The 288,358-nt window shown below is 41.9% G+C and overlaps 2 protein-coding genes and 1 long non-coding RNA gene across 4 annotated transcripts; 2 read left to right on the forward strand and 1 right to left on the reverse strand.

The window, feature by feature from the left end:
- The first annotated feature begins 77,542 nt into the window (after positions 1–77,542).
- Positions 77,543–97,303, forward strand: BNIP3 (BCL2 interacting protein 3). The gene is made up of 6 exons (XM_077822732.1): positions 77,543–77,812; positions 86,383–86,560; positions 87,752–87,836; positions 92,457–92,563; positions 92,667–92,816; positions 94,871–97,303. The coding sequence occupies exons 1-6, from the start codon at positions 77,767–77,769 to the stop codon at positions 94,920–94,922; spliced, it is 618 nt and encodes a 205-aa protein (XP_077678858.1). The 5' UTR covers positions 77,543–77,766; the 3' UTR covers positions 94,923–97,303.
- Positions 97,304–110,007: 12,704 nt separating this feature from the next.
- On the reverse strand, positions 110,008–152,131 carry PPP2R2D (protein phosphatase 2 regulatory subunit Bdelta). 2 transcript variants are annotated; one of them, XM_077822736.1, is made up of 10 exons: positions 151,965–152,131; positions 151,460–151,552; positions 136,134–136,231; positions 125,898–126,063; positions 120,987–121,099; positions 117,557–117,734; positions 116,491–116,655; positions 114,721–114,890; positions 114,542–114,633; positions 110,008–112,167 (listed from the first exon to the last, which is right to left on the reverse strand). In XM_077822736.1, exons 1-10 carry the CDS (start codon positions 151,969–151,971, stop codon positions 111,888–111,890), a joined length of 1,362 nt encoding a protein of 453 aa, XP_077678862.1. In that variant the 5' UTR covers positions 151,972–152,131; the 3' UTR covers positions 110,008–111,887. The 2 variants fall into 2 exon arrangements, with proteins under 2 accessions (XP_077678862.1, XP_077678863.1); XM_077822737.1 differs by lacking the exons at positions 120,987–121,099; positions 136,134–136,231; positions 151,460–151,552; positions 151,965–152,131 and having other exon boundaries at positions 125,898–126,054.
- On the forward strand, positions 151,257–238,865 carry LOC144268124 (uncharacterized). The gene is made up of 4 exons (XR_013346709.1): positions 151,257–151,570; positions 153,379–153,462; positions 220,033–220,168; positions 237,914–238,865. It is a non-coding gene; the product is annotated as an uncharacterized LOC144268124 (long non-coding RNA).
- The last annotated feature ends 49,493 nt before the right edge of the window (positions 238,866–288,358 follow it).

Below are 288,358 nucleotides of genomic sequence, written 5' to 3' on the forward strand. Positions count from 1 at the left end.
GTGGCACTCACACTGCCCAGGTCTTGGCCACTGGTCCCAGCTCAGGGTACCGGCTCTGCTGCCAGCTCAGGGTACCGGCTGCCAGCCCCAGGTCCCGGCCACCGGTCCGGGGGCTCTGCTACTGGCCTGGGGTCCCGGCCACTGGCCCAGGGCTCTGCAGCCACCCGCAGCTGTGGTCCACTGGCCCCAGCCTGGGGCAGTGAGGGGTGCAGACAGGGGCAAGAGGGGGGCGCAGCTCAGAACCCTCACCTTAAAAATTGTTCCAGCGCCACTGTACTGGGATATTTTAAAGTCCTGCTTACATCACTCTCACGCCACGTGGAACAGCGCACGGCATTTGATGTTGAGATTAGAATGTACGTGCAAGAACTGGAATCAGAATTTTCTGACAGATTTCAAGATTTCCAGCGATTTGGCCCAATGCTTTCTTTTCTAATTAAACCTGAAAAATTCAACGAAAGGGCCTTGGATTTGTCTGTATTTCAGTGGATGGGTGCTGAAGATTTCGAAATGCAGCTCATTCAGTTACAAAAGCTCAGAATTGTGGGCATCAAAGTTTGGAGATCTGCAGAGTGCACTTGAAGCTACTGAGAGAGATCATGGGGCCTCTGTTCTGACCTGCTGGACATCCCTGCCAGTGAAATGTAACTGTTTGAAGAAAATTGTGTTTGCAATGCTTTCAGCATTTGAATCCACATACCTGTGTGAACAGATATTTTCACACATGAAATCTGTCCTCTGTCCCTCTCGGAGCCAGTTAACAACTGATCACTCAGAAGCCTGTGTGCAGCTTAAACTATCCAAATACGTGCCAGACATTGGAAAACTCAGCAAGGAAAAGCAAGGGCAAGGATCACACTAAACTGATAAGATCTGCATTTTAATTTAATTTTAAATGAAGCTTCTTAAACATTTAAAAACCTTATTTACTTTACATAGAACAATAGTTTAGTTATATATTATAGACTTACAGAAAGAGACCTTATTAAAACATTAAAATGTATTACTGGCACGCAAAACCTTAAATTAGAGTGAATAAATGAAGACTCGGCACACCACTTCTGAAAGGTTGCTGACCCCTGCACTAGACAGATACCTTATTATTGCTTTTAGGTAAAGCTATCCGTGCTGTTATAGTCTTCCATTTTAAAATGCTCTGAAATTTCTCAAAAATTCTCCCTTTTGGCTGAAGCTTTCCATATTTGAGGAAAATCCCTTGACCCTCTCTGAGTTATGAAAGAGTAAAAACAAAAAAGGCTTTATTTTATAGCTCAAATGATGTCTAACTTCTTCTCTCTTCACCAATTACTCAAAGCGTTGCTGAACAAAAGTATTCAGGACTTGTCACACCAATATTCCTCCAGGAGGCAAGATGTGTGGAAATCCATTTGAGTGTCTATAGTTTATAGTTGTTTTCTTTAATAAGTACCTTCTGTTCACGAAGAAATGTAATTTTGTATGTCATGACAACCCCCTGTGCCTTAAAAAAATGCCTGGACCATGGAGAGATGGGCACAGTGGAGTTGTATTAGGGAAATGATATTAGCTCTAGGTTTTTTTCAGTGATAGGTGCCTTGGAAATACTTAAGATATATTAGTAGATGAAGATCAAATGGAAATGGCCTAATCAGGGCAACATTAAGTATGTAAAAAACCCCTGAAAATTCTGATTGTGGAAGGAAGAGAAAGGAAATAAATTTGCCATGCCCATTGCCTAGGTAGATCTGCATAAGTATTGTTAACATAATGATACATGGTAATCATTTTCCTCTGATGAAAGTCTAGCCAAAGTTTCTGTGTAGGATTAGTACAATTTCAGCAACAGCTTGAACAGACATGCTCAATCCTGGATGACCTGGATTTTACTCAAAAGATTAATTCCCCAGATATAGTTCAGATTAACCATTCCTGGTCAGACTGTTCATGAAAACGTGTGCATAATTTTAATTCTTATAAAAATATTTATATATTTTTATATATTTATATATATTTATATATTTATTCCAACAAAGAACAAATGTTGACTTTTTATGTAACTCAAATGGATGTATAGCCTACATAGTTACTCGTTCTAATCAACACAGAATCAAGGAAATGGAAAATATCAATAGAATTTTGCATATACTATTCAAATAATTTAAATGCAAGTGGAAGATCTGGTTAGATGTGGGAAGATGTGGTTGTTATTGCCACATTTGAATAATGTACAGAAAACTTGAGATTCTGAGACTGAAAATATAACATTACTTAAACTTTTCAGCAGTTTCAATATGCCCCTCCCTTGGAACAGTAAAAAGGGAGGAAATGCAATTGATTCTTTCATTTACATTAGATTAATTCAGAGCAGACTGTGTCTCCGACTCTAATTCCATCTGTTTAACTTTATGTCAGCCTGTTATCTTGAACACAAACAAACTGTTCTAGCAACGACATCCATTTTACTGTGGAATTCATGCCTGTATAATTAACTATAATCAACTTTAACACAGATGGCATTAGATGATCCAAAAGCTCTTTATGAAATTGTTCTTAAGCATGTTATTAACAGGCCTAAATAACTATTTAAATTTACCTCCCCAATCCCTTTCAGCATGAACACACAACACAGCTGGATTTCAGAACACTGAAGACAGGATTTAGCCAAACGTTGTCTATAGAATTTCAGTACTTTTGTATTTATTCAATTTATGAAAGAGCTTATAAATAATGATCTCCTTAGTGTAGCTAAAAAAGCATTTGCTTTTAGATCTATTAAACAATAATAATACTTTCCCAAATGACTGACCCTGAAAACCAGACACTGAAGAACTGGATGACTCACGGGAGTGTTACTGCCAGTACATTTTTTGCTGAAGTTGGGAAGGAGTGAAAGCCACTGCTGTTTGACAGATTTTTGGGTATGCTCAGTCCACTTCTTAGTAGACAAATACCCACATTTATAAACTAGCATCATAGTTTTCACACTTGAAAGTCTCAGAAGAAAGGCCAAGAATCTGAATGAAAATAGAGAGTGAACTAACCTCCCAACCCCCAAAGTAGATATAAACTGCTAAAGTCTTCACCCACCTGTGAATGAAAAGCTACACACACAGGGAAAAACTCTTCCCTTTGGGGCTTGGTTTATTAATGAAAATCTTATTCCGAAGTAACAGGCCATGCATCTAAATAGTCCCCTACCTAAATCATCTCTGTATGATTGTCTACGGCCTTCTTCTCTCTAGCTCCGACTATCCAAAACCCTAGCTTTTTTCTCTACATGGCTATTCTCATGCCCAACATATCAGTGTGGAGTCTAATGAACCACATCTGTCCCAGTCAGACAGCAGTAATCTTCCTGCTGCTCCCAGCAGGGTTCCAGCAGCTGCTAAAAGGCTGGGAAAACAAGAGAACCCTGCTCCTCTGTTCCAGGGACCTTTCCAATTCAGGAATGAAGCACATTGATGGGACAATATGAGGAAGCCTACATTGCTCCTGCCTGTGCAACAAAATACACCTCCTTTGGCTTTAAAGGATTACAAACTCCAGAGCTAAAGTTTGTTAAATACCATCTTACATCTTTTTCAAGCCTTGTGTTATTGCCTAATGCAGAGGTGGGCAAACTACGGCCCGTGGGCCACATCCGGCCTATGGGACCATCCTGCCCGGCCCCCGAGTTCCCCGGCTTCTCCCCTGCTGTCCCCCATCCCCTGCGGCCACGCCTCCGCGCGGGCAGTACTCTGGGCTACGGGGCTGCGCTCTCATCAGGGCAGCGAGGCAGCGTGTCTGACTCCGGCCAGGTGGCACGGCTGCAGACATGCTGCTCTGAGTGGCATGGTAAGGGGGCCAGAGCTGGGGGGGTGGGGGGGTTTGCATATGGGGCAGGGAATCCCGGGGGGCAGTCAGGAGACAGGGAGCAGGGGGCAGTTGGATGGGGCAGTGGTTCAGGGTAGGGCAGTCAGGGGACTGGGAACAGGGGGTGGCTGGATAGGGCAGAAGTTCAGGGTGGGACAGGGAACAGAGGGGGTTGAATAGGGGATGGTGTCCCAGGGGGCGGTTAGGGGCTGGGGTCCAGGGAGGGGGCGGTCAGGGGACAAGGAGCGCGGAGGGGGTGTTGGATGGGAGGAGTTCTGAGGGGGGCAGTCAGGGGCTGGGAAGTGGGAGGGGTCAGATAGTGCTCGGGGGCCAGGCTGTTTGGGGAGGCACAGCCTTCCCTACCCAGCCCTCCATACAGTTTTGCACCCCAATGTGGCCCTTGGGCCAAAAAGTTTGCCCACCCCTGCCTAATGTACAAAATCAACTTTACATCCCTCCTCAATACCAACACCAGGTTCTTTTCTATCTTCCGTGCTTAGGTCAGAGTCAAGACTCCTACTGTAGTTGTTCATTTTCCAAGCTCATGGTTTCTTTCCATGGTCAGTTAGAACATTCAAACTTCTGCAATTTCTCATAAACATGTAAATGGAAGCGTTATGAAAATATTAGCACCCTTGTTAAGAGTTTGTAATTGCTTTGTTTTTTTATTTTAATATGAGAGGCTGAAACAAAACCATCAGTAGAACTATACTGTATTTCCCTGTAAGAAATAATTTAATGGTCTTCAATTATTCCAGCATACTTGTGCTTGACGTCACCCTTCCAACCAAACACACTTTATAAGCACTGCAATTCTACCTTGAGCCCCATTTATAATAATCAGAAAATATATAGCCATCAGGGGATGGCATCAGCTCACACTAAATAGCAACTGGAAGCTCATTAATCAAGATTAGATATCTGCATTTAACTGTACTCCAGCAAAGCACTTTGTTGATGCGTATCCGTTGTGCACATAATTCCACTTTATAACGTGATAAAACTGTGGGAGTAGAGTTTGGGGTGGATTTTAAACGGACTGGATGAGAAAAAAATTGGTGAGGCAGATGGACATATCAAGACCCATACTAACTTCAGATGATTTCATCTGCCCTCTAATCAACTCTACCTCATAAATAATATGTGCTCAGAGCCAGTATATCAATAGTTGACCTACAGTTAACAAAATACAACTGATTTTTGGTACAGGAAGTGAATAATGAGCCCAGTCCATCATCAGTGAGGTTGATGAACATGGGAAATGAAGCAGGAATCACTAGGTGAAATTCTGTGGCCTGTGCTATGCAGGAGGTCAGACTAGATGATCCTAACGGTCCCATCTGGCCTTAAAAATCTATGAATCTTTCCTCTGTCATTCAAAGAACCATATAATGACTTGAAAAAGCCATGGAAAATAGATCGTAAACCAACAGAATCTGGAACATTTGACAGAAAACTAGATGTTAGATAGCAGATGCACAATAGACTATATCAAGAGGATCATTTTTATGAAGAATTAAGACGCTTTTCGAGTGGATAGAGTGATCAGGAGCAAAGCCATATGAGAAGCAACTAAACAAACTGGTATAAATCCCATAGGTTTTGCAGAGATACTGAAAGAGCTCTACATTATAGGTTCAGGTATGCAGAGATTTGAAAAAATGAAAGCATGGTCCTGCAAACCAAGGGACTGATCCAAAGCCCAATGTAGCCAGCAGAAAAACTCTTATTGATTCCAATCGGATTTTGAGCCCATCCTTCCTATACTCCAGTATTTAATAAATTGAATAATTAATGGCCCACATTTACAGCTCTCTCATTTCACAAAAATCTCAAGATTTGCATAAAATATGAATGCCCTCCCCCTTTCATTTGGTTAGGTTTCTTAATGTGTGTTTTTACCCATAAAGAAAAGATTTTTAAAGATAAACGTCCTCCAAGAGACAAAGCAGAGAGACTGATGTCTCTTGCAGTGATGGAGCTGATATTGCCAGGAGTGGAAAGCCTCAACAAAAATGAGAAAAATGCTCAAAGCAAGTAAAAAGAACAAGAAATGCTCAGTGAGGTATGAAACAGAGCCTTTCTATGTCTGAAGCACATTACTGAAGTTATTGTTAGGCTGAGGATATGCAGCTGCATTGTTTTGTCATGCTGACCTTGTCAGGGTAATTTTTATTCTGTGTAGGTGGCTGTGCAATTTCCAGACCTAGATAGCTGAACATTTTAAAGATATAATCTGATTTTTTTAAAAGCTGATCTGATTTTGGATGCTGCTTCATCCTTTCTAGTCAATTTGCTGATATTCAGATACCAACTTCTGTGCAATTTCATGCAGCAGAGCAAAAAGCAGGTTTAACACTTCCTGTCCATAACACAGAAACCAGTCTAAAAACCTAGGGTTAAACATTCTAGGTTTTCATAAGGAACAAAGAGTCTATGTCTCAGGGCAATTTTAACTCAACTTTACATTGTGGTCTCACAAATTTCCAAATGCAATGATCTCTTTTTTGAGGTATGAGCTCTGTTTAATGCTTTCATTAAGCCAAGGACTAGCAAGAGACAGGGTTGGGGGTTGAAGGCTGAGTTTCCAAATTAAAACATGCTCACCACTCCCCAAGCTCAACAGCGCTAACCCCCTGGGAAGTGGAGCAAGCAAATCAAACCTAAAGTTGCTAGATTTCCACCTTAAACAATAAAATATGAGTCAAGGGCAAGAACAAATTAAAAAACAGAACAAAACTAGACCACTACAGATTGCTGTCCAGAACTATCACACAGCAGATTAACCAGGAAGAAAAGGTGGATGAGGTTTTTTTTAAACAACTAATAAAATCACCCAGAGCACAGGGACTTGGTGGTGATGGGGAACTTCAACTGCCCAGACATCTTTTGGGAAAATAATACAGCAGGGCACAGATTACCCAACAAGTCTTGGAATGTATTGGAGGCAATTTTTTAGTTCAGAAGGTGGAGAAAGCTACTTGGGGGGAGGTTGTTCTAGATTTGATTTTGACAAATAGGGAGGAATTGGTTGAGAATTTGAGAGTAGAAGACCACAGATGTGAAAGTGATCATGAAATGGTAAAGTTTAGGACTCTAAGGAATGATAAGAGGGACTACAACACAATAAAGGTAATGGATTAAGAAGGCAGACTTTAGTAAACTCAGGGAGTTGGTAGGTAAGATCCCATGGGAAGCAAGTCTAAGGGGGAAAAACAGTTCAAGAGAGTTGGCAGTTTTTCAAAGAGACATTATTAAAGGCACAAGAGCAAACCTATCTCACAACATAGGAAAGACAGTAAGTATGGAAAGAGACCATACTGGCTTACCCAGGAGATCTTCAATGATCTGAAAATCAGAAAAGAGTCCTACAAAAACTAGGAAACTAGGTCAAATTACAAAGGATGAATATAAACAAATAACACAAGTATGTAGGGACAAAATTAAAAAGGCTAAGACACAACACAAGATTAAACTAGCTAGAGACATAAAGGGTAACAAGAAATCATTGATGAAGATATTAATCAAGAATATCAGAAGCAAGAGAAAGACCAAGGACAGGGTAAGCTCATTAGTCAATGAGGGGGCAAAAACAATAACAAAAATGTGGAAATGGCAGAAGTGTTAAATGATTTTTTTGTTTCAGTTTTCACCAAAAAGTCTTTTGATATTGTCTGCATGATCTTCTCATAATCAAACTAGGGAAATACAACCTAGATGGAGCTATTATGAGGTAGGTGCATAACTGGTTGGAAAACCATTCACAGAGAGTAGTTATCAGTGGGTCACAGTCAAATTGGAAGGACATATCAAGTGGGGTCCCACAGGGATCAATTCTGAGTCCAGTTCTGTTCAATATCTTCATCAATGATTTAGATAATGGCATAGAGAATACACTTATGAAGCTTGTGGATGATACCAAGCTGGGAGGGGTTGCAAGTGCTTTGGAGGATAGGATTAAAATTCAAAATGATCTGAACAAACTGGAGAAATGGTTTGAAGAAAATAGATGAAATTCAACAGGGACAAATGCAAAGTATTCCACTTTGGAAGGAACAATCAGTTGCACACATACAAATGGGAAATGACTGCCCGGGAAGGAGTGCTGCAGAAAGGGATCTGGGGGTCATAGTATATCACAAACTAAATATGAGTCAACAGTGTAACACTGTTGTAAAAAAAGCAAACAACATTCTGGGACGTATTAGCAGCAGTGTTGTAAGCAAGACACGAAAAGTAATTCTTCCACTCTACTCCATGCTGATTAGGCTTCAACTGGAGTATTGTGACCAGTTCTGGGTGCCACATTTCAGAAAAGATGAGGACAAATTGGAGAAAGTCCAGAGAACAGCAACAAAAATGAATAAAGGTCTAGAAAACATGATCTGTGAGGGAAGATTGAAAAAACTGGGTTTGTTGAGTCTGGCAAAGCGAAGACTGAGAGGGGATATGATAACAGTTTTAAAGTATATAAAAGGTTGTTACAAGGAAGGAGAAAAATTGTTTGTTCGCCTTAACGTGTGAGGATAGGACAAGAAGCAATGGGCTTAAATTGCAGTGAGGTAGTTTAGTTGGACATTAGGAAAAACTTCCTAATTGTCAGGGTAGTTAAGCACTGGAATAAATTGACCAGGGAGGTTGTGGAATCTCCATCATTAGAGATTTTTAACAGCAGATAAGACAAACACCTGTCAGGGATGGCCTAGATAATACTTATGAGTGAACTGGACTGGACTAGATGACCTCTCGAGGTCCCTTCCAGTTCTACAATTCTATTATTCTATGTTTATTATTTATACTTTTATTTGAAAATCTATACAAGCATTGCCTATGCTCTGGCTGTATTTACATCAATAAAACACAGATTAAACAAAATTTAGCTTCATGCTCTGACAGCAACAAGAATTCTCCTTGAATTTACAACTACACCCTGCCACCATAATAATAGACCCAAGGGCTATGTCTCCTACCCACTCCCTGAGTCATCCTAACACAAAACACATCCTAACAAAAGCATAAATGAACCTATACCCTGAAAATGTAACTGTTTTCTTTATTGAATCAACAGGGATCTACCAAGAATGCTCTGTCAGAGGCTCTAAAAATGTTAAAATTTGGGGACCCTGAGAATGCTTCAGCTGATCTTAACTGCTGCAGTGGTGCACATGGGGTGACACAATGTCTTAGGTTAGGACCTAAATCATGCACAACTTTAAAGATCCAAATCAACATCCTGAATTACACCGAGGAGTGAAGAAGAATCCAAAGCAGTCTTCACAGCACAGGATTAATGTGCTCCCTGTGGTCATTCCACTAAATAAGCAGGCCATCACATCTGCCTCTATTCTATATTAGAGTGCTCTAATCTAGATGTCACAAAAGCATGGACTGTTATAACAATGTCCATATCAATGTGAAATGGGTGCAAATGTTACACTAAGTGCAGATGAAGAAAGTTATTTCTAGCCCTTGAAGTTTCCCGGGTCTCTGGAACCAAACAAGGGGCCAGAAGAACGCCCCCAATGAAAGCCTAATTTCTGAAGGACAGGCACAACACCTGAATGGGGGCAGACACCATTTCAGTTAAACTTTCCAGTATCCTTCCAATCTTATCCATTATTAAGCATCTTCAGCTCATTTTTACCTAAGTTCCTATCTCAGTTAGGCACCACAAAAGCAAGGATAACACATACTCCAGGTCCACTGAAAACTAGATGTAGTTCTGTATGTCAACAACTGATGGCAACACAGGCCAAATTATCTCATTATCTTCCTCAGCACCCTCACATTCATGTTGAGCAGGAAAGGAGACAGACTAGAACCTTCTGTATCCTTCACAGAAGTGCCTTCTGGGTAGATGAGCAATTAGCCAACACTACAGCTATCTCTCTGACAGGAATGAATTTAACTACTCAAGAGTGATCCCATCAACTCCTTCTAAAGGTCCCATCAATTCCAGTCAAAGGCAACAAAATCACAATTAAATTAACCAGTAGTGACAGATCAAAAAGAATACGCATGGCCATCTGGCCTTTTTCCATTGGAAGGAGATGGTTAGCTAACACAACAGAGCAGTCACAGGCAGGCCAGAAAACAGATTGTCAGGGACCAGGCAAATCTGAGGGCATGTGCATGTACGCACGCACACACACACTCTCTAACCTAAAAATATTCTTTAACATTAGTTACAATAATCTTCGCTATTCATACATGGAAGATAAAACACCACTGCATTTAGTTTGACTGTACCTGTATTTTTTGGGTTACTCGGAAAAAAAATAAGAGAATTTTTTGAAATCCTGCAATCAACTGCAAAGTTTCTCTCTGTCAGGGTCTTTAGAGAGCAAAGGTCAGAAGACAATTTATTTTCTCTAAATTTCAGTTTAATTTTGTTGTTATTGGAAAGTTCATACTATGCTTTATAATGTTTAGTATAAGCCAAAGTACTAGTTTATTCCACATACAATTAATATTTAAATAAAGATATCAATTGAAAATAAAGAACTATATAATTATAATATGTTGGCTTATTACAGAAAACCATCTTCACCTACACCTCAGAGAAGGAAGAAGCGTATCAGCAAAGCTGTCTCATGGAAATGAAAGAAAAACTGCACTACTTGACAGATCTCAGTGAATGAAAAACTATGGTTTCAAAGAAGTGCTTTTCATCTGAGTAAGGTCTAAGTGACTGCAATAAACTCGACTTCCTGCTTTCTGCATAATTTAATTGAAGATACTCACCGACTGCTAACAATTTCAATGTCCTAATCAGGCTTGCCCTGATTGTTACATTTTCCCACTTCCTTTTTTATTTTCTGCAAATGTTGGTGCATCCTGGTACAAACAACTTGCAAAGTCTGCCTCAACGTCTTCAACAGTTACTTACGTTGCTTATTCTTAAAATTGTTCCTATGCATGACTTTCTCAATTAACAGTATTATGCACTTAGAGAGAGATGACACGTGGCTACGTATAGCTGTGCTGTCACAAGAATGGCCCAGGGAAGAAAGTGGTAATAGAGTTGGCAGTAATCTGTAAAGGCCATTTACAGGATGCTGTTTATTCCTCCCTCGGTCCCCCCGTCCCCATTCCCACATTCCCACCTCCCGCTTCCATTGGCTTAGATCATTAACCAACTCTCTCCACTCTCCTATGCTGGAATAAGTCAAGGCCACATGCAGCCTGCTCTCTCCTCAAAGCACAGAATGAGGATCCGGGAAATCTGTGTAATGGCAGCTATATGGCACTTACCCCACTGCACAGGGTTGTAAAGGTAAAGGGCCCTAAATAAAAAGAAAGCCATTTGCAGCGCGCAACATGTTTTATTTGTCCTACAAAACCCGAGATCTATGCTACATATTCTTGAGGGACATCTACCAGCACCTTATCTATAACTATTTTCACATATTCAGGCATCATATCTATAAATCACTCTTGTAACAGTAGATCCCCTTTATACAGCATGTTGCACCTTGCAAACCACTGTACAAACATTAACTAATTCTCATAAGCATCTGTCAAGATTCCTTCCCCACTGTGAACTCTGGGGTACAGATGTGGGGACCTGCATGAAAGACCCCTTAAGCTTATTCTTACCAGCTTAGGTTAAAAACTTCCCCAACGTACAAACTTTGCCTTGGCCTTGAACCCTATGCTGCCACCACCCAGCGTGTTAAACAAAGAACAGGGAAAGAGCCCACTTGGAGACGTCTTCCCCTAAAATATCCCCCCAAGCCCTACACACCCCCTTTCCTGGGGAAGGCTTGATAATAATCCTCATCAATTGGTACTAGGTGAACACAGACCCAACCCTTGGATCTTAAGAACGATGAAAAATCTATCAGGTTCTTAAAAGAAGAATTTTAATTAAAGAAAAGGTAAAAGAATCATCTCTATAAAATCAGGATGGTAAACACCTTAAAGGGTAATAAGATTCAAAACATAGAGAATCCCACTAGGCAAAACCTTAAGTTACAAAAAGACACAAAAAACAGGAATATACATTCCCTCCAGCACAGCTTATTTTACAAGCCATTAAACAAAAGAAAATCTAACACATTTTCTAGCTAGTTTACTTACTAACTTTACAGGAGTTGTAAGGCTTGAATTCCTGATCTGTTCCCAGCAAAAGCATCACACAGACAGACCAAACCCTTTGTCTCCCCGCCCCAGATTTGAAAGAATCTTGTCCCCTCATTGGCCATTTTGGGTCAGGTGCCAGCGGGGTTACCTTACCTTCTTAACCCTTTACAGGTGAAAGGATTTTGCCTCTGGCCAGGAGGGATTTTATAGCACTGTATATAGAAAGGTGGTTACCCTTCCCTTTATATTTATGACAGTATCTGTGAGCCAGGTAAGTATTATCTCTATTTTCCAGACAGGAAAGTCACAGAGGAGCTGTTCCTTGCCCAAAGTCCTACAACAAGTAATTGGCAGGTTTAGGATTAGAACTTTTATTTCCTGATCCCTAGTCTGATACCAATTCCTCTAGACTACCCTGTCTTTCATGTGCATCATTGTGTGCCAGTCTTCTCTTTAACTGAGAGCACATATCAGATTGGCTAATTATTTTCATGTGCAATGATTCATTTGTTCCTCAGAACAGCAGGCAGTAGTTCATCTTGAAGTAGTGGACACTAAATTCTGCTTGTGAAAGCAATGTCTGGCTTGGTTTCTGTGCACAAAAGAATTACTGCGTATCCAGAAGAATTTGCTTAAGTTGTTAGTGTTCTAATCGATTCTTGGAGTGAATATGTGAACCAAAATCTGCCCCCATGTTAGGAGCTGCAACTCCATTAGCTTCAGAAGAGCTTCACCCACTTACACATGTGTTGTATTTGACCCATTATCTCCTCTGAATAAGATAACCAACTGAAAAGTTTCCAACCTCTGTGTCAGTCTTGCTAATGTACCAACACATTTAGGGCCCCCTACTATCCTAGAACTATGCATGGAATTTGCAGTTACATTAATAACAGGTTCATGTGTAGATCAATAATAGTATATTAGCCTTAAGCACAGGGCATACTCCACCCTTAAAAGGCCACAGACATAAATGCAGTAAGACCCATCCCTAGATTTATTACTACTTAAGTGAAAAAGGGATGTGTAACTGTGTCATTAAAAATGCCTGGCCAAAAATTCCAAGAAGTCTTGGCTGCCTAATTGTAGGTTTCTATAGAATAGTTACAATAGAAAGTCTTTTCAATGTGTAATTGCAAATTAGTTGCATTCATTCCAAATTGGAGAAGTGATCTGTCTATTGTATGGCTCATAAGGAAATCTCCATCCCATCTTCTTATTTCCTTGACTGATTACTCTATCAATAAACATTAAATACCCATTAATATCTTGCATTTACATATTGCTTTTCTGGTTGCTTTGTACTGGAATGGCTCCAATCTGCGAAGGCCAATTTTAAAGCTGCTTTGCCAGTTAATATTTAAGCACCTGAACAAATATGTTTTTAATAATGAAAACCAGCATCTGTAGTGGAGAATAATGAATGCTGTGTCTACCTTTTAAATGGTTTTCACAATGATACCACTGCTACACCTCTTTTTTTATTTTTAACCAGTAAAAGGAGCAATAGTTCAGAAAACAATTCACAATACGTTTCTAAAACAGGGAAAGTACTGTGAATCTCTTCTCCCACTGGCGAGCATCTACATGCATAAGTAAATCCAGTGATGTCACTGGGACTAGCTTATACGAATAGCTGCTCACTAATGTGTGTAAGGAGGTCACATTCTGGTCCGTGGGTGGAGTTCATCACTAACAGAGATAAACTTAAACCAGCTCCCAGCCCCAAATAATCCTAAACTACAATGTTGTGAAATTCCCATTCAGGTCTGAATTTCACAGGTTGGGTGCATATGTACTTAATTGGTAATTAAGGAAAGAGTAACATGATGTGAAATTATCCTGGGGTAGGAAGCAAGCAGTAGGAATAAATGGCCAATTTGTGTGCAAATAGATTAATAATAGAGAACGTCAAGGCTCAGCAGTAAGAGTGGTGATGTTTGAACTATTTATTGGTGACCTGGAAGAGAGAATGAATAGTAAGGTGTCAAAAGTTGCTGGGAACACAAAATTATGTAGGCCAGTCAGGACTCGGTCCAAATGTAAAACAAAGACTACCAAAAGAAAGTAATTAGGCAATATGTAATTCAGTATTGACTAGTACAAGAGAATATGCATTAGAAAAAAGAAAAGGAGTACTTGTGGCACCTTAGAGACTAACCAGTTTATTTGAGCATAAGCTTTCGTGAGCTACAGCTCACTTCATCGGATGCATTCAGTGGAAAATACAGTGAGGAGATTTATATACACACAGAACATGAAAAAATGGGTGTTATCATACACACTGTAAGGAGAGTGATCACTTAAGGTGAGCTAATACCAGCAGGAGAGCGGGGCGGGGGGTGGCGAGGGAGAAAACCTTTTGTAGTGATAATCAAGTAATCAAATGCTGGGCCATTTCCAGCAGTTAACAAGAACGTCTGAGGAACGAGGGGGTGGGGTGGGGTGGGAGAAATAAACATGGGGAAATAGTTTTACTTTGTGTAATGACCCATCCACTCCCAGTCTCTATTCAAGCCTAAGTTAATTGCATCCAGTTTGCAAATTAATTCCAATTCAGCAGTCTCTCATTGGAGTCTGTTTTTGAAGTCTTTTTGTTGTAATATTGCGACTTTTAGGTCTGTAATTGAGACGACAGCACCTCCTCAGCCGTGCAGAACACAATGCCATCCACAGCCTCAGAAACAACTTGGACTTCATAATCAAAAAGGCTGACAAAGGAAGTACTGTCGTCACCATGAATAGGTCGGAATATGAACAAGAGGCTGCTAGGAAGCTCTCCAATAATACTTTCTACAAGCCATTACCCTCTGATCCCACTGAGGGTTACCAAAAGAAACTACAGCATTTGCTCAAGAAACTCCCTGAAAAATAAACAAGAACAAATCCGCACAGACACACCCCTGGAACCCCGACCTGGGATATTCTATCTGCTACCCAAGATCCATAAACCTGGAAATCCTGGGCGCCCCATCGTCTCAGGCATTGGCATCCTGACAGCAGGATTGTCTGGCTATGTAGACTACCTCCTCAGGCCCTACGCTACCAGCAGTCCCAGCTATCTTCGAGACACCACTGACTTCCTGAGGAAACTACAATCCATCGGTGATCTTCCTGATAACACCATCCTGGCCACTATGGATGTAGAAGCCCTCTACACCAACATTCCACACAAAGATGGACTACAAGCCGTCAGGAACAGTATCCCCGATAATGTCATGGAAACCTGGTGGCTGAACTTTGTGACTTTGTCCTCACCCATAACTATTTCACATTTGGGGACAATGTATACCTTCAAATCAGCGGCACTGCTATGGTACCCGCATAGCCCCACAGTATGCCAAAATTTTTATGGCTGACTTAGAACAACGCTTCCTTAGCTCTCGTCCCCTAACGCCCCTACTCTACTTGCACTATATTGATGACATCTTCATCATCTGGACCCATGGAAAAGAAGCCCTTGAGCAATTCCACCATCAACCTCAGTCTGGTCCAGTCCACACAAGAGATCCACTTCCTGGACACCACAGTGCTAATTAACGATGGTCACATAAACACCACCCTATACCAGAAACCTACTGACCGCTATTCCTACCTACATGCCTCCAGCTTTCACCCAGACCACACCACACGATCCATTGTCTACAGCCAAGCTCTACGATACAACCGCATTTGCTCCAACCCCTCAGACAGAGACAAACACCTACAAGATCTCTATCAAGCATTCTTACAACTACAATACCCACCTGCTGAAGTGAAGAAACAAATTGACAGAGCCAGAAGAGTACCCAGAAGTCAGCTACAGGACAGGCCCAACAAACAAAATAACAGAACGCCACTAGCCATCACCTTCAGCCCCCAACTAAAACCTCTCCACCGCATCATCAAGGATCTACAACCTATCCTGAAGGATGACCCATCACTCTCACAAATCTTGGGAGACAGGCCAGTCCTTGCCTACAGACAACCCCCCAACCTGAACCAAATACTCACCAGTAACCACACACCACACAACAGAACCACCTACCCAGGAACCTATCCTTGCAAGAAAGCCCGTTGCCAACTGTGTCCACATACCTATTCAGGGAACACCATCATAGGGCCTAATCACATCAGCCACACTATCAGAGGCTCGTGCACCTGCACATCTACCAATGTGATATATGCCATCATGTGCCAGCAATGCCCCTCTGCCATGTACATTGGTGAAACTGGACAGTCTCTATATAAAAGAATAAAATGGACACGAATCAGACGTCAAGAATTATAACATTCAAAAACCAGTTGGAGAACACTTCAATCTCTCTGGTCACTCGATTACAGACCTAAAAGTCGCAATATTACAACAAAGAGACTTCAAAAACAGACTCCAATGAGAGACTGCTAAATTGGAATTAATTTGCAAACTGGATACAATTAACTTAGGCTTGAGTAGAGACTGGGAGTGGATGGGTCATTACACAAAGTAAAACTATTTCCCCATGTTTATTTCTCCCCCCCCCAACCCCACTGTTCCTCGGACGTTCTTGTTAACTGCTGGAAATGGCCCACCTTGATTACCACTACAAAAGGTTTTCTCCCCCGCCCCACTCCCCGCTCTCCTGCTAGTATTAGCTCATCTTAAGTGATCACTCTCCTTACAGTGTGTATGATAATACCCATTTTTTCATGTTCTGTGTGTATATAAATCTCCTCACTGTACCTTCCACTGAATGCATCTGATGAAGTGAGCTGTAGCTCACGAAAGCTTATGCTCAAATAAATTGGTTAGTCTCTAGGGTGCCACAAGTACTCCTTTTCTTTTTGCGAATACAGACTAACACGGCTGCTACTCTGAAACCTATGCATTAGAAGGCACAATTTGACTAGTCCAAAACCTTTGTGTGAAGGGTATCTGTAAACTTGTGGGAAAGAGCAAGTCATCGTTGTGAACATCTGTTGGATATGCAGCCAAACAGGTGCATAAGATGTTAAGCTGTATTGAGCAGGAGAGAGAGGAAACGAGAAGAAAAACATTATAATACCACAGTAAAATAAATGGTATACACTCAATATGAATATTGCATGCTTCTGAAAGAATTATAGTATAAATAGAACAATGGGATGGTGATAGAGAGATGAAAAAAGATGGATGACACAGGTATATAAATTAATAATTGATGTACAGAAGGTCAACAGAATGTTCCCATTTACAAGACCAAGGAGCAATCTAATGACGCTAAAAGACTACACATTTTAAAAAGAGAAAAGAAAATTTAAAATGAAATGCATAATTAGCCTAGAGATATCAATCCTTGTGCTTTAGGGTATAAACTAATCACTAACAGCAGGCTAGAATTAAATCCCTTCTTTACCCATTCCCACTCTCCCTCTGTCCCCAAAATAAATAATCTGGGAAAGTACTTCACAACAAGATGTATTACTGAAGTTTTACTCCTCCTTATGCAGCATTTGCTGCCTTAAGAGAATATGTGCTAGATTAATTAGACCATTGCAGATGGTCTGATTTGGTATGGCAGTTTATGCAGCATGTCATATTCTTTTTGATGATAAAATATATGCCACTTCCAATCAACCAAGATGGAAGTGGACAGAAAAAGAGAGAAAGAAGGATCATGTGCATGTGATTTTGCCTTTCCATATCTATTTCCTCTTCCAATACATATAATTGTTGCTCATTTCCCCCTTTGCTGATGTTTATTTCCTCTTCACCCATCCACGTCACGCTTTATAGTTTTTCCTATCATCCTCCTCCTGCTGCTATGACATGGGGGAAGAATTTGGCTCAACATATTCACTCCAAGAATAGATTAGAACCCTCACAATTCCAGCAAAACCCTTCCTTATATGCAGTTATTTTGTGCACTGAAATCACAGCTATGAAACTCTAGAGATCAATACCATGAGTCTGAATCACCTGCTTAATGTTCCTAATTTTGATTTAACAAAACACTAAAACTGACAAGCCAACTGGCTACACCAGGCTGTGGGAGAAATATTCTGCAAATCTGTGGCCACGTTTTGACTTCTGGTTTGTTTAACTTCTAAATCAGCTTTTTCAAAATATATTTCCTACAACCTAACAGTCTTCGTTCAGCGTTTTAAGCAACCGTTAGAGTCTTCACATTTCACTTTGTTCCCTTCAATAGCTGCCTTTGTTATGACACCTACCCATGTAGCCTCTCCTGTTTACAGACTCTATGCCATTTCTACTATGAAAGAGGAAGTATTTCCTCTTTGACAAAGATCTAGGGTTGCCAGATGTCCAATTTTCGACAGGAACGTTAAAAGTTCGGTTGGCAGCACAGTGAGGCTAAGGCAGACTCTCTGCCTGCCATGGTTCTGCGTGACTCCTGGAAGTAGAAGCATGTCCCTCCTCTGACTCCTACACATAAGGGCAGCCAGGGGGCTCCACATGCTGCCCCCACCCCAAGCACCTCTGCAGCCTCCATTGGCCAAGAATCACGGGCAATGGGAGCTGCGGGGGAGGTGCCTGCGGACGGGGCAGCACGCAGAGGCACCTGACCATGCCTCTGCGTAGGATCCAGAGGGGGGACATGCCGCTGCTTCTGGGAGCTGCTCAAGGTAAGGGCCACCCGGAGCCTGCAACCCTGACCCCCTCCTGCCCTCTGAACCCCTTGGTTCCAGCCCAGAACACCCTTCTGCACCCCAAAACCCTCAACCCTAGCCCCACCCCAGAGCCCGCATTCCCAGCCAGAGCCCTCACCCCCCCCCCGCACCCCAACCCCCTACCCCAGCCCTGATCCCCCTCCCACCCTCTGAACCCCTCAGTCCCAGCCTGGAGCACCCTCATACACCCCAAATCCCTCATCCCCAGATGCACTCCAGAGTCTGCACCCCCAGTCAGAGCGCTCACACACACACCTGCACTCCAACCCCCTGCCCCAGCCTGGAGCCCCCTACTATACTCTGAACCCCTCAGCCCCAGCCCAGAGCCCCCTCCTGCACCCCAAATCCCTCATCCCTGCCCCCACACCAGAGGCCGCACCCCCATCCAGAGCCCTCACCCCCTCCTGCATCCCAACCCACTGCCTCAGCCCGCAGCCCCCTCCCGCACCCTGAACTCCTCATTTCTGGCCCCACCCTGGACCCTGCACCCCCATCCAGAGCCCTCACCCCCTCCCACACCCCAAACCCTTGCCCCAGTCCAGTGAGAATGAGTGAGTGAGGCTGGGGAGAGTGAGCGACAGAGGGAGCGGGGATGGAGTGAGCGGTGGTGGGGCCTTGGAAAAGGGGCAGGGCAAGGGCAGGGTCTCAGAGGAGGGGCAGGGCAAGGGTGTTCTGTTTTGTGCAATTAGAAAGTTGGCAACCCTACAAAGATCTCAAATTGGTATGGCTATTGATCATTCCACTGTGCTTTGCTCTCCTGTTCCGTAACAAGGAACTGAAATATTACATTCTGCTCTACTTCTTTAAAGATACCGGACCTGATTCTCCACTGCCCTGCTCCTTATGCAGTCACTTACAGCACTGCAAATGGAGTGCAAAGTGGGAGTAAAGTGCTACCATTCTGATTGGTAAACCCACTTTGCACTGGTGTAAATTAGTTCACAAGGTGCAGGACATCAGATAAGCAGGCCCACTGCTCCCATCAGTGACAGGAATAGTCAGCACACAGCCTGAGGCAGCATTATGTCTAGATGCTATCCTAACACTATACCGTTTCTGTGGGTCCGATTTCAATCACAACAAGCAGCAAAGCTGAAAGCACCTATTTTAGTTGTTGCTGTAGCTGGCTCCCAAGTGTTGTCAAGTGCAAACCAATAGTAAATAATTGATCAGAAAGAAAGCCTTGCTTTGAATGTACATTACATATATCCTTTGCATGTCAGGAACACTATATTCTAGGGATCAATGTGCTGTTGGCAACAGAATTTTCACAATCATTTTGGCCTTTTCCATTTTATGCTGAAGATAAGACATTTCAAAATCTAAACTCTAAAGATGGCAAGAGGCCCTGCTGCTGTGAACTGAAGTAACAGCATTGAAGCAAGGCAAATATCTGAATTTTCAAATATAGCTCAGGCACCTCCTTTAAAATACCTGAGCTTTCCTTCCCCTCTCATCCCCATTAGTGTAGGCTTTGACTACTGACCAAAGGAAAGTTCTAAAAAGTTTGTTGTTTGTGGTTTCTGTCATGAGCGATGAGCGTACCCCAGGTTTGGGGAGGCTAGCCTCCCAGCCCCTCCCCTTCCGCCCTAGGACTCCCCCTTCCATGCCCACCGGAGCCCAGCCCCCACTGTGACCACTGGCCCCTGCCCCAGACAGCCAGGCAAGCACCCTCCACCCCCAGAGAGCGCAGCCCAAGCCCCCTCCCTGCCCCTGGCCCTAGAGTACTGGAAAGCTGGGCAGCATGGCCCCAGCCTCCCTGGGCCACACCGCATGGCCCGCCCCCCCATCCACCTCGCCCCTAAAGGCGCCCCCCAGCCAGAGTGACCCCAGCCCCAGCCTTGGGCAGGCGGCGCAGCCGGAGCGGCCCCAGTGCCAGGAGGACAGGCAGCATGGTGTGGCCCTGGGGGTGCACTGAGGCCCACAGTCTGCCTGCCCCAGCCTCTGGCACAAAGGAAACAGCGGGCAGGATGGGGCCTAGGGGTGGAGCATGGGTGGGGAGACGTCAGACTGTTTGAGAAGGCAAACAAAGCCTTCCTGTGCCTACGATACCTGCTGGCCATGGTTTCAGAATGTCACCGAATCTCTGTCTTTGTAGTTCATAATTTCCTCTTTAACTCAATGATGTTTACCAAGAAAATAACTGTGGAGGTTGCAAGGCGATTTTCTTGCATAATAGTAATTTGTAAGGCCCAGTCTCAATTGTCATGTTGAACCCTGATTTCTCCACTATCATTGGTCACAGATTTTTCTTTTAAAAACATAGCACTCTCCTATAAGGAAATAAGTCAGAGTGTTAGGTTCACCTTGGCGACATAGCTGGGTATTCACTTTCCTTTTCTATCAGGACTATCATTGTTTGCTTTTTTTTTTTTTTTTTAAACTCCTACTTCCCCTCTTCACTGAACATTCATCACGGACTTCCCAGCATGGATGGGTACAGATAATTGGCCCCTTCCATCTCAAGTTAATATTAGCCTGTGGGCCTGCTTCTAGGTAATATTCAACTACGATATGTTCTATAATAGTATTCTGGATTCCCCCCCACTAAAATGAAAAGACATTTCTGTGACGGTCCTTACCTCTACTGATGTCTCACATCAATCCCAGATTTGCATCATTTAAAGAGTAGGGTCTAGAGATAACAATCCACTATTTTAGATTATCCAATAGCAAAATCATATATTTTTAAGATTCATTAGAGTGTCTTCATACATATTATTATTAATCTGTATCACAACAGCCCCTTAAGTCCCTGCTGAGATTGAGGCCTCATTGTGCTACACACTTTTCAAATACATAGTAAGAACAATCTCTACACTGAAGAGTTTACAATCTAAGGCCCAAATTCAGGTCAGAATCCCTATTCAGGACAGCATTTAAGCATGTGCTTAACTTTAAAAGGCTTAAGTTCCCTTGAAATAATCAAGTTCTTAAGTGTTGTGCTGAAAAGGGATGATCTTAAGTGGGCCTGATTCTCATTTACATGATAGGTGCTTTCCACCACTTTGGCAGTGCAAAGTGGTATTAATATGTGTAACCCTTCTGCCCGGTGAAGCCAGCAGCAACTAGAGCTGGGTTCAATATTTAGGGGTTCCTTTCCATCGATACAACACAAAACTGGCTCGAGCCCCTACCCAGCAACCTGGGAAAATGATACATCACCCCCTGGGTGCCTCTGAGAGACAATACTTGCCTACTCACAAGCACAAAGTCCAAGTGTAGGAAAGAAACTTTTAATAAAAGGAGGGAAGCAACTGGGCGTTAATTTGGTAAAACACCACAAACAGGGTTCACAAACATAAACCATGAGCAAAAGACCCACCCCCAAGTAGGCTTGGCAGTGTCCTTTTTCCCTGAGGTTCTTAAGTCCAGCAACACAAAAGTCCCTTTCACGTGCCCGACCCTTATCTGCACCCCACTTGCAGTTGCTGTCTTTGGTCAGAGCAGACCTGGAGTTCAGAGGTGCATCTGCAAAGTTCACTTCCCAACCTGGGTGGAGGGGGCGGTAAAGAGGCACCTTACTTGTTCCGCTGCTCAAGCACTCGCTCATCGCTCCCCTCTGCGAGGCTCTGCTCTGGCCCTCTCCGCCAGCTGCCCTGCTGGCTGCATGGTGCGCATCTCCGCCTCACCAGCCACTCATTCGCCAGCCAACTGTTAGTCACCTTCTGCTGCCACCTGCCTCTCTGCCATGACCTCTGCACATCAGTCTCTTGGTAATTTTCAGCTCTTTGCAGGCTGGGCAGAAACACAGCCCCATCTCAAGTAATTTCTAGGTCTTAGCAGGCAGGGCAGAAACACAGTCCTACCACAACATGGTTTCTGCTCTGATTGAGCATTTAAAAATAACAAAGAGGCTCCTAATGAAGCTTATTTAGCTCTTTGAACACTGGGGAGGAACGGGTTTAACCAGTCCAGGGAGGACCCTTGGGGAGGGATCGCAGTCTGGCATTCGAGCTCCAGCTTAACGAGGTTCTTTCAACTGAAAGTCCTGCTTTCCTGTATTCCTACAATAATTACAAGATTGGTAACCGCATTTCACTACCCTTTCATCAGTACTTAAGTGATTTGTAACCCAACACCAGCCAAAGTTGATTACTTTGACACCGCTTTATCTGCTGAATATCTAAGCAGGGCAGGAGCAAACTGTATTTACATAAAAAGAAAAGGAGCACTTGTGGCACCTTAGAGACTAACCAATTTATTTGAGCATAAGCTTTCGTGAGCTACAGCTCACTTCATCGGATGCATACTGTGAAAAATGTAGAAGATCTTTTTATATACACACAAAGCATGAAAAAATACCTCCTCCCACACCACTCTCCTGCTGGTAATAGCTTATCTAAAGTGATCACTCTCCTTACAATGTGTATGATAATCAAGTTGGGCCATTTCCAGCACAAATCCAGGTTTTCTCACCCCCCCTCCCCCGTCCACACACACAAACCCATTCTCCTGCTAGTAATAGCTTATCTAAAGTGACCACTCTCCTTACAATGTGTATGATAATCAGGGTGGGCCATTTCCAGCACAAATCCAGGGTTTAACAAAAACGTCTGAAGGGGGGGGGGGGTAGGAAAAAACAAGGGGAAATAGGTTACCTTGCATAATGACTTAGCCACTCCCAGTCTATATTCAAGCCTAAGTTAATTGTATCCAATTTGCAAATGAATTCCAATTCAACAGTTTCTCACTGGAGTCTGGATTTGAAGTTTTTTTGTTGTAATATAGCAACTTTCATGTCTGTAATCGTGTGACCAGAGAGATTGAAGTGTTCTCCGACTGGTTTATGAACGTTATAATTCTTGACATCTGATTTGTGTCCATTTATTCTTTTACGTATAGACTGTCCAGTTTGACCAATGTACATGGCAGAGGGGCGTTGCTGGCACATGATGGCATATATCACATTGGTGGATGTGCAGGTGAACGAGCCTCTGATAGTGTGGCTGATGTTATTAGGCCCTGTGATTGTGTCCCCTGAATAGATATGTGGGCACAGTTGGCAACGGGCTTTCTTGCAAGGATAGGTTCCTGGGTTAGTGGTTCTGTTGTGTGGTATGTGGTTGCTGGTGAGTATTTGCTTCAGGTTGGGGGGCTGTCTGTAGGCAATGACTGGCCTGTCTCCCAAGATTTGTGAGAGTGTTGGGTCATCCTTCAGGATAGGTTGTAGACCCTTAATAACGCGTTGGAGGGGTTTTAGTTGGGGGCTGAAGGTGACGGCTAGTGGCGTTCTGTTATTTTCTTTGTTAGGCCTGTCCTGTAGTAGGTGACTTCTGGGAACTCTTCTGGCTCTATCAATCTGTTTCTTCACTTCTGCAGGTGGGTATTGTAGTTGTAAGAATGCTTGATAGAGATCTTGTAGGTGTTTGTCTCTGTCTGAGGGGTTGGAGCAAATGCGGTTGTATCGTAGAGTTTGGCTGTAGACGATGGATCGTGTGGTGTGGTCTGGGTGAAAGCTGGAGGCATATAGGTAGGAATAGCGGTCAGTAGGTTTCCGGTATAAGGTGGTGTTTATGTGACCATCGTTAATTAGCACTGTGGTGTCCAGGAAGTGGATCTCTTGTGTGGACTGGACCAGGCTGAAGTTGATGGTGCGATGGAAATTGTTGAAATCATGGTGGAATTGCTCAAGGGCTTCTTTTCCATGGGTCCAGATGATGAAGATGTCATCAATATAGTGCAAGTAGAGTAGGGGCGTTAGGGGACGAGAGCTGAGGAAGCGTTGTTCTAAGTCAGCCATAAAAATGTTGGCATACTGTGGGGCCATGCGGGTACCCATAGCAGTGCCGCTGATCTGAAGGTATACATTGTCCCCAAATGTAAAATAGTTATGGGTAAGGACAAAGTCACAAAGTTCAGCCACCAGGTTAGCCGTGACGTTATCGGGGATAGTGTTCTTGACGGCTTGTAGTCCATCTTTGTGTGGAATGTTGGTGTAGAGGGCTTCTACATCCATAGTGGCCAGGATGGTGTTATCAGGAAGATCACCGATGGATTGTAGTTTCCTCAGGAAGTCAGTGGTGTCTCGAAGGTAGCTGGGAGTGCTGGTAGCGTAGGGTCTGAGGAGGGAGTCTACATAGCCAGACAATCCTGCTGTCAGGATGCCAATGCCTGAGATGATGGGGCGCCCAGGATTTCCAGGTTTATGGATCTTGGGTAGTAGACAGAATATCCCAGGTCGGGGTTCCAGGGGTGTGTCTGTGCGGATTTGATCTTGTGCTTTTTCAGGGAGTTTCTTGAGCAAATGCTGTAGTTTCATGCTTTGTGTGTATATAAAAAGATCTTCTACACTTTCCACAGTATGCATCCGATGAAGTGAGCTGTAGTTCACAAAAGCTTATGCTCAAATAAATTGGTTAGTCTCTAAAGTGCCACAAGTACTCCTTTTCTTTTTGCAAATACAGACTAACACGGCTGTTACTCTGAAACCTGTATTTACATAAACGCACCCCAAGTCTCTTCCCCTCCCAGCTCGCTGTCAGGGAAGCATTCGTTCAGATCGTGCTTACTCATGAATTCAAATGTAATGTATACCAACATTAAAGGCCTTTTACACTGACAGACTGACGTAAAACACCTGTAGTGGCCCAAGCACGTACTTAAGTGTTTTCCTGAATCAGAGCCCAGGGTGAAAGAAAGGAAATATTATCCCCATTTGTAAAATGGGGCTTTGAAGCACAGAGTGACAGAGAAATTCTGTGGCAGAGCCAGGAATTGAACTAGATATTTTGGGTCCAAGTCCAGTCCCTTCCTCTCTTTGGCATTACAGACCGTATGACTTGTTTTTTCATGGCATCACTAGTTAATGAAATCACCGTGTTTAGAGCAAAGTTAGTGCAGTTTTACCTCCCTCCCCCTTTTATTTTAAATGGTTATTTCTCTGTTCTGTTCTTCGTGGCTTCTCCTTTTTATTCTCTAAATATCTAGGAAATTAAATGTAAAAAATCCCTGTGTTCATGCAACATTAATATTATACAGTGAACTAAATCACAAAAGCCAGGACATGCAAAAGGTTTGAAAAGCAATGTTAACTTAGCCTCTTCGCAGGTATGCAGTATTTCCTATTCCCGTTTTTTTAGTAACTGAAAGTTCACATATTACTGTGGTTTTCATTAAGGGCTTAATTCTGCTTCTATTTGAGTCAATGACAAAACTCCTACTGATTTAAGTGCATATCATAAAACGCATAGAATGTGCAATACATATTGAATAAACTACATAGGGATTACCATTGCAACCTTAAGGACCTTCTGAGTTCATCTTACCCGCCTAACACTTAATTACTGCACATCCAACACAGTGTAGGCAGGGCTGGCAGTGCTGACTCTTCTTAAGGTTGCCCAATATGTCCCATTATAAGATCTATTTTCAATTGCTTATAACTTTGCCAAATTTTAACAGTTTGGGCTGAATTCCTTCCACCTTGGCAGTCTGCCGCAAGTTGAATCTTTTTAAAAATTCCAGTCTAAACAGTTCAGCCATTTCTAAGAACAAGGGTAGAGAAAAATATGTTGCTTTGCCCATGTTAAAAATTCTGACAACCTTTTATTTGAACAATTCTAGCAACCCCCTTCACTTGGAGTAGAGACTTCAAATTTGGCAGAGTTAGCCTTTGTTTCAGGAATGCACGTTTTGTCATTCCTGTGAAAATCCACCCAGATTTGGCCAATTTGAAAACAATTACAGTTCACATATGCTCAGTAGAGACTTGTTTGATTTTAGCAGCTAAAATCTCGGAAGATTCAATCCTTACTGAGCATGCTCCATCCCCTCACAGCTTTCAAGCTGACTGGACTGTGCATACATGTTTTCCACAGGGTAACTGACTATGCTCCAGCCCCAGCCTATAGGGGCCAAGCCAGACCTTCACTGTAATGGCTGCTCCAGGCCAGGATGGGGCCAAGCACTAGAACTGAGAGCAGGGATCCTGTCTCTCTTGTGGTCTCAATGACACCCCCCACCCTTTGCTGGCAGCAAGGAGGAGAAAGCCATCTGATTTGAATGAAGAGGAGACAAAAGACAGACCAAAGGAGAGGGAAAACAGTAAATTGGGACAAGAAGTCCAATGGTACTAGAACTGGAGGGTGAGAGAGAAACTGGGACTGGCTGGGCAAGGAAATCAGAACAGGCACCCAGGGTTGGGGGGGAAGGAAAGGGAAGCTGGCACTGGGCAGAAGGGGATCAGGGACCCTGTGGATGGAGGAGGGGAAGGATCCAGCTGGCCAGAGATGAGATCACACAAAGGAGGAGACTGGGATTAGGAACAATATGGAGGAAGCAGGGACAAGGAGGAGGGAGAGAGGTTTGACAAGGAGTTTTGTATGGAGGGAAAACTGGGGCTACCTGGGCAAAGATACTGGGATAAAGAGCTTTGGAGAGGTGTGTGGGAGACTGATACTGGAGAGAGAGTGTAAAACAGGGAGGGAACAAAGACAGGTCACATGAGGAGCTGAGAGGAGGGAACTGGGAGAGCTGGCAAGGAGACTAGGACTGGGTGTGGGGAGAAGAAAGACTGGCAGTGGGAAGGGGAAGATTGGGACTAGACAGTGAGCCAGATGGGTAGACTAGGACTAGCTGGGCAAGAATATTGGGACTGGGATGAGAGCCTCAGAAATGGAGACCAGGACCGAGTAGACAAGGAGAAGGGAACTGGGATAAGGAGCTAGGAGAGGGAAAGAGACATGCTATGGAGACCGGTTGGAGAGGCCAGGGCAGAATGGCTCAAGCTTGGGGGAAATGGTCAGAAGAGTCTATGTCCACTACAGCACATTCCCTTCCAGAGCCTGGAAAGGAACCCAAGATTCCTGAGACATACTCCTCTGCTGTCAGCAAATATCTATGAAACCCAATCTCAAAATATGCCCCCCCTTCCTCTCTAGTGCAGGTCCACACTGAGGATGACAACCTATTACTATCAAAGTGATTCTGTTATCTCAAGTCGCAGCTCTATGCAGAGGATCTAGAGGTTCCAACCCTGCTGATGACCTGTGTGATGTCAGCATGACAACACCTGAGGGGATTGTCTGTTAATTCAGTTTGCTTTTTTAAAACTTAAAGAAATTACACACCAAAAACCTCCCAGAGAAACCTACTGTGCAAACTTAATTCTGGCATTTCCTAACTTTCTTTTAACAAAGTTTGAACATTATTAAGGTTGCAAAAGACACGTCATCACCATTTAAAAGGTTGGCATTTATCTTTTAAAAGTATTCACCATGACAAATATTTCTTCTCTATATATAACATAGAGTAGAGCTGCAGATCGACAAATGCTAGTTAATTTCAAATGGTAACGGTGACATTTTAATTGTGATCAATAGGTGCTTGTACATTCTGGATATGTTTAGACGGGAATAAAAAATCCGCGGCTGGCTCTGGTCAGCTGACTTGGGCTGAAGGAGCTCGGGCTCTGAGGCTGAAAAATCTGATGTCTGAGCTTAGGCTGGAGTCTGCACTCTGGGACCCTGCAAGGCTACACCCATGCTCAGATGTCTACACAGAGATTTTTAGCTTCACAGCCCAAGCCTCACAAGCCCAAGTCAGCTGACCTGGCCAACTATGGCTGTGCCACAAGGCTTTTATCCCTGTGTAGACATACTCTGAATGTGTACAATTTCCTTACAGTAAGTAACTTAAACATGCCCTCTACCGAGTAATTTAACTCCCTCCTCCCATCTTTATACTCTGCTGGTTGAATGTTTGGTTCCTGAATTTATTACTCAAATGGATCCAAAAATACTGTTAACAAGCCTGTTCTTTGGATTTCAAACCCCGTTCTGCAGGCTTAAGGAGATGGACAAGCTTCAGATAAGACGGGTCGAATGCTTGTCTGAACTGTTACAGCATAACTTCAAGCACAAATATAGCTACTGCACCTGCAGATCCTGAAAAGCAAACAAAACCTGCTCCAAAGGCTGGAGAAACCCCTAGGACAACTAGATTTAAACAGACATTTGTAGAGTTAAGGAAAGCATGGAGAGATCACAGAACACTGAGGAAGTCAATTGTAAACCAAGAGCAAAACACAGGCATAGATTAGACAGTTCCTGTGGTACTAGCAAATTCCACCACTGGGGAAGCTATCCACCTGACCCTTCAGTCTGGTTACTAGATCTGGTAAGAAAAACATGTTTCCATTAACTATGTCTTCTGTGAACATTTTTGTTTTGAAGGAAATTTTCTGATCAGTTCCTCTAATTACCCAGTCTGCCCAGCTGGCAAAGTACCCATTTTCAATCTGCAGCTGCCTCTTTGGCAGGTTTTCCATCTTTAGAGAACCATATTATTTTGTACCAAGTCTCTAACTTATATATCAATCAATGGCTAGAATGGTACAGTATAAAATGAGCACAAATAAAACAGTGTTCAATGTACCCAGGATCAGGTTTAGTAGCAATTTAATTTTTGATATTTCTGGTGGTAGCACTATATTCTGCCTTAGCAGAGGCATGAAGTCCATAGGTATGTTTATACTCCATTTAGACACCACGGCTGGCCCATGCCAGCTGACTGGAAGGGTTACCTAGGGAGGTGGTGGAATCTCCATCCTTAAAGGTTTTTAAGGCCCGGCTTGACAAAGCCCTGGCTGGGATGATTTAGTTGGGGTTGGTCCTGCTTTGAGCATGGGGTTGGACTAGATGACGTCTTGAGGTCTCTTCCAACCCTAATCTTCTATTATTCTATGACGGGCTCGTGGGGCTCAGGCTGCGGGGCTGTTTGTGGTGTAGACGTTCCAGCAGCTGCAGCCCAAGCTCTGGGACCCTGTCACCTTGCGAGGCTTACAGCCCAGTCTCCAGCCTGAGCCCGGTCATCTCCACTGCCATTAAATAGCCCCATAGCCTGAGCCCCGCAAGCCAGCTGGCACAGGCTAGCAACAGGTTTTTAATGGCAGTGTAGACATACCCTAGGAGCCAGCTACCGTGATTCAAATATTCCCCCCTACATTTGCCTTAGAAGGGCTGTGCATTCCAAAGCTCTGTAATACATGAAAATCAATGTGAAGTTATACAGACTGAATTAACCTTATAATATTATTTGACAACCAGTTTGACAATAAGGTTTTAAAGAAAATCTTATTAAGACAAAAGTAAGCTAATCCATCAAAAAATTGCAGAATAAAGCTTTCCTCACCTTTGCTTTAATTTCAGAACATAAGTATTTCCTTTCTTGTCTAAACTCCAGCTATTGCACTTCAGCTCCGAAGGGTCTATGACTCAGCAAAGAGATCAGCTTTTATTTTTCAGATGGAACTTACCAAACTGTCACTACATCAAGGGGAGGATCTCTTTCCATGATCCATTTCTCTGCTGTCCTCTGAGACATCTTCACTAAACCCTCCCAGTCCAGTTACATTATGACAACTGAGAAGAGTTTCTTTCAGAAAAATAAAATATAAGCCTGTTTGGAAAGAATATTGGCTAAGAAATAATATTTTTCTAACATGTATCTGCACTGTATCTAAAGAAAAGGTAGAGTCTTATAACTCCAAGGGAAAACTATAGTCGAAGGAGTTATGCTGCAAATTCAGACAGCTCTGGATTTGTGTTTGTGATACAGTTAAAGCCAAATAAAAATACTGGCCTAAATTCTCTCTTGCACCAAGATACCCTCAAAGCGTGGGGAAGAGGCATGATGTAGTTAGAGAACCAGTTAGCTGACTATGCTCCTGACAGGTTTCAGAGTAACAGCCGTGTTAGTCTGTATTCGCAAAAAGAAAAGGAGTACTTGTGGCACCTTAGAGACTAACCAGTTTATTTGAGCATGAGCTTTCTGGCTCATGCTGAAAACTTTCCCTAAGGGGATCTATGCGAGCTGGTGACTGCCAGATCCACACCACACTCCGACCACGCCCTCCCCACCCCATCCCACCAAGGCTGGATGTAGAGTGGCATAGGAGCTGGGTACTCCAGCTGAGAACTTCCCCATGCCAAGGGGATTCTTAGCAGACCAGATCTAGCTGCTTCCCAGCCCCTTTGTGCTGCTAGGGCAATGCAAAGAGGAAAATCAGAGAAAAGAATCTGGCCCTGGAACTTTTAATTATTTTGTAAAATCTTAACTCCTCCTCCTCATTCCACCTTCATGGAGTGTTATAAACATGTCCGTATTTTACATAATTTTATCATCAGCAAAATTAGCTTGTTTCAGCTAAACAAATGTCAGATCGATATTTCCAAGGAGGATCCTTTTGATGGCACCAAACATTTTTATTTAAGGAGGAAAAATACTATGGAAGTTAATGAGGGGAGGAAAACTTTAAGCACATTCTTTTGTTTGCTGTTTCTTGTATTAAACTGCTGTACACCTTGATGTCACATTATTATTTTTATTTTCATCGGAATCCACGTGAAGAAAAACACTTGAAATTTATTATGAGTCTTGTGGTATTTGGTGTTTTTCTTAATGTCCCAGCTTCTGGAATTGCATAAGAATCTCAGCTTTCACTTCAAACAAATAAGTTTCTAGCCCTTGTGTTTGTGGAGAAGTGTTTGAAAATGTGACCTGAGTGCACCCTAAAGGCTCAGAAACCTGAAGGTAAAGAAAGAGAACCTAAAACATATTATTGTTTTTTTTTAAATCTCTTAATATTTAAGGCATGATATTTTGGATACTGAATCACGAACACCTGGGGATGGCAATACTGTATTTGATACTATAGGCCTGATTTTCAGCGGTGTCAAGACTCCACATCTTCAAGTCAGTGGGAACAACTGGTACTCAGGAGCTCTAAAAATCCAACCCTACTATTTTGAGTCCTATTGCTCTTTTTACTCTGCCAATAGTTTACTCAGACATTTCAGAATATAGAGCCAGATCCTCAGCTGGTTAAATTGGAGCTGTGTCAATTTCCACCAACTGAGGATATGCCCCTTAGTATTTTAAAAACATGAAAGAGGCTTAATTATTAATCAAACTTGGTATTTTCCTAGTTGCAGTTGCTTTCAGTTTAAATTAGGATAATTTGCAAGTTTGTATCTGTGTTGTCAACCAACTGAATAGTAAAGCAAAAGTCTGAGCTCCAGTAACCACAGACAAACTACATGGGCTTGATGACCCATGAAATTTCATCTTTCATTTCTTTGTTTATTTTCCTAGTAAAGTGAGAACTTGATTTGAAGAAAGCGTTATGCTGAAATTCACAGTACCATAAAATACAAAGAGCTACATAAAGAACACTCTTCCCTGTTGCCAGAAGAGCAGTCTCTAATCTAGCTTTCCCGTGCCACTCCCCCAACCTCCTTACTACTTCGCAGCACTTTGCTCGCTGTTGTTTTTTAGCTTATTAATAAAGTGAGATTAAATATCAAACTTACACTTGACTCTGAAATGAAGCAGTTTTGTCCCCTTTAACTTTTGATACCATGTAGGTGCTTTGAAGGACAGGAGGAAGTCTAGGCTAATATTTGACTAGCTTATTAAAACCAACAAAAAATCAAGACAGAAATGTAAATCTGTGTCTCAAAATAAATAAATAAATCAAACATTTGAAATCAGGATTCAGACCCTCATCTACAATGAATGATTAAAAATGAAGAAATCTTAGCTTTCCAAAAGCAACCCTGAAATAAACGATGTTCACTCTTTTATGCTGTTTAATATTACAGTCATCACTAACATGATTTTGCAAAGGTCCCAATCCTGCAGGAAGCGGAAGTCAATGAAAGCCTATGGAGGTCTGCACTTAGGAGTTGCCCTGAACCTTGCAAGATCAATTGTAGATTTCCAGTTCACTTGTAAACCAGTGAATGAGGAAACATGCCATCATAAAGACTGATCAAAATGTAACAAATCACTATTACTATCTCTAGTGGGGCGGCTGCCCCACTCCTGGAGAACAGGGGGTTAAAAGCAGCCAAGCTAGGCTGATTGGGGAAGAAACCACAGCCATGGCCAGCTCAATTAGGGCCCAGCTGGCCCCAGTAAGAGGGCTAGGGGCCAGGAGCTGGTGAGAGGAGTCTGACTCTAGCCCTGGAGTGGAAAGGACTGGCTGCCTGGGAGCTCAGGGTACCAGAGTAGAGCAATGCTTGGGAAAGGCAAGAGGAGCTCGGGAGCCCCAGCCTGGCAAATCTCCAGGCTGTGGGCTTTGTTAAAGGCCAAAACAGGCACTGGGATTGCAGAGGTGCAGCCCGGGCTTAGGCAGAGGCAGCTGGTCTGACCCTCTTGCCAATGATGAGTGGCCTTTACAGTCTGCAGTTTGCCCCAGCAAGAGAGGGCAAGATGACGACTGGAAGTAGCCACTGAGGCAAGGTGGGGATAGAGGAGTGGGGACTCAGAGAGTGGGGGTACTGCTGGGGCAGAACCCCAAGGTAAAGGGGCACCAGGGTCCAGGAAGGAGACACTGGCCTGCAGAAGGCGCTCCGTACGCTGGAAAAGAGATAATTCCCACATGACCAGCAGGAGGTGCCATGCCTGTGAGTCTTCGCCTCGCTACACTGTCCATAAACTCAGACTATGGAGAAGGTGGCTGAAAGGCCCAGATCCAGAATGTGCCAGAGCTCTACTAGTGACACACAGGCCCTCTCAGAAGTCCAGAGAGGCCCGGGCCACTTCCAGCTTTTGAGGCCCCTAGCCATAAAAAAAATAAAAAATGATGACACATGAAAACAAAACAAGGCACCAAAAAAAAAAAAAGTGTGAGACAATTTGAAAAAAAAATTAACAAATGCTGAAAAGACTTAAAACTAAGGAATACTAATTAAGAACACAAAATGAAACAGTCAGACAGGTTATTATCCCTATCACTGAATCAAAACTCAAGCATGCAAGGTATAATATAACAGGCTGAGCTGAAGACAAAGGGATGACATATATATAGTAAATACAGATACAGACAGAGGGATAATGTCCAAAAATTTCAAACATGTGTCCTCACAAAACTCACTGTACAAGATTGTACTCACAAATGTTCACCTTGAATCTGGGCCTATAGACTACGAAAGCCTATGATGATGACCAAGCTACCAAGCTAGGGCTCAACCAACCAACCAGTCACCTCTTTTAACTACCATATGAAGATAATAATGATGAATTCTCACACATACATAATTCCGTAGTCAACTAGACATAAAACTATAAAGACACTAAAATGTAACAATTCTCTACCTTTCAACATGCACTTGATCCAGCACCAGCCACTAACAAGTGGTTTGTTTATATAATCAGCTGATCTGAGAGGACATGTTCATCATGGTCTAATCTTGTGCCATCAGAACCGATGTATTTTTATTAATATTTATGAACATTTTAAACTCTTTAATATGACAAAATCTGTATCAGTTAACAAAAAAATTATGTCCTTTACCAAATCACATCTCTTATTTAAATTTGAAGCTCTAAGCTGAGTGTGTGTATCACATTTTCTTCCGATAGGGATGTGCATAAAAACAAGCTGCGAAACTTATCAAATGCCAAAAAATTAATAAGTGTCTACATTTGAGGCCCCCTTTGAGCTTGAGGCCCAAATGGTCCTCCTGCCCCCCACTCCCTTTGATTGGCCCTGGTGGCATGACAGCAAACATGCTGGCCATGTTGGGGAATTATATATCCTTTTAAATAATTTCCCTCCACAGCTTTAGGATTAACTTTAAAAATACTGTCCCTATGATATACTGTAAGGACCTTGTTGTGCCTGTTCTCCTGGCTAGTTGCATCAATACATGTTCCCTCTCTAACTTTTGCTGAGGTGCATCATTGTTATAACTTCCTTACTTGTTGTACATTGGAAGCCATGGCGGTTTTAATATAGTCCCACAGGTTACAAGTCTAGTCTTGTCTTATCTATTTATTTTTATTGTTAAAGCTAAAGCCTGCATGTTTCAAAATGCAAGGAAACCAAGGATGCCTGAATCCTACAGATGCAATGATGAGTCATTATCACACCAGGATGGGACAGTACACCCAAACTTCAGCCATCAGAAGTGCGTAATAGATGCCTATATGACTCCTATAACCACACATTACATATTTTAAAAATCATTACAATATTTAAGATCATCAACAGTGACCTGGCAAGAAGATGTCTGCCAGTGTGAGCTTCAAGAAAGGTTCTAAGAAAGGACCTTGTCCCCTGAATGCACAGTAGAAAGCACATAGCGGAGAGCGGAAACAATCCCACAGAACTCCATGGATTTCAAAAGCTGCCTCCTGCTGCCCATCTCCCACTACAGAGACTTAGCATTTTCAAAGTCAGCTCTTCCTCTCAATCATCCACATCAGCTATTACTTGTGGAGATGACAACTCAATGCCACCAGGCATTGCAGACAGACCAGGGCAATGACAGGAGGCCTTTGAAAAGAACAGATTAAGTGTAATGCCACAAGGTGGCCAGAGGTCTATCAAACAAAGGCCATTTAACCCTCCCTTTGGGAAGAGACATCAAAAAGGTTTGATCTGGTCAGCTAAACTGAACAGGAGGAAAAAGGATCAGGAGAGAGAAAACTGGATGCTTTTCATAGCACCTGACAAAGACTCTCACTGTCACATCGGAGGAGCTTGTCAGCCAGTAGATTAACATTGCAACAGAGTAATGGAGCACTCCTTTTGCATTGCCAGAAGCAGACATATTCAAATTCTAGGTTAACTGACACACACTACACACCGCCAAGGTCAAATATTTATTAGTCTAGTGCAGAGGTCTTCATTCTGTGAGGCGTGCCCCCCCTCAGGGGGCATGGAGTAACATTTGTGGGGGCGAAGCTGAGGCCCAGACCAGCCACTACAAGGGGTGGGGAGGAAGCACTGCCCAACTCTGCTCCTGGCCCCAGCCCCGGCTGCCCGCCCCATCCTGGGGCTCTGCACCCAGCTGTGGCTATAGGTCTTAACCTGCAGCTGACGGTCCATTCCCACCCCCAGCGTGGCCCCAGCCCCCTTATCTCTGTCTGCGTCCCCCACTCTCAGAGCTGTGGTCCAACTCCCGGCTCCATTGCGGGGGGGGGGGGAGGTGATGGGGTAAGGGGAGACACAAGATAAAAATCTTGGGGACCACTGGTTTCATGGTCAACTGAGAGTAAGGAAAACAGAAGTGCCCATAATAGCCTTATTGCATCTACTAATGTCTATCTGTTAGACGTAACATAACATTGCATCTCACTGTGGCCCAGTGTATACATGTGTAGGCCAGGTTTGGACAGGAAGAGAGAACACCTGCTGACAGCTGGTGTCCAGAGTGTTCCAACACCTGCCTATTTTCAAATGTAAATCACTGATTCTACTGCAGAATTTTACAATTACATACAGTTTGGGGGTTTTATGCAAATCCCTGATTTCCTTCTCCCTTACATTGGTAAATCAGAGATACATCTGTTGAAATTAATGGAGTAATTGGTGCTAACGAAAGAAAAACCAGGACCAGTAAGTATGGTTTAAGAACAATTTGAACATGAATGACTTTATAAGAAAACACTGCAGTAGAATATCAGACTATTTCATGCCTTATGAAATGCATTTAGAAACCTTTAATCAAGAAATACAACAATAGAGTGAAACACTGAAATATCACTACTGTCCGTAGCAGCACTTTGGACCACTACTGCAGAATACTAAAGTACTTACATTTATATAGGGAATACCTATGCTACATAGGACAGGATGCTTCCTTTATACTTCATATCAGCGATTGTGCCTGTTTTTAAAATTATACCCAGTTGTTCTCTGCTTAGTCAACTATATACATATTGGGGGGAGGAGGGATTTAAAAATATTTGAAGTGGTATGAATCAAGCACTCAGATTGTCCCAATAACTGACTTAATCACAGGCTTCTGAAAACACCAATGTTTGTAGATTATCCTCAGTTTAGAATGCCCATTCCATCCCTCTCCACTTCACACTCCAGAGCTAAGAATGTCAACAGTCCCACATTCTTCTCAACTACAATAAAACAAAGCAGTATTATGTTCTTTGCTAATTCATTTATTTAAAGACAAAACCCAGACAATACTATTTGCAAGGGATGAATTAGCTGTATTCAGACTGTTTGGACTGACCTGGTACTTGTTACTGCCTGGATTTAAAGATGACAACACATTCTTCAGTATGACTAGAGTATTTGCAAGCTATTTACTTTTAAAATAGAAGTTCATCCAAAAGGGCTTGGAACCAAAAATTTTTAAACAAATCTACAGAGAACTTGCAGTGGCTTAAAAAATAAAATTGCTGAATATTTAAAGCTTTCTTCACCTAAATGGCTGCAGTTGCTAGGCAACATGGACCACATATACGGAAGTGTCCTTTGCTGTGATGTGTTGTGCTTTATTCTAGAAAATCCTGGTATATGTTTTATAGCAAGCCATGACTGTATATTAGCCTGATTTTTACTACTGTATTGTTAAAGATTTATTTTTTGTTGCATTAATAAGTAATTTTTTTGTTAGAAGAATAAGTTCCACATACACTAGAACCTCAGAGGACTGTGGGGAGAATTAGAGGAAGGCATCCAAAACGCACAAACATTGCTTTATAGTTCACTGAGTAAGCATGAATGGGGAATCCTTCCATGGTGGCAAGCAGTTCAAAAACTCAGTGTGTCATGGTATAGGCTTGGTATAGGCCTGTGTGAAAAAATGATCCCTAGGGGCTGTAGGCAACTATGTAACATGATTCCATGAGGTGCTGAGGGCTCTCAGTTCTCACTAGATGCAACAGGAATTGAGGAAGATCAGTATCTGAAGGCTGGTCTACACTGGGAACTTACATTGGCATAGCTACATCTCTCAGGTGTGTGAAAAATCCACACCCCTGAGAGATGCAGCTGTGCTGACCTAAACCCTGGCGTAGGCAGCACTAGGCTAACAGAAAAATTCTTCTGTTGACCTAGCTACCACCTCTAGGGGAGGTGGAATAACTGTAGTGATGGGAAAACCCCTCTCACTGCTGTAGTGAATGATTATACTGAAGTGCTCCAGTTGTGCCGCTGTAACATTTTAAGTGTAGACATACACAGAACTGATGCCTTAGAGAGTATCAGAGACAGGGAGAGAACGCTAAGTAAAAATCATTAACAACCACACTTTGCATTTAGATAGTAACTTTCATCTGATGATTACAAATCAGTTTACAAGCAATTAATGAAACCACAACAACCCCTTCAAGTATCTACAGTAGTAGTTACTTCTGTTATACACTTTAATAACCCAAAGTATAACGAGTTAAGTAACTGGCCTAAGGCACATGGGAAGTTAGTGGCATGTCCAGGAGTAACCACCAATCACATGTTCTAACTCAGAGATATGGTACATTGAAACAGGAGTGACAGCTCTCTCAGTGCCAGTCAAGCAAGAGGATGAGAGCTGCTTTTATGTTTATGGAGAGGAGTGGGAGGTCTTCCTATGCCATTAGCAGCAGAAGGAAAGCTGTTGTTTCCTCTACTGCCTTTATTTTAACCCTTCTTCTAAACACTAAGCAAGTTGGGCTGAATGAAATTTTTCCACTAAAACTTTTTGCCACTGAAAAATACAGATTTAGGTCAACTGAAACATTTCTGAATTTGTGTTAATTTTAGTGAAATTTTCCAGTTAAAACAAAACAAAAACAACTGGAAATACTGAAACAAACCATGTCCACATTAACAAATGTCTCATCCTCATTTTACACGTTGGAGGACAAGGTGGAGCTTTTAGCCCAGTGGTTAGGGAATCCTCCGCTTTGGAGCAGAGACTGGAACCCAGGTCTCCCCCCTTCCCATGAGCATACCTCACTTCCAACTATAGGCTATTCTGGGGCAGAGGCGGTCATCTCTCCCAGTCTTCCCTGTTGAAGCTGATCTACTTTGTATAACTAATTAGACAGTTATTGGAGCAGAGACAGGAATGCAGGTCCCTGAGTGCCCAAACCCTTAGGCTATAGAGTCATTCTCAATCTCTGTCTCTAGCCCAATGATTAGTTAATTATTCACACAGATTGGAACAGCTTCAATAGGAGAGACTGAGAGAGACCCACCCCATAGCCCAGTGATTAGAGCACTCTCGTGAGAGGGGAGAGACCTGAGTTCCAATCCGCTAATCATTGGGCTATGGGGTGGGAGGAGGTATTGTTTCATGGTCTCTGTGTATATAATGTCTTCTGCAGTTTCCACAGTATGCATCTGATGAAGTGAGCTGTAGCTCACGAAAGCTCATGCTCAAATAAATTGGTTAGTCTCTAAGGTGCCACAAGTACTCCTTTTCTTTTTGCGAATACAGACTAACACGGCTGTTACTCTGAAACCTGCTCCAGGACAGGGATTCAAACCTGTATCTCTTGTATGCCAAGGACAGCTATCAAAAGGAGTGCTGTTAAAGAACACCTATATGGCCTCAAGGACTGCCATGTCCATTGATTATAATGAGACATGTCAGTCAATTGATCATAGTCAATTTGTCCATACTAAAAGGCATAGACCTAGGTGGACCTGAAGTGGTGACACTCAAAGGGAGGATTAAATGACTACAAACTAAATTGGAGAGAACTGAAGACATCCTTAAATGCTGACAAATCACAGGCTACACTTGTGGGTCACATTCCCAGAGACAGTGATAAAACAACAACAACAAACACTAAAATACAATGAAAAGATGAGGCTTTATGCCAGTGGGTTTGGCTGTGGGCAATAGCGGTACATTTCAGAATTTCCAGGCCAGTTTCCATTAGCGGTTGGGCGATTGGATTTCTGTATAGTGCTCGTACGTGTTAATGCATTAACGTCAAGAGATTTTCCTCTGAATTCTGTTTTAAAGATGCCGCTGTTTTAGCAAATCATTTTGTTTGTTACTTCCATCTTTCAGTCATGATTTGGAAAGAAAGAAGCACATTTCTGACATTCTTGTCTCAAAAGGACAAATGCAGCCTTTTAGTGGCCTGTTTTTAAGGGATAACAGTGTTGGTCTAGTTTGTTTACTAGTTTCAGAGTAACAGCCGTGTTAGTCTGTATTTGCAAAAAGAAAAGGAGACTAACCAATTTATTTGAGCATAAGCTTTCATGAGCTACAGCTCACTTCATCGGATGCATATTGTGGAAAGTGTAGAAGATCTTTTTATACACACAAAGCATGAAAAAATACCTCCCCTCACCCCACTCTCCTGCTGGTAATAGCTTATCTAAAGTGATCACTCTCCTTACAATGTGTATGATAATGAAGTTGGGACATTTCCAGCACAAATCCAGGTTTTCTCCCCCCCCCCCTTGTGCTTTGTGTGTATAAAAAGATCTTCTACACTTTCCACAGTATGCATCCAATGAAGTGAGCTGTAGCTCACGAAAGCTTATGCTCAAATAAATTGGTTAGTCTCTAAGGTGCCACAAGTATTCCTTTTCTTTTTGTTTACTAGTGAACTTAATTTTCTTTTGTGGCATGTTTTCAATGTCACTAAGTTAGTGGGCATCTTTTCCCTCTCGTTAGGGAGGGTTTTCAAAAATGCTCATCTTTGGTCTAAATCTGCTCCTGTTGTAGTCTGCTGAGCAATTTTGAAAATCCCACATTTAATGGCAAATGGGAGAAATTATTATTGGAACTGTAGTAAATGAGATGTAATAATCTCTCTCTTCTTTCAAGTGAGTTTAGCGCATCTGAAAAATACCCAGTTGGCATCACTGCTTATCTACAAAAGAGATTATAGTGTGGACTGACGTAGGGGGCCCCCATTTATGAAAAAAGATTATAATTTGCTCTCAATATCCATTGACCATGATGAGAGGCTGCCAGTTGATGTCTACTGCTGTGGTTGGTTTTCTGAAATAGGAACTGAAATATCACCAGCTCATGCTAGTTAGTCTTCAAGACTCAACTTGGAAAAGCCTCCAGCTCTGGAGATCTGAATCAGATCTATGTAGATTTTTTAATAGACGCACATGCACACAAAAATACATATATATTCTTGTGCCCTACATTTATTACAGAGCAAAAGTCCAGTTTCAAGCCAACATTCTCTAAAATAAGATATTTTACCATTTTTCTGCTATATCTTGATTTTTTACGGTATGTTATTTTGATATTTTTCATAGAAAGGAGGGAAAAATAATCTGATACAAGTACTCTGCCACCGAAGAGTTGTAAATCTTTCATTCAAATGTTTCGATGTAAAGCAAGAGAAATCAAGTCAACATAGATATGTATATATTTTGAAGATTTTAGGGTCTGAAAAATACTCTCTTTTTTTATATACTCTCTCTGTCCCAATCCCAAATTCCATCTCACCCTTCTGACATGATTTTACTGATTGTAAGACAGCTCTGAAGAAAGTAGTTTCACACACACCAGCAAAGTTTCTTTTCTGTTTAGATATTTTCTCCTTTTCACAAAGTCTCAAAAATAGAGGAGGAGAGAGGAGCACATGTATTCATCTGGGTTCCAGCTCCTTGCCCTCTTGATGATTATAATAAAATAATGATAATGATAATACCTATACAGCACTTGTCATCAGTAGATCTCAAAGACCTTCACAAGCTTTAATGTATTTATCCTTATAACTATGTATTTTGCCTAATAAAGAGGGCAAGCAGCCTGAATCTGAATATATAATAATCTTGCCCACACCTACATCCTCACTCTCATTTGGCCCCTGCTCCTTTCTGCTCTACTTCTCTCCCTTTACTCTCAGCTTCAAACACCTTTTCCCTGCCATCCTTCTGCTGAGAAAAACCTACTGTGTGTTCAAGCACTCTCCTCCTTTTAATTCCTCTTTAAAATCTACTTATTTCATGAAGACTTCCAATGATGATTTCATTTGCCATTTTTCTGGATTGCTTTCCCATCTGCTGTGTTTTCGTCTCTCAATCAGGATTGAGAACATCCTCGGGCTAAAACCATTGGCCAGATCTTAAGCACACTCAGATCTTTTTGTGAAAAATCTACAAGACAGACCAAGCAACCCATTTTTGGAAGAATCCTTTCTGCAGGTTCTCTGGTGTGATTATGTCAGACCCCTGCCTAAGAAGAGGTCAGCAGGTTTCAGCCTGTTGGGTTAATTGACAGCATAATGAGGAACACCTGGCAGCAAACCCAACTATCCCCTGCTGAACTTGAATGTATCACAGGTTTGGTTAACGATAATGAGACTGCCATTCAATGACATTTTGAGGCAGCTAGGGTCTCCCCCAATCCCTGATGGGCTGGCGGATACCCTGTCAAACAGACTTTTGGGGATACGTCTTCAGCAGGCCTCTGTCTTGTGAACACATAAACACACTGCTTGTATTCATTTACACATACAAATGGGCATCTGCATGCATAGTTCGTGTAATCAGATAACTAATTGCTCTGTATGCATGTGCAAATGTAGGTTCCACACATGCACATTTAGTACACTTGCAAAATACAGAGCTAAGCAGAGCTATTTCAGAATCTTCTGTAGAATTGGAACTACGCAGCTTAGAATCTTCAACTGTGCAATCTCACAAGTGGCAATGAGAAAGTTCCATACTGATTTTCTGGAACTTTTAAGTCAGCTCATCTTTCTTTATATTCAGCATACACTTATTTGAGCTGGCAACCAATATCAAGGAACAAAAGCACTTAAAGTACACTTGATGGTAGGAAAAAAAAGCAAATAAATAAAAAGGAGAGAGGTGGACTAACCCACTGAACAAAGTACCAAACCCCCAAAATATGTGCTTCCTGTATGTAGATGAGCAGGATAATGCCAGAGGAGAGAAAAGAGTGGAACAATATTTCTATCTTCTAGGGCCTCATGTAAAATACTGAGGACACAAAAGACAATAATAATGAAACCCTACTGTAATTAATCTGTCTTCAAACAACATAAATAATAAATCACCTCCACCACTGTAGAGCCAAGGATAGAACCCTGGTTCTTCAAATCCAGAAAGCTCAGGCCTCTACGCCTTGAGCTAAAGGACATTTTCTACAGTGCCTAGTAATAGCTTCCCTTGTCCTAGTATTAGATCACTTATTCTCAGGTTGGCCCTTCTTACTTGTTGGTGGCAAGAGTGAATTTAGGACCAAATTCATATCTGGAGTCAGTATAATCAAGTTGTTGTCAATCAATCATCCCAATTCTTCACACAGTTGTCAGAGGTTACTAGTTGGCAAAAAAAATGACTCTGTTGAAGCACGCAGTATGTGGATATCAACTGCTGATGAGGGATGATTTAAACTGAAAAACAAACAAACAAGCTCATTTCAAACTCAAGTGACACTTGAGACCTAGCTTCTAAGATAGGGCTTAATTTGTGCCAGGATTTGCCAGGGCTGAGCCCCCGCACCTCTAGGCTGGGAGGTTCATAGCCCTGGCACCTCTGGGCTTGCCACGTCAGTTATGAAAGTAAAAAAATTGCTTGAGCCTCAGTACCTCTTTCATTACAAATTAAGCACTGCTCTAAGATAAGAGAGTAGTGCTTTGCCCAGTGAGATTAGACCCCTTAAATATGCTTTCAAATTTCTCGTAAATGTTCTTTGCTAAATTAGAAAATGTAAGAAAACATCCAAATATCCTATTTAATTTGAGCAACTTTGTCTAGTTCTATGAAAGAGAAGACATTTAATAATCAATGAAAAAACAAACAAATGGACTAGTAAAATGCTCAGCTTTAAGAGAACCAACTTATGTGGGTTTCTATATAAAAATATTTCGGCTTTTCATTCAATTATAGAGTTTAAGGCAAAAAGGAACCACCAGATCATCTAGTTTGAGACTTGTGTATATCATAGGCCACCAACACCAGCCAGCACCACACACTGAACAGAACTGAAATTAGCTTTTAATATTGATATTTTATTTTTATGGCAGTATTTGACAAGAGGATTGCTTTAATTTATTGCTGTGACATACTGGAAAATGTCATTTAAAAATATCTTTACTCCTGTTAATATTGCATAGAAAATAATATCCCATGCTGACCAGTAATTTATGAGTTCATTATTTAGAATGTGATCTATCCAGAGTGACAAGTTACAACCTTTAAGCCACAGTCCCCTTGCCTTAAGTATGGTTATATTGTTCATCCCTATATCGTTTTCTCCCTTTCAAATCTCACATCCATTTGTTGTTTTGTTCTTTAAGGAATGTGTGTCCCGTTACTAGAGAAGAATACAGCCTCAAGATATTTTTGAATGGTTCCGCAGATATACAACTAAATAGCTTTTAAAAATGGAGGGGCAGCATGGTCTGGGGATGGAGTGTGGACAGGGAGCCAGGAGAGCTAGATCCTATTCTCAGTTGGGCAAGTCACTTCTTCTCTCCGTGCATCTGCTTTCCCTTCCACCCTAGCTGTTACCTATTTAGATGGCAGATCTTCAGGGCAGGGACTCTCTCTCACTGTTTGTGCAGTGCCTTGCACAATGAGGGTCCTAAACACAGTTAGGGCCTTTAAATGCTATAGTAGTCATAAAAAGAAAAAAGAGGGATTTTCATCCTGATGCAAAGCATAAGTACACCCATTGCGTGAGCAGATAATGTTTCCTCTAATCTGGGCTGAAGGGAAGGCTCTATCTCCCCTTGGGATTCACATCCAGACTCCTCTCCTGACATCAGGTGCCTAAGCCATTTCTTGCAAGAAAGGCAGCAGAGCACACCTAACTCCCCACAAAACAGCAGACTCCCGTAATCTTTACCCAGTGGTTAAGATACTCTATACCTAACCACCGGACTATAGAGTCATTTTCATTCTCTCTGGCCCAACACATATTTAATTATTTATACACAGTGAAACAGCTTAAACAGCAGAGACTGAGAAAGACTCACACCAGGATATCCATAGCCCAGTGGTCAGGGCACTCATCTGCAGGATCAGGTGGCAGCGGGGGGAACCTCAGGTCAAGTCCCTTCTCCATGTCAGGCAGAAGGGTGGGGGGGATTGAACCTGAGTTTCCCACATACCTGGTGGGTGCTATAAACACCTGGCTAAAGATTATAAGGGTGGATGCCTCCGGCTCCCATTTTGTGAGGACTTCAGTGTGCGGTGAGTAAACCTAGTGTGAGAATTCTGCTGGGGTTTCAGCATGAGACTAGTGAGAGAGTCGGGACTGAAGTGGTCTGATCTACTTACCATGGTGTCTTTACTGCAGAAAGTTGACAGCTGACGCTCTCCCGTTGACTCCACTTGCGCCTCTTGTTCTGGTGGAGTACCAGAGTTGACGTGAGAGTGCTCAGCGGTCCATTTATCGCATCTATAGTAGACGCGATAAATCGACCCCGGCAGGATTGATTGCTGCCCATTGATCTAGTGGGTAGTGTAGTCAAGAACTCAGTGGCCCCTAAATGTTTGACTTCGGTGCCTGAAGGCTTGTCTACACTACCCAGTGGATTGGCCGGCAGTGATCGATCCAGCGGGGGGGTCAATTTATCAGACATGATAAATTGACCGCTGAGCACTCTCCCGTCGACTCTCGTACTCCACCAGAATGAGAAGCGCAAGCGGAGTCAACGGGAGAGCGTCAGCTGTCGACTTACCGCAGCGAAGACACAGTGATAAGTAGATCTAAGTACCTCGACTTCAGCTACACTATTGATGTAGCTGAAGTTGCATATCTTAGACCAACCCCATGCGGTAGTGTAGACAAGCCTTAAGTCCTCTTACAGATGTGGGCCTTTGTACAGTTGTAATGCTAGCTACATCTGTAGAGTATGTGATACATACCAAAAAAGGACATTAAAAATATAATTTAGGTTGCAAAATCAAATACTTGAAAGTTGGGAAATACCAGATTTACAGTTCCTCATGCAACCTAGATTCTGCCCCCTTGTGCAATTATCCTGGGGCCCAGGTGAGTGCAGCTGTCCTCCCCCTGCCCTCTTCTACTACAAATGGTCTGGAAGCTCACTGGAGTTCTCAGTACTGTGCCTACTGGTGGTGGTGCTTTGGAAATGGCATAAGCAAAATTTTCCTGAGGGACAGAAGCAAGAGAAAGAAAATAGCAAATTTTAATAGCTTATATCTCAGCAAAAATTAAATGAAATTTCATGGACCTAAGAAAAAACACTTCCCTAGCCCTAACTCTATGTGGATGGAATCAACAGGGCTCTGCATGGGCACAGGGATCTGTCTGTGTTGCACACCTTGCAGAATCAGGGCTTGGATTGTACAAGCTTTGGGAGAGGGAATATCTTTATCTTTGCATCTTTTACCATCTTGATTATGCCTTCCAAACACTAAGATTACAAACACTAATATAGGTAATAATAATAAATATGAAACATTATTTTCCTAAATGTAAAAGTTTCTTTTTAAGGCACTATCCAAGTGAAAGGAAAAAAGTAATATATTTTCAGACTCTTTAGTATTATTCATCAGGAACTAATAAGACCATGGGGATAAAATAAGTTTAATGTTAAATTAGAGGGAGATTTCTAAAAGTGACAGAGGGATTTAGGAATACAAGTCCCATTTAAAGTCAGTGAGTCTTGTGCTCATAAATGCCTTAGGCATTTTCTGGAAAAAAAAATCTCACCTTTAGGGTTCAATCGTGCTCCCTTTGAAGTTAATAGAAGTTTTGCCTTTGGCTCAAATGGGAGTAGGTAGGATTAGGCCATTCAAGCTTAATTATTAAAAGAAAATTAAGCACCATTAATGTGGAATCTCATTCAGATTTACATCCTACTAATGTATAGTAATACCATTTTGAGTTCATTAGTGCTGCTCTTTATTTCTGGCATGTGCCAAGGGACACATCCATTATGCAACCAAGGGACAGGCAAGGCAAAAGAGAGCAGCGTCAGCAAAAACAAGAGAAGTTTTTGTGCATCCAAAGTACCGGTTCCATCAGCTAATTACATTTATCCAGATTTGCACAAAGGGTTGAAATAGAAGTCAGGGCTACCATGGACAGATGACAGGTCTAAATATCACTGAATAGTATATCAGGTTTGCATAGCTAATAGTCTTCTGTTCAATTAATATTAGATTACAGTAATTCCACAGCAACCTTAGCAATACATGAAACACATTCAAGCCATGGCTTATGATAAAATAATTCTCATGAAACAACAGATGTAACTTGGTTACTAGCTTTATGCGGATGACCCAGATTTGAATTAAATCTCAGGACACTCGCATCTTAGCCTGGGAAAGTCCAGGAGAATCACAGAGGCCACTGTTCTGGAGCACCTCTAAGTAGCCCCAAGTTTACAGGCTGTAAAGTAACCAGCAATCTCATCAGTAAAGCAATTCAGCCTTTATAGTTGGCATTACAATATGAGGATTTGGGGTGGGATCTAGAAAAGGAGAAAATGGGAATCCAGAAAAAAAAAACCAAGTGATAATATCCATACATTTCCCAATTTAAGCTAACCTATTATCTTGAGCCAGTTCCTATGAAAGATAATTCCCCTTTTTTGCATATTCCCTTGGTCAAAGTCCCTTGATTTTGGGGTTGGTTGAACAATGTGGAAATTACAATATAAAAGAACATCCATTTGTGTTGTTTTGAAGTATGCCAACATACCTTCCCAAAAAAACCCATAAGCACTTATTTTAAGAAATATGATTTGCCCCCAAACTATTTTTCTCATGTTTTAATTAACCCTTTCATTTCAGTTATTAATTCTTTTTGTATAGAATACAAAAGTGAGAGTTGCATTTGGAGACTAAAGAGTATTGCTGGAATAATTGAATTGCTGGATAATTGCTGGACTCTACTGAACCTGTTGCCTTTCTTCAGTGTCATCAGTTAATAAGGAACCCTTTATGAAATGGTCCTGGACAAATTAAGAGTGCAAGATAATGTGTCATAGATTTTTGTGACCACCTATAGAACATAATAGAAAATTATGACCCTACTCTAGAATTGGATAGGATGGTTCAAAAGGAAGGATGCCATTCCCTATTAAAGAGTAATTTCTATAGAACCTTATCTAGTTTCTTTTTATGTTTGGTTGGTCTCTATCTACTCCAATAGGACTTTACCATAAGAGACAACACAGGAAAATAAGATCTGCCATTCCAGAATAGACCATTGATTTATCAGGTCCAGTATCCTGCCTCCAGTGATGGCCAATACTTGAAGCTTCAGAAGAAGGTGAACTCCCCTTTCCTTTCAACCCTCACCACATATTATGTTCCTAGCCAGTTCTACAGAGATGGAGATGGGGATCAAAGGCAAGACTGATTCCCTAGCGTCCTTTACAGCGACTAGCTTATATCTGGCTTACTCTTATCACAAGATGCGTGACTACAAATGTTACTATTGGTCATAAAGTTATCCAGTCCTGTTAAAATCCAACCATGTTATGACTATTTGACAGATTGATTTTGGCTACTTTATTGAATCAAGATGTGTTTAGATCCCAGGTTCAAGTCAATTCGCTTACGCAAGATTTTCTGAGCATTTTTTCTTTTCACCTTCCATGAAAGGAAATCTTGAACCAGGGGGGTTAATTACTTATATAGTAAAATAAGATTCACACCTACAAACTTTTGAGATGTTTGTCACCTTCCTTCAAAAGGATAAACACAGATGTTTTGAAGGAAGGTGTTAAAATGAAGGAATCATTATTCAAAAGCATTCTGTTATTGAGACAAGCATTCATCTGTAAGTACTAATTTGTCAATTAGTTTTGAATCTGAACCCACTGCAATACAAGGCAATGTTTAAAAATTATGTTTTGACAAGAGTAAAGCCAAATTATGCTCTTGCTCACATAAATGGATAATACATGTAGAAACTTTTTAGAAAGTTTTACAGTGCAGGGGATGTTAGCAACTATCACTTTCTAAATATTTAATAAGAAACAGAGACAGATCTTGATTTAGGAAACATGTTTAAGTCTGTTTCCTATTCAGAACAGTTAGTGGGACTTAAGCTTGGGCTTAAAATTAGCTCATGCTAAAGAGCTGTTCTGAATAGGGATGCTTTTCTGAATCAGGGTCTTAGTTAGAAATGCAGGTTTCTCCTGTTCCAAGAATGTGCCTGTCCCTATTTTGGTAGAATTGCTAACCTATTTTTTAATTCAAGACCTGTTCAGAATTAATTCTTGTATCATCTTGCAATTGATATTTTACTCCAGAGAACAGTCATCCATTTCCAATTCAGAAGGCTAATAGAGCTAATATGAAATAAGCAGAACTTAAACTTTGAGAATAAAGTACTAAAACGGCTCCCATCTCAAATTCTCCTGTACTGTGTACTCCAAACACCTGTAATACACTCACAGTCCCACTCTGAAAAACAAAGCACAGCATTTATGACAACATATTACCCATTATATGTAAACCAAGAGAACTGAGTCCAAACTGCTGGTAGCAATAAGCAGCTATATCTTTCAAGTGAATGACCGGTGCACAGGAATAATACCATAAATGTAGACTCTGTTGTACAATGCATGGATTCTCTGAAAGTATCCTGATGTGAGAAATAACAGACAAAAAACAATCTGATTCAGATCTAATGTTTTTGCTGTATAGATTCTGTCTGCATTTTAAACAATGTCCAGGCAGAGGTAGACACATTTATTGAAAGGAAAAGAAGCTTAAAGGGAATAAACAACATTTATAGCCAAAAAGGAGGAAACATTTGGATAAAGGCAGCTTCCCTTTAATCTAACAGGTTAAACATCACAGAATAGGAAATGGTTCTCATTACATGCAGTATATGCACCTGTCAGAGTTTAGAAAATAGGAAATGTCAAAATCATTAATTTAGTGAACATAAGAAGTACCCTGAGACAATAATCCATAAGTTGCAAGGCCCTAAAAATAATGCAACATCTACATGCACAAATGCAGAAAGAATCTGTATTTACAAACATAGTTTCTGGCATTTCAGTCCAACCACATTTGATTCAGACTCTATGAAGACTCTATGAATTAATAGCTACAGCAAGAAGGTGAAGCTACTTATCTAATAAAATATAATGGTATTAGGAAGGCCTACATGCTTCCTAAATGAAAGCTGCCCGGAATCGTAGCTGCATTTCTTAATCATTCCAAAGATGTTTGATATTAGAAAAATTATGCCAAAAAGAGCATGCAAAACAGGATGTTTGAAAATGGATTAGACAAAATATATAAATAAATCATTCTTATGTAACTGTACATATGAAGCCGTATATTTATTACGTACATATACATATATATTGACAAACATGTATAGAAACTAACCTTACAGGCACGCTCCATCATGATACACACTGCTTGTCTGCTTTACCTGAGGATAGTACCATTCCTTGTATGCAGTGCACTTCATTCTAAAAACTGTGGGCTGTTCCTAGCAGACAGATTTTAAAGGATTTTTTAACGATTCACATTGCAAAAGACTTTTTTTAAAAAATCCATCCCTGCTGCATGAGATTACATTTTCCATTTCTATCCTCTGAATAGTGGGACCAGATGAGGAATGATTCATCAATAAGTCCATGGAAGCATTTAGAAGAAGGGTGGGGGAAAGGAATCAACCATACAGTAAAATCTGCTCACCATGTTCACACCCCCAAAGTGAAGAATCAGACCAACCTAACTGAGGAGAAGCTAAAGATGAATTTCACAGGAAGGCTGCAGTTGCCGGGTGATACACTGTAAGCCCTGCTCCCTCCTGGGAGAATGAGCTCATTGCGAACATCCAACAGCCGCCCCTCAGCCATTGCAGTCTCACTGCAGCTACCAGCTGAGTGCAGGAACGTCATCACAGGAGATCACTTATAAAACTGAAAACCCTCCTTTTTAGAAATCTAAGTCAAACACACAAATGGGGATGTAATATTAGAGCACCCCACAACTAGCACAACCAAAAGTCCCTAGAAAATAGGAGGCAATCATAAAGGCTCGCCTGTTTTGCTGTTGTTTTTATTAAGCCTACAGTTTGCATTCTCTACAGTGTGAATCTGGATTTAACTCTTCCTCTTGCAAGGGTTATGTTTTTGAACAGGATACATAAGATTTAAAGGATAGTCACATTTAACTAGAACTGGTAGCTTTTGCACTTGATCATAGCAAAGGGGACATTTCAAGTGCATCATGTTAAACAGAAATCCTCACACACTCCAGTGCAGGGCCAGGTATTAGCAACTTATTTTTGATAAGAATGTCATTATTGAGTATTTCTTCATTCTGCAATTATGTGAAAATGGCAAAAAGGCAGCTGCTTTCCTGAGCTTCTGTAATGTATTATTTGAGAATGAAAGCACTGCAGACAGTAAAAGATTGTCATTAACCCCTTATTTACTGCCTCTTGCCATCTGAGCATATTCAGCAATCACACTCACAATACTAGCATTCCCACCATTATTTCTATGGTAACAAACAAAGACAAGTGGGCCAATGAGTGGCATGAATTGTACTTTGGGTGCCTTTTAGGTTTCAGTCTCTCTTAGGAAAGGTGGATTTGGTCACAAGACATTTTGATCCACACCAGAACTTTGCAAGATCTAAGATACACTTTTTCTTTCTGACAATTGTTCAATCCCTGGTCATAAATTGATTTAAAATGTTACAGGGTTTTTTAGATTTAACATTCCAAGTAAAAACCCTTACTTAAGCAAAGATTCCATCTAACATATAGGTGGGGCTTACTGGACTGAATACACGATTGGGAGCCAGGAAATGCCTGATCTGACACTGACAATTTGCAACTTTAGACAAATCACATAACCTCTTGATCTCCATTTCCCTATCTGAAAAAGGTGTATACTATTACATTCTGCAAAGAGACATTGGAGGACTGGTTAGCCTGTAAACTGCTCTGAAGATGAAAAACGCTATAAAACTGCAAAATACTATTAATATAGAGGCCAACTGTTCACCCCTGGTTCTGGCTGATAACCACTATCCATGTGACACAGAGTCATTCTGCCACTGTGCAAACAGGTGGCGATGCAGGTGGCTGGTGCGATCATGGGAATGGAGGCAGAAAATGAGGGCACCATTTCTGCTCCATCACCATCAACGGGATCCCCCTGTAGTCCTGCCACTGTGAGTTCCTCTTTCCCTCTTTCCTCCAGTACTTGGGGGTGCAGCAGAAAACCATGAGAGGAGCCAGTTGAGGAAGACTCTGAATTTAATCCAAAATTTGGGGGAGCCAAGACAACTGAAGCAGATTAAAGGTGGAGTGTACAATTGTATTATTCATTTGATAATGAAGGCAGAAGGTAAGCCGTCCTGGTTCCCACCAGAATCCCATAGTGTCCCTCTGACAATCAGGGCCCAGACGCCCCCGGGGAAGAACAGGAGGCCTAAACCTCAAAAGAATAAACAATTGGATTGACCGATTATATACAATATTACTGTACTATAAAAGTGTATTGAGTGAGGTCTTTTATGAAAGCTGGTGACCCACTGGTGATTAATACCATTGTGAAATGTACACATTAACACTATATGATAAATTATGAATACTCACTGATATTAGACTTTAAAATCTGCGACCAAACAAAGGGAGAAACAAGTTTTCTCTCAGACAGGAGGGAAGGCAGCTATCTGTCTCCAATGTAAATTAAACATTATGGAAACAAAACAATGAAAGCCCTATATACATACAAATCATCAGGGAGATGGGAAGTCAACAAGAAGAGAAGAACAGCAGGAAGCCTTCCTGACTCTTGCAACATGGTCAATGAACTTGAGATATAAGCAGAAACAGAAAGACATTTATTTTGGTCTCCTTCATCCGAGGAGATAAAGAAGCCAAGTGCTTCAGGCTCTGTGATGGATCCTGGCCAAAGACTGTCTAGCCATGCTGGAAAAATGACTATGATGAGAATACTACTCTGAATAAAAGACTGCAGTTTGTTAAGTTAGATTTTAGTCCAAAAAGTGTATTTTTACTTTTGTTTGTAGCCATTTCTACTCCTATTCCTCCCACTTGGTATCACTTAAATATGTGTTCTATTTTTAATAAACTTCTTTTACTCTTACTATAAACCAGCTCAGTGCTGTATATTGAACTAGAGCGTGTTAACCCCAGTTAAGTTAACTAGCTGTGGTGTACTGTCTCTTTAAAAGGAGCAACAAACTTGATAAGGTTTTGTGAGCGTTTTAGTCAAGAAAAACATTCTTGGGGAAAACTTCGGGCTGGAAGAGTTGCTAAAGTCCTGCTGCAAAGAGTAACTGAGCAGCAGAAGCCAAGGTGAAACCTTCTTGCTTTTGTGCTTACTGCTGGTGTCAAGGCTGACAGAACAAGGAGTAATGGTCTGAAGTTGCTGTGGGGGAGGTGTAGGTTGGATATTAGGAAAAAACTTTTCACTAGGAGGGTGGTGAAGCACTGGAATGGATTACCTAGGGAGATTGTGTAATCTCCTTCCTTAGAGGTTTTTAAGGTCAGGCGTGACAATGCCCTGGCTGGGATGATTTAGTTGGAGATTGGTCCTGCTTTGAACAGGGGGTTGGACTAGATGACCTCCTGAGGTTCCTTCCAACCCTGATATTCTATGATTGTAAGGCTGTGAGCCAGAATTGCAAGGCAGATGTTGACTAAACCCTTTAGTGGCCTGATTGAATCCCAAAGCATCACAGCCCCCAAAGCTTTAAAGATTCCTGTTGCCTGCCCAAGAGGAATACTGTAAAACTGCAAGGGTATCAACTCAACTACACCTAAATGGATAAGGCAGCCACACCACAACCAAACTACACATAAAAGCACAGCATACCATACACCAATCTCAGTATAGCCAAACTATATGCAAGTCTAATGACGAACTACCAGCCCATATGGCTTTATGCCCTACCCATTCTCCCTCCACGCCAACAAGTTTTTGTGGGACGCTTGCAGGACTAATGGCCAGATAACCTATCTGTTTCCAGAAGAACGTATTACTTTAATTCTTTTTCTCTCATGACTCTACCTCTTTCTCAGTTTTGTCAAGTCTCTTCTTAGATTGGAAGCAAAAAAGTAGCCAGAATTAAATCCAGTAAGGATTAGATTTATATCACAAACCAAAACAAATTAAAGCCAACTTTAATGAAAAAAAGAGGACAGTCATGACTAAATGAAAGATTAGATGAAAGCCAGCTGAGACCAAATGAAAGACCAAATTAAAGCTATCCAGAAAATATCCAGAAGATAGCTAAGATCTTGAGCCTTGTGTTATGATCAGTGGAACTGGAGTCAGAGGGCCCACATTACCTGGAGGGACTGTTATTAAGGGGACACCAGAGGAACAGGGAATGAGTGGACTTAGGTTGGAAGCAACTCAATCACCTGGACAGAGCAGGCCACAGAGTTTTATAAAGTTCCACTTGTTCAACTTACGCTGCACTCAGGTTTCACTTAATGAAAAAGCCTGACTGAAGCTATGATACCCTTTTTAAGCTAAAACAACAACGAGTCCTTGTGGCACCTTAGAGACTAACAAATTTATTTGGGCATAAGCTTTTGCGGGCTAAAATCCACTTCATCAGATGCACAGAGTGGAAAATACAGTAGAGAGGTATAAATACACAGCATATGAAAAGATAGGAGTTGCCTTACCAAGTTGGGGGTCAGAGCCAATTCAATTAAGGTGGAAGTGGGCTGTTCTTAACAGTTGACAAGAAGGGATGAAAATCACTTTTGTAGTGCTAATGAGTTCAATGTCATCAAGGTGGCCCATTTCAAACAGTTGACAAGAAGATGTGAGTATCAGCAGGGGGAAATTAGTTTTTGTAGTGACCCATCCACTCCCAGTCTTTATTCAGGCCTAATTTGATGGTGTCCAGTTTGCAAATTAATTCCAGTTCTGCGGTTTCTTGTTGGACTCTGTTTTTGAATTTTTGTTGTTGAAGAATTGCCACTTTCAAGTCTGTTATTGAGAGTCCAGGGAGATTGAAGTGTTCTCCTACTGGTTTTGGAATGTTATAAAACTTGAAGTCAGATTTGTGTCAATTTATTGTTTTGCATTGAGACTATTTCCCCCATCCCTTTGTGCACTGCATACAGTAGTTAAATGATGACCATCTAACTAACTGGAGGACCTAACCTCTTGCTCATTCACTGTTCTACCACAAAGAAAGCAGTGTTTTGTCATAAGCCCTGATCCAGCAATGAGTTCTGTGCAAATGGACTCCCTGTTCAGAGTCCCGCCGAAATCAATGGGTCTCATGTGGGATACAACGGCCTGCCCAAAAGAAGCATATTGTAGGAACAGTGCCTTAAACTCACACACTAAAGCTGCTACATATAATATTGAGGGGGGAGGAGGGAAAGTGTTGCAAATTTCAGAAAATTCTACAGTTTCTTAGATTTGGGGGAAAAAAATGTACATACAAAAAACCTAGCTGCTTTGCCCAGCTCTTCCTACACTTCATCATGCAATTATACCTTAATGTGGCTAATCCTTCCTCAACAGTACAGCTCAACTTTTCCCATACTGCCCTGCCCCACACACTCTCCTACACCGGTCTAGACACGGACCCTCCTCCGATCTGTCAGTATGTGAGGGATAGGTTGGTTGTGATTTCTGACATCTGTCATGACTCCCACATTGAGAACTCCTAAACTAGAACCCTTCAGAAGAGATCTGGGGAACACTGGTGTAGCATTATGGTGACCTTTAGCATTGAGGGTGTATTTCCCTAGCACTGAAATCACTTTAAATAAGACCTTAGCTTATATAAATAAATGTTTGAGGACTTTATGAAATTCAGGCTGTAATATCTGATCCATTAGTGCCAATATGATCTGTCATGTAGTTAGTAAAGGCTAAATATTGTGCACGTTAGCGGGATTGACAGCAACCCCTTTGCTCAATTTACAATCCATGGACATTCTGCTATTCTCCAAAGAGTGCAGTTCTTCCTGTTTGCATATTGTCTGAGTCTGTAGTTGCACAAAGGGGGGCTAGTTTCTTAAGAAGATTAGGAGTCATTTTAATGAGCGTAAGAAAGATTGACTTTCGAAGGAACAATATATGCTCAAGCCTCCTCAGAAGCTTGATATTGGTCTCCAGGATGTTAACCATGTTCAGCACAATCCAGCATTCAGGAACATAAGGTAGATTCCTGGAGGGGGTTTGAAGAACCAATTAGTGATTTGATTAGGGTCACCATAAATGCAGGTAGTATTTTTCCACCTCTTACATATGTCTTGATAATACCCTTAACTACCTCAGAACATCACAAGTGAGTGAGCAAAACATAATGGAAATTGCTTATACAGAAATCTGAGATGAGACTGCAGGGTTTGGTGACATGAGACAAGCCCCGCCATGAAGTTAGAGGTATATTGCCAACTTTTCAGATATAATCCAAACAGTTTGACATTTTATCTGTCAGAAGAGGAATATATTGAGACTAACTTCTCACCTGATGACCTGTAGAAAGATCTATAGGAAAAAGTGGGATAAATGCAGACATGTACATGAGGGAAGTTGTTTAAACTGGTGTAAAGCAAGAAGCCATCTTAAGTTTATATCACTCAGAAAGCATTACTCTAGGCTTGTCAGCTGACTAACTGCACTGAAAAACATTATTTGGGCAATTAATGTTACTTAGTGAACTCCAACCATGCTATTCTAGTTGTTGACCAGGCTCACAATCTACCCTTCAGTTCTGTGTCAGCTTTAGCAAGCATACCAGAAATCTTACTATTAGAGCTGAATTTTAAAATTTTCATTCACTGGGGAAAAGGGAAGCTGATCAAACTTCCATAGTATTTTTCCAAGTTTTTGATAAACCCTAGAGCTGGTCAAAATTTTTCAAATATTGGACAAAAAATAGGTTTTTTTTTTAAAGTTATGATCTTTAACCCCTTCTCTCTATACTATTTCACAAGTTACTATATAGCCCTGATGAAGAACAGAAAGCCACACTGGTGACTGTGTGGATAGCATTCTGCTGTCCCTGGGTTTAAACACCTTTCCTGGTCTCTTGTCCAGTAAGGGCTTGGATCCTTATAAAGGAAGCACAACCAACCCATAGGAAGAAGCAACCCATATTACTGTGCCAGAACTACTGTGGCCAAGCCAGGAGCAGCTTTCTCTTTCACCAAGGTGAGTTAAATCTAGACCCCTTGGCCAAGAGAATATTGCTGTGATATGACACTGTGTAGTAGAGGGGTATTAAACTCAACATACTTTTAGGAACAGGGATAAAAATCCTATATTGAGAACAAAAAAAAAAAAAGTGGGAACAGTTAATGTCTATTATTATTATTACAGGTTTCTTCTGCCAGAGACAGACTCTTTTGCACATCCTTCCAGGAACACTATCACAACACTTGGAGGCTAGAACAAGTTAATAGGATGTAGTCCTAAGGGAGTTTTCCTTTATTTGTATTTCAGATATGCTCTCTTCTGCATTTTGAAATATATAGTTTCTTGCCAGTAAGGAAAGGAGTAGAGATTTCTGGCTGTCATTGCTTTGGAGCTCTTAAGGTATTGTATCCTTTAAAATAAATTATCTTATCTTTAAACCAATTTACTCTTAATTAGAGTAGATGTTGCCTTGCTCTTCTGTACAGTGCAATGCACACCTATGGTGTTTTAGGAATAAATGATGATAATCACCAGCTTATCATCACCAGACCTCCAAAAATTGATGCAATCATAAAATAACACTTACACAAAGGCAAACGCCCACACTCAGTGTTGATGTTACAGAACTGATAACCACAAACAATCATGAGACAGAATCTAAAAACTCATGAGATTGGCTTAAATATAATAAACCATACTGTTTTTATCCACCTTTTGATTCTGTTTCACTTTTAGCCAGAAGCCCCCTCCAACTGATATTAGATCATCTCAGAATTCAACCTTAAATACATACACACAAATGCAAGCTTCCCAGTTCACTGATCAAAGGAGATGCTCCTTGATCTCTACTATCCCCTGGGGTGTGGGGAGCTGCCATTCTCGTCTTCTGTATCCTTCTGCCTAATTAGACAGGATAGCTACTCAGTCACATCTCCAATCTACCCCTAAATTTTCATGTCCCCTGTGTTTTCCCTCCCTTTTGCCCCACAGTTGCTGTCAAGGTTCCTTCCTCACCCTGAACTCTAGGGTACAGATGTGGGGACCTGCATGAAAAACCCCCGAAGCTTATTTTTACCAGCTTAGGTTAAAACTTCCCCAAGGTACAAAGTATTTTACCTTTTGTCCCTGGACTTTATTGCTGCCACCACCAAGCGTCTAACAAATATAACAGGGAAAGAGCCCACTTGGAAACGTCTTTCCCTCCAAAATCCCCCCAAGCTCTACACTCCCTTTCCTGGGGAAGGCTTGATAAAAATCCTCACCAATTTGCATAGGTGAACACAGACCCAAACCCTTGGATCTTAAGAACAATGAAAAAGCAATCAGGTTCTTAAAAGAAGAATTTTAATTGAAGAAAAAGTAAAAGAATCCCCTCTGTAAAATCAGGATGGTAAATACCTTACAGGGTAATCAGATTCAAAACATAGAGAATCCCTCCAGGCAAAACCTTAAGTTACAAAAAGACACAAAAACAGGAATGGAATAGAGACTAACATGGCTGCTACTCTAAAAACAGGAATATACATTCCATTCAGCACAACTTATTTTTATCAGCCATTTAAATAAAACAGAATCTAATGCATATCTAGCTAGATTACTTACTGACTTTTTACAGGAGTTCTGAACTGCATTCCTGCTCTGGTCCCGGCAAAAACAACACAGAGACAAAGAGAACCCTTTGTTTCTCCCCCGCTCCAGCTTTGAAAACATCTTGTCTCCTCATTGGTCAGGTGCCATTGAGGTTATCTTTAGCTTCTTAACCCTTTACAGGTCAAAGGGTTTTTCCTCTGGCCAGGAGGGATTTAAAGGTGTTTACCCTTCCCTTTATATTTATGACAGTTGCCTACTCTTCAGTCTGCAGTATTGGCAACCCCAAACATTCAAAGTCAGGCCCCACAAAATCATTTTGGCTTAAAAATCATGAGACTATTTGGGGTTATTTTTATTATTAGCCTTCCAGTTTCTGAGCCCTTAGGGTGAACCTGGACTATATCTCCCATGATACACCATAGCCACATGACTCCCATTTTATACCACAACAGATCTGTAAAAGAGGAGGCCATGATGCATCATGGGATATGTCGTCCAGCCAGGGAGCCCAGACCATAGAGAGAACAGGGGACATGAAGCATCCAAACTATAACTCCCTCGAAGAACAACAGCAGTGTATGCAGGCATCATTTTAATGTCCAAGTGACCCAAAACAAAACATTTCAATGGGGTTTGACAAACCAAAATCATCCAATCCAGGTCAACCAGACACAAAACCAAGTATTTCATTTCAATTTTACTTTTGGAAACTTACAGTTTTCAGCTGAAAGTTTTTGGGATTTAGGTTTCCGGTATTGCCAACCCCAAAAGTTCAAAATCTATGATTCAGACCCTCTTTCCCAAAATAAGATAAAAAACAAAGACTATATATCATGTCTTTTGGTCTGTTTTGACTATTGAACTGCCCTTGCCCACCCTGTTTGTGTTGCTAACTCTACCACATCTATACAGTAAGTTTATTTTGGGCCTTGCTACTGGAGCTCTCACTGGAAAACCTAACTAAAATCAAATGAGACAGCTTTGTAAACAATGTTGTCTGATGGTGCAGAGCTTCCAGCTGCTTTGCAAACCCATTCTATGCCATCTCTTCCCTATAGCTGTCCGACCCCAGCCCAACAATTATTTATGCACCACCCCACTCCCACATCAATTGTGACCCGCCCCATCTGCCCCTTGTCCCACTCCCGATAGTGTACCTCTGCTTCTGCTGCAGGTCTAGGGGTCCTTCATTCCTTTTCCCAGGTGTTGGGGGCAGCTGCAGTGGGGTCCTCTTCTCCTCCTTTCCACGCCTAGGAGGAGGGGCAGCTCAAGTGGTCCTCAACCCCCTCACCATCTTCCCAGACAGAGGGGACAGCTCCAGGGTTCTTCACCACCTTTCTGCCTTTGCAGGTCTGGCATTACAGGGATGGAGAAAAGAGGGTGCAAACATGGTCTCTCTGCTCCCTCCTTCCTTCTTGTGAAAATGATATCCACTGCTCCCTGTCCCCCACTCCTCCCAGGTGCCAGTGGAGTTTTTAGGTAGGGAAAGGAGAAAAGCTCCTACCTGCCTCTTGCAGCAGATCTAATTGACTGCTGTTCCCCAGGAGATGGGGAAGTAGGAAAGGCAGCCAATCAAGGGGGGTTCCCCCAGGCAAGACTGAAACTCTCATGAATGCAAAAGTTTCTTGCCCTGTCACAAAACTGGCTCCAACAGAGGCCAAAATTATATTACTTGTGATTAAATCATGAGAGTTGGCAACACTGGTGTTCTCGAAAAAAAAATTGAAAATTTCAGTGGAAAATTTTCAATAAAAATATTTCTCTATTTTTATCAATATTTTCCATTGGGGTGGGGAGAACGTGGACATATTCTGACCAGTTCTAATAAAGGCAAAGGAGAGAGGGAAAGGTTGTGCTACATTATTGTATGGGGAGTTCCCACAAAAACCCCTACCTCCTCTGTCTATATTAAACACCAAGAGCACAGAGTGCTATGCAAAGAGGAAGAGTCAAGGACTGAGGAATATGTTTGTTTGTTTTTCCTTTTAACTCAAAACACTATCACAGCTAACAATATACTTGGCAAACAAGTATATTCAGGACTGTTCCCTATGGACACACATTGCTCAATTGAGTGTTTGTGGAAACTGCAAGTGGATCTTGGAGGTATCCTCCCCGAGTACATTCCTGGTAAATACATGAGACTTCGTGCATCCAACATGATAGCAAAATTTTAACATGGGGCTTCCAGGAGTACAAGAGACTAAAACAAAATCACCAAAACAGAACTATATGCGAATTGGTTTCCTTGTGTTTGGCACACATCTGGCTGGTGCCAAGATGTGTTATTTATTTATTTATTTAATATGATTTGAATTCTAAGGGTCTGATTGTCATTCACAACGAGACCCTAGTACACTGTTCTGGCAGTGTAATGGGACTTCAAGGGTGTAAATTACGGATATTGACTTAAAGCAGTAGCAAACCAAATTAAGCTAAATCAATATTAACCACTATTAAACCAAGGGGGCTGCACCAATATAACTAAATCAATTTAGAAACCAATTTAGTTTCACAAGTACAATTTTTTTGGATAGACCAGACCCCTTCATTTCCTTATTTCTGCGGAGCAGGTGTAAAGTCAGACCATTAACCCTACTGTGGCAGTGTTGTTTTGGTTTTTAATTTGCAGATATAAAGGAGACAAACAGTAGATTGTGCATGTCTACGACATGTCTTATGAGCAACCCAACTGTCTCGATAAGACGTGTAAGAGTCATGCATGATCTTTTCAGCAATGAATAACTCAAAGGAACGACAATCAATGAACACTTGGACAGTTAATGAGTGAACCCTGTTCTGCGAATTGCACAGCCATGGAAGTAATTATACTGATTTGATTGAGAGAGGCCAGTAAGTGTTTGACAACAACAAAAAGGCTTAATAATGGAGCCAACTTATGTGGTGTACGAAACAGAGGGAGAATGGAGGATTTCAGAAACATTCAGGGACCATCTTTTAAGCAAGTGTGCAGTGTCTGAGCTACACAATTCCAATGGAGACCACTCGAAGTGACCAGGCTTCCCCCCATCCCCGCCATGTTGTGACTCCTAAGACCACTGTGTTGAGTATTTGGTCATGTTTATGCTGTAACTTTGTCCTCCCTCCCTCTCCCCTTGGTTTATTTATTCACCTATTCCTTTGTATCTAAATTTTAGATTATGAACAGTCTTTGTACGGTGCACAGCATGATGGGGCTCTGATCAGAGATCCTTAGGTGCTCCTGTAAGAAAACAAGAATAAAAATGTACTTTAAACTAAACACGAGATAAAGTGAATCTGAAACAAAGATTGTGGCTTTAAAATATTTGAAATTTTGTACCTTTTATCTAGTTGGTCTAACTGGAGGAGGTGGGTCAGTGTCTCAGATTTAAATGGAAATAACCAACAGGTGGTTTTTGTGTTGACATGCAAGTAAAGAAGTTTTAATGGATTACAGCACGGGGCAGGATCACAGGTTAACAGATCAATAGGCTTATAAATGATTTAGTCCAATATAAATGTACAATTGGGAGAGATAACAGCAGGGTGCTTCTGTGTCATTATCTTGTGGGCATTAACCATGAAGATTTACATTAAAATAAATGCAGACTTCTAATTGCTAACAAAAGGCTCCAGAGACAAGCAATCTCTCACATATCAGTTCTGTGACCTTTCCTAGAACACGTGAAAATTAATTTGACATGTTTTTATTTCAATCAGCCTTAAGACCAACTGAGAAAGGCCATTTTATAATCTATTTTCTGAATTAATGTTCAGCCATCAAAAGAACGTCTATTGTGCCCATTTCAAAGACTTCTGCCACTCAGGACTATATCCTGATTTAGATTCTCCTCTCTCCTCCCATGCAACTCTGGAACTCAGTTGTTAGGTCACGTTAAAAAGAAATGTGTAAATTACACCTTCACATCCCAAGTAGGAGATGAACAGGATGTAAAAGGAAAGTGGATTTTACAAATGGAAAAGCAGCAATTTTATGAGTCAGATCCTCAGCTGGTGTAAATCAGCACACTAGGCTGAAGACAATGAAGATATATCTTTTTACACCAACTAAATATCTGGCCCTCTGCCTGGCACAGTGGCACATATCAGTGTGTCTGTGTGGGTGCTACACAGAGCCACTACTTGCCATTGCCTAACTGCAGAGCAATGGCAAACAGCTGTCGGTTGGCAGAGTGGCAAAGTGGACCCATTGCATAGTGAACCCATAGTGACACAGTGGAACCATTGCTGCTTATTTCCTAGGGCAATGGCTCTCAGCCTTTTCAGACCCCTTTCCAGAGTCTGATTTGTCTTGCATACCCCCAAGTTCCACCTCACTTAAAAACTTACAAAATCAGACATAAAAGTACAACAGTGTCACAGCACACTATTACTGAAAAATTCTGTATGTTCTCATTTTTACCGTATAACTATAAAATAAATCAACTGGAATATAAATATTGTACTTACATTTCAGTGTATAGTATACAGAGCAGTATAAACAAGTCATTGTCTGTATGAAATTTTAGTTTGTACTGACTCCACTAGTGCTTTTTATGTAGCCTGTTGTAAATCTGGGCAAATATCTAGATGAGTTGATGCACCCACACATACCCCTGGTTGAGAATCACTGTTCAAGGGATTTTGCAACTTGCCATTTTATCATCTTCCCTTCCTCGGACAGGCTGATGGATTGCATTCACACAGGTTCACCATCCAGTCACTAACTAAGCTTCTTTACCAATACCCACCACCACTGATACCCACCAGTGGTGGTTTCTGAACCCCAGTGCCTGCAGCCCATCACACTCCACTCTAGCCTACTGATGTTGAGCAATCTGAGCTGTGGGGTGTAACAATACTTCTCACAAGTGGAAGGAGAGAGAACTTGGTGGGTGTGAGTTGTCTTGCTGCTGTCAGCTGCTTGCTGGATTTTAGGTCAGTTGTACACCACGTGGAAGATGGGAGAAGGAAGCTGCATCAGTTTACACCCACCTTAGTCACACATGTGATTACTTGCCCTACTGTTGGACACATGTCTGTTTTCACTGCCTGACATGCTTTCTTCCATCCCCATAGCCCAGAAATGGTGACGCTCACTTTGTGCTATCACTGAATATCTCTGCTATATCTCTTGAGTATTCATGCCACGTTTTAGGCATCACTGCATCTGCGAAAGTAATTACACCTGCTGTTACTACAGTAGTGAATTTGCCCCATCAATTTGAAATCAATAAGTAGGGCACAAGTCAGAGCAGAATCTGGCCAATGGGTTGCAAAACAAATTACCTTTCGAAGTGAGGGAAATTTTGACAGCTAAATTACAATAGAACCTTTCCTGAATGTCTTCGCTCACTTTGGCAACTTACACTACTCAGGAAGAGGCATTTAGTTTTAACCTTTCAAAGTTTATTAGACAGAAAATCCCATTTGTGGCAATTTGTGATTTTTTTTCACCATAGGATTGAATTATGTTTGAATTCAAATTAATGATCAAATGGTATTTTCAGTCACAGTATAAGGTTGTAAAATCACTTCCTGTAGGAAGGCATATTAAGCCACTAAACATGTACACATATCCCTGTTGTTCTCTTATGGATCTATGTAGTAACAAGACAGACTATGAGAAATTCTCAAGTATATGTATAAATATTAAACTTTGTTCATACTGCAACTAGAAAGAATGGATAAATTAAAACCCTACATTAGGGGACAGTGGACTATGCAGTCTCATTTCAAAATGTATATAAACCTCTATAAATAAAACCCCTCTGCATCAGAGGTCACAGTCTATAACACAGCCATAGCTGCCAGGTAGTTTGTTCTCAACCGGAATTTATGTAAAATTAGCATAATGGCTACACCAGCAATTCCCTGTTTTCAGCTGAAAGGATTAAATTTCCTTTTTCAGAATTTGATTTTTCAGAGTAATTTCCCTCTGCTTTCCTTGTCTAACATTTTAGTTCTTTATACTGTATTTTAAAGTTAAGCATACCATGTGAGCTACAGGAATTTCAGATCAACATTAAATGTATCGTTTGCACCAATGGACAGAATGATAACAGAATTTAAAAATGGAAAATATCCCCTTCCCCCCCTCTGATACTGCACTTGATCTTATCTAAAAGCGTGGGCAAGTAAAATAAAAACTATGTAGTAAAAAGTTTTGCTGTAGAAAAAAACAGAAGGAAGAGTCTATGTAGAAAAGAGGGAGGGGGCAAGAGGCAGTGTGTGAGAGTGACAGTGGCTGGGCATGTTTGGACAATTCTCTGTAATTGTATTGGCCTGGAGCATCCCACTCAGATTTGCTCACAGGTGAATGGAACAGATATTCAGACATTTCTGTAGCACTGTTCCCCACTCCTCTCCTTTGAAGGGTCTTCTACAGATCTGGGTTAAGGGAGGGGACAGAGTGAGCTCGGGGAAGCACAAGGCAGGACACAGATCATCCTCCTAGCTCCACACAGATTCTCTGGAAAAGATAACAGAGCATAGGTATGTATTATCTTTTGCGCTGAGAAACCTTTCCCCACCCAGCACCCTAGAGCAACAGAAGTGTCCAATGACACCATACTGCCAGGGAGCTGGGGAAGGAGAGCCTCACTGGCACCAGAGCACAAGGCCTCTGCTTAGATCCCTTGAGAGCTGCTGCCAAATTACGAAGCATGCACCATGTCCTATTCTGCCAGGTAAGGGCAACACCCTGCCTCCTTTCCCCTCCATTGGAATAACAAAGGAGTTCCATCAGGAAATCTTTGATAGATTTCCCTCTTCTAACTCTCCTTCCATAGGGGCTTAAACACTGATAACATAAGAAATCAGCTCTAAAACAATGTAATATATGTGCAAGTGAGACAGGAAATACATTCTGACTGCACTGTGTTTTATACAGAATATGCTTGGTGTTTCACTAGCTCTGAAGTGTAAAATATTTATCAGATTTTCTTATTAGAAGACAGATTTTAAAAAGCTTCAGAGCCCATTTCAGTTTGATTTTTCCACATTCATCTACAGCATGAAGTACATTATTGCTTGTTCCCAGAATTAAGACTGCAGGGTGAGCACAGTGCAGGTATTGGCTGTTGATGTGAATAAACAGACGAGAGCTAATGTCTTCTCCCCCATAGATAGGCATGGGGATTGAAAAGGTGAAACAAAGCATTAATTAATTAACCTTCTTTCCCCCCCCAGTCGAATGAACTAGTCAGAGCACATCCTCCGTGCTATCATATTTAGCCTTTGGTTCTTGAAACATTGCACATTCATTCAGAGTCATGTCAATATATAATATGCAGCTAGGCAGGATTAACACGTCTGTTTTTTTGAATGTTTTTAAACATATTTTTCATATCAGTGCTGTGGGTTTTGTCTTAGATTTCCTGAGGATATTTTTCCCATCTAGATGCTAGTATGAGACTAAATGGACAGCAGAGGGCAATGGAGAGCTATAGGCTTAATACAGTAAAGCACAGAGTACATTAACCTTAGAATACTGTCATGTTCAGGGCTATGTGCATATTCAGTTCTTAGGAGGAAAATATCTGAATCACTATTGTGACTAGCACATGGATATATAATAACGATAAGAGTGTTTCTTAAAAAGTTAAATTATAAAAGCTTCCATTTAGTTCTATCTAGGAGTTTTTGCTTCTCTTATCACCACGGTATCTGCAGGGTCCATATCTTTGATTCCATTTTCCCTACTGGAAAACTAACTTAATGCTTTCCCCCTCTATTTTTTTAAATGAATTAGTGCTGGAGTTAGATTAATAAGACCTGGAGACTATCATCTTCTGTTTACCCACTGACATGTCAGCCCCAATACAGGTTTCTCCACATCACTAACCACCTCTGTGCCTCACTTGTGATCTGGAGACAATGAGAGGACAATTTGGTTTCTATGGCAAGCTTTTCAGAGTGTCTCCCAAGATGTGTGATTGACAGAGCCAGAAGAGTACCCAGAAGTCACCTACTACAGGACAGGCCCAACAAAGAAAATAACAGAACGCCACTAGCCGTCACCTTCGCCCCCAACTAAAACCTCTCCAGCGCATCATCAAAGATCTACAACCTATCCTGAAAGACAACCCCTCACTCTCACAGGTCTTGGGAGACAGACCAGTCCTCACTTACAGACAGCCCCCCAACCTGAAGCAAATACTCACCAGAAACCACACACCACACAACAAAAACATTAACCCAGGAACCAATCCTTGCAACAAAGCCCAATGCCAACTCTGTCCACATATCTATTCAAGTGACACCATCATAGGACCTAATCACGTCAGCCACACTATCAGAGGCTCGTGCACCTGCACATCTACCAATGTGATATATGCCATCATGTACCAGCAATGCCCCTCTGCCATGTACATTAGCCAAACCGGACAATCTCTACGCAAAAGAATAAATGGACACAAATCTGACATCAGGAATCATAACATTCAAAAACCAGCAGGAGAACACTTCAACCTCTCTGGCCACTCAGTAACAGACTTAAAGGTGGCAATTTTGCAACAGAAAAGCTTCAAAAACAGACTCCAACGAGAAACTGCTGAACTGGAATTAATTTGCAAACTAGATGCCACTAACTTGGGGTTGAATAGAGACTGGGAATAGCTGGGTCATTACACAAATTGATTCTATTTCCCTATGTTAAGTATCTTCACACCTTCTTGTCAACTGTCTGAAATGGGCCATCTTGATAATAGCTCATCTTAATTAATTAGCCTCTTAGAGTTGGCATGGCAACTTCCACCTTTTCATGTTCTCTGTATGTATATATATCTTCTTACTATATGTTCCATTCTATGCATCTGATGAAGTGGGCTGTAGCCCACGAAAGCTTATGCTCAAATAAATTTGTTAGTCTCTAAGGTGCCACAAGTACTCCTCTTCTTTTTGCGGATACAGACTAACACAACTGCTACTCTGAAACCTGTCATTAAAGTGAATGAGTTTTTCTCACATGAATGCTCATTTAAATTGAATTTTAAGCTTACCTGTTGGGTATTCTCATCAGACGTGATATATTATGGAGGGACAATAGCCTCTTCATAGTTAAAGATGCAACTTTACCTTCCACTATAACACCCCATGTTAGTCCATGCTGCAGGCCCAGGATTGGGGAAGTGAAAAGATGGTTCAGAGGATAAACTTAGCACAACTGAAGATTGACCCTGAATTTATCATTCTGGTTTACTGAGTTCAACAGCCTGTTTCTGGCAATAACCAATATCTGATACTTGAGATAAATACTTGTGCTGTCATCTTTGTGGTGTACTCCGAATACAATATAGCAACTAGTAAGGCCCTAATCTTGTACCTTCCAGGAGCCCCATTCACTGGGGCTCTGCATCAGTGCAGGGCTTTGTCTGGGCAGGATGAGGGCCTAAGGGCTTTAAGCAAAAAGGAAGGCCACAGATTGGTCTTCTACTCCCAGCAGAGCATTTCAGTGAAAATTTGGCTTTGCTGTAGATTAGAAATGAAGATTTTCACCTAGAGTGAATTAGAGTCGGCATCCTCAGATTATTTAAAAGAAGCAAAATGTAGCCCCTCTGTCACAGAAGATACTTCATTTGTTCTTCTTGACTGGATTAATTCACTGCAGAAACCTGTTAGCTGCTGTCAGATGGCAACACTCCTTTTTAATTAGCGATCTATCTTTGGAGACCACTCATTTTCTATACTGATGGCATTAAACCCTCTGTCAATATTTGAAAGAGATTTAAAATTGTCAGACAATGTTAAGACTTTCCATGGCAGTTCATCGCAGGATTGCTGTGGATTAGTCTCAAGGCCAGAGCTTGTGTTTTTGCATTCAGATGTGCAATATCTTTTGAAATTCAAGCACAACCTTCCCACTAGTTGTGCATAATCTTTTTTTTTTAAAGGATTGTTATTGGCTTCCATAAACATTAAGACCTTAACATGAGCAATATGATCAAAAGAGAGTTTGAAGTACAGCGTAGTAAATAATACCAAGCAAACAAATGTGGGCTGTGACATGAATAACAGGAGGTATATTTTGTCGGAAAGCAGGGAATCCCATCCACAAGTGGCTCTCTCCATTCTGCAGAGTTAGAACAAGCTCTCCCTAATTTTGAATTAAGCCAAATCACATGCTGGCCTGCAACTAACCTTACAAGTGGCAGAGATCTGTTGATCCTGTTAGTCCGTTTCACATCTTTAGTGCTGCATGAAACAGTTCTTAGCTGTGATTGAAAAAACAAAACAAGAAACCCCCAAACACCACAACCTGTTGTTATATTTCTTCTATTCAGCTTGAGGGAAACCATTAAGAACACAGACTTGCAGCCATACCTGTCAACCCCTGGACTCTGAAATGAGGGCAGTGACCCTCCAAATGAGGGAAATCAATTTTTTTTACTGAATACATCTGGCAAGGATGCAACACGGGTCCCTGGGACTGGCAGGGATTGTGTGGGGGAGAGTCCCCTGGGAACGGCAGAAGGATCCCTGAAGATGGCAGGAATGGGATGAGGTTCCTCTGAGCGTGCCAGGAATGGGAATGGCAGGTGGGGGAGCCCTCGGGCTGGCAGGAGGGGTACCTTGAGAGGTGCCCACAGGGGGCATCTGGACCAACTTTGGGAGCAGGTTTAGAGGAGCTGGAGTCTGCCCCGCTTCCCATTGCAGCAGCAGCTGCACCTACCATAGGCCTTGATGCTCCTGGCCTTTCTGGCAGGCTTCCTGAGGGCGCAGTGCTGGAACATACTTCAGAACAGGTACTGCTTCATGCGTAGAACCTACCAAATTCAGAGTCCATTTTGGTCAATTTCATGGTCATAGGATTTTAAAAATTGTAGATTTCATGATTTCAGCTATTTAAATCTGAAATTGCAGTGTGTTGCAATTTTAGGGGTCCTGACCCAAAAAGGAGTTGGGGAGGTGCAAGGTTATTTTGGGGGGAGTTGTGGTACTGCTATCCTTATTTCTGCGCTGCTGCCTGCAGAGCTGGGCCCTCAGTCAGCAGCCGCCGCTCTCCGGCCGCCCAGCTCTGAAGGCAGCAGCACAGAAGTAAGGGTGGCCTGGCATGGAATTGCCACCCTTACTTCTGCGCTGCTGCTGGCGGGGCGCCGCCTTCAGAGCTGGGTGCTCAGCCAACAGCTGCTGCTCTCCAGTCACTCGCCACTGCTCTCCAGCCACCCAGCTCTGAAGGCAGCGCAGAAGTAAGGGTGACAATACTGTGGCCCGCCTAAAATAACCTTGCGACCCCCCTGCAACTCCCTTTGGGGTCAGGACCCCTAATTTGAGAAACGCTGGTCTCCCCCATGAAACCTGTATAGTATAGGGTAAAAGCACATAAAAGACCAGATTTCACAGTCCGTGACACATTTTTCATGGCCACGAATTTGGTAGGGCCCTATTCACGCAGGTCAGAGCTCTCTCTGCAGTCATGATGACCTGCACTGGGGCAGCCAAATCAGGACTTTGCAATGTAGAATGGAGGGACAACTTTATAAATTGGAGCCAGATGTAGGATGTCCTGCACAGTGCAGGACACTTGAGAGGTATGCTTGCAGCCGATGAAGATTCTAGATGTCCAAGAATTCTATCATTTCCTCAGTCCAACAATGTCAAATGATATGCCAGATAGCCAACATCTTACACCTATATACATTTGTCATCAATATCACTGATATAATTTATTTTATGCCTCAATGGAGGATTTAGGTATGCTCTGGGACAAATCCTCAAATGAGCAGATTAGTTAAATTTAACAGAATGTAGACACACCAATCTGTGCCAGGAGTTTATAGATTTATTTCTGATCTGATCACACCTAGCACATTTACTAATTAATCATTGGAATATTTAATTCCTATATCTTCTTCTCACTTGGGCTTCCCTAGTGTTCATCTGGCAAAATTGATAAACAACATTTGGAAGGACACACAACCAACAGCTGGTAGTAAATACAGGCCAGATCCTGAGCTGGTGTAAAGTGGCATAGCTCCATTGATGTCAATAGAGCTATTCTGCTTTACATGAATCTGGTCTGGGGTTGGTTAATGCCTTATATAGTGCATAAATTGCAGAATATATCTCTCCAGAGCTGTGATTTAGGGATATGCTAACAACCTGTGGGCTTCTCAGAAAATATATGAGTTTCCCCTTCACAGATACCCAGCAAACTTGCAACACTCAGTACCTTCTATGGAGTTATAGACCAGTGACTGGAAAAAGGCTATGCCCTGCGTTACCTTGCAGAATTTAAAGAACTTGCATCAGATTATAAAAGCTAAGTGAATTGCATCATTAGTAGGGTCTTCCAGTTCAGCTTTAATTATAGTAGATAACACACTTGTGGCTCTTAGACTGTCTATCCGAGCCTTTTTTTCTGAAAGATTTTCCAGTTTTGCTAACACTAGTGTGGCCACTGTTTGATCTAAACCTGTACAATGCAGGTTTACACAGTATGCTAGTAAAAATGCCAGTGGGTCTTGGTGCCTTCTCTACACCAGTGCTCCCGTTATCGCTACCCTCCAGTCAAGGTACAAAATTTTTCAGAAAAAAGAATAGAAATGTTGTGTCCTCTTCAACCCCCTTAGAAAACAAGAAGGTCTCAACCAGCCATCACCAAATTGTATTAATTAGGCTGAAGTTTCACGATATAATGTGGAAATACATTCTCTAAAACTGTTACTAAAACTCATCTGTTTCTGTTTAGGAAGCCCACAGTCAATGTAGCCAAAGATGGTTTCCACTTTAAGTGAGCCCACTATTTATAGGTCACCAACTTCTCAGATTCAAAGACACTGAAGGTGACTTCACTAAGCCTGATTAATCTCTGTATTTTATCCCAAATAAGGGTACTCTTTCCTTTTAGCTAATGGTTTAAAAATTATCTTAAATTTATCATTTAGGAATGATAGTGGTCAATAAAATGAAAACTGTAGTGGATCTTGATTTGGCTTAACCATTGCTGAGATCATAGCCTCATTCATGATGTGTGGTGGTCTGTTCTTAACAAAACATTCCCTGTACATTGCCAACAGCAAAGGGGATCATTTGGTTGCAAATTTTTTTAAATACAAGGGGGAACAATGGGAAATTTATCAGGTCCCAGTGCCTTGTTTCCAAAGCAAACACACCAGTTAGATCACAGATTGCTGCACTGTGAATTACTCTAATTGCTTACTGACCAAACAGTATAGCCCCATAAGCAAGTTTTACTTATGGCTTCCTAATTCTATATTTATTCAAAATGTATGCACCTGAGTAATAGTGACAAATACTTTGTTATTCTTTCAATCTATGAAAAAAGCATTGTTGCTCTGTGTCATGAGCGTGAGGTATTAGGGCCTGATCCAAAGCCTAAAGTTGATGGAAAGATTCCATGGGCTTGGGATCCAGTCTATTAATTTCACGAAGGAGCAGTCTATTGTTATTAATAATAATTTATATTGCACTAATGCTCACAGGTCCAAAATTAGGACTGGTGTCTCATTGTGCTGGGACACATAGAAACCCAAAGAAGGACCTAATCCTTGCATTAGATAGTTTACAGTCTGATGAGGCTTGCTAATATGAGCCAAGCTAATAGGGAGTTTATTTATGATTCATATTAATTGGAATCTTGCTTTGTCCCCATGTCTATTATCCCTTTGAGACATGAACAGTCTGATTTAGCTCTTAACATTAACAAAGTCCGTCCAATTCTCTTGTAGTCATGCAGATTGCTTCTTCTGTTTCCAAGGGATAACAGTGAAACAGTTCAGCCTCTAGATCTCCTAAATCTGTCAAGGGTTTTCCTTCCCCTTCCCCTTTTTTCAGTTGTTTGAGTAACCAGTTAAAAAGCCTCTTATGAAAGCCTTCAAGGCCTCAACACACACCCTGAGTCACATCTCCTGTGCAAATGGCTCATTTGAAAGCATCAATATTGGAGTTGATTGCATCAGTAAACAGCTGTCCCTGTGGGATAGTGGCATGCAGTTTGAGAATATAGGTCAATTGACTAACACAGATTAACAGATAGTGATCAGACAAGAGTTTGGGGTTATTTTTCAGATTATTTTGTTTTATAAAGTTTCCTGTGAGGTACCCATAGTCATTTCTAAATTGAATGGAGATTTATCCACTAGGGAGAAAACAGTGTTTGTTTTGACTGGGGTGTTGTTCTCTGCACATCTACCAGCTCTAATTCAGCTGTAGTAGGTACAGAGATAGTCTTTTTTCTTAGACTATATCACCTGAGAACATTACATCTTTTCCCACTCTAACATCATTACAAAAATTAAAGTCACCAAATTAGTCATTACAATACTTTACTTGGGCTAAATCTAAAAGTGACTTTTTGAGCAATATGTAATTTCAGAATCTAGTGTAATCATTAAAGTATATCTATTTGCTCTTTCATTCTTTCACCATCTTGCAACATTTTAAAATCACAAACAATGTCATTATTATGAGGAAATATTTTCCTCCAACATTTCTTATCTTTGGCTTCTTCTGCTAATTTGTACTTTGCACAGGTGTCTCACAGGTGACACAAGCAAAATATGGTAACTCACCCTCTTTTGTCCAAGCTAGGCTGGATCTTGAGCCCATGTGAGCAGTCATACACAGAGATTTGTTCCTTTTGATAGCCATGGCAACCACACCACACTACAAATCCTGGAGGCAAGTGTGATAGACACTTCTAGTATCAGAGCAATATAGTCACCGTTGTGTGGGTTCCCCCAAGAATGACACATCAGGAGCCACATAAAACGACCTTTACCCCCAGTCTGGCAGAGATAAAAGGCATAGGACAAGAGATAAAAGGCAGAGGTTAGTTAGAATACTGGCTACTTCAGTTGAAAGGGTTACACTAAAGCGCATTAAGAAATATATGAAGAAATAATAATGTGCGTATATAAATACAATTAAGAATTCTAATAGCTGATTGGTCAGTTAACTCTTTCAGTCTACAACTCATCTAATCCCCATAGCCTACATGGTCCTGTAGGTTATGTGAGTCACTGCCCAAATCAGGATCTAAAGTCTATGTATGCTGCAGATGTTTCTCCACTTTGGTTCTGAGTATTCTTATTCTTCCCATTATTTAATCTTTCCCTTGAGGAATGGAAGCCCCATTCCAGTCTGTTCAGTATCAGAAGCTGGGAACACCAGTGAAGACAGAGAAATAGAAGCATTCTTAGAGGGATCAGAAACAACAAAATGAGGCTGAACAGAAAAATGCAAACCATCTGGGGAAAACATAGCTCACAAAAGCTTATGCTCAAATAAATTGGTCAGTCTCTAAGGTGCCACAAGTACTCCTTTTCTTTTTGCGAATACAGACTAACACAGCTGTTACTCTGAAACCGAGCATGAAGTAGTTTTCCTGGCCCATGAAAATTTTCCAAGGTTTCAAACAATTCTCTTTCCACTTAGGGATATTGACAGTTTTGCAAACAAACGAAAAACCACAAAGAGAGAAATCCAGTGGTTAGGGCACTCACCTGGGATGTGGAGGGCCCAGGTTCAAGTCACTCAAGTCCCTGTGTCTCTCACATGCCAGGTGAGTGACTTGAACCTGGGTCACTCACCAGGCAAGTGTTCTAACCACAGGGATAGCCCAGGACACACACCCACGCTTTGACCAGAACTGATATGTTATCACAAAAAGTTTTGGTTTTGACAAATTGGCATTTTCTGATCACACATTTTGTCAAAAAATTCCCAACCAGCACTGTATATGAATTAAATATGTAAAGCTGAAATCCTGGCCCTATTGAAGTCAATGGGTCTTTTGCCATTGACGTCAATGGAGTCGGGATTTCATAGAAATAATTTGTCTATATGCAGGAGAACATAACACACTGCAACATTTGCAAGGAAGGAGAGCATGACACGTGCCAGGGTACCCAGGGTCCTGAGGCATCTCGCTACCACCTGCCCTTAATGTGAGGATGTTTTGTCTGTGCCTGTTGTGGATTAGCTCTCTGACTCCACTGGCCTGTGGCATCACAAGCACTCTCCTCTAGGCCTCCACAGCTCTCATCTTCTCTCTACAGGTAAGCAATAGGCACACACCAACCCCCAAGTCCTCTGAGTTTCTCATCAAAGAATAGAGAGTTTCAAATGATGGTAAGTCAGAATATTGGGAAAATATATTAAAAAAAAATCATAACATGCTTTCTAAAGCCTAAATTTAACTCGTATGAAATTCCCTCATCTCCTATAGCTTACCCAAGTCCTTTTCCTAGGGTTTCAGCCAGGCTGGCTAAAATCCCCCTTTCATAAGATAAAGCCTGCAGGTGGCTTGTCTTCACAAATTGAAGGATGCCCGAGGATTCATTTGCACTCCAGTTAGACCAGACCAGACCTTTGTACATATATACATAACTCCTCACATATTTTCTGTACATAAATCTTGCAATGGTTATAACGACCAGTGTATCACAGGCTTTCATGGCATTCTTTTGGTGAACCCAGGAGTACAAGAATCCCCTATCTACCCCTGTGCCATTTGCCAATTGTCATCAAGAGGTCTTTGGGTGACAGAGAGGATTTACTTGGCATAGTAAATGGGTAAGAATAATGGGTAGAAAGTAAAGTTAAGGTTGAGGGGAAATTTCCTGACAGTGAGATCTATTACCCTGCAGAAAAGCATACGAAGTAAAGTGAGAGAAGCTTCAAATGTTTGACATGTTTAAACTAGATTGAAACTGTAGGGATGATTTAAAAAGGTGGAGTCTAATTACCTGATTCAGAAATTGTATAAAGCCATTATTGTTAATGTCATGCATAGAATAGCAGGGGATGTAATCCCATGATTTACTAATTGAAGTGTTCAAAAAAAATAAGGTGTTGTCTCTTTAAAAAGTGAGCAAGTGAACACCATGAATTGCTCCTTATGTCATTAGGGAATGTATTGTAACCACTCAATTCATATTGCATCAGCACAAAAGGCCCTTTATAAAAGTGATAAAATATGAGTCAAGACAGTTCCTATTTTCTCTGTGAAAGATTATATGGAATTTAAGAGAAAATGATAATCTTTCTATAGGTTTTTGAATAATGAAATATATCCTTGCTATAGAACTTGATAGGATGGTAAGAAAAAAACCTATCACACTTTTTAGGATTTTGGAATAATTTCAGAAGAAAAATATTGGTTTAATCCCTATTAGATTCAATAGAACTTTTGCAAAAGGTTAACCTTTTTTACCAATTTTATAGCTAAAATCTAAGTTAAATTAGAAGAGCTTGTTAAGAGCAGTAGTTTCAGTTCAGACCTTAACTTTAAAATCATTTTTATTTTCAACTGGTCCTGTAGTTTCTGAAAAGAGTTTCAGATGATGGTACCAGGAAAGTGCACGGAGAGGCCTTGAAGTCAGAGGTGTACCTATGTTTCTAATTTTTCAATGCAGCACACCAGTGTTTTCATAGATATGCAGTGGTCTAATTCTTATTACATTGTATTTATTAAATGTGTACTCACAGGGTGCTGTAACTGCATATAATTATGAACCCTTTTTGCCACCAATAAAACAAGAGAGTGTTGAAAGAGAAAGTTTAAAAAAATTAATATAGAATTTTGTTTATTTGCCAAAGATGGCTCAAAAGAAATTTACAATAACAAACTGAGATTTGACTGTGCCCTTCTGATCAGAAATGTCTGTAGCACTGTAGTGTAGATATTTCTTGTAGCAACAGAAGGGTTTTTTTTCCCCATCACTGTAGTAAATCCACCTCCTTGAGAAGAAATAGCTAGGTTGACAGAATAATTTTTCTTTTGGCCTAGCAGTGTGTACACAACGTGGGTTACGTTGATCTATGTCACACAGGGTGTGAAATTTTTCACAACCCTGAGTGAGATAGCTAGGTTGACCCAAGTTTTAGTGTAAACCAGGCCCCACAGTGGCTAAAGGCCACTACAATTAGTAGAGTAGGGAAAGGTAATACTTCTTGGCACACAGGTCAGTAACAAGTTGCATATGCAAGGGGACAGTTGGCCCCTTACTAAAACTCAGTGGGGGTTTTTGATTGGCTAGCTCCCAGTACCAAAAGAAAGGAGAAGAGTTGATGGGAAATCAGGACACTGAAACTGACAGTCCCCAGGAACAACAGGGAGAGGTCAATGCTCCAGGTCAGCCTGATTGACAGGGCAGGCAGGCTAATCAGGGAGGCAGAAGGAGTCCCATTCTCCATGTGAGCTGGAATTGCCTGAGACAGAGTGGGGCTGAGCTAAGGAGAGAGCAGGAGCCCGAACTGAGCTGGGGAGCAAAGTCACAGCAACAAAAGCCAGAGCAGCAGCCCAGGGAGCAGGTCAGTGCTGGGAGGAGAGCGGCAGCAACCAAAGCCAGAGGGGCAAGAAAAGCAGCCCAGGGAGCTGGAGGCAGAGCAGCAGTGCTAAGGCAGAATGGAGCTGGAGCTGAAGCCGTCCGAAGCCAGGTGTGGTGAGCAGCGAGGGAGAGTGAGGGGGACTCTGAGCAGTGGACCCAGCATAGGGAGACGCCCCCAGCCAAGAGGCCTTGCAGGCCAGACTTAGAAGGGAACCGTAACCCGATGGGGCTGGGGCAACGCTGGGAAGAAGAGTCCTGCCACCTAGAGCCTGAAGGCATGTGGTCACTATCAGAGCGAGTGTCCGACCCACAGCATCCCTGCAGCACAGCCAGGGCCTGAAGAGGAGGCCTGGGACTTGTGAGGAACAGACTGAACTTCCCTTACATTCCAGAGACGCTGGTTGTGATATCCCCATGCCACAGAGCGAGGTTATGTGTTTTCCTTTAACTTTTCCCATGTTGTCCTTATCTTTTTTTAATTGAGTGTTAATAAATTGTGTTTGCTTTGAACTGTATGCAATGATCAGTGGGTCAGGGAAGTGTCCAGAACGGAGAGAGCACTCCAGAGTGGGGACACCCTAGCCCCTGCCCTAGGTGACCACAGCAAGGTTGGTGGTCGAGCCCTCAGGAATCCTGGGCCCAGCCTTGTTGGGGTTACGAGGACTCTGCCACACAGGAGAGTGGAATGGGAGCCCTCGAGGTCAGGCAGGCCTCTGGGTAAAGGAAATGGTAGCGAGGACTCAGATCCTTTCGCTAGCCCACTTCACCGGGGTAGCGTATAAGCCAGGAAAGTTCCCCACAATAGCAGGACCATAGCTGACGTATAGCAAGTGAGGAATGAATAAGTGATCCAGATATTAGTGCTAGAACATGAGGTCATGCACGTATGCATATAAATCAATGCACATTTGTGTGCTAGAAATCGAGCATTTTGACCATCGCCATTTCCCATCCAATCTGAAATGAGGCCAGCTACACTTAAGTGTCCAATGCAAAGTCAAACTAGTCGTTTGCCATTTTTTTTAGCCAATCAGGAGTCAAGGCTCGCGGGGGAGAGGGGGAGGCTTTAAACTCTGTAATGTGCAAAAGGATGGTGCTACATAACTGCTTAGTAACAGCGTTCCCCCACATTTCCATGACAGACCGGGCGCCACTAGGACCCAGAGGACAGTAACTGCTCGAATCAATCGATACCTGCAGCTGCTGTTGCTCGCTGGCGGCACCCAGGTTCTGTGCTGCTTTCCAGCAGCTCCCGAGCTCGCCGGGCAGCCAGCGCACCAGCCAGCGTTACAGGGGCAAAAGGGGAGGAAGGTGATGACAACCAATCAGGGTGGCCCGTTCCCTCGAGACGTCATAATCACAAACAAACCCCAGAACCTGCAGCAGCAATAACAATAACAGACTGTGTCAGCTGCTGGTCAGTCGGCGGTGCGTACGTGGCCACAGTCCGCAGCAGCTGCTCCCGCCAGCGGCGTCGGGGGAGAGCAGGCAGCGAGGGCGGGCTGAAAATAGAAACGCTCCTGCCTAGAAGAAACTAGAGGCAATGTCGCAGGGCGAGGGACCCAGCCTACAAGAGGAGAATTTGCACGGTAAGAGCCAGCCCTTCCCCCCCTTTCCCAGCAATGCCTGGGCCCCTTCATTTGCAGGCCTTGCTAGGGAAAGCGCCCCCATCAGCCTGCTCTCGCCTAAGGACTTGCTGTCCGGAACGGGGGCAGTTGGAGACTCGGGTTCCCTTTGTTTGTAGCATGTGACGTCTTCCCAAGTCTAGGTCTGCTGTTACGCTCGTTAATAATCATGCAGTAAACATGAAACTTGACAAGCATGGGGGAAAATGTCAGCACTTGCAAATGGACGGTGATCAGTACTGCATGCGCAGGGGATATACAGGGCTGTCCTTAACTCCACAAATGAGTGTGTGATTGTGTGCGGGCTTATTGTATCTTGCCTAGATACAGGGTTAATGTGAGCCATTTAAAAACCACACAGTCAGTGAGGGATCTCGTTACACCACCCCTCCCCCCACCGTGAGGTTGCCATTAGCAGCAATCCAGTTATGGTAACATGGCAGGTACAGTTATAGCTGCATGGATGGCTGGGTGTTTAAGAAAGAAAAACACCTTCTTACAAGCTCCCTGATATAATTCATGTTCCTTAGACTGAGAATCCATGGGCCAGGTATGGTGGATTTGAGTCTGTTTGGAAAACACGCACAATCAACTGTATAAAAACGGTTTCTACAAAACCAACTTCTATAAATTCGACCTAATTTCGTAGTGTAGCCATACCCTAAGACACTGATTTTCTACTGGCAGTAAATAATGATGATCTGTCATTTAACATCTTTTTAAAGTTCAGATGTATCTATTCTAGTTTGACATCTCCACCCCTTGCAGCAAACTATAATACTTTGACTGAATATACATTTGTTTCAAAATACTTAGGCACCATGGAAATGGAACAAAGTGAGTTAGGATTATAATAGATATGCATGTTTTACTAAGCGTAAAAAAGGAAGTGAAATCAGGGCATGTATTTGCCATACTTAAAAAAATAAATAAATCAGTTTGCAGAAAAGGAGAAATGAATTTCCCTTATTCACCTCAAATTGGAGAAAGTGGGTATTTCCGATAGATAGATAGATAGATAGATAGATAGATATAGGAGTTTTGGAAATAAAGAAAAAAATCTAGTTTACATTCCCACTGTTCTCTAGGATTTCCCTTTGTGCCAATGTGACAGACAGAGCAATTTGGTTTACTTGATTACCCAGTGTATATATACCAGTTTAGGAGTTTCGCACGTAGCAAAACCACAAGAGGGTGTTTCATAACTCTCAGGGCCTTGGAAGATTTAAAAAAAAAAAAAAGACTCAGATGGTCTTATTTCTCTGTCACTGATACAGGGAGATAGGACACACATTGCATAAAGGGACTTTGTCTGGTATGTCTCATATCCTCTGTATGTTTGGAAAAGTTAATGTTGTTAAACACTATATACAAACATTTATATGGGTGCCACATCTGGAATGGGACACTAAGACAAGTTTGCCTGATAAACCCATGCTTACACCTGGGATAGAAATATCAGGTTTTCTTGGGAAATAATGTTCCATTTTATGTATCTTGAGTTGTAATTTTATAGCAGTTCTGGCAGGAGATTCTCAGAGAAGTCAGAGAGAGAGAGAGCTGTTTCTCCACCCGGGAAGTCAAGGCTGGCTCAATGTCTAGGTGACAATAGAGATGAAAGAAATTCTGACTAACATGAAAAATGGAACACGTTAAAAAAGCACTCAAATCTCAATCACACAGCCCCACCGCCACGAATAGATTCTCAAGAAATATGTGCTCCCTGGTAAGGTACAGAGTGTGTTATTTGCAAACCAAAATCAGAGTTAAGAGATTGTGCATTCAAATGTGCTCTAGTGTTATTGTACATCTTCCTTGTATAGGATGATATGTTGGAAATGCAAAGGAGTTTGTTGGGGAGGTGAAGAGGAAGACTGTGGCTGAGCATTAAAGCATGTGAAAGACAGTTGTTTTAAAGGGGGTTTTCACTGATATATTTGTGATATACAGAGAGAGACTTCTACTCTGTACAAATTGAGTTTTTCCTGCTCTCTGAACAGTTTGTCATTTCAGACATCAGAATTTTGTGCAAATGTTCTGTGGCAGTGACTAATTTTGAAAGTACGGTATTGTGGTAGAGATATTCACAAAGCCAATGATATCCCACCAGTTACTCCATCCATGCCTTTTCTCATGCTGGTCCCTATTTTTGCATAATCTTTTCTGGTCCACTGCACAAGTTAACCTTATTTTTTCCTTCAGATCCCTTCCCATGACTCCCCAAGCCTGCCTTCCAGCCTCCGCCCTCTTATCTGTTTATGTTCCTGTTCTTTATGAAAACATGAGCCTTCAGTATCTAATCACTATTGCAACAGCTGATTTATAGTAATCTAGCCATCGCCCCCATCACCAGAATATCCAATATAAAAAAAGAACACAATGTGTATGTAACATGTATTTAGCTCATGATCTTTTAAAGTCATAACTCTTGTCCTCTCCATATTCTATCATATACTGCTGTGTTATGTCTGGATTGTGTGTTAAATCAGGGACTGTCTTTAGTTTGCTGTGTGAAGCAGTTTTGAACGTCTGTGGAACTGTATAAATAGGAAATGATCATTAAAAATGGGTTTGAAGCTGGGATTTTGACAATTTTAACACTATTACCAGCACTAGCAGTTATCAGAGGTTCTTTCTGTACAGCACATACAAATTAGGTCCAGATCTCTTCCATCATATGAGAACATAGTTTGATCTTGTTCAAAGAGTAAAAGATGGAACAGTGATTTAACTCAGTTGCAACTGGGGGCTCCTGACACTTGCGTCTGTATTGTGGATGGGCCCTTAAAGGCTAAAGAAATAAAACAGCTCTTAGGTGTTAGAATAGCAAACAGAGTATTACTTGTGATTTCCATTTGTTTAACATGGCCTAATAAACCATTTATTCTAATCAGATATTATTGTGCATTCTAATTATTGCAGGACTACAGAAATATTTTAAAGTCTAAAATCAGTCGTGAGAGCACTTAATTATCACTGTTTATCTTGTCTTTAATTTGAGTAAGTATTCTGACATTGCTAGAACTTGGAGAATGAGTAGCCATTTGCAATCAGAGATAAAATGCTGAGTATTTACTGTGATTAAAAGAAATAAGGTTACTTGTACAGACATTAACCTAGCATTAGGACAACATTTTTCAAATTCAAAGCACTTAAACGTTATTTAAATAATCAAATATAATTATTCTAAGCAAAGATCCTGTCCAGATTCACAATAGTAAAGCATGTTACATTATTTTGGTACAAAGCTGACAGCATGTAAGGTAGTAATCAGTACACTGCATGTATGTACAAATCCTATCTTTATATTTCTGATGTTGTTTGGATAAGAGTTTTTTGATTCATATGTTTCTGGCATGCTAGCAAAAAATCAAATATTTGGCTTATAATTATTTAAAAGTTGACTTACGGTACTTTCACCAATCGGATTGCAGTATGCAAATATATAGTTTGTACTGTATGACAGTTGGCTGAGTTATGTGATATCACCAGTGCACCATCCAGTGACAAGCTAATTTTTTTCCTGTAAATGTGAGTACAGGCATAGTTTCAATTTAATTTCTTTCATATCCTACACCTAGTAAATGGAAGAGCAAAAGGCGAGCGAGGGCTGGAAAGAGGCATTTGGAGCAAGGCAGGACAGGATGGGAGCCACATGGTAGGCTCAAAACTGCCGAAGGTGCAAAAGCCAGGGCCACAGTCAGGCCACATCTACTTAAACATCCACACTGATGACTCTTCTGAGCCTGTTCAGGATTTCCACCACAACATAACAGAAGGACGAAGAAAGGTTTTTATATAGACAATCAGACAGATGAAAAGGTAGGAAGGCAACAGATGGCAGTTAAGTAAAGTGTTTTCCCCAACTTTGTTATCACCAGATATTTGCATGCAAAGGATTATATGGAGTTCCAAATTTTAGAGGAAGGTTATTAATTTGTCCATTTAGTCAACCACAACACAAAATGACAGGTTTCAGAGTAACAGCCGTGTTAGTCTGTATTCGCAAAAAGAAAAGGAGTACTTGTGGCACCCTAGAGACTAACCAGTTTATTTGAGCATAAGCTTTCGTGAGCTACAGCTCACTTCATCGGATGCATACTGTGGAAAGTGTAGATGATCTTTTTATACACACAAAAGTATGAAAAAATATCTCCTCCCACCCCACTCTCCTGCTGGTAATAGCTTATCTAAAGTGACCACTCTCCTTACAATGTGTATGATAATCAAGGTGGGCCATTTCCAGCACAAATCCAGGGTTTAACAAGAATGTCTGGGGTGGGTGGTGGTAGGAAAAAACAAGGGGAAATAGGTTACCTTGCATAATGACTTAGCCACTCCCAGTCTCTATTCAAGCCTAAGTTAATTGTTTCCAATTTGCAAATGAATTCCAATTCAACAGTCTCTTGCTGGAGTCTGGATTTGAAGTTTTTTTGTTGTAATATCACAACTTTCATGTCTGTAATCGCGTGACCAGAGAGATTGAAGTGTTCTCTGACTGGTTTATGAATGTTATAATTCTTGACATCTGATTTGTGTCCATTTATTCTTTTACGTAGAGACTGTCCAGTTTGACCAATGTACATGGCAGAGGGGCATTGCTGGCACATGATGGCATATATCACATTGGTGGATGTGCAGGTGAACGAGCCTCTGATAGCGTGGCTGATGTTATTAGGCCCTGTGATGGTGTCCCCTGAATAGATATGTGGGCACAGTTGGCAACAGGCTTTGTTGCAAGGATAGGTTCCTGGGTTAGTGGTTCTGTTGTGTGGTATGTGGTTGCTGGTAAGTATTTGCTTCAGGTTGGGGGGGCTGTCTGTAGGCAAGGACTGGCCTGTCTCCCAAGATTTGTGAGTGTGTTGGGTCATCCTTCAGGATAGGTTGTAGATCCTTAATAATGCGTTGGAGGGGTTTCAGTTGGGGGCTGAAGGTGATGGCTAGTGGCACTCTGTTGTTTTCTTTGTTAGGCCTGTCCTGTAGTAGGAGACTTCTGGGAACTCTTCTGGCTCTATCAATCTGTTTCTTCACTTCCGCAGGTGGGTATTGTAGTTGTAAGAATGCTTGACAGAAATCTTGTAAGTGTTTGTCTCTGTCTGAGGGGTTGGAGCAAATGCGGTTGTATCGCAGAGCTTGGCTGTAGACGATGGATCGTGTGGTGTGGTCAGGGTGAAAGCTGGAGGCATGTAGGTAGGAATAGCGGTCAGTAGGTTTCCGGTATAAGGTGGTGTTTATGTGACCATCGTTTATTAGCACTGTAGTGTCCAGGAAGTGGATCTCTTGTGTGGACTGGACCAGGCTGAGGTTGATGGTGGGATGGAAATCGTTGAAATCATGGTGGAATTCCTCAAGGGCTTCTTTTCCATGGGTCCAGATGATGAAGATGTCATCAATATAGCGCAAGTAGAGTAGGGGCATTGGGGATGAGAGCTGAGGAAGCGTTGTTCTAAGTCAGCCATAAAAATGTTGGCATACTGTGGGGCCATGCGGGTACCCATAGCAGTGCCGCTGATCTGAAGGTATACATTGTCCCCAAATGTGAAATAGTTATGGGTAAGGACAAAGTCACAAAGTTCAGCCACCAGGTTAGCCGTGACATTATCGGGGATAGTGTTCTTGACGGCTTGTAGTCCATCTTTGTGTGGAATGTTGGTGTAGAGGGCTTCTACATCCATAGTGGCCAGGATGGTGTTATCAGGAAGATCACCGATGGATTATAGTTTCTCAGGAAGTCAGTGGTGTCTCAAAAGTAGCTGGGAGTGCTGGTAGCGTAGGGCCTGAGGAGAGAGTCTACATAGCCAGACAATCCTGCTGTCAGGGTGGGTGCCAATGCCTGAGATGATAGGGCGCCCAGGATTTCCAGGTTTATGGATCTTGTAGTAGACAGAATATCCCAGATTGCAGTTCCAGGGGTGTGTCTGTGCGGATTTGATCTTGTGCTTTTTCAGGGAGTTTCTTGAGCAAATCACTTTAGATAAGCTATTACCAGCAGGAGAGTGGGTTTGTGTGTGTATGGTGGTGCGGGGCGGGGGGGTGAGAAAACCTGGATTTGTGCTGGAAATGGCCCAACTTGATTATCATACACATTGTAAGGAGAGTGATCACTTTAGATAAGCTATTACCAGCAGGAGAGTGGGGTGGGAGGAGGTATTTTTTCATTCTGTGTGTGTATATAAAAAGATCTTCTACACTTTCCGCAGTATGCATCCGACGAAGTGAGCTGTAGCTCACGAAAGATAATGCTCAAATAAATTGATTAGTCTCCAAGGTGCCACAAGTACTCCTTTTCTTTTCACAACACAAAATGGCTTGATTGGATTCCTGTTATCTCTTGAACATTCTGTCCACTCAGAACACAGCCAGCAAGATCCTCTCTGTCCTGTCGCTCAGATTACATTTCACACTTCACAAATCTCTGTATTGGCTCCATTCCTTCTGCGTTCTATTAAAGCCACTGCTTTATTTATTTTGATTTCATTTCTTTGTGTATGTCATGCTCCCTATGCTCTGCTCAAGCCTCTCACCTAACTGTTCCTTTTCCTGGTCCTGATTTATTGGCTTCTTTTAAATTTCTTGTAAGAATGGTCCCTCCAGTTAATACATGCCAGTACCCTCCCCTTTCCACTTGCTCTCATTAAAAAAGTCCCACCTATTATCTTCACCAAAATGCAAATACTGTCATCTTTTACCTAATTGTACTGTGCCTGGAATGCCTTTAGATCAATGGTTCTCAAGCTTTTTTTTTTTTTTTTTGGTTGCACGGACCACTTGAAAATTGCCAAGGGTCTCAGCGGACCACTTAATGATCTTTCCAAATATTGTTTGTACCGTTAGCTAACTATTGTAAAGCACTTTGGATAAAAGCGCTATATAAAAAAAAACTTAATTAACTTTTTTGTTCTACAAATAAAAGCACACAACTCATATTTTAATATCAGTAGTCTTACCTTTCTAAGGTGATGGAGGTGCCCTCTCTCCCCTGCCACAGCAGCCACAGAGCTGAGGCTGGGAAGGAGGGCCATCTCTCCCCGGCAGCCACAGCCCCGGAACTGGTGAAAGTCGCCTCTTTCTCTGGCAGCGGCACATCCCAAATTTCGCCCGCCCCCTCTTCTCACCCCACTGCCCCCTCCCACCTACCCCCTATTCCCCCGAAGGCCACCACCTCACCTTAAGTGTGTGTCTTCTGCAAGGTTCAGACACCAAATTAGGTGGGTGGCCCTTCATTTTCTCACGTGCAGCTGCCCAGGCGGCGCACCTTAAAGGGAACTATCCACGGACCACCTGAATGGAGCTCACGGACTACAGTTGGAGAACCTCTGCCTTAGATTATAAACTGTTCAGGGTACGGACACTATATTGTGGTATTTACTATTGTAAAGCTTTGTGTACATCAACATTTTATATAAATAAGCTCCATTGATTTGTGTGTATATATGTAATTATTTAAATGTTATCCACTTATTTGATTTTATAAATGAAGAACCAACTCCAGGTCCTTTGAAATATGGGTGGTGCTTTTAACATGGAAGTTAGTTGTTACTGAATACATTTTGATAAGACAAATAAACATGTCACTGTCAACTGATCTTACATTTATTGTAGGTAGCAAATAGCTGATCTAGCAATTGCCAGACATCCTGTATTGCCCAACAGTGATACTTTAAAATGTGCTTAATGAAGAAGGTAAACAACAAGCACTGTTTTTATGGAGCAATGATCCTACTACATTGAATAAATTAACAGTGAAAACATTGGCAGAGGAAGTCAGTCCTTGAGAGCAGAATCCGTATCTGTCAACTGCATTGAGCTGTGAAGATGCATACAGTGGATTATCCCACCAAATTAAAATGAAAGCTTCTGTAACGGAGTATGCATACAGACACTTTGTACTTTCATATTTTTCCTGTGAACCAGAACTGCATGACGTATTAGCTTTCTAAGAAAAGCATCTAAGTATTATGGTAGCCATTCTTCCCCAGTTCATAAGCTGGAATACTATGGCGTTGAGCCAGTATTTTCTGATACATTTTACATCACACTGAAAAGTCCTTGGTGGGAGGTCTGACATTCTAGCTCCTTTTACACAGAGCCACTTGTCCACAAGTGTGCAGTTGCTATAAAACAAACCATATTACACAAATGTCTGAGGGGGGGCCTGATCTAAAGCCCATTAAACTCAATTCAGAGACTTCTGTTGACTTTAATGGGCTTTAGATTGGGTCCTTAACGGACAAGAAAGTGGCATAAAAAGAACAAACAGTATGAACAGTACCAATATATTTACTCTGGGGAACAATGTCTTCAGACAACTATTTTGGAAGTAACTGAAAGGGTTACAACTTTACCTCTTTGAAAGGCATGTTAGAATAGAGTTTTACTGTTAACCAGCAATAACCCATGTGTACCAGGTGTAGTCACATTGTAGAAAGCAGGAGTGAGGTTATCAGACCTAACCTGGGTGTTAGTCTGTTTTGCAACTTTCAATATTTGTCTTTGTGACTTTTTCCTGTTTTGTTTTTAATTATGCCAAGCAGGGTCCTGGGTGGAACTGCACTTCAGCAGTAATGGCAATGGTAACCCCGTCCAGCCAACAAGCCACGAGCAAGTACCAGACTCTATTTCTATTTACAATGGCGACATGGAGAAAATACTCCTAGATGCGCAGCATGAATCCGGAAGAAGCAGTTCAAGAGAAAGCTCCCGCTGCGATAGGTAGCTATAAATACATTATTACAAACACAGAAATGCTCATTATAGTGCAATTTTCCTGGTGTGTGTGCGCGCGAGATGTGTTTATATAAACACATTTATATCTGTATAAAAATTTACAACAAATTTTTTTTTATAGTAAGTAAAAATAGGAACACATTCTGAAGTAGCCCATCCTGAAACCATAAAGAAACTGTAAGGGAAAGAGCCATGGAAAATTTAATCACACAATGTAAAGGGGTCTTCTCAAAGTTTTTGACATGCTGGGACTTTGTAGGGAAAGTGTATCAGCATCAGCTGCACTTTGCACAGATACACTGCTAAATCACTGGCAACATTCCTGCTATAATAAAAGAAAATCTGATGCTTTCACAACCTGGGTTTGCACATGGTGGCTGCCATCCTAAGAGACTGTACGATCAGTCTGTGTGGAAACAATGCCAGTGCCATTCTCAGGGTGTAAGGTGTTACTTTATTAGCTTTATGGAAAAGTAATGGTGGAAAAGTAATGGTAAAAAAGGAATGATAAAAACAATGTGTGCTTGTGACCTTAGGTAATTGCTAAAATGATATTTTAGCTTAAATCTAATTTACGGACCATGGAGCTTTCTAATAGCAGCATTTAAAAGCAAATTTCCATATGGGGCAGCTCTCGTAAATTGACAGATTTCATTGGGGCTGTGACAATTTAAACCAGTGGAGGATCCTCACTATAAAGTTTAATTTGATTCAAGGAACTAGAAGACTTATGGAATGGGCAAGGGGATGTGGGAGCTCCCATTTCTAAGTGGCTGGTCTGAATACAGGCGAAAAGCCATTGTCATCTATCCGCTGTTCTTCAGTGATATTTATGAACTTAAGTTGTGGGGATAAGTCCAGTAACCCTGTAGACAGATGTCCACATCTGCAAAAAGTTATACCATGCATTAAACTGACTTCCTTCTTGGCAGATGTAGTCAAATGAGCATGGAGGATGGGTTATGCTGCAACCCTAGAGGTAATTCCATTAGGTCAGTATTTAAGCACATCAGTGGAGAAGCCTGTGCCCTTGCTGCCCATGCTGTAACTGTCCAGTAGAAGAAACTTCAGCTGTGCCAACAAAGTTTGTTTGCTAACTTTTAGTTCCACATGTAGATAATATCAGCATGAAGAATTTAATGAGACTTTTCCCTCCTTTTGCTTCTGTTTACAAAGCCCTCCTCGTTCCCAGACACCTCAGGACAATAACAGAGCTTCTGAAGTGGAGACTCACAGCAGTGGAGAAAAGAATAGCTCTCAGGTAAAAGCTAAATCACCCCTCCTTTGAGAACCTGTTTGACTATCACAGTTCCAAGACCAGTCTAAGGAAACTTACATAGAAAAGATGAGATTGATCCTACAAAGATTAAACCACTGAGTAACTTTAATTCTGAAAGTAAAAGGGATTTCCCTCTGGAGTCAAGATACTCAGTTGTTTAAGGGTATGCCTACGCATAAAATACCAACAGCTGGCCAGTATCGACTAACTCGGGCTCCTGGGTTCCAGAGCCCGAACTCCAGCCTGAGCCCAACCATCGGTGCTGCAATTTTATAGCTCTGCAACCTGAGCCAGGTGACCCGGGCCAGCTGCAGGTGTTTTATTGCAGTGTAGACACATCCTAAGTCTTTGCAGGCTCAGGCCCCATTGTATGGACAGTTCTAAGCCACTGAGTTGCATAGTCACTCTTTTTGAAAACATATGAGCTGGGACTTTCAAAGGGCCCCAAGGGAGTCAGGTGCTCATTTGTATTTCAATGGCAGTTTAGTGCCTGACTCTCTTAGGGCTCTTTAAAAATCCCATACATATAGGTCAAAATGTTCATAGTCTGAATTTACAGATTAGGAAGGATGGTTCAGTAAATACTCTACAGGATGGGGACTCAGGAGACCTGGGTTTGATTCCCAGCACAGCCACCTGCACCATGTGTGATCTTGCCCAAGGTCATACAATCTACTCATGGTCTCAACTGCCCATCTGTAAAACAGGTAATACTGCCCTATCTCACAGGGGTCTTAGGAGAATAAAACCCATTAAAGATTGTGAGGTACTCAGATATTACAATAATAGGGTCTGTAGATATACAAATATTATTGATATTCACTAATGTCATATAGATCTGCAAGGCCGAAAGTTCCTCCTCCTGACATGACTGTAACCCCTTTGTATTGCTCAGGCTTACACCAGCAGGTGTTTGTTGGGAATCATTAAAAAAGGGATAGATAAGATGACAGAAAATATCATATTGCCTCTATATAAATCCATGGTATGCCTATATCTTGAATACTACGTGTAGATGTGGTTGCCCCATCTCAAAAAAGATATATTGGAATTGGAAAAGGTTCAGAAAAGGGTAACAAAAATGATTAGGGATATGGAACAGCTTCCATATGAGGAGAGAATTATAAGACTGGGACATTTCAGCTTGGAAAAGAGACAACCATGGGGGGATATGATAGAGATCTATAAAATCATGACTGGTGCTGAGAAAGTAAATAAGGAAGTGTTATTTACTCCTTCTCATAATGCAAGAACTAGGGGTCATCAAATGAAAATAAATAGGCAGCAGGTTTAAAACAAGCAAAAGGAAGTATTTCTTCACACAACGCACAGTCACCCTGTGGAACTCCTTCCCAGAAGATGTTGTGAAGGCACAAACTATAACAGGGTTTAAAAAAGCTAGATAAATACATGGAAGATAGGTCCATCAATGGCTATTAGGCAGGATGGGCAGAGGTAGTATCCCTAGCCTCTGTTTTCCAGAAGCTGTGAATGGATGACAGGGATGGATGACTTGATGATTAGCTGTTCTCTTCATTCCCTCTGGGGCACCTGGCATTGGCCACTGTCAGAAGCCAGGATACTGGGCTAGATGGACCTTTTGGTCTGACCCAGTACAGCCATTCTTATGTTATGTTTGTTGGTTTTATTTTTAAATAATAATGTGCTGCAAGAGCACATCATGAATTTAAAAGGAGTAACTTCAGGCATAACAAAACCTTCCTTTTGTCTGTTAGAAATTATAGCCTTATAGGTAAATTTTAAAAAGCAATGAACTGGGATTTAGCCATATGATCCCTATTCACTTTAATAACTGGGATTGAGCAAGTATATTTCAACATGTTACTTTGATAATTTACCCTTAATATTTTGTGTGTTAAATATATTAAAACATTTTTATGCATTACTTTTTAAATACTTGTGAAGACTGCTGGCAACCAATGCAGCTGGTAAATCAGGATTAAAAAAGGATATTTACTGGAAGCAAAGAGTCACATTTTACATACTGTGTATTGTCACATTGCTGAAACAAGGCTAGAATCACAGGTCCACACAATCCCCTTATTAGAAACTTGCTATTAATCTTTAAATTTTTCATCTAAAAACTCTTTTGTAGATAAAGTTTTATAAGTAATTCAGTTAAATGTACAAAAGAACCTCAGAAAAGGATGAGCTGCCTGTCCAGAGCATGCTTTAACCCAAATAATCACGTGTCTGGATGCAGCGAGAGCTTCATCCTGAGTAAGAAAAGGAGGACTTGTGGCACCTTATAGACTAACAAATTTATTTGAGCATAAGCTTTCGTGAGCTAAATACACACACATCACTGAGAAGAAAATATTTTCATTCATTCTCACACTCTTTCTCCCACTCCCTCCCTATATATATATACACACACACACTTTTGCAACTAGAGAGAGAGAATCATGAGTAAACTGTTGATATATATTATACACAAAAGAAAACCTTCATTAAAAAGAAAATTATAAGATCGCAAACTCGAACACTCAAAAGTTATTATATGCCAGAATTAATGTTCTGTATGACCTTAATTTGTTTCCCTGTGTACACACACATTATCATAGTCTTAACTTACATGATCACATACTCTTTTTTCACCACCAGGACCCCTGCCTCATTCAGTGCACACTTAATGAGCAGCCATTCAATATTTTGTTTTCTCCTCATTGTTCAATGTGTAGCCCCAGGCCTTATTTACTGTACATTATTCAAATGCTTCTCTGAAGACAGAATTAATTTCCTCATGGGCTTTTCCATAGTGCTCACCACTGTAGTATCTGAACTCTTCACAAACATTAATGAATTTATTTTCACAACACCCCTTTGAGGTGAGGGTGTGGTATCCCCATTTCACAGATGGGAAATTGAGGCACAAAGAGAGTAAGGTCAAAAGTATCCACAAATTTTGGTGTTCAGTTTGAGATGCCTAGTACCTTATTTTTTCAAGAATTTAGCATGACATAATTCGTTACATGTTCAAAGCACAGCTCCCATTGGACTTCAGTTGCAGCTGTGAACGCTCACAACTTCTGCAAATCAGATGCAAGGGTCTCAAGTCAGGCACTGAGAAAACAAGGAACAGGGATATAGGACTGGCAGGGACCTCCTGGGTCATCAAGTCCAGTCACCCGCTATCACAGTCAACCCTGTATTGTATAATCGTGCTCAGAAACTTAAACTGCATCTTAAAACTATTTCAAACAATTAGTGACTATGTGGGAGAAGTTTGGTTTAAGGTTATTTGCCCAATAACATATAGACATTCTGAAGCAGATGCAGCAATAGAATCCAGTTCCCCAGGACACCATTCAACTACCCTAATCACGAAACCATCCTTTCTTTTTCCTGCAGTCCCCTGCCTCATTTACTACACACCTTCCAACTTCTGCAACATATGAGGCAGGGGCCTACAGACAATAACCACCTTTTCTATTCAACCCTGATTAATCTTCAAAGAAAGTACACCCTATGCACTGAATGAAGTGTGGATCCTATGGAAAAATTAGTATGGGATCATGTAATTAAAAGATTATATATAATATGTATCTCATAATACATGTGCACAAGGGGACGAAATTAAGATTTCAGAGGCAATTTCTAAGTTTAAGTTTCTGAGGAAAGCTTTTCCTAGCTTTTGAGTGCTTGACTTTGTAACCTTAATAATGTGGTGGTGTTTTTTTATATAGTGGTGTGTGTGTGGTTTCTTAGATTTTTAAAAAGTGAACTGAAAACACAAGCCTTTCATTATGTGGCATCATATTGAAACCCACATGGGTCATCAGCAGGCTTGGAACCTTTAGATTCAGCACGCAGACTTCTCCCAATTGAGCTAAGGGAGTAACTGATAGCAGGTTGTCATCCTCTATATGGAGTATCACCAGAGGAGGAGGAGGAGAGATTTTGCCTGGGGTTTCAGTTATTTGCTGACAGCCTTGGAGTGGTGAGACTAAGAATCTTGGGTTCCATTCCAGGCTCTGGAGGGGAGTGTACTCTGGTGCTCATGGACCCTTCTACCACCCAAGTCTGACACCTTCCAAACCATCCCCCTCCAGCCAGTCCCTCTCTGTTGAAGTCCTGTCTCTTCCCCATCTGTGGCTCCCCATCTCAGTCCCAGTCTCTGTTCCTCAGTACCTATTTTCACAGGGATGGCAAAGCCACATCCCTGACACAAAGGCCACCCTTTGCCAAATTTCATATCCTGTGCCAAAGCATGGGGACAGAAGAGCTTTTCACATGGTTTGTCATGGGTTAAACACATTTTTTCCCTAGCCCTGTTGGAAGTGATTGAACCATTTTGGCTGAAATTAAAAAAAAATAAAATAAAAAAATGCATAGAGGGAAGGCATTGAATACTGGGTTGCAGGAACATATGGACGCCGCAAGTGAACTTGAGAATTAGCATGGGGGACAGATGAGAGGGCTGCATTGTAGCAGTACAACCCAAAATGGCCTTACGGTGGGCAAAGCCAGAGAGAGTCCAAGTTCTGTAAGTGAATCCAGCTTCTATAAGGATGGTGGTGGTAGTGATTTGTGTAGTCATAACCATCCAGTGCACTGTTTGATGAAGACTCTTTGTTTTAGTCTGAAGAAGATTTTCTTGAAAGAAGAAAAGAAATAGAAAGGCTCTTGCAGAAAAATTCAGACTGGATATGGGATTGGTCCAGTAGGCCTGAGAACATCCCACCAAAGTGAGTGTCCTCAGCATCCTGCAGTCCTTCTGCTGGGGCTTTTATTTTTATGGGTGGTAAATGTACATTTGCTAACATAATTTGTTTTCCTCTCCTAAACTAGGGAATTTCTCTTTAAACACCCTAAGCGTACTGCCTCTCTCAGCATGAGAAACACAAGCATGATGAAGAAAGGGGGCATATTCTCAGCAGAATTTTTAAAGGTTTTCCTTCCATCTCTGCTTCTCTCTCATTTGCTTGCCATAGGGCTAGGGTAAGTTCTTCTTCTTTTTTTTTTTTTTTAAATAAAATCTTTCTACTGTAGCTTTCTCCTGTCTGTTATCTGAATAGTGTCATTCCAACCTGTAGTTCTTCATATGCCTACAATTTAAATGGTACAACTATTTTGACACACTGACCAGTTATTCACTAACTAGTATCCACTACTTTGAAGCTATTGTATCACAAAAGCAAAGCAAAGCATGGCCAGACCTGACCAGTCATCTTATGTTTTGCAAGTGTCCTACCTGTTGCTTGTGGCATTGCTGTATGGGTCAGTTTTCCTCAATGCTTTTCTCAGTAGTTGAGGATTTACCTAGAGAACTGTCAAAAGCTGAAGTTAGGAATTATACAGACATAGTATTCAGTTCTGTTGTGATGGGTGGATTTGAAAGGGAAAAAAGCCAGTGGGTTTTATTCCGTATGTTTCAGAAACATGCGAGCGTCTATAAAAACAACGAGAGGGGTCTTTTTCAAATTAGCATTGTGCCAGATCATACGGACCTGTAGGAAAGGGACTGGGGGAAGAGATCAATCCCTTAACTCCATCCACTCAGGGCTGGGGTTTCCCTACCTGTAGAGGGTGCTTCAGAGCCTATCCCTAAACCCAGAAGATACCCAGGTATCCTCACAGATGTTAGGGAATCTGTGGGAGGCCAGGCCCATCCACATCAAGGCCCCATGGAGGTTTACTAGGGACTTCCCACAACCCTAGAGGGAGTGAGCTTTGTGGAAAGGACATAGAATTCTCAATTGTCATGTCTTTTCCTAGGAATCTCTCTGAGGTTAAAGGGGAATGATCTGCTTCCCACACCAGCCACAATCTTCCTTCCTCCCTTAGCTGCTCAGTCTCTGCCCTCTCACCTGTGTAGATGCTAGACCCCTGAAGAGGCCTCTAGAAGTTCCGGGGAGCAGGGGAAGGTTTGCCATGTGTTGCAGAGCCACTGTTATAAACAAACAAGGTGAAGCTTGCTCATTCCACAGGGCAGCGTGACTTGTTGTGATCTCATACCAGCATAAATCAGCACTAGATCCAAAGGGTTCGACCATTGTAAAACTGTTGAACATAAAATAAAAATCAGGCTTAATAACTTGCCAGTGCTGTTTACAATTATCGCATTGGCTTGTTTTCAGTATGCCTTCCCTGATGGAGTGTCCCTTATTTCCTCTCTGTTCACACACCCAATCCAATTGGTTAGGGTCAGACTGCAGATAAAGGAGAAATATCTGAAAGGTACACACTTCTAGGTGTGTGAGGGCACAGATTAGCTAACTTAATATACAAATCCTAGACCCCAACCATCTAATAAAATAAGTGGTTTTAAACAATCCAACCTTTACTTTCCCCCAAATCTTAAATATATGTTTAAACTCACTTAAAATAAGTCTACAAAGTTGATTAAATAGAAATAAAAAAAACCTGTATCTGACTGTTCAAAATGTATAGAAACATACTGAAGTTTTCCTTTGAAGTACGAACAAGAATACTATAATATTATATGTATTTCATTAATTGACTCTCCAGAATTTCTCTGACCTTGCAACATTCTAGCTCACTTACGGATATAGTAGCAGAAGATCACAACCTGTAACACCTTCATGAAGTGCTATGTTTAAATGTGGTCACAATGGTTAATTTTCATAGTGGTCATTTCTTTCATTTGAGAAAAGGAAACAAATACAGGAAACAACACAGAATAAGAGTGAAATCATATTGAGGTAAAAAATAATGAACAAACAAATAATAAAAAGTGATTGATGAAAACACTAAGTCAAATAACTGAGTGGGTGTAACAAAGCTCATCTTACACTGAGCACATTATTTTGCCTCTTAATCTGGTGTGAATTATGGGTCAAGAGTACACAGAATCATAAGCAACCAAAAGCTGGTGTTTATAACAAACTCTTTTGCAATCTTAACAATAGCAGGTACTGCGACTGCTTCTATAAATTACATTCTAGTAATCTGATGAGGGAAAAAGCATTCCTTACATGCTGTACATTCTTTTTAAAATGAAATGCGTATTCACATGTATTCTCTTCCCCAAGGATTTATATCGGTAGACGTCTGACAACCACAACTACAACCAGCACCTTTTAAAGGAAGAATAAAATTTGGTCAGGCTCAAAGCAGTGAGAATATCCATCTGGGAACACAAATGGTGAATGGCGGGAACTTCTGAGCTTGTGATAGCTACAGGACCTTGCTGTTTGTTCTGTAAACATGTTCCTAATTTAGTAGTAGATGGGGGACAAGAAATACTGAAGCCAAGCTATCATGTATAATGTTTTAGATCAATTTATAAAGCATGTTTCAGATTAATATCTGCTGTAATGCTTGGTAGTGAAATATCATTGAAAATTTAAAAAACCCTCAGTGTTAATAAACAAACTCTTAGCTTTCTTGTACTGTTGTGATGCAGCTAGGAATTCATCTAAACCATTATTTCTTTATATTTCTGAAAAAGTGAATATTGTCATTATTAAGATGTGGCCTTATATATGCTATTAATCCTGTGACTTGATTTGAGGTGACTCATTTTCTTAAGGTTTTGATTAGCTCTTCTGCATAGGGGAGACACCAAATGTTAAGACACTCTCTAGATGCTCAGCTGGTACATACAGTGTGGCTTCAGTGGAACTATGTTAACTTACAGCAGCTCAGAATTTGGTCTACAAGAGCCTCAATTAAAATTTGGGCCTCAGTGCCGAACAAATTATTTCCTTTTGCAGTGCTCTTTATTGTTTGTCATTTAAAATTCCTCTTGTTCTATATTCTTGCAAAATATGGCTTTAAAACAAAGTATTTTTTGATTTGATGACAGAAAAAGTGCATTTCCATCCTAAATTGGCCTACTTATTTCCCTTATAAATGTTAAGGAACAGCATACTTGCTTATTTAGGTATACTAATGGAACTCATTTTGATTCAGGAATTTAATCTTACTATAATAAGGAAAAAGGAGATTGATTTTTTTGTGTGCCAAATTCATAGGTCTTATGTATTTTTTAATAAAAAACTTGTGGATTCACAGTTGTTTCCCCTTTTTAAAAAATATTTCAAACCAATTTCTGAAAGCTGTTTAAAAGGCAAGTGCTCTCTTTTGGACCATTTCACTGGGTTTATTTTTTTCATACCTAATTCATCTGTGTTATCACAAATAGCAAAGAAAGGTTTACTTAAAATGATTTCATGATTCATCCTTAGATATGAGTAACTCTGAACTACTAACTGATTAAAAGAAATTCCCAAGTGGAAATAATTGAAAGGCATGGTCTTTCATTATACACACACACACAGGATCTGCACATACAGATTTGACTTTGCTTTGTTTGTGATAACATCATTGTTTAAAAATAAATTTACTTTGAGTATTGCCAAATGATAAGGAGAAAATCAAACATAGACTTTTATCTTTTGTTCTTGGAATGGAACTGAAATTAACATAGCTGTTTACAACAGCTCGATGACTGTATACAGTGGGCACCTGTGCTACCTCACTATATTTATGCCCCATCACCAAAAATGTCATCACAGTTACAGGGATAGTTTGCTGCTGCAAAGGCACGAAGTGGCACTCATCACCTAGCCCCTGATCTTGCAGACAGTTACACATGTTTATCTTTACACATGAGTAGTCCTTTGGGGATCAGTGAGACTCTACATGTGTATGAATTTAAGTACATGTAGGATCAAGACCTGTTTTTTGTTTTTGGTTTTTTTACATTTTTCTTAAGGTTTCAACTGTGGATTTCTAGGATTTCTTTATTTTCTGAATAATCTTTCCCATCAAATTGTAAAGCATTTGAAAATAGATTTTGTTTGAAGCCTAAAACTCCTTACACAGTTTCACTCATTATAGCCCCAGATGAGCTTTGTGTGGGCTGATGCCTGCACCCATGCAAAGTTCACTCCATGATTAGGAGCCAAAGTTTACTGACGGTTTTTATTCAACATCTCCTCTCCCCCCCCCCCCCGACAAATATTATAGACCATTATCTAGATGTTTGAGTAGCTGTCAGATCAAGTGTACAAGAAAAATAAATACATTTTAGTGTAAAGACTTAACACCAATTATTTTTTGTAATTTTTACGAACAGAAGTGAGCACCAGTAGGGTTTGTTTTAATTATTAGTCGTAAATATCAAATAAGTTTATATTCTTCAAACCTGCAGGGTTGGCTTTTTTCCCCCTAAAATCAGTGTGTGTGCATGTGTATCACATTTTTATGTAACAAGCTTGTAGAACTGCCCTTTTTCCATTGTGTTAGATTGATATTTCTTGTTGCATTGGAAGTTCCATGTTTTTAAATATATCCTGGTATAATTAGCGATATTTTAAAGAAGTTTAACAGAAGCTGTGAAATGCATTTGAGAGAGACTTCCTGGTATCATTGAAGTAATATTCAGTTAAACATTACCAGAGTAGATTGTGACATGACTTGTAAGAAAAATACTAACCATTAATAAAAGGAAGGAAATATGTTTTGCTTCATTTTCTTATATTAACAGAAGTAAAGAAATCTAACCCAGGGAAACAGAGTTACTAGTGGGGTTCCCTGCTTTTGGGAAGGATGCTGGGGTATGTAGTTCTGTGGACACTGACTTAAGAGTTGATTAAGTGTGGTTTAAAACCTTTATAGCCCAAGTGTGTCACCCTGTTGAGTCCAAGCTGTAAAGCTTTAAGGCTGCATTAGAATCTGTGCCACAATGCTGTTTGCATCCTACAAGACTCTAAAACCTATTCAGCTACATTTACTGCACCACCATTTTCTTTTCTATTGTTCCATTTCCAGTATAAAATTCTCAAAATAATTTGAGTTGCAAAATACCTCTCATTTAGATCATCCCTTATGAAAGGATTAATATCTTTGCTCCTAACTGAGTCCTTATACATAGGTGACAAATAATAAGTTAACAAACAATAGCTTTTTCATCAGTCGAAATAAAAATCACTTTTCAAGCAAATTTCACTTGGTACCTGCAATGTCAATTACATATGTTTTCTTAGTGGTTGTGAAAGGTGTCAGATATATTCATGCGTATCATATATTACTGTTTTGCATTAGCCCCAGTATGCTCCCGATCAGGATCAGGACCCTGTTGAGCTAGGCTCTGTAAAGGCTTACAGTGTTGGGCCCTGATGTAGAGTGGAGCTCCTGCTGGGTGCATCAGAGCTTCACTGATTGCGGTGGGGGCTCCTAGCAGATGCAAGGGTCCGATCTTTACAGAGCTCCTTGCAGGACTGGGGCCTAAACTGAAGCATGATGCTACAAATGTGTGTTGCCAAACACTGCAAGTAAGAGGTAACAGTAAGATCTCCTAATTACATTGGCCAGCTATCTGCAAAACTCGATGGTTCCAAATCAACACTGGGAGCTTTTTGATTTTGTATACCTAATGTCAGCTATTCCCAACATCACTGAACTTAAGCATTTGAGTTCAATAAATGTACAGTGCCATGGCTAACAGACAGTTGCAAGGAAAGCACATTTGTCAAAGGTTCAACACTTCTCTCCTTTCAGTGAAAGGCTGAGCATGCTCTCAATCTAGATCAGTGCCACCATCCTCCGTGAAAAGGTCCAGCAAAACAAGTCTCTCTCTACATGCAAACTGAACTGAAACAACGAAAGGCATGAATTAAAACCAATTGTCATTTTGGTTCTAGCTTGTGTGCAGACAAGCCCTAAGTCAAAAATAAAGCAGAACTTTTTAATTTCAAAAAGAAATACAAAGTATATAAACTCATCTTCTCCCTCTTCAAGTCACCTCGAAAGGTCAGGTTCAATCCCTGAAGAGCAATACAGAATAGTAGTCAGGCAGTCCATTCTGATACTTTCAGAAAGAACAAGTGATTCAAAGGCAGCATGTAGCTTTCCGATTCCATTTCTCAGATAAACTTGATGCATCCCAACAGTGCTGTGCGTGGGTAATACAACTCACTGGGAAAACTCAAACGCCAGCATGGCTCCTGTTCTAGCACTACTGCTTCTGGCATACAAAGAAAGGTGACTGATTCCCATGGGAGTTGCAGGTACTCAACACCTTTCTGCCTCAGCTCAGAGCCCCATTTACCTCAACGTGAGTCCAACCACATGGAGCATTTTGCAGAGTTGGGGCCTAACTTTGGTGAGATCTAGTACAATGTAGAATATTTTTCTCAAAGAAAAGTCATGGAAATGCCATGGCTTGCGGCTTGTCAAACTACATTGAGCAAGGCATGAGAATACACTCTGTGGGAACAATCCTGTGCCAGCAGAAGGGTAGGATATAAATAATTTGCATCCCCAATTAATATTAAAAGAAAGTTGTACTCTCTATGTGCCAAGACTAGTGGGTTCATTAAAATAAAGTTTCACCACAGAGAAGAGGTCCAAATATACCTAACTAATAAGCCAACAGAAAAAAAGGGCCAAACTGCATAATTAAACTTAAATACACTTTTATTTGTAGCTAATCCAGGAGACCAGGCAAGCAATTCAACCATCTTTGGCAAGGAGTAAAAACCGTGATAATGTAGGGGGTGTGTAGGGGCATGCAGGATAGGTGCACAGGAGCGTGTGAGGGCTGGTAGGGGGTGTGTAGGGACGGGCAGGATAGGTGCATAAGGGCGTGTGAGGGCTGGTAGGGGATGTGTAGAGGGTGGGCAGGATAGGTGCATAGGGACTGGTAAGGGGTTTGTAGGGGGCAGGATAGGTCAAAATCATTGGAGATCCTTAAATTACTTATTACTTTAAGTATCAAATGAGAGATGTTACTACTTCAATTTTCCCCCAGTTCCAGGATCCTCACTCAATAAACTTGTGTTCACTGTTCTGACATGCTATACAAATCATGAAAAGTATTCCAAAGAAAAAACATGACTCATTTTACAAAAAGTGACCTTGGAGGTCATTTTAAAAAACATCTTACAGGCAACTTCTATTAGACAAGTGATTGTAGGACCAAGATTTCAGGCTCACTCCAGACTCTAAATTTGTAGTCGAATCAGAGAGTTAAGTTTGCCAGCTGCACAAAGAGCCTTCTGAAATCTGCACTACAGCCACAAAATTTCTGCTAGATAAAATCCTTAGTTGGCAGAAGATCAGAGATTGTAGTGAGGTCATTCATATTGCACCTGATATATGCTGTATTAATGAAAAATGAGGATCAACTTGACCAACTAAAGATTCACTAGACACAGAAAAAAATTATAACCCTCTGACCTTTTCACATGGTTGAAAAAAGGCAAAAAATTGATGGATAAATGTAACCATATTATCACAGCATTATTAATCTAGCACTATTATTACTATATTGAACATTTAACAATATAATATTATATGGTATATATATATATATTACTGTATAAAGTACTAGACTAGCTCTATCTTGTGGTCAAATTATTAATTGCTTTTTGTACATGCAGTTCCTACATGGATTTCCTGCTTCAACTACCAGTTCATTTATACAAGCCTAGAGAGCTCAGAATACACTACAAATACACAAGTATAACTAGTGGACAGCTAGTGTATATATTATGGGTACAGAACTCATTACATCCTGGGACTTAAAAAATAAACAAAAAAAAATGGTTACTTACCTTACAATATAATTTATAGTACACTAAGTTAGGAGCAATAAATCATCACAAGTCATACCCAGGATCTGACCCAAACAGAACCCAGAGATTTCTCATTCCAGGCAAAAATCATAGCTCTAGTTAATAAGCCCACTTGCTTGTCACCTAGCTGGTTTTCCTTATCAAGTACAGGACAAGTTTTTGGTTTGAATGGCTACAGTTGAGTCTCAAAATTTCTGTGTAGTGTATCCTTGATCTATTTTCTATAGGGTCTTTTGGAAAGAAGTCCTCTGCTGAAGTTGTGACTTGTCTCTTTCACTGGTGAGGCAACTGCTTTACCCACATTGGGTTGCTGTTTACAGGCGGGAGATAGCACACTGCTCATCCTGGTCTGGGGACCCACTCAGCCAAGAAGGGGTATGGTACAAATATCTTGACTGTGAGGAATAGCCTGCGTGATGGCCCCAGGAGCCTGGAAGGACGCCTGTCTGCTCCCCCGGATCCTCGCTACTGTAGGGGACACCTCTCTGGGCCTTACCCATTAAAAACAGGATTGATGAAAGGAGAAAGGGATTTTTCACTTACCTCCCTGTAAGTGATGGTGCAGCCGTGAGAGTCTGTGACCGTCTGGTCACAGACTGCATGAAGTGCTACTAATGCTTAAGTGTGGAGCCATCCAGTGAAGAGGGAGAAGGGCAAAGAGAGACTCCCCTTCCTACTGGTCAGACTCAGAGCCCCTTTTCCTGGCAAAGTGATGGGGCCACAGGCTGCAAACCAGACCAACATAAATCTCATTACACTGCAGCCTGTGGCAGAGCTTCACAGAAGTGGCAGGCTTCTCTGCAGGCCCAGACATGCTGATAGCCTCTGTGAAGAGAAATGCCCCAGCAAAGAGTCTCTCAAGGGAGAAGACAAAGAAGGGGTTTAAACCAATTTTTACAGCATGTGCTCATTAACAATATGAGCTATGGCCTTTGGAAGGGGGTTTGTTTGCATTTGCAAGACTTACCCATGAGCCAGCTGTGAAGGATTCCCCTCTCCATGGGAACCCTCTGGTTCTTGGTTAACTCTCCCATGGAAGTCAGCTTCAGGTGGAATTGAGGCCTAAACACCTGTCAAACTCAAAGCCCCATTCCCCAGCAGAGTGAGGGTCAGCAGCTTGTGGCAGCAGGGCATAGCTTGCTGTCTCAAGCCCAGGCCTTGGCAAAGTGAGGGTGGATGGCTTGTGGCAACAGGACACAGCTCGGCTTCTGATGCTCCTGAAAAGCTGTCTATAGCACCTCTTGGACTTAGCTCAATGCTTCTAGAGCTTCCTTTCTGCAGTGGTGGAAGGCAAAGGGAGCCCACTCAATAGGTGCTGTACCAGAGAAGCCAGATAGTTAGAGCATCAATATTCTGGTAATTCCTAACCTCAGGAGAGGGAGAGAAGTTGTCAGATGAGATATTTTTTTATTCATTTTCATGGAATATTAATTTAAGTTATAAAATAAAAACAGTCTGGAAAAACTGAACTGCTTGACACAGAAAATCTGGTGACCTGAACTGAGTCCTGGAGCATCCAGCAATGCTGGACCACATCCAAATTCCACAGGTGGGAGGTATTCCTTGTTAGTGATGGATGGAGAGAGAAGCTAGGCAACAGAAAATTGACATTTTAACTTTTCACTTTTATAGAAAATGCTAAGAGGAAGTCAAGAAATGACACGGTCTAGCAGAAAAAAAGGTAGGCACATCTCATACAGTTTGAATTATGGATATCTTCATGGAGAAGCACAGAAACGCCACATAATTGCATCATGTATAATTTGTATTTAAATATGTTATTTAAATTAATCCATGGAATTAAATATTTGAGAATTCCACAGTCAATACCATGAAATATACTTTTTAGCACGAGCATCTTCATCCTCTGTTCATACTATATGTTATCAATCTAGTTTAAAGGATTCCTAGATGACTTCATCATATTGTAATTTCACACTTTGCAAGTTCTATAAAAATGTGATATTAGTCTCTCTCTCCACTCTGTCTGCCCTAGCAATGGAAAGTACCAGTACTACCAATTAGTCTAAGATATAACTCTTTACTTAAAATCACCTATCTGAAAATGTACCTATTTTTAGAAGTTTAAAATGCACACTGAATGAGCATGATGACCTTTATTTTTCAAAGAATCATACTCTCTGCATCTTCAAACAAGTGAAGCACTCTCTGTTATATGTATTACTTAGATTTACGGGAGAAAGATACAAAAGCAAATACATTGATTTTAATTCTCCAGCTTACTCTGGTGCTCGGCTCCATAGTTTTCCATTGATTTTTTCACCATTAACTTATCTACCAACTCTCCATGTAGTGATTAGAAATGGTTGAGACTAAGCCCAACTCCTCTCTGTTCTTTTTCTACTTCCAACTACACTCAAACTGAACACTATGGCCTATCTTTTTTTAAAGGTTCTAAAGATTTTAGTTGTCTCAATTTTTAGGTGACTGACTTGAGACCCCTTCAAGGGAGCTGCTTTTCATTCAGTGCTGAACAGCAGCCTTCTGAAAATCAGGCCCTCAATTTGAGCCTACAAAATCACTTGAAAATTTAAGCACTGCATACACATTCTTGATCCACACAGTAAATATCAGCTCATAGAGTGCTTTCCGCAGTCCAGCATCTGCCACAATTCTGAATGTCTGGATCTGCTCTCTCCTCTCTAAAAAAAAAAAAAAAAAAAAAAAGAGAGGAGGACTTGTGGCACCTTAGAGACTAACAAATTTATTTGAGCATAAGCTTGTAGTTCACGAAAGCTTATGCTCAAATAAATTGGTTAGTCTCTACGGTGCCACAAGTACTCCTTTTCTTTTTGAGGATACAGACTAACACAGCTGCTACTCTGAAATCTCTCCTCTCCGTAACTCACTGAGTCAGGTCAACATTTCGGCGCTACACAGTCCAGCCACGTCCCCTCTGCTCCTATTTGCTACCTGTTTCTCTAGCACTGCAGCTGCAGACAGTGGCAGTTTTTTGCTGCCACCATTCCTCCTAATTTAACTTTTCCACCTTTTTAGGGCTTTGCAAATGGCAAGTTTTTCCCAGCTCCACCCAAGCCTTCTGTCCCAAACTGAGCTAGATCCTGGGTCTGCGAGTTGGACAGGCAGCCACAACTCCAAGAGTAGAAGAATGGACCAGAAACACCAGTGCAGAGTAGAGAGAAGCTCCAAAAGCAAGGAGAACCCTGACCAACGAACTCAGGGGGCAACTTCCAGGGGACCCCTGAATAACAAAGAGGGGAGGCTTATGGGGACACAAGTCAAAGTAGGTCCACGGCACCCTGGAGAAGCAGGGCTTCAAATCAGCCAACCAGGAGGGCTCTGAAAATGGAGTTCCCCCCCTCCCAGAGGGAATGGGACCCAGTGGGAAGATTCTGAGGCAGTTGTCTTGAGCGGGCTGCAGGCTGTAAGGAAGGCAAGCCACAAAAGAACTCACCAAAATTGCAGCACAATTTCTACATTCCTAAAGCAATAAAAATCTAAAAGGCCAAAAAGGAAAAGAAAAAGCACAAAAAACCAGGAGACAGGAGTCCTCTGACGACTACTCCTTCTGTGAGTAAGGTAAGCTGTCTGGCTCCCAAACCTGAGCAGGCTTCTGTGAGTAAACCTCAGAGTAAATTTCTCCTCTCAAAATCCTCCCGAGGCTGCCATACCCCTTCACTCCTCCTTCGAGGAAGTGATTCGGGATAAATAGAACAAGACTGATAATGGGAAGTATGTTTACAAGAGCAATCTCAGGCTATACAATATCCAAGAACCAAAGACTCTATTGCTGATAACGAAGGAGGAGTTTTCCCCCTAAGAAATCCATGGATAGAAAGATGGAGGCCTGTCAAGGTTCCTTCCCCACTCTGAACTCTAGGGTACAGATGTGGGGACCTGCACGAAAAAACCCCTGAAGCTTATTTTTACCAGCTTAGGTTAAAACTTCCCCAAGGTACAAACTGTTTTACCTTTTGTCCCTGGACCTTATTGCTGCCACCACCAAGCGTCTAACAAATATAACAGGGAAAGAGCCCACTTGGAAACATCTTTCCCCCCAAAATCCCCCCAAGCCCTACACCCGCTTTCCTGGGGAAGGCTTGATAAAAATCCTGACCAATTTGCATAGGTGGACACAGACCCAAACCCTTGAATCTTAAGAACAATGAAAAAGCAATCAGGTTCTTAAAAGAAGAATTTTAATTAAAGTAAAAGAATCACCTCTGTAAAATCAGGATGGTAAATACCTTACAGGGTAATCAGATTCCAAACATAGAGAATCCCTTTAGGCAAAACCTTAAGTTACAAAAAGACACAAAAACAGGAATATACATTCCATTCAGCACAACTTATTTTATCAGCCATTTAAACAAAACAGAATATAACGCATATCTAACTAGATTGCTTATTAGCCCTTTACAGGAGTTCTGACCTGCATTCCTGCTCTGGTCCCGGCAAAAGCAACACACAGACAGAGAGAACCTTTTGTTTCCCCCCGCCTCCAGCTTTGAAAGTATCTTGTCTCCTCATTGGTCATTTTGGTCAGGTGCCAGCGAAGTTATCTTAGCTTCTTAACCCTTTACAGGTGAAAGGGTTTTTCCTCTGGCCAGGAGGGATTTAAAAGGTGTTTACCCTTCCCTTTATATTTATGACACACCACTCTCAAGAAGGGATTTAAAGCCTCTTCCACCACCCTCTCAGCGTCCCTTGCAGCTACCTGCATTGCAGGAGCATCTCCTTCCTGACTGGAAGATCTCAAAGCCCTTAAAGACAGAAATTACCCTCCCTTTGGCTCCACTTTAAGGAAAGTCTCCCTAGGAACAGAGTTTGTAGCTGACACCTCAATGGACACAAGGAGGTCCTCAGCCCAAGACATGGCTTCCAGCTTAGTAGCCAGGCACCACCTATGGCTTCAACCCTGGAAGGTGGATATTCACTCTAAGCAAGTCCTGTGCTTGGCTCCTTTGTTTCCGGAGAAAAGCAGAATAAGGTGGTGGCTAAAAATACAGAAAAATCCAAACAGCCTCTCCCTTCCCCACTAAAGGCCCTCTGGAGAGGATATAGATAGGCCTTCAAAGAGAGGTGCTTCTTTCACTCATCAGCATAGAGGTACCAGAAGATTCCCCAAAGGAAAACAGAAGAATCAAGGTCCAGTGGTGAGGTGAAGTCTCCAGAAGGACCTCATTCCCCTTCCCCCCCAATTCACTTCATGACAAAGACTGCAGAGGCCTCTACCCAGAACTGAATCTAGGAGGCAGGATTTCCCATTTCCTAAAGGAATGGTTTTCATCAGACAAGTGGGTCAGTCAGATAGTGAGCCAGGCATACTCCCTCGAATTGGGGGATCCACCTCACCTGTTCTTCACCCAGTCACTCAGCTCCAATGACCCCATCGAACAACCTGATTCAGAACAAAATATCTCATCTTCTAGATATAGGAGTCAGAGTGTTCCCACAGAAGAAAGGTTCTTCTGGTTCCCTCCCACAGACTTCGGAGGTTCACCCTGGCAGCATAACATCCAGTACCGAACATTCCAATTCAGCCTGTCGTTGGTTCTGGGGGATTTTAGAAAGATGGTGGCGGTGATAACAGCCAGACTCAGGATGCAGGGAACTCATGTGTACACTTTCTGGAATGATATCATGATCAGAGCACCATTGCAGTCAGCAGTGCAAAGGGCCACATCTTCGATATTGAACCTTCTCCAGGAGCACAGCTTCATCATCAATGCCAAGAAAATCTCTCCTGTTCAATACAGAAAGTTTCTTGCTTCAGAGCCACACAAGGCCTGCCATAGCATTATGCCTCCAACTGGCTGGACTCCATGCATCACTCCCTGGGCACAATCAAATATCAGAAGTCTTCAAGCCATTATATGAAAGGTGTGGGATCACTGCACAGAACACATGAAAAATAAGTATAGGTTTGAATACAGGTGTTCAGCTCCTTACAGTGGTGGTCTGCCCATGACAATGACCACACAGGCATGCCCATCTGCCTTCCAGATCCTTTAGTCCCTGCAATCAATACCAGCCTGGAGGGCTGGGGAGCTCACTGGGGGAACCTTAAGAGCCCAAGTTCTATGGAGCCACAGCATAAACCTCTTGGAGCTGGGACTGGTCAAGATAGCACAGCAAAGATTCCCGCCCATCCTAAGGAGAAACTACATCCTGTTTCAATAAGACAATACGACTAAACCACCAAGGGAGAACAAGGAGAACACTACACAGGGGAGCAATAGAAATAATGAGGTGGGCAGAGCAGTTCCTCCTTTCCCTCAGAGCGATCCACATCAAAGAGGACCTGAATCAAAAGGCAGAGTGGCTCAGCAGACGGAAGGGCAACAACTCCAAGTCGAGCTTGAATCAGGAGATTTTTGATCTCATTGTTCAGATGTTTGGCCTCCCTCCCACCTGTTTGCAAATCATAAAAATGCAGAGCCCAAAATGCTTCACAAAAGATGCAGACCCTAGTGTGAGGTTTTGGGGATCACTCAGACCAGTAAGGGGTTGTGTCCCTGTAACTCGGGTGCCTTAATGCTGTACTGCCATGGCTCAGAATCCTGACACCAGTAGCCAGCCCACAAGCAAAGATTTCACCTTGACTTTCACCAGCCTAGTTACTTTGCGAGGTGATCCCAACAGCCCTTTCAGTCACAGGTCTCCCCAACTCTATCTATCCAGAGTTCTTAGCTACCAGCCTCTCAGACTTTTCCCTCTGGTTCATCACCCCTGAACGTGTGAAAACAGCCTCCCCATTATAATTCACTTTGGCGCACACACTCCACAAATGAGAGACCTGTTTTGGGTAAAAATAAAAAGAGCAAACAGAAAAAAAATCACAGGTTCAAAGATGAAATAATAAGGTAAAGTAAACACATACAAGTTACAGAAAATAACAAAGATGCTATTTCAGACTTTACACTTCTATATCTGACATATTAGAAAAGTGAATCTAAGTTACCTATTCCCGCTGAACAGTTTCATAGCAGAGGCTGTCCCTCAGTTTCTGGATGAAGACTTCAATTTTAAGTCTCCTTTAAAAAGGCTTTTTAAAAAAAAAAAAACAAAAAAAACAAAAACAAAAGAACCTTTCCCCCCCTCCTGGCATGGACACTCGTGGTTACATTGGGCAGTAGGGAGTTCTAAGTGTTTTCCCATTAACCGTAAAGGCACCTCATTTGTCTTCTTTTGTGGGTTGTACAACACTAAGTGCTCCCCTTCCTGCCTGACTCCTCCCTCCCTACTTCATTGTTCTGAGGTGATGAAGTTGCACCAGTTTACAATCACAATTTTCTACATATGTATATACACAAGTGTACAGGTTATGATTATGGATGTATCAATGTCAATGAACATCCAGTTCAGAATATTAAAAGCTTCCATGAAAGAACTTTGACATTTTTATGCATAGTAACATTGTATAAAACCAGCAGTTATGCAAGCTTTACAGCTTGGAAATTGCTCCTGCTTGCTGCCAGATGAGTTGAGGTGTAGCCAGACCCTGTGGCACCATATTGATCTGCCTCTGCGAGCTGCAAAGAGAGCAGAGTAACCCCAGATGTCCAGAACTGTAGAAGACACTGCTAGCTGAAAGAAAATTATCAGTAAGAAATTTTCCATTTCATCTATAGCTCTCAAAAGCACTTTATCCCTGTTTTACAGCTGGGGAAACAGGCACAGAAGGTGAAATGATTTGTCAAGGTCACCCAGCAGGCTGAGGCAGGAATAGAACCTAGGTCTCCCGAATCCCAGTCTAGTGCTCTAGCCACTAGACAACATTGCCTTCCCTTATCAAAAGGAGTTTTATACAACTGATTACAGCATACAAATCTTAAAATGTTCTAAAGGGAGGATCTTCTTGGATATGCTTGTTGCATTTAAACATCAATACATTTTATGGGAAAGAAGAGTATCAAAGGATAGATCAAAAAGGGAAATTCTGACAACTGTAAATTCTGATACAAAGATTCAGGACAGTTACACTTTTCATTTCCTCACATAACTGAAAATTACTCGCTCCTACAGATTTATCCTCCCTCTCAGAAATGTTTGCATAAAATAAGGATCCTTATTTCCTAAACTGAACATTTTTACCTGCCAAGATGAGAACTTGGAACTTAATTTCTCTTGCAATATTTGTAGACAACACATATAGGCTTGAAGAATTCAATTTTTAAAAAAACTGACTGATTATATTGATATATTTGTAAGCATTTTTTCAATTTATCCATTTAAATTTTCACAATTGTGGGAAATTTTTTTTGTGGGAGTCCGACCATTTATGACAGTACATATTGAAATTCAAAAAGTTAAAATTGTCAACATCAGATGTCAATACACACTGAGTAAATAGTTTGATTTAAAGCTAATAGTTATCAAGGAGCGTTTTTCTTACTTTACCTATCTGTAAATTTCTATCATCATCAAATTTTTTTTTTAAAATCAGTTTGGGTGTACACAGTGAAATCAACATTTATTAGCTTTTACTGATAAATATGCTAATCCATCCAGTACTACAAATATCTAACGCTAACAATATTTCTCCTGTTTATACCTCCCACTTGAAATCATACTATAATCCTGTCTCCTTAAGTACTTAAGATACCATGGTGTTGGGTGCAGTATAACAATCTACCTAGAAAACAGACAATGGAAATCTCGCTCCCACCACTGCCAATGGAAGTTTTCATCCTGGGTCAGGATCAAGACTAACTTGAAAAGAATAATGTGGTGTTCCAAACTGATTTCAGATACCAAACAATTGATTTTATTAATCTCAATTTTTATTTTTGTGCAAATATTTGAAAACTGGAGTGGAAGAATCCCACCCACCAAAACAAAAAGACAAGAAAAATTGTTTCCAAGTAAGATGCGTTGAAAGCTTTTCATGAACCACCAGCTGTTTAACCAAAGAAATAATTTAAATTCTTTTATATAATCTCTTACAGAATCCTTTAGTTTTCTCCTAATCCTACTCATGGTTTGGGGTTTGCTGGACGCAACCACAATGGCTCTATAATAGGCAGCCCAACTATATTTACAGTCATCTAGTATGGTGATATGTCCTTCTGAATTAAGGATCTGACCTTACGAACACACAGTCCCGATCTATACTAGAAAATGAGTTTGGTTTAACTACATTGGTCAAGGGTGTGAGAAATCCATACCCGAGTCATGTCAAGCTAACATAAGTCCCTGTGTAAACAGCACTAGATCAATGGAAGAATTTTTCCGTCAACCTGGCTACTGTCTCTTGGGGAGGTGGATTGCCTACACTGACAGGCGAACCCCTCATGTCAGCCATACATAATGTCTACACTGAAGCACTACTGTAGCGTTTTAAGTGTAGACAAGCCCTTACACATATTTAAATTTGCTCAGTGGAAAATTAATGGGACTACTCAAGTGAACCAAGTGAAGTGCATAAAAAGGGCTTGCAGGAGATTCTATAGGCTTTTGCTAAATATACTTGGTCATTTCCCTTTCCTAAGAAGCATACCAATTTAACATGGAAGTCTACAATGAATTATGTTGGCAGAACTCAGCTAAAATTTCAGAAGCAAAAATAAGGAAAAAGTTGTCAAAATACAAAGAGCACGTTCAGGTAAACATTTAAAATTTATTAAACTTTTTGGTCAAAATAATTGAACAAGTATATACAATCCCATTGTATTAGCTCTATTATGTATTTTAAGAACAAGGTCAAATCTAATGTTTAAATGACCTAGTTCCACATTTCAAGATTTGCAAATAGTGTCACAACCAATATACAGTATAAGATTTTTATTTAAACTTTATTCATAGAACCCCAAAAAGTTAGCTGTATTTACTAGCTTATTGTGAACAAGAGTGGCACTATGGACATTAATTGAGAGGGAAGGAACAGAGACATTTTTTTCTTGCATATCCATATCTGGTTGAGTAATCATAATACACCTTCATTTTATTAAAAATGGAGTGTAAACCACACTTCTGTATTTCATCACGGAGGCTCAAAGGATCTGATTTTCAGAAGACACCTCTGATTTTGCAGGCACATTTTATAGCCTTTACATATCTAGGTAATTTGATGCTATTAAAATGTGCCTGCAATTATTTCAGGTACAATTTTACACCCACACCTGTTTTGGGTGAAAAACTGAGGGATGAGTTGCAGGCCCTTTTGAAAGGGAGTACCAAGAATTATTCTTTAACCTTCTGTTGTCAACAGGAACAGACATTACCACAAATGCATTTCACATCTGTATGTAGCCTCCATATAACCTTATCTCATGGTCTCAACATGGGTTACAATATGTTAAAATTTGTTATGTTGTGCTGCTGTTTGGCATAATAAGTTAATTTTTTTAACTGCAATGTGAAATTCAATATACATATTATGCCAAATTTTAATATTTAAAATAAAGTATATTTTTTTCCAAAACAAGAGGTACTAACCAGGTTAAAAAAAAATAATGCACATAAGGTATGTGTTTATGTCGAACATTTGAGAGGCATCTGTTCAATCGGATTTTTAATTGTTAAAGCAGCAATTCTGTTGAACGTTTTAAGATATTTTTTTCCTTCTATTGAAGGGGGTCTCTTTCTAGTATGGCTCTAGATAACTTTATACCAACCTTTTCAATCTCCTACTTTTTGTATAAAGTATGATGTAATTTTACAGGCAACCAACACAATTTCAACTAATGACAGTTTTGTGGAAACTAATTTTAGAGTAGTACGAAATATTTCATACTCACAAATCTGTTCATACCTGCCTGTCAAAAATCAATGTTCTGGGACAAACTTTTCAAATCTTCCCATCAGAATTATTTTTCACAACCTCAATACATGCGATAAAAAAATAAAAAGACTGAATACATACTTTCAGATTTAAAAACACTTTTTATAGTTTGTTATTTTTATTAAGTGGTTTACACCAGAAGGTGTGGTTATAGATACAGTTGGTGAGTAAATATACATGGAAACCTGCCTACAAACCCAACTCAAGACCTACCTAAGTGCTCAGAGATAAAAACACCTAAGCCTAGATAAAAGGCCAGAGAAGGAATGTTTACAGGCATAAAGCACAATAAATGTTTTGAAAGGCCCAAAATATTACAGCAGAGAAAGAGCGCAGAGACAGAAATTATATTTTTATGACAAGTTTTCTTCTTGGGTGTTAAATTTTTGGTCTATAAACTGGAAAGGAAGGCTCAGACTTAAATAAATACATTTGAGTATTGGCCTTTATTGAGCACTGTCCATCAATTCTGCTTCTAGTGGGCTTTTTCTTGTTGACAATTGCAACTCACATCCCCCTCACTGAAGGCAGAACTACACCACGAACTCAAAACCAGGCAAGCTTCTCTCCTTTATCTATAAAGGGAAGTAAGTGCATCAATGTTCTTTACTGGTAGGACAACAAGGCCTTCTTTTTTACAGAAACAACTGAGCTTAACTATGCAAGAAGACGACTTTGTCCTCAAATAAGCCATCTTTAGTTAATTTTGTCCTGGAATATATACAAGTTATTGGTGGCAGCTACAGCAATGATGTTCTCTGTGGGGTGCCATGCTGTATGAAGGATCTTCTTGTTGAAGTCCAGACTGTCAACACTTATCTCATCTTTCTTTCTCTTACCACCTGTACACACTTTGCGCGGCTTTAAGATGGCACGAGGTTTGCTACTTTCTCTTGATGCTTCTAATGTAATATCCCGTCGTGTGTTACGGTCAAACATCCTAAAGAAATTGTTGTAGGAGCCAGTCATAATAGCACTGTTTAAAACCAGAAGAAAAGGAAATATTTTACTTGGATTACTAAAGACCATAATATATTATTCCACTGCAGTGTACCTCATTTATTTCTTCTGTGCACAGAATGAATGACTGCCAGGGCTCAAATTTAAAACTAGAACCTTGCACTATATTCTTTTCTCTTACTTTATGTCCTTCCTCATTGCCACTCCTTTGATCCATTTTCCCACATCATTTATTTCATACATCACATTCACCACTGCCTCCTCTCCAGCTCTCTCCCCACCCCCTTGCTATCCTACATATCCTCTCCCCTCACTGTCTCTTCTCTTACAGACACAGACAAATCACTCATGACCTTTCCCTGCTCTAGCCCTCTGGACCAGCACAAGAAAAAATGGCTGGTGAAGTAGCAGCACCCTCCCTGTCACAGCTGACAGAACTGCCCCTACTCCTACTGTAGTATTATCCCTTCCCTACCCCCTCTTCATCCTACAGCACTGGAAGCAGCCAGGGGGAAAGGTAGTCCTTGAGCAACCACCCAATTCCAGCTAGCAGTACCAGAAATGCAGGGCAGCTCTCCTGCACTGCAGACACTTGGATGTGTATTTCAAAACTGCTTCCTGGAGCCCAAAGCCACTTCCCAGATACCAGTTATCTCTACCTTCCCCTGATGAGAACAAATTATAAAAGTTAATACAAATATCTACATCACAGTAAAAATTCAATAATTGAGAACAGTGTAAAACGAGTTGACTGTAATATCAAAATACAAGGAATACTATACTGATTGGATTATACCAGAGAGGGAGAGAACTTCTCTGGGGTGCAAACAGCACCACATAAATTGTGTAACAAGAACGACATCAGAGCCTTAATTATAGAACAGATTTGTTTATAACAGTCTAAACCTATGATAGTTCTTTTGACTTTGAGAAATCAAAAAGGTAATGCAGGTAACCTTTCGCCTGAAAATTTCAGAAAATGATCAACTTTGTTGAAAGATATTTAACTCTTGTATTAGCAGAAATGTAAAATGACAACTCCTTTCTGGAAATTGATACGAGCAGGGTAGGACTGCTAATATTCCAAGTGAGATTTTTGCAATGACCCTAATAAGTTCTTTGTCCTGGTTACAGATGTAGCTGCACCTATGTCCCCTTTCTGATCTCTCCTAGTGCACTCCTTCAGGTGTTAGGCTCATTCTTATACCTATCCCAGGGTGGAATTTTGCAATGCTCCCTCTCCTTGACTGGGACCTGCGCTACAGTACCCTATCAAACATTTCTGCCCTGCAGATCTTCCTGTGTTTTCGTATCAGGTTCTTCCCTTCAGGAATCTGTGACCAGAGGTCTATATTGACCGAACAGCCTTCTTAAAACAAAAGCATTGTTTATTTTGCTGCAGAAACAAAGCCTTAGGGGACAAAAGGATTTTAAAATAAATAAGTCTATATGCATGTCTATCTTATTTCAGAGTCTTATCATCCCATGATGGGGACATAGGCAGGTCTAGCTTCCCCAGAAACTTGGAGTGAGCCATTATGTCAGAGTCTTATTTTAATCTGGTTCCTGCAGGTTCTACCTCCCCAGGAGAGCATGTTCCTATTTATACCCTGCTATGGTTCTCTTGTTCTTTGGTGGGTCCTGGCCAAAACCAGTTTTGTAGGATGTTTGGAGACTGAGGAAGAATCAAGCTAGCAGTGCTGGCATTGTCCCTTAACAACTCTCCAGTATTTGCTGATAGGTAGCTCTCGAGCCATTCTTCTCCTTCCTGCCTGTATTTCAGACATACCCCTATTGAGCTAATATAGCAGTATATTCATACAGTAAATACCCAATAACCAGGCCAACATACAATATCAATAAGTTATCACAGAGCAGTTCCAAACCACCACACTCTTGTATATCACTTTTTATCCAGAAATTTTTAAAGTTTCCATGGATCATATAACAAAACAAAAGCTAGAAGACATAAAACTGCATTATACAGCTACCTCTGTTTCTATATGTATTGTTTACCTTTGACAACAAATTTAAGGACAAAGCCCAACAGAAAGGTTGGAAATAAAATTAAACAAAAACTGATCTTTCAAAATAATGAAAACCAGTTCTGTATTTGTCTTATTTAAAAAAAATATGAAAAAATTGTTTCAGGATAGTTTTAAAGTCAATATCCAAAAAAGCTAGTTGTACGCAACTGCAGCAATAATTTAAACTAAAATAGGGTTAATTGAGAGAAAGTTTACATTGCCTTTGCCATCTTTTTGAGGATGCAAAAGGTAAATATTTTCAGACCTTAATCTTGCAAATTGACTTCAAAAGGACTGTTCACATACTTAACATAAGTTAAGTGTTCTCAGGATTGGGGACTAAATTTCTGAAATTAACCTTACCTATCAGAACCATTCCAGCAGCACTCAAACTTGTCAAAGATGCAGTCATTTTCATAGAGAGAACAAAGCTTGCTTCGAAGATATTCATGAACCTTAAAACATTTAAGGAAGTATTAGACAGATCTAAAAAAAGAAAAAGATGCTTTTTTTTTTTAAATTAAAAAATATGAACACTTTACCTGATATGTCTCTACAGGCCTGTTTTCCATATTGAGATCCCACACTTTAACTGAAAGGTAGTCTCTTGTCATCATGTATCGACCACTGTGACTGAATTTTACATCAGATATTGAGGAAATAATTTCTGAAAAGAATGATCTGCTGCTGGGATCTTCAGGCTCTTCAAAAACTGTAAATTAAGATGTAAAGTAAAACTGAATCCAATACTCAACATGTTACAAATGGCAATGCTATTCAGTATTTACATATTTTAAAATCATGGACCTGAATACTAAATCCTCCATTTAAAAAAAGAAAAGAAAAAGAGATTATAGCCCTGCTTAGCTTTTTTTTTTTTTTTTTTTTTAAAAAGGTGATCTTTCTTTAAAAAGGCACTAAGTTCTCGTAGCTAGAACCACTAGCTGCTAAGCTCCAATGGGTTCTCCCATTAGGGCATATGAAGAAGCTGCAATTCCTGGAGTTTTGGAATGAACATTAAGAGGCAGAAACTAACAAAAAGAAAAAAACAGTATATGAAGTTAAATTCAAAAGTCACTGTGTTCCCTCTAGGACTACTGATTATTCTATAACTTTACCATAATGTAAAACTAAAAAATTTTTAAATGTGAAACAGTAAGAGAAGTCAGCATCTCCAGTGTACATTTCTTTTACAGATCCCACATCTTTTAGTGGTGCTGTAGGGTACATGGTTTATTTATAAGTGAATATAAATTGCACCACACACAAAATCTACTGAAAGAGCAAGTTTGTATTTACACTGAAATTCAATGAGGATTTTTGTCTGTTTTCTTGAACCATGCTTCTTGGTTAGGTTGAAAGTCATTTACTCTTAATTCTTCAAATCAATGACAAGATGAACCATTCAACACCAAGGGAATAATAGCAAAGTTCTTTCTTACAAACCTTTTATGAAAACATCACAGACTACCGTACGTTTTACAGAGTAAAGGAAACTAACAAAAATATGACAAGTTAGATTGGCCATTGACATTTCCATTTATATAAGCTAAGTTGACTAAAAAGGAAATGCGCCATACCATACTTGCCACAATGTTTAAATATTTCTCTTCCCCAATCAAAAACCCCTCATCTTTGCTTCAGAATATGAGCTTACCTAGAAATATCAATGCAATTTAGGTAAACCCCAGGAAGTAGTGATATATAAAACCATTACTACTGTAATACAACCAAGAAACAACAGGCTGTGCGTAAAGATGGGCCCTATTCCTTATGGTGGAAATATAAAAGCTTTCCTCACCTATATGAGGCTGTGTGGCTCAGTGCTTCAAAAACACTGGCCTTTCACCTCTGGGAACTGGCTTCAAATCCAGCACAGATCATTATGAATAAAATTCATTCCGATAGGTGTAAATGGTCACAAATGAAATGGGTTCTGGCAGCCTCAGCCCAGTTCCTAATGCACAAAGGTAGATGTCAATAAACTGCCCTTAACTGGCACTTGTTAAGCAGATACCTTTGAGAAGCACCAAGACTGAGTCTGGACAGAAGACAGGTCTCACTGGTGCCAAAAGCACTTGAGTCACATCGTCAATTGTCTCATGCTACACTTCTGCTTGCTGATGGCCTAGAACAAGACAATTAAAATGTTCCATTCTACAAAACTATGACTCCTTACCTTTGTAAGTTCTTTACCAATAAGCAGAATTTGACATTTTAATGTTTGTTTATATAGGTAGAACACCTACACGGTCTCTTGTTGTATATGACAAAAGTCTATAAAGCAAGAAGATATAGTCTAAATTACTTACATTTTGAATGTCTATCACAGAGGGCTGAAGAACGCATATCACAGAGTCGTATAGTTCCTTTGCTACTACTGTAGACAAACACATTACAATGATGTGGGTGAAACTCTGCAGCAGTAATCACTTCTGTTAGTTCCTCCATGTTAGCGGGCTTAATATCTACAATGTCTGAAAGTTGGTTGGTAAAGGCAACAAATAGCATTTCCCATTTTTATTATTTCTAAAATACAATTTCCAAAAAATGGTTAATTATGGTTGTAGTATATTTTTAGAAGCATAAGGTAAGTTCCACCCTTCTGCTTTGCGGACATTTACTCATTGTAAAAGGACAGGAGTAGCATAAAAATAATCCTGGGCTCGTCCTAGAATCTGTACCCTAAAAACTAAAAATATTTGTGTGGAAATTTTTTGCAGGATCTTACAAACAGAACACTGAATGGCCTTCGTTCCTCTTATGCCCTGAAACAACTTAATGGCTATTTTATATTTCTCTCACCTTTGCTTTTATTGAAGACACCTACGTTACTTGCCAAAATATCTCTTGGACCATTTTGGCCTGAAATAGGCAGCCGTGAGCCATAGCAAAAGGGTCACTTTCAGTATTGTCTGTAAGGCATATCCATACTTGCTATGCAAAATTCTAAGTCTTTACTTTATTTCAAGATTAACATCAGACTACATAGCTGACACTTTGAATACAACAGGAGACAGAACTCTCTAGTGAAATGGAATTCTTTTATTTTACATATATTATCAATAAGATCATTTAATGGAAGACTGACCCCCACATTTAAGATATATGGTCCCAGAATTTCACCTCGTCTTCACTTTCTGCTCTGCAAAATTAAACTCTACATATCTTCCTACTTGCAGCTTTTCATTTCAAAAACATGTTTCACTGTGAATTAGTGCATTTAAACTAGTGTTTAATTATATGACTAGAGTTAAATGGAAGTATTTAGGGAACTTGTGTTTAGTAAAACTGCAGATATAACAATGAAAGTGTTTCTATTAATAGTCAAAACAGAAATTTATATGTAATCATAGAATTCATACAGGAAAAGGATACTAAAACTTCTATCTGTGATTTCTAAATGCCATAGGTTAATTCTTAGGTCATCTGCAGAAAGGTATGTTTCATGATCACTATTTACTGAAATAGAGTTTATGTGATACGTGTGCGCATTTGCAAATATCCTTCGGGGACTTGCTTCTACCATTAGGTCCATGGGTTTCAATATTGGCACCTGCAAAGGGGAAGAGAAGATACAAGAAAAGTCAGTGTTTATATGTGGGGAAAGTTCACTGTAAAGATAAAAAAGAGCTAGTAATTTGTGATTCAAAAGTTTACATTAAAGATGAATTCATTCAACTATGGTATACATAGTCATATTTCCTATTATGTAAAATAGCAATGTAGACTACAGAAACCTCATTTTCTCTCTGTACAGGAACACAGTTCACTTAGTTCTGGGGCACTTTTCAAATCCACTGGGCAAAAAAATCTAATAAAACAGTTGCCCACCCTACTCTGATTTTCCATATTAGCACTCACAAACCAGATCCCAGACTGTCATTTTTTGCATTTCAAATATGTAAGACTCTCCAATACCTCCCCATCGAGAGAAGTACATTTATACTGAACAATTTCGAGATACTCAATTTGAAACTCTCATATACCTGAAAACATATCTTCTGCAGTTACTTGTAAGATCTATAACAAAAATTAGCTAAACAAAAGAGATCTAAGCCTGTTTACTTTGAGCATCTGATAGCACTTGGTGCACTGACTGTTTCTCCTTTGTCAGTTAATCCCTTCTAAACATCAACAAGGGAGCTGAAAAACCCTTAAAACAACATTTTAAAATGGAATGAAAAAACTATTTGAAGGATGAACAACAAGAATATGGACTTTTAAAAGAAAATTAGTTAATTTACAAATGAAATCAACTTAACCATGTCCTCATAACACAATCTGATGCTCTTTTTACTGAACTATTGATAAATTATTTTTAACACACCAAGAGAATAGAAACAATTTTTTTTTTAAAAAGCTTAGATACAAGAGGTTTCTGGAGTTGCCACATACCTTGTTTATTATAAAAAACATTCCTCTTCTTGCCACTAATGATTAGTCACATTTTAACATTTAAGGTTAAAATGTAAGAAAAAAAATATAATGGATGAAATAGAGTGCTAGGATGAGGTGGACTAAAATTATTATTTTAGGGTACATGAGTTTTATAATAAAAGAACAATCAAAATCCAGGAACACTAGAATTAGTGTAATTAAGGAAAGGTTAAACAAAATCTAAATTACAATTAATGCAATTAAGTGTGAAATTCTCCTTTAACTCCTGGCTGCAAGGCTGCACAGAGGAACAGTTGGCACATGAGCCACACAGAGCGCTTCCACTCTCCATGTCCAGTGGAAAGGCCCTCTGTGCCAGTTTCGTAGATCAGTATTGAAGGAATGGGGATGTCTTTATATGAATCCAGTAGGCCTAACACCCCAAGGGTCCAGGAGTGGCTACACCTGCAATTCTGGAGTACCTGCTGTTTGGAGGGGAAGTCACTGTGTACCACATTGACAACGATACATTCCCTGCATCTAGTTATTTAGGTTTTATGTGGGTGAAGCAGATTTCTTCTAAAATGCACAAGAAAGGGTGAAGTAAAATTCACACAATGAAATCTAAAAGTAACTTTTGAGACTAGAATGTGAAAATGAAATAGCATCAGGCGAACATATTAAGAAACCACCTGAATCATTCCTGGGTGATTGATTATGAAAAACATACAAGTGTAAATATTACCAAATCTCAAATAAAAGGAACATATGTTATTAATAAGTTACTGGTGAAACTAAACCCTGAATCATCAAGCTTCCTAGTAACTGTGCCATGCAAGTAGTTTTTACTATTTATAGCTATAGGACACTAAGAAAAATTTTACCTACACATACAATCTTGCTCTGGAAAAGTGACTTGACCTATTATTGCAATTTGATTGGGTTGTGACTGGCTTTAATAATACTGTGTTTTTATACCCTCAGTTTAGTTTATACTAATATAAACACACATGACCAAAAGTAGAAAGGCTTCTCATTTCTGCTCTGTAAGTATAGTAGAACCTCAGATTTAAGAACACACAGAATTACAAACACTGACCAGTCAACCACACACCTCATTTAGAACCAGAAGTACGCAATCAGGCAGCAGCAGAGACAAAAAGCACAAATACAGCACAGTACTGTGTTAAACTACTAAAAAAATAAAGGAAAAGCTTAAAAAAATTGTAAGGTAAGGAAACTGTCTCTGTGCTTGTTTCACTGAAATTAAGATGGTTAAAAGAAGCATTTTTCTTCTGCATAGTAAAGTTTCAAAGTTGTACTAAGTCAATGCTCAGCTGCAAACTTTTGAATGTTTTCATAATGTTTTGTTCAGAGTTACAAACAACTTCCATTCCTGAGGTGTTCATAACTCTGAGGTTCTACTGTATTCTGTTTTGTCTTGACACAGCATTCAATCCATAGTCTTCTGCAACGGCTTCATATTTTAAAAAGGGCAAATCAGGATTAGGAATGGATCCAGTTCTTTAGTTTATGATGGTGCAATAGAAGAAAATGTTATCAATAACATTTATCTGAATACTAAAAACATTAAATCCACAAGCAGTAAATCAAAACCATTAGGAAAAAAACAAAAACAAAAACTTTTGAGCCTTTTCAATTTCAGAACAAGCTCCACTCAATCAAATACAAGATCAAATGTCTCTTGTAATGCATCCTTGAAACCATTAAATTTAGACCTACATGGCCAAGATGGCCAAACAGTTTAATTAAAAAGTGAGCTGAACGTTACTGAAAAATATTCTTTAAATTTAATTTTCCACCCATGTCAAAGATAACCACCCTGTGTTAAGTGCAAATTTATGATCCACACACATGTTGTGAGATGGGTCATTAACACAACAGGCTATTCAGGGAGATAAGTAGAAGTGATACACTATCTTTGAACCTAGACAGTGCAAGAGTCTTATGTTAAAAAAAAGTTCATTCAAAAATATTCTTCTATCTTAATAATTTTACTGTCTTCTATATATTATTTAGACGAATGAAAGGATACACCTAATGAAAAATTTTATTAACTTAATTTTAAACAGACTTTAAAAACCCTATTTATATTTACAACAGCATTAAGACGTTCCAAGATGTCACTAAGAAGCTCATAACAAAATATTTGTCTGGTCTTTAATCTTCCCAAAGCATCTAGGCAGTGTTTTATGGGCCCATGAATTAATGAAACTTCAGTAATATCTTTAATTTAATTCTGTATTATCCTGAAATACCCAATACAGTTTTGACTCCACATAATACAAACTGCAATACAAGACAACTTTATAAATGAATAACACCTCTTTTTAAATGTACAAAGGTAAAGTTGTACATTCAAAAAAGCAGATTTAACGAGAGCCAAAGGAAAAACCAAAACACATACTCTTAGTGCTGTGATTCTAAATGGATCCCGAAGTCGTCCATCTTCATCTTTCAAGTTATAACCTTCAGCTCTTTTATCCCTTTCACTTATTTTCCATAATTTAATAGTTTTATCTAAAAACAAAAATTCACATTCTTGAAATTGAAATTACAAAATTAAAGATGATTCAATAAATTATTATAAAGTTATATGCCAGATTATAAACTCTCCCGGGCAGGGATTGTTTCTTCATCTGGGTTTCCTCTGTGCCTATTACAAAGAGGCCTCAATTCCGATTGTGGCCTTTGAGTGCTACCATAGTATAAAATGATTAAACACAAACACTACATACTAAAAGTATTTTACTTTGTTTGAATTGCTTATGAAACCATTCAGAATTGTCATTAAAGTTGCCTATTTTAACTAGTTATATACAATTTCCAGACAAAATATGAATTTTAAATGGTGTTAAAGTTGAGAATACAGTAATGCAGAGATTTGCAGGGATGTTCTTAATTCTTATTATGCCCCAAACAAGCAAGATAAACTGAGGAAGTTTGTAATTAAAACTGAAATGAAAAGAAATTCAAATATGTTACTGTATGGAAATGCATAGTTAAGAACCTAACACCTTAATTCTGCTCTGTAGCACCAGCATAAAATAATCATATAAAGGCATTTTAGTATTTGATATCCTGGATTAGATTAAGTCCAAAGAGACATTAGATTTTTCATATTTTTTCCCTTATGGTGTCACTATAGTATAGAGTTAAGGTTTTCTGGGTGCTCTACCAGTGCATTTTTATTTCTTTAACATGCTTGGATTTCTTTTAACTTCAACTTTGAATTTCCAGGAAACAGCTTTCTCGGCCATTCCCTGAAATATTGGATTCCAATCTAAGGACTATAAAAGCCATGTTGGATTTATTATTCAAGGGGGGAAAAAGCCATGCCATAGTTCCTAAATTACTACAATTTTTCATATGCACTCAATTTCCCAGATAAGCATCCCCAAAGGCAGCAGCCTCTTTCCCTCCTCACACCCCCCCAAACCATGAGCTCTTCTTACAGCAAGCAAAATTAGGCCTCTCCTTCCACCTTCTGGAGCCAGAGAATAGTCCTTTGAATTTAGCTTTCAGCTCACCTGCTTTTTCAATATGGTTCAACTTCTATTCCGTTGGAAAATCTATCTGTGAAAGAATCTTATTCTCCTTCAGGGTCACCAATCCCCATGATCCTTGTGCACATAAGGATATTGAACTATTAAGACAGAAAAGCTCTTTTTTCCACTGCAGAAAGATGGAAGAATCAGTCTCCAGGGACAAAGTTAGAAAGGAATGTTACCTTGAGCCCATAAGTGAGGCTGTGTAAGAAGATTTAAGGAGGAGCACTACACAGGGCGAACCGCCTTGTGAAGGTCAGGAGCATCTTGGTCTGCTGGTTCAGACAAAGAATTAAACCCTAGGCTTCTGGAGACTAGCAGGTCATCTATGTGAAATAAGTTGTCCAAGAATGAGGCTGTGAGTTTTTCAATATATGATAGATTGGAAGCTGTGACAAAAATATTCTGAGGACCACCAGCAAGGCGTATTAATGCAAGTGCGTCTTGACTGACTCGGTCCCACAAATTTCCATGTTAAAAGTTCTTCTCCAAGAAGGCATATGATTATTCTATCCCTTCCATGCTTACAGCAGAACCAAGGTACTAATGGGCTTCTGGGCTAAGTTGTGGTTCTGACTTTTGAGAGGGAAGAGGAGCAATGTAGGATCAGTGAAACTATGAAGCCATAAGTACTGGGTATACTTATATCTGTTGACATATCATAAATGGAGGGGGCATTTCTCACAAAATCATCTCCATCAACTAAAGGAGAAGGAACACACTGCACCTGGAGGAGACTGACTCCGCAAAACACTGAGTGTAAGGAAAAACATTCAAAGCCCCTGACTCTATCCTAGCTAATCCTGAGGTAAAAACATGGTTGGGGGAAAAAAAGTCAAGGTAAAAATCTACGCAGAAGTCTAGCCTCTATCTGCTAAGACAAGGAAACAGCAGAGAAGCATGAATCATCCACTCTCCTTTAGAGGAAGAATGTGATTTTGAAGAAGTCTGCTATTTTTATTTGCTGTTAGGAAAAAATCTACTCCTCTGACTTAAGGAGGGATGTTTGAAAAAAAGTTTCTCCTCCTTAAGAAATAAGTATACACATATGAATATACAGTAAAAGATTTTGGTAGCATGCACAATGTATTTGCATTTAGTAATTTGTTTCTGTTATTCCCCATCAAGCTGACAAAGATTTGCTGTTAACCCAATGATCTCCTGAGGAGTGAGACTTCCTTTATATTTTAAAATTCTATGAAAAGTGTGACATACCCATTTGAATAAACCTTTCTTTCAGAAGCTGTTATATGCACTATTTTCATAAACAAAAAGGAGACTGATATACAATGTTGAAATGTACAGGGATTTTTTCTGCTGTTTCACAGCTGATGTCCCTGGTGTTCTGTTTAACAGGTGATCATGAGATAATGGACAAACCTTGTGAAAGGTAATAGGGTATGGGTTTTCATCCTGTAGGTCATGATCACCCTCCCCTCTGCCCTTCCTTTACAGGGCGGGGAGTCCTGAAATTATGGGAAAGAATCCAAAATTTATTTCTGTTGCAATGAGGTCAGATTACAGAAAAGTTGAAAACACACCGGATTAGAAGACTAAATAATTTATTTGTGGATAGAGGTATAACACAGAAAAGTGATTTAGTGGAGAAAGTAGACTGTTTAAATCCAAGTCCATGTCAAGAAAGAAAACCAATTATTTTTAACTTTACAAACAGGAGGGGACTGTCCATTCAGAAATTCAACGTTCTTTCACTCAGTGTTGATGAACTGACACTTCCATAAAATGTAGATGATTCCAGTCAAATGCTGGATAAGGCGACAGAAACATTCTCTAAGGAGATGGGTTGAAAAATTGCCAAAGGGACTGTAACGTCAACAGGACAGACAAAAAAGCAGCTTTGGCTGTTAGAATGCCAAGAAATTTCTACCATGCAAGAAACAAGGTAAACTATCCAGTTATTTCGTAACTTAAAATTTACAGATAGACTGCAAGTCCTTTTCATAGAATCCAGGTAACAGATACATCATCTGAAACCTTTTTAAGTTTTCTTTCCATTCTATAAATTGTCTAATTCAATTTAGAATAAGCAAACTGCTGTATTTGTAGAACTGACAGATAGATATCTGAGGGAAATTGTTTGCTAGCATTCTGGAAAAAAAGTGAATTCTGCATGGGAGACAAGGAAGAATGAGCCTTATTCTCAAACCCCAAATGCTAATCAGAAAAGCTATCACTTTTTTTTAAACCTATAAACTAGTACCTTCAAGGCCTCTGAGTAAGGGGGTTTATTTGGATTACAAACTGGGCAGGGGCCTTCCTTTAAAATCTTATACAGTGGCAAGTATATCATCAGCAAATAATAACTGTGTAACAGTCAGATGTACAATAAAATGTAGGCTTCCAGAGGCATACAAGACCCAGCCCAACCAAAGATACCAAGTTCTTTCACACTCACTTTGTAAGTTATTTTACGATAAAGAACACCAATGCAATTGTATACTGCAGTATTCCATATGAAACTTAATCACATTTGCTCCATTTTTTAAATCTATTAATTACAAACAATAAGGTTACACTAGTTGAAAGATAAGAGGGAAATAATTTTGATGTCATTTGTTTTCAGCATTTGATATCACTTTTGCACTCAGTTTCACTGCTTTCTTGTGTAGTTTCCATTTGTGTTCATCTTTCACACAGTAATAGGGGAGACAAACAGTTACAACTAGAAAAAAGTGATTGTAAAACAACAAAAATTGGCAGACAGATTCCGGGTCAGATGTAATACTTCAAACCAATTTAAAACAAAACAAAAAAAAACCAACAATAGTTTCAGTTCAAGTTCATACGATCTCTTTAGACTTGCCAACCGGCATTTTCAGGACACAGTGTAGGAGTAATAACCTACAAAAAAGCCCTTCCCTATTAATAGTGCATTATGGTGAAACAGCAGTACTACAGTACCCAGCACAATGGTACTGTAATCCAGAATTTTAGTGGAAACCATAATGTAAGTATTTACTATTAACAACATATATTAGAAGATAACCATTAAGATTTCCCCCAATTTAATAAGGCAGAGAGGAGAGGTAGGGCTATATTTCAGATTTATTTAAGTGAGACTCTTAATTGTATGTATGGTATCAACATACCATGGTCATGTATGTAATGGAAATATAAACAAACATATTCCTGTCAATACAGCTGTTCCTTTTAGTTTGAAAGCTATTCCAAGCAGGCACCAGGCTCTGATGTTTGGGAAACATACCACATTGTGGGAACCACCAGAAATAATGTTGCATCACTAACATCAGGTTGCTCTGTCATTGAGGAACGGCCCTGCCACTGGACAGGGCCAGGATCAGAGAAACACAAAGAAAGCTTAAAGCCTACTTTTCTCAAGCTATGCTAAGGATATGGGGCTAAATCCTACCTTTTGAAACACATTTGTGCATGACAGAAGCAGAGAGCAAACAGAGCTTCTTACATAGCCTTCAGTCATGCAAGCAGAACATCAGGCAGGGAAAGTACTGCTGGCTATTATGTCAGCTTGCATATTACATCCAAGGACACATTCTGTGGGTTGGTAGGTATATCTTCCCATATTCCCCTAAAACAGCTAATGCATAGTTACTTCACTATTCTAAACACATGGTATCAAACTGAACATGTCTTGCATGGAATTAAAACTATAAAAAAAGGATACTATTCTGTTGTATGAAAGTAATGAACAAATGGATCCAGGATAAGACTATGAAATTCAACTAGAGTATCAAAAGATCTTGCTGTTTTACACAATGAAATGTCCTTACCATTTGTAGACAGCAGGAAATGAGCAGCATTCTGTTGTGGTAACCACCTAATTTTATTAATTTTTTCCTCAATTTCTAGACTCTTCAAGTAGTCAAACTCAGGTTCATGACTCTGAAAGGTACTGTAAACATTATATTCTCCCCGAGAATGCGGACGGCTTTTATTCTGAAAGGAAGTAGAACATTTTTATTAATGAAATAGAAGTTATTTATGTACCTAGAAAATGACAACACTTTATATACACTCTAAGAACAGATAAAATCAGCCAACTATTAATGACAAAATAAATGTGAACGAGGAATTGGGAAATGCTACTGGGCAAAGTCTTGATGAACTGGTCAAGATCCATTAGAATGATATTCTGTATAACTGGTCTTTTACAATACAAATTGTAAGTTTAATTTAAAACGTCCATTTTTGTTTAGTTTTAGAAATTGCAAAATCCAGTCTGATCCTGCTATGTTTGATGCACCAGTATGCCTTCTGCTGGCAATGTTCTAGCCAGAGAATTTCACTGCACATTAGACATGCCGTATATGGTTATGGAAAGACCCCATTTCTCACAAGATGTGTGGTTTTGTAAAGTTTTTAAAATGTATTTTTTTTTAATATACCAATGTTATAACATTACAAACTCTACAAAACTGCGCATATTGGAAGATAGTGGACTCTTACCACTATTGGGCAGCTCCAGTCCACAGTACGGTTCTGTGGCTGGTATGTCAGCAACAGAGAGCATGTGGTGCACCAAATAGCGATGGAGCAGGAGATCTGCAGCTGGTCTTGACTTAGAGATCTGCAGAGAAACAGAAGTTTTACAGTAGATTAATATTATACAAATGTTTCTTCTTGTTCTTGTTATTTGGGACAGTCAACATGTAATTTCTAAAATTGCTATGCAAATCGACATTAATGCAGATTTGCATTAAAAGTGTCCTGCAAATTGTCATCTCCCCTTACCAATATGTGGCAAACCCCCAACAATCAAGTAAAGATGGTCCAATCCTCCAATGTGCTGAGCATCCTAAACTTCCATTCATTTCAATGGAAGGTGAGGACACTGCATAATTCAAGATGTCAACTTGGCTTCCACTCTGTTTGAGGCCACTATGACATTCATTCCCCACTCTTATTAGCAGGCTCTTGTTCAGGTGCTTCCCTATGTTAAATATAACCATCATGAAATACAGCCACAATATGGAATAGGCTGGTGAGGCCTCAGGTAATTCCTTGTTTGGGAATTATCTAGATTAAAAAAAGTTGTGTATTATGTTACCCTTAATTGTACATAATTCTAAATATTTTTTAGAAAAGATTACTGTGAATAGTCACTGAGGAAGGAACAGGAAGATGCATCCTGCGAATATCAGAGTTAGCTCTGTGCCTACTATAGTACATTAACAGTTATCATGTGGAACAGGTAGTGAAGCGTATAGTTAAGGTTGACCAACACTATAACTGTCATCACACTGCGACTCCCTTCTGACAACAAATATTACTACACGACCCCAGGAGGGGGGGACCGAAGTCTGAGCCCACACGAGCCTCCTCCACCGCCTCCCCCATACAAAGCCCCAGTACCGTGGGGGGGGGGGGGGGGAAGGGGAGACAAGACTGAAACCCAAGAGCTTCAGCCCCAGGAGGGCACCTGTAATCTAAGCCCCGCCACGCAGGTTTGGCCCCAGGTGGTAGAGCTCAGGCTTTCAGCTTTAGCTCTGGGCCTCAGCAAGTCTAAGCCAGACTTGGTGACCCCAATAAAATGGAGTCCCGACCCACAGTTTGAGAACTGCTGCTCTAGCCCGGGGGGTAAGCAGGACTTCCCTGCAGTTGCCTGTCCCAGCAGCCAGGGACTGCTGTTGTGCCAGGCACCAGAATTAAAAGCAGGAATACCGTCTCCTGTCTTCTCAATACTTCCACTGCTGGTGCTCAGAAAATTCTGAGAAAGAAATAGCAGCATAACTACAATGCAAAGGAATAAGGAGCCATGGTGGGGAGACAGGGACTGGCACAAGGAGCCAAGGGGAGGAAGTGGGAAGGCAAGAGTAGGACTGGAACAAGTTCAGGTTGACAGGACCAAGGGCAGAACAGTTTGTAGTCACTGAGTATGCTACACTCAGAATTTGGAATAAGACCCAGGATTCCTGAATCTCTACATTCTTTTATCAAATTCTTCTATCAAAATATGTACCTCATCTCCCTCTAGTGGCTGATCCATACAGAAAATGGCAAGTCTCTACTGCTAGCAGTAACTGTTAGCTCAAGACCCTGTCTACGCTGGCAAGTTTCTGTGTAGTAAAGCAGCTTTCTGCATTGTAACTCCTGAGGTGTACACACTGCCAAGCCACTTAGTATGCAGAAACTGTGCAGTTGCAGCGCTGTAAAAAAACAAAAACAAAAACCAAACAAAAAAAATACCACACACACCACCCCGACATGAGGTATACAGCTTTCTGCATTGGGGATACAGTGCCACAGTGCCAGTGTAGACACCCTGGTTGATTACAGAGCTACAATTGGCCTCTGGAACGTGTCCCACAATGCCTGTTCTTGCCTCTCTGGTCATCGGTTTGAACTCTACTGCCCTTCCCTCAGGTGACCGGTCATCCCCACCCCGTGAATTCTGTGGGAATTTTGAAAGTCCCCTTCCTGTTTGCTCAGTGACATGTGCAGTGGTCTCAGTGCATCTTCCCAGGTGACCATGCCTGCTCCACGCACCAGGCAATCCCCCGCTTGGAGCAGTGCTGAGCTGCTGGATCTCATCAGAATTTGGGGAGAGGAGGCTGTTGAGTCCCAGCTGTGCTCCAGCCATAGGAATTATGATACCTTTGGACAGATTTCACAATGCATGACAGAAAGGTGCCATGACTGGGAAACACTGCAGTGAAGGGTCAAAGTGAAGGAGCTGCGCAACACCTACCACAAGGTGTAGGAGGCAAACCATTGCTCTGGTGCCATGCCTACGAGCTGCCAGTTCTACAAAGAGCTGAATGGGATACTCGGTGGTGACTCCACCTCCACTGCAAAGTCCACTGTGGATTCTTTGGGGGCTCGCATGCCAGTTGAGAGTGGACCGAGCCAGGAGGAAGAAATCTTGGATGATGATGTGGCAGGGAAAGGGGACCCAGAGGCAGAACGATGACTTGGAAACCAGAGATGTTTGCAACCAGGAGCTCCTCTCTACCCTGGAGGAGGCTAGCCAGTCACAGCTGTCGGATCTTGGTGAAGCGCAAACAGAAGATGAGGCCCCTGATAAGTGGCTTTGATTTTGGGAATCACTGAAGCGAGTTGTTGGGGGCAGGAGGGTTGCAGAAAGCAGGCTTGTGTCTCTGTGATGCGTGTACCACAACATGCCTAGTCTGAGCAGAGGAACAGGGTGTTGATTGACTCCCTCACTTCAGAAGCATCTGCCTCAGAGATCTCCAGGAAACTCTCACGAAGATACCGGGCAACCCGCTGCCGCAAGTTCTTCGGCGGAGCTGCTTGTTTCTTGCCCCAGTAAGGGTAACTTTCCTGCACCACTCTACTGTCACTGGGGGGGTCGGGTGGGGGAATCACTGCTGCATATAGGAGAGCCGCATAAGGGCCAGGGCGGTCAAAAAACAGGAATTGAAGAAGTGGTGGGACAGCAAGAGGAGGGACCGAAAGGAGCACATGGCGCACCAGAACGAAGCCACAGAGTGGCTGTTAAATATTATAGAGTACCAAGTGGACACGTTCCAGGTGCTACTAGCACTGCAGACCAAGCAGCTCCGCACACCGCTTCCCTTGCAGCCACTGTTGCAAAACTCTTTCCCATGCGCTCCCCCAGACACCACCAACACACTCTTATCAACCTCCTGGCTCCAGTCAGTACCCGCTGCATTCCACTCCTCCCCCATCACAGTCCAGCACTGTTTACTCCCAGTACGCACTGCACTCAACAACCGTCCCTCTGCAGTTTAGCCCTGCTGAAATACAGTACTCACTGCACTGTACTCTAAAGGAGAAGGTTGGATATAATACCTGGACATACACAAATCTAACTGTGGAGGACCCCACCTCCTCCTGGGACCCTCCCCTCCCCCTCAGTGCTGATGTGTTTTTTGTTTCTCTCTCTCTTCCAGTTGTTGATTTTTAATAAAAGAATTGTGTTGGTTTGAAAGCAATCTTTAGTCTATTAATTGAAAGCAAACATAGCCCTGAAAAGCAGCAGGCAATTTTCTTAAACCTTCATGATACATTATCTGCACCAATCACAATCACCTCCTAGCATTAAGAGCACTGCACTTCCGAGCACAGCAACAAATATTAGTGGCTTTCAGCTTCAAATTGCTGCCTCAAGGTATCCTTATGGCCCTGTGCTGAACCCCTCTAATAGCCCTGGTCTCCGACTATTCAAATTCAGCCTCCAGGCGCTCAGCCTCAGCAGTCCAGCCCTGAGTGAAGATTTCGCCCTTCCCTTCACAAATATTATGGAGCGTACAGTATGCAGCTATAAGCATAGGAATATTGTCATCAGCCAGGTCCAGCCTCCCACATAGGCAGCGCCAACGGACCATTAAATGGCCAAAAGCACCTTCAACAGTCATTCTGCACTTGCTCAGCCTATTGCAAATAACTCCTTGCTGCTATCAAGGTGTCCCATGTATGGCTTCATAAGCCACACCATTAAGGGGTAGGCAGAGTCTCCCTGGATCACAATGGGCATTTTGACTTCCCCTACAGTGATCTTCTGGTCCGGTAGGAAAGTCCCTGCTTGCAGCTTCCTGAACAGGCCAGTGTTCCAAAAGATGCGTGTGTCATGCACCTTTCCAGACCAGCCTTCGTTGATGTCCGTGAAACGCCCACGGTGATCCACAAGCACCTGGAGAACCATTGAGAAATACCCTTTCCGATTATTGTGCTTGGCGGCTAGGTGGTCTGGTGCCAGAATTGGAATATGCGTGCCATCTATTGTCCCTCACAGCTAGGGAAGCCCATTTGTGCAAAGCCATCCACAATGTCACGCACGTTGCCTAGAGTCATGGTCTTTTGGAGCACGATGTGATGAATGGCCCTGCACACTTCGTCAACACGAGTCCAACGGTCAACTTTCCCACTCCGAACTGGTTAGCTACCAATCGGTAGCAGTCTGGAGTAGCCAGCTTCTACGGTGCAATCGTCACACGCTTCTCTAATGGCAGGGCAGCTCTCATTTTTGTGTTCTTGCGCTGCAGGGCTGGGGCGAGCTCACCACAGTCCCGTGAATATGGCTTTCTTCATCCAAAAGTTCTGCAGACACTGCTCATCATCCCAGACGTGAATGACAATGTGATCCCACCACCCAGTACACAAACCGTTACAAGATGGTGCCAAATGCGGATGGAAGCACAGGGATTGCTGGGATGTGAAGCAATGCCTCACAGGGCATTGGGACAGCACCCAGGATGCCCCGCAATCCCCTCCGCCTTCCCACAACTTTTAGCGACAGAAGAGAAAAGAGATGCTTTGTGGGATAGCTGCCCAGAGTGCACCACTCCGAATACTGCTGCAAGTTCCACAAGTGTGAACATGCTATTGTGCGGGCAGCTGACAGCGTGCACACACAAGCAGTTTCCCTTCAGTGCTCTTTGAGCAGCGCTGTAACTGCCAGCACTGTAACTCTGCCAGTGTAGACATATCCCCAATACAGACCTCTGCCATTGGGGGTCTAAAAGTCTGTGAAGCAGATAAGCCTATATATATAAATAAAAAAAAATTACCCCAAAAGTGTGATTTTAGAAGGAAAAAGACTTTTTGCTCTGACTGAATTAAAGTCTAACCTTCAACCCAAATTTTCAGTGTAAAAAAAAAAAAAAGCTACGCAAAAAGAACCAAAAAATAAAAGGGGATGTTATGAATATCTGTCTATAAAACTCAAACTGTTCTTCTCTGTGCATGGCTCAGTGAATGCCTTGTTTGTGTTTTCCTGTTATTTCAATTCCAACTTTTCATAGCTTTGTATTTTTTTAAATCATCATCATCATCGAGTTGGGACTTTCATAGGATAGTTGAAATAATGTGTGTGGACTGACCCAAGACTTCAAATGTCTCAAAATAGCTTTGGACCTGCTGACTGTCTAAACATTTTTCTATCTGTGGATTTTCTGACCTGAAATTACAGCAATGAGGAGGTTCTTTGTTTGGTAAAGATGACCTAAACTGAACCCCATTGGAAAATGCTCATGACTTCAGAAGAGGAGTACTCAATTCTGATTCCCCAAGGGACTCCTGAGGAGGTGTTCCAAAGGAAAGGAACCAGATAGGCCACCATCTTCAAAAACCGAAGTAAACGCAGTTGCCATAACTTGTGGGTCTGTTTGCTGCTGCAGTGGCTTCTGGCCTGAAAAAAAAAAGAGGCCTGTACTTGCTCCATCCTCCCAGCTGGCCACCAAGGGTAGGTTCCAGCAACATGCAACGTCTAAAATTCAACATTTACAAGCCTGTTTTCTCTAGAAAAGCAGCAACTTCTGTCAATGTTAAAATATCCAAGCTGATAAAACTAGTGGCTAATATTCTCAAACATGTACCAGCATCCTGAAGTTGAATTAAACCACAAAAGTATCAAATGTTCAAGTTTTGTGTTTTTTCAATTTTTGTTAGTAGACAGACCTCTCTAATAAAAATGCAAGAACACTAAAGTTTTTTTTTTAGACTCCAACAGATGGCTAGTAGCCATCAAGTGTGTGCACAGCTGAAACCCACGGAATTTGAGAAAGTTGCAAGGAAAGAATAAAGTTTATCTAAGAACCAAGCATTTTACCAAGTGTTTTATTGTTTTACCTCTTTTCTCGGAGTTCTCTATACATTTGGGTAAATAAATAATGCTTTGTTCCGAGAAACAGTTTTTGAGTCACTTTAATCAGATGCTAGTCACGGGCCCTCAGAGAAAAAGAGCTTACAGGTGCTGGATGCAGTTTGGCTTATCATATAATAATAGTTGGGAAATGGGGCTGCCACCCAGAGATCCAGTCCCATAGTGGTTGGAACACATGTTTCCACCACTGAGAGAGATGAAGGAATCCACGCCTATTACCTGAAGGACACACTTGAGAGGGACCAAAAATGGTCCCATAACTGATGCAAGAAAAAAAAAAAGTTGACATACATATATTGACAATTTCTTTGTGGGTTGCACAGCCTCTGAGGACCTAGTGTGAATACCACCCAGTCAGCTTTAAATGTGACCAATCCCTTATGCTCTCACATGGTTCATCAAAAAGGTTGGAACATGTGAGAAGTCAATATGGCTCCACTTGATGGAATTTCTTTTTGGTTTCCCTAGGTTGTTAAGAAATGCAAATTACACACAAATAGTCACGTTAAACCAACACTAAGGTTGCTAAGTCAAGCACTCAAAAGTTCGATGACCCCAGAAATATTTATCTCCCTTGTGTATATGCATTATAATCCTGTCTTAAACTACATGATCATTTACTAGAGAGACATGGTGAGCAATATCTTTTATTGGACCAACTTCTGTTGGTAAAAGACAACCTTTTGAACCACACAGAGCTCTTCTTCAGGTCTGGGAAAGGTACTCAGATTGTTGCAGCTAAATAAAAGGTGGAACAGATTGTTCAGCCTAAGTAGTTAACACATATTGTAAGAGACCATTCAAGGTGGTCAGTTAACCTCTGAAGTCATAAAACAAAAAAGGGAGGTAAAAGTGGGTTACAGATTGTTGTAATAAATCATAAATCCAGTGTTTTTATTAAATTTGTGATTTTTAGTTTTGTCTAGTAAAGTTATGAATTCAAGCTCCAAGGCTAGCCTTTTGAAGGTGTTGTGCAGGTTTCCCTTGAGGATGAGGGCTCAGAGGTCAGATATGCAGTGACTGTTTTGTGAAAAGTGTTCGCCCACCGGTTATATGGTGCTTTTGTCTTAGTTGTCTATGTGAGTTCATGCCGTATCAGACCTCTCAGTCTTTGTCCTCAAATGAAACCTGCACAACACCTTCAAAAGATGAGCCTGGGGAGAACTCCTCCTGTCACCGTAGGAAGCGTCAACACTCAAGTGCTACAGCAGTGCAGTTGTAGCATTTCACCTTGAATGGTCTCTTGAAATGTGTGTTAACAATGTACGCTAAATAATCTGTTCCATCTTGTATCTAGCTGTGACACTCTGGTCACCTTTCCCAGAACTAAAGAAGAGCTCTGGAAAGTTAGGCTCTTTCACCAAGAGAAGTTGGTCCAACAAAAGATATTACCTTGTCTCTAACATTCTGGGACCAACACAACTACAATATTACAAACAAATGATCATATACTATTTTTTTCCATATGATCCCTGCCTCATTCAATTCACAGAATGGATGATACTAAGGGAATGAGGCTGCTGTGTGTTGGACCTTGCCTCAATTGCTGCAGAAGCTGGAAGCTGCACAGTGAATAAGGAAGGGCACTGCAGGAAGAGAAAAGATGGTCTCACAATTTTCAAGGCTGAAAGCTACTCTGAAGATCTGGATTTTATCCCCCGCCTCTGCCACAGAATTCCTGTGTGATGCTGGGCAAATCACTTAAACCAAACTTTTCAGAGGTTGCCACTAATTATGTGTTCCTCATTTTCTGAGTGCCAGGGGTCTGAACTGAAGAAACACTGGCACTCTCAACTGCAATGGAAATCAATGAGAGCTGTGCTCTGAACATATAAAAAAAAAAGTGTTATAAAATGCTAAATTCTCTACAAAATAAAATAAAAATAAATCAGGCCATGAGCACCTCAAATTATGACCTAAATTAGTGGCTTTACCTTAATCTCCCTGTGCCTCAGTTCCTCATCTGTAAAACAGGAATACCCCCACCCAACCTCACTGCGGTGTTGTGAAGATTAATGTTTGTGAAGAATTCAGATGCTACAGTGATGAGTGCCACAGACAAGCCCATGAGGAAATTAATAATTCTGTATGCAGAGCAGGGTTTGAATTGTATCCAGTAAATAAGGAATGGGTCCATATATTGAACAATGAGGCTAAAATGAAATACTGACTACCCATTAACTGAGCACTACCCATCTATACACTTAATGAGGCAGGGCTCTGTAAAAATAGTATGTAATTTTGAATTAAAGACTGTCAAAATGCATACACACGAGGGGTACAAGTTAAGGCTGCATGGGACACCTTAATTCCGGTAATTCATAACTTCTGAGTGCTTGATTTTGCAAATTGAACATTCTTTTAATGTAGTTTTTATGTATAACTCTATAACAGATATAAATGTAAGCATACTTGAGGGCTCAGAGACAGGATTTTCCTCAGGCTTTCAAAGCAAGGTATAAAAATGCTCTTTGGAGGCAGAAAAATGTTGAAAGAAAGTGAACATTCCACTTGGTAGCAACAACCATATAAAGATTTCTTTTACAGATATGGCAAAGCGATGGTAATCCAAGTATTTGGCTGTGTAAGGCTCAGACAGTAAATCTATGTTCTTTACATACCATGAGCTTATAGTGTAGTATCCCAATGTACACTATTTGTGTGTTGTAATAAACTGGATTATGCACATTTTAAATTTAACCATCTGTATTTATCCAGATTGAGGATACAGAATTTTTTTGTGTTTTTTCCCCCTTCTATTGTGAAGATTATGGTACAAACAATATGCAAATATGAAGTGTATATATACACACGCCAGCCCATTCTGAGTAACGCAGGAAAATTTTAACTGGTGCCTACCATCTCAATGACATTATCTGCTAAACAGTTGTTGAAGAAGGCCTTCTCTATGCTCTTCCCTGCCAGGTTGCCACATATTTTTGGGGTTGATTGGGAAGCTGCTGCCTCTGCTATCTTTGAGTCGGCTGCTCCTAGAACACAGCAAGCTGCTGATGCTTCAATTTTCAAGCACCCTCTGTTTTCCTCCTAGCAGCTGAGCTGTCCATGCCTTCTTTCTGAAGACAGTTAAAATATTTCTAAAAGAGAGACTACAATTTTTTGTCACCCTGACCCTGAGCTTTAAGTTAAACAGCAGGGCCCATGGCAATCTGCAGAATAATTGTGATTGTACAGGCTAAACAGAAATACTTGGAATGGCCATTGCTTCAGATACATCATTGAGTTCAATAAAGAGATCGGGACAATTTCAAATTTTCTAAAGAAATATCATGGACTAGAAAACAACATGGGAACATTTAAAGTTGGTGATATCAAAAGCTGTAGCAATATCATGCATGTTAATAAATGAAAAACTCAAGAGCAGCTTCAGTAGGCACACTTCATTGTTTTTGAAGTCACTGACCTCTTGTTCCCTTTGAAATATAACCACTCTGCCACCCTTGTCTCCTGTCGCAAGAAGATCTCCAGAGTAATTAAATTCAACTGTTGAAATAATATCAGCTGTAAACATAAAATAGAGACAAAGTAGCATTATAATGTGTAAACTGAGCCAAATAGTTTAAAGACCTAGAAACTGAACACAATACAGAGGAAGATAACTATTCCACTTCGATAATATGACAGCAAAACAATCCTATCTAACTTACAGCATTACTATCCAAAACTAAAACCAATACTTTTGGGCATGTATATCTTATTTTTATATCTTATTGCTGTACATTTGCCAAGTGGCAACAGTTGCTGAATAGAACAAGGTAACAAGCGAAGCCCACAAGGGTATGTCTATGCTGGAAACACCCGCAGCTGGCCTGTGTCAATTGACTTGGGCTTGCGGGACTCAGGCTGTGGGGCTATAAAATTGCAGTGTCGATGTTTGGGCTCAGACTGGACCTCAAGCCCTGGGACCCCCAGGAAGGAAACAGGTATGAGAAAACTTCCCCAGGGGACAGGTTTCCTTCTAAGCTAATCTCCAACAATTGAGGGTTACAACCTAAAATATGAGCTTTATATCCTCTCAATTTTTTTATTTTTGCATTTATTGCAACAATTCTGAATATTCTTGCTACCCAAATAAATATCTAATCTTGTTTTCAGTATTGCTAAGTTTCTGGCCTTAGTGATATTCTGGGGCAATGAATTTCGCAGCCTAATTGGGCATTGTATGAAAAAAATATTCCTTATCAGTTTTGAATTTGCCACCTTTAATTCTTTTGAATAGCCCCTTGCTCTGATGAGACAAATACACAGACACTTCTCCCAATTTTCTCTATACCATTATTTTGTATTTACCGTATATACTCGTTCATAAGCTGAATTTTTTTAGTAAAAAAGGGAAGCATCAGAGAAGGGGGTCGGCTTATGAACGGGTATAGAGAGGGGAGAGGTGGGACACAGCCCCTTCCCCCAGCAGAGGGAGCAAGGAGAGGCAGCACAACCAGCAGAGCCAGAAGAGAAGAGGCGGGGTCAGAGTCTCTCCGCTTCTGGCCATGCTGCCCTCCCTCCAGCCTCCGAAGCAGCTGCAGCTCTGGGGCTGCCAGGCTGCAGCCCTGCCACTCAGCCCCGCCCTCCAGAGCACGCTGCAGCTGTGCCGCCTGGTCTGGCCCGCCGGAGCAGGCTGCGGCCGCACTGCCCAGCCTGCTGGAGCAGCTCCAGCCAGGTCAGAGACATCCTCCCCTGGACCTCCACAGATAAGGTGGGAAGGGATGGGATGGGGAGAGTGTTGGGGTCCCGGGCTAGGGGTGGGATCATGTGGGGGGTGGTCACAGGTGTTACTCCCCTGATCCCCGGCTTCTCCTTCCCAAAAAATTTCCCCACCAGTTGCTTTCCCAGCCCGTCAGGGTAAGCAGCTGCCATGCCAGGACACTTCGTCTAGTTAGGTTTACCTCCGTGCCGGCAGACGCTCGAGGTAAACAAACCATCTTGGCCCGCCAGTGGCTTATCCTGATGGCCCAGGAGCCAAAGTTTGCTGACCCCTGAATTACAGGGTCAGCTTATGAATGCGTCATAAAAATTTTCCATTTTCACTTAGCCATCTTGGGGGGGTCGGTTTATAAACAAACCGGCTTATGATCGAGTATATATGGTATGTCCCCTGAAATTTGTCTCCTTTCAACATAAAGAATCCCAATCTTTTTAATCACTTATGAGTTCACCTATACTTATAGATATTTTTATTATCAGCCTCTGAACCTCCCCTCTAATTCTGTAACATCAGTTTTGAAATGGAGTGACCAGAACAAAACACATTATTCTGGATAAAGGCATACCATTGCCATATAATGGCACTACAGTATTTTCAGTATTAATTTCCATTCATTCCTTATACACTCTATCAATTTGCCTTTTTTTTTTAAAGCAAAAAAAATAATAAAAAAAAAACCCCTCTGCTAAACAGTCAAGCACAGGCCTTCACTGAGTTGTCCAAAAGGATGCCTAGATCTTTTTCCTGAGTTTACTGCTAGTTTAGAACCCAATAAAGTGTATTAGTAGTTCAAAGTACTCTCTGCTGTGCACATGACGCTACATTTTATCAATCCTGAATTTCATCTGCCATTGTGTTGCCCCTTCAATTAACTTGAATAAGGGCCCTCTGAGGTTCCTTAAAGTCTTCTCCAGCCTTGACTAGATAATTGTGTCATCTGCAAGTTTGCAATCTCACTGATCATCTCCTTTTCTAGATAATTTTAATAAATTAAACATTAGTCTTACCATATAATGTTGTGGCACCCTGTTGAAACCTTTCCATAATAAAAAGTGTCCATTCCCCCCAACTCTATTTCCTATCTCAGTCAGTTTCTGATCCATGACAATACTTTGCCTCTCTCATAACCTGAAACTATTTTTTAAAGTTCTAAAACACATTTCCTAAAATAAATTTTCTGCAATACATATAGAATATTCTGAATACTGGATGGTATGGCGTAAAAGTTTTTAATGGCACTGAACAGAATGATCTAATTCAAAAATAGTTTTGACAATCCTGAGCTCCTTGAAGCTGACACAAACAGATACAAATATTATCACCCCATCATACATATACAGATATATGAAATAGGTGTGTACATCACATATACAATGAGAAATTGAAAAAATGTGAAAAAGCAGAATGAATGAGCAAGTGATTTAAGAAAGTAGTGGAGGCAATCCAAATTTGATGCATACAAATCTATAGATTTAGGATATTTTCAAGAATTTATTTCAAATTTAAATGTCCAGCCTTTAAGTTACAGACTATTATCGCTGTACAAATAAGCACACTGCTACCATAAAATCTGAACGCTATACAACAAGCAAGACCGTTTTTAATAGTGGAAACTGGTAAACTGCCTCTGAAAAGAAACTGAAATTAATCCTTCTCTTAAGCTATTACTGATAACCTATAAATCAAAGGAAAAAAACATTTTTAGGAAAATGCCTAACATCTATTCTATCCTTCAATTCTAACTACCAAAGTACTCATTGACTCATTCTCTCAAAAAACAACAAAAAGCAGAAATTGGGAGACAATCATTATGTGTGTTTTTCACAGAGACTGATTTTGTTTAATGCCTATGAGTGGCTGATGTCACTTGCTTAAAATAGATCTATTATTTACTATTTGCATTACAGCAACACAGATTGGGTTCCCATTATGTCAGGCACTGTACAAATAAGATACAGTCCCTGTCCCAAACACTAACATTGTAATAAGCAAAACAAAGGGTGCAGGGAAACAGAGGTACAAAGTGGTGAAGTAAATTAGGCAAGCTCACACAGCAGGTTGGTGGCAGAGCCAGCATTAGAACCCACTTCTCTGCTGACTCCCAGTCCAGTGCTCTATCCACTGAACTATGCAGTCTGGATTTCATACAGAACCCCAAAAAAGCATGCTGGGTGTATTAAAGACGTGTTTGATATGGAGAGTAGATATCTAGACATGGTGTAATAGGATAAGGTAACAAAAGAAGTGGAGGCAGTGGAGTTAGTGACAAAGTTCAAAGGTGGCAGAGGTAAACAAGGTCAAATGGATATTTGAATCATCTTGCAACTACAGTAGCCATTTGGGTTGGCTGCTAGAGACTATGAAAGTATGGGCTTTTCCTGTGGAGCAATCATTTATTTTGTCACTACTGGAAAACTAATGAGGCCATGTGGGAGGTGCAGCCACTAGAATGACTTTTGGGTGGGGGGTGGGGCGCTGGGATAAACATAATAAATTGCTGACAGTACATACAGGAAAGTAAGTTTTGGAGAAGGAAGTCAAATGGGGTACAGAAGAGTACACAAGATTACTCTTCTGTTCTGATGTTGCCAAGGAGCTGAGGGAACTACACAGAGCACAGTAGAGCCACCACTGCAGCTTCCAGTTTGGAAAAGGTCACTTAACTTCTGCTTCTCTAGCCTGTCATTCTAACAATGTTTTAGAACATCCATCCTCTCCCCCTTGCAAGCAACTTTTTTAAAAAAAGCAACCAGAATTGTAGGGGTTTTGTTTTTTAAAGTCACCACACTAAACTTGATGTATTTTTAATTACATTTAATTGGTCACATAAGAATACTTTTCTTCTACTAGTTGCAGGACCGCCAATTTTCTCTACTACTAGAATATATCAGGCAATCCTTGACAAGAAGGAAGTAACCAGTACCGAAATTTCCAGAAAAGTGAGGAAAGAACAAGTAGCATCAACATCATAATATCATTGCCCAGTCCTTCCCGAAGAGAAAAAATAGATTTCTGGGCCTATTATACCATGAAGCACTACTCTTAGGAGTGGCACACCCAGAGAGAGCTATGAGATTAATTATGTATTACTTGGAAACATTTCTGAGGGCTTGTCCAACTTGCTGCCCTGCATGTTTCCCTGAGGGTGACTGAGACTCACTCTGCCCAGGAAGCGGTCATAGGCCTCAGCAGGTACACTTGTAAATTAGGCAAGAGAGCAGGTCTTTTGGATTTATATGGTTCTATAATGCACTGTTATTAATCAGGCAATGATTTGTTGCTTTCTTAGGGCAGGCCCTCACTACCTGCAGAATCGGGTGATGTCTAGACGCAATAAATCAATCCCCAATCGCACTCCCCGTCAACTCCGGAACTCCAGCTTGCGAGAGGTGGAAGTCGACGGAGGAGCAGCAGCGGTCAACTAGCCGCCGTCCTCACGGCCAGGTAAGTTGACCTAAGATACGCCGACTTAGACCTGGGCTTACTGTGACAGAATGGATCTGAAGGAATACCTTCTTCCTGGAAGTAGTTCTGTTGATATAACTTAACTGCTCTCTGAAAATCTACTGTGCAGCTTTGCTCCTTTTAACATGATGGTCTATGGAGGAAGGAAACTAAGAAGTCATGGGACACATGACAGCTTCAAAGTTGTCAGCCATTCCTAGGGCCACTTTATCATCCTGGAATTTACGACACTCAATCTCTATAGATGGGACCCATCCTTTTTGATCTGACGTTAGGGCATTTAAAATGACCACCTTTTTGTAAGGCAGTAAATGGAAGTCTTGCTCAAAACACTTCTGTTAATGTGTGCAGAAGAGTGTTGAAATTCAGTGTAGGTACTCTCAATATTGAGATGCCCTAGTTCTTCACAACAACAAGGATTTTCACAATGTGGGTGGTCTCCTAACTACATGTATAACTTAAGATACCGTAGAGGGAGAATAGTTTCTCCATAGTTAAGGTCACAAACAACTTCCATTATTAAAGTCATATTTTTGCCTGTTTGCTTTGGTCTGCATAATTGTTTTGGCCTGAAGACTGCCGTATTTACTGTAAAGGCATAGGAGAATGTTTCTGTAAAGTATGCAAAAAAAGCAAAATCGCTTGGAATGACAAGTCATTTAAAATGTATTCTGATTTGAATTTGATTGTCTAATATTTGTCTTCTTGTATCTCAAAACCCACCTGCTACTGTCCCTTCAAGTTTGCATACAGTTAGATCTTTTTGAAAACTTTTGTGCTAGCAGTATGTAGAGAAAAAAGTTTTAGTTAAGCAAAATTAATGAGTTTTGGATTGTTTTGGGATCCAATCCTGTCCAACTTCATTAGGATTTTAACGTGTTAAAATACACCTGCTTTCCTCGATTTGTTAGTTACAAGAAAAAAAGAGAGGGGGAAAGGGCTGAGGATGTGAACACCACCACAGGAAGGGGGAAACAGCAGTTGCTGGAGTTCAGCCATGAGGAGGGAAATACCTTCACAGTCACCCTCTCCATAGTGAGCCACTAACCCACAGAACAGCAATCCCCAAACTTTTCATGGTCATACCTCCCCGTCGGGAGTGGGGCCACAGCTCCCAAGGGTGGGCTGGCAGGCAGCGGAAAAGGGGATGAGGCTGGGCCACAGCTAGGGGCGTCAGGGGACAGGAGTGGAGCCGCAGCCAGAGGCCGAGGCTGAGCTGGGAGTGGCGTTGCTATCCGGGTTTGAAGCAGAGCTGTGACCAGGCTGCGGTGGGGGCCCTGGCTGGGGGCAAGGCCACGGCTGGGGCCTGATGGTGCTCCCTCCCTGTCCCCCTGTGGGGGCTGACCTGAGCCTCATGGTGCTCCATCCCTGTCTCCTTGTGGGGGCTGGCCCATGCCCCTCCCCAAACGTTCCTCTGTGACACCCTGGAGGTGTGTGCCTCACAGTTTCGGGACCACTGCCACAGAAGCAAAGACACACAAGGGACAGAAACACACAAGGGGGTAAGAAGCAGGAGAAGGTAAATACACAGGAGGTAAGCCAATATTTTCAAAAGGAACTCGGTTATGGTATTCTCTGGACATGTTTTCTAACCCCTAGAACTATGTCAATAATCTAGATCTACTAAAAGAGCATTTAATTCATTTAAATTATTCAGAAGTTATTTCAACTGTACTACTGGCAAAGTTGTTTGAATTAACACATAATTATTACAAAATCCAGTTGGCACAGAGGTTAACACAAGCAGCTTGTTGACACAAGAAGGTTCTTCTAATTACACAAATATATTTATACTAATGTAATGTCCCCATGTGGACACAATTATTCCAGATGAAAAGTGGCTTTTTTTCCCACTTTAACTTAAACCCTTCCCAAGCAACATAAGCTACACTGAAGGCAATTTTATTCTGGAGTGAGAATGTCCACTTGGTAATTATACTGTACTGGTATAAATGGTCAGATTTTATGATATAAACAAGTCCCCGTGACCTGTGGTCTTTACAAGACCTACCTCTCTGCCAGTCTCTTTTTCAAGGTAATAACCAAGTATTTTTGCTTTACAGGAGCTGAGTTGGGAGACAGAGGGCAGTAGCTTTCAGTGTTCACACATTATAGAACTGTTGAAATGGACCCAGCTGCTGAGTTGTCATCTGTTTTAAGTTTACTGAGACTCAGAGGCCAACCAATGGCCCCATCCTTGGGTCCTTAAGCACATCTTTGGGGTGCAGACCCTCTGTCTAGTGCCCCCTTCCCCTATGAGAGTTGGAACCCACCAGCTGCCTAGCCCTATTCTCAGATTCCCTGTTGCTTAACCCCCCCCCCCCGAGCTCTATCAAAAGGTGAGAATGTCTTCTGGCTGTCACTGTAACTCTCTCCTGAAGCAGTGCAGAAGTTGTTGCATATAACACACACAGACACTTTACTTAGGTTTTGTCTACACTGGACTTTCATCAGTAAAACTTTTGTCGTTCTGGGGGGTGGGGTGGGGGGGCGTGTGAAAAAAATCCCCCCCAAACAACAGAAGTTTTACCGACAAAAAACGCGGGTGTAAACAGCGCTTTGTCGACTGGAGAGCTCTCCTGCCGACAAAGCTACTGCTGCTCGTTGGGGATGGAAGTTTTTTGTCGGCGGGAGAGCTCTCTCCTGCTGACATACAGCAGCAACACTGCGTGCATTTTAGTGGCATGGCTGTGACGCCAAAAGGTATGTAATGTAGACATAACCTCAGAAGTCACCACTGCTCTTTTACTTAACAGATAAAACAATTACAGATCATTTAGAAAAACAATGAAAATCCTAAGTGCAAAGCCTCTTGTGAGCTCACTCTTTCCCTGGAAGTTACACAAGCAGAGTCTCCAGATTCATCAACCCACTACATGCTGGGTTGCTTCTTCCTTACCATAAGCTGGAAAAAAAATTTGGTCCAACACGGAGGCAAAACGACTACAGAAGACAAAGGGCTGCAAATTTAAAATCGAGTTTGTAACTTGGTAAAGACACATACAGAATGTTCAAAATCTCAGAGACTACAAAAATTGTACAGAGTCCTTCAATTGTTAGAATATGACAACCTGATTTTAAGGTCTCCTATCTTAGTGAGAAGAACATGCTCTGCATGTCCACTATTGAGGTGGGGCTCTTCCTTTTCCAATGGCTCAAAATCCTGTTTCTAGCCTTATTAGGTTACAAGATACTTTTAAAATTTGAGTATCGGGGGTAGCCGTGTTAGGCTGTATCCACAAAAAAACAAGGAATCTGGTGGCACCTTAAAGACTAACAGTTTTATTTGGGCATAAGCTTGCTTGGGTAAAACACCACTTCTTCAGATGTATGTGGTGTTTTACCCACGAAAGCTTATGCCCAAATTAAACTGTTAGTCTTTAAAGTGCCACCAGACTCCTTGTTGTTTTTTTCAGATTTTAAAAAGACAAGTTATAGGATTTAATGTTAACTGCCTTGCTCCTCAGGACAGTGTATTTTGGGGAAATTACACATTTTGGGACAGAAAGGGAATGAAACTTCTCCGGCCAGCTTTTTTTAAAAAAGAAGTGGTTACTGTTTGGAATGTTCACAATAGACCTGGTGGAAATGGATTAGTGAGCAGAGAGTGAAGGTGCACATAAATGCAGTTATTATAGGACTATCATCACAATATGTGGACATACACATTCAAGAGATTTTAAGTCTGACAAAATAGTATCAATGTGACATTGCTTCTAAGAATGAGTCTGTACCTAAAGCACAGCCGCAGCTTCATACATGTGGAACTCCATCAATTTCAATGGGTGAGCACCTACTGTGATGAGCTGGGGCTTCTGTCTGAACCAGTTCTGAACTGTGGATGATGATATGAAATTGCATCATGAAATTTCAGTGGCACAGAAAGCCTATATGTATTTGGATCCATCGTGAGTTAGCAGGTTGTGTCGGTTGTCTCTGCCCCGCCAGAGACAACTGAGTGATGGGCACTGAAGGATGGTGTATTCAAAAAGTATGACACCTTAGGACAATGTGTTTGCTCTAGCTGGGCACTTCCTCCTCTTGTCTATGGGCAAGTGAGGAGGGGCAACAACAGCTTTGGAATGTAATGGTAAGTTACCAGGAGCAGAACAAAAGAAGCCAGCGGCCCCAGCAGGAGTCTATACATGAATTCACAAGGGGAACAGAGGGAAGCAGAGCCATTTTGATCAGATTAAGATGAGAGAGACTGCTCAAGGGAGAGGTTTGGTAAAGCAGCAGAGGACTGCACCTGCCTGTCCTGACAGAACACAGATGACCCCGAGTACTCCCAAGGGAAGGGTGAGCTACTGAGGAACACTACATTTAGGATGTTTATTTTGTACTACCCTGTACTCTCCTGTGCTTGACATGATTCAAGGTAAGAAAGCATAAAAATGTAATGCTATACAGAGTGTGTATGTGTGGGTATATGCTTCACAACTAGTACATGCCACAGAGTTAAATTGTAAACCAAAAACTTCACACTTTCAGGTGGAATTCTGGGAGTGGAATGTGTTTAAGTAGTGGGGAGTCTGAAGGGTCAGTGCTGCGCCCAGAGGGGCTAGGTGGCTAGACACTGGGTTCCAAAATTCAGGGGGCATGAGGGAAAAGAGAGAGTACATGCCACACAGAAAGTCTTCACCCTGAAAGTTTGCCCAGGGACCCCAAGATTAGGGCAGTGGCTGGACTCCACTCAGCCTGCAGGAGCTTTAAACACCCCAGGGATCCAGCAGACAGGGGGTTGGATTCCCCTCAGGGCTATCCAAATAGGTAGCCAAAATGGGACACTTGCTAGAATGTGCGACACAAACATGCAGACATCTGCAGGACTGGGGCCTAAACTCATCCTTTTATTTCAAAGACAGATCAAGATACACCGAAGTCCAAATAAAGCTAAAAATACGATAGAAATTCAAGCTACATAAATTCTTAAAAGTAGAACTTGTTTTGTGAAGTAGTCACACTGTTAGAAAGCACTTCAGGTATAAATAGCAAAATATATATAGTTAATACTTGATTACAGAAGACAGCATCTTTAACGCACAATGCTTTAAAGAGAAACACATTTTGACATTGTTGTTAACCTTGGAAAGCCTAAAAAACCCTCAAGATGACAGTCTGATAAGGATCTTAGGTTCCTTCCAATGTTTAGGCAGTTCCCTGACTTGTCACTCCTGAAATTAAAACAGGAAAAAAGTCTGTAGTGACGGCCAGATAGATTTTAAAGTTATCCATAGTACTCCACCAACCAGATTTGAGAGTGACTAATGTTTGGTCTACACTACAGAGTTAGGTCAACATAAGTTGCCTTATGTCAACCTAATTATGTCAGTGTCTACACTACAATGGTGCTTCCGCTGAAGTAAGTGGCCCACTGTAGCAACATAGTAACTCCACCAGGAGGCATAGTGCTTATGTCGTGTAGATAGAGCGATGCAGTTTCTGTGTACACAGTGCATTACTTACATTAGTTGTTGGCTCCCACTGTGAACCCTCGCCAGTATGCATACCAGTGCTGACAGCTGGGTGTGGGCTCACAGCCTTCCCCCGCCTGGCACTGACATCCCAGAGCCTTGCTGCCGCCTCCTGGGGAGGGACTGAGTGGGAAGGAGAGCCTGGCCAGGGTTGGACTTTCCTTTCCCGCCAAATCCCTCACCAGGAGGTGGCAGGAGGACACCAGCTGTCAACCCTCCAAGCAGGGCCCACAGTGGGAGCCCCAGAGCTGACCAAGTCACCAGAGCTCAATTTCACAGCACAGAGCACACCAGCAGTGAAATTGACAGTCTTGTCAGTTTCACGGCTATTATTTCTTCTCATTTTGTCTCCAGCTCAGGCTGTAAGGGGATAGCCAGAGCCCAAAGGTGAACTAATAGCAGCCATGAAACTGACAAGAATGTTAATTTAATTGCTAGTAGGCTCCCTGCTGTGAAATTGAGCCCCTCCTCGCTCACAACTGTGAGGCCAGCATCTGCCTGACAGCTGTGTACAGGGGAGGCAACTGTGAGCCCCCTGCCAACCCCCCAGGGCTGCCAGGCTCCAGCTGTCAGTGTCCCACAATGCCCCACTTCAGTAGGTGGAAGAGCACCACCCACAGAAGGAGCAAGTGTGGACATGAACCGCCGCTTTAATTATTGTGGTGGTTGTATGCCAACTTAAAGTCACTTAATTTTGTAGTGTAGACAAGCTCTAAGGAATATGGTTATACCTTTTGACCTCAAGGATCCAAGCATATCAGTATGCTGATATACACAACGTGATAAGACACTTCCAAGAGTACTGGACAAATTTATTTGAAGGGAAATTACTGTGATTAGACCACTTTTGTTGCTTTGTGGTTTGTTTTAAAGAATTAATTTAGTAGTAAGTCTGCTGAAAAACAGCTATCTTCTATTGATCAGATAGGACAAATTAGAGAAAGTAGTAAGATCAATCACAGATCTAATTGGTGCTCACAAAACATCAAAACTGAAGCCTACATTTAGAAAGTTACTTTAAACAAAGTTAGGCAATCCCAGAGCTATCCTTGCCTGTGAAATCTGTGAAATTTGGGGTTATCAACACCGAGGCTTTAGGCAAAATATTTCCCTGAAATAAGGAAACTACAATTGAGATTTAAGCAATCCACCTTTTAAGAAGTCTATCTTTGTTACACTTAGTAACTGAAACACTTGTTTGATATTATCAAATTTCTTTCCTCAATATCATTCTTTAGCAGTTCTCAGACTCTCCTACTTTGAAAACTACATCCTTCTATATCCAATAAATCTAACATCTATCATCATTTTATGACACCAGTTTGGAGCCATCACGGATATCCCGAAAGAGTGCACTTCCATTTGTTTAAAGATATACATATAAAAAAACAATTCTGTATCAATCTCAGCAAAAATGATTAACTATAAATTTATAAAAGCTGTTTCAGCACAGGGATAGCATCAGAAAGAAAGCAAACTTCCGTTTTCTATAGTAATCAAAGAGGTGAAAAGAAGTTTTGAAAATGTATATTTCAGGCAGAACTTACCTGTATCAGCACACAATCTCACACTACTCAGAACAGTATTTTCATTAAAACAGCATCATACCAGAAACAGATGCTGAACATGATCTTGTACATTAAAGAAATACCTCTAACTTTAAAACTAAAAGCACACTTAACTTCCTCAATAGTTGCAAACTAAACATGAGGTACTTAATAAATTTATAGAAAAAACTCTCCATTTGTGTATTTTATGGATTGGACAGCACTTTGTGTATTGTCATTTGCAGATTTCTTTGTAGAGTCAGTTCCCCCACTTACATCTCTTTTTCCACAGAGCAAAAGATAAAGACAATTAAAAAAAAATTTATTTATAAGACCACAAAAAGTGACAGGAGATTTGCAGTTAGTATAGTCTATACCAGTGGTTCGCAAACTGTGGAGCATGCCCTCCTGGGGGTTGGGGCAGGGCGCAGAGGAACTTTCGGAGAGGGTGCGGCAGGGCCCAGGCCAGCCCCCAAGGGGGGCAGGAAGGGAGCACCCCTCAACTCCGCTCACAGCCCTGGCACCTGCTCTCAGCTCCCAGGGAGGTGCGACAAAAAGTTTGGGGACCACTGGTCTATACTATCATGACTACATTGTAAGCTGATAGTGCCCCATCAAGTTAGTTTATATGGACAGCTTGATAAAAAAGACTGAGATTAGATGACAGTTCAGTAATCAAGGCCCAACCCCAACACCTAGGGTCAAATACTGCAATGTTCACTACTGGTGCAGACTCTCAGACTTCAGTGAATGCTACAAGAACAAACTGATGCACACTAGCAGAGCCCAATGAAGGACTGGGAGACCAGTTATTTTTTTAATGTGATTATAAATATTCCTGTTTAAAGACAAACAGTGAGAGAAAGAACCCTAACAAATGCCAAAGGCTAACAGTATTTCAAGTGTAGCAAATTATAAATAAGGTCTCAATCCTGTAAAACACATGCGCTTTCATATCAATGGGACTACTTACAGGTGTAAAGTTAAGCATAAGGTAAAGCATTAAGCAGTATCACGAGCAAATGAGACTACAAGATTTTGATTTATAATAGGGGAAAAAACAAAGCTAAAAAATAAAAAATGATTTTTAAAATGTACTTTGATATAGAGCTAATGAAACGCCCCTCATCTGAAGTCCATGCTTTTCATATAAAAATTATTTAAGACACTCTTCAAAAACACTTAGGAATAATGACAGGTTTCAGAGTAACAGCCGTGTTAGTCTGTATTCGCAAAAAGAAAAGGAGTACTTGTGGCACCTTAGAGACTAACCAATTTATTTGAGCATAAGCTGAAGTGAGCTGTAGCTCACGAAAGCTTATGCTCAAATAAATTGGTTAGTCTCTAAGGTGCCACAAGTACTCCTTTTCTTTTTACTTAGAAATAAAAGATCCAGCTAATGCCTTTAGTTTACTCAAATTTTATGAACAAATGGATTACACTTGAAATCTCAGACAAAAGACTGAAGAGGAATGCTAAGAGCCACACCACCACACTTGTAAACTTTTACAAATATTGGGCTCAGTGCACACTTGAAGGAATGAGATTAAGTCGAGCACGGACCTCACTCCCCATGCCAACAAAGAGGCCCACTGCACACAAGGGGGATTCACTCATCTTATAGGGTAGGAAACACCACCATCATCCTCTGGGGGATCCACAACAGAAGGGCAATTTTAGTATGCTCATGTGTTAAATAGGAGATCTGTTGGTGGAGGTTGCTTAGAAATAAGCTGAATCAGCACATTACCTAGTAACCCTGGCTGTCCCCCTTCTGATGGAAGTACTGTCTACTTTCATATTGCACTGGCCAGCAGTTATGTGAGCCTTGCAATACTAGAGGCCATTTTTGGGTGGACTTTCTGCCACCTTGAGCCAAGATCACTGCCAGATTAAATGTAGTTTATGATGCTAAAGTGAATGAGGCCACAACAGGTGCTTCTGTTTCACTTAGGCAGAACTCCTGTTGATTTAATAGGTACTTAAAATCAGGCCCATAGTTGGAAAGTACATTGTTAAGAGTTTTATAAATTATAGCTATACAGTTTTTCCTATCACTGACTATGCCAAGGGATGGAGCTTAAGTCTTTCTAACTTGCCAATACATCATGTAATGATGTGCATTGGCTCTTTGATAATATACATTTCTCGCACATTGAATTCTGATGTTACAAAATCACTGCATGAGGTAGTAAAACTTACTGGCTATTTAGAAAGGAGAGAGCTTCTGATTATATACACATGTCCTGGTAATCAACAGTGACTGAAAGGTAATTTTATCATAGTAAATATTTTGCCCAAACTGGATTGTTTCTTAAAATATAAGCAGTGGTGGCTCTTTAAGCTTTTTCACTGACAAGTGGTTTAAAGAAACAAAGAGTGTTTCAGGAATGCCTGAAAACCTATTAATATAATTAATTTACATAAATTCACAACTTTGCAGGGTGTTACAAGTATAGAAATAAACAGCTGATACATACACCCATCTCTAGTCTGAATATTATCTGCTCCAATAAATTGAGTGTCTTCCCATGCCAGGTATTTGGAAGAAATGGTGTTTCCCAAAACAAAACTAAAACATACTCATAATATTTTTGCAGTGGAAAATAATATGGATAAAATTAACTACGCTCTGGAAAAATATATTCAAAAGTAATTCCAGAACAATCCACATAAGTAGCTAAAGTATGTGTGTTTTATTTATTTATTTTTTTAAGTTCATGTAGTAGAAACTCAAATACATGAGGCAGATGTATGCAGCCATATGACATCCTCTTTACAAGCATGAATCTCAAACTGGGACAATCTGAATATGGGAGATCTTTTAAAAACAGAGACTGTAACTCATTGAAACTCATATAGCAACACTATACACGTCAATCTTGATTATTTAGAAGGGATGGATCATTTTACTATTCTTATTCCAAAATACTCTACAAGTCTAACATATTTCAATTGTGCTTAAAAAGGCACTTATTTCCTACCCAAATGTCCTTATTTATAGCTTTCAAATGTCAGCAGGTATGAATAAATCCTTCATTGCCACAGGGAAATTCTAAACACTGCTTTTGACATGTATCCCTAATGAAAAAGCCTTCCTCTCCGCATAAGGCATAAACTTGACATGTCTGACTACCTTTCTTTTTAAAAAAAATTTACCACTGTCAATCTCCCATCTCCCTAGTGATTATAAATGAAGAGGAGGAAGCCACCTTCTCTGTTATGCTATCTTGTGAGAGCAAGCCGTTCTGAAAAACACAGGCACTAGCTTAGTCATCGCACCACCCCCCTACACACACCCCATCCTCCGGGATTCACACTGGGGCAGGAGAATTGCAGCACCAGCACCAACTCCCCGCACGAGTCGTTAGGCGCGACGCGTTGGACAAAAATAGGTGTTGGTGTCTGGGTCTAAGGCGGGGGCCGGGGTGGATTAAACTGAGCGCGGGACTGGGAGACACTGACACCCCCGACTGGGGACCCCTCTGACACGGTGATTCCTGCTCGACCGCGGGCCGCAGCGCCAGGTCCCCCGTCTTACCTTCCGCCACGTCCTCGTCGATAGCCCCCTTCACCTGGGAGAAGCACCACTGGAAGTCGTTACCACCTCCTCCTCCGCCACCTCCTGCCACCCCTGCGGAGACAGAGCGCGGTGAGGGCGAGCGGCGCGGGCAACCCCAACTCGGCCCCGGGCACCTAACCCCCAGGAGGCCGAGCTGACCCCTAACCCGGCCCCAGCTCCCCCTACCCAGCCCTGGCCAGGCTCCTCAGTACCCAGCCCGGCTCAACCCCCACCCAGCACCGGCTCGGCCCTGCCCCTCTACCCGAGGCCCACACGCGGTCCGGCTCGACCCCGAACCCGGCCAGCCCTCTGGCCCCGCCGAGCCAGCTCGGTCTCCCATGCCCCGGATCCGCGCTGCCCGCCCAGGCCTGACTCGCTGCCCGCCCCTGCTCGGAAGGCAGAGCGCCCTCCACCCGGCCCCTACCCTAGGCCAGGCCCAGGCCTCCCCAGCTGACGGCCGCGGCGCGGCGCGCGTCTCTCTCACCTGCCATGTCGCGCAGTGTGTGTGGGGCGGGGGGCTGCGGGGCCCACGACGGGGAGGCGCCGGCCGGGACCGGGTCAGAGCCGCCGCCGCCGCACACAGCTGCAGCCGCTGGAGGTTTTGGGGTTTCAAAATGGCGCCCATTGCCGGTCGGCCTGATCCGGTGACGTCATCCGTCTGCCTCCCTCCGGGCGGGGGAGCGGGGAGCGGGGAGCGCCGGGCGGCGAAGGAAGCGGGCGGAGCCGGGCCCGAGCAGTGATGATGCGGGGGGGTACATGGGGGAGGAGGCTCTGACGGGGGCGTGGTGGGACCTAGACGACATAGGCTGGCCTGGGGCTGGTTGAGGTGGGTGCACCCAGGGACACTGCTTGAGGAGGGGCAGTTTATCCAGCTTGGGCTGTAGTAGTCGGCCAAATAGAAACCCAGTTAGCTGGGACTGGGGGATCCTGAATCGGGAGGGGGACAGGCTGGTGGCCTCTAGTCGGCTGGAGTGGGTGGCAGCTAGGCTATCATCCACTGCTGAATTTGTGCTTGTTCTGAGCCCCGACAGGCCTGACCCCGGGCACCTCTGGTCTTACTGTGTCAGTTACGAAAGTAAAGATGCTGCTTGAGCCCCAGTACCTCTTTCATTACCAATTAAGCACTGCTAACGCCAGGCCGGAGGAAAACACTTCGTTCAGGCTGAGACCAAAGGGGCAGAGAGGTGGTACAAGGCAGAGGTGACACGTAGGGGGAGCATGTGGGGTTCAGTGTCCCCCTAGATTGGCCTGCCAGGGCAGAGGGATTCTGTTCTTCCGCTGTGCCTGCCCCCCAGCAAGCGTGGCCCCTGTCCCTGGCAGCCAGGTCCGAGCAGGGACTGGAAGGGGTGGGACCAGCAGCTTCTCACGCCAGCCACTCTGGGTCACTGCAGTGTAGCAGCTGCCTGAGAGAGCCTGGCTGGGCTACTCCCTGCCCGGGCCGGCTGCTGGGGAGAGAGGCATGCTTCTGGCTTGCTCGGCTCCTGTCCCCAGCAGCCGGGCCTGGGTGGGGAGTGGCCCGCTGCCGCCCCAGCCAGGCTCTCTCAGGCAGCTGCTGCACAGATCAGCGACCTGGAGTGGCCAGCTTGAGCCGCATGAGAAACGCAGGGAGAGCGGCCTGGTGAGGGTGGGGGAACACACAGCAGGAGATAGACAGAGCCCACTCTGGTGGTAACTCTGGTTGGGTGCATGGCAGGGGTGGGATTGCTGGACAGAGGAGACACATGGTCCTCCCCTTTAGGATGTGGGTCTGCCACCCCCTCCCCCCCCCCATCCCCGCCAGTATGGGGAGACACGAGTCATCTATGGTACAAGGCAGTGAGAGAGGAGCTGGTGGGGTGAAAGGGTGTCACTATTGTTGTGTATAAACACAACACCAGCTAACCTTGTTTCTATTTCAGTTTGGCTGGTCGGTGCAGCTCATGTTGGATAAACTGAAATTAAGGCCAAATTCAGAGGTGATGGAGACACCAAGTTGGTATCAGGTGAGAGGCAAAAGGATTGGAACTGGGAAGGTTAGGCAGACATCATTTCCACACATCTGGGCATTCAGAGCCAGCATTGACAAGACTGAGCCCTGGTGGTTGTACAGCTGAGAGCAGTTGTTCAGCATCATCCTGTGAGATCAATCAGGACAGAGAGAGTAGATCTCTGGTGTTTCCATTCCCCATGCCAGTTTATGCAGTCATTTCAGCAACACCATAATCAACAGTATCAAAGGCCACAAAAAGGTGTAACACTATCAGGAAGATATCTGGCTTCTGAGTGTATTTTTAAACAGAGTTCCACTTAGTATGTGGGACATATTTTTGCTTTTAAATCCCCCATTAATGGTAGGCATCCCTTTTTTGCTCCTCTTTCTTTAGTCCTCTGTTCGGAATCCTGCACTCTCTCTGAGCTAATACCATTGACGTATTTCTTTAAACAGCTGTATGTCTTTATAGGTTTAAGGATCTGATTTAAATACAAAATAACAAGGAGAATTCAGAGTTAATTTATCATTCCTTCTTAAACCATGCCATTCTGGTATGGTACTAAATAGTATTATAGAAATGTAGGAGTTAAAGGGACCTCGAGAAGTCATCAAGTCCAGCCCCCTGTTCTGTGGCAGGACCAAGTAAACCTAGACTATCTCTGACAGTTGTATGTGAAAGGGAACCCTGTTCCAAGTAAGAAATGTGAGCAGTACATATTCCCAGAATTGGAGGTTTTTAAGAACAGATTGGACAAAACAACAGTATTCTGTCCACCTTTCTTCCCAGGTGATTTTTTTCCTCTTGATAAATTTAATACTCACAAAATGTATTTTTGAAGTCCTTTGTTTATTTATGTGCAGGGACATTATAGACAATGGCATCTGCAAACTTCTGTCTGCTGCCCTGCCAGTGTACATCAACCATGATCTATTTTAGAGAGACCACTCTTAGAACAGTTTTAGTTTCTATGTCCGTTCAAAACCGGGGTATATGAAAAGTGCACTAATAACTTTTAATTTTTTTCTAGCTAATGCCTTGCACAACTAATCTATAGTATGAGCCACTCAAGGTGTTTAATTTATACAACTTTATACACAAATGGTACTTTCATGGAAAAATGCCCTGAATCTTTCATTTTAAAAAGGAAAATGATGTCAGTGTATACTAGAATCCCATAAAAATCCTTTAGGCCTTAATTAATTAAATGCAGCATACCACTGAAGTTGCATGTTATTCATTAATGCCAATTGGATTTCCTATTTTAAAATGTTCTTTTTTTAAAACTTCATCCTGGAATGATACAACATGAAGTAATAATATGAACCCCAATCTTGAAAACTAATCCATGCAGGTGCTACTGTGGGCTCCACATGAGCAGAGGAGTCCACCCAGGCATATCTTCCTGCAGGATGTGGGCCACAGATGTATCTTCTAGAGGCCCAAATTGCCATTTAATTCTGACAAAGTTATATTGACATTATAAATGTGGGACAAATGTACTAATGTGATGCCAATTCATATTAATAGGAATAACATATTTTTAAACTAGTATAAAACCAATGAATACTTCATAGGAGTAGGACGTACACATCTGGGTCACAGACCACATTTTATTTATTGCTTCTCCTGTGGCCTCATTTATCTAGTTTTCCTGTAGATTGGTTTGTTTGATTAAATATACAATGAAAAAGAACAATCTTTATATGCCACAGGTACCCAATGGAGGATATATGTGAATGTGACTTTTCCAGAAATGTGCAGAACAGATAGTAGGGCAGAAAGTTTAGGAGAACTCTGGTTGGTTCATGGTGGTGGGAAGTTTGGAACAGGGGATGCGGGAAGCCTGATATGCTTATTGGTCTAGGTTTTGATGTTTTGTCTGTGTTGTAGTGTGGTGGTTCTAATGGTGAGCTGTGTCTCTCTGGGTGAGACAGGAAAAGACATGTACTGTTAGATGCCTTACCTTTTGTGGTTATATGTTAATATGTTACATATGTAACAATAACTTGCAACATAGCATTTTTGTGTGTCAGTATATCTATGGAGTAAGCTAGCTGCTTTACACATATTGTATAATAGCATATGAGTCTCTAGGTTTCAGTTGAGAAGATATGAATATTTACACAAGTAAGCATGTTCTGGCAGCAGCATGGGAACCACAAGTCCAAAACTTAGGGCCCTGAGGATGTGTGTAGACACATTCAGTATTCCAATTATGGCTTTTATATATTTGAAAAATTTCACACAATTTTAGTAGAAAAATGTTTTTATTAAATACATACATAGGTGCTGGAGCTAAGGGTGCCAGGAGTGCTGTTGCATCCCCTGGCTAGAAGTGGTTTCTATTATATACAGGGTTTACAGTTTGGTTCATTGGCTTTCAGTACCCCCACTATAAAAATTGTTCCAGCATCCATGAATACATATGCACAGAATTGGTCTGCGTGACCTATTTATTTATTTACTTTGTTAGAATGTTACACTAACTTGGACTATTTTCCTGTTATTATGTAAACTTTCTCAACTTACAGCTTGATTTCAAGACAATTCTGAAGAGTGGTATGGTGGAAAGTGAGAGGGCATGATCAGATATTTAGATTGTAAGCTCTTTGGGGCAGGGACTGTCGTCTTCTGTGTTTGTACAGCATCTAGCACAATTTTGTCCTGGTTCATGACTGAGGCTCCTAAGCGCCATAATACAAATGAATAATAATAATAAATACTGATAAGAAATAACTTAATCATCATACTTGTATTCATTTGTATGCTATAAACCTGTTTAAAATGCTGCAAAGGTTGCTGGGTTTTGCTTACATCTGTGAAATATTGCACTCTGCTCACTTCCTCATGGCTGTGAAGTTATTTTTACCAATATGCCAGTGGAATTTTTTTCATATATAAAACATAGACAATATAGTATTAATTACCAGATGAGAGAAGCGTTAGGGTTTGATGCCATAGGTTGCTTAGCAGTGTCCAGAGAGACAAAGACTTAGCATTCAGCATCTGTACTCATTGTAATGCAAAAAAAAGTGCTTTTAGTAGCTGCCTCTCTCTATCCCAGCACTGGACTGAGAACTGGTGAGCAGTTGGCATGATGCAAAAAAAAGGGGGGCAAGAGGATGGTATGATCCATTAACGTCTTGATGCCAGCTAGCAGAGAGATCCTTTGGGTCAGATGTGTTCATAAGAATTCACTAAGGTGGCATGTGAGATCTCTACCAAGAGCCAGTAGCCCCTTGGTCAGCATAATCATTGTGAAATGTATGGATGGATAATACCGTATTTAAGTAGGTGTGTGTCTGGACAGAGAATTTTGTTCTTAAGGCAAGTAACCAGGAAGTGACGCATCTTGTACAGGTTCCTTTCAAGCAAGAGGTAACAGCCACTTTTCTCTCTGTCTCTTCATGTGTGATGTGTGTATTGGACATTGTTTGTCTCACAACGGATACCTATTCGCATATTGAGCCAAATGTTAATTAAGAGATTGTGAAATCTGCAAGAGAAGAAATTTATAGGAGGAAATACACAGCAAGAAGGGATCCCATAAAGACAGTGGATTGTTGGGATATATCCCAGGATGAACTGAGGAGGAAAGCTGACAGTGTGACTTGTCTCGTGATTGGAGGGTCACAGCCAAGCGTGGCTGTAAAATGTTAGAAGGATTTTGGTGAGCACTGCTCTGTTAGATATTAAAGTATCTAATTAAGTGTCTAATTTAAGTATCTAATTAACTCTAGGTTCTATAATGTATGAGATGATTTTTATTTTATATGTAACTATTTGTTTCTGCTACTTGAATCTATACTTTGTTAAATAAACTTTTACTTGTTTTCATTATAAACCTATTTACCTGCTATATGTTAAGTGGAGTGGTGATCTGAGGTATGACTGGTAAGCTGTGGTATACTTTTCCTTTGGAAGCAGCGAATGTATGAGTTCTGTGAGTGTCCTTTGGACAGGCTAGGCACTACAGGGCGATGCTAAGAGAGCACAGGGATTAGTGTGTGCTTACCACTAACCTGGAGAGAGAGTGTGGGTCTGTGTAGGCTTAGAGGAGAGTGAGTGTGTTGCCTGTGGCAGATGGAATCAGGGAGCTGAGCCACAGCAGGCACAGACAAGTCTTCCTTACACTAATAAGACCCTGAGATATAGGCTCACTTTACTAATGGTCAGGCAGCTGTCCCCAGTTGATAGAGTGGTTAAGGACGTTCCCCTTCTTCCTGCTGTTGACCATCACACTTGTCTTGTCCAGACTGAGCTTCAGCTAGTTGGTTTTCATTCAGATTCCAGTTACTGGCAGACATCGGGTGATGTGCCAGCCTGGAGTGAATAAAAGGGAGATATAAAACTGGGTATCATAAGCATACCGAGGACACCGCAGCCCTTTTGGATGATCTCCTAGAGGGACTTCATATTGATGTTGAACTGAAAAGATGTTAGGATTGAGCCCAGGTCCTGCACAGCTGAGAGCGGTTGCCCCAGACCATTGTGAAGGATCACTCAGAACAGAATGAGCAGGTGCAGGTTCTGTTCACCCAGGCCAAGTCCTGTCATGATTTGAGCAACATCCTGTGACCAGCAATATCAAAGGCCACTGAAGTGTCAGGCAGTGCATTTTTCCTCTCTCCAATATCCTAGGGAGATTCTTGACCACCCAAATTAGTACCAGGTCCTATCTGAAGTCTAATTGGATTATATGCCGTACGTAGGTTTAATTTAAGGGAAGAACTATAGCTCGCAAATGTCTCATTTAAATTACCTTTGCCTTCAGGATTCATGACCCTTGTTGTAATTGTGGAAAAAAAGAAAACAAAACAGTTCTATATGCTTTTTTATGGATTTTATTATACATTAAAGAAACTTAAAATTAAACTTTCAGCAAAAGACTAATTACTGTACCTTCTTACTAAACTAAGCAGGAATTAAACACACAGTTATCAAATCAAAGTTACAATAGAAATTGAATCAATAAGTCTATAAATTAACAATGATATGGAATGGAATCACAATCAGATCATTAGATGAACACAGTCAAGCATCAGATCTTGAAGTTTGCCTCCTTAGGTTTCAAATACTAACCCTGGAAACTTAAGGAGGAATAATTTACTTTTCATCCCTTTGAAGCCATATCTAGGTTGCCATATATTGAAAGACTTTCCTGCCTTACCCACTGTAATAGAGTAGTCAGCAACTCTTAATCTTCCCTTTTGGGCACAGTGGTACATGCAGGAATGCTTTTACAATCCAGGGCAGCACAAGGTGATTTGAGGTAGAACTTGCTTAGGACTTGGATACACACTTGCTATTACTTTATTCACACACCTTCACATCTTAAAAAGTGTTAGAGGGAAAATCAGGAATACAGTGATCACAAATCCCCATGATCACAAAATACAAAAAGAAAAAAGGTTACTTAGAGAAAGAATTCTCTAGCTTTCATAGTCTTTGGAGCATCAAAGTCAGGACTGGAGTTCAGGGGACATGGTGATGTGTTTGGTATGTCATGCTGGCCGGCTTTCTCTGGGCGCTTGGCTGGTCAGGCTGGCATGGCCTGTGGAATCTTGGCATCCTGTTTCCTTTGAACTTGCCTCGGGAAAGCAGAGATATTGGCTTTCCTTGATATTGGGATGGCCCAGGAGGATCATACCCTCTTCTATATTTACCTGGTACTTAAAGGTTGCAATTCTTACTTGCTCCATTCTCATGGCACCTTCCTGGAGATCTGAGCAAGTCAGGGGATCACAGATCTCATCCCAGTAATGTTTTTGAATCAGGGTTAATGATGGGCAAGCTTGAATTTGTCAGTTTGGAAAATCCTCTCATTTTACTGGCAGTCCTTTGACAGTATCCATCACCGTACTGCAAACCAGATGTACAGTACTTCCAAAAAGTGTAAAAAGCATGGGATTTAATGGTAGATGACTTCATAGACATGATTTCAGGCCCCCCGTTTGCCCCCCACACATCTTCTCAGAGTTCAATAGGTGTGTGCAGATGGTGCCAAGTTCCTCAAGTGTCCTACATGTTCTGGATGTGATTAATGACCTAATGAGAACTATTTGAGTACAATACCTCACACTTGTCAATATTTCATTCTCTCTTAATTTCCTAACGTATTCTGGGCTTTTTACTGACAATTGGGGCAACAGTTTGTAGCTTCACCAGATAAAGGTTCACCTTTTTGCAAAGTTGACAGAGCTGTCTGAGATCCTGTTACTAGAAGTTCCACTTAAACTAAAAATAACTAGTTTATACATTATAAAGAAAATTGAAGTTTATACATTAGTCCTCACTCACATAAGGCTATTTTCCTCATAATGATGTCCCTGAAACTTCTGGATATGACTTCTTGAAAGAGTTTGTCCTGACATCTTCTTAACTCTTTCCTAGGTAAGTGAAGTTTGACCCCGGAAGACAGGTGTGAAGGATATTGGTATCCAAAGTTGTTTTCTTTAGCAGAGGGTTGACCGCACCTTTTTTGAGGTTTGCCAGCTATTTGCTCTGACATGTCTTCTAATAAATGACCCAATTTCATCAGCCAAGACAGGCACAGATCCAGTTCATATGAGGCATACTGCTTGCATCACCACTAGAATTTCAGACATATATCTCATGTCAACTCTAGAATCAAATTAAATTTCCTTCAGTTCACTTGAAAGTTATTTCATTTTCCACAATTGGTTCTTTGCTTTTCCCTGCCTGCATGCTGCAGGGGCAATACTCAGCCAGTTGCTGAGTCAGTTGCTATGTAAACGTGCTACACATTTTTTTTTTTTTTTTTTTTATTCAGTGGAAATAGCAAGCAAGAGTACCCAGGTGAATCATGGGGGTATGTTTACACTTCAAAACAGAACAAAAAGTACCTGCTCCAGAGAGTCTCAGAACGGCCTTGGGCTGGCCAGGCTCACGCTATGGGGATAAAAATAACAATGTAGATATTCCTGCTCAGGCTGGAGCCCGAGCTCTGATACCAGGCAAGCGTAATTGGTGTCAGAGCCCGGACTCCAGCCCCAGCAGGAATGTCTACACTGTTATTTTTAGCCCCATAGTGTGAGCCTGAGTCAGTTGACCCAGAATCTGAGATTTGCTGCCGCAGATGGATTTTTATTTTTTGCAATGTAGACACACCCAATATTACCTTTCCACTTAAAGCAGAGATGAAATATTAATTAACTTAATAGAAACTCATAATTTTTCTATTTTATTATGTCTTATAATGTTGTAGAATCCAGATCCCCTGAATTTAAAGTTCTGATTTGTACAGAAAACTTTTCTTTGTATTTGGGGGTGAGGGAGGAACACCTCTCCATCTGTAATGCACCATATTGGAGGGGATTCTCCATTATGCCATTTTAAGACCTACAATAGTGAGAACTTCTGTGAAGTAATTTTAACATGCAGTTGATATATAAGGAGCATCTGTCTATGACATTTCATAATCAAGATGCCATAGAAGGGGATAGTCTTTAGTTTGAAGGGAATTACTCATCCCTGTGATGCTTCCATGACTGAAGTATAAATGTGCTTGATTTCACAATTCTCTTAGAAGACAAAAGAGACATATTAGTGAATTAGTCATAATTGTAATAATTATTGTAATAAGATTTCTATTCTGTGATACTTTGCTACATGTCACAGTTACATATCCACCCAACTACAGCTCCTTCATTCTGTGGAGCCTAATTAAAACTTCAGAAAAATTCCAAACATTTTTGGGTTTGCCCAGCCCTACCTAGATTATAAATGCAACGCGTGTCTTTTCCAGGGAAGAAGAAATGTTATAAACCTGTCACAGCTAAGTTGTGAGTCATTTCTTTAGTTAGGTGTGGTTCCTGATACTCCACTCATACTCTAAAACCAAGAAGACAGTCACTATCTGGGATTTATAACCAAGGCAGATTTAGCATGACAGCACTCATATGTTCAGACCTTTTCTACCTTTGTAAGGCACTAAAATGGATATTTAATAAATAACAAGTATTTGCGTTTTGCAGAGGGAGCAATTAGAAGACTTTAAGGGTGTGGGTCTCCAAAACATCCTTCAAAATCTGAAAAATATTTGTTTCAGAAAATTTGCCACAGCATTGTGCTCTAAACATAGACCAAATATTTGTTTGCCTGAATATAAACAGTTTATAAATATGGTGCAGGAGAAGTCTGCAAAAGGCCTTTACTGAGGGGAAAAAGAAAAATGACATAAACATGGACTGTAGCCTGACCATCTCTCTTTTTTGCTGGAACTTTTCTACTTTGGGTGTCATAAACAAGGGCCAATTTATTGAATAGTAACTTTTACTTTGGTCTTTAAACAGATACATTTATTTTCTTCATTTTCCTTTGGTTTGTCTGAGCTACCCCTGGAAGAGGTTAAGGCCCCTGCAAAGGAAACAGCCTACTGGTGTAAATTTTTAATTGGCCATGAAGTGAAGTGACTGCATTTCACAGTGATGTCAGTTCTTTTATTTAGTGTGCACATCTGCATGCTGATTTCAGTTGTAGGAAATAAGTTTTTGGATGACACCCACATATTTCCATTGGAGTAAAGAAGTGCTGTACAGTTGGTTCAAATGAAGAAACAGACTATTTCCTCACTTCCCAGAACATACTATGCCAAAGCTGGCAAAATTTCTTCCCCTGCTACTTTTCCTTTAGCCACTACTCCATAAATACATATTTAAGAGCAGTAGAAAGTTGATGTAGATATATTGGTGTAGATCTACTCTGGAATTCTGATCAGAAAAAAAAGTGAAATAATTTAGTGACGCTGAGAAGCAATTGTATTTTAAAAAAATATATGAATCTGGCAAACTGGAGATGTGGGATTAAACTCTGGGATTCTCTGAGACATAAGCAGGCATACTGGCTAATGTTCCTTGTCCAATGGTATGATGTCAGCTTGCTTGTTGTACAGAAAGTCATCCACAGCCATTTTGAAAGTGTTTGCCCTTTCAACAAAAATTAAGCTCTCAAGCTACATAGAAAAGGTACTATGCAGATGTGAAGTCTTGGATTCTAGTGCAGAAATAATGGGTCCAATTCAGCTATGAAGTGAGCGGGAACCAGTTTATGCTAGGACTAAATTTGGCTCTATTGAAAGAAAAAGAGTATTTAAATTACTATTGGATATTGCTAAGAGAGTTTGAGGTCAGCTACCGGTTTGACATGATATGTTGGCTACTTTGAAATTTTAAATAATTGAAACATACTTAATAATTGAAACAATCTTGCTACTGACTGTTGTATATTCCATGCATCTATTTGCAGGAGCGATAGCTAACAGTAGTATAAATATAAAAATAGAGAATAACATAAAACAGAGTATGCAGTCCATATTTTAGAAATTAGTGGTATATCAATCTAGATGTAGATATCTTGGTCAACAGTTAAATTGAAGACATACAGCAGCAGTCTTAGCAACAGCAGTTTAGGACCCAGGGCCTTTGTTTTTTTTAAATGCAGGCCTTATGAGCTAAGAGAGAATCTCCATTAATTGTCACTAGGGGCACAGGCAATGTGGAAAATCACAATAAGCAGGTTAAATGTGAAAATCCCATTTGTTTCAATAGGAATTAGGCAACTAACCTGCTTACACACTTACAAAAATCCAATTAGTTGGCTGTCTGTGTCTTAAGGCACCGAAATACCTTTTGAAAACCAGGTTCTGTGGGCCAGATTTTATAAATGGCTTGCACACAGTTTCCTATACAAAAATGTGTGCACGATTGTACACCTAATTTGTGTGCAATTACCAAACTGAGTATTTGTGGATTCAGTTTTCTGGCTAGACACGTAACTGGCCATTTGCGTATATAGATATAATTGTGGCAATTTATTTATTACATAAAATTGGGTGTGCAAATGCACATAGAATTGAGTATCAAGTTAATAAGTAAGACCCATAGCTCATAAAAGGCACTGTGTACCAAATTCTTCTTGCACGTATTGAAAAATTACTCCATGGAGTCAGGATTCTGCTCTGCAGGAAAGTAACAACTGAATGTTGTTGTGAAATGAAATGAGGAACACTTCCTCACACAGGTAATAATAAATGGAAAAAGTTGATGGCACTCTGTGATGCTTCCCAGGCGTGCATAGAGTTCTGAGACACCTTACTACTACCTGCCCTTTATGTGAGGCAGCCTTGTCTCTGCCTGCTATGGGTCAGCTCTCCAACTTCATCAGCCATGGGCAACACAAGCACTGCCCTGTAGGCCTACATAGGCCCATCTTTCTCTCTCTCTACAGGTTAGAGATAGGCACACTCCAACCCCTGAGACCTCCAAGTGTCTTCCTGGAGTGTCCAGATCCTCACACACACACACAATATTCACAAATTCACTGCTTCCAGAGAAGCAGTACAATCCACCTTACCGGTTATACCTCAGATCACTGGTCCACTGGACACACAGCACTTAGATGTGTTTATAGTAAAAACAAGTGAACATTTATTTAACAAATTATAGAGATTCAAGTAATGACAAGTAGAAATATTGGAAACAAATGATTACATATAAAATAAAACCATAACACATATACTAGAACCTAGACTTACTTAATGAGATATTTTCATGTCTTGTAGAACAATGCTCACCCAAAGTCCTTCCTGAACCAGACGTTAGGTGTAGGCCTAGGTTGCCTATACTTTAATCTGGACCTGCCTATTTCATACACCATGCGGAATGTGCATAGGGCTGCAGGCTCCACTGGCTTCTAAAGTCATCTTCATGGCCTATTCTTCTGACTATATCACGGCCTATTTAAATCCTTTCACTAGTTCCCCACTTCCAACACAAGTGTCTTACTTTCAAAGTCCTCTGCAAACTTTCAAAGTCCTGTACAATTTAGCCCCACACTCAGGAGTGGCAGAAGCACCCTAAAAGTGGGGGGGCCACAGGTGCTCAAACCATGGCTCCACCCCTCTCCATGCCATGCTACCCTGCCCCCAAGGCACAGCCCCTGCACCACCCCTTCTCCCTGAGTCCCTGCCTTCCCGCTGCCCATTCTCAGTGTGTCCCCACCCTCACACTGCTCCTTCTCCAAGAGCCCCCACCCTCGTGCCGCTCCTTCCTCTCAGGGCTTGCCCTCACGTCGCCTCTTCTACCCGAGCCCCTGCCCTCACACTGCTCTTTCCCCCTGAGGCCCTGCTTCTGCGCCACCTCTTCCCCCCAGAACCCCACCCCCTTGCCTCGCTTCTCTCCGGAGCCCTGTTGCTCGCCCTTTTGGCTGGTAAAAAGTAAGAGAGCCATAGCCCCTGACACTCTCTGTTCCAGCAACCCTGCCCACACTGCCTATCCAATCTATTTTATAACAAGGCTGACTCTCACCTTCACACCACCATAGGTACCAATATTGATCTCTTGCCTTGTGGAAGCATTCTGTCCAAAATTCAGGCAGTCTGAAATTTAGGCATTAGACACACAACAGCTAGTTAAATGAGATACTGTACACTGCAGTAATTCTAGAGAGGAGTGAAAAGGAGAGGAAGGTTGGTCTCGAGATTAAGACACTTGAGTGGGATTTTAAGAGCTGTGGGTTCCGTTCCTGGCTCTGCTACAGACTTTTTGTGCTACCTTGGCAGAGTCACTTAGGCCAAAGTTTTCAGAATCATCATGTGGGAGAAATTCACAGTTCACCAGTAGAACCTTTTGAAAATGTCTTGTGTGACCAGTGGAAATAAAGTCCAACAGCTCTCATGAGGTGCCCCAAGGGGCAAAGTTCAGGAGGCAAGTCTTCAAAGTCTGCTCTTCCTCCTATGATTGGCCTTTGTAGGAAAGGGCTGAGAAAAATAGCAAGGGGCAATGAAGGGAGAGCTGTGGACTATCAGCATAAGAAAAGCTGTGAATCCCTGACATCATCATAAGAATCTCCTGCTGGTGCTGAGGAGCAGGAAAAAGTGTCTGTATTATATGCTCCTTTTAAAGTCATTTGCCAGCAAGCCGCATAACACTTTTCAGAAAGAGGTAGAAGATAGGAGCAGTGTCACTTCATCATGGCCTCTGGCCTTTTTTGCTAACCACAGATGTAAGTGCAGAAATATGAGGGTGAGTGAATGAGGAAGGGGATAGACTGGAGTGACTTGGTGGGGTGTCAGGAGACAGAGTCTTGAATACAGAGTGAAGAGAAAATATCCAGATATAGGATCATAACCTGGATGAGTGCCAAAAGGGCCAGGACATAGAAAAGCGGCGGCCACAGTGCCTTCTTCAGTGCTGGGAGGCATGGGAGAGCACTTTGAATGTAGAATGAGTGAATACTATTATGCTGTTAGTGTGTTGTATGGCTATGAGACTTAGCATTTTTTGTTGCCTCTTCCATTTATCACATCACAAAACTGTGCATCTGTGTGTCTCACACAATTAGACTATGTGAAGTACTTGGTGTTTTCACTGTCATATGGACTGCCAAGATCATATCTAGATAAAGTTGTGCAGTCAAACAGAATACAAAATCGGCCATTAGTCACTATGCTGTAACACCAGTAGCCTTCTATTTATGACAAGCTGTGTCTAAGTAGTTGGTATAGATTGAATTGTGCTTAACAAAAAAGCAGTTTCTTACATAGCTTTATCATTGCTATTTGACAGGTTGAATGTTTGTCAGTTGAAATGTCTGTCATTGGTATTTATAAGTAAATGAATAGACAACTTTTGCTAGTCAGTGTATTTAAGTTGTAGGGAGTAAAAAGTTCATGACCAGATCTGATATTCTGCAGCACCTGATCACTTCTTTTCTAATACTGATTATATTATATATTATATTATAACGTGTTGATTATCACACAAAAGGTTTTCTTTTCCTCTCTCCTGCTGGTAATAGCTCACCTTAACTGATCACTCTGGTTATAGTGTGTATGGTAACACTCATTGTTTCATGTTCTCTGTGCATATAAAGTCGTACTACTGTATTTTCCACTACATGCATCGGATGAAGTGGGTTGTAGCCCACGAAAGCTTATGCTCTCCTAAATTTGTTAGTCTCTAAGGTGCCACAAGTACTCCTGTTCTTTTTGTGGATAGAGACAAACACGGCTGCTAGTCAGAAACCTGATTATATTTTGTTATCATAGAAATTGAAATATGGAAAAGATCTGTCAGGTCATCACCCTGCTGGTGCAGGATTATGCACTACAGTGTATTATCTAGTTCTGTGACCTATATGGTTTTAAATAAAATTGGTGAATCAGGAATTAAATAATAGATGAGAAAACTCCTGTTCATATAGCTATGAGTAGACTCACCACAGGTACACTGCTTGTGACTGAGTTTGGCATAGCAGCCCATTAGTCAACTGGTGCTTCCTTTCCCCCGAATAGCAGCTCTGGCTCTGTGGTGGCCTCTCTACTTGTGACTTTGCCCTCCAGCCAGGTCACTTAAAAGTTTCTCCTCTTCCAGCATATCAAAGTCCCACAAATAAACAGTCCAGTGCCCTTATAACAAGGTCTTCATCTCTAACTTCATTCCTTAAATGGCCATAAGATATTGTGGGGAAGTGAAAAAAAGTTATAAAAGAAAAGCAAGTATCTAGAACAATTAACTCATGAAAACAATTTTGTAATACTGAATGACTATACACCCACTAGGTTTAATGCAGCTGATGGAAATCTTTCCTGTCAAGACCTGGGAATTGTGTCAAGTAGTATAGCGAGCAAATGCAGCTAGGAAGTCCATAAAGAGGAGGGAATGGGAAGTGATCACTTCCTTGTACTTATAGTATATCAAGGTAAAAGCAATGTTAAGGAAGGCAGAAGGCCCCCTACTTGGAAAATAACAAAAGCAAACTGGGAACTATTTAGAAACAAAGGTAATAAAATATGAATGAATAATGTATAAGTGGTAACATTGAGGAATTTAGTAGCAATATGACTAAGGGAGTCATGATGATAGCAGAGTTAACTATACCTAAGATATCAAGTTACCCTAAAGGTAGAAACCATGTACTATGGTGGAATGAGGAGTGTAAAAAAGCAATTATGGAAAGGAACAACACATATAAGAAACCAAAAAATATAATTAATAGTGAGGACTTAATGAAATATAAAATAAACAAGTCAGTTATGCAAAGGGCTATTAAAAAGGAAAAAAGAAAGCTGGAGAAAGTCTTGTGAAAAAATAAAGATACTAAAACATGGGCAGTATATAGGTAGTTTAGGACAATTAATCGAATACAGAGGAAGAGCAATTCTATACCAGGCCTCATTGTAGAAGGCCATTAGAGCTTTTAATCCATTGAAGAAAAAGCAGAAGCCCTAGCAGAAATATTCCATGACATTAGTAATGGTGAAAATCAGAGTATAGAAATCCTCATGAGGAAGAAAAAATCATTAGAGGGAATCATGAGACCTGGAAGAGGTGGGAGGAAGATGAGGATACAATATTAAATTAAAAATTCTGTATGAGGAAGCTTCAAAAAGCTATATCTAAAACCGAAAACTCTGCACCAATCAAGGATGACATATGTAACAAAATGCTAAAACACCTAGATAAAGAGAGTCTGAAAATACTGCTAAAACTGAACAACAGTATATGGGGAAAAGGTGAGCTACCAACGGAGTGAAAACATGTAGTTGTAGTCCCAGTGAAACCTGGTAAGCTGCAAACCAGCCCTGGTATGTACAGGCCAATTGGGGTACAAATCTTGTAAGTGAAATTAATACATGCAGCAGTTTACAAGCATTCCATAAGTCTAGACACTGAATACATTTTATACCTATTTTAACAATACTAAGATGCAGGTGAGCCAGACTGGCCCCAGCTATGTATTTGTTTGTGTTCAGTTGAAGCCTACGGGCCCTGCATGAGCTGGCATCTGGTCTGCCAGCATCACGCATGTCAGTCTTTGACCATTCGCCTTTAATCCTTTGGGAATTTAGTACTTTGTATTAGGACTGTTTGTTTTTCAAAGCTTCCTGAGCCACCACAAATCCTTAAATCTTATTCTGAGATCAAATGTCAGCTTGAATGATAGGATGGTTCTGAGAACTAAATAAGGCATATGATTATCGGAGACAATAAGAATTTTTCCCTTAAACCATTATATATTGAAACATACATTTGTTTTCTTTCTGTTGCTTTGATAGTCTGAGGGTTCAAAAATATCTTATTGCTTTTTAAAATTATATTTGCCATAACTCATAACCTGTACCGCCAGAGCACTCCTGTGTTCCATTGGCTTTTATACCTGTTACCCTCTCTTTTAATAGTTGTGGAAGAAAATAGCTTGTATTAGCTACAATTCTGTTGATCTTTAACAAGGTGTTGCTATCTATATTGTAGTTAGACATCTACATAATGTTCTGGCTCCTAAAATTCATTTCTGGATGAATGGTGCCCTCTGCTGCTTGAGAATCACAGTTTCAACCTGGATTTGTGCTGGAAGTGGCCCACCTTGATTATCATACACATTGTAAGGAGAGTGATCACTTTAGATAAGCTATTACCAGCAGGAGAGTGGGGTGGGGGGAGAGAAAACCTTTCGTAGTGATAAACACCCATTTTTTCATGGTTTGTGTGTATAAAAACATCTGTTGTATTTTCCACTGTATGCATCCGATGAAATGAGCTGTAGCTCACGAAAGCTTATGCTCAAATAAATTGGTTAGTCTCTAAGGTGCCACTAGTACTCCTTTTCTTTTTGCGAATACACACTAACACGGCTGTTACTCTGAAACCTGTATATGAATTTCACACTTTGAAACCAATTACAGTGTAGTTCCCCTCTGCTTTGTAATACTTCAGACTGTCATTGAGACAGATTAGTTTTCTGTTTTCTGTCTTTCATGCTATTCAACTCATAACTATTCACTGCAATGCTGCCCATTAGTATTTTAAAACTTCCTTTCCTTGTAAAAACTGGACAAATACTTAGCAGCTCATAGTGCTTTATGAACATTTCAGAGTTAATCCTCACAGCTCTCCTCTCAGGTTGGTAAATATCATTTTCCCCATTGTAGAGATGGGGAAACACAGCTTGACTAATTGCTCAGTTATGGCTCTTCTGTGTCAGGTGCTTTGCGAAATACTGTATGTACAACAGTTATCCAGTGGTCCCCTTAGTGAAGCCTTTCTTTAAAGTGATAGGCTTCCAATATACCAGATGCAAGGGCATGCATGGCCATGGGCTTGTACACTTATGCCACCTAAAAATGCCCTTCTAGAGTCACTAGTGCCACTTAGATCACTACAGAGCTGACCCTCTGTACTGCCCCAAACTGAAAACTAGATTATACTGGTATCCAAAATGTGGTGCTTCTCTTGCACAATTGAACCATAGGAGGTGTAATTTATTCCTAAATTACTTGTCCAAGGCCACAGCAGAAGAACTCAGAAGTTTAAGGTTCCTAATACAGTGTTCAGATCACTAGACCGTGCTCACTTATGAAACTTTACTGTTCCTATCAACCAATATAGCACAAGTTTTACTGCAGCACTATGAACTGTACAACCCTGAAAACTTGGACTATGTAAACCGTGCATGTCTAATGTTTCAAATAAAGTATATTTATTTCTGTTCTCTCATTGTCTCTGGAAGTTTCCATTTTCATGTGGATTTATTAAAATAGCTTTCCATGTTTCCAAACTAGCCTCCCTCGGCTGGGTGGAGTAGGTTGAGTAGGCTGTTCAGCCACGGAGCTGTATGTTCTAACTAGGCCTCGTTCAGGGGTCAGAGTTGGAGGAATCTGGAAAATGCAATTCTCATTGTTATTATAAGGGTCTGAGACACACAAGTTTGATCTAAATCTAGATTCAAATCCTAACTTATCTAGGTTTTTTTAGTTAGAGAATGATGAAAATGATGATGAGGGAAAAATCAGGTCATTGTGAGAACCTGAGCACACTGAAAAGACTTTCAAAGCTACTGGGTAGCGTGACAGATATAGCAATTTCCTACACATCCTTGGTAGAGCCTACGGAATTAAGTTTAAGTATCTTTGGGGTGCATTGTATTAAATGCAAAGTTTATATATTTTTGTGGGCTGGGATTACATGTGGCCTCTCTGGGGGTGGGGAGATGTGATGTGAGGCCTGGGAGTTCAAAGGACTATATTGAAAATGTGCCAGGCAAGAATGGATTTTTGGAGCAATAAATGTGAAGTGGATTTCCTGGGGATTATCTCCAGGAGAGGCTAATGTAAATTCCCTATCTCCAGTTATGCAAAAACCCAGCCTTTTGAAGCTAGACCCTGAGGAGAGGGTCATTGTCTTCTGATTATCTGTTCCCAGAGGCTGAGATCAAAGGCCAAAGCTGAACTGCCCAGTGTGGGGACTGGTTTTGAATCTCAGACAGTGATGAACTTGTAACCATGGAGAAAACCCAGCTGTGGGTTTTGAAGGACTGACACTTACCAGAGTCCAAGGTTGGAGTTGGGGTGATCTCTGGTAAGCTTATTAACATGTGTGTACATTCTTTTATTGTTTTTAGAATGTTTTTAGGTTAAGTGTGCTTGCTTAGAAAGATCTGTGTGGTAACTTGTAATTGTAGTCCATTACACTGTTCATAGCCTTTGGAGAGAGGCTGATGTTGGCCTATTTTAGGCTGTCTGGCTTGCTGAAAATCTCACAGCATAAGGCAAGAAACTGTTCAACCTTAAAAACTCCTGGTCATGAGGGAGACAAGGGTCTCCACTCAAAGAGAAGTGATGGACCCTGCAACTGTGATAGGTGGTAATGCACATAGGTGTTGTCATAAATATAAAGGGAAGGGTAACCACCTTTCTGTATACGGTGCTATAAAATCCCTCCTGGCCAGAGGCAAAATCCTTTCACCTGTAAAGGGTTAAGAAGCTCAGCTAACCTGGCTGGCACCTGACCCAAAGGACCAATAAGGGAACAAGATACTTTCAAGTCTTGGGAGGGCAGGGGAAGGCTTTTGTTTGTGCTCTTTGTTTATGTGTTTGTTCTCTCTTGGGACTGAGAGAGGCTAGACAGAAATCCATCTTCGCCAACCCATCCTAATCCAAGTCTTCAATATTGCAACCAGTATAGGTAAACCAGGCAAGGCGGATTAGTTTATCTTTTGTTTTATGTGAATTTTCCCTGTGTTAAGAGGGAGGTTTATTCCTGTTTTCTGTAACTTTAAGGTTTTGCCCAGAGGGGGATCCTCTGTGTTTTAAATCTGAATACCCTGTAAAATATTTTCCATCCTGATTTTACAGAGGTGATTCTTTTACTTTTTCTTCAATTAAAATTCTTCTTTTAAGAACCTGATTGCTTTTTCATTGTTCTTAAGATCCAAGGGTTTGGGTCTGTGTTCACCTGTACAAATTGGTGAGGATTATTATCAAGCCTTCCCCAGGAAAGGGGGTGTAGGGCTTGGGGGGATATTTTGGGGAAAGACGTCTCCGAGTGGTCTCTTTCCCTGTTCTTTGTTTAAAACACTTGGTGGTAGCAGCATACTGTTCAAGGCCAAGGCAAAGTTTGTACCTTTACAAGTTTTTAACCTAAGCTGGTAAGAATAAGCTTAGGGGGTCTTTCACGCGGGTCCCCCCGTCTCTACCCTAGAGTTCAGAGTGGGGAAGGAAGACTGGCAGGTGTCTTTAATACTAAGCACTTAGATACTGTAACATTAAAGTGCTTTATAAACATTGTGATAGGGTCGGGCCAGATGGCTATAGGAGAGTAATTTTTTTTTGAAGCAAAAAAAAAGGTGGTTTTTTATTTGCATAACACACTTACAAAACAAAACAGCATATGCAATGTGTAACACAGCAACCAATCACAACTGTTTTCTCATTAGCTTCAGGGGAGGGAAGTGTTCAAGCTTGCCTGGGCCCAGAGCAGGGGGCTTCCTTGACTCTCATGGTCTTCCACCCTTCCGAGTTACCTGGTGGTCCAGAGCAAGGGGGCTTCATCGACTCTCAAGGTCTGCCACCCCTTCAAGTTACCTGGCGCCACGCTCGAGTGTCACCAACAATTCCCTCCTCTGAAAGCACCCAACAAAAGAGGCAGGCTGTGGGGTGGACAACCCGGGGGGGGGGGGCATGTGCACCCACATGTGAAAGGACCCCTCTAAGGTGGTGGTGTCTGCAGCAGCAATGGCTGGGGCTGGGATCCCTTACTCTCTCCCCCAATCAAAGGGTCAAAACAAAGGGAGCTGGACGGCGACACCGAGCAGAGAGCCTTGGACAGCGCCCACTGCTCCTGAAAAGCATCAAGGGAGTCGGTGGACGCCGCCCAGAGGAACTCCGCCCTGATACGTGAACGGACCGAGGATCGGAAAACGGCCCCATAGTCACAGGAAACTCCATCGGCCAACCTCCTCTCTCTGGTTTTATAGATGGCCGTTTTAACCAGGGCCAGGAGGAGGTTAACTAGGAGATCCCGCAACTTTGTGAGGCCACGGATGGGGAGTGCATAAATAAAGGTGAGGGGAAAAATGCAACCAAAAACGTAATAGGAGATTTGTGAGGAGCCGGAACAGGGGCTGCAGCCTGGCACACTCCAAATATACGTGCGCCAGGGTTTCCCTCACACTGCAAAAGGGACAAGTATCCGGGATGGGGTTGAACTGCGCCAAGTACGTGCCTGTGCTCACAGCTCCGTGAAGGAGCCGCCAACTGATGTCCCCGCCGGGCCTCGGAACCAAGGTGGAATATAGGCTGGCCCACCGGGGCTGCTCACCCTCCAAAGGTGGCAGAAGGTCTCGCCACTTTGTGTCGGGGTGGGACACTAGGGTGAGGGCATGACAGGTGTGGAGCACGAGCATGTATAGATGTTTCCTTGGCGCGGTTTGGAATCATACCAGCTGCAGTTCATGCAGCTGGCTCACCGTAAAGGAGTGAGTGGGTCAATTGGGTCTACAGGGCAGGGGTCCAATTAAAAAGGTCCGGTGGGCCTGGGGTAGAGGGTGGGCGGGACGTGCCCTCGAGCAGGACCTGATCGAGGTAAGCTTTAGCAGCGGGCGGCAAAGCGGCCTTCGCCTCCTGAAGTACGCGCCGGGGGGTACGAGGGCTGGAGAGCTCCATGCGCCGGGCGAGCATCAGGGGATCCAGCTAGTCTCCCCGGTCGTAGTCCAGGAGGTCTCCGACTCTCGTGACTTCTGCCAGGATCAAGCTCTCGTGCACTGAGCGGGACTCCGCCACCTGCACACGGAGCTGGGGGTTGTGTAGCAGGGGCTCTGCGAGGAGATCTGCCCCCTCGGTGGCTGTCACGGACCTGGTCGTTAAAAACCATTTCCAAGTCCGGAGGAGGTCCTGGTAGAAGACCGGCAGCCTGGAGAGGTCTCGCGGAAGACCTCCCGGACAGAGATAAAAGAGCTGCCGGTCATATCGGAGCCCTCAGATGCGGCGCAGGATGGCGTACGCCAGTATGCTTCACACCGAACTGCCTGCACCATAAAGGAGCCTCTGTAGGGCCTGGAGGCAGAAGACGCAGTCCTGAGTGTGCAGACACTTCAGGCCCTGTCCTCCTTCCTTCAGGGGTAGATGAAGAACCCCTACAGGGGCCCAGTGCATTCCTGACCAAAAGAACCCCAGGATCGATGTCCGGAGGTTGGTCAGGAAACCCGGGGCCGGGACCAGGGTGTTGAGCCGGTAACAGAGCTTGGACAGGACTAGTTGATTAAGCACCAGTGCTCTCCCATGAAGGGAGAGACATTGGAGTAGTCCTGTCCATTTCCAGAGCCGCTCTATCACCCCGCCCTCTAAATTTTCCCAGTTCTCCGGCGGAGAGGGATGCATGGCAGAAAGGTAAACGCCAAGGTAGAGCAGCGGACCTGCGCTCCACCGGATGGTCTGAAGCGCGGGTGGGAGGGAGCTTGCCTGCCGCCAGTCTCCTACCGCCAAGCCAGAGCTCTTGACCCAGTTGACCTGGGCAGAGGAGGCTGCCGAATAGATGGCCTGGCAAGCCTCCACCAGCGCCAAGTTGCCCGAGTCCTCGACCACGAGGAGCACGTCATCAGCGTATGCCAACAGGACCAGCCGCGGTTCCGGCTCCTGCAGCAGAGGCAGAGGAAGGGCTCGATCGCCAGAGCATACAGCTGGCCCAAGAGGGGGCACCCCTGCTGTACTCCTCGCCCGAAGCTGACTGGTTCGGTCAGGGTCCAGTTGAGCTTAACCAGACACTCTGCGGAGGCATACAGCACCCAGAAAAAAAACACAAATTGGGGTCCAAAGCCAAACGCTCGCAGAGTGTTTAGGAGGTACCCGTGGTCCACCCTATCGAATGCCTTCTCCTGATCTAGGGACAGGAGGGCGAACGACAGACCGTCGCTACGCCTGAGTTCCAAAAGGTCCTGAACCAGAAATAGATACTGCGGTCCGGGACGGTGTAGGTCTGGTCTGGGTGGATAACGTCCACCAGCACAGACCCTAGCCGCAGCGAGATTGATTTCGCTACGATTTTGTAGTCCGTGCTGAGGAGCGAGACGGGACGCGAATTTCGTAAATCTTGGCGGTCCCCCTTCTTCGGCAATAAGGTGAGCACGGCTCGCCTGCATGAAAGAGGGAGGACCCCACTCTGCAAAGACTCGGCCAAGACGGTGACTAGGTCTGGGTCGAGGACGTCCCAAAACACGCAGTAGAACTCCACGGTCAGCCCGTCCGTGCCTGGAGACTTATTAGTGGGCAAACGACGAAGGGCTTCCGAGAACTCGGCCAGAGTGAGAGGCAACTCTAGCCAGTCTCGGTCGCTCGCACTGACTGTAGGGAGCTCCTCCCAGAGCACTCTGCAAGCGCCAGGGTTGGTTGGATCTGGGGAGAAAAGACTTGCGTAGAAGGCTCGGGCCCTCCTGCACATCTCCACCGGTTCCGTGAGGGGGGTGTCGTCTTCTGCCAGGAGGCAGGTGACCTGTTTCTTGGCCCCCCTCATTTTCTCCAGGGCATAGAAGCGGGAGCCGCGATCCATCTCCCGAAGGAGGCGGATGCGGGATCGAACAAAGGTGCCCCAGGCCTGATGGTCCTTGAGGGCCCGGAGCTCCTCCTGCTTCTCCGGCACACTCCGCAGAGGAGCGGGTCCTCGGGGCTGGCGGCCAGATGCCCCTCCAGCTCTAAGACCTCCCGTTCCAACTGCTCTATCGCCACATTTCTCTGTCGGCTGGTGCCCCGGGTGTAGTCATGGCAGAAAAGCCAGACGCGCACCTTCCCCAGGTCCCACCATCGCCGTGCCGAGGGAAAGGCACGCTGCTGCGCTTGCCAGGCCAGCCAGAATTTCCGGAAGGACATCACGAAGCCCTCATCCTCCAACAGGCTGTTATTAAAATGCCAATAGGCCGGCCCCGGCCTCTCCGCACAGAGGGAGGCTGTCACAGTGGCTAGGTGATGGTCAGAAAATGGGGCCAGCCGAATGCTGGAAGAGTGGGCTCGTGAGAGATGGAAGCGTGATAAATAAGTGCGGTCCAACCGGGAGTGGCTCGACCGATGGACCTCCACCCGGACAAAGGTGAACGTGGAAGTGTCATCCGGGTGGTGGTCGCGCCAGATGTCCACTAGGGAGTGATGTTCAACTATCTCCCGGAGGGTGTCCGCGGCGGCCGGGCTCTGCTTGGTCCCCGAGCTGTCCTGCTTCTCGAGGGTGGTATTAAAATCCCCTCCCAGGACCAGGCACTCGTGAGAATCGTGCCGAGGAAGGTGGATGCCTGCTGGTAGAATTGCAGCTGCTCCGGGCCCGATGTTGGGGCATAGACGTTAACGAGGTTAACCACGAGACCCTCCATATGGACCCAGAGATGCAGCAGGTGACCCGGTACGGCCTCGGCAACCCCTAGCACCTCGGGCCGTAGGTCGGGGGAGAACAGGGTCGCCACTCCAGCTTGTCGAACCGTGGCATGGCTAAAGTAGACCCTGTCCCCCCACTCCAGCCACCAACTGTCTTCGGCAGTCGGATCCGTATGGGTCTCCTGCAGGAAAACCACAGAGTACCCTCTCTCCCAAAGGAAGGAGAGCACCTGGAACCTGCGGAGAGCCATCCTACAACCCCAGGTGTTCAACGTTGCGATGGTGAGAGGTGTCATGGGGAGGGCCAGGGGGGATCCTCACTGGCAGGGACGCTCGCATCTCCCAGTGGGCCGCGCAACAGTCCATGACCCATCCCGTAGGTGAGTAATTGTTCACGGAAGACGCGGACCCGCCAGTAGGCCACGGCATCCTGCTTCCCCATCCCTTTACCTTCCCCCATGAGGGCCCTTGTGGCCCGGAGTATTTGAAAAAAATCCCCTCCATCGCTGGAGAGCAAGTTGTACCTTGTTGCGGGAGCCACGGACATCCTCTAAAAACTTCCGCAGCTCTCCTTGCATCTCATGGGGGGATGGGGTTATGGTTTCCCAGTTGTTCCCTGGCGGGGCCCTTGGTGCAGCCCTGTGGTCCACTAAAACGGACAAGCAGGGTGCGGACCTCCGACGGGGTGCCGACCCCCGATGAGGTGTCTGATGGGCTGGAGCTTCTAGGCCCGCCTCAAGCTCTGGGGCAATACGGGGCGGTGGAGGGAAAATAGCAGCTCCTAATGAGTCGGGCAGGAGAATACAAAGGCCGCTCCCTGGGGGTAATCAGTTGGGAATGCGAAGGAAACAGCCCCGCGGGGGGGCAATGACATTGCAGGAGGTAAATTGGATAGGGGTAGGGGCAGGGGCAGAGGCGAGGTTCTGGGTTTCGGGAGGCAAGCAGCTGGATGGTGGCACCTCCTGATCAAGCTCGAGGGTTAAGGGGGTGGGGAGGGAGCTCTCAGTGATACCGGGCGTAGGCTCTATGGTGGATTTAGCGGCCACAGCATCAGGAGGTGGATTATCTTCTGTAGGGCCCCCACCTGGGAAGGAAGTTGATTGCTCTGCTACAACGGGGGGTGCCCCTGGCGACTCGTGTCCCGGCCGCGTGGCGCTGGCTGTCACCTAAGCAGGCTCGGTGGTCGTCAGTGGGGTGCCATCAGCGGCCGGGTCGGTGGAGGAGTCCAGGGGCTCCTCGGTGGTCCGAAGAGGGGGGGGGGTGGGTTCGGGTACCGGGCGGCCAGGGGCGTCGGCAATGATGGGGCCGATGTCTTGCCGGGTCTTGGGGATCCCAGGTGCCCCTCCTTGCTGGGCTAAGGGGCAGTCCCTCCGGACATGCCCCGACGCCCGGCAGAGGTAGCACTGGGCTTCCCCCCATGGAGAAGTACACCCGGTAATGGACCCCCTGGAGGGGGACTAGGAAGGACCCTTCGAGCGCCACTCCGTCACATGCCACCAACGGCAATAAAATTTGCACTTGCCGGTGGATAGAAAAGATGTGATGGAGGGTGGGGTGCTTGCAGCCCAACAGGAGAGGGCTGATAACAGAAACAGGTTTCCCCAGGGTGGAAAGGGTAGGTAGCAGGGGAGAAAAGGAGGGACAGAGGTCAGGACCAGGCAGACGCCCAGGTCCTCCAGCGGCTCTAGGGGGACAAACACCCCCTCAACCACCAGGCCCCTCTCCACCGCTTCCTGGGCAGCAGCCTCCGATGCTAAGAAGAAGATGACCTTCCTGTACATTTTGGAGGCCGCCACAATGGCCGAGGGCCCCACCACCCTTGCCAACGCCCGCACATAGGTCTTCACATGGGGCAAGGCGGACACCAGGAGGCATTGGACACCGTGCTTCCTTGTCATGGTGGGAAAGGGGCCCTGGCCGCTATTGATGGTGGCGGAGGTGGTGGGCGGGAGAGATGACGAGGTGGCAGGTGGGGGGGCTGCTGCCGCCCAGGCGTACGTCCTGGGGGCTGAGGGAGGGACACCTGCAGAGCTGGTGGAGGGGGCAGGGGGGAAGGAAGCCATGGTCGGTGGCGGGGCCGCAGCAGTGGGGGTGGCCCCTGCCATAGAGGGCCTGGTGGTTTTAGCGGGGCCCTTCCCCTTCTTCTTGCCCTGGCCTTTCCTGCCGGCTGGGGGGGGCTTCCCTAGAGTCTGGGGAGGCTATGGGCATGGCAGTGGCGGAGGTCACCCCGGTGTCCTCCATTGCCGATGCCCCAGCGGGGGCGGTGGCAGGTGATTAACAGGAGTTGGGGTCAGGTAGAAAGGGACAAATTGTGGGGTGGACAATTCAGGGGGCGGGGGTACATGAACCACTGTACGCTTGTCCAGAGAGTCCTGTTTGGTTGGCTGGTGCTTCTGGCCCACGCGGTGGAATCAGGGTGAGCAGCTGAGTCCAGAGGCAGATGTTAGACAGCCAGCAAAGATGGTGGAGTGGTGGGGGTGAAGATCATAGTGTGGGGGTTGGGAGGACACAGATGGATCGGGGGGCAGCTCCGTGCCACACCCCCTGTGTCCCTACAAACACAGTTAAGACATAGTCAAGGCCTCCCCCCACACGAGAGCACAGTTCCAAAGTTACTCAGTCTTAGGCCCACTCCACAGCGATTTGTAGATTCCCCAGGCGGTGTTCCTCCGGTAGACAGCTTTTTCCTCCTTTGTTCCAGGCTTTCTTTTTTGCAACTGCAACATTCCAGGGATGCCGGAGCAGATGATAAAAGTCCTCTCGGCCAAATATGGGTCCACAAACGGCAAGCAGCTGGATCTGAGGGCTGGGTCCTTCCACTCCCCACCTCCGAGAAGCAGGGCTGGCAGGCCCCTCCTCTCTCAGGGGGTGGGGTTTCAGCTGGAGTGGCAGCAGCGTCCAAGGGCGGGCGGAGGGGGGCTAACAGCCAGCTGGCAGCTGGCCAGCACTCTAGCAACAGCAGAGAAAGAAAAAAAAAACAACAAAAAGAAAAGAAAGGGGGGAGAGCATCTGGCCCGGTCGGGGGGGAAGCCGAAAGCAGGGGCAAAAAGCAAGGAAAGCCAAGGCCAGGGGGCAGCAGCAGGAGAGCAGGCTAAGTAGGTCTGTTTTCCCTGGGTAAGGTAACAGGGAAGGTTTTTGTTTTTTTTTTTTGAAACAGAAAAAAGTTTATTTGTAACACTTACAAAGAATTACCAAAGGAAACAAAACAAACTGTGCAACAAAACAACGCAAACAGAAGGTATAACACAGCAGCTTCCAGGAGGGAGAAGTGTTCAGGCTAGCCTGGGCCCAGAGCTGGGGGGCTTCCTCGACACTCGTGGTCTTCCACCCTCCTGAGTTACTTGGTGGCCTAGAGCGGGGGGGCTTCCTTGACACTCGTGGTCTTCCACCCCCTCGAGTTACCTAGTGCCGCGCCCAGTGTCACCGATTATCCCTCTCCTGAGAGTGCCCGGCAAGATGGGCACGGCTGCGGGGTGGGTGGTTTAGGGGTGGGGGGGGTAGACACCCATGTATTATAGGACCCCTCCTAGATGACAGTAATGATGGTATCCACAGCGGCAACGGCTGGGGCTGGCGTCTCTCGCTCTTCCTCTCAATCAAAGGGTCAGACGGAGGGAATCGGACGGGGTCACGGAGCAGAGAACCCCTGACAGCGCCCACCGCTCCACAAAGGCGTCAAGGAAGTCGGTGGATGCCGCCCAGAGGAACTACGCCTGGATACATGAATGTACTGAGGATCAGAAAAAGGCTCTACAATCGCAGGACGCTTCATGGGCCAACCTCCCCTCTCTGGTTTTATAAATGGCTGTTTTAGCCAAGGCTAGGAGGAGGTTAACCAGGAGGTCTCGCGATTTTGGGGCCATGAATGGGGAGTGTATAGATAAAAAGGTGAGGGGAAAAATGAAGTCAAAAGAGCAACAGAATATTTATGAGGAGCCGGAAAAGGGGCTGCAATCTGGCACACTCTAAATATACATGCGCCAGGGTTTCCCTCACATTACAAAAAGGGCAAGTATCCGGGATGGGGGTAAACCGTGTCAGAAACACGCCCGTGCTCACAGCTCCGTGAAGGAGCTGCCAACTGATGTCCCCGACGGGCCTCGGGACCAAGGTGGAATACAGGCTGGCTCACCGAGGTTGCTCACCCTCCAAGGGTGGCAGGAGGTCCCGCCACTTTGTATCGGGGCGGGACACCAGGGTGTGGGCGTGAAGGGTGTGAAGCGTGAGTGTGTATAAATAATTCCGTGGTGCGATTTGAAAACTGACCGGCTGCAATTCATGCAGCCGGCTTGCAGTGAAAGGGTGAGGGGTTTGTTGGGATCGGCACGGTAGGGGCCCAATGGAAACATCCGGCGGGCCTGGGGTAGAGGATGGGCGGGGTGCGCCCTCGCGCAAGGCTCGGTTGACATAGGCCCGAGCAGCGGGGGTCAAGGCGGCCTTCACCTCCTGAAGTATGCGCCGGAGGGGTACGAGGGCTGGAGAGCCCCATGCGCTGAGCGAGCGTCAGGGGATCCAGCCAGTCTCTCCGGTCGTAGTCCAGGAGGTCTCCGACCCTCGTGACTTCCACCAGGACCAACCTCTGGCGCACCGAACGGGACTCCGCCACCTGCACACGGAGTTGGGGATTGTGTAGCAGGGGCTCCGTGAGGAGATCTGCTCCCACGGTGGCCGCCACGGACCTGGTCGTTAGAAACAGTTTTCAGGTCCGGAGGAGGTCCTGGTAGAAGACCGGCAGCCCCGGAGAGGTCTCGCGGAAAAGCTCTCGAACAAAGATAAAAGAGCTGCTGGTCGTATCGGAGCCCTTGGAAACGGCGCAGGAAGGCATGCGCCAGTATGCTCCATGCTGAACTACTTGCACTATAAAAGAGCCTCTGCAGGGCCTGGAGGTGGAAAACGCGGACCTGAGTGTACAGACACTTCAGGCCCTGCCCTCCTTCCTTCAGGGGTAAATGAAGAACTCCAACAGGGGCCCAGTGCATTTCCGACCAAAAGAACTCTAGAATCAATCTCCGGAGGTTGGTCAGGAAACCCGGGGCTGGGGCCAGGGTGTTGAGCCGGTACCAGAGCGTGGACAGAACTAGTTGGTTAAGCACCAGTGCTCTCCCTCAGAGGGAGAGACATCGGAGTAGCCTTGTCCATTTCCGGATCCGCTCTATCACCCCGCCCTCTAAATTTTGCCAGTTCTCCGGCGGGGAAGGGTGCGTGGCGGAAAGGTAAATGCCGAGATAGAGCAGTGGACCCGCACTCCACCGGATGGTCTGAAGCGCGGGTGGGAGGGAGCTTACCTGCCGCCAGTCCCCCACCACCAAGCCAGAGCTCTTGACCCAGTTGACTTGGGCAGAGGAGGCTGCCGAATAGATGGCCTGGCATGCCTCCACTCGCGCCAAGTCGCCCGGGTCCTGGACCATGAGGAGTACATCATTGGCGTACGCCGACAGGACCAGCCGCAGCTCCGGTTCCCGCAGCACCAACCCTGTCATCCTCCTGCGGAGACAGAGGAAAGGCTCGATCGCCAGAGCGTACAACTGGCCTGAGAGGGGGCACCCCTGCTGCACTCCTCGCCCGAAGCTGACCGGTTCGGTCAGGGTCCAGTTGAGCCTAACCAAACACTCCGCGGAGGCATACAGTACCCAGAGAAAATTCACAAACTGAGGTCCGAATCCAAACGCCTGCAGAGTGCTCAGGAGGTACCCATGGTCTACTCTATCGAACGCCTTCTCCTGATCAAGAGACAGGAGGGCGAACGACAGACTATCTCTCCACCTGAGTTCCAAAAGGTCTCGGACTAGAAATAGGTTGTCAAAAATGCTGCGACCCGGGACAGTATAGGTCTGGTCTGGGTGGATCACGTCCGCCATCATGGACCCTAGCCGCAGTGAGATTGCTTTCGCTACGATTTTGTAATCCGTGCTAAGGAGTGAGACGCGACGCTAGTTTCGTAAATCGCGGAGGTCCCCCTTCTTCGGCAGCAGTACTCACCTGCACGACAGAGGGAGGACCCCACTCTGCAAGGACTCAGCCCAGACAGTGACTAGGTCTGGGCCGAGGATGTCCCAGAATGTGTGGTAAAACTCCACGGTCAGCCCGTCCATGCCCTGAGATTTATTGGTGGACATGCGACGGAGGGCTTCCGAGAACTCGGCCAGGGTGAGAGGCAGCTCTAGTCGGTCTTGGTCGCCCACGCTGACCGTGGGGAGTTCCTTCCAGAGCACCCCGCAAGCGCCAGGATCGGTCGGATCCGGGGAGAAAAAGCTTGTGTAGAAGTCACAGGCCCTCCCACACATCTCCTCCGGATCCGTGAGGGGGGTGCCGTCTTCCGCAAGAAGGCAGGTGACGTGTTTCTTGGCCCCCCTCGTTTTCTCCAGGGCATAGAAGAAGTGGGAGCCGCGGTCCATCTCCCGAAGGAGGCGGATGCGGGACCGAACGAAGGCACCTCGGGCCCGGTGGTCCTCGAGGGCCCGTAGCTCCTCCCGCTTCTCCCGGCACGCTCCGCAGAGGGACGGGTCCTCGGGGTTGGTGGCCAGGCACCTCTCCATCTCTAAGACCTCCTGTTCCAACTGCTCTATCGCCGCATTTCTCCGTCGGCTGGTGCCCCGAGTGTAGTCACGGCAGAAGAGCTTGGTGCGCACCGTCCCGAGATCCCACCATCGCCGCACCGAGGGAAAGGCACGCCACTGCTCTCGCCAGGCCAGCCAAAACTCCCGGAAGGTCGTCACGAAGCTCTCGTCCTTCAACAGGCTGTTGTTAAAGTGCCAATAGGCCGGCCCCGGTCTCTCTGCACGGAGGGAGACCGTTATGGTGACTAAATGATGGTCGGAGAATGGGGCCGGCCGAATGGCGGAGGAGTGGGCCTGTGAAAGATGGAAATGGGATAAGTAAATACAGTCCAACCGAGAGTGGTGTGACCAAAGGGCCTCCACCCGGACAAAGGTGAATGTGGAAGTGTCATCTGGGTGATGGTCACGCCAGACGTCCACTAGGGAATGACGTTCGACTATTCCCCGAAGAATGTTCGCGGCGGCTGGGCTCGGCTCGGCCCCTGAGCGGTCCCGTTCCTCGAGGGTGGTATTAAAGTCCCCTTCCAGGACCAGGCACTCGTGCGAATCTAGGGTGCCGAGAAAGTCGGACACCCGCTGATAGAATTGTGGCCGCTTTGGGCTCGTTTGTGGGGCATAGATGTTAACAAGGTTAACCACGAGCCCCTCCATACGGACTCAAAGGTGCAGCAGGTGGCCCGGCATGGCCTCAGTGACCCCTAGCACCTCGGGCCATAGGATGGGGGAGAACAGGGTCACCACTCCAGCTTGCCAAGTCGTGAAGTGGCTAAAGTATACCCCGTCCCCCCACTCCAGCCGCCACCTGGCCTTGACGGTCGGGTCCATATGGGTCTCCTGCAGGAAAGCTACAGAGTACCCCCCTTCCCGAAGGTAAGAGAGCACCTGGGACCTGCGGAGAGCCATCCTACAGCCCCTGGTGTTCAGGGTTGCAATAATGAGAGGCGTCATGCGGAGGGCTGGGGGGGTGGGGGGTTCTTATTGGTGGGGGTGTTCGTGGCCCCCGGCGGGTTGCGCAGCAACCCGTGACCCATCCTGTGGATGAGTAGATCTTTTCAGAAGCCGCGGGCCCGCTCGTAGGCCGCAGCACCGCGCTTTCCTTGCCCTCTGCCCTCCTGTATAAGGGCCCTTGTGGCCTGGAGAATTTGATCAAAGTCCCCCCATAGCTGAAGAGCCAGCTGTACCCTATTGCGGGCGCCACGGGTGTGTTCTAGGAACTTCCATAGTGCATGCCGCAGCTCATGGGGGGGTGGGGTTGCAATTTCCGGGGTATTCCCTGGTGGGGCTCTTAATGCAGCTTCGTGGTCCGCTAAGGCGGGTAGACAGGGTGCGGACCACCGATGGGGCATCTGACAGGCTGGGGTTATTAAATCCATTTCACGCCTTGGAGTGGAAGGGGATGGCAGGGAAAAAAGTGCAACTCCTAATGGGTTGCGACTAGAAAGTGCTCCCTGAGGGGAATCTGCAAAAGGCAGGAAAGAAATAACCCCAGGGTGGCATTAGCATTGCAGGAGGAGGTGAATTGGGCAGGGACAGGGGTGGGGGCAGGGGCAGAGGTAAGGCTCTGGACTTCATGAGGCGAGCAGCTAAAAGAAGGTGCCTCCTGAGCAGAGTCGAGGGTTAAGGGGTAGGGAGGGGGCTCCCAGTGACGCTAGGCGCTGGCTCCGTGGTGGTATTGGCGGCCATGGCATCAGGTGGTGGACCACCTTCTGCAGGGCGCTCGCCTGGGAACGCAATTAGGGGGAGGGAGCATGGGGAAAGGCGGGCTGGGGTGAGGTTACCCAGATCGAGGCCAGCCGGCAGTGGATCATCCTCTCCCTGGGTGACCGGGGTCAAATCTAGGGCCTCAATCTCCGCATACATGGAGGAGAGGCCAACTTCTGCTACCCCGGGGGCCTCTCCTCTAGGGCCCGCCTCAACGGTCGCCTCGGGGTTTGCGGGGGGTTCTGGTGGTATCCGGGCAGAAGGAGCTTCCTCAGGGGTCTCGGAGGGGAGGGTCTCTCGTGGAGGGGGGATTCTGCCCTCCAATGCCAGTCTGTCTTCCCCTCCCGACACCAGCGGATGGATCTCACTCGTGACCGTAGTGGAAGGCTCGATATCAGTGCTTCCCTTCCTGGTCTTCCGGGGGGCTTCCGCATCGGATGGGTGCAGCAGAGCTCGAGCCTTCCGCTTGCCTCGCTTCCCCTGGACTAGGGTCCAGCCCTCCATAGTGTCGTCTGTGGGTTGGTTGGCAGGGGTCGTGTCGGGGGGCGGAGGCGATGGTTCAGGGGTTCGGGGGGGTGACGGTGAGGCAGCATGAGGGGCGGGGGGTTCTCCTTGGGGCGGGCCCTCTCCTATACCCGGTAATATGTTGGCCACACCCTCCTCCATAGGCTCTGCCAGGTTGGTAATAGCAAGAGTGGGACTCCCTTGCTCGCCTGGGCGTTGTAGGGAAGGTGTGTCTTGGGCCCGGACGGGAGCAGTGGCGGGTCGAGTAGGAGGAGGGTTGGTTTCAGGTGCCGGGTGGCCAGGGGCGTCGGCAACGACGGGGCCAATGTCCTGCCAGGTCTCGGGGGTCTCGGGTGCCCCTCCCCCCGGGCCAAAGGGCAGTCTCTGCGGACATGCCCCGCTGAGCGGCGGAGGTAGCACCGGGCCTCTCCGGTGGAATAAAAGACCCAATAGCGGGCTCCTTGGTAGGGGACTAGGAAGGACCCCTCGAGCGCCTCTCCGTCACGCGCCGCCGCCGGCGGTAGAAGCTGCACTTACCGGCGGAATGAAAGGACGTGACGGAGGGTGGGGTCCTTGCAGCCCAACGGGAGAGGGCTGATGACAGAGACAAGTTTCCCCAGGGTGGAGAGAGCGGGTAACAGTGGGTAAAAAGGGAGGAATGGAGGTGAGGACGAGGCGAATGCCCAGGTCTTCTAGCGGCTCTAGGGGGACAAATACCCCCCCCACCGCCAGGCCCTTCTCCACCGCCTCCTGGGCGGCAGCCGCCGAAGCTAAGAAAAAAACGACTTTGCCATACATTTTGGAGGCCGCCACAATAGCCATGGGTCCTACCACCTTACCAGCGCCTGCACATACGTCTCCACGTGGGGCGAGGCGGGCACCAGGAGGCAACGGACACCATGCCTCCTGGTCAAGGTGGGGAAGGGGCCCCGGCCGCTGGTGATGGTAGCGGAGGCAGTGAGTGGGCGAGATGACGAGGCGGCAGGCGGGGGGAGCCTGCCACCGCCCGGGCATACGTCCTGGGGGCCGGGGGAGGGACGTTCACAGAGCTGGTGGAGGGACCAGCGGGGGGGACGTCACAGTCGATGACGAGGCCACAGCGGTGGGGGCAGCCCCTGCCATGGAGGGCCTAGTGGTTTTAGCGGGGCCCTTTCCTTTCTTCCCGCCCTGGCCTTTTCGGCCAGCTGGGGGGGGCGGGTTCCTAGAATCTGGGGGGGTGGTGGACGTAGCAGTGGCAGTAATTGCCCCGGTGCCTCCTGGTGCCGGTGCCCCAGTGGGGGTGGTGGCAGGTGTTTTGACAGTGGTGGTGGTGGGGGGGGCTCGGGGGTTGGGTTGGGGGGAGGTTGGGGAGGAACAACTGATATTGGTAGAGGGGCCTCGCCCCTCTCATTCCCTGCCATTGTGAGCAGGGAGAGACGGGGAGACACCAGAAGGAGGAGGGCGGAGGGGGAAGCAGATTAACCGCTCCTCCCTGCTGGGCTGCAGGCGGCGGGGGGGTACCAAATGGGTTGGACTGGAAAGGGGGGAAAACAGGAATCGGGGTCCGGTGATAGGGGCAAGCTGTGGGATAAACAGTCCGGGGGGTGGGGGTGTGTGGACCCACGCACGTTTGTCCAAAGAGTTTCGTTTGGTCGGCTGTTATGTCCGGTCCGAAAGGCAAAGTTCAAAGCAAACAGCTGGATCCGAGGCAGATGGCAGGTTGCCAGCAGGGACGGACGGCGGGGGGGCCGTGGCAGTTGTAATAATGTTGGGGGGGGCACCGATGGATTGGGGGGCAGCTCCGTGCCACACCCCCTGTGCCGCCACAAACGCAATTAAGCCACAGTCAAACTCCCCCCCACGAGAGTATAATTCAAAAAATTACTCAGTCTTACGGCCCCCTCCACGATGATTTGTAGCTTCCCTGGGTGATTTCTTCTGTCTGCTATCTTCTTCTTCTCCAGCTCTGCTGGCTTTGTACCAAGGCTTCCGGCATGCTGAGAATGTTGCAGAGATAAGAAGTAAATTCCGAGCTGCCAGCAAAACGGCTGGGTCTGGGGGCTTCCACTTCCCCCTCCGGATAGTGGGTCGGCAATCTTCTCCCCCTCCTCCGGGGGTTTCAGCTGAGGCAAATAGCTGCGCCTGGGAGCAGGCATGGGGGGGGGTGCTGGCGGCAAGTTGGCAGCAAGTTGGCAGCCGACCAGCACTCAACGGCAGCAGAGAAAAGCGGCAAAAAAACCAAAGCAAAACAAAAAAGCGTCTGGCCCGGTCTGGGGGGGGGGAGGGGACTAAGGCAGGCTCAAAAAGTAAGAAAAATCCAGGCCAGGGGGCTTTAGGAAAGAATAGAAAGCAAATAGCTGAGGAGCAAGCGAGGGCCGTCCCGTTTCCCAACAGGGGCGGTTCCAGAACAATCAGGAACCTTCTGGAGACAATTAAGACAGGCTGATTAGAACACCTGCAGCCAATCAAGAAGCTGCTAGAATCAATTAAGTCAGGCTAATCAGGGCAGCTGGGTTTTAAAAAGGAGCTCACTTCAGTTTGTGGTATGTGTGTGAGGAGCTGGGAGCAAGAGGCATTAGGAGCTGAGAGTGAGAATGTGGACTGTTGGAGGATTGAGGTGTACAAGCATTATCAGACACTAGGAGGAAGGTTCTATGGTGAGGATAAAGTAGGTGTTGGGAGGAGGCCATGGGGAAGTAGCCCAGCGAGTTGTAGCTGTCACACAGCTATTCCAGGAGGCACTCTAGACAGCTGCATTCCACAGGGCCCTGGGCTGGAACCTGGAGTAGAGGGCGGGCCCGGTTTCCCCCCAAATCCTTCCAACTGCTGGTCAGACCCAGAAGGAGTCAACCTGGACTGTGAATTCAGAAAAACGGCCAAGCTGAGGGCTGCCGTGAAGCTCCAAGGCAAGCAAATCTGCCAATAAGCGCAAGAATCACCAAGGTAGAGCAGGAACTTTGTCACAACATAAACTAGTCAATTCTCACAACACTCCTGTAAGGTAGGCAAGAATTATGATATTATCCCTATGGGAAGCAGAAAGTCTAGATGATGAATCAAAGGCAAATCAAAATGAGTTTAAGTGCATTTAATTGAATGTAATTTATACCTTCCTTTGGCCCCTCAGCATGCAAATTGCACTATAGTAGGCTCAGTGCATCAGAACATTAGGCTTGGTTCTCATTGATCTGGTAGCAAACAGCAGCTTTAAATTCACTTTACCTGGCCACTAGAGGATTCCCTGCTGCTACAGGGGCCATAGCCAGGGAAAAGTGGGTTGGCTGGGGTATCTCTATGCCTCTTCTGGTCCCTGGCATTAATTAAAGCATCCCTAAGGGGTGCCTGCCACAGCCACTTATGAGCCCCTGCAGCAGCTAGGAATAGAAGGTGCTATTATCTACACTGGCTGTCTTTGGCCCCCAATGGTTGTTATGGGAAGCCAGGGATCAGCACAGCCAACTCCAGAAACTGAGGGGCCACAAACATGGTGTAATATATTGTCTGCCCCACAGTATCCCAAACAGGAAGATGGCACAGCAGGGCTCTCCTGTGATATTCCTGCCATCTGAGGATCAGGTTTGACCCCTGCTGAAGAAATCGAATGTTCACATGCAAACCTCATGGATATACAGCTCTCTGTGCCTCCACCCTACTAATCAGTTTGATTTGCAGAGGCCCCTCCATGTGTGGTTGCACTGCATGGGGAAGGCTGTAGTTACTCCTGAGCTGATTTCTTGTGGATTTGAGGAGGATGGGGAATGATGTAGTTCTCACTGGTACAGTCCCAGCTCACCCTCTGCCTATCATTCATATGCAGATCCTGACCACAGAAAGCTTTGGAGTGGGGCCCTGAGAAAGGGTGGGAACTGTGCCATGAAGTCAGAGCAGACTCATACATAGATGACCCCTCTCTTCTGATGGAATCTGGGGAATGAGTGGACCCTAAAATTCCAGTCTTCTAGATTTTTATCATAAATCTCTGAGTGAGATAGATACATCTCTTTGATAGTACCTGCTCACATGAGTGATCAGGAATAGAGACTGTGAATCAAAATCATATAATAAGGGATTCAACCCTCAAGCCTATTTGGAATCCCAGAGGAGTAGGCCCACCAGAACAAAAGGCCACCCCTTAAATGAGGGAGGGACTACAGAACTAGGAATCAACTAAACATGAGGGACAAAATATGATAAACAGGAGGGAGAGTCAAAGGTGTAAAACAAAGGAAACAGATGGGGATACCGAGCAGAGAACTCCAGACAGTGCCCACTGCACCATGAAAGAATTAAGCCCTCAGATATACACCTTTGTAGATATGAGAGAATGTGTTACCCATCCAACTCTCAAGAGACATTATGCAGCTGGAATGGTCAAGGTCTCCAAGATAGGGCCAAAGGCCAATATCCTCAAAGGTGCTTGGGTGCCTAGCTCCCATTGATTCCTTTGAGAGTTAGGCACCTAAATACCTTTGAGGATCTGGGCCCAAGTCCACAACGAGTTTTCATTTCAGATCTGCTGGGTAAGAAACCAGACTTTCAGGGTTAAATGACTGGAGAACCAGTGCAGCTGGGCTCATTTAAGACACATGGCTGAGGTGTCAGGTGCAAAAAGGAGCAAAAGGAAATGCATGAGTTGAGGTGTAGAAAATGTTAGGTGGGGAACAACTGATTGAGGAGACCGCTGACTTTATTAGTTTTGCACGCTAGGTGAGGAGCAATATTGTGGTTTTTCTTTTGTGCTCTGCTGAAGAGGACAGCTTTTTAAATGATTAAGCCCCAGATAAGGATAAGAAGTTGCCTGAGCTTCCCTGGTTATGGGTGAGGGGAAACCCTATTTTTTGACTGCTGCAGGGAAAAGGACAGATTACTTGAGGTAGCAGGATCCAGTTTAGATTTAGGGGCCAATAATTCTTTTTCCCCTTTCTCTCTCCCTTCTCACATATATGTTAGTAAGAACAATGTCCTGGGAGTGAAGTACCATGCTCTTCCCAAACTAAAGGTAACACTTAGTGCTTAATTCAGCTATGGTGCCAAAGGATCAATTAAGTTTCACCCACTTAGGCTGCAGTTGAATTGGGCTAACTGTTTTTATCATTAAAATATCCAAAGGGATACAATCATAGTTCAAGGAAGTAATGAATGAGCAGAAGCTTGAACTGCAATCCTGTCTCCCACTTATGATAGGGAAACTTAGATTATAGTTGGATATGTTTAAAATACAATATTAAACTAAACTCTGCTAGTTCCTCTAAAATAAATATAATTATTACTGGTGTTTTCTAAAGTGTCACTTCAGGATGAAGCAGTATGTTATGCTTGAGAATAGCCAATGACAGGGCTAGCCTTAGGGAAAATGGTGCCCTGGGTGAACTTGTATTTTGGCGCCCCTAATGCCTGCTGCCTCCCTATCTATCGCCCCCCCCACTCCTGACCCCTGCTGCCTCCCCAGACTCCCCACCCCTCCCCTTCACCCCGGGCCCTGCTGCCTCCCCCTCATTGTCCTGAGTCCCCTCCATGATCTTGCACCAAAGGCCCGCCCCATTCCTTGCCTCTTGACCCATTGCACCCTGGGTGGTTGCCCAGATCGCCCATGCATAAGGCTGGGCCTGGCCAGTGATTTAGCTTGATCTAATTCCCCATGCATGGCCTGGATTTTAAGAATGTTTGGTTTTAAATTCTTGTTCCAAAGCATTAATTCCCAATCTTTGAAAAGTGAGCCCCCCTTTCTGCCAATCGTGCCCCTCTACACTTCAACCCCAGTTTATGTAGTTAAGAGTCTACACATCTTAATTTATACAAATCCATTCCCACCCTCTGAAGGGGCAGTGTCCCACACTTTGGGAAACTGTTCCAAAGGGTCCATTTCCCCTTCCCAGTGAACTTCATTTTTGGCTTTAGATTTAGCTGTAAATCCCTGAATTGCTGTTAAATCATATCAGACATACCAGTAATCTGTCTGGATAAGGATAATCAGCTGGTGAAATGATATTCAATATGAAGAAATGTGAGTAATCTTGTGGGGAGGACTAAGGTGCTGAAATAGGCATCGGTGAATCCACTATTTTACCAAATGCATTAGAAATGGGGAGTGAGAGATTTTAAGAGGCTGGTTTCGGGTGTCCACAAATGACACTTTGGTGCCATTTTCTGTCAGAGAATGAAAAAGAAATGAAGAGAGGCAAAATCAAATATTTGCAAAACAGAACAGAACCTCTAAAGAAGGCCCGTGAAATACCATTTTAGAGCACCTGCTCTTAAAGCACCCTATGATAGTGCATCTAAATAAAAAAAAAGATCCGCACTTCAAACTATGATCACGTCCCCTCCTTCAAATATCCTTCTCTTCTCTATTGTAAAGATGACGCCCATAGTGGGCCAAAGTGTTGTAATGGTAGTAATAGCTACAACTGAAGAAAGGGGAGCCAAGTTAGAGTTAACTCTCCACAGCAGATGATGATGCATGTTTGGTGGTGCAGTGGGACAGTAGCAGTTGGAACCATAGGGAGTAGGCTACACAGGTGCCCATTCACCTGTTTTTAAGATGTAGGTGCTGGTTTGGGTGCCCAAATGTAGAACTGGGTATGCCAATGAAGGTGTCTAAGTGTGAAATCTGAGCCGCCCAAAATGACAGTAATAGTCTGTTGGGGTTTAGGATTTATATTTTGCAGCCTTCTCAAAAGAAGTTCGGTATTGTTCCCCTGTATTAAGATTTTTTTCAAAATTAAACAGACAAAGTATACAAAATTATTCTGCAGTTTAGCAAATCCTCAGGCTCTACCTCCCGCAACAAATGTACCAAATATAGATTGTCCTAGAGAACCAGTCACCACAAAGTCTAGGCACTAGATTCAAAAGAGATAGTTTATTCATTTAAGAAAGTTAGCCCATCTCAAGAAATATTGAATTTTTATTTTCAGTAGTTCTAGATGTTCAATTATTGTGTTGAGCAAAACAAAGACCTTTTCACTGAGACATTCCTAGTATTAAAAACAGCCGCTATGTGAAATGGACTAGGTCATCTATGATACAACTCTTGAATATCCCTTCCAAATGTAGGGGAAGGCTGCACTGTTCCTTCTTTCACTTTGTGCCTAGATTAAACAGTGGAGTTGAATTACTTGTGTATATTATTTGCAAATGGATGTCAAAGATTTCATCTGATTTGAAGAGACACCAAGTGAAATAAAAAGAAAATCTTTCCCTTGTGAATGGTTAAATTCTGTGGTCCTTTTTCAGCAGCATGGTGCTTTAAAGACCAAAGTAATCAAAAGATCCAGGATGCTAAGAAGTTAGGGGAAAGGATTTGATACATAGTTTACATTGATGTTGATTCATTAATTTTGATGGAGTTAAAGCCATAGAAAAGGAATCTGGAACTAATGATTTTCTGGGTAAAACATCTTGTCACTTGGTGGCAGTATTGTTCCTTATTACAAAAGATTAACTGGAGAACATTTGATTGCAGAGAATTTCTCCTAAAAAAACCCCCAAAAACAACAACAAGAAAAAAACCCTAGATAAATGTTTAAATTTGTGGCCCTTTTAGAAACAGTTAAATCAAAACAGGGGCATAAAAGATACATACTTTTTTTTTGAAAAATGGTTGAAATACTATGGAGATTTATTATTCTAGACCAGGTTCTCTAGGTTGTGGGTTTTTATCTTTCTTTAATGTGGGAAAATATGTAAAACATAGAGAAATGTATCTGACTCTGTTTTCTAGTATTTGCACCCTCTGAGTCTATGGGTGGAATACTAACCCTGGAAAACCTTGTTGCATATGGAAATACTCCATCAAAGTTTAAGGATTTGTTTTTATACTCTACAAGAATGAGTGCATAATTGCTATCTGCTAATTCAGAAAACCAGGTGATGGATTACTAACTAAAAGACAAGGGGCATGGCAGAGAAGATAGATAGCATGGTTGGTAAAAAAAAACCCACTTTTTTTCCTATGTAATCTGCCATTAGTAGTCTTTTCCTGCCTATTTTCTTGTGTTTGTTTCATTTGTTTACCAAGGAAGGGGAGCTCACCAGAGAATTACAAATCCATATTGTCTGCATAAATGAAAGCTGTGAGTTCAGGATAACTGACTGCCCGATTATGGTGTCCGGATCAGAATAAGTCATGTTGGATGTTGTGCTATATAAAATGGTCATTGGTACAGTTAGGCTGCTCAAGTAAAGAAAACACAATGTAATGGCATCCAACAGAGAGAGGGATTATTTCTAGAACAGGTTTCAGAGTAGCAGCCGTGTTAGTCTGTATTCGCAAAAAGAAAAGGAGGACTTGTGGCACCTTAGAGACTAACCAATTTATTTGAGCATAAGCTTTCGTGAGCTACAGCTCACTTCATCAGATGCATTCAGTGGAAAATACAGTGGGGAGATTTATATATAGAGAGAACATGAAACAATGGGTGTTACCATACACACTGTAACAAGAGTGATCACTTAAGGTGAGCTATTACCAGCAGGAGAGCCGGGGGGAACCTTTTTTAGTGATAATCAAGGTGGGCCATTTCCAGCAGTTGACAAGAACGTTTGAGGAACAGTGGGGGGTGGGGGAGGGATAAACATGGGGAAATAGTTTTACTTTGTGTAATGACCCATCCACTCCCAGACTTTATTCAAGCCTAAGTTAATTGTATCCAGTTTGCAAATTAATTTCAATTCAGCAGTCGCTCATTGGAGTCTGTTTTTGCAGCTTTTTGTTGAAGTATTGCCACTTTTAGGTCTGTAATTGAGTGACCAAAGAGATTGAAGTGATCTCCAACTGGTTTTTGAATGTTATAATTCTTGACGTCTGATTTGTATCCATTTATTCTTTTACGTAGAGACTGTCCAGTTTGACCAATGTACATGGCAGAGGGGCATTGCTGGCACATGTTGGCATATATCACATTGGTAGATGTGCAGGTGAACGAGCCTCTGATATTGTGGCTGATGGGCATTACACAAAGTAAAACTATTGCCCCATGTTTATTCCCTCCCCACACCCCACTGTTCCTCAGACGTTCTTGTCAATTCCTGGAAATGGCCCACCTTGATTATCACTACAAAAAGGCTCTCCCCCACCCCCCCGCTCTCCTGCTGGTAATAACTCACCTTACCTGATCACACTGGTTACAGTGTGTATGGTTTCAGAGTAACAGCCGTGTTAGTCTGTATTCACAAAAAGAAAAGGAGTACTTGTGGCACCTTAGAGACTAACCAATTTATTTGAGCATGAGCTTTCGTGAGCTACAGCTCACTTCATCGGATGCGTATGGTAACACCCATTGTTTCATGTTCTCTATGTATATAAATCTCCCCACTGTATTTTCCACTGAATGCATCTGATGAAGTGAGCTGTAGCTCAAGAAAGCTTATGCTCAAATAAATTGGTTAGTCTCTAAGGTGCCACAAGTACTCCTTTTCTAATTTCTAGAACAGAAAACTGAAGTTCTCATTCCCAGGGTATCACTTCACCTATTTATTGGTAATGGTGAACAATCAGGTGTGAGGAAATGTTCCCTTTATGGAAAATAATTTGAACATCACCACAGTGGAGGGGAACATTCTCGTATGAAGCTGCACTTTAAAGCTCCACCCATTCCAGATATGCTTCCTGGGGAAGTAGGAATCAAAAGCCATTTTGACTGCAACTTTCTATTTTAGATACTTATATATCCCCCATTAGTATAGTACCTGAGTGCCTCCTTGTCTTTAATATAGTTATTCTAACAACACCTCTGAAATAGGGAAGTGCTATTATTCCAGTTTTACAGATGGGAAACTGAGGCCCAGAGAGGCTATATGACTTATCCAAGGTCACCCAGGAAGTCAGGGTGGAGCAGGGAATAGAACCTCATTCTCGCTCTTAATGGCTAATCCTAACTTTCTCACTCTTTTGACCCTGATGATTGTATTATTAGGGGAAGATGGGTTGTTTATGCCCAGACTATCACCTCTCCAAAAATGCAGCTGTTTGTTTCCTTCATGCTCCCCCATTCCTTCTCCCCTGCCACTCTTCTGTCTTGGGACAGATGCTCCTTCCCTCCTTGCTAAGTATTTTTGGGAGAGGGGGAAGGGTTCATGGCTCCTTTCCTGCTCACCCCCTTTCAACTCAGGATTTTAGTGTTACTTCTAATCCATTCAGCACTCACCAGCTGCAGGGAGTTCTGGGGAAGGAAGCAGCATCAAGACTTCATTTTGGAATACTCTACTGGTTGTTCCACTGGCCTTCATGTTAGTATTCTGTACTTCCCTGAGACACGAGCTAAGATACCATCTTTGGTTTTCCGGTGGGTGGCTCTCACTAGACTTAGAATGCTGTGCGTAGGGCTGGTTTGGAAATTCTCCCTCCTCCCCTCTCCCCCACAAAAAAAATAGAGAACAGAACATTTTTGTTTTTTTCATTGAAAATTTCATATTTGAATCAAATCAAAACCAAAGAAAACCTAAATATTTCCCAAGAAAATAAACCTTTTTTGCAAAAAGGTCCATTTTTCTGAAAAGCATTTTTCATTTAAAAAAATCAGTGAAACATTTTTGACCAGCTTTAGCTGTGGGACACAATCTTGTGGGATAGCAGAATTTGCCCTGAGACTCTCCCTTCCTCTGGGACAGACACATTTCATTTTCATACTAAACAGTTTTTGTATTTTAATAGTACAATTTACAAAAGCACATCAGGTTGAAAAAAAAAATAGGCCCGTGACAGATTGACTAAACTGATGCAAAAACTATATTTTGTTTCTCCTCTCCCTTACCTGTGAAGTTTTCATACACTTCCTTCTCCAGTTGGGAACACTGCACTTGTTAGAACAAACAGCATGAAGAATAAACAATGCTTCCAAGAGTATTTGGTTTTTTAATTCACCACAGAATGAGAGTTTCAAAATGATACAATAAATAGATTATTCATTCGTAAAGGAGATACATTTTATATCAAGGTCCTAGTTAACTACAATGAAGAGAATGTCAGGAAGGTGTATGCACATTAAAGCAGCACCTTTCCATAGTACACTGAAGGATTTGTCAGCATGTCCACTATCAATCCCTGGTTTCTAATTTGGGAGGGGTTGGGGAATTGTCAAGTCATATTTGAAATTGATTGCAACCGAACACCCTTGCCCCGCCTCTTCTCTGAAGCCCCACCCCATTCACTCCATCCCCCCTCCCTCCGTTGTTCGCTCTCCCCCACCCTCACTCGCTCATTTTCACCAGGCTGGGGAGGATCCCTTTTCAACCAGGTGTTCTGGTTGAAAACCAGACACCTGGCAACCCTATACTAAGGCATGGGATGGGAGGTGGGTAAGCAGGAGCTGCCAACCTGGTCCTTCTCTCCTTGCCCTTCCCCTCACTTGCAGGGAGAGGCTGTGGTGGTGGGGGGGCCGGGAAAGCGAATAGTCAGTCTTAGTCTCCCTCCCCAGTACATTTTCTAATACAACTAACCAGCATGTGTGGGGAATAGTAATCTGTATGGGCCAGTAGTAGTTTACTACCCTCTGACAGTAAAGGAAGAACAAGGAAAGAGTCATGCCTCTCTAGAATATTTCTGGGGTGCTGTACCTGTGAGCTGCTCCCAACACAGGTTGCTTGTATACGCACTGGTTAGTAGCTAGTTTCCTAAAGTAACTCATCTTTGAGTTCAAAATAATTTAATTTCCCTCCCTGGAAATAGAAAACTCATATTACCATGAAGCCCTAGGAACTATTCCATTTTTTCCTACTTCACACTGTCCATTTCAAAACCTGTGCCCACTTGCAGAAAGGATTGGCTGGAACAGTCTTCAGAGCCCACTAATGCTGCCCTTCAATGCGTTAATGACACCAGTGGCCACAAACTTGTGTGTTGTAGAAAATGGAACGAGCATTTAAGGGTCTGATAACAGCTCTTGTTTGATATTGATGGTTTGGCTAAGTTTGTCTCATTATTGTTTTGTTTAAAGCAATAATTAAAAAAGATACTTCAAAGAGCAGCAGATACCTAACTCCTTAGAGTTAGTTCTATGACTCATGCAACATGACCAGCATGGGGCATATCACCTATATTGTAAACAACTCAAGGCAAGGAGGGGGACTGTCTTATTTCTTTTCTAAAGAGCCATAGAGCCTACTTTTTGGCACAATATAAATTATAACATCTGAGCAGGGGTAGGCTTTAGTACTGTGTGATCTACAAAGAGGATGAAAGGGAAGTAATGTTTTAGTTGTTAACATGTGGAATACCTTCTTACCCTGATGAGATGAGCAATAAAACACAGGCTGCTAAAGATGATGGAATTTTTGCTAAATCCATTTGGAGACCATTTCCAATGCACACCTGTCCGTAATATAGCTATAAAGGAATATGTAGTGAGATGTTAAACTGCTTGTGAGAGGCACAGTACTCTTTCCTAAATATTCCTCCATCTTCCTTACCACAAAAAAACAACAAATCAAAATTAACTGTGAAAAAATGATTGTCTTTGGTAGACCTATAGGCCAGACCTTGCGCTGTGAGACAGCTGCTTTATCTTCTGCCACTGATGTTAAGCATCCCTAGAGCTGGCTTAACTGGCTACTGGTGCATGTGAATGTGTGTTGTTGTTTTTTCCTTGCACAGGGAGACCATTGACAGTAAGAGCAAATTATAGCAGCCCCATGGCTGTGCAAGTTTATATTGGGGACCAGATGTCATCACGCTTGGCAGGTTGCATTGTGTATCTTTCCTCAGTTGCAGTTGAGGGTCTCGGCCTTAATGCTATCTATATGTTTGGAGTTGACCGAGAACATGCATCCATATTTTTCATTCCTTCATGCAATCTTGGGTGAACTCTGTAGGAGGCACAATATCCTCTGATACAAATAAAAATTATGTTGTGATGTATCACTTAAAAGAGCTGACGGAACTGGGAAGAATGATACACAGATCCCTGTGATCTCACAAAACTATAAGTGTTTTGCTTGATTCACATTTTGTTAGCTTCCTGGCACATAAAAAGAAACTGTGTCAGTTTATACTCAAGACAGACATATTAACAAATCAGACATGAAAAGCAATTGGTGAAGAGCAACTGAAGGATTTTCCTTTTGGTGGATGTTATGTCATACTAATATTTCCCCCTAATACAGCAGCAGTGATATTTAGTTATAATCTTTTCAAGACAGCTTGTCAGTGGTGTGCATGGAGAGTTAAGCTGAGCATGCCCATTGCACAGTACTGCACCTGCAGCACAATAGACATTTCTCTTCTGTTAGCATGAATAAAATCTACTTGTATTAACAGCCTGTGCAATGGAAGGAGAATTATTCACTCCATTGACTGTACTTACAAGTAAGGAGCTTTTTAGTGTTCTGCCTTTTCTGTCCTCTTCTGCAGCTTCTCCCTGTGAGATTGGAGAAGGAAGGACACTGGCTATGAACAACTATGAACAAAGATTTTATTATCAAACACTTGTCACCCAGGTTATGAGGCCATAGAGTTAAAATACTTCTCATACAATGACTTTGTCAAATTTAACTGAGGGCTAATCCAATTCAAATAGGTAATACTGTATGAATAGTTATGCTAGCAGGCATATTTAAAGGCGTGATCTTGGTCTCAATGAATTCAGTGACTTCAATGGGAGCAGGATGGGTCTCAAAAAGTGTAAGTCCCCATTCATCTCAGTGCATGCCTTCTTAGACCCATGAATGTTAAACTCTTGCCAGCCTTTTAGTGAGGAACAGAAAACAAAACAAAAACCTTAGGATGTAGTTAACAAACTGGCCAGTTTGTGTACAAAATTCAACCTATTGCCCTTTTTGCATTGTACCAGACATTTCCAGTGCAGCCTGAGGCTTTCCCCTGCAGTATAGATCCCAACCTGCCTGAAGGCAAAAAGAGTGGTGATCCAGGGAGGAGAAGGCCAGTCAACCTGGAGTGATGATGCCACTTCATCCCTCAACAAGCCCAGCAGACAGCTTTGATGTGGGTAGCCCCTAGTAATGCCACCCAGGGCAGTGGCATGAACATGGCCTGGCATTGGGATCTGTATTACCTGCATCCAGCCTTGCCATACACTCTGATTGATAACAGTGGGTGAAGTAAGATCTAGATTACTAACAGATGATGATAAGATGATAAGATATCATCCGTAAGATGATAAAAGGTCTGATGAAAGAAAACCTTCACAATGCTGAGAGAAATGTCATTTTCAGGAAATTGAGCATTGTATGTGTGATGCTTTGGGATTCAGCCCAGACCAGTGTCACCCCCTGCCCTCCAACTCTGCATGCCTTAAATGCTATGCTGTTGTGGCTCACAGCTCTCCCGTCAACAGCTAGCATATGAGCATGCAGCTCATACTCTGGCTTCCACCACCCAGTTACTTTTTGCAGGGTGATCCTCACCCCAGTCCTGAATTCCCCCCAAACCATCTGCCCTGTAGTGTCCATCCTTCTCTTGGAACACTTACAGAAATTAAGTTTGCTGCTTCTTTACAGAGATAGTAAATGAGCATGCAGCTCATTAATTTAACTGGGGTTTGACAAACACTCTTCTTTCACTCACAGCACTGTGTTGGTTATTATTAACAGTAAAATAAGTTTATTGATAAAAAAGGCATAGATTTAAGTGACACCAAAAGTAAGGAATAAAGATAGAAAGGGTTACAAGCAAACAAAAGTATGCTTCCAAGACTAAAGCTTAATTTAACAAACAAGTAGTATCTCTTGTTCAAAGAAGTGTTTCTGGACAAGTGTCTTTTCCAGCATGGCTGACCAGACTCGCTGACTAGGACCCTTCACCACGTTCAAAGTGCTCAGTACTTTTGTCTCTTTGGGTGAAGGATGCCACAATGGCTTTTCTGTCTCCTTATCTTCACAAAGTTCATCGACTGCTTCAAGAGGCAGCAAGTCTTCCAGGTGGGTGCAGTCTCATTCTCTGTTGGGACTAAGTGGTCATCTTTTCCCCACTTGCCCCTTATGTCTTTGTTTACCTTGTGTGTAAATGTGATTTTCTTTCTTTGGTCACACCTTGTTTAATTTACATTGGAGACAGGTGGATAGCTGCCTTCCCTCTTGTCTGGCTGCAAACCTGTTTCTCCCTTTGTTTGGTCACAGACACTCTTCACTGATATTAAAACATATCTGTGAGTATTCATCATTCCTCATAGTGTTAATATATACATTTCACAATTATATTAATTACCAGTGTGTCATTAGTTCTCAAATGATATATTAGACATCTTTTACATACCCACTAACCCAACATGCTGTTGTCATAATCTGTGTGCCATGCCTGACAAGAGTTGCTGACACAGAGTAGTAAACCATCAATGGACCTCTGTGTCCATTTTCCATGGCATATTTCTGCTGATATTCAGGAAAGGGTGGGAGAGGCGGGATTTAAAACCTGTGACAAAGGATTAGGAGTGGGTAATGAAGTGCATTTTTCCAAACTTGTACTACTAGGTAAGGCTAGCAATACAGCATCCAGCACACATCTGCTGGCTGTGTAATGATGCACTTTTTTTTTTATTCCTGCACACTGATACTAATCTCTACAAGAAGGTGTTCTGGCTGCCAATTGGCTTTCTACTCAACCCCCTGACCTATCCAATGTCCAGTTCCCAAAGGGCCAATTCATGTCTAACAGCAGGTCCAAAATTCAGTGGGCAATTGATTTTTCTCAGGTATGTGTGTTAGTTAGCAGAGGATTTGGAGAAATATTTGATAGCAGCCTGGACTAGAAATTCTTAAGCAGCTTCTGAAAGTTTCCAGCTTTTCCTAGTGCAAGGGTTCTCAAATTTCATTACATTACAATCCCCTTCTGACAATAAAAATTACTTCACAACCCCAGGATGGGGGGACCAAAGCCTGAGCCCACCCAAGTCCCACTGCCCTGGGGGAGGAGGGGACAAAGCTCGAGGGCTTCAGCCCCGGGCAGGGTGCCTGCAACCTGAGTCCTGCTGCCCAGGGCTACAGCCCTCAGGCTTTGGCGTCGTCCCTGGGTAGTGTGGCTCAGGCTTCAGCCCCAGGCCCTAGCAAGTCTAAACCAGCCCTGGTGACCCCATTCAAAGGGGGTCCTGACCCACAGTTTGAGAACCGCTGTCCTAGTTTAATGGTTAATAGGCGCTGTAACAGGTGCCCTGCTCTACTCCATCCTCTTCCCTGCAGAAACTGTACAGAGTCCCTCAGGTGTGCTCTTAGTGAAGCTTTATTTCAAGTCCTCTTCATCCATATCATAGAATCTTAGAATATCAGCGTTGGAAAGGACCTCAGGAGGTCATCTAGTCCAACCCCCTGCTCAAAGCAGGACCAATCCCCAATTAAATCATCCCAGCCAGGGCTTTGTCAAGCATGACCTTAAAAACTTCTAAGGAAGGAGATTCCACCACCTCCCTAGGTAACCCATTCCAGTGTTTCACCACCCTCCTAGTGAAAAAGTTTTTCCTAATATCCAACCTAAATCTCCCCCACTGCAACTTGTACTGTCATCCGCTACCACTGAGAATAGTCTAGATCCATCCTCTTTGGAACCACCTTTCAGGTAGTTGAAAGCAGCTATCAAATCCCCCCTCATTCTTCTCTTCTGTAGACTAAACAATCCCAGTTCCCTCAGCTTCTCCTCATAAGTCATGTGTTCCAGTCCCCTAATAATTTTTGTTGCCCTCCGCTGGACTCTTTCCAATTTTTCCACATCCTTCTTGTAGTGTGGGGCCCAAAACTGGACACAGTACTCCAGATGAGGCCTCACCAATGTCGAATAGAGGGGAACGATCACATCCCTCGATCTGCTGGCAATGCCCCTACTTATACATCCCAAAATGCCATTGGCCTTCTTGGCAACAAGGGCACACTGTTGACTCATATCTAGCTTCTTGTCCACTGTAACCCCTAGGTCCTAGGTTGGATGGGCTGGTGATAGCCCATCCAACAACCACATACCACACAACAGAACCACTAACCCAGGAACTTATCCTTGCAACAAAGCCCGTTGCCAATTGTGCCCACATATCTATTCAGGGGACACCATCACAGGGCCTAATAACATCAGCCACACTATCAGAGGCTCGTTCACCTGCACATCCACCAATGTGATTTATGCCATCATGTGCCAGCAATGCCCCTCTGCCATGTACATTGGTCAAACTGGACAGTCTCTACGTAAAAGAATAAATGGACACAAATCAGATGTCAAGAATTATAACATTCATAAACCAGTCGGAGAACACTTCAATCTCTCTGGTCACGCAATCACAGACATGAAGGTCGCTATCTTAAAACAAAAAAACTTCAAATCCAGACTCCAGCGAGAAACTGCTGAATTGGAATTCATTTGCAAATTGGATACTATTAATTTAGGCTTAAATAGAGACTGGGAGTGGCTAAGTCATTATGCAAGGTAGCCTATTTCCTCTTGTTTTTTCCTCCCCCCCCCCCCCCGATGTTCTGGTTTAACTTGGATTTAAACTTGGAGAGTGGTCAGTTTGGACGAGCTATTACCAGCAGGAGAGTGAGTCTGTGTGTGTATGGGGGTGGGTTTTTGGAGGGGGGTGAGGGAGTGAGAGAACCTGGATTTGTGCAGGAAATGGCCTAACTTCATTATCATGCACATTGTGTAAAGAGTTGTCACTTTGGATGGGCTATCACCAGCAGAAGAGTGAATTTGTGTGGGGGGGTGGAGGTGAGAAAACCTGGATTTGTGCTGGAAATGGCCTAACCTGACGATTACTTTAGATAAGCTATTACCAGCAGGACAGTGGGGTGGGAGGAGGTATTGTTTCATATTCTCTGTGTATATATAAAGTCTGCTGCAGTTTCCACGGTATGTATCTGATGAAGTGAGCTGTAGCTCACGAAAGCTCATGCTAAAATAAATTGGTTAGTCTCTAAGGTGCCACAAGTACTCCTTTTCTTTTTGCGAATACAGACTAACACGGCTGTTACTCTGAAACCTGTCATTAAAATTAAAAACATTAAATGAGAGACGTTGATTTGCTTTTACTGAAAGGAAGTTCAAATCCCAGCCTAATTATATATAAAAAGTGGAGATCTCAGTAAACTGCTAACTTTTAGAGTAACAGCCATGTTAGTCTGTATTCGCAAAAAGAAAAGGAGTACTTGTGGCACCTTAGAGACTAACCAATTTATTTTAGCATGAGCTTTCGTGAGCTACAGATGTATCTACAGATGTATGTGATGAAGTGAGCTGTAGCTCACGAAAGCTCATGCTAAAATAAATTGGTTAGTCTCTAAGGTGCCACAAGTACTCCTTTTCTTTTTGCTAACTTTTAGTACATTAGTACACAAAGAAGTACTTTGCAAACAAACTTACTAGTGATTTTTTTATGAGCATATAATTATTTGATACTAGAGCTGCTTGGGGGGAAAAAAAGTACATACTGTATAGTTTGGCCTGGGGAAACTAAGATCAGATGATAATATATATAGTAAACACGTCTAAAAAATAATTATCCCAAATTGCTTTTGTGAAGTTAAGAAACAAGGGAACTAATCAAAGCCAGGAAAAAACATGATTTAATTAGGAGAAAAAGGGAAGTGCGTTAATGCAAAAGGTAAGCAAAAATATTGTGGGATTGTATGGAAACTTTAATGAATGCTGGTGTTATGATGTAGACCACCTTTTAGCAGCTGCTCAATTAATTATTCCACTAAATAGGCAAAATATTAATGATCAGTCTGCTTAATACATTCTGAGCCTAATCCTGTTCTGATTGGAGTAATGCCAAAACTCCAACTGGTTTCATTGAGAGCAGTATTGGACCCACAAATGCCACATTTGAAGGATCAAATATCTGCAGTGCTATTGCAAAAAAAAAAAAAAAAAAAAAGTTAGAAAGAGTCTTCTTGATGAAGCTACTCTAAGGCCAGATCCAATTCACACTGAAATCAGTGTGAATCTTTCCATTGACATTAATTGGAACTGGATGAGGACTAGAGTAGAGAAATAAAGCATCATATGGCAGTACCAGCATTTGGATATATATAAAATGAAAGAAACAATGCTGAGATGTGTGAATGAATGCACTCCTGTATTAACACCCTGCACACTTTTGTAATAATCTTTGTACAAAATATGCCTTGTGAGGTATCATTTGAAAACCAATAAACTAACTGGTCAATAATGACAACATCATATCTAGTTATAAATATAACCTGAGATTATCTGAGATGTGTTTACCAGAAAAGTCTGGGTATATCAGCTTTTCAAACACAAAGGACAAGCTGATGCCTCTAGCCAGGTGTCATCAAAGTTGATGGGCCATCACAGATGAAGTGGCCATTCTTTGGCAAGGCAGGAACAAACAGACCAACATTTTAAGCAAGCAGCATCAAACCTCTTTCACCACTAGACTCCTTGTCCCTGTCTTCAGAGTGAGAATAAACCTTATCTAGAGGTAACCCTCAGGCAAATGCATTTCAAAGAGGGACTGGCCTATAAAAGTGAGGAGCAAAACATGTCAAGGTGTCTCTCCCTATCCAGCTCTCTCTCTTTCACCTAAGAAGACAAAAGGAATAGCCTTTGGACTTTGGGAGCAGATCCTGGCCTGAGAATTTGGTCAGCAATGTTACTGGGATCATGTGGTAAGGTATTTCACCTTGAACCACGTCTAGTTTGTTAAGTTTTAGTAGAAGTATTTTATCTTTATTTCCCTTGTAACTATTTCTGACTTTAATGCCTTATACTTGTACTCACTTTGTAGTTAAATAAACTTTGTTTTCTTCTTTAATCAACACTAATCCAGCATTGTGTTTAAACTGAATTGTGTGGGTAACTCCATTTAAGGTAGCAAACTGTTGGATATTGATCCCCGGAGAGGGGTAACCAATCTAAAATATCTGAACTATCCAGCACTCTTTTTGGGGGGAAATTCAGGCCTAGATGTGTTTTGTTGGGGTCACCCTGCAAGTGGTAACCAAGCCTGATGGAAGCCAGAGTGTGACTGGAGTGTTGCTGACAGGCTGCAGCTATACACAGACACTCAGGGTGGGACCTGCATGCTGTTTGGCTCTTTGTGAAGGGCCTAGGTTGGGAGATATAGCAGCAAAGCATTGGGAGACACCCCAGTGCAGGTGGTGACACAATCCCTCACTGGCTGGATTGTACCCTGGAATGTCATGAAATGATACTGACAACAAAGTGATCGAATAATGGCTGAGCATATTTCTCAAGGCTTAGAACTGGAGCTGAGAGGGCTCTAATGGGTAGACCTGGTTGGAAATTTTCTGATGGAATGCATTTCCTCCTCCTCAGCAGCCCCCTGAAGAGCTGCGATAAAGCCCTAGTTTCCAAGCTCCCGCGCTCCCCACCTTTTTGGAGTTCAGCTGGTGGGCTGACAAGGGTTGGGGGCCAGGAAGCCCTGGGAGTAGAGCTGAGTAAATAACTGTCTTTTTTTTTTTTTTTTGTCCATTGAAAACTGGTGTAAAAATATTTTGTTTTGGGGTTTGTTTGATGCAAAATGAAATATATTTCAGTTTTGAGCTTAAACTTAAAAAAAAAAAAAGAAAGAAAGTAAAATTCTAGAACAAAAAGTAATTTTTGAATCCAAAAATCAAAACATTTCATTTTGAAAATGTCAAAATGAAACATTTTGAACTTTTGGATTTTTTCCCCCCCAACTGAAACAAGGAAAATTCACAAAATGTTTTGGTTGATCTGAACCTACATTTTTTGATGAAGAAAATTTTTGTCTGAAAAATTTCTCCCATCCCTACCTGAGAGCCCTGGCTTCCACAGTCCAAGGGCTTCCAGGCTCCCTAGCTCTGCAGTGGCTATTGTGGTGGGATGCTGTTGAACCAGGACTTCTAGGCTCCTAAGTGGCTCCAGGGAGCATATTTCACTTTGGAAACATCCAAGTGCTCCTGCTGCTTCTGGACTTTCTAGTTCCATGGAAAAAATCTGAAGCTTTTGGAGGTTTGTTCTTATTTGAGAAAAAATATTTTCCAAAAACGTAACTTTTTCCACAGACCATTTCCTGGCCAGCTCTAATAATGGGATGTGGCAGTCCATGAAATCAAGGGGTTGAGCAGCGAAAAATCAGTAGACAATCAAAAAGGATCAGTTTAGTTTTCTTTAAAACAGGTTTTAATTCTGTCCTACCTTGTATTAAGCTGTGACACTCTGGTTACCTTTTCCAGACCTGAAGAAGAGCTCTGTGCAGATCAAAAGCTTGTCTCTTTCACCAATAGAAGTTGGTCCAATAAAAGATATTGCCTCACCCGCCTCTCAGATCCTGGGACCAACATGGCTACAACAACACTGCACTTTACTAAACACAGCTAAAAGCCAGTAATGTGCTGAATATTGTCTGCACATACTGTCAAGGTTCCTCCCTCACTCTGAACGCTAGGGTACAGATTTGGGGACCTGCATGAAAACCTCCTAAGCTTATCTTTACCAGCTTAGGTCAAAAAGTTCCCCAAGGTACAAAATATTCCACCCTTTGTCCTTGGATTGGCCGCTACCACCACCAAACAAATACTGGTTACTGGGGAAGAGCTGTTTGGAAACGTCTTTCCCCACAAATACTTCCCAAAACCTTGCACCCCACTTCCTGGGCAAGGTTTGGTAAAAAGCCTCACCAATTTGCCTAGGTGACTACAGACCCAGACCTTTGGATCTTAAGAACAATGAACAATCCTCCCAACACTTGCACCACCACCCCCTTTCCTGGGAAATGTTGGATAAAAAGCCTCACCAATTTGCATAGGTGACCACAGACCCAAACCCTTGGATCTGAGAACAATGAAAAAGCATTCAGTTTCCTTACAAGAAGACTTTTAATAGAAATAGGAGTAAATAGAAGTAAAGAAATCCCCTCTGTAAAATCAGGATAGTAGATACCTTACAGGGTAATTAGATTCAAAATAGAGAATCCCTCTAGGCAAAATCTTAAGTTACAAAAAAGATACACAGACAGAAATAGTTATTCTATTCAGCACAATTCTTTTCTCAGCCATTTAAAGAAATCATAATCTAACACGTACCAAGCTAGATTACTTACTAAAAGTTCTAAGACTCCATTCCTGGTCTATCCCCGGCAAAGGCAGTATAAAGACAGACCCACAGACCCTTTGTTTCTCTCCCTCCTCCCAGCTTTCGAAAGTATCTTGTCTCCTCATTGGTCATTTTGGTCAGGTGCCAGCGAGGTTACCTTTAGCTTCTCAACCCTTTACAGGTGAGAGGAGTTTTCCTCTGGCCAGGAGGGATTTTAAAGGGGTTTACCCTTCCCTTTATATTTATGACACATACTGACATAACTGCTTGCAGGTTTGAACTAGAAATAAAGTAGTGGTGTTCTCCCAAGCTATGCCAACACACCAGGCTCCATCCATTTGAGGTGCAGGAATAACATTTGAGACCCTACTCACAGCAGATGGGCAAATGTTCAACATGTGATCATCCATTCTCTGGGTTCCTTCAAGGGTGACCAGATGTCCCAATTTTATAGGGACAGTCCTGATATTTGGGGCTTTTTTGTGTATAGGCTCCTATTACCCCCCACCTCATGTCCTGATTTTTCACACTTGCTATCTGTTCACCCTAGTTCCTTCCCATATGGTGGGGTTAATTGCTTCCCATAACTCTTCTAGACTTATTGGGCATGGTTTTCTTTTTTGGTAGAGCTCAGGACACCCTCTTTGCTCTGCTGCTCACAATCAAGCTCCTCTCACTTTGTTCCCACTCAGTGGAGCTCACTTGCCTCTTTGCTTCCAATGCGGCTTGTTGGTTCCAGGGGTCAGACTGTGAAAACAGTTGGTGATATTCTACCAAACTGCTCCAAACCCAAGCTTCAATCACTCATGTCAACATCAAAATAAGATGTTCCTCAAAGTAGATTGTGCAGATCTCCATAATACAGTTATGAGCTCGGTGAAATCTTGTTGTGGGCTGAGTTAAAGCCCCATTGAGATTAGTAGGTCTGAACACACCCCTCAATAGACATAACTGTAAGCATAAACCCCACTTAAAACAAAAGGTGTGTGTGAACCCACTCACAAGCTTTTGGCTGAGTATTGTTTTGGGTATGTGTGAGAAGAGGGATCTCACAGAAACTGAGGTCAGACAGGAAGAGACGGAGTGAGAGAGGCAGCCTGAAGGGACAGCTGAAAGCATGAGTCTGACCCTGGAAGAAACCTGGGAAGAAGTTTTGGAGCAGGGGTGCAGGCTAAAAAGAGTGCTCTTAGTTCTGTGAGCAAAAGAATATTTCCTGTTTTATTTCTTCTGTGTTCAGAGATATGGAACTTTGTACATTCTTTGTAAATAAACAAATTACATCAGAAAAATATCTGATACCATCAATTTCTACTTCCAGCTGGAACACGCACTGGGCCCCAAACTTTGGCTGAGGTCAAAAAGAGGCAATAGTATGATCATCCCTCAACTGTAAATGTTACCAACCCCTGAGATGAAAGAGCCAGGTCAAGCTTTTCAGAGTTATTGTTTTAAGCTGCCTGCAGATACATTGTATTTGGTTTACACATGGTTCACATTTTCAAGGTTGTCTTCATTGCCATAAATGCTAGTGACATTTTATGAATGAAAGCTTAGATTCTGGAGTACAAGATGGCAAGTGCTGCTTCTCCCCAAAAACAAAACAAAACAACCCAACAGCCCACCACTTACAAGCCACCACAAGATGGCACAATTTAAGCACTAAATGCCAACTGCAAGACAATTATTATTAAAAAATATTAAAAATTATGCCATTGAAGGTTCATTAAGACAGATGGAAATAGACAAAACCAGCTGTGTCCTGCTTTCCTCTTCCTTCCTTTAGAGTCAGACTTTTAGAATCTTGCTGATTAAGGTCCTGAGATAGACACTTCTTTTCCGGACATGCATCCAATGTAAATAGGCAGTGAAGTGGGCAGAAGGTAAAGTGGAACTCGTATTAGCTTCAGAGGGAACTAGAGCAAGCCAACTATATTTATTACGTACAATGACAAATTTCAGCATGGAAGGTGATGAATGCAAAATTCTGAATGAAGTGACACACTGAGTGGGGAAGAATAACAAGGCTTGACCTGTTGTGATAATTCAAGCTGAAATTTGTGATAATTTTGATAATTCAAGCAAACAATTGTTACAGCAAGAAATTTAGTTATTTATTATTCATTATTCTTGAAGCATACATCAGATATCAGCAAGAGCAGATGTCAAGTTCAGTGGAGTCTGGTTTGCTGTTCAATACTTGCAGTGATCATTTGGTGGTATATGGATCACATCTTACTTGTTAAAAGCTATTTCCCATGATGCTAATTTATTTTCTGCATACTTTACAGATAATTGGGTTTTTGGTTATAAGGATCAGACTGGAAGCGATTTATTTTGATTTCTATGTCCTTTTCATAGGAAAAAATTCTGCATGTTTGAGTATACCGGGGTGGGGGTGCAGATAAAGAATTGAACAGCTTGTGGAAACACTAGTTAGAGCCATTTTAAAAGACATTGACCTTTCATGAGAAAGCAATATCTGTCATAACTTGCTGTGTCTTCACTAAGGACACACACACACTTGTGCTATTTAGACATTAGGGGTGTCTCAGAGCCACACCACCCCTGAGGAAAGTCAAAAAAGAATTTTGCCTCAGGGTGGCAGAATTCTTCCTACTGGCATCTATGGGAGCAGAGCCCGATGCTATATTTCTTTAAAAGTGGACCTTACTTCCCCCACAGTTTTGGTCCTACTCTATGAACCAGTGCAGACGGCAATGGGTCAGGGCTGCACTTCTTCCCCACCTTTCCCCAACCCCTTTGAAGCACAGGGACTGCTATTTATACAGCTCATTCATTCATCATCTGCTTGGAGTAGGTTCACCAAGGGATGATCCTTCTTCTGTCCCCTCCACCATCTCCACTGTGCAACACTTAAGTGCCAGCCACAATCTGGCCCTAGATGAAGATTTTGACTCTATGCACATATCTGATTTGGAAAATTTACTGTTTTTATTAATCGATACAAGCAGGCTCATGTGAGTTGATCAGCTTGAAGCATCCTCCCTCTCCCAGATTGATCCTTGAAACAGAATCCCACAGTAGTTTGGTTTGTAGGGCTTTTCTATCTATTGTAGTTAATGCAATGTAAGAATACAACAGGTTGAGTATTGCCAGCAGTGTTTGTTCCCAATTTGAAGTGAGACAATTTGGACACACATAATAGCTTCAATCAATGCGTTGAGGGAGCAACATGAAAGAAAAGAGTTGCTGTGCAGGCTAATATAAAAGACTTAGATTACAGATCATGTTCTGTGCTGTGTGACTTTAACAACCTAGATCTGGTTGTCTGTGATGGAATAAATTCCTCCCTATTGGTATCACTTTCTGACTATTTGTGGAAGATACGAGTTCTACTCTGTTATAATTGACTCTAGCGTTAAGAATGAGTAATGAATCCCAGTCTACACCCAAACGAGCAAAAATCCACCGGACGTTCTGTTTAAAAACTCATAGTGCAGTATGTCCCCACTTTTGTTTACTGTCCTTTTTGGTATTTACCTCTCCCATTGCTGCTCCCATAGCAAGCACTCTCCACCAGCGCTCAAAAAACCAAAGTTGCTTATTTCCCTCTCCCAGAGATAATAGGCTAAATTCTGCCTAGACCAATGTCACTTACACCAATATAACTCCAGTAGTCTCAATGCAGTTGTACATATTGAGGGGACAAGAGAGTATGTTCCGATGTGTTGGTGTAAGAATACCATAAATTGGTCCAACTTGATCTTCAGAAAAACTAGTAATGGACTGTGATGAATGAATATGCTGCTGAATGCTTATAATGTTTGTGATGTTGCACCCCGTAATGCTTTATGGGAATATGCTTATGAATATATATATGACATAACTGGAATATGTTTTATGCTACATATGCCATGTAACATATCTCTGCAAAGGTTATGATCTACTGAATATATTTATCTTATTTGAATGTGTCATTTTTGTACTCGAAGTAATGAATATTGGCTGTATACTTGTTTAATTTTAAATAGCTTCAGTGAAGCACTTGGTCAGCTTCCTGAGAAAAGACTATTCTCAGTAAGTGCCCAATCAAGAAGCCCTTAAGCCAACAATGAACTTGGAGATGCCAATCCACATCTGAGCTTTTCCAGGAATGTGGCTTGGCTGGTAAGGAACTCAGTCATGCATGGATATGTGACTTGCCTATGTTACTCCAAAACTATTTTGTAGCTGGATTCTACACAGGGGGAGGGAAGGGTGTCCACCCACAAAAGAAAGTCTATTTAAACCCCTGGGAGACCCCTCCATTTTGTCTTCAGCTGGCTCAAGCGATAGCCTCTCCACCCCAAAGGATATCTGAAAGAAACTGGGACAAAGGACAGTTACTACAGGGGGTGTGAGTGATTGCTGGATCCAGACTAGAAGAAGACTAGTCTGTAAAAGGAAGCTTAGTGAAACACCTCTGAGGGTGAAGTTTTATCTGTATTCAGTTTTCTTACTGTATTAGGCATAGACTTGCATGTTCTATTTTATTTTGCTTGGTAATTCACTTTGTTCTGTCTGTTACTACTTGGAACCACTTAAATCCTACTTTCTGTATTTAGTAAAATCACCTTTTACTTATTATTTAACCCAGAGTATGTATTAATACCTGGGGCGGGGGTGGGAGTTGAAACAGCTGTCCATATTTCTCTATCAGTGTTATAGAGGATGAACAATTTATGAGTTTACCCTGTATAAGCTTTATACAGGATAAAACAGATTTATTTGGAGATTGGACCCCACTGGGAGTTGGGCATCTGAGTGTCAGAGGCAGGAACGCTTCCTAAATTGCTTTCAGTTAACCCTGCAATTTGTGGGATGTGGTTCAGACCTGGGTCTGTGTTTGTAGCCAGCAATCGTGGCTGGCACAGCCAGTCAGGGTTCTGGAGTCCCAAGCTGGCAGGGAAAACAGGGGCATAAGTAGTCTTGGTACATCAGTTGGCAGCCCCAAGGGGGTTTCTGTGATCCAACCCATCACAGCGTTTAGTCTGTGGTGCGTGGGAAGGATTTACCTCAGCCTAGATGGTGACTGATCAGCATCATATAGAGCTGGGCATAGTCCCTTGGTGCAAGTGGCTGCCTTGAATGGTCCAATTTCTTCAGCCATGGGAGTTATGATCTTCCAAATACGCTACAGGTTAAAGCACATTGGTTGAGAGATTGTTCAGTCTGTTTCCTATTGTACAGTAAATTCTATATTTTACAAACCTGTGTTTTGTCCTTGCAGTTTATAATTGAATTTTACAATCAATGTGTCTTGTGGCAATATGTATGTATGTATGCCTGACAATATAAGTTGTTCATTCTCCCTGGGCTACTTCTATCAGTAAGGAATCAGATATCTTTGCCTGGGTGTGATCAAGACCCAGAGATATTTATTTTTACTGCTTCTAGCAAACTGGGTCTTTATGGCTGTGCAGATATTGTTCTTTCAACAATTAGCTACTAAAGCATTGTTAGATAGATCTTGCATTGCGTAGCAATTGCTGGAACTTGCAGCTGGCTGTGCTGCAAGTGGACAAATCCATAAACCCTAACACTGATGATCATTACCCTTCACCATAGGTTTGTCTGTGTCAGGACATGGGAAGCAGCTACATTAATTTAAATATAAAGAAAAGCAACATGAAACAGCAATACTTAGCACTTGTATCTTCAAAGTACTTTACAAGCATTAACTAATGCCTTTGTGAGCTAGGTGAGTATTACTGCCCCCAGTTAACATTTGAGGGAATAGAGGCACAAAGAGGTTAAATGAAGTGCCTAAGGACAAACAGTAAGTTGGTGGCAGAGCAGGGATTAGTTACTGATTCTCTTTCTTTGGGCTCCTTACTAATGAGTGTTCGATCTCTCTACTACTCTCTAGTTCACATTTTTAGTTAATTAAATAGACAGGCAATCACATTCTACTTTTATTTACACTAGCGTTAATCCAGCATAATTCCCCCAAACTGAGTGTACTGAATCAGACACCTATGCCTAAATATTAGCTATTAGAAGAAAAGGGCCTGATTTTCAGATCACCTACAGCTCCCACTGAAGTCAAAGCCGTGGATTTAGGTGTCTGATTTTGTACTTATTTTCTTAAAAGAAAATGTTCACCATGTGCACTGATGATTGACTGTACAAAACCAATCTAGTTCTGAACATCTCACTCAGATTATTTGCCTACTAAGGATTTGTTTCTTGTATTTGGCTTACTTGTACTATATACACATTACTACACATAAAAGACTATGTTAAAAGAACATTATGCTTGCAATCTCAAGCGTTCATGCTACCAGCTCTGCCTATACTTATCTAGTGCACTATATGTCAGTCTTCCAAAGAGAACTGACCCTGGAGAAAACTGATAAACTTAGATCTAATCTTTTTACTAATCATGCTCAAATAAATTCGTTAGTCTCTAAGGTGCCACAAGTACTCCTTTTCTTTTTGCGAATACAGACTAACACGGCTGTTACTCTAAAAACTGGTTAGCTGTTGTTCTCCAGTATTCTGTCTTTTTCTCCCAGTTTGCCAAACTCCCTGTTAAAATGATTTACTCAATTCTATATTCATCTTCCTGTCACTTTCCACCCTCCCCTGCCCCCGTAAAGAAATTCTAATAAATAACATACACAACATCCCACTCCCATTTCCTTTCCAGCCCTGGCCTCTTGTTTTCACACAGTAACCATCTGGAAGAGCTTATTTTCATTAATCTATTTTACTTGTTATTCACCTTCCTATTTTTTTTCCTAGTTACATTGATGTTTGCTTAAAAGTATGGCACATGCCCACCACCTGCATCCAATATATTTTGCTCCACGGGAGCCAATGCAGCACTCATTAAAATACAGAAGGTACTTGTTGAGTTCAGTGAACACTCACTGAATATTAATGAACATCTGGGTTCTCGCTATGGATGGGAAAACTTGTTTGCCTGAATTTGAACCCACTCTAGCATTGTGGATTTGAAAGTTGTGCAGGTTCTGAACTTCCGATCCATCTCAAATGTGAACATTTGTTAAGCCTCACTAACTTCAGTTTTATAACAGTTTTATGGGTGAATTCAGTGCTTGTGACAGTCCTAGAGCCTTAAATTCCTGTTTTATCTAAGGAATGGGTACAGATCTCCTTGTCCCAGGGAGGGTTTCTCCATGAATGGGTTGAGGCTCACTGGTGGGGCAGCCTGGCAAAACTTGCACTGCTGCCTGCCTGTGCTATGTTTCTGCTCTGTGCATGCATAAGTTAATGAGTTTTATGTCCAAGGCTGGCACTTTGCTAAATTTCATGAGCATTAAATTCATTCTAGGTGAAATTTGCCCTTCCTGGGTAAAGCAATGGCAGTCAGATTGTCTATGGAACTAAACATCAGTGTTGTAATTTATGTCACCCTCAACTCATAGGCAACATGACAGGGTTGCAGTTTGGCCCTGTCATGGAGCCTATGGTTGAGAATAGCAGTTGTTCTTCCTCTGTCTGCTATGTGGGAGTTTTAGACCACTGAATCTATATTTCCATTTCCCTCTTATAACCCCAGTCCACACCCTGAGCCCACATACTTCGAGCTAGCATGAAACCCCCTCTGGACCATGTAGTGATTCACAGCCACTCCCCATGAAACTTTCTTGCATAGTATTGCAACAGGATTTAAGTGGCATATCATGGACCTGTCTGAATTCTAAGATGCTGGGCAAATCATGGATTTTTCAGTTTGTTGGCAATTTTAGAAAGTTGAAGAAAAATAATTTTCAATGAGATAAAAAGCAAATTTTGAATTTTTTTTTCAAATTGAATCTCCCTCGCCCCCCTCAAATTCACAAAACAAAATCTCAAACTCTTCGTGTTTAACAAAATGTTATGGTTCAATGGCAAGTTTTTTTTTAAAATTGTATTTTCAAATGTAAAATTAAAGGAAATTTGTAAGCAAAAAAAAAAATCTTTTTGACCAGAAAAATTAAAATGTTGTTTTGAAAGTGTCAAAAGGAAACTGTTGATTTTTCTTTCAGAATACTTTTTGCTTTTCAAGTTTAACAATTCGGGAAAACTGACACAAATTTGCAAAATGCTTTGGTGTCACCAAATCTGTATCTTTCACTGAAAAATGTTTGGATTGAAAAATTTTGCCCAGCTTTGTGGAAGACCTGTGTAGGTTCAAACACCATTATTCTGGACAAGACTATTCTTCGTGCATCTCTGAAATATAACAGAGTTAATAGTAGGATCTCAGAGCTCTTACAGTACAACATGTTGATGACTTTGAAATCCATGTGTTGTACATAGTAATGTATTATATTGACATGTAGTTTGGGAATAACATGCTCCAAAGAAATGGAATATAGTTATTTATATAATTAACAATTACATATGTTTCAAAGCTTTCACTTTTCCCGAAGTGAGAACTTCTGGCCTGTAGCTTTTTCCAATTTCAGTACTATGTCCTGAATCATTTAGTGCAAAGGTAGTCCATGGATGTCGCTGGCGTTCAACACATTTGTATTTGAGATGGCAGTATTCAGACATGGATAGAAATTAGTATCTAACTTTTCCTTCTCTTTAAACTGATTATCAAAGAATGCATTTGTCTGATTTTTAATAAAAGAATAAGCAGTGTTTTCAATTTGTTAAATATTCAATGATCAAGGCTAGATTTCTATTTAAAAAGCCCTACTCCAGTTATAGTAACTGCCTGCCAGGAAGCATGTTTTAATATTTGTTCATCACACTGTAAAAGGCAATCAGAAGAACAAGCCAATCGAGAAAAATGTGTTTCCCTAAATTATTCTTCTAATTACTAATTTACAAAGATTTTGCTTATTAAAGAATGAAATTTAAAAAAAAATGTTTTCAGCTATTTAGAACAAAACAAACAAGGAATGTATCTCCATGTATTGGGGATGAACTGTTAATTTGATAAAAGTTCTAATGGAGATATTTTCAAAACAGCCCACCCTCCACTCCAATTTACCATGCAAGTGCTTGATCCTTTTACTTTTGGATCCAATGAGATCAGCTTAGGCCCTTACTGTCTTCTATTGTGCCTGTTTTCCATAAGGACCTATGTTTTTATTGACAGAAGGAATTAAGAGCTAATTAGAGATGACATCAAGAGAGTGTAGAGGGGTTGGGCAAACCAAAAGAGCAAGATGGAGGAAAAGATATTAAATAAAGTAGTGGAGAAAGTAAAACAAACATGGGCAGACTATGTGAAGCTGGGAAAGCAATACTCTTAGTTATGCTCCATAGAAGGCACTTCAGGCTTTTTTTTACTTATTTATGTTTTTGGTAATGCCTGAGGGGCAGCCAAGAGTGAGGCCATTATGCTAGCATGGTACAAACACAGCGTAGTTGTCATAAATATAAAGGGAAGGGTAAACCCCTTTAAAATCCCTCCTGGCCAGAGGACAAATCCTCTCACCTGTAAAGGGTTAAGAAGCTGAAGGTAACCTCGCTGGCACCTGACCAAAATGACCAATGAGGAGACAAGATACTTTCAAAAGCTGGGAGGAGGGAGAAAAACAAAGGGTCTGTGTCTGTCTGTATGCTTTTTTTTGCTGGGGACAGAACAGGAACGGAGTCTTAGAACTTTTAGTAAGTAATCTAGCTAGGTATGTGTTAGATTATGATTTCTTTAAATGGCTGAGAAAAGAGCTGTGCTGAATAGAATGACTATTCCTATTCCTGTGTGTCTTTTTTGTAACTTAAGGTTTTGCCTAGAGGGATTCTCTATGTTTCGAATCTAATTACCCTGTAAGGTATCTACCATCCTGATTTTACAGGGGTGATTCCTTTACTTCTATTAAAAGTCTTCTTGTAAGAAAACTGAATGCTTTTTCATTGTTCTAAGATCCAAGGGTTTGGGTCTGTGGTCACCTATGCAAATTGGTGAGGATTTTTACTAAACCTTCCCCAGGAAGTGGGGTGCAAGGGTTGGGAGGATTTTGGGGGTGAAGACGTGTCCAAACTACATTTCCCAGTAAACCCAGATAAAGTTTGGTGGTGGCAGTGGAAATCCAAGGGCAAAGGGTAAAATTAATTTGTACCTTGGGGAAGTTTTAACCTAAGCTGGTAAAAGTAAGCCTAGGAGGTTTTCATGCAGGTCCCCACATCTGTACCCTAGAGTTCAGAGTGGGGAAGGAACCTTGACAGTAGTAGATTGTCCCTGCCCTGAAGAGCTTACAATCGAAATAGGCAAAACATAAACAGTAAGTAATGGTGTAGAACACTCAGGCAGAGTGAACAATGATGGCGGTGAAAAACGTGTTCGTTCCACGATTATTTTTGGGGGCAGTAGGGGTGAGTATAGTTAGGAGGGAATAAGCTAAATGGGAAAAAAAAAGGAAGAAAACATGAGGCGATCAATACCTCCTGGGTGATATTTGAAAGTAAGGATAAATTGGTGTCCATGAATTTAAGTAGTCCTCATATTCATCTTGGGTTAAACATATACATTTTTCTTTGATTCCTTGACCTTTACATTCCAGATGTTAAGCCATTTGTATTAGGAGAGGGAACTGAGTTCTTAGCTACCATAATTAAATAGCTGGTGCATAGTCTATAATAAACTAATCTATAAATAATAGCAAATCAATAGCATCTTTGGCCACCTTCCCATTAGATATATCTCTGGTGAAAGGGATGGCAATAAGCTCATTATTTTTGTGATTGTGGGCACAGTCCTGTAAAATATTGATGCCTTCAGCTCTGATTCATCCAAACTCTCAAGTCCTTTCTCCTGGCAGGACTCCCATTGCCTGCAATGGGAAATGAGGGCACTCTGTACCTTGCAGGACTGGAACAATAATTTCCAGCCTTATTCCCAAAACTCTTACTGAAAAGATTCCCCACCCCCCAACATGAAAGGGGCTGTGTTTCCATCATATGGTGTATTACTAGGGTCACTTTCATAAGGGCTATCATTTTGCATTTCTTTTATATTCTGAAAGCTGTTAATTTATTTTTAATTAGATGTGTTTCCATAAAAATCTTTTCTATGTAAATATGGTTGTAGCACACACTGTGCCCTATGAGTCTAACAGGAATAAATATTGTACTGGGAGAACATTCTGCATACTTTTAGTATCTGAACACATAAAACATCAATATCCTCCCATTTATGTATATGTACAGTTTTTACATTGGCTTTATCACTTATGGTTCTCATGAAGCATTATCAACAATCTGGCAAATCCTTTGGTGGCACTTTCATTAGAAATGGAAGGAATATGTTTGAGTAGGTTTTTCAGACATGCAACACAGTAAGTTCTTATGCCCAATATATGTCATACATGGGTTGCCACTTCAGGGGAAATCATTTCAGAACTGGTGTCTGTTTTTGCCATCACTGAGACATGAGAGGAAAAAGTGATCTCATGGTTAAGGCCCTTGATTGGTTCTCAGGAAAGTTGGGTTAAGTTTCTAGCTCTGCCACAGACTTTCTGTGTAAACTTAGGCCTAGTTACTTAATATCTCTGTGCCTCAGTTCTCCATCTGTAAAACTGAGCTGATATAATTAGACAAGACAAATAAAGGGAGGGAAAAAGGAAGTAAGACATTCAGGGTAGGGACTGTCTTTTGCCAAGGGCTTGTCTACGTGAGGAAATTTACCAACATAACTATACTGGTATAATTTTACTGCTACAGCAACATAGGATAAACTGGAAAAAGCTCTCTTATTCTGGAATAAGTACGTCCATGTGGGACGTTATATCAGTATAACTGTAATGGTAGAATTATACTGGTAATTTCCCCCATGTAGACAAGAGGTTTGTACAGTGCCCAGCACAATGGGGCTTTGATATCAGTTGGAGCCTTTAAGTGCTACTTGTAACAATAATAGCTTACATTTTTAGCGCACTTCAGAGATGAAAATGAAGATATCAGCCGTTACAGAATATTCCCAGGAGTGGAGAAGTAAGACATATGTTTGTTTAAAAAGTGGGAAGCTCCAACTCTGAGTGTTTTTACCTATGATTGGTTTTTCCCCAGCAGTCCTGTGACCTTACCCCCCCCCCCGCCCACTTCCTTATGCTATGAACTTTTGGTTCCATGTAAATATGTAGTTTCTTTTATATAGATTTTTGGTTTTGCTTAATTGTCTTTAAAACACAGAACAAAATACACAAGTGCAGATAGAACTGGATAGACAACTATCATTCAGCTAATCAGAATTTCACCTGCTCACGTGGCGTACAACTTAGACTTGTCATCAAAGCATTTGGTTGAGGAGTGCATATTATAATGCTGGCTGTGACATGAAGAGTTTCCTGCATAGCAACCAAAAGCATTGCCAACGAGCCACGGGTGTCCAGCACCTGAGGAAGAGACAATGTGATAATTGTAGACACCACTCTCAGATTCCACTCTTTTGAAGTTCTACTTTTGCATCTATTATTCTATCTGTAACCCCCTTTGGAGTTTGTCAGCTCCTGGAACACTGGACTGAGTCTTGACAGGACCTTGCCTATGGAGTGCAATAGTGGCTCCATAGTTTTGTAGACCATTTACCAGCCTGCTTAGAGTCTGTAGCAGGAACAGAATAGATGGTAAACCCCTGTAAAAGCCAGTAGTGGGGCTTGTGATGGGGTGATTTGTACAGACAGTTTGCTGGGCCAATGAGGAGCCAGGACTGCTCAATCCTTTGGTGTGAGGGGATAGCCTGACTCACAGACAAAGGGACTCAGTTTAGTTTCACTTTTTGGAGCTTTTATTTTGAAGTCAGGAGTTGTGAGAAATGCCATCAGTGAGGCAGAGGATCAACCCCCTGTTGGCTATAGACCCAGCTGAGACCTCCCCAGAACTCTGGACCAGGGAGCCAGGCAACCTGCCCCACTCAGGTGAAAATACTGTGAGAGGGCCTCTTTTGTTGTCTTCAAGCTGGCTAATGTTTGCAGTGCTCTACACTCCTCTTCAGACTCATTCTACACATTTCCTCTGCTTGGGAAGGTGCCAGGGAGAGAGCTGGCATTTATGATACAGTTGTGAATGGTGGAAAGTGGGGAATTTATTGTATTATGAATATATTAGTTGACCATAACCCTTTACTTCCCTGGATCCACTGTTCCCTGCCTCCCATAAAGTCCCCATTTGTTATACTGTTGTTTTGAGGTGTGGCACATTATTTGTTGGGCTTTGTATTATTGTATTTTTTGTGTACAGGGTCCTATTCCTTGTTAAGGGTAGCATTATTAGCCATTTCTCAAGTGACAGAAACCTTTGTGTCCCAGGCACAGAGAGGAATCCCCTTGAGTGGAGGCACAAGGCATCTCAATAAAGAACCCAGGACCCAGCTCATGGAAGGAAAGGGGAGAAGCCACTCTGATTAGCAAGCACCAGGGAGGGACAACATAACTATCTACTATAGTAAGTATATCTGCTTAGATACTTATTACAGTGGCAGATATTGATAAATATATTAATCTATTCTCTATAGCTATATATTCTTTATTTTACGTAGCATCTTTCATCCAAGCTCCTCAAGGTGTGTCAAGGTTTCTTCCCCACTCTGAACTCTAGGGTACAGATGTGGGGACCTACATGAAAGACCCCTAAGCTTATTCTTACCAGCTTAGGTTAAAAGCTGCCACCACCAAAGTGTTACACAAAGAACAGGGAAAATGCCCACTTGGAAACGTCTCCCCCCCCCCCAAATATCCCCCCAGCACTACACCCCCTTTCCTGGGGAAGGCTTGATAAAAATCCTCACCAGTTTGCATCGGTGAACACAGACCCAAACCCTTGGATCTTAAGAACAATGAAAAAGCAATCAGGTTCTTAAAAGAAGAATTTTAATTAAAGAAAAAGTAAAAGAATCACCTCTGTAAAATCAGGATGGTAAATACCTTACAGGGTAATCAGATTTAAAACCTAAAGAATCCCTCTAGGCTAAACCTTAAGTTACAAAAAGATACAAAAACAGGAATACACATTCCATTCAGCACAACTTATTTTATCAGCCATTTAAACAAAACAGAATCTAACGCATATCTAACTAGATTGCTTACTAACTCTTTACAGGAGTTCTGACCTGCATTCCTGCTCTGGTCCTGGCAAAAGCATCATACACACAGACAGAACCCTTTGTTTCCCACCCCTCTTCCAGCTTTGAAAGTATCTTGTCTCCTCATTGGTCATTTTGGTCAGGTGCCAGCAAGTTTATCTTAGCTTCTTAATCCTTTACAGGTGAAAGGGTTTTTCCTCTGGCCAGGAGGGATTTAAAGGTGGTGAGCCTTCTCTTTATATTTATGACAAGGTGTCTTAAGCCTGAGACTACTTCTTATTTAGGTATTAATATACCTATTTAGCAAATTGGTAAATGGAGGCAGAGAGATGCTAAAGGACCAGCTATCAGACAGCATTCTTTCTCTTAATGGACAACTACAATATATCAATAGGAGTTAGGCACCTAACCTGCTTAGGTGCTTTGAATATCTTGTGAGGCCCTATCTGCATCTTAGGCACCTACATACCTAAATCTGTTAATCTTTAAGGTGCCTCTGTACTCCTCGTTGTTTTTATGAGATCTCTGGAGTTCACAAAATTCCTCGTATTGGGAAACTAAAAAATAGTAAGGCATTCACAGAAATAAAGCAAGATCTGAGCTCTCTTTTGGCCTAAGGAGCTCAAGACAGATATGGAAGACGACTCCCTTTATGGAGAAGATAGCAAAGACATGTCCTTTAAATGAGATATATGGGTGTTGTGAGTCAGTAGCCACTAAACGAGAAAACAATCAATTCTTCTATCCTTTGTAAGAAAGTTTTAAATAGTTGACTAAGGTTGGTCTAGTTTGGGGTGAAATCCTGGGCTTATTGAAGTCATGGGTAAAATTCCCTTTGACTTCAATGAGGCCAGAATTTTACCTCATGTCTAATATATGCCAATGATGCTTGAAAGCAGTAAGCAATTTCAGTACTACCCTGAAGGAGACTGTTTTGAATGAGATCTAGTGCAAAAAGATGAAGTGTGACTGGTAGATATAGAATGATTTGAAGCTATGTGGATGGCATGTGAAGCTAAAGAGATGGAGGGTAATGAGATGAAGGTGAAGTTTTCTTTATAAGTTCTGACTGATCTCTCTGACCCCTCAGTTAAGGTGGCCATTTAAAGTGTCAGGTTTATATTCCTAGAATATAAAATGTCACTATATCATTACTCATTTGAGCAACAGACTGGCAATCTGTGCAACTTGACAGCATGTACATTTGCCTGGAGCAGCCTTAACTTAGGCAAAGCCATTTTTGTCCATTTTCCTACATTTGTTACTAAATATAGGTTCCCACATCTAGTGCACTGAAGCAGTCACATCCCTTTTTCTGCTGATGCTGCTTTTTTTCACAGCACATATCCCTTGGGTACCTAATGGAGAAGTACCTACTTCTGTGTAGGGGGATGAAAAGTTTTAATGAATTTCAATGGCATATGTTTTATTTGTAAAAGTGCCTTGCACAGTTTCCTGATTACTGTACCCATACATCATATGCAAATAATATATTCAGTTCTAATGAATTTGACACTTAATTTCTAATGTCATTCTGGAAAGCTAAATGAAGCTCTCATCTGGTTTATTATCTTTTACTTTTACATCAGTGCAGATCTAGCCTGGAATAGAATCAGTTTTGTTTTTCTTTTATTCTTTATTCTTACAGCAATGTTTTCATCAGATGCCAAGTAATCAAATATAGACAATTCCATTACCAGAGTTTATCACCACAACTTTTAATTCAAGGTCAAAAAGCATCATGGAATCTTTGCTAAGGCTTTCTATTGATTTTCAGGAATGTTAATTTTGAGAAGAAATGGTTCATATCCTTTGTATATTCATATTGCATACTTTGGATTTTAAAACAATGATTTCAGGAAGCTTTATCTCAAAGTATTTTATAAAGCAATGTTTAGTATTCATGTTGGAAGGACTGGATACAGGCAAACACTTATGCTCAGTATGCACTAAGCAGAATCCACTTCACACATTTCAGTGTGAAATGTAGCATCAGCAGGCCATGCTACTGTAGGTGTATTGTAAAGAACACAAAGGGGAGTATTAACCAGATTTCTGGGCTCCCTGCAGCTCCAGTTTAGGAAAGCAGTTAAGTCTGTGCTTAAGAGTGCTAAAGTTGACAGTCTCAGGGCAGCTCTACACTACAGCCTAAATCAATATAACTTACATCGCTCAGAGCAATGCAAGTTTTGTGCTGTCCACACCGGCATTATATTGGCAGGAGAGTGCTCTCATGTTGGCACAGAGTGTCTTCACCATTATTTCTGACTGTGATTACAAAACGTTGGTTCTGTTCCCTTACTGGATGAGTGTAACTGACATAATGAGGTGAAGGATGCGGTAGAAGTAGAGAATTATATCCTGCTATGGAATCGTTCAGACAATCAGTACCAAAGTTAATTGTGTGGCTGTTTAGAAAGACTCCTATAGAATCCTCTTGAATGAATTCCGGTTAAATAATACTTTTCCAAAAGCAGTCTAGTAGTGGTATGTCAGGCAAATTCTGATTCAAGTGGCCTAGAAAGGAGAAGGTTTAAAGTATTCTAAATATTTACTAATTCTGCCATCCTAACTTGTCCTAACTCTGCATCATGCTCCTGCTGTGTTACTGAAACTCAAAAGCCCTAATTTTTGTAAACCCATTTTAAAAACTATTTGAGAAGTTCTGATGATTACCGTCCTCAAAGAATACTACTTACCGCAAATGTAGCAGTCTCTATAGATGTCAGTTTTGGCCTCAACACTTGGTGGAAGGTCAAATCACATCACAGGATGACAAGCTTCTGATCTAAAGAGTGAATGCACCAGCTACTGAGCTGGCAATGGGTTATTTTTATCATCCAGTACCTAAATCTATATTTACTTTCAACACTGAGCTGTGTGTCCTGATGCCTGCATTTGCATGCTATAACATTCCTGTTCACTTCTGAGAGTTGTTCTGCTTCATTTTAGAAGAATTTCTCAATAGATCAGGGCAATTATTTTTATAGAATATTTTACTGTGTACATAACCCACAACATGGGCTAAAGATTATTGCACACAGTAGCACTGGAACATTTTTCTTAATGAATGAAACATTTAGCTGGGCTTCCTTTACCCAACAAACTGCTATGCATACAACAATTAGTTTATGCAAATTAATAGAATGTAAAATTAACCTAGGTAAAATATGGGAATTAAACAGTAATTATACTTCTTGTTTCTAGTCAAATAATAGAGCAAAGTCTTTTTTAATCTAAAATATAGAAAGATTTCTTTTGTTTTCTTATCATATATAATTCTTAAAACCACTGGCCTTCAGGAATGTCCAGCTTTCCTGGTAATCAATTACCTGGATCAAATATCTAAAATATTTGGAGTACTTTTCCTTAAAGTTAGACTCAGCTTCAGTGTGTTTCTTCCGACAGTGTAGCTAAAGATTGAGCTCAATGGAAGAGGCTGTAGCTAATACTCTTTTTCTGATGGCTAAGCACACATCTTGCTTTAGCTCATGTATAATTAACCATAAGGTTTTGAGAAAATAGCCTGTGTGATGCAATACATTTTGGACTGATAAAGGGCAGGGTCCACCCCTGTGATACATGGTCAAGGAAAGCTTTGTGTATCTTGTAAAATACCAACTCCTATTTTGTTCTGAGCACGCATTGGTCAGAGGGCAGGGAGAAAAATTCCTCAACCTCCAAACCCTAGAATTTTGAATGACAGATGCTGGTGCTTCCCCAGTCAATTCTTTCCTTGGAAAGGTATTATCAAGGGTGAATAATAGAGGAATTTGCACATATCTCGAAAGAGGTCAGATACTATCTTCATATAAAATATAAATGAATCTTTAATGTACTTGATGCAGACATGGGCTTAGGCTAGTTATGAAATGTGCTGTCAGTTATATCTCCTGATATTACTCATCTACTAAATACCACTGGAAAGAAAAGTAAATGAGTAAATTTCAGGGAAAAAAACAATGTACGAAAAGTGAATCAGTGATGCAGTAATGAGGCCCATGGGTTTTAGGCTAAAAATTAATGAGGGAAGTACATCAAATTCCAAAGATAAATGTAATGTCAAAGCATATTTTCTTTTGCACATTGTTTAATGCAGAAACTTAATTAGATGCGTGAGCTGTCTTGTTAAAAACAACTCAGATAACTAAATAAAAGGTTTAGATTAACTCAGTTTTCAGAAGAAGTAATGTTTCACCAGTGGGTTGGTTTATCTGTTCCTCTTACTTAAGCTGAAATTTCATATGGTTCAGAATCACAATATTCACTACCACCAAGGAATCCACTCCCACCCCCACCTACCAGTACACAGTATTTGTGGATATAGAGAGCTTTAGTTGAAACTCTAGCAAAGTAAAACAGTGAGTACAAAGCCATAAAAGGGATTAAAGGCAGAGCTGGGCATAAGATAAGACACTTACTCCACAGTCCACCAGCTTTTTTGCTCTTAGATGAGTGACCTCGCATTTGGCTGTGTTGAAGTGCATGCTGTTCAAATGAGTCCAGCTTAAGAAGCAATCCGGATCACTTTGTATAACTGTCTTGCCATCTTTATTGACAAGATTGTAAGCTCACTGGAGCAATAGGGATATGTTTTCCCCAAGCACTGTGTACACATAATCCAAAGACGGTCACTGGTCTAAAATTTGCCATATAAAGTTTGCGTTCAAAAAATTAGTCAGTGCTAAGTATTCTGTGCTGATCTCCTCTTCTGGATAAAACCAATCAACTTCACTTAGCTTAATTAACATATGTGGAATTTAGGGCTTGTCTTCATGTAGAGCACTACAGGGGTGCAGCTGCGCTGGTGTAGCACTTTAGTGAAGATGCCCCAACGCTGACGGCAGAGCTTTTCCCATCGGCGTAGTTAATCCACCTCCCCAAAAGGCGATAGCTGTGTTGATGGGAGAAGCTCTCCTGTCGACATAGCACTGTCTACACATGGGGTTAGGTTGGTATAACTACGTTGCTCAGGTGTGTGGACTTTTCACAGCCCATAGTTATGCTGATATAGTACAGACCTGACCTCAGACAAATGCCAGTATGAGCATGGACACTCCAAAGAATATGCCTACAATACCTCTTTAATGTCCTAGTACAAGGGTGTTCTTTTAACAGGTGAGTGATTTGCTTGTTCTTGATGCCAGTCACTGGGAGCCATTCACACTAAATATATTATCTCTACTTCTATCTAGGTCATATTTAAAATAATGGTCCAGTTTCATACCAAAGTAAATTTAACCTAATGTTTATATTCAATGTATTTTTTTTGTAAACTATTTTATCTTTAAGAATCATGTATGGATTTCATTTTCATTAAATATGTTGCTAATATAATCAATACATGGAAAAGGAGAACTTTTTTTTTTATATGTAGATATTGTCTGAAGCTACTGATACGTTAATACACAGTCTCCTTACGTTCAAAATTAGGTACGTAGGAACTAAGAATCAGATATGATGTAACAACATTTTGAAAAAAATCAAAGAAAGCTTCCGGTATATTATAAGTAGAGCCCTGCAAATCCGCAGATATTCACTTTATATCCACGGATCACTTTTACGGATTGCAGATCAGATGCAGATACAATCCGTCCAGGGCTCTAATTATAAGAAGAGAGTGGCCTAGTCCTCTATAAGTGATACAGATCATTGTGACACAATATCTGTTGAGAACTATTCTTATGACATGATATCCACTGCTTTGCTTTTGTTGTCACTGTTTCCTCCATACTAATGAAATTTTTGATTGGGTTCTTCTTTTACCTCTACTTCAAAACATCTCATTTATATTTTGAGTACTGACCAGGGCTGCCAATTTTGGTTGGACATATTTCTGGAGGTTTCATCAAATGACATAATCTTTAATTAAAGATTAATCTTAAATTCCTGGAGACTCCAAGACAATCCTGGAGGCAACCCTAGTACTGACCAAGGATAGAAGGTGAATCCTTTAATAGAGTGAAACAAGCTAGTGCTTCACAGTTGTAAATAGTGAGTTGGGAGTGAGGGGGAGTTTGGAGGTAAGTTTTGTTACTAAATGCTTTTCTACACAATGCCTTAGTCTGTACCAGCTGGGGTGTACATTCTGAGGAGCACCAGTCCGTTGCATACTAACTGGCCATGCTAGTGCACACGGAAAGTTTCCTAGTGTTTGTTAATGTAGTTCCCTTTCAAACAGTACAATATTAACACTCCTTAGGGAATTGTTACTAATGCACCAGCAGGGTCCATGTGGTCTAGTTAGCTCATGACACACTGAATGCATATTTAGCATTTACACCCAGCTGGTATGGACTAAGGCCCTGTGTAGACAAGATTAAAATACAAATTTAGCTAAATCATCAAGAAACAGATGTGTCTTCTAAGCTATTTATTCTGAAGAATATCTCTTGCAATTTCTTCAGTAAAGCCATTTTTTTTATCATACCAGAAGTACTGTACTCTCTTGCTTCTCCTCTTGTAAAGCATGGACACTCAATTTCGAAAGGTTTGGCTCTAGTGAACAATTGTGTCGATAATGGCAAGATAACAAAAGGTTCCATCTCACTTTCCCATTGTTCTCTTGCCTCATTAAGGGTTAAAAGGAGTGACAAGTAATTATGACATTCTTGTCAGAAAACGTAAGCTGTTCTGACTTGAAATACATTGAGGAAGCAGATGTGTTCTTTTGAATTTTTATTTAACACCTTTTCTAACCATAATCACAACTTATGGGTACACACCTTGCCTGGGCACATTGGAAAAATTAGCTTTTGATAATTTCCCCTTAAAAATTTCCAATAAATTCAGTCACTACACTATTCCATTGGTAGCTTCTCCTTAGTGCTGTGTTAAACTGTTTAGCTAAATGCTGGTATAACAGATATGCTGTAGGTTGTGCTCTGAAGAATGTTAAAACTGGTTTTGGCAAAGTGATTTCACTGCAGAGGACCTTCAATCAACAACATTCTGATGCCACACCTAGCAAGGTATATATTAGTGATCTATACCATTAATAGCTATCATATTAGCATCTTTCCAGCTGAGCTCAGCTACCCTGACAGAGCACAGGAAGAGAAGTTGGTTGTCAATAGGTCTGTGCCTATTTAAGTCTTTATGGACCATAATCAGCAAATTGAAGTGAAATCTGCAGCAAATAGGTAGCCAGTACAAAAGAAGAAACACAGGCTCTAATTTAGTATCCGTTGGACGTAGCCCCTCACTAATTGTGCAGAACCACTATCCATTCTTTTACAAGTGTTCCCCTACTGACTAGTAATGCTTCCACTTTGTATGGCTTGAGTTTGAGTCCATTTACTTTTATCCAGTTCCCAGTCTCAGCAAGATATTCTGAAGGCATAGGAAACATAGAATCTACATTTGACAAACTGGAGACACAGATGAGTATCAGTGGTATATTGGTGAGGTGGTATCACCACACAACATCTTTCACATCCTCCAAATTGCTTTATTTGCACAGTAAGCAGGAAAGAACAGCTGACGTATCCCCATGGTGCCCCACGTAGTGCTCCAGGCCTCAGGGAGGAGTTTTCCATCACTAACGTCACTTAAAGACTTGCCAAATAACTGTGACCATACAGTTTTCTGTTTGTTACCCATCATTATGCAGGCAATGTGTTCTATCTTTGGCTTAAGAGCCATTGTTTCAAATAGCTGAACAATAAGTTTGGCTAAGATCACCTGCTTTAGGTCACTTTACACCTAAATCCTTTGGTGAGCCACCACAAGAAGGATGGATTTTTAATGGGAGAGGAAAATTTGGGTAGATCTGCAGTTCACTACAGAACCTGATGGCAGCCTGTCTAACACTAATATTATTCCAAAATTTGGAGACCTATGAGGCTGGGCTCAGTTGCAGAATCAAACTTTAATAGTTTTGTATTCTGATTCTTTGATACCTTACTATCAGCAGTAAACCACAACAAAATAATATAACAGAAAGCTAAATAGAGGCGAACACTTAGGTCCCGATCCTTGCGTAGTGCACAGTAGCTTGCATAGACATATTATACTCCAAGGCAAGTGCAAGGGCTATGCTGGGCTGCAAGTAACTTCAAGCACTAGGGCTCAGTCCTGCAAGGTGCTGAGACCTCAGTCTAAGAAGGCACTTAAGCACATGCTTAGCTTTGTGTGCGTAAGTTTTCCCGTTGCAACCACATGCTTGCAGTTAGTTATATACTTACATGTTTTGTTGTCTCAGGACTGGAGTGCTCAGCAGAAAGTCCTAGGTTTAGCTCTTCCCCACTGAGAGATTCTGTAGTAATCCTCAAGCCCCCTAAGCACCCACTCCCCTACTTGCAGGACTCCATTTCCCTTTCCCTAGGTCTCGCTCATCACTTTTTACCTGTTCTAATATATGCAACACTCACCTGCTCCACGCAGGACTGAGCCCTGTAATTCATTTTTTGTGTTTAAAATTTAATCTTAAAGTAGCAGAACATCAAACAAGGCTTCACCCCTTTTAGAGTGATTAAGTGTTTAAACACTTACATTATGCATATATTTTGTTTATAAAATTGCATGTAACTCTAATGCTGTGAAAATCAGCCCATCTATATGTTATGGCAAATCTCAAGTTGACAATGAAACCTCTTTCAAAAGGATAATGAAGGGGGAAAAAAACAAAACAAATTTAACTCCAGGAAGAAAAATAATATGGAATAAGACATTTCTCAGGACTTATTAAAAAAGTAAATAGTACATATTCTTCTCGGATAAATACATAAAATCCTCTGACATAAAAATCGTTTAGCAAGATTGCCTCTGGAGATTTTCTGTTAAATAACCTTGAGAAAACATATGTGTATTTATTGCTACTAAAATTTCCGAAACCGAGTAACAGCTAGTAGTCTACATTAAATGATGCTTGGGTTCTCTTCCCTTCATATGAATTAAGGTGTAATTATTAGCAACAGGTTGGTCGTGTCAAAATGAAACAGCCCCGGGCAGCTACAATAGTAAGAGAAAAAAGAGCCTCCCTCAAATAAAGCCTACAGGAAAGGCTTTGTCATCACAAAAATTAGCTTTTACATTATAAGAATTCATAATAATCCATAAAAAGGCATTGTAAACCAGACCCATCCAGCTGTCAATTAGTGGGAATGAGGGAAAGCAGAGAGTAAAATAGTTGCACTTAGTGAATATTATTAACTTAACTCATCAGGAGTAGGACAAAGCAAACTACAACAAATTTCTAATTTCTGAAAGCATATTAATATTTGAAAAAGCAATGTAATTTTCAGTACCTGTGTAGAGATTTTCTTCACCAAATAGGTGATTTTCCATGAAATATAATCACTTTCCCTTTTTTGCATTTATATTTACACATTTAAAAGAGATGTTATACAACAGCACTGCATATGTAAGTGAAATACTTAAACTGGAAGACACCGCAGACATCAGAAAGATGGGGGGAGGGCAAATCAATGAAACTAACATGTATGATCAAATATATAAGACTATTTTTCTGCCTCTCTCTCTCTCTGGCACAAAACACCCAAGTGCATGACCAGAAGGCTAGTGGTGAACACTACATGAGAAATGAAGCTGTGAATCTGATGGTTATAAACCCTGCAGGGCCACAACACACTCACTCTTATGCACACGTTAATTTTTATCAAGTCGGTTTTGGTATTTTTACTAGTGTCTTTGTAGTTTATAGCAGGCATGTGATGCAGCATCTGCCCCACACTGGCCCATAAGGGTAACATAGCCCTGGGGAGGCTTCTCAGGAGGCAGCCAATTAGAGAGAACCCTAGGGAGACTGGGCAGGAGGCAGCCAATTAGAGAGGGGCTGTGAGGAGCAGCCAATCAGGGCCGGACTGGCCCATATAAGGAGGGCTGCAGGGCAGAGCAGCTTCAGTTGCTCCCTGGAGCTCAAGGAGGGAAGACTGGCTGCCTTACAGGTGGAAGAAAGCAAGCACCGTGGACACAGCAGTGCTGCTAGCGGGGAGCTGGGGAAGAGCTGGTGGCTTGGAGTTGTGGGGTAAGGCCCTAAGGCAAGGGCAAAGAAGGTACTGGGGCTACAGGGAAGTGGCCTAGACAAATGGACTGAGAGGTTAGAGGGGATACAGCACATGGCTGCCATCTACAGAGGGGCTGGTCTGGGACCTGGAGTAATGGGTGCCCCCCACCTTGCCACTGAGGAAGTGGCCAGACAATTGGCTGCAGTTGCCACTGAGGGAAGTCCCCCTGGAATGGGGGAGAACAGAGCGTGACACAGCCGGAGGAATGTGTCATGAAGAGGACACCATGGTCCTGGGAGTGATGTGGGTCCTGGAGCAGAAGTGACAGTGGTGAGACACAACCAGAAGAGGGTGCACTGGCTAGCAAAGGTAATCCCCGGGACAGCCAGCAGAAGGCACTGTGATGGTGAGTGAATCCCATCACAAGGCATTATACTGCACCCATCACTGGTAGACTGGTTTCACAATAAAATAATGATGTGCCAGAGCAGGAACTAAAAGGCATCACTGAAATCCTTTCATATCTGGCAAACACTCACCTTGTTAATAAAATAAACCTAACTTTTAAATATCATTTTTCATCCATAGGTCCCGAAGAAATTTACAAAGGAGGTCAGTATTATTATCCCCATTTTACAGGTGCAGAAGCTGAGGGACAGGCAAGGAAGTCACTTGCTCATGCTCACCCAGGAAAGCAATGACAGAGCCAGAAATTGAACCCAGGTGTGAGCTGGTGCACTAATTTCGCAGACCAAAAATAAAACAAACAGCTGTCAGTCAGTGAGGGTCCCTTTTCTTCAGGTACCCCTTTATGGGAACATTTATAAAGAGCCCAGACAGAACAAAAACAGCAAAAGCAAACAAAAGCAGCAACTGTAATCTGCAGCCCCTATTAACTATTATGAGGGCCCTACCAAATTCATGGTCCATTTTGGTAAATTTCACAGTCATAGCATTTTTAAAAATCTTGAATGTCATAGTTTCAGATATTTAAACCTTAAATTTCACGGTGTTGTAATTGTGGGGGTCCTGACACCAAAGAGTGTCATAGGGGGCCGGGGGGGGAGGCTATTGTAGGAAGGTCAAGGTATTGCCACCCTGACTTCAGCACAGCCTTCAGAGATGAGTGGCCTGAGAGTGATGGCTGCTGGCCAAGAGCCCAGCTCTGAAGGCAGTGTTAATGCCAGCAGCAGTGGAGAAGTAAGGCTGGCAATATCATACCCTGCCACCCTTACTTTGGCGCTGCTGGTGGCGGCGGTGCCTTCTGGGCTAGGTGCCTGACCAGCAGCCACCACGCTCTGGCCGCTCAGCTCTACAGGCAGCCTAGAAGTAAGGATGGCAACACTGTGACCCTCCTACAGTAGCCGGATTTCATGGGGGAGACCAGATTTCACGGTCCATGATGCGTTTTTCACAGCTGTGAATTTGATAGGGCCCTAACTATTATTATTTTTTGCCTCAATGCCTCAAACAAGGTTAGGGCCTGTTGTGTTTGGTGCTGTAAATAGAGATAGTGAAAGCAGTCCCTGCCCTGAAGCACTTATAGTCTAAACTGATGAGGGAGCCAAAGGGTGGGGGGAAACATAGGCACAGAGAGGTAAAGTGATTCAACCAAGGTCATACAGGCAGTCAGTAGCAGAGCCCCAAATTGAATACAGTCAAGAGACTCCCAGTCAAGTGCCCCCTCCTCTAGACCATAGTGCCATAGGATATTACAGGAACAAAGCCAATTTTAGAAGAACATGTCAATGTGCTGGTCACAGCTCACTGATTCTCGGTCACTGGCCAGAAGAGACACTTAAATTGGCAATGCCAGGTGTCTCTGGATCCTTACATTAGTAGACGACTGGGTGTGGAGGAGCTTCCTGTCCGTCCCCTGTCTTGTCACATCCCCTTTGCCTCTTCTTTTCATCCCCAGTATTCTATCCCTCACCGCTGGCATATGAGGTGTCAGAGATGCCTCTACAAGCTTTATACCATTAGAGATTCCTCCATAAACAGGGGGAGTTTGCTAGTACAAATCTCTGGCTGCTTTAAGTTCATTTTACATTGTCTAAAGTGGCACAAAGGAAACTTGGAGGATTGAGGAATCTGGTCCCTAAAAATTTAAAAATTAAAATATTTAACTTAATTTGAGGGTTTTATTGGAGTTTTGCAAAAAGACAACTCATTTAAAGAAAGAAAATGTAGCAAACAATTTCTTATTGATATAAACTGAAAATCAGCAGAGAAACGCATGTCCTCTGTCTTAGATGCAGACTACTGCTGAGATCAGTTAGTCTCCCTTTCATGCAGGAGGAGATGGATGTCTTCAAGAAAAGCCAGCTTTTAGGGTGGTAAGGAGAAAGCTCTGAGAGAAGACCTTTTCAATATTGCAGCTTGAATTTGGGGGAAATAAAATGCGAGTGCAGGGTGCTCCTGGGCTGTTGCTTTGTAACAAGATGGCAAATTCAGTTTGCTTTCTACAGAAAGTTCTGTCACTGAATCATTAAATTGTGAATACCTTTCATTTGGGCCAGGGTGCATGAGTTCTAAGTTACTACCATGGAGTGTTCTTCCCCTGCTAGCATATTTCTAGTTGTGTGCATTATTTCCTATGTGTTAGTGCTGTTTGTGTAATCATCTCTCCCAACATGCCAAGGCCAAAACATGGAATGCAATATGTGCCAACATCCTAGAATGAGGGACACACAATATTATTCACACAGGGAAACTTAAATGACTTTGGGATTCACCCCTGAAATAACTTTCTATAGTCTCAATTGCATGTGGTATGTTTTTTTATTCCGATTAAAATAATTGTCAACAATAAAAGTGAGGGAACATCAAATTTATGTGGAATGCAGATAGCTTTGGGAATAAAATAAATGATGGTCCTTGAAATGAGACTATTGTATCATAAGAGACCATCCCAATCTTTTCATCTTTATATTTAATCATTCTCCTTCTCTGGCTTTGTCTCCTTTTGTACCACTATTGCATCATATTAATAGTGCTGAACTGTATCTCAAACCCTCTTTCTTTTTTTAAACTAATGACTGATTCTCTCCTCAGGGGCAATGGTGTAACCAGTTTACTGTTATAGAGGAAGGTAATCTTTTTCCATTGCTTAGCACTCTCTCTCTAGTCCCACTGGCAAATTGTCACTTTGTTCAGGGATTCTGGAGGAAAATATTTCAGTGTACTAAGACATTTTAAAAATTAAATTAGTGTTGGCTATGTCTCCAGCTTTTTAAATGGAAAATATTTAACATGCATATTTAACATTTTTCTCATTACTTATCTTTCCAGTAAGACAGCTGCAGCAAAATACCCGTTTGTAGAGACTGGTAATGTTCCTCCCCGATGTGTTCTTCAACCTCTGAACTAGCTCAAGTTCTTTCTGGGAAAGGGTGCATATAAAAACCTGATACCCCTGTATCTTTTTCTCTTTGTTTCTTCCAATGACCTGCTCCAACACAGCTTTGCAACATCAGAATGTGACGATTTTTTGAAGGCACTGTATAGTAGGAAGAAATCCTTTGTCTCTTGAAACATTACATCTGTTGGATTGCTTCTGAATTTTCTAATACTGATGATTTTCCATCAAAGTTTTTATTCAATAATTTGAACGCTGGCTATTGTTGCTTTTTTTTTGTATTGTAGAAAGGAGTTACTGATATTTTTATTCACTACTTTAATCTTAAATTAGTGATGTTGATGTTCTTCTGTTGTGCCATTTCTTGATGACTGTAGCCTCAATGAATGCTGATTACTGTTTGTATAAAGTAGTGCCTAAAACCTGACAGGGTACATCTTCCATGCTGTACATTGCCATTTATCATTGTACTTTATTTTGTATTTTTTTCCAGTTTTCAGTGTACATGACAGTGTTCCTATCCAAGCCAATTTGAATGGTTATCAATCAAGGTTTAGTGAGACGCAGTATAAATAACTTATTTTGATTTTACTAAAGTATTTCTTCATCTTCTTGTGCTCATTCTGTAATGCTATCATGTTTGTCTGAAAAGATTTAGTCTTTAAAACCTATCAGTAGACTCAATGAGCAGCATATCTTTAAATGTTTATGAATTTGTTCCTCCTAATAACCTTTCCATTAGGGGCATTTCCTGTTCAAATAAACATTTCCATGTGTTGCCCAAAAGGTTATTTTAACATCAGTGGTTCTTTATTTATTATTTAAAACACTGACCTCTTTTAAATGACAATTGCAAAAGAAAGTTAGAGAGAGAAAATGCAGGCTCATTAGAGGAAATTTTGGGTTCCATTACAAACTCAGCCTGTTTGGAGATGTGGAGAGAGGTTCGTATGTTAGCGCCTTCCCCACACAGCTACCAGATTAGTAGTGGATGTCAATAAGTAAGCTCTGATACTTTTGATTTAGAAGGTAAGGGATCCTCATGGAATGCTGATCAACAAACAACTACTCCTTTAGATACAAATCTTGATACAAGAAATGTTGTTGCACCTTTTCCTTGTCCTTTATGATGTATCAAGATGGCCTCAACATTTGCTGGAGATATATTTTTTAAATTTGGGTTTACTTTAGCAATATCAGGAATATCTGTTCTTGCCTTTCCTGAATTTTAATGGAGCCTTAATGGAGAACTGGATTAGATACTCTGAGTGCACATACCCCACTGAAGTCAATGGAATTTTTGTCATAGAATTTGATCCTACGCCCATTGAATTCAAAGTGCTTTGTTAACTCAGGGCCAGTGTATGCATCACCTTCATGAATCAGGACCAAAGAAAACCCTTCTCCGACGTAGGCGTTTGAGTTGAACAGGTATTAACAAACAAGTACAATGTAGTTTAAAGAGTTGGATTAAACATCTTCTTCCTCCTTAATTATTCAGGGTTCAGTCTCCAGTGATGTCACAATCCTCATTAGTTTTCTGGCTCTCTAGACTAGAGGATCTCTAGGGATTGATAAATCTAATATATTTTCTGCTGTACTGACAAGAGATCAGACTAGTTTGAGCTGTAAAACAAAGATTTTCAAACATGCTGTTAAATTTATTACTTTGAGAACTATGGGGTTAATAGAAAGCTGAAAGGAAGGCCCCACTGGAGAAATGAATTGACAGCTGTGAGAATGTCATGGGAACTAAAGTTATTTGGTAACTCATTGTATATCCTTCCTATGGATGCTATAAATTGAAAGGCTCTGACTTCAGTGGATATGACAGTTTTCTCAATGGACCTTAGTTGTGTCCTTTTCCTTTGGGAATAAGGTTAACTAGGTTTATGGCAGTGGCTTGAGAGAAAAAAGGCCTATCGTATGTCAATCATTTGCTGATTTAATTAGAGTTACACAGGCTTGAATACTGATTTCATTGACAAATGGGTATAAGGATTAGGGATATTGCATCCTCATTCCCTGTCACTATTTTTTTTTTTTATTGCAGTTGTATTGTGTTGTCAGGGCACTGGGAGCCAGGTTGTCTTTTAGTGCTTGTTAAAGCATAAGAATTCAAGAACATAAGAATGACCATACTGGGTCAGACCAAAGGTCCATCTAGCCCAGTGTCCTGTCTTCCATCAATGGCCAGTGTCAGATGATTTTAGAAGGAGTGAAGAGAACAAGGTGATTTCATCAAATGATCCCTGTCATCCAGTCCCAGCTTCAAGCATTCAGAGGTTTAGGGATACCCAGAGCATGGGGTTGCCTCTCTGACTATCTTGGCTAATAACTACTGATGGAGCTATCCTCCATGAACTTATCTAATTCTTTTTTGAACCCAGTTATACTTTTGGCTTTCACAATGTCCCATGGCAACAAGACTATGCATTCTGTGAAGAAGTACTTCCTTGTGTTAGTTTTAAACCTGCCATCTATTAATTTTATTACATAAGAACGACCATACTGGGTCAGACCAAAGGTCCATCTCACTCAGTATTCTGTCTTCCAACAGTGACCAATGAGGGAATGAACAGAACAGGTAATCATCAAGTGATCCATCCCATCACCCATTCCCAGCTTCTGGCAGAGGGTAGGGACACCATCCCTGCCCATCCTGGCTAATAGCCATTGATGAACCTATCCTTCATGAATTTATCTAGTTCTTCTTTGAATCCTGTTAGTCTTGCCCTTCACAACATCCTCTGGCAAAGAGTTCCACAGGTTGACTGTGTGCGTGAAGAAATACATCCTTTTGTTTGTTTTAAACCTGCTGTCTATTAATTTCATTTGGTGACTCCTAGTTCTTGTGTTATGAGAAGGAGTAAATAACCCTTCCTTATTTACTTTCTCCACACCATTCATGATTTTATAGACTTCTAGTATGGCCTTCCTTCCTTGTGTCTTTTCCAAGCTGAACAGTCCCAGTCTTTTAAATCTCTCCTCATATGGAAGCTGTTTCATACCCATAATCATCTTTGTTGCCCTTCTCTGTAGCTTTTTCCAATTTTAATATATCTTTTTTTGAGATGGGTTGACCAGAACTGCATGAAGTATTTAAGGTGTGGGAATACCATGAATTGACATACTGCCATTATGATATCTTCTCTTATTATCTATCCCTTTTCTAATGGTTCCCAACATTCTGTTAGCTTTTTTGATTGCCACTATATATTGAGCAGATGTTTTCAGAGAACTATCCATGATGACTCCAAGATCTTTCTTGAGTAGTAACAGCTAATTTAGACCCCATCATTTTGTATGTATAGTTGAGATAATGTTTTCCAAGGGGCATTACTTTGCTTTGAATGACAAAGAATTTTATCTGCTTTTTTGTTGCACAGTCATCCTTTATAATTCTTTGCAGTCTGCTTTGGACTTAACTATTTTGGGTAATTTTGTATCCTCTGCAAACTTTGCCACCTCACTGTTTACCCCCTTTTTCCAGATCATTTATGAAGATGTTGAACAGCCCTAGTCCCAGTATAGATCCTTGGGTGATGCTACTGTTTACCACTCTCCACTGTGAATAAATCCAAATAAATACATCATCAAACAGAACTTCTGTTGAAAAAGTAACTGCTCTTATTTAGAGACACCGGCACCATTTAAAGTTATATTAAAGGGGAGAAAAGAATTTCTAAACTCTTTCAAATCTCTTTATTTATAATGTTCGTACTAAGTAAATATTTATTTGCATATCAAAGTATCACTAATTTCAGCTACTTTCCTTTCAGATCCTGCCTTCAAACAACAAAGACCCACAGGCTTCTGAGTGGAATTTTCTAGCACCCGTGTTCACACAAGCCCTCAGCTCTGACACTTTTACAGAGCAATCTTTACCTCACTAAATGTGGCATTTACTACACATCTTAAAAAGGCTGATATGCTTGTTGTGGCAATACTTCCCAAAGAGGCTATCACTTGGAATGTAAACATCCTGCTTAATTTCCAATGCACATGAAACTCTCACTCATTCAAGAGCTAAAGTGGCTTTACTTTTAGCACTAACTCTTTCATCCAGATGTTCAGATTCTCATATATGCACTTTGGCTGATTTGTACCTCCCAAAGGCTTTCATAGGGAAAGATAAAAAACTAAAAACCAGTTGAGCTAAACATCTTATTTGACAAGGATGACCTAGATTTATGTCTTGCTCTATAGTTAGACTTGGATCTGGGTAAGATAGCTCCCTGAAATTGAATGTTACATGCTGGTTTATCATTATCACTCCTTCCTACTCACCCACCCACACACTCTTATTGGTCAGGTCATAGCATTGTGGTGGCAGGCATGTCTAAATATCCGTGTGTTTAAAACTTTATTGGTAAGTGTAGATGTCAACAGCTAATGAATGAGATGCCCGGGAGCATTTTAATTTTTTTTTTCCCCCAGTACAGCCATCACTTCAGCCCAAAGGCACAGATAGAGTAGTTCTTTTTGAGTCCCACATTTCACTTATGAACAGAAATTTTCTTTGGAGCTGCATACTCAGGTCTCAGTAAACACTGTACTTATTTTCAGCCACTGGAAGAAAGAAAAATGAAACTATTTTTGTGAGAAAATTTGAAGTTGTGTTTGAAATTTTTCAATCCATCCATTGCTCTGAAATAAAAAAATCAAAAACGTTATTGGAAATGTTACTTAAATCATTAATAAAATTTTTGATTTAGCAAATTAAAAATTTCTGTAGCCATTTCTATGTAATTGATAATTTTTAAAAAAACAAACCATTTTTGTGGAAAATAATAATAAAAAATTAATAGTCAACAACTTGTCCTGAATTTTTTTAAAGACCATTGTTTTGGACCCACTTTTTGTTCAAAATATGTCAACCTGTTGTAAATAAAACTTCTCTTAACTTGTTATGGAGCATCTGAACAATTGCTCCACTCCCCCAGATACAGCCCACACGAGCTGTAACAGAAGCTAGAGCCTCTCTGTGTAGCTACACTTGTGGACTGACATAATGGTGGAACCACTGGTCACTTCTCTGCCCCAACATAAACCACTCACTCCTCCAAACCCACTTTCTGTTTTAACATCTAGACAGGCGTGTTGTTGCACAGCTTCTCCATGGCCTGTCTCACTGTACAATAGAACCATTAAGCGTCTTCTGCTCCTCAGGTTTTCCATGTCCTGTGGAGTGGCTGCAACACTGTGATCCTGTTTGTGTGGTGAACATTGGCTATAATTACTACTGCAGACGTGCATATGCTATAAGATAAGCAGATGCCTTCATAATATGAACATAACTTTTCTGTCTCATTCTCTTCCATTCCAAAAGACAAAAAGAATATCAATGGTTCCTCTTGGGCACAAAGGAGCTGACACAATGGAGGATTGTGTTTAGTTTGTAGAATGTCCTTTTTTGACTTTTGTCTTTCATTTACATTGCCTTCTGGGGTCAATATATTCTTTCTGTGAGGCTGTTTATACGGATGCCAATCAGCTGCAACAATCTGGTCATTGATCCTTGTAGCTGAAACGGCAGAGTTTCTCTGCTGCTGAGGCAAAATTACCAATAAAATCTTGCAAAAGGGCTATTCCAGTTTCCTGAATGTTGGTGGCAAATGTAAAATTTGTGTCTGGAAAGTTTGAGCACTGTCCAAAATAGCTGAAGTTGTCCTCCTTGTAAAGCAGTTGAAAATCCTCAACATTGATATCTGTACTTTTATCTGAGGTGTGTTGGCCAGGAAGTAGTGAAAAGAAAGTTGGCAATAAGGCAGCTTGAGAAGGATTGCTCTGGCTGGGTTGGCCATTTTACTTTTACGCTGTGCCCGACAGGTATTGCAGGGTTGGCAGGTGATTAATGAGTGACTATCAGAATCTGATTCCTTACTGGGTTTAGGCATATTCCCATCATTACAATGTATGGTTTCACCAACCCCAAGGCCAACAATGCAGCTGCATATAATTTTTACCTGCAACTGCAACCAATCCTTAATGAAACTCTGAGAAGAGATGTTATCATAATTCTGGGTAAGTTTAGTACACAGGTAGGAAAGGATAATGCAACCTGGGCAAGTACTCTTGGGAAGTTTGGTATTGGGCAGAAGAACAGGAATGGGCAGGACCTTGAGAAATTTGCTGCTGCCAATGAATGGTGATCTGTGATTTGCTCTTCCATCACCCAAAGATACACAAGCAGACCTGTACAGCTCAGATGGTTTCACTAGGACTGTAATTGGTCATGCCCTTGTTAATGATAATTGGTGGTTAACAGTCACTGAAGTATGAGTTCACAGAGATGCTGAACTTGACACAGACCATTGGCTTCTGCTGACATAAGTGTGCCTCTGACTTCAAAGACAGTTAATGGTACAAAATTAGTCAGATTCAACCACAAGCTCTTACTACAGTCAAGTTATCAGATAACTTTCTGTTCTGACTGCCATCAAAGCCTTAGAGACAGAAGTCTCACTTCCTTTGTCATCTGATGAGAAATGACATTTTCAAGTAATCAGTGATTGCTGCAATCTCAGTTGTGGGGTTATCAGCCCTTCAGATGTCAGCCCTGGATCAGTGAAGACACTTACAACAGGTGGAGCTAAGAAAAAAATGAAGCTAAAATTGGAGTTTTCAATGACATGTTTGTTATTGGCTCAGTGGGTTTGACTTTGGAATGTCATTGTGTCAGAAAGATAAGGAATCCTGGTGGTTAACTGAAGCAGCCAGTTTAGAAAAGGCAGCCACCAGACATAATTTTGGACCCTTTATTCATCTTTGCAGTGTCAGTTGGGGAATGTGGCATCAGCTTGTCCAGTAAAGAATCAGGATGGCAGCATCAGGAAGACTCTGCAGGATCAGTTGCATCAATGGGAAGATCATATCAAGACATTTTTCAATTGTCTATCACCCAGCAATCCCTCTTCCATTTGAAAAGGGGCAGGAAATTCTGATAGAGCCCTCTTTCCTCAACCAAGAAGAGATCCAGATTGCAGTCCATAAGTGAACCAGAGGCTTGTAACATTATCCCTAAAATGTGAAGATTGTGAGAGTATTATTGTACCATCGCTGCATAGGCTCTTCCAGACCATCTGGCATACTTATATCATCCCCGAAGCCTAGAAAATGGGGGTTATTTTGGCTCTATTCAAAAAGAGCAATAAGGCTGAATTTAGCTACTGTAGAGGAATTACTCTGTTGTTGGACTGAGGGAAAATCTTTGCTTTTGTGTTAATATCTTGAATCAATGATGCCCTTGTGGCAAAGATTAGGATACTCAGCATGACTTTAGACCTCGACATTCTGCTGTTGACCAGATCTTTACCTTGAGACAGCTTTTTGAGACGATGGCTGAATTTAATTAGCCATGTGCTTTTTATAGACTTCTATCAGGTCTTTGATTCATTGCATTGAGGAAATTTGTGGGATCTGATGTGGCAATTCAGCATCCTGGAAAGATAGTGTCATTAACAGAAGAGCTCTGTAACAAAATGGAAAGCTACATTTGAGTCAATGGCAGATACATGGTGTGGATTACTATCTCAATGGGAGTTCGGCAAGGCTGTGCTGTCACCATCATTATTCAATATCCACACTGACTAGTTGATGGATAAGCTTGAGGAGACAGCTGTCGGTGGCATGAGTGCTACTATATGCATATATTTTGCTAGGCCCTGAACCTAAAACTGATCTCTTACCCGATTGGTTTCAACACACCTCCACATAGAAGTAAGGGTCTGTGCTTGTGAACCACCTGGCAGCCCTGTTTTAATTTAGTCTGATTGCTAATAGGGTTGAAACCTGTCATTATTATTACACTCCCCGTCCTGCACCTCAGCTGAAGTTGTTGCTGAATCATCAGCCAGAATTCTGTCTCTTCAGCACTTTTTGGAAAGCTTTACAGAGTCAACCCCCATGGCTATTGTATTCAAAACTTTAATGTAGATGTGAATAAAATGTGAATAAAAACTTCCAGTCAGCTTCCAAGAGAAATAATACCCCCCAACAAACATTTACTTTAGTAAACACAGAAATGGTAAACTGTATTTAGTAAATCTACCAGTGTTTTGTCCTGTACAGACTTGCATAACTCTACTGCAATTACTATACACATTCCTAGAATGAAAAATGAAAATGAGGTTTGTAACATCTGCTTTACAATAGAAAGCTTCAGCATGGCACTTACACTTCTATACTTTAGCAGACACATATAAACACATTCTTGCCCCTCTGATCTTCCTTCAGGATAATTTCTCAGTCTATAATTTGCCTAAGTTAAAGCATGTCACCTGGATTTCTTCAGAGATTCATAGGTGATTTGCTTTCCTCAGCTTGTGATTAGGTAGGCCTGGTATATAGGAGGTCAGACTAGATGATCTACTGGGTCCTTCTGGCTTTAAACTTCATGAATCTATTAAATCTGTAGCCTGTATCCAAAAATTAAAATTTGAGACCTAGCTTGACAGCAAATAACTCTCCCAGTCTTGCATCTTATTCTTCTGTCAAGTCCATTTGAGTATTTGCTTCTGTGTATATGACCTCTCCTTCCCCTCCAGCCCTTGAGCTGTTATTGACTAATCTCTCAGGCTGTGAATATGACACACACAAAACTGCCCACCCATAATGGTGGCTTTCTCCAAAGGTTTTTTTAAAAGCTATCAGTCATGCCTAGTAACTACAACCAAATCCCCTTCTTGGGGATGTTTGTGGGCACTTCTAGCTAAGTCCTATTTGTTTTTGTTTCCTGAATCTGTCCAGAAGCACAGATAATTCAAACAAATCTATTCCTCCTCCCTATTGTTTCTCTTCCTTTTTTTGGAAAAAATAAAATGCTGCAATATTAACCATGTAAGTTACCTATTTGTAGTGCCTCAAGAAGTCTGTGGGTATCTTTAGGCATGATTGACCATTGTCCTGCACTGAGTGTAGCAAGTTACATCAGTGCAAAATGGGCATAAACCACAGCCACTCTCATCTGGCAGTGTTTTTACATTCACTTTGCAATGATATAAATTACTACCCAAGACACAGAGCAACAGTGAGTCTAGGTCCTATGTTTAAGGCCTTTTTTGTAGGGACGGTTGAAAAATTTCAAAATGTTTTCACATTGGAAAATGGGGTTTCACTGAAATTCCTATAGGTAAAGATCAGTTTCTGTAGAATATTGCATTGATAAAATCATATTGAACATTTTGTTTGGGGTTGAAATTAATTTCTGCATCTGAGTGAACTGCTATGATGCCTCATGGGAATTGTAGTTCCAGGTCAGTCAAGCCCCATCCTTCCTCTGGGCCCAGCTTTCCAGCTGGACTACACCTCCTGTGATGCAATATACATCATCACCATTGCTAAACTGCTGTGGTGCATCATGGGACAGGGGAGAGCCCACCATGAATCATGTGAGATGTGGTTTGGCAGAGGAGATGGGCCCATAGTGGAGACTGAGAGATCTGGAACTACAACTCCCATGAGGCACTGACTGCTGAGCCAGACATAAAAATTAATGTTGACTTATAAAAAAAATATATTGAAACAAACTGTTGCAGTATTTCCAGTTTGATTTTTTTAAAAACTTTTTGTTCTGCAAAGAGCTTAGATATCTGTCCCAGTTGGGGGACAAAATATTGGCATTTCCAATATTTTCTTTTTTCCTTCTTTCTGGACCAACTCTAGTTGTCTCTATTCAAAATTTCAGTCGTTTAACTAAAGGTGTGATTTTAAAACAGTACAAAACTTTGATTTCACACTCTTAAGCTGATATAGCCCAGGTCTAAAATTGATTTACAATAAATCAATATAAGCAGAATTCTAAGGTTCAGATGGGATTTGTGACAGATATAGCAATTTCCTGCAGTATCCTTGAAAAACCTTATTGAATATAAGAATGGCCATATTTGGTCAGATCAAGAGTCCTGTTTTCCAACAGTGGCCAATGCCAGGTGCTTCAATGGGAATGAACAGATCATGCAATCATCAACTGATCCTACCCCTGTTGTCCCTACCAGCTGCTGGCAAACAGAGGCTACGGAAACTCAGAGCATGGTGTTGCATCCTTGACCATCCTGGCTAATAGCTATTGATGGACCTATCCTCCATGAATTGATCTAGTTCTTTTTTGAACCTTGTTATAGTTTTGACCTTCACAACATCCCCAGGCAAAGAGTTCCACAGGTTGACTGTGCATTGTGTGAAGAAGTACTTCCTGTAGCTCACGAAAGCTTATGCTCAAATAAATTGGTTAGTCTCTAAGGTGCCACAAGTCCTCCTTTTCTTTTTGCGAATACAGACTAACACGGCTGTTACTCTGAAACCAATCTTGTGTTATGTGACAGAGTAAATAACATTTCCTTATTCTTTTTCTTCAAACCAGTCAAGATTTTACAGACCTCAAATATAACTCATCCTTCCTTGTCTCTTTTCCAAGCTGACCAGTTTGAGACTTTTAAATCTCTCCTCATATGGAAGCTGTTCCATACCCCAATCAATTTTGTTGTCCTTCTCTCCTTTTTTCCAATTATAATATATCTTTTTCGAGATGAGGTGACCAGATCTGTATGCAGTTTTCAAGATGTGGGCATGCCATGGGTTTATATAGAGGCATTATGATATTTTCTGCCTTATCTATCCCTTTTCTAATGGTTCCTAACATTGTTAGCCTTTTTGACTGTTGCTGCATATTGAGCAGATGTTTTCAGAGAACTATCCACAATGACTCCAAGATCTCTTTCTTGAACGGTAACAGCTAATTTTAGACCTCATCATTTTGTGTGTATATATACTTGGGACTATGTTTTCCTATGTGCATTTATCAACACTGAATTTCATCTGCCATTTTGTTGCCCAATTACCCACTTTAGTGAGATCCCTTTGTAACTGTTCACAGTCTGATTTGGACTTAACTATCTTAATTTTGTATTGTCTGCAAATTTTGCCACCTCACTGTTTATTTCTTTTTTGAGATCATTCATGAATACGTTGAACAGCACGTTTCCCAATACAGGAATACCACTATTTACCTCTCTTCATTTGGAAAACTGACCATTTATTCCTACCCTTTGTTTCCTATCTTTTAACCAGTTACTGATCCAAGAGGACCTTCCCTCTTATCCCATGACTGCTTACTTTGCTTAAGAGCCTTTGGTGATGGACTTTCTGAAATCTAAGTACACTATATGCACTGGATCATCCCTGTCTGCATGTTTGTTGACCCCCTCAAAGAATTCTAATAGATTGAGGCATGATTTCCCTTTATAAAAGCCATTTTGACTCTTCCCCCGCCCCCAAATTATTTTCATTATGTGTCTGAGAGTTCTGTTCTTATGGTTTATACCAAATTGAGTGGTACTGAAATTGGCTTACCGGCTTGTACTTGCCTGGATCACCTCTGGAGCCTTTTTAAAAAATTGGTGTCACATTAGCTGTACTCCAGTCATCTGGTAAAGAAGCTGATTTAAATGACAGGTTATGTACCACAGTTAGTAGTTCTTCAATTTCATATCTGAATTCCTTCAGAACTCTTGGGTGAATACCATCTGGTCCTGGTGACTTATTACTAGTTAATTTATCAATTTGTTCCAAAACCTCCGACTGACACCTCAAATTGCGACAGAAAGAAAGCTGAGATGTATGGAATCTCCCTCACATCCTCTGCAGTGAAGACTGTTCCAAAGAATTAATTTAATTTCTCTGCAATGGCCTTATCTTCCTTGAGTGATCCTTTAGCACCTTGATTGTCCAGTGTCCCCACTGATTGTTTAGCAGGCCTTCTGCTTCTGATGTACTTAAAAAAAATTTGTGGTTAGTTTTTGAGTCTTTGGCTAGTTGCTCTACAAATTCTTTTTTGGCCTGCATAATTATACTTTGACACTTGACTTGCCAGAGTTTATGTTCCTTTCTATTTTCCTCAGTAGGATTCAACTTCCAATTTTTAAAGAATGACTTTTTGCCTCCAACTGCCTTTTTTTACTTTGGGTTTTAGCTATGGTGGCTCTTTTTTTGTCTTCTTACTATGTTTTTTAATTTGGGGAATGCAGTTAATTTGAGCCTCTATTATGATGTTTTTAAATTTTCCATGCAGCTTGCAGGCATTTCACTTTTGAGACTTTACCTTTTAATTTCTGTTTAACTAGCTTAAATATTAAGCTTTTATTTGTATTAAGCATATGTATTATTGTGGGCTGGGATTGTATGTTATTTCTCATGAGGGAAGAGGGGGGTGAGGCCTTGGTGTTCAAAGAGCTATATTGAAAATATGCCAGACAAGAATGGACTGTGGGGACAATAAGTGTGAGGTGGATTTCCCAAGGAATACCTACGGAGAGGTTAATGCAAATTCCCCCATCTCCAGTTATGAAAAACTCCAGTCTTTTGTAGCTATGCCCTGAGGAGAGGGTTATTGTCTGCTGATTACCTGTTCCTGGTGATTGGAGCTCAAAGGCCTGAGCTATATAAGGAAACAGCTGAACTACCCAGCATGGGTTCTGGTTCTGAATCTGAAATAGTTATGAACTTGTAACCACCAGGGAAACTGGGTTGTGGGTGTTGAAGGGCTGATACCTACCAGAGTCCAAGGCTGGGACCTGTGAGGGATAATACAGATGCAGTTACCCTGAAATTGTGACAGGATTTGCACCAATTTTATTCAGTTGTTTTAAAGATGATTTAAAGTTAAACCAGTACAGCTTTGAATAGAGTCAAGGCCTAAGATACCCAAACCTCCGATATTCTATAGCACACCCTATATTGGAAGATGGGAAGTTTTGTTTAAAAGGCACTTTTATAAAGTGAACCCAGTCCCAACCTTTTGTATTTGCATTTTCTATAGGCCCTTTACTCTTCTGGTTACACATTTTTGGTTCTTTTGCAGTCTATTTTGCTGGTATTTCACCGTTGGGTGACATGTTTGGAAACAAGGCTTTTGTTAAAAAATTTAAATAATTCCTCATATTACCCTTGTGAAACATGATGTATTACCCTGTGCTATAGTCTGATCTGTTACATCTCAGAGAACAGTATGTAGCTGTTACCAAATACTGGCATTAAGGCCTTTGTTTCAGTAATTTGTTTTTTTCCCACCATTTGCGAGAAAGAGAATGATACCCACTCAGATATCTGCTATTATTTTTTAGACATTAAAAGCTTGTTTGAGTTCCATCTCTTACATCCACATTGAGACACTGAGTGTTTGTAGCATTTGAGGTGATTTTCATACCAGATTTAATGAACTGTGCATGCTATGGACTGTAGTTTCCTGCATCGAAATATTATTGAATCTAAAAGAGTTTTTAATAGCTCACAAAGGGGATATTGCATATGCTCTACAGAAAGAATGAATGCTGAGAGCTGCATCTTCCTTCACACTAGGTATTACTCAACCAGTAAATTGGAATTTACCTAATCCTAAACCTTTCTGAAAATAAAAAAAATGGTTCCTTTTTTTTAAATGACTGGTACTTGCTAAACATTAATTTTATTATTACTATAATATACATCCATCCATTGAGAGGCAGTAGGATAAGTTCAGTCTCCTAGTTGGTTTTCCAGAGGAAGGCATCAAAAGTGGAGGAACTGATATTTTGTTTCAGACTTTACTGATGAATATTTGCAAAAACAGAAATCCTTTGAGGCTCCTACAAACAACCTAGCCAGATGGGACCAGCTATCTCAATTAACTGAAATGATAATTTGTGGCAAATCTGATTTCAGCAACTCTCCTATCCCCTGAATTCTAAAGCCCCAGTACTGAATTCTAAAGCCCCAATTGTAAGCTCTTTGGGGCAGGGGCTGTCTTTTTGTTCTGTGTTTGTACAGCACTTAAGACAAATGGATCCTGGTCCATGATTGGAGCTCCTAAGTGCTACAACAATAGAAATAAATAATAATATTTTTTCTGCTATGTGAGAGACCAAGTAATGAAGAGCTTTCACTTGAGGGCTTTGTATTCCAGTACATGAAAGGTCAGATAAAATAATTATACCCTTAGTCTGGGCCAGTTATGCATAGTGAGATATAGAAACAAATATGGAGCCTGTGTTACCCGCTCAATTTAGGGCACTCCACCTATACTCTACCGAGGGCTCAAGGTGTGACCTAGCAATTTAGGGCATCCTGGGCTATTTACTACCAAGGGCTCAAAGTGTGACCCAATCAATTTAGGTAATTGCACCCTTTCCCTTCCGAGGTTTCAGGGTGTAAGGTACTTATCCTTACCATGGGGTTCAGGAAGAAACCTGGTCAATTTAAGTACCCGCCCTTTCCCTTGGTGATCAGGGCTCTACGGGTCCACGGAATCTTTTCTCAATAAAAGAGCCTTACACAGTTGTGCTCTAAACATCTATTTATTAGCAACACACACAGAATACGTATATCAAGCAAATCTCTCATGCTCACCACTCCCAATATACAGACAAATTTCACCCAATGGCCAGTTAGGATTCATTCATCTGGGGGTTCCCAGCAATGCCTCTGCATGTCACAGTCGTGCAGAGAGGTCAGAGTTCCAGCAGCTTGAACTGCAGTCCAGAAATGGTTCCCAAAGAGCATTGTTTTTCATTTACATTATATAGGTAAAACTAGCTCCCACCTTCAAATTTACGAAACCTGTCACATTATCCCTCTTCTAAATAACAAAAATTTAATCAATTACTCACTGGCATCTATGTGTCCTCCTTCCTGCCCAAGTTTTTTACATTTTATCTTTAATGCCCAAATTCTAACTTAGTTGTGACCTTCTCTGCTTATGCAGATGGTCAGCATTAAAACGCTGGTCAGAGCTTATTTTAGCATTTATTGAGTATCTTTCTGTATCCTCCCTAATTTCCCAGGGCCTGGGTATCTCTCTCGTTAGGTGGGGGTGCTTTATCAGCAGCAGAACATTCTTTTTTCAATTTTAGTGGTGAACCCCCTGAGTTTCACCCAAGGCTGGTTTAATATGGGGGCATAGGGGCGAAGGGGGGTGGGGGGAGGGGTTTGATCAGGTCTCAAGCCTACACCTGTAATTCCCAGATAATTTTAAAATGTATGAGAGCTGTGAAAGCTACTAGGCAAAATTCAGCTAGATTTTTTCAAAGTCAGAGACCACTGTAGAGGTTAGAAGCTTTATGTCAATATCGCTCCCTCCCACTCTGATCCTATTGACCCTCCTTTTTCATGCCTTTGAAGAAGGTTAGTGGAGCACAAGAAGGTTAAAGTCTTTTTAAATGAATGTATATAACCTGGGATTAGATGGGCTAATGGTGGAGGAGAGATCAAGGCGAGGAACCATTTTTGCTATGGTCATAAGGATGTGGAGTTCTGAAGGCAGCAGCCAATCAGAGTAGAGGTATCTGAACAGTTTTTGAGGACATTAATGTTACTATTATATACATACATCATCAACAGAGACTGTGGGACAAAGTTCAATCTCCCAGTTTGTTCTCCAAAGAATTGCTGAAACATGAGCTTGCAATGGATCTGTTAAAGTACTGCATATCTGCAATCTGAAGCAATTCCATTTCAGTATTATTCCTTATAACAAGATTTTATGAGACAATTGTGGCACTGTTGCAAGATTCTGGATATATTTAAAAAATAAGATACAAAGTTAGAGATGTAAATTAATGAGAGAAACCGAGGTGTGTAAAGAAGACACAAGAGAGGAGTTGGACAGAAGAAATGGCGGGGGGGGGGGGGCATCTTAAAAATAAGAGTAGTTAACAATGATTAAAAAAGAAAGAGAAATATGATATTAAAATACTGTGGTGGGCATCAAGCCGAAAGTTAGATGTGGAAATAACTACTAAGAGCTGTGCCTGGAATTCTCTTGCAGTTACAGTTTGTGCCTGCCGAAAGGGAAGCTAGGTATCCGCCCCGGTGAAAGTGCACCTGCTAATGCCCATCGAAAAAAGCAATTTTATGTGTTCCCCTAAGGGCCTTATCCAATGTCCATTGAAGTCAATGGAAAGACTTCTGTTGACTTCAGTGGTCTTAACTGTGCAAATTGTGTTAGCACAGATACAGTATAATTGTTCCTTGAGGCTGTTTTCATTGCTGTCATTCAGAAATAACTCAGTTCTTCACAATATCAGCATCTATGATTAACTGAAATACAGCTTCTCTTCTTCTTTCTTTGTTAAATATTAGATTTACCTCAGCAAATCCATCCAGAGGTATGAACTGAGAGCAATAACTCTGATCTTTTTTATTTTTAGTTTATATTATTGAACATGGCTAATTAAAGATAAACACATCAATTAATCTGAACAATCTGCATATTTCTTGCTTTTACTGATGTAGGTGGAAAAATCCTAAAGGAATTGTAAAAGATTATAAAGCAATGAAGAGGATTTGTATGCTAGCATCTAAGTCCTTCTTCGAACATTCATCCAGACTGACTCAGATGAAATTCTCATTTGAATATTGGAAATGCATCAACAATATTAACCCCTTTAAAGAAGCTTGTGGGCATCAAAATGAATTTCAGGTGAAACACAAAACTATGGTTTTATGTGTCCTTAAAATCAACTAGCAACAAATATAGAGCACAAATTCTAAGTGCTTCCTCCTTTACCTGCCCCTCCCAAGTTACCAGTAAAACATACTCCTGAAACAGTATTGCACCTCACAGGACTTTTTACTTTGTGCCCAGGTAAAGATAACTGGGACACTGGTTTAGCAGATTGCAAGCTATGCTATGTAATATATTTGAATTGCCACTTGAATTTCCATCCATATTGTCACAGAGTAGAGTTGTACTTTGAGGTAGACATTTTTTTAATTATGAAATGCTGAGTTTATGCCAACCCTGCATTCTGATGAAGGGGTGAATTTTTATTATGCAGTATGGTTAATTAGATTAGATACAGTTCCTTAAAATGGCTTCCCACTGTACCACTAAGGTTAATTAAATTACATTATTGTTCTACAATGACTGTGACATGGACAGTACATTGTAGTGGAGATTTCATCCTCTGGTGTTGCATCAAATGCAGAACAGCAACACATTTGAACAGCTTTCAAGGTATTCCTAGAATAAAATTAACTTTCCTCCTCTTCTCCACAGAGTGCAGTGGGAAACAGTTGGGAGGCATTCACAGTTGAAACCAAATGGATTAAAAGTACCATTTTTATTGACAATATTTTCCTGGCCCTTAGCTCAGTATCATGATTTCGTGTAATGCCACATCCTCAGCTAGTGTAAGTCAATGTTGCTCTATTGACATTGAGGGCACTGAATTCTGTCACATGATAGAACATAGACTTCAGCTGAACTGTGCTGATTTACAGCAGTTGAGGAGCTGGCCCATATTATTTAGATTGTTCCCTAGGCATACTTTCCCACCACCTTTCTCATCTTCTGCAAAAGCACGGTAGTAGTTTTATGTACAATCAGAGTGCTCTCACTGCTGGGGCACCTCCTTGTGGACACATCTGCAGATTAGCTCCACTCCAGGCTCCCCCTTTCTGCTAATCACTGCACGTCCTGCCACCGCTCTCTCTCTCTCTCACTCTCTGCAACTCTGGGTGCTGTGTCTTGGCCCTTCAGCCACATCACTGTGTGTTTTTCCCCTTCCAGGGTGTCAAAGAACCACTGAATCAGTAGCCTGCTTGTGGTCCCAATCAGCCTTCCAGTCCAAGGCCAGGTCTAGTGCCATTTTCCCAGCAGCTGGTAGGGGACATCAGGCCTGCCCTCTATCCCAGGTTCCAGTCCAGAGACCCTATATTTGGCAAGTGTGATCTGCTTTCCCTCAGATTCTGTTGCTCTTTCCCTAGACTCCTTTCTACAGCTTCCAGCTTCCCCCCTCCCCACACGTACCAGCTAAAACTCCATTCTCTTAGGGACTAATCACAGACTACTGAGCTCCATAACCTCAAACACACCTCCCTACTCCCAGGGAGTGACTGCAGCCTACTTCTCCTACAGCACCTTTCTGTTGCCAACTTCCTTACTTTCAGTCCTGCCTTTTCCTTCCCAGCTGGGCTCCATCTTTAATCAATCCTGCATACCCTGCTGTTCCCCAAGTGCATCCCATCAGGTTAATTATCCTAATTTAACCTGCTCTTCCTTGTGTGGGGTGGGAATCACATACACATACACCTTTTTTGGAGATGAAATGGACATTTATTAGGTTCAATAATCAAAGCTGGTGGGAATGTGAAGAGGAGTTGCAAGTGCCTTGGAGGATTAAAATTCAAAATGATCTGGACAAACTGGAGAAATGGTCTGGAATAAACAGAATGAAAATCAATAAGGACAAATGCAAAGCATTCCACTTAGGAAGGAACAATCAGTTGCACACGTACTAAATGGGAAATGACTCTAGGAAGGATCCCTTTCTGCAGTACTCCTTATAATTTGGAACCTAATGACACCCTTTGGATGTTTGTTGGAACTCTCCTGCAATTTAGCAAGGCTACTCCTTTTATACTCCATTATAATACCAATTAACATTAAACTGCTATTTACCATATTTCTGCCACCTTCTTATTGGATCTTTACATTACAAGTTCTTTAAATTAACATCTGCACTAATGTCCTTCCTTTACTATCAATACAGCTAGCATTTTAATAGAACATTCACAGTTTTCAAAAACAGATACTGAAAACCTTGCTCAAACCAATTATAACCAAAACAGAATGTTAATATGACCCTGCTTCATATCCTTGCTAACTTTCACTTTCCCATAACACTTCATCTCCAACTTACCTTTGACTTTTCTTACACTAGCAACTTCAATTTCCCATACTCCTCTAGACCTAAGTTTTGGGCTTAAGATGCCTAAATTTTACTTATTTCTTAACCCAAACCATTCTATGGGCTACAACCTCCATGGCAGCTAATAATTTTTTGAGGGTCAAAGTGGTTGCTTGCACTGATAAGTGCTCCTTCTTGACACAGCCAGTCCTTGGGTCTTTAAAGGCAAGATCATCAGGCTCAACAGGTAGTGATCAATGGCTCCATATCTAGCTGGCAGCCGGTATCAAGCGGAGTGTCCCAAGGGTCGGCCCTGGGGCCGGTTTTGTTCAATATCTTCATTAATGATCTGGAGGATGGCGTGGAATGCACTCTCAGTAAGTTTGCAGATGACACTAAACTGGGAGGAGTGGTAGATACATTGGAGGGTAGGAATAGGATACAGAGGGACCTAGACAAATTAGAGGATTGTGCCAAAAGAAATCTGATGAGGTTCAACAAGGACAAGTGCAGAGTCCTGCACTTAGGACGGAAGAATCCCATACACTGCTACAGACTAGGGACCGAGTGGCTAGGCAGCAGTTCTGCAGAAAAGGACCTAGGGGTTACAGTGGATGAGAAGCTGGATATGAGTCAATAGTGTGCCCTTATTGCATTTTGGGCTATATAAGTAGGAGCATTGCCAGCAGATCAAGGGACATGATCATTCCCCTCTATTCGACATTGGTGAGGCCTCATCTGGAGTACTGTGTCCAGTTTTGGGCCCCACACTACAAGAAGGATGTGGAAAAATTGGAAAGAGTCCAGTGGAGATGATTAGAGGACTGGAGCACATGATTTATGAGGAAAGGCTGAGGGAACTGGGCTTATTTAGTCTACAGAAGAGAAGAATGAGGTGGGATTTGATAGCTGCTTCCAACTACCTGAAAGGGAGTTCCAAAGAGGATGAATCTAGATGGTTCTCAGTGGTAGCAGATGACAGAACAAGGAGTAATGGTCTTAAGTTGCAGTGGGGGAGGTTTAGGTTGGATATTAGGAAAAACTTTTTCACTAGGAGGGTGGTGAAGCACTGGAATGGGTTACCTAGGGAGGTGGTGGAATCTCCTTCCTTAGAGGTTTTTAAGGTCAGGCTTGACAATGCCCTGGCTGGGATGATTTAGTTGGAGATTGGTCCTGCTTTGAGCAGGGGGTTGGACTAGATGACTTCCTGAGGTCCCTTCCAACCTTGATATTCTATGATCTCTGCTTTCATTAAAGAAAAATGTCACCCTTTCTTTCCAAGATAGTCTTAAAACATAAGCCATTGCTAAGAGTGAAAGAAATGTGCAGCTGCATTCCACTTCCCCAGCAGGAGGAGATCCCTAAAGATCCCCCCACTCTCATACTTATATAAAATGAGTCAGTTCAGTTTGGGGTGTAACCCAAAGAATCAACTCACTAATCTGCCCCCTCCCAAATTCTTAGTCTGGCCCTGGGCATAGGGGAGATCACGGTGGATAGAAGGAGGAGGAGGGAGGTGACTCCAATAAAAATTTTTTCACAATGCACCCCAAAGTGTTGTCTCCAGCTCTTCCTATTACAGTTTTCAGTTCCCTTTGAATATATCCCCTATTGCTATACGTGTGGTATCTACTGCAAGGGGAACCCCATCCCCATGAGTGCCTACAGGAGCTGATGGTGGCCTGATCCAAAGCCCACTGAAGTCAATGGAGAGACTTCCACCGATTTCAATGGGCTTTAGATCAGATCCTGCTATTGCAGTAATTTGATTTATTCAGGCTCTTCATTGCAAGAGCCAATCTTAATTAACTGTATTATGTTAAACATTAGACATGGAAAATCTTTTACTGTCTTGCAAATTGTAAGTGATATTTGAAAACGACTTCTGTAATGTGACAGAGCATTAAAAATATGGACGATAATATATAAAAACTGGGCTGATTAAAATTAAAGCAGTGACTTTTTTTCAACCATTGTGTTTAATACTAAAATTAATAATTAAACATCATGTGCCTAGGCCCAAGTACCCTGCTCAAGTGGTGTGAGCAGCTTGCTTCTACCAGTATGTGAAACTGATGATAGTTTCGCTTGTTAAAGTAAAATAATATCTGTCTCAGATGAGACAAAAGAAAATTATGAGAGAAGCAAAACTTTTAGGGGCTATTTGCAAGATAGCCATGTAACTCCTGTTGACAGTAATGGTTGCTGTTAGATTTATCGATCTCTTGGTTTCTAATGAACAAAAGAGGAAAGAATCTTTTCTATGATCCTGTCAAAGCGTGATAAGAAATCCTGCTTTCATGAAGGAGTTTACTATGACAGAGGAAGGAGGCATTGCAAGATCAGAGCAACAGTATACACTTCCCATATGTAAAGGACTTATACAGATTTCTGGCTGGCCATGATGAGCTATGGAATAAGACTAAAAGGGAGCCTAGAGATGGCTGTCTTTATTAGTATGGCAATATATTAGGTGCATATGAGGAGAGGTCAAAAAGCAAGGCGAATTCACTGTGTAAGTGTTGATTAGGCCAAGTTCTGCTATCAGTCCATATGTCAAAGCCTATGGGAGTTTTATGCAAAAATCAATGACTTAAATATTACAAATTAAGCTCTGATGAGGGGCAGGAAAAGAATAATGTCTGATGGAGAACACATCTGAAAGGGGAGGGAACAACTCCTAACCACTCTGGAACCCTGAAATATGTACTTGTGAGCAGAGCTGGTTGGAAATTTGCCAACAAAACATGTTTTCATTGGCGAAAGCCAACTTGTCAAAAACCAAATCTGATCTCCAGAAAGTGTTGGTTTAAATGAATCTCCTATTTAAAAAATTTTGGAAAAAAGTTTCAAAATTGTCAAAACACCCCGTTTTGACATTTTCAAAATGAAAAGTTTCATGTTCCAGTTCAAAATGGCTTTTTGTTTTGCGATTTTAGTTAATTGATACTAAAAAAAAAAAAAAAAGATTTGGAAAAGGTTGAAGTAAAAATGAATGTTTTAAAGTTATTGAAATGAAATGTTTTGACTGGATTTTTCCCCACATTAGCAATTCATGAACATTTTTGAGATTTGAGATTTTGACTTTTCATTCCAGTTCATGACAGGAAAATTGTTTGAGATCCTCCAAACTCCTGTGGGATGGGAAAACTGCTTCCTGCCTAGTTCTACTATTAACTTTTAGCATAATTGCACAGTTAGCTAAAGGTAAATCTCTCTGTATTTCCTCACAACTGTTAACCGAACATGAATCACAATATTCCAATATGCAATAATTTGTAATAGTGGACAAAGAATAGTCCTCAGTAGAAGAAAAAATACCTTGAATACCAGCTTCTCTACCGTTCTTAGATCCTCTGCAGAGTAATCAGTGAAAGTAAGAAGCATGCTTTAGAACTTGGACATGATCAGAAGATACGTGGGCAGAGTTGCTGGATAATTATTTAGTTCCTCACACAAACATATTTTGTCTACTAGAACACCTCAATGGCACCTCTCAGGTCCTCAGACTTCAGCATGTGCCAACCAAGGGAGGCTCAAATATGTTGTCCATATTCTAACATGCTGCACTAGCTCCCTATTCATTTCAGACTCCATTTCAAAACTGCCTCCTTGTTTTTAAAAATTGTCAGTGGAATTTCTCCAGGATATCTCACAGCCTTTTTATATGTTCCCTTTTCTGCTCTACCAGTCTGTATCTCTTAGTCCTATCACTGCAGATGCAAGAGCCGTCTCTTTTGCAGCTCATGTCCTCTGGCACAAGCTTCCCAGAACTCTCCAGCTCATCAACTCTCCATATATTTGCAAACTTCAGCAAAAGGTTTCTCTCTCTCTTCTCACCTTGTCTTTCTTAATTTTTCCTGTTATTCTTTATTTTAAATTAACTATTTGAGCCCGTCCAAAAGTGGAAAAATGCCTCCCAATTTTTTGAATCCTCCCACTTTTCCTCCCAAAATTGTGTCAAAATTTGAAAATCCCCCCCCCCCTTGCTTGACTATTTTAATTTGCAAAGATTTTGGGATACGTTTTGTGTGAAAGTGGCTTTTACAAAATGTAGTTGCATTGTATACAAAAACCACTGATAGGTGCAAAAATATCAGGTGTCTCTTTTTGGGGGGGAGAAAGGAAATAATTATTCACCTTGTATCCCAGGATATAGCACACACAGCCACAACTGAAATTAACGGCAGTTACACTTCTACATCAAAAGGCAGAGTAAAGCATCAATTTTTTTTTAATGGACGTGTTAAAGCAGTGGTTCTTAACCTTTAGTGCAGCCTGCACCCCTTTGGTTCTCAAAATATGTTCTCGCACCCCTTATTAAAAATCAAAATATGTTCTGGCACCCCTTATCAAAAATCGTTGGAGTAGGTCAGTTCTTTAAACCTAGCTATATTTTTTGTTTGTATATTACAGTAACCATTAAAAAATATATAATGTTCATAAATACATAGGTTTGACAAAACAAAGTAGTTGTACTTAAGTGCCTGTGCTTAATTTGTGTTTTCAATTTACCTTCTAAAAAAATCTGGCATGTCTCGCACCCCCAGAAAGGGCATCTCACACTCCCAGGGGGTGCGTGCACCCCAGGTTAAGAACTACTGTGTTAAAGGGTCATAACACTGCAATTGTTGGCCTGGCCCTTTGACCTTTGGCTTGATGATACTGGATGGATCATGTGATTTGCAATGGGGTAAAGAACCTCTTACTATTTGCTCATTGCTTCAAAGCCTGTCAGAAAGCTACTTTCCTCTGATGGCTGTGGAATGAGTCAGCGGTTGCAGTCCAGTTTGTAGTAGACAAATATCCACATCTCAGAACCCACAGCCATAGTCAGTACTAGCCAGCACTGTTATGGACAGTGAGACTAGGGAGGCCTAAGATGACATTGAGTGAATTGCCCGTTGATCCTTTTAGTATTCAGGGATTAAATCTTTTCCAGGGTGCATAGCGCCACCTTATTGCTGTGCCCAAATGAAGATTCCATTGTGTTCAAGGCTACATTAATCTCTGCCCAACAGTAGTTGGTAAAAAGACAAAGGACACTGATCAGATGAGCTTCTGTATCATCAGAATGCATTAGTCTTTTTGCTAAATGGAAAAAATTCTCAGTGAAAACTATCAAAGAAACTAGTAATCAGAATCCATGATTGTTCTACTTTTTAAGAGGATAAATTATCATACTTATCCTGTAAGGTAGAAAGAGCTCCCTGACTGACCTGATTCTATCACAGTCTGAGTCTACTTATGCTATAAGAAAAGGAGTACTTGTGGCACCTTAGAGACTAACATCGGAATGCATACGATGAAGTGAGCTGTAACTCATGAAAGCTTATGCTCAAATAAATGTGTTAGTCTCTAAGGTGCCACAAGTACTCCTTTTCTTTTTGAGGATACAGACTAACATGGCTGCTACTCTGAAACCTACCTGTGCTATAATTCCTCATATATACAATGAATATACCCACTGAAATTAATTTCACTAGTTGAAACAATGTTTCATAGCCTCTCTTCTCTATACCTTACAGTAGCTAAGGAGATTGTCCTTATCTTGTGGTAGCTAGGGTGATATACTCAATGTAGTCTAAAAATTCTGAATATTTGGCAAAGCCTTTGTGGTCCAGCGGTGAGAACAGGCAGGACTGAGTTCTACTTTCTAGTTGCCACTAGCTTACTGTGTGGCCTTTGTCAAATTGTTTAGCCACTCTGTCTTCCTTTTCATAGTTACTGAAGTCTATGTATGTCTCTCCCAGAGAATCTCCAAAATTTTCATACTCCAAGAGTATAAAAATTCTGCTGATGCAGGAAGTAATGAAATAATTATATAATTCCCCCCCCCCCAAAAAAAAAAAAAAACCCTTAAGTTAACTTAGTTACAGAATGGCCTTTAATTCTAAGTTATTGCCTATCAACACAAACACTAAAAATCCCAGAAACCACCATTTAAACTGGCATTCACATTCTCACCAGCCACTGCTCATTCCTAATTCTTAAGTATTACAATATTCAAACACACTCAGCTTCCTCACCTCTGCAACAAACTCACTTTCAATTCATGTATGTAACCAACCACCTTGCACACATACTTGCAAACCTCCTTTTTGGTCCTAAATGCACAGTAATGACATAACATTTTTCATGTACAAATAGCACCTTATGTGTATATAGGGAGCATTTCTTAATCTACTGTAACATATTGCTTATCTTTATGTGTACCCATGCCCCCTCCTGGATAAAATGTCAGTCCTGCTACAAAGCTAAAGGATATATCAATATGTCAGATGGAAAATGATTTTCCAGTAATTTCTCCCTGCATATTTCCTCTTGCATGGAGTCTTTTTGTTCTTCTATTAAGAACCAAGCATATTGCATATCTGTACTGATAGCTGTAAATCTTATCTGGAAACAGTTTCTTTTTGCACACTGGAAGTTACAGTTGTTGTCCATACACATTTTCCCCTCCTGTACCACTAACAACGTTTAACTCTGTTTTATGTGCTAGTCAGATAGGACCTTCCACTGGGATCCAGGGAGGCTTTTACTTTGGTAATCTGACCATGTGAGAGCTCTCACAATACTATTGTGGGCCATGGCCAGGGACAAGATACAAAGCTTACTGATGTCAGTGGAAGTCTTTTCAGGGGCTTTTTGAGTGCACTTTGCACCAGGCCTCCTCTAAGTAGCTCGAGATAAGTCTGACAGACGTATTCTGACCCTATCTTGTGTATAGTTATTGGGTGACTGTTTTACAAGTGTTCTTCACTACTCTCTGTTGCTGAAATCATGACTGAATTTTTAGTATATATATTGTGTACATGTAAAAGAAAAAGCAAAGAAGCCTAATTTAAGGATTCAGAGTAGCAGCCGTGTTAGTCTGTATTCGCAAAAAAAAAAAAAAAAAGGAGTACTTGTTGCACCTTAGAGACTAACCAATTTATTTGAGCATGAGCTTTCGTGAGCTACAGCTCACTTCATTGGATGCATTCAGTGGAAAATACAGTGAGGAGATTTATATACACACAGAACATGAAAAAATGGGTGTTATCATACACACTATAAGGAGAGTGATCACTTAAGATGAGCTATTACCAGCAGGAGAGCGGGGGAGGGGGCGGGGAAGAAAACCTTTTGTAGTGATAATCAAGGTGGGCCATTTCCAGCAGTTAAAATGGGGGGTGGGGGGAAATAAATATGGGGAAATAGTTTTACTTTGTGTAATGACACATCCACTCCCAGTCTCTATTCAAGCCTAAGTTAATTGTATCCAGTTTGTAAATTAATTCCAATTCAGCAGTCTCTCTGTTTTTGAAGTCTTTTTGTTGTAATATTGCGACTTTTAGGTCTGTAATCGAGTGACCAGAGAGATTGAAGTGTTCTCTGACTGGTTTTTGAATGTTATAATTCTTGACATCTGATTTATGTCCATTTATTCTTTTACGTAGAGACTGTCCAGTTTGACCAATGTACATGGCAGAGGGGCATTGCTGGCACATGATGGCATATATCACATTGGTGGATGTGCAGGTGAACGAGCCTCTGATAGTGTGGCTGATGTGATTAGGCCCTATGATGGTGTCCCCTGAATAGATATGTGGACACAGTTGGCAACGGTCTTTGTTGCAAGGATAGGTTCCTGGGTTAGTGGTTCTGTTGTGTGGTGTGTGGTTGCTGGTGAGTATTTGCTTCAGGTTGGGGGGCTGTCTGTAAGCAAGGACTGGCCTGTCTCCCAAGATTTGTGAGAGTGATGGGTCGTCCTTCAGGATAGGTTGTAGATCCTCGATGATATGAGGGAGAGGTTTTAGCTGGGGGCTGAAGGTGATGGCTAGTGGCGTTCTGTTATTTTCTTTGTTGGGCCTGTCCTGTAGTAGGTAACTTCTGGGTACTCCTCTGGCTCTGTCAATCTGTTTCTTCACTTCAGCAGGTGGGTATTGTAGTTGTAAGAATGCTTGATAGAGATCTTGTAGGTGTTTGTCTCTGTCTGAGGGGTTGGAGCAAATGCAGTTGTATCGTAGAGCAAAACTTGACAAGCTGGCTTCTTGGTCAAGCAGAGGGAATTTCCTCTGAGAAGGTTTCCAATGTACAGCATGAGGATGCTCTGTCCTCTGGTGATTAGAGTCTCAACAGATACCCCACCATAGAAGTGGTCCACCATAAGGGACCCTTATTCACAGGATGCTTGTGTCCAGCAACCCAACCCAGCCAAGGGAAGCAGCCCATGACCAAGAGAGAATGCTCTAAAGAAAGTGAGGCATTCCAGTGGGGCATATGGACTCTGTCTCTCTCAAGGGCTCTATACAAGTACAACAAATGTGGGGGATAGCACAAAACTTTCACTGGACAGATCTTAAAAAGAACTGGGGGAGCCTCAGGAAAGTAATCCAAAGTCTCTCAGAATCCCTTGGTTAGACAATCTGCTATATGTTTATCCCAAGTATATGTAACACACTCACTAAAGTAAGTTTTAAGGTAGGATATTGTGTACCATGCAAAGGCTCCAAGTTAACGTTTTGTGTCATACAGCTAGCTGCGTTGTCCTGGTTAGAAATATTCTTCTGTCGTGTTTATGGCTGGGTGCATATGTGATACTGGCACGCCAGATGCCAGCTCTGCAGGCATTAGCTAAGAAATGACAAACTTATAGCAAGAGATCAGGCCAATTCACCTGTATGTTAGTTTTGCTCAAAATAGGTATTAATATTATAAGATTGTATTTAGTGTTTAGACTCTATAAAATGCTTGTAAATTAATCTCACTTGCAATGTCTGTATGCCATGCTATAAGAAAATATGTAAGTTTTGCCTTATAACTTTGAAAATGTTTGCTCTGAACTTGTGAACCCAGGCACGGGCATTGTTTCCCCCACCCATCCAGAAGGACTATTAAAATAAGATGGGCCATCAATGAACATAACCGTACAAAGGATTAGTTAATGGCCCTATCACACCTTGGAAAAGTGGCACGCTCAGTGGCCAGGGTGGGGATTTGAGAAAGGGGTTGGAATGGGGGTGGGAGGGGACTCTGGAGGCCTGTGTGTGTGTGTGGAGGAGCTGGCTGCCCCATGGGGAGGGGGGGACTCTGGGCTCTGGCAGGAGAGGTGAGGCCTTGGGCAGAAGGGGTGGTCTGGGCTGGGGACTAGCTTCCCTGAGCCCGGTGTACACCTGCCACCCATGGGCCTGGGTAGCGGTCTCACACTCGGAATCTCCTTGCTGGTGGCTCATCTCTCCTCAGCAGTAACTTCCCTCTGCTGAAGGGACCTGAGGTCTGGCTCTGTAGCTGAATGTAGGAAATAAAACAAAGTCACAGGAAAATTTTCCATCTTTCTGGCTGTTTGAACTCTTACAGGGCCAGAGACTCTAAACTGAAACCAGAGATCCCCAGGGGCTGCCCCCTGTTTCCGTTCTGAAAGACACTTTGAATTGATAGATCACTACAACTCTGTCACTCTTAGGATTTAGATGGTAACTCATTTGTGTGTATATGTTTGCTTGCTTTAATCTGTAGATAACTGTTAGTTCTTCCTAGTTAATAAACCTTTAGATAGTTTATATGGGATTGGCTACCGGCATTGTCTTTGGTGTAAGATCTAGGATACCAGTTGATCTGGGGTAAATGACTGGTCTCTTGGGACTGGAAGCAACTTGATCATTGTGTGATTTTTGGTATAAGTGGCCATGTATCATGTAGTCCATTTTTTCTGGGTTGCAAGATGGACTGGAGAGTCTAAGGCTGTGGTGGGCAACCTGCAGACAACAGACTGCTCACAGCCCATCAGGGTAATCCACTGGTGGGCTGCGAGACAGTTTGTTTACATTGACTGTCCACAGCCATGGCCGCCCACAGCTCTCAGTGGCCGCAGTTCGCTGTTCCTGGCCAATGGGAGCTGCGGGAAGCAGTGGGCCACAGGGATGTGCTTGCCACTACTTCCCACAGCTCCCATTGGCTGGGAACGGCGAACCATGGCCACTAAGAACTGTGGGTGGCTGTGCCTGCAGACGGTCAATGTAAACAAACTGTCTTGCGGCCCAACAGTGGATTACCCTGATGGGCTGCGTGGGGCACGCGGGCCGCAGGTTGCCCATCACTGGTCTAAGGGGACCATTATGGGGAGGAGAGGGGGGACTGTGACTCCATAATAAGATTCTTATTGTGATCTAGGAGGAATAAGGAATAAGTTAGGAAATGAGCCCTAAATAGAGATGCCATAGCAAAGTGAATACTAATGTACACTATTTACTTTAAAAAAAATCAGAGGTTATAAAACACACAGGGATACAAGCTCTTACAAATTATGTGTTTAAACTGTTTATGGTTTGATGCCAAACTACTTTAGATCCATAGAACAATGAATCATACAAACTTGAATCAAAACTTGGTTAGTTTGTGCCTGCTTCCTTTGTAACTTCTAGATATGTGAAATGTTTTAGTATGTGAGCAATTGTGTAGCATGCATGCATCTGAAAATGTTTCATTCCAAATCCCAAACCATCCAGCCATGTCTCTTCTGTATCACCCTATTATCTAGTGAATTGGTAATTCAAAAGCTTGTGATCTTCAATGAAGGGTAATACATCTGTATGCATTACAGGGCTTTCTGAGTGCCTTAGCAATACAGAAACATTAAGAATAAACAGCAGCCATGTTTCATTGAAACTGCTGTGCAACAATAGTTTTGTATAATATGAATATTTTTACATAAAAAAACAAGGTAGCCTTTTATTAATATGGTAGTCTAACCATAATGTAAAGAGGCTAGATCTTCTGCATCTCCATCATGGAGTAGGTGTCAACAAATTTATTTCTCAAATTTGTATATTAATCTCATAAATATGAAATTCTCAGACATATTTGCATTGACTATGTCAAAAACATAGTAACATTTTTGAATGATTATCTATTCCCCTAGATATCCAGATTGACAATATTTTCTTAACTAATAAATAATCATAATGGTGGGGTAATAATATACTATGTTATGATGATATAGCACTTGTTACACTATAAATTTTCAAAGCACCATATAGACCACATTCTGCACTGATTAACAGCCTGGGGAACTCCAGGAACAGTGGAGAATTACATGTTTACACACATGTGCTTGTGGGATGTGTGTGTGTATATATATATATATATATATATATAAAGAAGACATGAACACATTCGTCTCCAATGTTCATAACTATAAAATATACACAAACATAACTTAGTACATCCCAGGAACAGAGCCATCTCTGGAGTGGAACATGCTCAAAGTCGTATTGCACAACAATGTCGGAAAGGAATTTAGGAAGAATACTATATCCAGTTGAACTACAGAGAAAACTAAGAAAATTATCTAAATTACACTTTGACCAAGATAGTTGAGCAAACACCATTCCATCTGCAAAATGTGCCAGGGAATCTTTAATAACCCCATGTTTTCAGGATCCCCGTTTTACATTTAACCTGTAAGACTCCTGCGGAAAGCTCAGTGCCCCATAACGACACTATTTTTAAGGTTTTGATTCAGTAGTGACAGGTCTACTTACTAAATTGCTGCCACCTACTAAATTACTTACACCACTCCCCTCAGTTCCCTGAGTTTCCCTAATTCAGGAAGGCACTTAAGCACATGTATGGGATTTTAGTGGGTGTTGGAGTTTAGTGGCAGTTTGGTGGTGTGCAAGGAATGCAAGATCATGGCCAATGCAGGTAGTGTGTATATTTATATACTTTTCAAATTCTAGGTCTGATTGAACTCGTGCATTAGCAGTATATGCTATTATCCCTAATTTATTTGTATGTAAAGCATGTCTGCAGCTTCTATATCAGCAAACTTTGCAATTTCCTACTTAATTGTGTACATGTTTAGTAAGCCAAAAAATCTATGCACATTTATATTTTTGTTCAGCTTCAGAGCCTCAGCATATGTAGGGTTTGTGGAATGCTATTTGAAAAGTTACGCAAAATAAAAATGTTTTTTTCCTTGAGAATAACTTTTGTTAACAAGAGAGGAATGTAAATGCTTTTTAGTAACTGTTGGTGTCTTTAAACCTAATTTCAATATGAAATTCTAAATAGTCTTCAGGTGCCAAAGCATTTGTATCAAGGTATAAAGATGTGTCTCAGATGAAGTATCTTTGTCCAGCCGAGGGGGGAATGGAAAGTCTTGCCATTCACTGAGCTGCATTCTTTGTCACGGGCATACATATCTTAGTATCCTCTTAGAGTCTGCCAGGTGCTATTACCGTGCTTTGTCTTCATTCCTTAATGGATCTTGTGGTCATTGGGTGGTTTGCTCAAGGTCTGCTGTCTGCGCAGAGCTGGGGCAGCATACAGGGAAAACATGTACATGCAGCCAAACATCTAACCACACAGCCCAGACTTCAGTAAGAGATCTAAATCCAATATTTTATGGAAACCGTAATCCATCCATATTCCCCAGAACATAATCTGTAGCTGCTTCTCTCTAGCTCCAGTGCAAACAGAAAACATGTCTGTATTTATTGGGTCAAACATCTGTGATCCTATAATGGTTTGCTTAAATAAATAGTGTAGAATTTTGGCCTTTTGTTATAAAACTTATCCTCACCTGAAGATGATAACGATGTTTTGGCCTGTCTTACTTTAGATAATATTTTCTGGCAAGTTATAAAGCTGTCAAGCGCAAACTTTCATTGAAATTTTAAGTGATGTCAGACTGTTTTTCCCACCATGCAATTTAGTTGTGCATGAGTTTCTGGTGCTCTGCATTTTATAAATCAATGGTATCTCTTTACTTGAAAGAGAACATCTACAATATATATCCACAACAATTCTATACTTAGAGAAAAGCAAAAATCCAACAACACTAACTATATTTTTGCCAAAGATTACTTACTTACAGAGTCCGGGTAATTTAGCTTACAATTTATAGTTTATAACTCAAAATGCTGAGCTAGAGAGAGAAGGAAATGTCACCTATAAAAATATGAAATATGGTCTATTAGTGTATTTAACAGGGTAATTTTTTTGTTTTGTTTTTAAGGGTTGTTTTATTTATTTAACCTAATTTAAAATAAAAGATAGAACTGGGACCAAACAACAACATTCAGATCCTGATTAATGTCTAGTTTTCAATGACATTTTGTATAAAATATTTTTCATTATTTAGATGATTCCAAACTCCTGAAAACCCTTTACTTTCAAACATTCATCTTCGGGAGATTGAGGAAGGAGTTCCCATACAAAAGTCACATGGGCTAGTGGGTGAAGTAAAGGGCTGTACCTGTGGACATCCTGAGTTCTCTTGCACTAACTGCTAGTTAATAGGGCTGATAATATTTTACAGTTACCATATGTGGCACTTTTAAATATTATTCAAATATGAAATAGGCAAATATTTTTTTCCACAGTCCACAGATGGTCAAACCGAAGGATAGAGTGGCTGAATGAATTTCCCATTTCACACAGCTAGACAGTCAGAAGCAGGTTATTTAGAACCCATGTCTAAGACATATTCTTATATTTGTAAGATCACTTATTAAGGCCAGTCATTGGCAGAACAGAAGTAGAAACAGAATACAGGAACTTCTTAAGGCTAACCCATTAGGCCATGTGGCTTTTGCAGACTGCTTCCTCCTGCCACTAGTACTCCTAGGCCAAAGGTACTTTTTGAGTTTTCACAGAAAAAAAAATCACTTTCCCAAATTCATTTTAAAAAAATCAAAATATCAGCGATGTGAAATTGCACATTTTCCTACTAATCTCACCCAACCCTAATATTGCATTATTTACAAAAGCTGTTTGATTTTCATGATGATCTGGTTACTTTTGGCTGATCCACACCTTTGTAATGACTGCAAAAACCTTACGAAGAATGGCATTGATTAGTCCCAGAATATATGCATACTTTGTGCAGGTGAATTTAGTTAAATGTATCTCTGTATATGAAAAAGTATGTATATAATCAGAGGATATTTGTACATAAAACATCTTTGTTTTGTTATGGGCCATGTTTTGGTTCAAAGTGTATTTCAAGACTGCCTAAATTATTTCCATTTGAAATGCAAGCATTTCCGTCTGTGTAAATTGCAACAGCTCTATTGAAGCAAGAAGGAGCACAGAAAATTATTTTACGACATGGCATTCCTTTTTGGAAGATAGGTCCAGAACAAGACTTCTGGATAGGGGTGAAAATATCCTTGCGGAGTCATCACATCCTTGAAAAATATTATTCCAGATTTTGTAGTACTGTAGTTATTGTGTAATTTATGGTGCATTGAGGTTTTTATGCTTAACTGACATTTACATCAAAACAGTGCATTTTACATATTAGCTCTGTATTCTGTTCCCTACAGACTGACAATCTGATGAACTTGCATTTCATAGTTTCACTTTTTCAATACGAGTACACCAGAAAACTTTTGCTTCTACTTACAGTGCAAAATATTAAGGCTTTTCAATTTAAAATACCACTGGAGGTTCGTTGTATAGCCTTAATTCTTGCAATTTTATGTGAAAAAAATATAAATATGTTAAAGTGGTTGAAATGTATATTAGTTCAAAAATGCATATGGGTATGTCATAAATATAAAGGGAAGGGTAACCACCTTTCTGTATATGGAACTATAAAATCCCTCCTGGCCAGAGGAAAAACCCTTTCACCAGTAAAGGGTTAAGAAGCTAGGATAACCTATCTGGCACCTGACCAAAATGACCAATGAGGAGAAAAGATACTTTCAAAGCTGGAGCGGGGGGAACAAAGGGTCTGTCTGTCTGTGTGATGCTTTGGCCAGGAACAGATCAGGAATGCTCTTCAGAACTTCTGTTAAGTTAGTAAGTAATCTAGCTAGAAATGCGTTAGATTTCCTTTTGTTAAATGGCTGGTAAAATAGGTTGTGCTGAATGGAATGTATATTCCTGGTTTTGTGTCTTTTTGTAATTTAAGTTTTTGCCTAGAGGGATTCTCTATGTTTTGAATCTGATTACCCTGTAAGGTATTTACCATCCTGATTTTACAGAGGTGATTCTTTTACTTTTTCTTTAATTAAAATTCTTCTTTTAAGAACCTGATTGCTTTTTCCTTGTTCTTAAGATCCAAGGGTTTGGGTCTGTGTTCACCTATGCAAATTGGTAAGGATTTTTACCAAGCCTTCCCCAGGAAAGGGGATGTAGGGCTTGGGGGATATTTTGGGGAAAGACGTCTCCAAGTGGGCTCTTTTCCTGTTCTTTGTTTAACACGCTTGGTGGTGGCAGCATAGGGTTCAAGGGCAAGGCAACGTTTGTACCTTGAGGAAGTTTTTAACCTAAGCTGGTAAGAATAAGGTAGGGGGTCTTCATGCGGGTCCCCACATCTGTATCCTAGAGTTCAGAATGGGGAAGGAACCTTGACAGGGTAAGTTTGCTCCTTTCTAACAGACTGTGTTCACTTTTTGAGGCAAAAGCTGTAATTACTGATCAGATTAGGCATGCAATATCTCAAGCACATCACCAGAGAATCACTCAACCGTGTTAACATGGTAATAATGATGCTGTGTTCAACAATCAGGGCTCCAGCTCACCCACTGCTAGCGAAGATGAGAAGGCTAGGTCTCCTCTGCCAGCTTTGCTAATGTACAGTCACCCGACAGCTTGCTATTTTGGCAGACTTACTCGTCTCTTGTATTTCTCTCAATCATCACTGAGCTTATTTGGGAAAACAAATGGCCATTAATAAGACCTGACATTCACTCTGTTGAACAAAGTCTTCCTTGTAACCTACTTTGAAATATTTCTAGTAAAGACTCACTTTACAGGACACAAATAACTATGAAATAACTTTGTAACTCTGGGCTGTCACCTCTGTGCCTCAGTTTCCTCATCTGTAGAATGGGGCTAAGGATACTGACCTCCTTTCTAAAGCACTTTGAGATCTACTGATGAAAAGTGCTTTTAAGAGCTAGGTATTATTATCTAGAAAATGTAGACATAGGTCTGTGTGTGCATATATACACATGTCTTGTACAGTGTTACTGAAATTTGTCTTATATATATGGGACTATTCCAGGGATAAGTTGTATACATAATATATAGTCATTAACACTGTATATATTATACGTATATTACTGTAACAAGGAGGAATTTTATCAGGTTTGGTCACTTTCTCCACCCAGTGTGTCCATTTCAACACATGCTCAATTCTAATGTCTAGACACATTGAAGGTGACCATAAAACTTTTGTCAGTTATTTCATCTATTTATTTTTTCCCAAACTAGTACAGAGGGACTATACCATAATTTAAAGGGAGATACACTGTGATATCTTAGCTATATTACATTCCATGGCTGACACAATTCGTTTTGTCTGAGCATTAGTGAGAGCAGCTGTGGCTATTGTGTGGTAAGGTTTCCTTTATAATTAAAAAAAAAAAAACTAAATGGAGACTGTGCCATAAGAACTGAGGCATGTGTGGGATTGATAAGTGGTCCATCATGAAATATTATATTTTGCAAACTGGTGCAGTTGAGTGCAGACGACAGTGGAGAGAAACAAACTGAATAATCAAAACAGAGATAGCATTTCCCCTCAGAGGCTGGAAAACAGATGGAGTTTGCATGTTCCCTTCAAACAGAAATATGCACATTTTGAGCCTGATCCAGCTCCATTTATGTCAACGGGAGTTTTTTTCTTTTAATTTCCAAGAGGGCAGGATCAGGCCTTTCAAAGGATATTCTATTTTAGTTTAAAAGAAAACATCTCTCTCTGGCAAATACTAGCTACATCTCTCTCAAGTTCTGAGCACCCCCAACGCCCATTTTCAGCACCTCTGCAAATCACAAAACTCCACAAAAGTCCACAAAACTCTATCAATAACATGTTCAAATAGATTTTTGCCCCCTTTCATGACATACATTCTGGTAATACAGTACAGTGACACTTCTAGAGTGCCATTTATCTTAGCATCTCAGAATGCTTTACAAACATATCTTTTGACTTGGAGACAACCTTCATTTTAGAGATGGGTAAAGTCAGGCACAGAAAGGTTAAGCAATTTACCAAGGCCACAGAGTGCATCAGTGGCAGAGCTGTGAATAGAACCCCAAAATTCTGGGGCCTACTTCTTGCTCCAAGCACTGGGCTACATTACCTCCCATATGATGCAACAGGTGCACTAGACATTTCATTACAAAACACAAGTACATTCTTGCTCTCAGTTACTCTGAATTTGTCTCTTCCCAAGTTTACCTATCAACCTCAGAATGAATTATTTTTCATAGGTTATAGTATTTGTCAGTTTGTCATTAAATCACCAAGTTTTAAGACATTCGATTCCTGTTGGTGTCTCAGTAAGTATCTTTCAGGATAGTTATGTTTAGCCTTTGTTAGTTTCTATTAAATATTTATGAATTATAGCTTAACTAGATTGAAAAGTTCTAGCTGTTATCCCAAGGTGTTAGAAGAGAATTAGTCAGAAATAATCAATATCCTTAATAACCTCCATGAAAAGAAATTCCCTGGAGTTTCCCCAAATCACAAATAACTCACCAGACTTCATGTTGACAGTTCTGAGTAACTGAAATAATTTACCCAGATATTACTTTTTGCAATAGACATAATTATAACTTTACGTGTTCAGAATCCATGGCATATGAAGGAGGAAAAAGAAAATCAGAAACTTAAGAGCAGCTTCAGATAAAGTGAACAGGAAGAAGGTAAATAAAAAGCTAATTCCTTTTGCTGAGGTCAGACTCTCAAATGGATTCTCCTCTTTCCAACAAACCATTAGTAAACTAATGAGTATTTGGAAGATGGTTCAGAAATGACAGCAACCATACTGTCATTCTGCCCAAAATAAAAACACTAAACATGCTAATTCAGATAAATACTAGAGCCAGTCAAAATTTTTGTTGGAATGATTTTCCAATGGAAAATGTCCTTTTTGCTAAACTGAAATGTTTCATGGGAATAATTCAATTTTGCTAAAAATTTACTTTTCCCTTGGGAAAATCCAAATGCTATTCCCCTCCTCCCCCGCTTCTGGAAGGCTCTTCTCAATTTCACTTTTGGCCAGCTTTCCCAGAGAGCTGATAAGGCTTAGACTATGTCTACACTGTGCACCTGACAGCTCTCCTGCCGACAAGAAGCCCACCCCCAGTGAGGGGTGGTAGCTCTCTCGGTGGGAGAGTGTCTCCTGCCAACAAAGCGCTGTCCACACCAGTGCTTTTTGGCAGTAAAACTTTTGTTGGTCAGGGCTGTGAGGTTTTTTACACCCCTGACCAACAAAAAATTTTACAGATGGAAGTGCAGTGTAGACGTAGCCTAAGTTCCCTGACTTTGCTTCTTGGGGGCCAGAGAGGCTGAGCTATTGTCTAAAACTAAAACTATTGTCCTTTTGGCATTTTGTTCCAATGTGAGACAAAATATTTTTCAAAAATGGGTAATTTTTTGCTGGAAGGGTTTTCAGTTTCCAGCCAGCTCTTATAAATACATCTTAGCTGATGCCCTGAAGCAAACTGGTTTTGGAGGCCTGTAAAAACTAAAAGGGATGTTATTCCAAAGGTATTAGGTTGTATTAATAAAGGGAAGAATACAAAACAAAGCGGTGCAATTGTCGTTGTGTAAGGCTCTGTGTTGTATTTACCTTAAAAATACAGTAACACATCTTTAAATATTATGTCATGACTTCTACATGGCTTAAAGCGGACACGTCTCAGAAACCTATCTGCTAGAAATTAGATCCAAGAGGTCCATATTATGTGCTGATTCACACCCATTACCATCCTATATATGTCAATGACATAGAATCATAGAATCATAGAACATCAGGGTTGGAAGGGACCTCAGGAGGTCATCTAGTCCAACCCCCTGCTCAAAGCAGGACCAATCCCCAATTAAATCATCCCAGCCAGGGCTTTGTCAAGCCTGACCTTAAAAACTTCTAAGGAAGGAGATTCTACCACCTCCCTAGGTAACGCATTCCAGTATTTCACCACCCTCCTAGTGAAAAAGTTTTTCCTAATATCCAACCTAAACCTCCCCACTTCAACTTGAGACCATTACTCCTTGTCCTGTCCTCTTCTACCACTGAGAATAGTCTAGAACCATCCTCTCTGGAACCACCTCTCAGGTAGTTGAAAGCAGCTATCAAATCCCCCCTCATTCTTCTCTTCTGCAGGCTAAACAATCCCAGTTCCCTCAGCCTCTCCTCATAAGTCATGTGTTCCAGACCCCTAATCATTTTTGTTGCCCTTCGCTGGACTCTCTCCAATTTATCCACATCCTTCTTGTAGTGTGGGGCCCAAAACTGGACACAGTACTCCAGATGAGGCCTCACCAATGTCAAATAGAGGGGGATGATCACGTCCCTCGATCTGCTCGCTATGCCCCTACTTATACATCCCAAAATGCCATTGGCCTTCTTGGCAACAAGGGCACACTGCTAACTCATATCCAGCTTCTCGTCCACTGTCACCCCTAGGTCCTTTTCTGCAGAACTGCTGCCTAGCCATTTGGTCCCTAGTCTGTAGCTGTGCATTGGGTTCTTCCGTCCTAAGTGCAGGACCCTGCACTTATCCTTATTGAACCTCATCAGATTTCTTTTGGCCCAATCCTCCAATTTGTCTAGATCCCTCGTATCCTATCCCTGCCCTCCAGCGTATCTACCACTCCTCCCAGTTTAGTATCATCCGCAAATTTGCTGAGAGTGCAATCCACACCATCCTCCAGATCATTTATGAAGATATTGAACAAAACCGGCCCCAGGACCGACCCCTGGGGCACTCCACTTGACACCGGCTGCCAACTAGACATGGAGTCATTGATCACTACCCGTTGAGCCCGACAATCTAGCCAACTTTCTACCCACCTTACAGTGCATTCATCCAGCCCATACTTCTTTAACTTGCTGACAAGAATACTGTGGGAGACCGTGTCAAAAGCTTTGCTAAAGTCAAGAAACAATACATCCACTGCTTTCCCTTCATCCACAGAACCAGTAATCTCATCATAGAAGGCGATTAGATTAGTCAGGCATGACCTTCCCTTGGTGAATCCATGCTGACTGTTCCTGATCACTTTCCTCTCATGTAAGTGCTTCAGGATTGATTCTCTGAGGATCTGCTCCATGATTTTTCCAGGGACTGAGGTGAGGCTGACTGGCCTGTAGTTCCCAGGATCCTCCTTCTTCCCTTTTTTAAAGATTGGCACTACATTAGCCTTTTTCCAGTCATCCGGGACTTCCCCCGTTCGCCACAAGTTTTCAAAGATAATGGCCAATGGCTCTGCAGTCACAGCCGCCAATTCCTTTAGCACTCTCGGATGCAACTCGTCCGGCCCCATGGACTTGTGCACGTCCAGCTTTTCTAAATAGTCCCTAACCACCTCTTTCTCCACAGAGGGCTGGCCATCTATTCCCCATGTTGTGATGCCCAGCGCAGCAGTCTGGGAGCTGACCTTGTTAGTGAAGACAGAGGCAAAAAAAGCATTGAGTACATTAGCTTTTTCCACATCCTCTGTCACTAGGCTGCCTCCCTCATTCATTAAGGGGCCCACATTTTCCTTGGCTTTCTTCTTGTTGCCAACATACCTGAAGAAACCCTTCTTGTTACTCTTGACATCTCTCGCTAGCTGCAGCTCCAGGTGCGATTTGGCCCTCCTGATTTCATTCCTACATGCCCGAGCAATATTTTTATACTCTTCCCTGGTCATATGTCCAGCCTTCCACTTCTTGTAAGCTTCTTTTTTATGTTTAAGATCCGCTAGGATTTCACCGTTAAGCCAAGCTGGTCGCCTGCCATATTTACTATTCTTTCGACACATCGGGATGGTTTGTCCCTGTGTCAAGGTTCCTCCCCCACTCTGAACTCTAGGGTACAGATGTGGGGACCTGCATGAAAAACCTCCTAAGCTTATCTTTACCAGCTTAGGTCAAAACTTCCCCAAGGTACAAAATATTCCACCCGTTGTCCTTGGATTGGCCGCTACCACCACCAAACTAATACTGGTTACTGGGGAAGAGCTGTTTGGACGCGTCTTTCCCCCCAAAATACTTCCCAAAACCTTGCACCCCGCTTCCTGGACAAGGTTTGGTAAAAAGCCTCACCAATTTGCCTAGGTGACTACAGACCCAGACCCTTGGATCTTAAGAACAATGAACAATCCTCCCAACACTTGCACCCCCCTTTCCTGGGAAATGTTGGATAAAAAGCCTCACCAATTTGCATAGGTGACCACAGACCCAAACCCTTGGATCTGAGAACAATGAAAAAGCATTCAGTTTTCTTACAAGAAGACTTTTAATAAAAATAGAAGTAAATAAAAATAAAGAAATCCCCCCTGTAAAATCAGGATGGTAGATATCTTACAGGGTAATTAGATTCAAAAACATAGAGAATCCCTCTAGGCAAAACCTTAAGTTACAAAAAAGATACACAGACAGAAATAATTTTTCTATTCAGCACAATTCTTTTCTCAGCCATTTAAAGAAATCATAATCTAACACATACCTAGCTAGATTACTTACTAAAAGTTCTAAGACTCCATTCCTGGTCTATCCCCGGCAGAAACCAGCATATAGACAGACCCACAGACCATTTGTTTCTCTCCCTCCTCCCAGCTTTTGAAAGTATCTTGTCTCCTCATTGGTCATTTTGGTCAGGTGCCAGCGAGGTTACCTTTAGCTTCTTAACCCTTTACAGGTGAGAGGAGCTTTCCCCTGGCCAGGAGGGATTTCAAAGGGGTTTACCCTTCCCTTTATATTTATGACACCCTGTAACCTCAACAGGGATTCCTTGAAATACAGCCAGCTCTCCTGGACTCCTTTCCCCTTCATGTTAGTCTCCCAGGGGATCCTACCCATCCGTTCCCTGAGGGAGTCGAAGTCTGCTTTCCTGAAGTTAAGGGTCTGTATCCTGCTGCTTACCTTTCTTCCCTGTGTCAGGATCCTGAACTCAACGAACTCATGGTCACTGGCTCCCAGATTCCCATCCACTTTTGCTTCCCCTACTAATTCTTTCCGGTTTGTGAGCAGCAGGTCAAGAAAAGCTCCCCCCCTAGTTGGCTCCTCTAGCACTTGCACCAGGAAATTGTCCCCTACGCTTTCCAAAAACTTCCTGGATTGTCTATGCACCGCTGTATTGCTCTCCCAGCAGATATCAGGAAAATTAAAGTCACCCATGAGAACCAGGGCGTGCGATCTAGTAGCTTCTGCGAGCTGCCGGAAGAAAGCCTCATCCACCTCTTCCCTCTGGTCCGGTGGTCTATAGCAGACTCCCACCGCTACATCACTCTTGTTGCTCACACTTCTAAACTTAATCCAGAGACACTCAGGTTTTTCTGCACGTTCTCCACATTGTGTGTGGTGTAAGTCAGTAGAGAATTTAGCCAAGAGAATGAAGTTATGAGAGAGGAAAGAGATGCTTCATCAAGGCACATAGTCTGTCTCTATAGCAAACGCACTGTTGAAAACCCATCTGACATGCTGTGTAGTACTGGTAATACACAACAGGGTGCAGCATAATGCAACAGAAATAATACCAGGTCTGAAAACAAGTATTTGGGAGTAGCTCTACTAAAGTCCACGGAATTACACTGGTGTAAAAATGGTGAAAGGGAGATCAGAATCAAGTCCACTATCTCTAATATTATTCAGGATATTTTTCTGTCAAAAGGTATCAGTGGTTTGTGTTGTGTATTGAAGAATTACTGAGTACCTATCAAGATATCATTAATGAAATGCTTAAAAGAAAAGGTTTCTAAAGAGTGAAAGATCAAAACAGCAGCAGACCTAGCTTGGAGGAAGCTCCCTATCTCTCTGCTCTGTCATTAGAGTAATACATCACAGGCGCATGTTAGCATATTAGTTGCAATTTACAACTATTTATCATACCCTGTCCATTATCAGACACTTCTGAAGAATAGGGAAGCAGTAGCTCATATGGACTCCATTTTAGTTCAGATGCGTACTGAAATAATCAAGCCTTTACTGTGCAGAACTGAAATATAATATTATTGGAAGAACACATTGAAATGTTTGAACTTAAATTTTAAATATTCAAATCTGGGGTTACATTTTCATGCAAGACTCTTGCTGTATGATCTTCACGCCTGTTTAGACTTTCCTATCTATCTGCCTATGTATTTATGTAGCCCCAGTGGCACAGGAAGTGATTGGTGGTTGCCTTTTTGCACTTGCTGAGCCAGCGTAAACTAGTCAGATCTGGCCCCTGAGGATTTCCCCCATCTTCCCCTAATGGGATGATGCTGGCAGATCCAAACAAAGATTCCCTTCCCCAGAGTTCCTTCGTGAATAGTTTATCTTGGGATGTGATAATATAATTAATAACAATTGGCACCCTAAGAACACATTTATAGATAGACTCACTGTAGTGTTGAATTTCAATGATTCCTGCTGTACGTAAGTTTTAACATTAGTTTAAAATCCATATCTTCAAAGCTTAATGCTCCCTTGCTTTACCCCAGTTTGATACATTTGTTCAGTTGTATTTCAGGATACTAGGTCAATTTCAAAATGCCTTTAAAACATTCTAGATTAAGAGGTACAATTAATAACTGAAGTGTATTATATTGTTTATTTTTAAAAATAGATTTTTTTTTCTGAATTGGGGTTGACCTCTTTAATTCTGCACTTGAAGAAACCAAATTACAAACTCTGTTATTATACTAGATGGAGCCTTTTAGTATCCTTGGCAAGAGAAAAGCTTTGTTATGCATATGCATTCACATTCCACAGAAAAAAAATTAACATGATCATCCAGGTGATTTCATGAATATTCATTTGTACAATTTAATCAGCTTCTGTTCATTAGCAGCATTTATATTTGAAACAGGTATGCAGAATGTAAATAAAGGTTTCAGAGAGCTCATATTGCCATTCCTTAAAGTCTGGGGTATTGTCTCTCTCACTCACCTTCAATATTTTGCCTTCATGGATGTGTGGATTACAGTTACTTATTTAGTTAAAAACTTGCAGCTCCAATATTGATGTGATGATGAATTCTTGGAGTATTTACTGTAGCTCACAGGGGCACGATGTCCTCTCTGCTTTTTAATTATTGCTGCTTCTTGCAGTGCTCAGTATGACAACTTTGTGCAATGTGTTTTCAAGTTGATTGCTATTTGGGAAGTACACTTTTTGCTATTAATTCCTTTATACAACTTAAAACTTTGAATTTCATTAAAGACTGAAAACATATTTAATTGCAGACCCCAAAATGTATCATCTGCCAGTTGAATCAAACTCTGCCTTATGCAAGCAACAAAACACAATGAAATCATACAGTGGAGTGTCTCCCATATGGGCTCTATTGTGCATCTTGTCAATATATGACTGGGGAAGCTTTACATGGTTATGGCAAATGCACCTATTGTGCTGTTAAATGAAAAAGGGGAAAAAGGTAATTGTGAAAGGAACTTTAACCATCAATTATTTTCTCCTAAAGTCAAGCACTGCCTCATGTACTTCTTTTTCAGTACATGGTTATTATACGTATTCTCCTATACATTCTGTACATAGTGTTGATTATACATTCTGATGATATAAATATGAAAATCTTAAGAAAAGAACTGAGATGAAATGTCAGTGGGAGCGTGGCTGTCCTATTTATTGATTAATTAAAACACAAATATTTTATTTTTAAAAATATGTTTGTGGCTTTGTTTCTCTTTGTAGAATGCTAACTTTCCTGTATTACATTTGAAATGGGGATCTCTGTCCACTCAGGGCCTAATTCTTCTGTCTTTAGTCATTCTGTAGCTTAATCCATGAATAATCCTGATGATTTCACTGGGATTATACAGGGAGTAAGGTACTATTATGTGTGAGTACAACTGGCAGATTCTGTCCCTTAGTTACTCTCTGTGATAATAGATATATTTAAAGGGTAGGGCCCATTGAAATCAATGATCAGTTGAAGTCAGTGATCTGAAAAGTAACTAGGGAACTCAGAGAGATGGATCTCAGTTAAGTGATCATTTAGGTACCTCAGTAGGTGTTGGCCTATAACAGAGAGAACACAGTATTTGCCATCTGTGTCCATCCTTTCATCTACCCCGGGTTTTCATTTCCAACATCCTACTAATGCAGAGGTCTTTTCACTATAGCTGAGCCAACTGTTTTTGAACCTAACATGAAACCAGTTATCTGATAATTTCCCAGGTTCACAGAAAGTTTGTGAATGTTTCAATATGCCTGGTTGATTTTTCAAGTGAATTAGGGCAAGTTTTGTGTGAACACAGGCCAGTTACAGTTTATGGATTTGGCTTAGGTAGAAACCAGTTAAAATGTAGGGTGATTTATAGGTTTGACTTTAAAGTGAGATAAACGTTGCCAGTTTTCGCAAAAAGAAAAGGAGGACTTCTGGCACCTTAGAGACTAACAAATTTATTTGAGCATAAGCTTTCATGAGCTACAGCTCACTTCATTGGATGCATTCAGTGGAAAATACAGTGGGGAGATTTATATACATAGAGAACATGGAACAATGGGTGTTACCATACACACTGTAACCAGAGTGATCAGGTAAAGTGAGCTATTACCAGCAGGAGAGCGGGGGCGGGGGGGGGGTGGAAGGACCTTTTGTAGTGATAATCAAGGTGGGCCATTTCCAGCAGTTGACAAGAACGTCTGAGGAACAGCAAGGGGGGTGGGGGGAAGAGGGATAAACATGGGGAAATAGTTTTACTTTGTCTAATGACCCATCCACTCCCCGTCTTTATTCAAGCCTAAGTTAATTGTATCCAGTTTGCAAATTAATTCCAATTCAGCAGTCTCTCGTTGGAGTCTGTTTCTGAAGATTTTTTTGTTGAAGAATTGCCACTTTTAGGTCTTAAGTCCTCGTTCCTTACAGCAAACAAAGAGAAGGTAAAGTTTCTTGGGTAATAATACTGATTGTAAAATTATAAATGAATAATAAAATTAATATGGTACATCCTGTAAAATTACTCATGTGAAATTGGATATACTTTTTAGCAAAATAAACACTTAGCCTGAGGAACACTTGCTACAGCATATCACTGCAACCAAGACGTCAGCAAGATTCAGTGGAAATTTATATGAATATCAAGAATGTTCATAATCACAATAGCAAGGTTTAAAACTAAAAATACCACTGCGCCCCTCCGCTCCCGGCCCAAGAATATAAAACCTTGTTCTTCAGGGCATAAACCAATCTCTAGCTAATTCGGGTTATGAAGACACCTTCCCTGGGGTTAGGTTGTTTTCCTTACTGTAGGGTTTCTTACACCTTTCTGGAACATAAGAACATAAAAATGGCCATACTGGGTCAGACCAAAGGTCCATCCAGCCCAGTATGCTGTCTACCAACAGTGGCCAATTTCAGGTGCCCCAGAGAGAGTGAACCTAACAGGTGATGATCAAGTGATCTCTCTCCTGCCATCCATCTCCATCCTCTGATAAACAGAGGCTAGGGACACCATTCGTTACCCATCCTGGCTAATAGCCATTAATGGACTTAAAACTCCATGAATGTATCCAGTTCTCTTTTAATCCCTGTTATAGTCCTAGCCTTCACAACCTCCTTAGGCAAGGAGTTCCACGGGTTAACTGTGCACCGTGTGAAGAAGAACTTTCTTTTATTTGTTTTAAACCTGCTGCCCATTCATTTCATTTCGTGGCTCCTAGTTCTTATATTATGGGAACAAGTAAATACCTTTTCCTTATTCACTTTCTCCATACCACTCATGATTTTATATACCTCTATCATATCCCCCCTTAGTCTCCTCTTTTCCAAGCTGAAAAGTCCTAGTCTCTTTAAACTCTCCTCATATGGGACCCGTTCCAACCCCATAATGATTTTAGTTGCCCTTTTCTGTACCTTTTCTAATGCCAGTATATCTTTTTTGAGATGAGGGGACCACATCTGTACGCAGTATTCAAGTTGTGGGCATACCAGGGATTTATATAAGGGCAGTAAGATATTCTCAGTCTTATTCTCTATCCCTTTTTAAATGATTCCTAACATCCTGTTTGCTTTTTTTGACTGCCGCTGCACACTGTGTGGACGTCTTCAGAGAACTATCCATGATGACTCCAACATCTTTCTCCTGATTAGTTGTAGCTAAATTAGCCCCCATCATATTGTCTGTATAGTTGGGGTTATTTTTTTCAATGTGCATTACTTTACATTTATCCAGATTAAATTTCATTTGCCATTTTGTTGCCCCATCACTTAGGTTTGTGAGATCTTTTTGAAGTTCTTCACAGTCTGTTTTGGTCTTCCTGTAAAACATCTGGTATTAGTCACTGTTGGAGACAGGATAAAGGACTAGCTGAACCATGGGTCTGATCAAAGATGCCAATTCCTAGGTTTCTATAGTTTTATAGACTGCTGCTATGATCATCTGGGCATATCTCACCTAATCAATTCTTTGCCATCACAGGGGCCTTGGGCATTGCTGGTGCATCGATCTCTCCTGTTCTCTCATGATAGTGGCACATGATAGTCTCCTGAAGCCTAGAATTTTTGGTTGAACTCAAGTCATTTGGCTCAGGATAAGGGTACTTGGGTGGATTTGATGGCCTGTGATATGCAGGTCCAACTAGATGATCTGATGGTCCTGTAGGGAGCCAGGGTAGCTTCCCTCCGAACCAGAGGGTAAAGAGCCACTCTCTCAGCCTGAGTGGGTGGGGCCAGACCAAGCTTACTCCAACCCCAGAAGGGAAGGGGTGGAACAGGAAGTACAAAGGGCGGGGCCCTTAGCCCAGTCAGGGCAGCACCAGGGAGGGAGACAGACACAGGCTGCTCCCTTCAGACCCTGCTGCCGAGCCAGGGGAGGCCCTGGACCAGGAGAAACCTGACCTGGAGGAAGGACTGGGGCTACCAGGGCTGCCAGCCCCTGAGTACCCGGAGAAACTGGAGGAGCCAGGCAGTGACCCAGGCTAGCGTGGGCCTGACGCGGACGGGGAGCTGGAGCTGCCAGCAGCTGAATACCCTGACGAGCTGGAGGGACCAGAGGGACCCGCTTGAAAGACCGGGTAGGAAGTAGCTCAGGGGCAGAGCTGCACGGTGCGGTGGGTCTGTTTGCTCAGCATGTTACGGATGGCTCCCTGCTGACCCAGTGGCGGGACCCTCTCCTCCCACCACTGTCAGGGCTCTGGGCTGGAACGCAGTGGAGTTGGGTGGGCCTGTGTTCCCCTAACCCGGCCCACCCGCCTAGGGTAGCAGAATCCCGACAACGCCACTGACTCTGGCCGGCGCTCCCCTGCCGGAGGGGCGCGCTTCAGACTCTGGCCGGCGCTCCCCTGCCGGAGGGGCGCGCTTCAGACTCTGGCCGGCGCTCCCCTGCCGGAGGGGCGCGCTTCAGACTCTGGCCGGCGCTCCCCTGCCGGAGGGGCGCGCTTCAGACTCTGGCCGGCGCTCCCCTGCCGGAGGGGCGCGCTTCAGACTCTGGCCGGCGCTCCCCTGCCTGTTCCACCTGCCTCCGCTGGCCAATGCACCTCCCTCTAGCTAATTCCCTGGTGACAGAAAGGTGTGACCCAGGCTTGCCAGCGAGGCAGTAGCTCCCCACCACCCCCCAGCGGCTCGGTGGACCAACTGAAACCTGTCACAGTCCCTTAAGGCCTTAAACTCCATGAAACTATGGAAGAAATGCGGTAGCACAGGAATTTTTGGAGCCATACAGGTCAAGGGTTCGTAAGTTGATGAGGCTTCTATCTTACACATATTTCAGCAGACAGCTTCTCTTTAGTCATTTCCTTATGTTGCTATGGTATTAACAACATGGTAACATGCTATAAAGTATACAGTATTAGAAATAATTGATCTTTACCGTTTCAGAGGACAAGGAAAATAAATGTTATTTGCACTTATGGGACAATACCATGAAGCATCTTATGAAATCAACTACAATGACAGTGAATGGAACTGATGTTACAGAAATATTACAGTGCTGACTTGGGAACATGGAAACTTTACACTCTGTCTTAATGACAACTTTAGATCAAGAATCATGCTGAATGATATAATTGGATCTCTTATCCAAATCATTTTGAGGAAAATTGCAATCTTCAACCTAGGGACTAGCAAAAATAATTAAATGGCCAAACTAAAACCATGAAAGATTTACATTATGATTGGATTTGAAAAAGTGTTATCAACTTTTGTAAAATGTATGGTTTTATCAAAATTGAAAAATTTAATCTATCATTTATATCTCAGGTCATAAATCTAACACTTAATCGCAGGGATTCTTGTTAACCTACCCAGGCTTGAACTGACAAATTGGATGTCTGAAAGAAATTTCCCTAGGACATACTAGCATAGATTTTCTGTTTTTGTGTGTGTTTGTTTTGGCATTTAAAACTGAATATAATGCTTCCGGAAGCTGCCAGATTCACAAGCCTAGTGCCTGAAGACCTATATTCATTGAAGAGGAAAGATATACTCACAACATGATTTATATAACCTTCCAGAACTGGACCATAAAAAGAAATCCCAACTAGCAACACCGACACTGGCTATGACAGAAGTCCTGTGGTCTTTCAGTAATGTATATTTCCTGGCAAGGGAAAACTGATGACTTCATTCTACCTCTAGGATAGAAGTTGGATACATCCAGCATGAAGATGTGGTCTAACTGAACTCCTGTAAGGAACAACAATGGATATGCAAATCAAAAGTGAATCACCTTACTGAGTGGAAACAAAGAGGAGTACTTGTGGCACCTTAGAGACTAACAAATTTATTTGGGCATAAGCTTTTGTGGGCTAAAACCCGCTTCATCAGATGCATGGAGTGGAAAATACAGTAGGCAGGTATAATACACAGTACATAAAAAGATGGGAGTTGCCGTACCAAGTGAGGGGTCAGTGCTAACGAGACAATTCAATTAAAGTGGAAGTGGGCTATTGGGAATTTCTAGGGAGTGGAGATCAAAATGACCTGTTAAATGCTGGCCTCAGATACACGAAGGTGGGGCCATATCTCAGGAGTAATGTGAGAACAATAATTCTTGAATGAGGGATAAAGACTGGTATTTGCACCAGACAGTAGTCCTGATGAAACACTAAAATGTTGATCTCACAGTGAGATGATAATGAACTCTAAGACCTAGGACTTAATAAGCGGATTGAATGAGACATAAGGGAATTTTTCTCCAGACAGCAAGAAAACATTGTCAGGCTAACCTAAGGATGGTCAGAAAAGAACTCTGGACCTGGGGACGGGAAAATCTAGGGACAGTAAAAACTATTTCAGTGTTCCCTTGCAGCAGAGCCTAAAAATTAACTGCTTCTCTGTATCTTTTCTTATTTTGTTTTTCATTGTCATTCACTTCCTGTGAGTACTCAGTCTCCCTGACAGTACAACTCACGTTAAACATCCAAAAATAAATGAACACTTTTGAAAATCTGGGATTTAATGTCTCTGCACTTTACTTACTGCGTTTAGAAAATGGGGCTAATGATATTTACCAACTTGGTAGGAGTGAGGTGCAGTCTAGGCCATGCTCACAAAATGCCAGGTAAATGTAAAATACTATTTAAAATGGCAACAAAGGTTGGAATAGGTGTTGCGGTTCAGTGATGAGACAGAGCACAGCTTTATGCAAGCAAGCAGGCTGGTCAGCGGAGATGGGCTGTTCTGCCCCCGCCTTCCACCTTCTCCTTTTATTATATTTCTCCCCCTAAGCATTACACACTGCTACACAAAGGAATGTATGACGTTAATTCATATGCTTAGTTACCATCCTCTATCTACTACAATCCTGGTTCTCAGGCCTTGAGCCCAGGCTAAAGAAACCTCCCACAGTTGCTGTCCAAACAATCAAGTTCTCAGGGTTCATATCTAGCCCTTGTCCTTGGATAGAGCAATGTGTGCATTGCTCCTAGGAAACAGTCAGGGTGTGCCCCGCCTGCTTCCAGGTGGAATAGCTAGACATTAACCCTTCAAATAGGATTCAGGAATTCTGAACTCTGAACCTTTGTGCCTAATTATCTGAGTATTTGGGCCTATGTAAAAGTTCTCCTGCGCTTAAAGCAGTTCAGCTGATTAGGCATTTTAGTACACAACTGTGCAGGGCATTCTTGTTTAAACTGATTCTGTTTTCTATTGCACATACACTATGGCACAGGCTCAAATGTTCATACCTTTCATATTCATAGCTGACGGGATAAAGAGTGTGATGTTATATCTTTTATTGGGCTAACTTTTGATTGAGAGGGAGATAAGCTTCCAAGTTAGACAGCTCTCTTCTTTAGGTTTTTAGCTAAACATTTGGAGAGAAAATTAAGACTCTACTTATGAGGAGGGAAGATAACTCCAAGTTATTTCTGACCTAGCTGTATCAAATTGGAACAAAGATCTTCATCTTTATTCTCTAATTTATTATATGGGTAGATTTTCTTTTTGCAGTTGTCTCATGGGAACAAATACATCACAAAAGAAAATTATTTTCCCCTTCACTCCAAGATCAACAGATAGCAAGAATTAGCATAATGAGGAAAGACCCTTAGATCTTCTGAGAAATAAATGTAACAGGAAGGCGCGCACACACACACAGAAACTTTGCCAGAAGAGGAAATTTAAAACTGTGCAGGTTCTAGCTAAGAGGAGCAATTTGGCTATAATCTCTGATGTTAAAGGAAAGTGTAACTACTGCTTCTTTTTCATTGTAGGGTATTAGATGATTTGCCCTCATTTTCCTATTGTTTAAATGAGCAGAGCATCAAAGAAGAGGTTGATTAATAATCTAAGGTCCTAACTAGATTGTAAGAGCTTTGGGGCAGGGACTGTCTTTTTGTTCCCTGTTAGTACAGTGCCTAGCACAATGGTGTCGCTGTCCATGACTGGGGCTCCTACATGTGGTGGAAATACAAATAATGAATACTAATAAGCATAATATCTCCCCTTCCTGCACAAAAATGAAAGTGGCACTCTGGATTGTACTTCTGCCACCTAGTGCTTCTGTCTGTAGGGGTTTATCATGGGGTATATGTACCCCACGCTAACCCAGCAACCAAAGGGTTAATACAGGCATAGTCAGCTACTGCTGTTTGGCAGTATCACAGCAGCTGGGAGGTTAAAAGGACTGGGAAACTGAAGGGTGGGGGGTGGCTACAGAGCAGTGAACAGGGTGGAGAAAGATGCTCCTGTCAGCAAACTGCTAAAGAGCTGCCCAGAGACAACAGTTCAGAAGGGTATGAACTGACCGACATACTGGAGAGCCTGCAGAGACCCAGGGGCAGGTAGGAAGGTGCTCAGGGCACTGTCAGAATCAATGAACCCTGATCCAGATTATCTAGCTCAAGGGCCCTGAGCTGGAACCCAGTAGAGTGGGAGGGCCTGGGTTTCCCTGCTAACCCCTGGTGGATTTGGGAGCGAAGAAAGGTTTTCAGACTTCTGGGTATCAGGAATAGGCTGACTGCCCAGCTAGGCCATGTGAACCTGGAGGCTGTGCCATGCTTGGCCACGGAGGGCATTGTTAATCTGATGCACCACCCCACTCAGTGGGGTCAGGCAAGGAGTACATAACTGCTCTGACTAGATCCCAAATGTTTCCTAACTTGCTGTTCTCAATCAATAATAAGCTTCAAAGCAATAATTAATAACACCAAACCAATTAGGAAAGGCTCAAAAATAATTTTTGCACAAATACTTACTTTGTTGCATTATTGCCAATTTAGTTGCTTATTACCAAGTATTTGTGTTTGTACACTATCTATTTAATAGATTTGCTGCTGCTTTTCATGTTCTCCTGTAGGCTAAGTGTAGCCAGGCTCTTGATTACAAATACTTTTCATCAGGGCTGGACGTAGTCTCTCTCTCTTACCCTAATATCCTGTGTACACTATACTACTATAGTGTATGCCTTATTTTAAGCCACTCTGTGGGACTTCATTTTTTTGTATGATGTACTAATTGAGGTTCCCTTCATTTCATTGGCAGTATTCACTACTACTAATGAAGACTTTGCATGGTCTGATTCAGTTTAATCTCATCTTCCATTCTCTGTATCTGCTGAATTCACAGATCTCTTTTCTGTAGTTTCGCATCAAACCCTCTGACTGGAAATAATAGCTTTGTGCTTTACTCCTCTCTGGTCCTAACTTCACTAGTCAAATGTGTTCCTGGTGATGGGGGGGGGAAAGAGCTGAGTTCTAAGAGTGGATTGAATTTCTTTCTTTCTGTTCCAATAAAGTTCACTTTGGAAGCACTCTGGAGAAGAGTCTGAAAAAGCTAAAAAGAAACTGGGTTGATGTATTACACACCACTTAACATCAGCATCCTGAAGGTCATGAAATAATAGTAGATCTAATCAGTGTAGCTTCTTAGTATACTGCTGCTTGGGAACAGACCTGGACTTCCAGAACAGGGAGAAACACTGGACTTCAAGAGAAACCTACCAATTTTCAATAGACAACTCTAGACAGACTCCTTCCCAAAAATCTCTCTGTAAGCACAGGCTGTTGGAATGGTCTACATCTGGCTACACTCATCCCAAGTCATCTGTGTACATAAGGCTATTATTATTATTTGTATTGTGGTAGTACCTAGGAGGCGGAACCCTAGGCATGGACCAATACCCCATTGTGCTAGATGCTGAACAAAAACTTTCACAGTCTCTTTCCCAAAGCACTAAAATCTAAGTTGATACCTTCTTTGGAGGACTTATGGATTCTGTACATCTTCAAACACAGAGATACCTTTACATGAAGAAATCTCACTAATACATTATACATAGTATTCAGTGAGGATAAAACGTTCTCTCCTTTATCTTAGCCCATAAGTCAGATGTCCATATGTGACCTTCCCAAGAAGCTCAGTTTCTCAGAAACATGAGCATGGACTTGTTTATACCCAAGAAGGACAGAGAGAGTCTGTTTTGTTCAGACTTTAGACCCACTGGTCTACTAAATAATGGAGAAGTGGACAAAAAAAACTCTTAACCCTCCAAATCTTTGCTTAGAAGATATTTGGTTTGAAACTGAGGCACAACCATGCCCAGCAGCTGATGTGGATTTATTTTAGTTTTCTAATGTGAGAAACACCATGGGAATAATTCTCATGATATTTCCACTCCATCTCTTCAGATTCTCACTTGGAAAAAATTGAACTCTTGAAATATCATGACACAGGCTCCTTGTCATATTTCTTTGATGTCATGGCAGTGATGACAAAATGAGGAGAGTAGGTGGAACGGGGTGGCCTGGTGTAAAGGGATGGCAGGGGAAGACTGTTGGAGCAAGTAGACTCCAGCAGGGAACCCTGAGAATTCAGGGAAAAGGTTTCAGGCAGGGAAGGTTTGAAAGGCCCCCCGTGGGAAAGACTGGAAGCATGTACTTGATGGGTATTTTGGCTTTGTTTTGGGAATGAGTTTATTTTAATAAATCCAGCCCCAAGGATGGGTATTGCTGAACCAAAGAAAAGTTGCTTTGATTGTTTGATTTAAGGGACCCTGAGCTAAAGAAGCAGGGAAACTGGGGCATGGTTTCATGCAGAGCAACTTCAGGTCATTAATGGGGACTCGGGAGGCAGCTGATCAATTCCCAGTGGTGTGATTTTTAGGCCTTTCCTTAATGTGCTCTTATAGAAGTTGGTGGTGTACTTGATGCATTTGTATTTTATTTTGCTGTATTTGTAGTGTGTTGCATGTGGTGGTCTAGTGTATTATTTGCATATTTTGCAAGAATAGTGGTTTGTTTTTAATGGTATCTTGTGTTCGGTCCAACCTCTGCTCAAGTCCACAAACACTTCTAAGGCCTCTTATGCTGGTAAAACACTTAATGTAGTTTATTTATAGTATTAGTGGCCACCATCCTTACACACTATGTAACTGCCCCGACCCAAGGTGGAGGGGGATAGGAGAAGAGTTCACATGCTCTTTGCTTACCCCTTTTCCCCCTTCCTTCCTGTGCCTTTTGTATTCTCTGGCTCATGGCTTAATTAGCCTCTTAGGTGTCTTCAGCCTGCCAATTTGGCACAGCTCTCCTTAATGAGGTTTGCTGTAGACAGAATAATTAGAGTTGCAGTGATCAGAGTGCTAGCACAACAGCTGTTGCCCAGGGTGTAACAGCCCCACTAGCTAGAACCCTTCTTGCTGTCTCCCTGGTTGCTGTGGCCTGGGAGCCCTGCTGCTGACCTCAAGGAGGAGGAGATACTTCTACTGCAGAGCACAGTGGAGAGGGTGCTTTGGTTAGTCTCTAAGGTGCCACAAGTACTCCTTTTCTTTTTGCAAACACAGACTAACACGGCTGTTACTCTGAAACCTGTTGGACTGAGTAACTTTATTGTCATCTTTGCTATCTCCTGGGCCTGTGGTGGTTGCTGCTGTTGTTGCAAGGGGAGTGATGAATGGCCACTCATCTGGGAGTGCCTCCACTCCCTGGCCTGGCTGCTTGCCTTGATCCTGCTTCTACCTGGGACTCAATCAGCAGGGGTGGTAGTGACTTCTCTTTGCAAACGCATGTACCCTCCCACCTCCCCCTGGGATTTCCCTTCCCCTAGCTGTGCTAGGCTGGTGACCCCCCCCCACCCACTTTGTTTGCCCATCCACCCCTCTGCAGCTTTTTATCATCTTTTTCTTTTTGGTACCCCACTGTCCCATAAGACTGTGAGGAGGGCAGCCCCTGCCGAGCCTTTCACTGTGCC

This window comes from Eretmochelys imbricata, chromosome 7 (assembly GCF_965152235.1).
Source record: "Eretmochelys imbricata isolate rEreImb1 chromosome 7, rEreImb1.hap1, whole genome shotgun sequence".
In the NCBI taxonomy this organism is placed as follows: Eukaryota; Metazoa; Chordata; order Testudines; family Cheloniidae; genus Eretmochelys; species Eretmochelys imbricata.

Coding starts and splice junctions, on each gene's coding strand:
- BNIP3 (XM_077822732.1), top strand. CDS start 77,767: ATGTCGCAGGGCGAGGGACCCAGCCTACAAGAGGAGAATTTGCACG. Junction 86,561..87,751: donor GAAAGCTCCCGCTGCGATAG/GTAGCTATAAAT, acceptor CTGTTTACAAAG/CCCTCCTCGTTCCCAGACAC. Junction 92,817..94,870: donor TTGCTTGCCATAGGGCTAGG/GTAAGTTCTTCT, acceptor CTCTTCCCCAAG/GATTTATATCGGTAGACGTC.
- PPP2R2D (XM_077822736.1), bottom strand. Junction 121,100..125,897: donor TTTCCTGCTGTCTACAAATG/GTAAGGACATTT, acceptor TTTTGTTTTTAG/ATAAAACTATTAAATTATGG. Junction 114,891..116,490: donor CTGTGATAGACATTCAAAAT/GTAAGTAATTTA, acceptor CTTAATTTACAG/TTTTTGAAGAGCCTGAAGAT.